The 288,358-nt window shown below is 45.4% G+C and overlaps 2 protein-coding genes across 8 annotated transcripts; one reads left to right on the top strand and one right to left on the bottom strand.

Annotated features, from left to right (window-relative positions):
* Window positions 1–45,671: 45,671 nt before the first annotated feature.
* SLC37A4 (solute carrier family 37 member 4) lies at window positions 45,672–166,555 on the top strand. 7 transcript variants are annotated; one of them, XM_085645890.1, is made up of 10 exons: window positions 45,672–45,767; window positions 95,702–96,188; window positions 124,319–124,551; window positions 136,483–136,726; window positions 144,976–145,134; window positions 146,630–146,715; window positions 160,604–160,717; window positions 161,534–161,599; window positions 162,255–162,393; window positions 163,607–166,555. In XM_085645890.1, the coding sequence occupies exons 2-10, from the start codon at window positions 96,038–96,040 to the stop codon at window positions 163,771–163,773; spliced, it is 1,359 nt and encodes a 452-aa protein (XP_085502016.1). In that variant the 5' UTR covers window positions 45,672–45,767; window positions 95,702–96,037; the 3' UTR covers window positions 163,774–166,555. The 7 variants fall into 7 exon arrangements, with proteins under 7 accessions (XP_085502016.1, XP_085502018.1, XP_085502019.1 ...); XM_085645888.1 differs by having other exon boundaries at window positions 45,763–45,896; XM_085645891.1 differs by lacking the exon at window positions 45,672–45,767 and adding an exon at window positions 92,916–93,032.
* Window positions 166,556–187,689: 21,134 nt separating this feature from the next.
* On the bottom strand, window positions 187,690–225,672 carry TRAPPC4 (trafficking protein particle complex subunit 4). Its single transcript, XM_085645887.1, has 5 exons — window positions 225,452–225,672; window positions 198,652–198,826; window positions 195,954–196,057; window positions 195,214–195,340; window positions 187,690–187,968 (listed from the first exon to the last, which is right to left on the bottom strand). Exons 1-5 carry the CDS (start codon window positions 225,624–225,626, stop codon window positions 187,890–187,892), a joined length of 660 nt encoding a protein of 219 aa, XP_085502013.1. The 5' UTR covers window positions 225,627–225,672; the 3' UTR covers window positions 187,690–187,889.
* Window positions 225,673–288,358: the final 62,686 nt, after the last annotated feature.

Below are 288,358 nucleotides of genomic sequence, written 5' to 3'. Positions count from 1 at the left end.
GCCTGAAATGTTCGTCAACTGATGGGCGTGGTCCCATTTATTTAATGGATGAGAGATACGAACATGATATGGCATGAGCAAAAACTGTCTGTGTGTTCCGCCTGAAATGTTCGGCAACCGATGGGCGTGGTCCCATTTATTCAATGGATGAGAGATACCTAATCATTGTGTTTTGTTGTGTTTTCTTAGCAGGGGATTGTGGGTGAGATGAGGCAATCTCAGCCAACCTCTGTGACGTGTGATCAGAGATAAATATGGGTAGGTCAAACTGTAGCAAGGGTCACCAGGGGGACGGGGCTGCACAGATAAAACTGGATAATAACGCTGTTCTCTCCATCTTAGTGTTACGTGTATGTTCTGGAGTACTACAAGGCCTTGCCTTATTGGTCTCAGGTTCTTGGGCAGAGAGCGCGATCTGCACCTAGGAGCCACACGTATCCTTCTTTTTCGTTACAGGTGATTACCCTTAACACTGGCACTCACACACGGGGTCAGGGTAGAGAGAGAGTGGTGGGAACACTAGGATTATAACGTTGTTGTTTTCTTGTGTCTTTTCAGGTCTCCTTACCCGCTGTCCCCTCCCTTTCCTTCCCTCGCTCGATCGCTTCACTGATCTGCGCTATAATAGCTCTCAGACTTGAAGCTATCGAGAGGTGGACCAAATTGAGCATCGATCCGATTCCGAGGAGTTGAAGAGCACAACATAATAATCAGCCCACGGGTTTTACTCCTCCTGATCGAATAATCTGCTTACGTATGGCTACCCTTGAGGACATGGTGGCTGCTTTACAGATAGTGCAGCAAGAACTGGCAGCCTCCAGAATAGAAACCGCGAATCTACAAGCTAAGGTAGACCGCTTACAAAGGAACCCTTTCGATGCAGAGGGTCTTCCCTGTTTCAGTCTCATCCCATTACAGTCGAGGTACCCACGCCTATCCCTTTAGCACCCCCAGAAAGGTACTATGGAGACGCTAACAAAATACAAGTCTTCCTGATGCAGGTCATGTTACACTTTAACTGCAAGGCCAAGGCATTCACCACCAACCAAGCAAGGGTGGCATTCCTTATTTCGTATCTGGCAGGTGATGCGGCTCTGTGGGCAGTCCCGTTGGTTCAGAGGGATGACCTGCTCCTTTACGATTGGGACTCGTTTAGAGAGGAATTCGAAAAAAAATTTGACCGTAGGTCCCATACCCTCTCTGCCGACCGTGAATTGCTCGAACTGCGACAAGGAAACGAAGAGCTAGTGGTATATCTCACCACGTTCAGGTGCCTAGTGGCAGAAACCAAATGGCCGGAAGACAAACAATTCGCCATTTACTATCAAGGATTGAGAGACGACTAGGCGGCACAAGCATATGAAGGTGGAGATGCGGTTTGCTTCCCTGGTGCTCCTCCTGGCCAAACGGTGCATCACCATGCACTGGAAGACACCGGAGCGGCCTCCTCTAGCGGCATGGGTGGGCGCAGTCAAAAAGTGGGGTAAGGCGGAGGAAGCACTACTTAGAGCGGAGGAAGCCCAGGGACTTCGCAAACACCCGATTTCCCTGCCCTGGGCCATGCTAATGCATTCCTTCGCGCAGGAAACGATAACAGTGGCGGGCCCACGAAAGATTGGTCCCCCAAGGGCCCCCATGGCCCATGAGCCCACCCAGGGAGACGTACAAGGGGTCCAGGCGCCCGGCGGGTCATAATCGTGGACTGCGACAGTTCCTTCATTATGCCTTCACACGGGCAGCGATCAGCTCTCTTGCCTCCCTCCTCCCCCCCCGCGCCCGCGAAACCCCAACAACATACCCTGCAATTATATAGCTCTCAGGCGCAAGATTACTACTGCTCATCATCCACGACATAGTGCACCCCCCAGTTTATATATCCCCAGTTTGTTGATGGTTAGCATGTGGCTGCAATCCCATAGCCTCTATGATAAAGCACAAAGGGGAGTGGGCACATCTCGCAGCCCCTGCAAGGCGCGGCGACCACCACGTGTGCTAGTTGGGTGTACTTAGGCATAGTCCCCGGAAGCCTGTCCGTAGCTCATAGACAGAGTGGAGACCCACATACCCAAGGCCCACACGATCAGAAGTCCACACAGGGCGCGATTGAGCGCTCCTGTTTGTAGGCCTATATCAATCGCATTACCAGATGTGCTATTGTATGTACTGTTTTTATAAATGCCAATAAAAAGTGTTTTAAAAAAAAAGGATTGAGAGACGACCTAAAAGATATCATCGCTCAGATCGATCCACAGCCGATAACATGTACAGAGTTTATCAACTTAACCCTAAGATTGGAACACCGTATGAGCGACAGGAAGAACGATACTCGGAAGAACGAACGTGTACCCCCAAGAATTGAACGTTTCAACACCCGAGAGCCTCCTTGAAGTTACACGGAACCTATGGAGATAGGAGCAGTACGTGCTTCACTTACTGTGGAAGAAAGAAACTCAAGAAGGAAGAATGGGCTGTGCCTCTATTGTGGGAAAAGAGGGCATTTCGTCAGACTGCTTACAGAAACCCCAGAACCCACGGGAGAGGGGCAAGGAGGCAAACATCTATGGCAAGAAAACTCCGGAAAACTAGACAGCTCGGGGGACGTTGGAGGGAAGCTCTCGAGCACGACATATCTACCCTCTTTGAGTGCTGAAGACAAGAACCGTTTTTTATATATCCCGATCCACATCCGAATCGGCAAGGAATGGAGAGCGGTCCAGGCCCTGGTGGACTCTGGAGCAACGGGTATTTTTATGGCTGAATCTGTAGCCCATGAAATGGGGGTTAGTCTATTGAAGAAAACTGTACCAGAAATAGTGATCGCCGTGGATGGGCGGATGCTGGATTCCGGACCAATTCAGTACATCACAAACGAGATGGAAATCAGATGCAACTCACACCATGAAGAAGTAATGGAGTTCAACATAATATCGTCCCCCCAACATGGGATTATCCTGGGCCTCCCATGGTTACAGAAACACGACCCACGGATTTGTTGGATAAACAAGACACTCAGTTTTGACTCGGAATACTGCTCCAACAATTGCTTCAACAAGGGGGCACCACCGGCACAGACGCGGTCAGCCACGCATTGGATCGTGACGGCCGCCGAAAAAGATACCATCCTCCCAAAACAATATGCTGGTTTTCGTGATGTATTCAACAAAGTGCACGCAGAGACCCTGCCACCCCATCGACAGTATGACTGTCAAATCGATTTGGTAGCCGGAGCGGTAGTGCCCTGTGGACGAATATACGCCCTTACGGAAAAGGAGAACGAGCATTTGAGGAGTTATTTGGACAAATACCTGGCATTGGGGTTTATACGCCCTTCCAAGTCACCGGCAGTCTCCCCTCTGTTTTTTATTCCGAAAGCCAATGGAGAGCTCCGCACTTGCATAGACTTCAGGGCATTAAATGTCATTACGAATAAGAACCGATACCCTCTTCCTTTAATCCCAGTTTTATTGGAACAAGTCAAGAAGGCAGTGATTTACACCAAGTTAGATCTTAAGGGAGCCTACCACCTAGTGAGGATGAGAGCCGGAGATGAATGGAAAACTGCCTTCAAAACAAGATACAGGCTATACGAGTATCTAGTGATGCCATACGGTCTCTGCAACGCCCCTGCGACCTTTCAGTTTTTTCTTAACGAAGTGCTACGCGACTTCATGGACAAATACGTCGTTGTTTACATCGACGACATTTTGGTTTATTCATCGTCCAAAGAACAACACATCCAACACGTAAGCGCGGTTTTACAGGCATTACGCAGCAACAAGCTATTCTGTAAACTTAGTAAGTGCGAATTTCATGTGGACGTTGTTGAATTTCTGGGTGTTATGCTTACGCCTAGAGGGCAGGTGATGGCAGAAAGGAAAGTGCAAGCAGTGAAAGAATGGCCAGAACCCCAGAATGTCCAGGACGTACAGAGCTTCTTGGGATTCGCCAACTTTTACAGGAGATTCATTGACCAGTTCTCCAAGACAGTGACTCCTATAACCTAGTTGTTACGAAAAGGCACAAAGTTTCAGTGGTCCGATGAAGCCCAAACCGCTTTTGATGAACTAAAAACAGCATTCGTAACTGCCCCCGTATTGGCGCATCCCAATCCAGAGAAACCCTATATAGTGGAAGCAGACGCATTTGAGGTGGCCATTGGAGCGGTCTTGTCGCAAAGACACGATGCCACGGGACAGTTGCATCCCATAGCGTTCTTGTCCCGGAAGCTGAACGAAGCGGAGATAAACTATACCATAGCCGAGAAGGAATTGCTGGCGATTAAGGAAGCTTTCACCGAGTGGCGCCACCTCCTCTTAGGAGCCAAAGAAAGAGTAACGGTGTACACCGACCATAGGAATCTGCAGTTTAGAGGTCCACAAGGCACTTAACACGAGACAGCTACGCTGGATGCTCTTCTTTGAGGAATTCGATTTCGTTGTAACCTACCGACCAAGGAAGGAGAACAGGAAAGCGGACGCCCTTGCACGCCAGAAATCCAGCAGAGAAGCAGAAGAACGTGTGGAACACGCCATCATTCCCCCGCATAAAGTCGTGTGTGCCCTACAAACCAGCGATTTCCTACCGAAAGTGGCCAAAAGAACCCAGACGTGCACATGGAGAACTTGGCTGAGATTCCACAGAGAGTGGAAGGGAAAAAAAGGTATCTTCCTAAAAGGGCACATGATGTTGGTACCCACGAAAACCCTGCAGAAACAAGTTTTTAACTGGTGCCATTACATACCAAGTCTGGACACAATGGGGTATACAAAACTTTAGAGCGGATCGAACGACAGTTCTGGTGGCCTAGTGTTCGAAAGGACGTTACACAATGGATCAAAGAATGCGATACGTGTTCTCGAATGAAAACAGACCACATCAGGCCACAACGATTGCTTCAACCCTTACCCACACCCACGGCTCCCTGGGAGCACATTTCCATCGACTTCATCGTAGGACTTCCAAAAGACCAAGAGTATGATACAGTAATGGTCGTGGTTGATTACCTCACTAAAATGGGACATTACATTGCCTGTCACCAGGTACCCTCAGCAGGACTCTTAGCAAAATTACTGTTGCTACACATAGTCAGATTACATGGCCTTCCATGTCGTATAGTGTCCAATAGGGGAACACAAGTCACAGCTCGGTTTTGGAAGGTGTGGTGTAAGGCTCTACAGATTCAGGTGGCTCTCTCTACAAGCTTCCATCCCCAAACTGACGAGCAGACCGAGAGGGTCAATCAAACCCATAAACAATACCTACGGTGTTACGTAGATTCCACAACTGAAGCCTGGGTGGATAGGTTGTGGGTGGCAGAAGTGGCTTATAACCGCGCCATACACAGTTCCACTAAAACCGCCCCCTTTTACAACACATACGGGTTTCACCCCAGATTTCTTCCTTTACTGCACCCAGGAGAGGATACCAACATGCCCGAGGTACACAACAGGGTTAAACACATTCAGGACACGTTAAAAAGAACCCAATCTCAGCTACAGGCAGCCAAACAAAAATATAAACAGGGGGCTGACAAACCTCGTAGAACAGGCCCCACATACTGATCAGGTGACATGGTGTGGTTATCCACAAAAAATATCCACTTTAAACGATCATCAATGTTCAATCCTAAGTTTATTGGACCTTATAAGGTGGTTAAACTGATCAACCCTGTGGCTGTGAAACTAGCCCTGCCGGCTTCTATGCGCATACATCCTGTATTCCATGTCTCGCTCTTAAAGCCCTCGGTCACACCCATGAAAAAGAGACCACACCCTGTGTGGATAAACAATGAGAAAGAATACGAAGTCGCAAGAATCTTGGATACCAAAACTAGAGGCCGAAACAGGTGGTATCTAATAGCCTGGAAGGGGTACGGGCCAGAAGACAATTCCTGGTAACCAGCTGGCGCCATACACTCCCGTAGGTTACTTGCCGCGTTCCAGAAAAAGCATCCCCTGCCACAGAAAGGAAAGAACCCCTCGTAAAGAGAGATGTACTGTCAGGTTCCCAATTACCCTGTCGGCCTTCTACACATCCGCGGAATGAAAATGCCGTGAAACGCAGCGGTATTGCGTGAAACGTGGAAGAACACACCTCCCATGAGCAGGAGCGTCAGGGCGGCAGACGCGCGCAGGAGCGGAAGGCTTCATAGAGCACTTCTGCCCTGGCGGCGGTGCCGATTATTCTGTGTTCGTAAGCAACGCTAGAGACGGGAGAGTCTGTTTCTGTTCCCACTTTTGTTTGTTCCGATATTTGCAGGCGGAAACCTTCCTACTGTGACATAGGAACAGCGGCCATTCTTGTAGTTCTGGTGAGGCGAAACCGGGAAGATATTTCTCTTTGGCAGGCACAAACCGGTACGGTACGGGTGCAGTGCACCAGTGGGATTCCCTTAAAGGCCACCCTGGGCAGGTGAAGGTCGTGGGAGAGACATACAAACGCCCTGCCAATTCTTTGCCTGTTATTCCGTTCAGTGCACCAGGTGTCCCTCCTCGTTGGCGAGCCACACGTTTGTCGGCTCTTGCGAGTAGAAGGTATACCAGTGCCTGGTTCTAGGAAATACATTGTTTGACCCTGTCACAAAACGTGTGGGAGAGATACGAACATGATATGGCATGAGCAAAAACTGTCTGTGTGTTCGCCTGAAATGTTCGTCAACCAATGGGCGTGGTCCCATTTATTCAATGGATGAGAGATACCTAATCATTGTGTTTTGTTGTGTTTTCTTAGCAGTGGATTGTGGGTGAGATGAGGCAATCTCAGACAACCTCTGTGACGTGTGATCAGAGATAAATCTGGGTAGGTCAAACTGTAGCAAGGGTCACCAGGGGGACGGGGCTGTGCAGATAAAACTGGATAATAACGCTGTTCTCTCCATCTTAGTGTTACGTGTATGTTCTGGAGTACTACGAGGCCTTGCCTGATTGGTTTTAGGTTCTTGGGCAGAGAGCGCGATCTGCACCTAGGAGCCACACGTATCCTTCTTTTTCGTTACAGGTGATTACCCTTAACACTGGCACTCACGCACGGGGTCTGGGTAGAGAGAGAGTGGTGGGAACACTAGGATTATAACGTTGTTGTTTTCTTGTGTCTTTTCAGGTCTCCTTCCCCGCTGTCCCCTTCCTTTCCTTCCCTCGCTCGATCGCTTCACTGATCTGCGCTATAATAGCCCTCAGACTTGAAGCTATTGAGAGGTGGACCATATTGAGCATCGATCCGATCCCGAGGAGTTGAAGAGCACGACACTAAACCACTATGCCGCGGCGGCCGGTTCCGGCAGCCATCGTCAAGACCCAGGTTCGGGCCACCGCAGGTTCGCCAGATCTCTCTCGCTGACCCGCCGCCAATCTCGGAAGACCAGCCACAGGCACGACACCCGGTATACGAGGATGAAGACGATGATGTGTTCGTAGTGTCGTATATGTCAGCCGGACAGGCTCCTGGAGAAGACCACCTCCCATGTGCTCAGTTTCAGTTGGGGGCACGGAGGTATAGGCCCTCATTGACACCGGTGCATCTATCAATGTGATGGACTCCGATCAGTATGACCGTCTGTCACCGCGACCCCCCCTTGCACCGTCCACGGTGCGAATATACACGTATGGGGGCACAGATCCTCTCTCTCTCCGTGGCGTCACTATCGCTAGTGGGAGCTACTCTACCGAGGCACAGTTCCATGTCACCGAAGGCAAGAAGGGAACTCTACTCAGCTGCCACACCGCAGAGGATTTAGGACTTGTCTTCTTCGCCAACCAGGTCCACGACTCGCATGCGGAGGCAATACTGAAGGAATTCCCAGCACTCTTCACCGGCCTGGGGAAACTCAAGAGCAAGAGGTTCAAGCTCCACATAGACCCCTCAGTACGGCCGGTAGCTCTCAGACACCGGAGGGTGCCCTTCAACTTACGCCCGCAAGTGGAGGAGGAGCTGCGAAAGCTCGGAGAGCTGGACGTAATTGAGAAGGTCTCGGGCCCCACTCCCTGGGTGTCCCCGCTGGTCGTGGTGCCCAAGACCAAACAACAACCAGGGGCCATCAGACTCTGTGTCGACATGCGACTGCCCAACACAGCGGTGAAGAGGGAACGTCACATCACCCCCACGATGGACGACATCGTGGCGGACCTTAATGGGGCGAAGTGGTTCTCTAAGCTGGACTTGAATGCCGGCTACCACCAGCTGGAACTGGACCCGGAAAGCCGGTACATCACCACTTTTTCAACCCATGTTGGCCTCCGGAGGTACAAAAGGCTCAGCTTCGGAGTATCATCAGCCACCGAGGTCTTCCAAAATGCAATCCGCGAAGCACTGTCAGGGCTGCAAGGGGTGATTAACCTCAGTGACGATATCCTTGTGTTCTCCACATCGCTCTAGGAACATCACTCCCACCTCCGGGCCACGCTCAAGAGGCTGGCGGATTGTGGACTGACTCTACACAAATCCAAGTGCTCCTTTTATCAATAAAGCGTAGACTTCTTTGGGTACACGTTCACTCGTGAAGGACTCCTGGTAGACCCGAAGAAGGCTGAAGCCATCAGGGCGGCCAGCACACCTCAAAGTCCCACCGAAGTGAGGAGCTTCCTCGGCATGGTCACCTACTGTGGACGGTTCATCCCCAATCTTGCAACCATGTCGGAGCCACTACGCGCCCTCACACGTCACGACCACAAGTGGGAATGGACGCCAGCTGCCAACAAAGCGTTCCAAGACATCAAAACAGGACTACTAGACAAGATGGTCATGGCATACTTCCACCCCAGACGGCGAACAGAACTGGTCGTTGATGCCAGCCCGGTGGGCCTAGGGGCGGTCCTCCTGCAGGAAGTGTGGAAACCCGTCGCATACGCCAGCAAAGATCTCATGGACACTGAGACGAGGTATGCCCAGATCGAAAGGGAGGCGCTGGCCATCAAATGGGCCTGTCAACATTTCCACCTGTATCTGTGTGGACAAGAATTTCATGTTGTGACGGACCACAAACCGCTGCTCCCGCTGTTTGCTGGCTCGTCTAGGTTAGCGCCACCGAGGATCGAAAGATGGGCAGTGCAGTTGCAAGCATACAACTTCAAAGTAATCTACTGTCCTGGGGCTCACAACCCAGCGGACTATCTGTCCCGTCACCCGCAGTCTGCGGTGACATCTGCCCCATCGGGGGACACCTGCAGCACTGAAGCGTTCGTCAACATGGTGTTGCAAGGGGCATGTCCCAGGTCCATGACGCTGGAAGAAATGGGTCAAGCAACTCGAGAGGACCCCACTCTCTCTCGCGTTCGAAGAGCACTGGAGAATAATGGATGGGACCATTTCATGGATGGAGCCCGCGCCCTATGGCAAGAGGTCAGCCAATCTCTCCAACAGTTGTGGCACGTCCGGAGCGAACTCAGTGTGGGGGAAGAAGGAGCCATCCTGAGGGGACACCTCATAGTGGTACCGGAAAGCCTACAGAGAAGAGTCCTTGCGCTGGCACACGTGGGCCATCAAGGGATGGCCAAAACCAAAGCCAGGCTGCGCGGCAAAGTCTGGTTCCCGGCGATGGACTCCAAAGTAGAGGAGATGGTCCGACAATGCCACGCCTGTACCATCACCGGAGGGGACCCTGCGCCAGCCCCAGTAATCACAGAAGAATCGAGCAAGACTCCGTGGACGCATCTCAGCGTGGACTTTGGGAGTTTTCCAGACGGTCGTCACATGCTGGTCATGGTCGACTCGTTCTCGAAATTCCCTATCATTGAAGTGATAGTGTCGACAGCGTTCACCCATGTGAAGAGAGTCCTGGACCGAGTGTTCGCAATGATGGGATTGCCCGAGGAGGTCAGGTCGGACAACTGACCCCCTTTCCAGGGGCGAGAATTCCAAGAATACCTCGAATGTCTAGCGGTACGCCACAGGAAGATTACCCCACTATGGCCCCAAGCAAACGGGGAAGTGGAACGGCCAATGAGAACAATTAACCGAGCGCTGCGCATCGCCGTGGAGAATGGAGAAGATCCGGAAGCAGCTCTTGATCAGTTCCTCGGTGCCTACCCCCAGACTCCACACAGCACCACCAAGTGTGCTCCGGCCCACCTTCTATTCAAAAGAGCCCCACGGGACAGTATTCCGTCAGATCCGGTGTGGGTACCTACTGAGCGGGATGACGCAGCCATCCAAGCAAGGAGAGAAACAACCAATTGGAAGGCCAGTGAGGCCCGAAGGGCCCAAGAACCGCAGCTGAGAGTGGGAGTTCGCGTGGTGATCAAGGACCGACACCCCGGGTGGAAGTTCAGGACCCCCTATGAGCCCGAGGTGTGGACCGTGGTCAATGTTCAAGGGACCATGGTCACGGCTAAGAGGGGACAGCAATCCATCACAAGGAACGTGTCGAGCTTCAAGAAGATCTCGGAGGCGGATACGGACCAAGATGGGTTCGGCTATCAAGGATCACCTTTGAACCTTTCCTCCCCTGTGTCTCCCAGTGAGAGGATCACCTCATCGATCACCCCTCAGCGAGTCAGTCAGGGCCACGCTGATAATGTACGGCCAACCTGCCAGGACCCTGCCGCCGAGGCGTCCGGGAGTGTCCCGTTGGGCATTTCCCCTGAGCCTTGTGTCCGGAGCCAGAAGTATGGTCTCCGGCCGAACCCGGTCCCGAGTCAGAGGCTGAAGGACTTTGTATATACTTCCCCATGACCGGGGAGAACTTGATGGTCCTGAACCAAAAGAAAGGAGGGATGTAGAGAGCCATCCGGGCTCTCCCCGACAATGTTGCACTCTCACACGCATTCATGCACCCCTCGGGCGGGCTCGTCCCGAGGGTATAAATAAAGGAGGTGGAAGACCGCTCGGGGTCTTCCGGCCACGAGAAGTGAAGGGTGGTCCTTTGTCCGTTATTACATGCTAATATTACTAACTGCGACACAGGCCCCGCCGCGCTACAACCACGGGAACGCGTTAGAGGCGAGACGAGACTGGAGGGGATGGGGGGATATCGAGAGAGGGGGTGAAACTAAAATTCGCTGTAAATGTGGAAGGCTCCTACAAATCCGAGCTCCTGAACTCCCGAAGACTGTGATTCCAGATAAACTATTCTCTGCCAAAATTGCGCACACTTCCAAGCTTGGCGATCACCAGCATAGCGAGCTATATAAACAGAGCATTTTTGCATTCCCGTGACGTTCACTTGGCACAAGGCATACGCGTACTGCACAATTATTGCCTGCAGAAGGCTTTCTACGGTCTCTGAAGTCTCGACGACTGCCTACCTGTTTTCCAAAGGAAGTGGCTGCTTCAGTAGCCACGATGCACGACTAAGAGGTCATGCCAGGCTCTGCCTGTAAAGCTGGGACAGTCTGTGCCAAAGCTCATCTATTTAAAAATATGTGGTATGCCCCTTTATTCAGTTGGGGGTCGGGGTGGGTGGGGGGAGACTTCATACAAGAATCTCCATCCACGTCACTCAGCATTTCCTCAGCTGCATGGCATGTGCGTAACTTACAATGGTTCAAGAAGGGTACTTCCAACTGTTGAAGTATTCCAGTGTCAGAATACATTTTCCGTTTGCCAGAATGGCCAGAATTGTGTCCTTTCATGCTGATCGTTTCCATTTCACGACTTACTTTACGAATCCCTTAAATAGAAATACCTTGTTTACCATCTATGTATCTAAACAGTCATGCAAGATTTGCACTGTTATTGTAGTTAATTAGTTCTTGTGACGCGCCGCATCTCTATGTAGTCTCGCGTACGAATTTCCAAAGTTTCCAATGGAGACATGAGTCCGATTAAACTCAGAGGTGTTGGGGGCGTGGCTTCGGAGCCTTAGAAGATGGCCGCTATTCCCGGGAGCTCCGGCGAGCCGTGAGGGAGCGCGACCTCTGCAGGCAGCATTTCTTCATCGAAATCGCCGAAATTGTTCGTTTCGACAATCGGAACTGCCACTCTCCAGAATGATACCTTTATTTTTTCATAGGGTGAGGCTGGAAAGTTTATTTTAATGTTTTTTCTGTTACCTCACCGTCGCGGCCGCCATTTTGTTTTTTCAGCGATCCTTTGCTCCCCGCCTGCGGCTGTATGACGGTGCTGATCAACATTTCACGTATCACGTTTCTTTCGTCCTTTTTAGGCAGCACCTATATTACTTGATCTCTGGTGTGCCTGCAGTTACTGCTCAACATTATTTCTTCATTTTTGCTGGGCTACTATCTTCCAATTTTGACTCTGCTTTCTTTTGAAGGATTCTCAGTATCTTTTCTCATAACATCATGCCTCGCGGCAATTGTAACGCCGCCCGTTCCTCCACCGAGGGCAATTTAGAGGTCTTTAATCCTTTTGATGTTTTACAAGAACATACTGACGATAATACCAAAGACTATGTTGGCGCCAAGTCTATTACTCCGCCTACTCCTCGGTTAAGCGCTAAACAAAATACCAAGATACCTTCTGCGTCACCGTCTACTTCTGGCAAAAGGGTGAAGGCTAACCCGCCTTCTCCCACTAGTTCATTGTCCCCGATTTCTATGGAACTCCTTCTTGATGAAATTCGTGCCCTCAAACCACATATGGAGGAAACTAACGCCAGACTTCAGAACCTGGAAGCTAACTGGTCTCTCACTGAAAAGAGAGTTGGAGACCTGGAATTACGTGTTGACTCTGTCCAAAACCTCACAACTCAAGTTCCTCTTATATCTCAGGAGGTGGCTCAACTTAAACAACAGGTTGAAATGTTAGAAAATCGTAATAGGCGCAATAATCTGCGCATTTATGGATTGGTTGAAGGTCTTGAAGGTGCTAACCCAATTTCTTTTTTCAAATCCTTTTTGCCAACTCTTTTGGGTCTTCCAGAAAACCCTTCATTAAATATTCAAAGGGCGCATCGTTTAGGTCCCATAGCTCGCTCTCCTTCATCATCGTCTACTAAACCGAGAGGAGTCATCTTATACTTTCTGGAGTATACGGATCTACTCAGAGTCCTGCAGGCTGCCAAGCAACGAGGGAAAATTACCTGGAATGGTTCTGCTCTTTTCTTTGCCCAGGATTATGCTAAACTAACTGCTGACCGTCGGAAAAAATTCCTAGACATGAGACCTGCGCTACGCAGCATAAACGCACGCTATGGTTTATTCCATCCATGCCTCTTTAAAGTAACTTATAACAACAAAACTACCAGTTATGAAGATCCTGCGCTGCTCCAACAATTCCTGAACAGCTGCAGAACGGAATCCATGGAAGTGCCTCAGTCATGATGGATTTATTCATTTTAGCGGTGTCTGTTTGTCTCACCATTAATGATATTTAATTCTCCCCTCTTGTGTTTTGTATCGTTATGTTGCGCTAATTTGTTTCCCTTTTCTTCTCCCTCTCAGGTAGCGATTTTGTGGTTTCTCATCATTCCTTGTTCTCCTCAGCTTGCCTAGCGGATGTCCCTTCCTTATCGTCGTCCTAGAGTCTCCCGTCTCAGTGTCCCATCTTCCTCATGTGGCTTCACCAACCCCGCTCTTCATTATTTTTGGTGGTATGTCTATTTGTTCTTCTATTTTTTCATTACTCTTGTCTGTCGTTTTGTACTTTTGTTTTTTGTAATAACTGTTTTTTCTCCTCTTTCTCCTTTACTTTTTATTCTCTTTGCTTTTCTCTCTGGTCATATCTCTCCTCCGGTTGTTTTTCCTCTTGTTTATATTTGATCCTCAATCTTTTCGTTTCATACCTTTCTGCTTTTAATCTTTCTTCTCCAAGTCTTTCTCTTATTTCATATTTTTTCTCCTTATTCTTTAGCTACTCCTCTAGACGCAATGCCATTTTTTCTCCAATTTTTACAAGATGCTTTGTATTTTATCACTTTTGTATGTATTTGACTTTCACACAACTTTTTTGGTATAAATTGTATTTTTAAATGTCGATAAATATACTTACATGGAATGTTAAAGGATTGGGTTCTCCCATTAAACGGCAACGTGTTTTATCCCATTTAGCAAGTTTGAGAGGGGATATTGTGTTATTACAGGAAATTCATATAAAAGAGGTTGAAATTGCCAAACTACGTCGTAATTGGGTAGGTCATGTTTTTGCATCTCCTGGTTCAGGGAAACGTAATGGTGTTGCTATTCTTTGTCATAAGCGCTTAAATATCAAAGTTATACACCAAGCCAATGACTCTGATGGTAGATGGGTGAATGTATCTTTGTTAATTGATAACATCCCTATAACTATTTTTAATGTGTATGCTCCTACCACACAGGACAAGTTATTTTGGCCACAGATGCTCACCTCATTGATGCAATCTTCTGATGACTACCTCATTTTGGGGGGGGATTGTAATACAATTGTGGACCCTCTTATTGATCGACGCTCCAACTGCCATTTCTCACCCTCTCTGATGCACACTCAATTTACTTCCACTATTTCCCAACGGTCTCTTGTTGATTCCTGGAGACTCTGCCATCCTACACTTAGGGAATACACATATTACTCACCAGCCCATTCTTCCCAATCCCGGATCGACTACATTGTTATCTCTAAAGCCTTGACTCAACATATTACTCATTCTGAAATAGGTTCTATTTTAATCTCTGATCACGCTCCAGTTTCCTTGCACCTATATTTACTCCCGCCCGTAAAAGGTACTAGGAGATGGCGGTTTAATAACTCTCTTTTATTAGATCCTAAATTTACCCCAGCTTTTCTTGAGTTCTCATCCCTATTTTTTACGGAAAATGAATCTCCTATGATCTCTCCTCAAGTATTATGGGACACTTTTAAAGCTGCTTCTAGGGATTTCATTATTTCTTTTGTCTCTCGTAAAAGGCGTGTCGCTTCCCAATCTTTACAATTGATTAACTTACAAATCAAACAATTGGAACATTCCTATTACTTGACTAAATCCCCCCCTGACTTGGATAAGCTTCTCAAGGCTAAATTCTCGTTTAATAAAATCTCCACGGAATCTGCAAATTTATGTTTACTTAAATCTAGTGCCAAATATAATACTGCTCAGAATAAGGCTGGCAATCTTCTTGCCAAATATCTTAAAGTTAAAAGAGAGCGCACAAGAATTGAATCTATTATTTCCTCATCTAACGTCACACTCCATAAAGATGAGGATATTCTGATGGAATTCACTAATTTTTATCAAAAGCTTTATACTCCGGAATCCCCTCCCTTGTCAACTGATATTGACCAATATTTATCCTCTATTCCCTCCCCTTCCTTTCCAGAAATTGACTTTGCCCCCTTGGAAGCTGATATAAGCCCTAAAGACATTCAGGATTCCATTCAAGTGCTTAAAAAAGGCAAAGCTCCTGGGCCAGATGGTTTTACGATCGAATTCTATTTACATTTTTCCAAGTTGCTTGTTCCTAAGCTTCATCAACTGTTCTCATTCTTTATATCTTCCAAAAAATCTGAAGGCTCCTTTCAGGAAGCCTTAATTTGCCTCCTTCCTAAAGAGAATAAGGACCATACCTTATGTAAAAATTATAGACCCATTTCTCTAATTAATCTGGATTACAAAATCTTTGCAAAAATTCTAGCGCTTCGTCTCGATAAAATTTTACCTCACTTGATTGGTAAGGAACAATGTGGTTTCGTTAAGGGCCGTCACCTCTCTGACAATACTCGACTCTTTTTAACGTATTAAGTAAGTCTCATTCCTACCCACACTCTTTAGCTGCTATTGCATTAGACGCCGAAAAAGCTTTTGATAGGGTTAATTGGCAATTTATGTTCGCAGTTCTTGTTTGGTTTGGTTTTGGTCCAAAATTTCTTGCATACATCTCTTTATTATACTCCTTTCCTAGGTCTTTTATATTAGCTAATGGCCTTGTCTCTTCTTCGTTTCCCCTCTTTAGAGGTGTCCGACAAGGTTGTCCCCTTTCTCCTCTTCTTTTTATTTTAGCATTAGAACCTTTTTTGACAAAACTCCGAGAAAATAACGGTATCACCGGTTTTCCATATGGGGATAAGTATTTGAAACTTTCGGCCTATGCGGACGACATACTTTTATTCATTTCTAATCCCAAATCCTCTATTCCATCCTTTTTATCTGAAGTTTCTGGGTTTGCGAAGGTATCGGGTTATAAATTAAATGTAGACAAATGTGAAATCCTTCCTCTAAATAAATTTTGTTTCCACGTAGATTTTTTGGCCTCATCTTTTCACTGGAGCCCGACTCAGATTAAGTACTTAGGTTTGTGGTTTAAACCCTCTATTAAGGACACTGTCACGCTCAACCTTAAAAACCTACTAGCAACTTTAAAGGATTCTACAGCTCGGTGGCATCCCCTGTTTTTATCCTGGTGGGGTAGATTAGATTCTATTAAAATGATGTTAGTTCCGATAATTTTGTTCTATCTTTCTAATCTTCCAATTAATATACCTAAATCCTGCTATAAAAATATTTACTCCATCTTATCAAAATTCCTATGGCATCATAAGAAGCCTAAGATGTCTTTTGCCAGACTTAAATGCCCTAAGCAATTGGGTGGAGTTAATTTCCCGGATTTTGCTACTTATCATACTTCATTTTTTCTTCAGCACTCTGTTTCCCTTTTATCTGATCATACGTCTGATATCCTTTCTCAACCTCTGTGGGTAGACATTGAGTCCTCTTTCTTTCATCCTTTCACTTTTGAAGAATTTGTGTCATTGTCCCGCATTCCCAAGAGCTTTTCCCTTCCCATTCTTAAAAATTCTCGGAAAATATTTTCTCCTCTTTTTCTGGACGGCTCCGATGATCGCTCACGTTTCTTGCATTCCTCCTTATGGTATAATCCCCTTATTAAACTAAAAAATAGGATGCTTTTTTGGAAGGACTGGAGAGATCTTGGTCTTAACTGGACTCACCAGCTTTTTCATGAAGGTACTTGTGTCTCCTTCAATACTCTTCAATCCCGTTTTTCTCTACCAGTTTCCTTTGAAACTAAATATAATCTACTACGTGCGGCTGCACAGAATAGCTATGATTCCCTCTCTCCCTCTACCACTCACATCCACCCTTCTCCTCTTCCTCTCCCTTACTTACTTGCTTCTTCTTCTGCTTCCCAAATCTACAAAAAGTTGAGAGAGTTTCCTACTACTCAGGATAAATCTAAAGTAGAATCCGATTGGGAGTCAGATTTAGAGGACTCTTTTTCTGCTTCCATATGGCAGAAAATTTGGATCAAAATAAGGAAGTCGTCTAGAGCAGCTAATACAACTCAAACGTTATTTTTTATCTACAATAGACTTTTAATCACTCCTGCTAAACTGAATATGATTGATCCTTCTGTGCCTTCTACCTGTTGGACTTGTTCAGCCTCACTGGCAGACCTTAAGCATATGTTATTTACATGCCCAGTGATTTACAAATTTTGGAATGACGTGTGGCGGCAGATCAACAAAATCTTTTCAACACATTTCCCCTTTACTCTTTCACATATTTTCTTAGGCAGTCTCTCCGACATATGGTCCTCTTCCACTACAAATACTTCCATTATTGATTTACTTATAGCTGTGGCGTTTCAACAAATCACTAAGTCTTGGAAGGATGCCTCAAATATTTCTTTTCAAGCTTGGTGGTATGGGGTTTGTTATCACCATAGATTAGATAGGGCCTATGTATATCCCATTACACTTGCTATTAAACGTGATATATTATAGGTACCAATCACGAACTTTTTAAATGAAGTTGCACGTTCTCTACCCTTACACAATCCTCGTACAGAAGAAGTTCCCAATCCTCCCTGAACATATTTCTGTTGATTTTATGCATCTATACATATAAAATGTTTTGTATTTCTAAGTATTTTATACATTGTTATTGGAGAAGTCTTTGTATACCCAATGTATCTGTATACTTTCTCTGCATACGTTTTATACAGTAATAATTATGCTCTTTGCGTATATATTTTGCTCTACTAACTGACAATCTCCTTTTCCTTTTTATTTCCTTCCCTTATTTCTTTATTTCCTCCCCTCCCGTATGACAATACTCCATTTTAGTTGAATTTATCCATGCTGTTTTATTATAATTCTGTTGTGCTTAAATTTCAATAAACTTTTCTATTGAAACTTAAAACTCAGAGGTGTTGTGCGGTCAGTAGGGCGAAGGGGTCAGTTTCCTGTTCTCACGACGATTACAAAAATATTTAGAAAATACTTGAATATAAAGCTTTAAAGTGCCTAGGAGGGAATGGCGTGGCTTCAAAATGGGGAATTTCATCACCTTGCCATGCGATGTGCATAACTAGGGGTGGGGGGTTGGGCAGAAAACAGGCCCAAACACACACATTTTAGTCATCAAATGGACTACAGTTTTACTTCCCTCTCTAATAAATCCATAATGGTCAACACAGCCCTTCACATCGTAATCAATACATTCCTTTTCATCAATCTATTTGCTAGCTTACTGTTGCCGTAACGGAGAGATTTGCATTACATGAATAGAACAAATAAATAGAATTCCCTTTTCAGTTGAAAGTCAGAGCATGCCACTTTGGGTACCAGTCAAACAACACTGGGGCAGATTTACAAGCCCCTTGCGTCACTTTTGCGCTGTTGTTGCGTCACGTTTGTGACGCATCGGCAGCGTAAAAGTTGCGGCCCATTTACAACGTGACACATCTAGGGAGATGCGTCACGTTGTAAAGCCCTGCGTGACATTACACCTGCGTCAGGTATAATGTATGCAGGGTAGGCGTTCCCACGCAGGAAAGCCTCGTAAAAGTGACGCAGTGAAATCTACAAGATTTCACTGAATGGGGCAGATTTATGTTTCCTGGCGCATCCCTGCAAATCAGCAGGGATGCGCCAGGAAAGATGCGTCACGCAAGTTTACCCTTGCGCCACTACAGATGCGCCGCATTTACAATGCAGCGTATCATGGCGCAAGGATAAACAGATGCGTGACGCATCTAATGGCATAAGGGCGGCGCATTGCTGGAGTCGTGTCGCAAGCACGACGCAACTCCAGCAATGCTCAGGGGCTGCCCATACTGAACATGCTGCGTCATGCCTTACGCCTGATTCAAGCAGGCGCAGGGTTTTGATGCAGCAGCGTTGGAAAAGTGACTCAGTGAAATCTTGTAGATTTCACTGCGTCACTTTTCCAAGGCCTTTTCCGAAGGAACGCCCACCCTGCATACATTAAACCTGACGCAGGTTTAATGTAGCGCAGGGCTTTACAACATGACGCATCTCCCTAGATGCGTCATGTTGTAAATAAGGCGCAACATGGCGCATGGTTTACGCCACCACTGCGTCACAGAAGTGATGCAACGGCGGCGTAAATGTCTCGCAAGGGGCTTGTAAATCTGCCCCCATGACTTTTAGGACGCCACTGCGTCAAAACTTACGCCTGCTTGAAGCAGACGTAAGGAGTGACGCAGTGTATTGGGAATAGGCCGCAACACGCATTGCTGGAGTTGCGCCGTGCTTGCGACACCACTCCAGCAATGCGTGACTTTTCCATCAACAGATGCGTCAGAATTTCTGACGCATCTGTCAATCTTTGCGCCATGGTGCGCCGTATTGTAAATACGGCACATCCATGATGACGCAAAGGGTTTTGCATGGTGGCGCAGGGAAAGTGACGCATCTCTACAGATGAGTCACTTTCTTGTAAATCTGCCCCACTGTCTTTAAGTATGGTGAAGCAGTTTAATCAGTTGTTTTAAACAACAGCTAATTCAGTACAGCGTGAGATTAAAGGTCAATTGGCATGGTTTCCCAGCTACTTTGAATGGACTCTAATTTCCTCTCTCTCTACATAAAGCAATACTTTTTGTCAACAAAATCTGCGCTTTGAAGTAACCGAAAGGTGGCATGCAGCATTATTCCGAAAGTCTAAACAAATCATTAACTATTTCTTCACTCAAGAAGACGCTTAATTCCCTTGGTTATTGCATATTTGGTCGCTGCAGCAGAAATGTATTGCTACAAGATGAAAGATACGCTCTCAAAATGAGATGCATGCTGCATATTCGTCATGTTTTTGATAATGTTGATTTTTGACCTTGAGGCTTGAAAACAGAAGAATTTCAAACGGACTAAAACAGGCTGTTTTGGTATTACCTGTCACCATTTCGAACTTGTGAGCACAACACTTTTGACTGTTTATACAAGGCTGAAATTCAATCTCAGCTTCCTCAGTTGACCAAAATTGTGCAATCTTTGACAAAAAGTGCACACTCTCTGTGTACTTTATTTCCTCAAATGGGTAAAATGGGTGTGTTCAGAATAGTTCCAAATACTAGATTAAGTGTTAATTTAAAGTATTTGGCCCTTTACGTTCATTTAGGCTTCCAGAAAGCTAACTTGATGGTAACTGAAACAAGCATTGTCCACGCGGCCGTGAAAGTGACGTGGCCGCGCGGCCCTGAATGAGAAAGTGGCCAGATGGCGCCAGGAGCAGCATCAGCCAGCGGGAGGAGCAGGACGCGCACTGTGGTGGGGGAGGGGGAGGAGCCCTGCGATGCGAGGAATGCGCGTTACTGTGCGCGTAACCGCACGCTCTAGGCCAGCAAAAGCTTGTGGTGGGATTTCGAAAGCCCACTCACTAAATGTCTCGCCAGATCAGTGCATTCGCTGCCTCAGGCGAGACCTATAAACAGGGCCCCGGGAGAACATCATACTAGATCCAATTACCTTAGTAGCAAGGCTCAGAGGGCAATCAGACCTTAGAACGCTGCCTCACAAAACAGAGGTCAAGCAGTTTTTTAAGCCATTGGGAACAATGCTATTGACACTGGGACCCTCCTTCCCGCATAACAGACAGCCAAGAAGTGTTAATGTATCCTGAGTAGCAATCAAGAGGTCATTTTGACCTACTCAGTTGTGGCAACACCCTCCCACTGCTAAGACAAATTCCAAAAACCGTTAACGTGACAACTGCTGATATTTATACGGTTGAGTTAATGCTCCAACATCAGGACGAATCAACAAAACTACCTAGTTGACCTGGTCATCATTCGCATCTGCCAATCATGTTCTAAAAGTCGCTAAGAATTTTAAAAACTGCAGAATATTGGTGTCACCCAACAAAAAATGTCATATCCTAGCACCTCGCAAGACAAATCAGTCGCCTCGCACAAACACTCGAGCTCGATTTTGAGTGGCACACAGAGTAAATCACCAACACCGCTCAGCGCTCATATTCTTCCGTTGTACAAGACTACCAACAGAAGGTCTATACAAGACAACGATTGGAACTCGATTTCAGGGGCCCTATATCAATCCAAAAGACAAGCAGGAATAGGCTCATCAACATCAGCGCTGTCCAGTCGGGTAGGCAAGCTTCGAATTTGCTCATGAAACATCAAGGGCCTGTCCAAATAAACTAGCAGGCAATGAGACTTTTTGCTCTCCTTTCAGATAATCATGGTACAAGAGACATGGGTTGAAAAACTGCCCCTCATCCCAGGCTATATTAGTTATACAGTTCCTGCTACAAAAGAAGCCACCTACGGCAGCCAAAGCTGTGGCCTAGCAATTTACATTTAGACCACTCTAAAAGGTAGTCACATCATTAAACTGGCAGGATGGAGTGGCCTGTAAACATTCTTAACCGCTACGAGTTAAGGCCCACAAATGCTCAACGTAGCGCTAAGAATAGATACATACCCCCCAAAAGTGAAATAATAACAGTCAGCCAAAGCACATTTGATAAGGGAAATTATAGATCTGCAAGATGGACCATATCCTACAGAAATAATCCTTTCCGGGGATTTCAATATTAACTTTTTGGGGTTAGTGCAAGATGGAGACCTACTTACAGCTCAAAATGCATTCTGGTTGGTCCCAGAACAAGTTCAAAACTTTATCTTCAAGCATGATAAAAAGTGCACAGAGCTCATTAGAGAACTGGAGTTCCTGAACCTATGAGCAATCAACGTGACCACTCACCCTCCTTTATTTACCACAATCATAAGCCATGTTCTTCATTGGACTTCACAGTGATTTCCGGCCCATTTAGTCATTTGGTCTCCAGCTTTTCAATGATGCCAAGGGCTGAAAGTGATCATCTACCGCAAGAGCTATGCCTTGCCCTTTTCCTGGACAGTCACAAGCCAGCAGGCGCAATACAAGGCAGCATCTACATGGTAAACCCTAAGAGATTTAAATGGTCATCTAGGACAATTCATTATCTATCGGAAGCAGCCAAATGTTCTCTTCTAGTCCTTTTGGACAACATGAGCACCTTCCATACTATCTGGGAGAAATTCACAAAAGAATTTGTGAACAATCAAGCAGCCACAGGAAGAAGCACCAGTAACACACAAAGATTCACCCGGTCGGCAGCCAATAGAAAATCAAGGGGCATATTATCAAGAAAGGGCGTTAAAATTATCGCTGCTTTAGTGGCAGAAAACTGCAGCTAAAGCGGCAATAATGGGCTTGATAATATGCCCTTGAGAATTCCCATAGAAGCCCATGTTCTGGTGTCAACATGGGCTTCTATTGGAATTCTCAAGGGCATATTATCAAGCCCATTATCGCCACTTTAGCGGCAGTTTTCTGCCGCTAAAGCGGCGATAATGTTAACGCCGTGCTTGATAATATGCCCCCAAAAGAGCTGAAACTGAGTCTCAATCAAGCCCTCTATGCTTATCAAAAAAAGTCCCAACGATAATGCACTGAAAACCTAACGGTTAAAGTCCAAGCTTGCGCACAGAAAGCACTTGTGCGACCAAAAAAGAAGAGGCTAATGGTGATTTAAGTGTCAAACTTCTGTACGATCTTAACACCAACAGGCACAACGAAGACTGTCAACAACCTAAATGACCTATCCCAGATAAAAGATACAGATAACATCTCAGAAGAAAATTGGTAAATATACCTCACAAAACACATCGGCCATGTGGACTGTGTGCCATGCCTGGAAAAGGCCACAGAACAACAAGTAAGAGCCCTGCCCGAACCTGAAAACACCATGGGGCATATTATCAAGAATCAGAGTTAAAATTATCGCCGCTTTACCGGCAGAAAACTGCCGCTTATGCGGTGATAATGGGCTTGATAATATGCCTTTGAGAATTCCCATAGAAGTCCATGTTTTGGTGACAATATGGGCTTCTATTGGAATTCACAAGTGCATATTATCAAGCCCATTATCGCCGCTTTAGCGGCAGTTTTCTGCCGCTAAAGCGGCGATAATTTTAACTCCATGCTTGATAATATGCCGCCATGTTTTGAATCCCGGCCTCAAGCCCTCTGTCCATCGGGCAGCAACAATTGAGTGCTAAATCTCAAAAAGTCGAAGAGAAGGAAGTGGAACACCAGGCCCAAACGGAATTCCATTAGCTATTTTCAAAGAGGACAAATCATTTGGGGTACGACACCTCGAGTCAGTGTATTGGAATATAAGGCTACATGTATTAATCTATTTTGCGTTCGCAAAAGAGCCGATTCGCCGAATAGGCTCATTTGCGAACGCAAAAAATATTTTTTACATGTATCAAAACCCATTTTGCGATTCGGTAACCTGTTACCGAATCGCAAAATGGGTTTGCGATTCACAATTAGGAAGAGGCGTGTTTAAGGTGTCCCTTCCTAATACCGAACCTCATCAATATTTAGGAATGTTTTGTGACCGAAATGCAGTCACAAAACATTCGCATTTTACCACCTATTTTAAGTAGGTGGTAACCCATTCGCAAAAGTGCTGTAACAAACATTCACAAAGGGGAAGGAGTCCCTTAGGTACCACTTCCCCTTTGTGAATGTTTGTTACAGCATTTTTTAAGAGTAGGCAGTGCTCCCACAGACCGGGACCACTGCCCACTCTTAAAAAATGAAAAGAAAAATGTTCATTTTTATTTTTGAAACGCATCTCATCTTCCTTTAAGGAAAATGGGTTGCATTTAAAAAAAAAAAAAGATTGCTTTATTTAAAAGCACTCACGGACATGGTTGTCTGCTGACCCCAGCAGGCCACCATCCCCGTGATTTTTGCGATTCCTAGTGGGTCGCAAATTGCGATCTACCTCATTAATATTGATGAGGTAGAGTGCGTTGAAACCCCATAGGAATCGATATATGAAACTCTTTGAGTTTCATACATTGTAAATTGCGATTACCTAATTGTGATTCATGGAAATTCGCAATTAGGCATTCGCAATATACAATTTTCATAGATTTAGCCCATAATTATTTCAAAGATAATCCCTCCCATAAAGCGGCTCCACCATCTCTCCGATCAATAAAATAAGGAAATGACTCAGATCCTGCAAACTATGGACTTATAGCTTTTCTGGACGTGGAATCAAAATACTTCTCTGGCTGTCTCCTTGAGGAGCTAGAGCTGTGAGCAAATGGAAAGAATCAGATTCCATCTAACTAAACGGGCTTTGCTAAAGGAGTGGGAACAACAAAAAGCCTACTTGCTTTTTGACCAACACAGAGCAACTAAGCAGCCCCTCTATCTCTCCTGTATAGATTACAAGGCTGCTTTTGATTGAGTGGACAGAGGAAAGCTGTGGAGCAAACTGGCCAGGTGGAATATACCTAATCCATTGCTGAGAGCCTTAATTCTTCCCCACACTGATGCTTGGGTCAGAATTAAGTTAGGAGACGGTGCCCACCTATCGAGGAAAATTCCAACCCACCAAAGGTTACGGCAAGGGTGTGTGCTAGCCCCCACCGTTTTTTAGCTGATCTTCCTACCAGCTTAGTTCGGGTAATTCACACCCCCCCAAACGGGGCAATATCCAACTACCACGTCTGATGTATGTTGACGATTTAGTACTACTAAGCCGCACAAAATTGGCCTCCTCAGGCTTCTGAAAGCCACAGCTTCATATTCCAATGCAATTGCAATGGAAAATAACCTTAAGAAGTCAAAGATAATTATTCAGGAAAAATCTTCGAGGAGCCTTTACCAGTGGCATATGGGCAAGGACAAAGTTGAGTTGGCAACAGAATACAAATACCTGGGAATGGTTCTTGATGGACATGACTCCTTTAAACAAAATTTTGTGCGCATGCGCCAGAAATCAATAGCTCGTACTGTAGCCTTTAAACACATAAAAACAGCTATAGCGTCTTCTATAAACTTACTTCTTTTGAAAATAATCCAGGCAAAATGAGTTCTAACCATTGTCTATGGAAGTGAAGCCTTAAGGGGCAGCGACGTGGTTCACGTGGATAATGCAATTATCAAACTGTTCAAGTCAGTTTTCACCTTGTCAGGTTACTCGCCGCCAGCCCAGCTGCGTCTTAAATTTGGCCTTGCTAAGCAATCAATAGCAAGGCAAAAAGGCTTTATTATACTCTATTACAAGTAAGAGAGAGTCAACAGAGGGACACTGAATCACCACTTATAGGTTGAAATTAGCAGCAGAAACCACTCCCTGGTCAGATACTATCTTATATCAAAAAAGGGGGGAGTTCTCAGGGCTTAACAGGTCCAACGTACGTGCCCCAAATAGTCTGTAACAAAAGAAGGTACGTTGTTCCTAAAGTGGGTCATAGAACAGAAGGGGAATAAAGTGCTATGTACAAGAGCCACTACGAATACAGGTAATCCCGCTGATGTTATACTGCAGGAAAATTGTTTCCTTGGAACTAGGGCCCTCACACACCCAGCCAGCAGGTGTCATGCTTCATCATTGGGCCTGCTCCTCGTCGGGTCGGCGCTGCAATACCCAACGGGCACCCAATGAGGGGCTCTTTGGCGGAGATCTTTTGTTCCATGCCGTATGGTGTCATGGGGGTGACGGACCATAAAGTGTAGATGTGATGTGCTAGTGAGTGCAGAGGTTAAAACAGGTCAGGAAGTCCATACGGCATGGAACAAAAGATCTCCGCCAAAGAGCCCCTCATTGGGTGCCCGTTGGGTATTGCAGCGCCGACCCGACGAGGAGCAGGCCCAATGATGAAGCATGACACCTGCTGGCTGGGTGTGTGAGGGCCCTAGTTCCAAAGGAAACAATTTTCCTGCAGTATAACATTAGCAGGATTACCTGTATTCGTAGTGGCTCTTGTACATAGCACTTTATTCCCCTTCTGTTCTATGACCCACTTTAGGAACAACGTACCTTCTTTTGTTACAGACTATTTGGGGCACGTACGTTGGACCTGTTAAGCCCTGAGAACTCCCCCCCTTTTTTGATATATTACATGTACGGGTAACCCCCATGGGACAATAGTAGGTTACCAGAGAGGCAAAATTGCTTCTACTGGCCCATTTTAGTTGTATGTATAAAATGTATACATACTTTTAATAATAATTGTTTTTTTCCAATCTAACAATTGGGACACCAAAACACATAGTAGCAAAATCAGCGAACCAGTGTGGCTGGCTATTGGGGCAACACCATGGACTTGTTTGTTAAAGCCTTTATACATTGGGTACGTTGGTATATGATATTCTGCCATGTTCACATTTACACATCAACATACGTATGGGACGGTAGTACTTTACTACCGTGGTACATTTATACTAATTTGAATTTTGTCAACTTGGAATGAGTGCCTTTTATTCTGTATACCAAGCTTACAGGGCCATTATACCATCGTGATAAACCTGGATTGCTTTGCAATATACATGGTCAATATTGCTACTAGATCATGGACCTGATCAACGGATAAGCCCTTTTCACATACTATTAACAGGCACCATTGTTTATTCCCCTATTGTTCTCTTTTTTGAGCCTTGCTTAGTAATTTTATATACATTCATTTAATATCTCCCACTTGAGCGGTTGCAAATTTAGCCATACATACAGTATGTTTCAGCTTTTTGCACGTTCTAAGATGGCCGACACAGAATTCCCTGGGTAGGCGTCCCTTTAATCAGGTTGCCTATGACTCACCCACCTGTAACCAATTGACTTCTAGCCCCAACTCAACCAGGAACCGGGGGATATTTTAAACGTCCCTACGTAGTTGGACACCACCGACCGGTTCCGGCGATGTGAGGGTAGGTCCACAGTACGGAAACCACTGCAAACAAGGTGAGGCTTAGGAAAGCACGAGCGGTCTCAGCCCGTACTGTCAGTGACACGGGAGGTCATAGGATGGGCTGTGAGACGGTTGATCTAGTACTGTCGGCACGTTATACCCCACGGAGTCAGCTACATGTTGAGCTGGTTATGGACACGGGGACACGCTTCTCCCCCGGCCGCTAGGTTCACTCACTAATTTTTAGGTTCTCCTTGGCAGACCCATGGGGGAGAGACATGTCTTCCAGTGTTACTGTGCTCACTTAAATCCTTCCTCGTTGAATTCAACGTGCGTGGATAAGTGCCAGATTAGACAACTACCTTCCCTGTTACCTACCACTGGTATGTCCTGAGCAATAGGGTGGTGTAGACTCCTTTTGATAAATTCAATTATCTGATTTTCCGGCCATTATTCTGTTCTCTAGGACACTCCATCATGTGTGTCCTGGATCAGCCGGCAACTGCTGAGCCATAACTCTTTTAAAGACTAGGTGAGTCCTTTTGCCTTCCCCTTCGCCATTTTGTGTTTTTCTGTGAGTCCCGTTTTTATGATATTTGACTATGTGCTCATTTGAACCTTTCCACTTAAGCCATTACAATAGTTTCGTGTTGATGACATTATTACAGTTGAGTGATGTTATTATGCACATCTGTGCACACTATGGGTTATAGTTATACAGTTCATGGTGTGGAGAGAGCCTTGTACTGCCATTATGTGTATACGGTACTAACCTACTTGGGCTTGAGTATGATTTTTTCTCTTTCCAGATTGTCCTCTATACCTGTGGGTAAATGTTTTTCCCGCGGTCTCTTCATGTGATAGGTAGGTGTTTCCACCTGATCACAGTGTGTAGATAGTTTTCACCATGGTCCTGAAGAATTGCCACTGATCCCCCTGACAATTAGGCATGAAACATGTTGACCTCGATAGCAAGAGTAGGGCGCAAACATTTTTGATCCACTATGGTCATATAGCTGCCATACACTCTCTGTTTTTTAATCAGGTAGGGAGCTCAACACGAAAAAGGGTTTCGCACTGGACTTCCTGACCTGTTTTAACCTCTGCACTCACTAGCACATCACATCTACACTTTATAGGTCCCTCACCCCCACGACACCATACGGCATGGAACAAAAGATCTCCGCCAAAGAGCCCCTCATTGGGTGCCTGTTGGGTATTGCAGCACCGACCCGACGAGGAGCAGGCCCAATGATGAAGCATGACACCTGCTGGCTGGGTGTGTGAGTGCCCTAGTTCCAAAGGAAACAATTTTCCTGCAGTATAACATCAGCGGGATTACCTGTATTCGTAGTGGCTCTTGTACATAGCACTTTATTCCCCTTCTGTTCTATGACCCGCTTTAGGAACAACGTACCTTCTTTTGTTACAGATACTATCTTGCCAGTTTTTTTGAGCAATGCTTGGGTTAACAAAAGAATGGAACACCATTTCCATCTACTCCCAAGTCAAGGCCACTGTATACAAGAGAGTTAAAACGTACTCGCTGTTGCCCGACAAAGAGGCCTATGCACTGAGGTGGCATGCTCGGCTTACAATGGTGTCTTACGTTAAGCTAGCCCCACAACTGTATCTGTGCATTGCCATTAAAGTTCAAACACATAAATCATGGAGGCTATCCACTGTAGGGAACTAAAGGCTATGCGGTCTCAAGGGTGAGCTGGCTTCCAGTCTCAGACTGTACTACACAAAAGAGCCACCCAAGTGAAAAAACTATAAGGATATTCAATCAGCACATTATGCGCCATGCTCATGTTACGTCAACCTAATATTGGACATGCACAAAAATGTGACGGGATGTCCTCACACACCACCAGGTATCATGCTTCATCATAGGACTCCCCTCGCTCTTCAAAAACCCCGTTTGATGAGCGGGCTTACCCCCTGGAGTCAGGGAGGCACTTCTATCTAACTAAGAATCTGTGAAAATAAAGTAAAAACCAATGTGGTACACCAATATGTCCTTGGTATTAAAAATATAGTGTGGGAAAAATGGGACCTAGTACCCCCATCACCACTCAAACCATCACATGTTTCTGCCTGTTGGCTAAAAAGAGTTCATGGCATTCGTTAAGACGGAACACTGAATTCTCCATTAACATACACCCACTGTGTATGCCACTTTTGTCATGGATCCATAGTAAGATAGAAGTGCCTCCCTGTCTCCAGGGTGTAGTCCCGCTCTTCATCAAATGGGGTTTTTGAAGAGCGAGAGGAGTTTCTGTACATGTCCAGTACTAGGCTGACGTAACATGAGCATGGTGCATAATGTGTTCATTGCCATTAAAGCCCAGATTATAACATTGTTTCTGAAATATCGTTTGGGCTGCTTAACATCACTTCTACATCTACCACCTTGGAAGCAATCTGGCAGAACGGCGCTCTGTCAACTTTGCGGAAAAGCTTCAGAGACAATGGTCCATCAGATCTGCATATGTGAAGCAAATATAAATAATGGAGAACCATTTTAAGACCACCATGGAGCCAGTGGGGGAGCCGCTGCTGCAGGCCCACAATTATAGCCAGTTTTAATTCGACGGACATGCAGCTTAATTGCAAGTGTACAAATAACTTGATAAGACTAGAATTGAAAATAAATTGCCTAACTGATGTTACAACACCTGCGGGTACCCAAGCTCCTTGAACAATCGCCTGCACATGTCTACTTACTTGGGTAGCACTGCCATTTTTTGGGAAATTGGTAGTTCAAAACTGATGCCGTATCTTTAAAGTATGGACAAAAATTGTCACACCAGGCTCTTTAAAACTTGTAACATTCTGCACTGAGCACTTTATTTGACATTACTTTGCTTAACTGCTTTTGTTTTGCACGTGTACATTGATATCTTGCTCAACGACCTTTTCTTTTTATGTATACACTTAGTACAATGGTTTTAATTAACTGCACACTTTAATAAAATTAAACTTAAGACTTGAGTGAGAGGAAAACACGTTGGTGGACTACAGGTAGGCCTGGACGGTGACCTCTGCTCTGTTCGTGGAGTTTGCAGGGTTTTTCGCACTCCACGGAGCTCGCGGGGTTCCAAAAAACTCTGAGAACTTTTTTCCTTGCTTACGCTCATCAACGGTAAGTTGACAAGCTTAGCAAGGAAAATCCAGCGCAAGACCACTTCCCAGCGAGATCTCTCAATGCGGGCAGTCGCGGATGGTCATTACTGCTTGCGTTGAGAAACCTTCCGTTCGCGTTGAGGAAGCTGCCACTTGAGTAAAACTTCTACTCGAGCAGTAGAAAGAAGCAGCGCCTTCTTGCGCTGCGCGTGATGCTGCTCATACTGATTTTCCCATCGGTGCTAAAAATCAGCGCGAGAGGCGTGAGATAATGCACTCCGCTGCTCGCAGAACTCCGTGTAAGATGGAAGAGTTGTGTTGTCACTTCGCAGAGTTTCGCGTAGCGGAACTCAGCGAACTCCGCCCAATTCTAATTACGGATATGATGATTTGGAGGAGCGTGATATTACTGACAGAGACGGTGGTAATTAGAAGGATTGGTGGTCGTCGGCTAGTGCTTAGCATCATAGGTGTGGTGGCGTTAATCAGAGAGGAGAAGTTGGTGTTTTTCAGAGGCCTGGTGCCAACAGAACAGATCAGAAGTCAACAACTTAAGAGCAGGCGTATCAGCTGGTGCCTTAAAGGCAGATTTCAGGGCGGGCCCTGAGCCTGAAACCAGGTACGTTCTGGCTATCGGGAAAGGTGGTTCAGACTTGGTTAGAAGGTCTGCGGCTTCGGCTATGATGGGGAGCAAGGGTGAGAAGCGGCTTTTAAAATTTCAGGATCAAGGTGCGGGGACAGAAGAAAATGGTAAGACCGGACGACAGGTAAGGTGGATGTAGATATGGGAGCAGAGGGCCAGAGTGGAGATGAAAAGAAGAATAACCTTTTGTCTAACGTCGATAAAGGAGTGGTGGAGGTAAAGGTAAATGGGACAAGAAGGATAGAAAGGGGATTAGGGTGACAAACATGTCCTATATAGGCATTGCAAAATTATTGGTTGTCCATTTAATGTCATTTACCAAAGAGAGCTTCTGGAAAGGGGAATATGGTGAAATCTTCAAACTGTTGCACAGGGAGGTGAGGGTCAAGGAGGGCATCCAGAGAAGAGGGATGGGAATTGGCCCAGTGGCCCAGATTCTCTTTTACTATAAAGAATGGGACAGCAACATTTTTAATATATGCCAGTGTATATTGTGAAAAGTTCTCTGAACGCTGTGTGGCCTGCTTTAAGTATGTGGATGTGGTGCGGAAGGCTCAGTTGACTTTTGGGGGTTGGGCATAGGTCCAGATGCTGAATTTAGAGCTCTCTTGGCTGAAGATGTGGATGGGATCTGGGGTCAGCTAGAAAATGAGCTTTTCTTGCAGACAATGGCACCAGAAAGGCTGGGCCCAACAACGGACATGTCCAGTGGGTGGCCTTTACTATATTAGCCCTTTCACGGTTGTCCCACTCGAGGAGGGGTGGGTGGCTATGGCAGATGACAGCCAGTACAAACAGGGGCTTGTTGGGCCTTTAACGAGGGCATTTGTAACAGGTAAAGAGGCAATTGGCAGGTGTGAACAAGAGAAGAAGGAGAAGAGGTGCTCGGCATATAGAAAAGGGTTCCTATGCCAGTTAAATTTGATCTTTTGAGGCATTGGGTTGGAGCTTTTGGGGAACCTAAAGATACTCTTTGTTGGTTCAAGATTTTGAGTTTGGGTTCAGATTGGGCTACGAGGGGCCTGGGGTGAGAAAGTGAGTGAAGAATTTGTGCTCAGTGAAAGGACATGAACTAATAGTTTGGGAAATATTGATGAAAGAATTGAAGGAAGGGTGCATGGGGGGGCTTTCTGCTGTTTGGGCAATAAACACATGATGATGTCCCCTATCTGAGTGGTTCCCAAGAAGGAGCCAGATAACTTTAGGCTGATCCAGCATTTGTCTTGGCCTAAGGGGCAATCAATCAGTGATTTCATTCAGGAGGCCCTGAGCTCAGTGAAGCATGCCACAGTTCATGATGCAGTTGCTTTAGTGAACAAGTTGGGTACAGGCACTTCAATGGTGAAGTACGATGTGAAGTCAGCTTTTCGCCTTCTGCTGGTGCAAACAGACAATTTTAAATTGTTGAGGATTCAATTAGAAAGCCAATTATTTGTTCACAAAACTTTGCCCATGGGTTGTTCCATTTCATGTTTTCTTATTGAAAAGTTTAGTTCTTGTTTATGTGGATTAGGGGTCAGACTTCTATGACTCATTACTTGGATGATTTTTTCTTTGATGTTGAAGGGACATCAGGTGAGTGCACTGAAATGATGTAGAGTTTTGAGGCATTAATGAAGTATTTAGGTGCTCCGTTGGCCCCAAAGAGAAGACAGTTGGGCCCAGCACATGTTTGACTTTCTTGAGAGTGGAATTGGATTCAGTGAGAATGGAGATTTGGTTTCCAGGTGACAAGAAAGGAACGTTGTTGGGGTTGTTGAAAGTGACGCTGTTCAAAAAGAAGGCTTTGGTCAGAGATATTCAAGTGCTGTTGGGGCACTTAATTTTGGCTTGTTGCGCAGTGTGGGCAGGCTGTATTGTTTTTTTTAGGAGTTTGGGTTTGTTTCTTTCAGACACCTCATTACCCAATCACAGGATGAGTTTGCCAGTGGGGGTGAGGGACGATTTAAAGGTCTGGCAGAATTTCTGGAGGGTTTTGACTGAGTGCCCATGCAGGGCTTAGGGGTGGTGAGGCGGAATGGTCCATTCAGATTTTTTGTGATGCTGCTGGTGCAGCTGAATTTGGTATCTACTGGCAAGTGAGACGGTGTGCAGAGAGTTGGCAAGAAGAATGGAAAGTGGATGATCACAGTATTGCCTTCCTAAAAATATTTCTCTTGCTAGTGGCAGTTGCCGTTTGGGGACGACGTTTTGCTAACAAGAATGTCATGTTCAATATGAAAAATATGCCAATTGTCAATATGGTGAACAGACAGTCGGCGAGGGATGTCAAGGTTCTACAGTTGTTGAGAGTTTTTGTGGCACAGTGTCTGAAACAGAAAATTGTGTTCAAAGCCCTGCTTATTCCCGGAGTTAACAATTATGTGGCAGATTTACAAGAACTGGCACCTCCTTGCATATTAGCAGGGATGTGCCAGTTAAAATGCGACACGTAAAAAAACCCTTGCGCCACCATGGATGTGCCGCATTTACAATGCGGCGCACTGTAGCGCAAGGATAGACAGATGCGCGATGCATCTGTCTGCGTAAAGGTGACGCAGTGCTGGAGTCGTGTCGCAAGCACAACGCAACTCCAGCACTGCTCAGGGGCGGCCTATACTTGCTGTGCTGCGTCACTCCTTACGCCTGCTACAAACAGGCGTAAGGTTTTGACGCAGCGGGGTTGTAAAAGTGACTCAGTGAAATCTTATAGATTTCACTTCGTCACTTTTACGAGGCTTCCTTGCAATGGAACGCCCTCTCTGCATACATTATACCTGACGCAGGTATAATGTAGCACAGGGCTTTACAATGTGACGCATCTTCCTAGATGCATCACATTGTAAATTTGCAGCAACGTGGCGCATTGTTTACGACGCCGCTGCGTCACAGAAGTGATGCAACGGTGGCGTAAATGTGTCGCAAGGGGCTTGTAAATCTGCCCCTAAATTGTTGATACTTTGTCTCGTTCGCAGTAGAGGAGATTCGTGGGCTGACACCCAGTGCGAACCAGGTGAGGGCAGAGATGCAGCAACAATTATGGGACATAGGATGGTCTGTGCGGTAAAGCTGATCGAACAGTCCTTATCTTAGTCGACCAAGAGAGCCTAAAGGCAGGCTTGGGCGTAATTCCTAGCATTTTAATCAAGAAAGGTTTGTCTCCAGTTACAGAAGCTGGTAAGTTGGCAGACTTAATTTTTTGTGGAAAGCTTTACTGGGGTAATGAACCGTCTGCTGGGAAAATGGGAAATAGAATTTTGGAGGGTTGGGCACGAAAGAGAGGGATGCAGAAAAGGGTGCAAAGACCTGTGTAGCTTCAAGTGTTGAAGAATTTGGTGGGCCTTCTACCTAAGGTTTGTAGAGACGGTTGTGAAGTGTTGATTTTTTAGGTCTAGGCTAGACAGCGCATGCTCTGTCTCAAAGAGGTAGGCTTCAGCCCGCCCATAGGCTTCCCATTTACTGGCTCCCATAATCGCTTTCATATTATTTCCCCCCATTTGTCCATGGCATGCATGTCATGCCTCTTCTTATGTTTAGCAATCCCTGAGAGCATGGACCAAGTACTACTATCCATCCACTGCTTCAATTTTAGGAACTGTTTTAGGAACCATATTTTTTTTTTAGCTGTTCACATGAGCGCTCGTGATTCACTCGCTCTGAGCTCCATTTCTGTAAACATGCCTGTAAAATTTGCTCTTATCTCGTCACATTGGCTGTGTTTACTTTTCTTTCTCTGACTAAAAAATGAGAGGATTTTTAAATTTCTATCAAACGAAATCCAACATTTTTATATTCATGATTAATTACAGCTTCTCGAGCAGAAGAGGGGGAATTGTTTAACAGAAGAGACACTTTAGTGTGCTTGCCTCCATTTGTGTAACCCACGGATAGATATATGCTAGTACGCTGGAGAGAGCAGTCTTCATTTTGTTTATTATGTTGCAGGTTTTCTCACATTTTACTTTTCTTAGTGTCCACAGTTATTCCATTCCTTAAGAGTCGCCTGCAAGTATGCCGTAGATGAATGTGCGTGTCAGGATGATTACAGAAAAAGCACAATGATTCACAGGAGAACCGACATTATCAGCTCTAGGAGGCATCCGAGATTTTCACAATCAAAGGGATGTTAATGTATTCTTCTGGGATGGAGCAGAGATATTATTAAAATTATGTAGTGACGGTCCTAGGGGCCTAGGAAAAGTTTGTTGTCACTGGTGATGTCTTATCGGCACACAAAGCTTTGAGTTGCATGCAGGGAGGTCTCATACAATGCCCCCATAGGCGGAGCCACTCGAAGTATGCGATTTTGCAGCTTGGGTAATTTTCGCATTATTTGGATTTTGCCGCAGGGATCACGTTAGCACCTTTTAGGGCCAAATAATGGGCCATTGAGCATTCAAGTGTGTGTCTACCCTCGTCCACTGCAAGGCATGTTTACAGTCCATCCAGATAAATCTGCCAAGAGGTCCTTTTGTTTCACCCCATGCTCTGCTGTATAAACCAGACGAGTACTGAATGATTTACTCCATCAACAGTCTCTCAGCTCTCTCCTTCCAGAAACACACTGGCACATGCTACAGAGGAGGTAAAACGGAAAAGCCTGACTACATTATTTGTACAAAGTTACAGAAGGTAAAAAGTTGTACAAATAAGAAAAATGCTTCTAAAAGTCAGGGGTAAAATGTGTTCACAAACAGAAGACAGATGAACACAATGTCGTAATTCTTAGCTAGGGATACATTAATGAGAGTTCTGCAGATCAGAACAGCGCAGAAAAACAGACAGTGGAAAATCCTTTAGTCAGTATACATTTATGAAAATAGGCTTTCTGCTCTAAACACACAGTTCACATCTTGTCAATTTTAGATTTCAAAAACATGTCAGTCATGTCATAGCAAAAAGTAAAACACATATTTTTTACAAAGATGGCAGTAATGAACCTCACAACTTTGTGCAAATGACAATAAAGCCAGATGCTTGGTCTGTTGGGTGTTGATGCAATGATACTGTGAAAAAACTCCTAGGGAAGTGCAGATCCTGCTAAAAGGTAATCAATAAATTAAAACAACAAAACTTTCACTTTGGTGATTTTCTTTGTGCATGTAAATTATTGAATGTGGCTGAAAATGTCATTCATTTTCATTTTGATCCTTTCTGCTAGAGCATTTTACTGTTCTCGTAAGAAAAATGTGTTTTTTTTTCTGATCAAACGATGCATCATTTCATGGCATGAATAAGCTCATTGAATGAGCGTCGTTAAGTGGAGGCAGGTTTCCTGTCCAATCACATTTTCGGTTTGCCACCTATATGTAAAGCAGGTATGTCCTTTTACAATAGATACACCATTCTACTCTTAACCACTGCAATCTACGCCAGTGTACTCTACACAACTGCACTCTATGCCACTGCACTCAACTCTGCATCACTGCACTTTACGTGACTGCTCTCCACGCGACTCTACTCCACTCTACACCACTGCACTCTGACACTCTACTTTGCTGCACTGCACCCTCCGCTACTGAACTCTGTCACTTTACTTTTCTCTACCCCACTCCACGCCACAATGCTCTACGCTGCACCACTCTATGCTACTCTACACTGCACCACTCTATGTCACTGCACTGTGTCCCACTGAACTCTACTCTGCACCACTGCCCTCTGCGTCACTCAACTCTACCCGACTCTAAGCCACTCTGCTCCATTCCACTCTGCTATGCACCACTCTAATCTACTCCACTGCATTCTACACTGTACACCGCTGAATTAAAAAAACACTGCACTCAGTGGCACTGCACTCCACGCCACAATACTCTGCAACACTCTACGCCAATGCATTCTACACAAGTCCACTCTGTCCTATGCCACTCTAGTGTATGCCACTCTGAGTAACTCCACACTATGCCACTCCAATACACGACACTCTCTGCCACTCCACTCTACCACACCCTTCTCCGCTCTTCATCCTTCCACTCTACAACAGTCCACGCCACTCTCCTCTACGCCACTAACTTTTAGCCATGCTGAACAGCAGCTATGCTGTTGTACAACATGGCTAAAACACATTTGCAATGCCAATAGCTCTTGCATAGGCTAGAGCTATTGGCTTTGCCAATGCTTGTGCTTTGTTGATAGTATGGTTATTGTTTGGTGGTTTCAGGGTGTATAGACTTATTGTAGTGAAATTGGTAGAGGTTTTGAGGATAGACTTGCTAAGATCTAAGACAGATCAGAAGGGGCAACGTAGATCAGTAAGTATTGGTGGTACCGTATCCAGATGGTGGGCTAGAATTAAGAAAGTCTCTTGGGGGCCTGTGGTGATTTTCTGGCAAGGAGATGGCTTTAGGACAAGCGTCTTCAAACTGACGGGTCGGGACCCCCCCCCCCTCAAATGATCATGGGGGGGGGGGGGGGGGGCGCCAGCCATTGGCCAAAAGAATCATTATGCTTATAACTGTGCTTTTTTTTAAGCTGAAAAAAATGAGCTGCCGTAAGTGCTCTGTAATGGACTATCATTAACATCTTTTGTCCTGTATATCCTAGCTGAGAGTATGTGTCGAAAGGGAAAAGACTCCAAATATTCTTCAAAACCCCCTTTTCTAATAATCACACTGTGAATACTTTTCCACTTTAGTAAGGCCAGCCTGACCAGAATAGTTTTTTGGCAATCACGTGTTTTATTGCAATTTTAAAACGGTAACAGAACTTAACTGCAATGTTTGAATATGTCTGGACTTATTTAGACATTGTCAATTTAATAGAATAATTGGGGGAAATTCTGAGGGGACCTGGTGATTTTTTTTTTCCACTGGAGGTTGGCGAGCGTGGTATTGAAAAGTTTGAATAACACTGCTCTAGTGTGTTGGCTTCACAATTGTTGTGGATATTGCGCAAGGAAAAGCATGGCATGTTGGTGAGATTGCGGCTGTCCCCGGCAGAGTTTGGTGCCCTTCTTTTTCAGATCAGTTTGGCAATAGAGGCGGAGTTTACAGATTTTTCTGGGGATGAGATAAAACGGTTGGGAGGTGGAAGTTGGGTCGCTATGAAAAGTTTGTTAGGGCAATATTAGCCTTACAGTAATATCGTTGGTAATTGTTGCTTTAGCTGTTCTTGTTACAGGTTGTGTTGCCGAAACAGGACACGAACATATGGAAATTTGGATCTGTGGCCATTCTTTCCTTAAATGCGCAGCTAGTCTGGCTGCAACAAGGAGATATGGATCACAGCTGGGCATGGATGGCTTGAAATATCAGGTTAAATGGTTTGAGGAAGCAGGTATCAGCTGGCACGAGACTTAACACTTTGTCCTATAGTGCATGTTGTCTGGTTGTCTTGATTGTTCAACATGGGGAAAATTACTTTGTGCACTTAAAAGGTTTAGCTTTGTCGAAGGTGGTGAATCAAAATTTGATTTAGCTGACCACGGGATGGTCTGGAACTGCAATGATTTGGACACAGTTGTAACCAAGGAGGGAATTTCGGGGTGCCCAGAAACCAAGGCGATTGATGAGGCACGTCGCAAGATGAATAGGGAGATGAGCGCGGGTTCTGTAATGAGGCAGGTGTGATTTAGGTGCAGCACACGGATATTCGTTTCACTGTTCTGCACTTGTATTTGTTGTGGACTTAAGTGATTATATTGTTGGAGGTCAAGTTGTACTTTATTGGCAGGGGGTGCAGAAAAACACCATGGGGGGTTTCTGGAGGCGGTGTTTGATGAAGTTGCAGGAGTTTTTAATGGACTTTTTGGCTATGTTGGTCAGCACAAGGAGCGGCCCAGAGGAACTGAAAGACAAGAGTACGATGGCAATGTTGGAGTTATGCCTTGGGTGTTACTAAAGGGGCGAATGGAAAGCCAATATAACCTCCGGCCGAACACGTGGACATCCCAAAGGCTGCATGACTACGTCTGGTTGCTGGGAGTACGATGAAGGGGTGGCAGGTTGCAAAGTTGGTTCATGTCTTATTAGGTTCAAAATCAAGGTTGGGTAGGATAGTGTGTGACCTGCCATGTGTGTGATGATCATTCATGCATTCTGATGCTGTGTGCTGCCTAAGGCTACAAATAAAGGTTCTTGTCAAACACAGGGCCAAGCTACACCATACCCATTCACCAGTCTCTCTGTCCCACGCTGCTCCTTGCTTACTACAACATGCATGTCACCACCTGTGTTACAGGTCATGTGACAAGGCCCAAAAAGAAGAGACTCTCATTTCAGCTGCCGACCCACGTTTCAGCTGCCTACCCACACAGACCTCTCAACATTTTGAAGCAACTTCGAAGGGGGGTTTCTTGTTTGGGCTGGGGACGCCTGTTGTGTTGTTTTTTTTTAACCTTAGTACACCGTTATTATTTTACCCCTCAGTCATGTATTGGCTTACCTACATTTAAGCAGATTAGATAAACATTGATTCTATGTCAGGACCGGAGGCTCCGATTATGCTTCTCAATCTTTACTAGGAAGCTCACAGCAGCCAATAAAAACAGAGATAAAAACCACGTGACAACCATAGAGTCTCGTCCATATAAGGTCCCTGTCAGCACATAGAGTCCTCTTTCTTTGCTGCTCCGCAGCCAGTTAAGTACCTTGTGTTTATTCTCTCTTAAGTGTGGTATTATTATGGTTATTGTTACACTTGTATGCCACGGCTATTGTTTCTGTTCTATGATGCGCTGACTTTGATGCGCGATCGCTGTTAACGCGATTTGTGTGGTACGAGGGTTTCACCTCGCTGCTGTTAATTTCGCTGCCTGTTGTCTTCCAACTAGTGGGGTATTGACGCGCTGCGAGCGCTTACCGGTGTAGTCCGTTTGCTTCGGTGAGTTCGTTTTCCTCACGTCGCTCGGGTTTCGTGGAGCGGGAGGTTCAGGGGAGCGGGGACGCGCGTCTACCTGACGCGCAGTCCTCTTTTACTGCTTGTGTGAGCCTGGGCCAGCGCGCATGCGCGGCGGCCATTTTTGCCCGCGAAAGTCATTCGGGCTTAAATTGAACACCGGAGCAGCGTGTTGACTGCTTATGACCCGCATTTGTGCCGATTTTCGGCAAAAAGGCTCGCTTTTGGCTCCTCAGACGCACTTCTGTTCTGCAATCAGTGGGGCTGTATAATTCAGCATAGGCTTTGCCTAGAGTGGGGTTTTGTTGTGCAAGCCCTCCCTCCCTCCACATCTAAAAATAAACATTTTGAGTCACCATTGGTGACTGTATTGGGGCTTGCCTGGGGTTACCACTCCCCCTGATCTCCCGTGTGGGACTCTTGATTGTGAACTTGACGGACATCACAAGCAATCCTCAGGGTCGTTAATTGCTCACTGTGTGGCAAATATGTCTGAGTACTATGAAGAGGATTATTATTATTATGATGATGAAGACCCTTCAGGGTCTATGGAATATGACCTCGTGGAGGCATTGGACGTAGGTGTGCAGCAATCAGTCAATTCGGCTTTGGTGAGAGCGATTGCGCCTTTGAAGCGCCATCTTTGCTCTTACGCCAAGAAACAAGGCTGGCTTCCATCCTCAGCTTCCCGTCCTACACCTGGGGGTAAGGGAAGAGCGAATCCCCACGCTGCGGATTTCGCTAAGCTCGCAAGATCAATGGCGGAGCAAGAGCGTTCTACTCCTAGTAGAGAGGCGACAATTACAGAGATCTCCCAGGAGGATGATGGTCAAGACACCACACCTGACCCTACCACTGACGAGGATGAATCCCCTCGCCCTTCCAAGAAAGCAAGGAAGGAAAAGCATTCTGGTCCGTCCACGTCACCTAAGGTTCTCACGTTTGAGCCAGCGGACGTTATCCACCCTAATTCCTCATCTTGGCTGCCACCCTAAGAGGTGGCGGAATATGTCCAGACCCATCTACGTCAAGCGTTTGACACGGACGTGCGGGCACGACTGCGGTCGGAGTGCCCTCGGCCTGAACTGGCGGATAAGGTGGCGGCTACCCCGGAGGTGGATCCGTCCATGTTGACTTACTTGAAAAAGTATTCGAAAGATCCTAAGAAAGGCTTGGACAGGTCCTGGCGATCCTGCCAAGATAAACTGCTGGACGTCATAGGCCCTCTGACAAAGATTCTCGAGCTCGGCTTTAGGGCCAAAGAATCCTCCATTGCAATTAGTCCTGATGAGTTGATTGGCTGGTCGCAGCGGGCAGTGTGCAAACTGGGCAACGCTAATTGTGCATTGTCAACGGAGCGGCGCAGGTCCATCCTCTTAAAGTTGGATCCCAGGCTGGCCGAGTTATCTACGTCTGAATCGGGTCCGCTAGCTCACGGTCTCCTGTTTGGTCAGCCTTTTCTAAAAGAACTGACCAAGTTTGTAGCCACATTTAGTGGGCTTGACAAGGCCCAGGGTTCTTTAAAACGGGCTTTCCGCCCGGTTTTTGGCAGGGCCGGACGCTTCCGGGGGTGCTCGTTCGGTCGGGGGTATAACCAAGGCGCCCAACGTGGCCAACAAAGAGGAGGTTATCAGGACAACACAGCCAATACCTCCAACTTTTACCCCTCGCGACGTTCCAGAAACAGGTTCCGCAAAGGTGGCAGATTTGGAGGAAACTCCAACAACCCACATGATGCCGGAAACTCAGTTGAGCCTCATTCCTTTTTCGGAAGTGACATTGGGGGGCAGAGTGGCATGTTTTCTAAGCAAATGGCGCGAGATTTCGCAAGATGCATGGGTGTTGCAGACGGTACAGGGGTACAGGCTGGAGATGTACGCCTCCCCTTCGCAACACTCCCGCCCCCCCCCCCCCCCCCTCTGTATTTTTCCCGACAAGATCAGAACTTTATCACGGCAGAAATCAATTCCTTGTTGCAAAAGGGCGCGATTTCACCCTCCGTGATCCACCCTCACGGTTTCTTGAGCACTGTCTTTCTCGTAGAAAAGAAAGGGGGCGGTTCCCGCTTGGTGTTAAACCTAAAAGAGTTCAACTCGTGGATTGTTTACAGGCACTTCAAGATGGAAGGGATCCATCTGCTGCGCGACCTTCTCCAGGAAGGGGACTGGATGGTCCGTTTGGACCTGAAAGACGCGTATCTCTCCATTCCCATTTTTCCCCCCCACAGGAGGTTCCTGCAGTTTGTCTGGGGAAAGGTATGCTACGAGTACAAGGTCCTCCCGTTCGGTCTGTCGTCGGCACCGTGGTGCTTCACGAAGCTCCTGAGACCAGTGGTGGAATCTCTCAGGGCCCGAGGAGTCCGCCTCATAATATACCTGGACGACATAATTGTTTTGGCGTCCTCCCCTCAGACGGTCCAAACACACCTCAATTGGGCGATAAGCCTATTGCAAGGCTTAGGGTTCATTGTCAACCCGCAGAAATCAGTGTTAACTCCCTCTCAGTCCATCGAATTTCTGGGGTTTACGATCAATTCAGTAACGTGTCAACTCTTGCTGCCGATGCCAAAGGTCAGGGCAATCAAGAAGGAGTTGCGGTCCATCCTGCGCAAGCAGACGACGTCCTTGAGATCGTTAGCCCGCATAGTGGGGCTCCTGGCTTCTTCCATCCAAGCGATCTTCCCGGGCCCCCTTCATTATCGGGCCCTTCAGAGGTTTAAGATCCGCCATCTCCGGAAAGGTCTCAGATACTCAGAACAGATACCTCTCTCAGAGGAGGCGAGGCTGGAGATGGATTGGTGGTTAAACCACATGGAGGCCTGGAACGGGCGGGCGCTATTCGGATCGACCCCGGACGTGGTAATCGAATCGGATGCCAGCCGGTAGGGTTGGGGAGCCCGGTGCGGCACGTTGTCCACGGGTGGTCGCTGGTCGCCGGAAGAACTTCAATTGCATATCAACTGCCTGGAACTGTTGGCTGGTTCTTTTGCGATCAGATGTCTTTCGCCTCAGAAAGCAGATTGTTGTATCCTCCTCCGGATGGACAATATCTCGGCGGTACGTTACGTCAACAAGCTGGGCGGTACCAAGTCGCGACTGCTGGCGGAGATCGCCAAGGACTTCTGGCACTTCTGTCTGCAGAACAGAATTTCGGTTGTTGCGGAATACCTGCCCGGTTCCAGCAACCAAGTGGCCGATTGGAATTCCCGCCATCTGCAGGACTCCAGCGACTGGATGCTATTGCCCACGGTATTTCGGCGCCTGACCCATCTTTGGGGCCCTTGCCAGATAGACCTTTTTGCGTCCCGACTGAACAGACAGGTTCCCCAGTTTTTCAGTTGGAGGCCGGATCCGGAGGCGTTAGCCACGGATGCATTCCTGCAGGAATGGCCGAGGTCCCTCTGCTACGCATTTCCCCCGTTTCTCATGATCCCACGGGTTCTAGCGCGAGCAAGAGCCTTTCAGGCGGAACTCATTTTGATCACTCCTTTATGGAGGGCTCAAGCATGGTTTCCGGTGTTGCTAGACATGAGTTGCGCGATCCCGATTCTTCTTCCCCAGTTGCAGAACCTATTGCTGGACCCTCTTCGGAATCCTCACCCTTTGGTGGCGTCGGGCCAGCTTCCTCTCGTTGCTTGGCGGGTTTCAGGGACAGGTGGAGTGTCCCGGGCCTTTCACGGGAAGCTAGTAACTTCATCAAAGAAGCTTGGTCGGCCAATACCCACAAGCGATACTCCTCATCTTGGAAAAGATGGTGTGATTGGTGCGCTCAACGGGACGTGGATCCCGCTAAGGCACATGTGTCTTTAGTGGTCAACTTTTTGGCCTCTATGGCGTCCTCCGGCTTAGCGTACAGGACGGTCAACAACTTTCGGTCCGCCATATCGGCGGGACATTTACCTGTAGAAGGTAAGCCCATTGGGGAACATCCTTTAGTATGTAAATTGCTGAGGGGAGTCAGGATGGTGAAACCCCCTTGCCCAAAGTACTCCCACCTGTGGGATGTTTCTCTTGTCCTCAGATTCCTGGAATCCTGGCCATCCAATAGGTTCTTGTCTCGTAAACAACTCTCGGCCAAGCTGACTATGCTCTTATGTCTCGTTTCTTGCAAACGGGTTTCTGACATCCGAGCGCTTGATTTAGCGGGGCGTAGATTTACCCCGGAGGGGGTGTCCTTCACTTTGTCCAGGAGAACGAAGTGTAACACTACTTCAGTCACGTACCCGGCCTTTCCTAATAATCCTAAACTGCGTGTGGTGCAATGTATTAAGGATTACGAGGTGAGTACTGAGGAATTTCGTTCTAATATGCAGGGGCAATTACTTATTGCTTTGCAGAAGCCTTTTCGCCCAGTGACTCCAGCTACCTTATCGCGGTGGATGCGCTGGCTCATGGGCGAAGCAGGGATTGATATCTCCAAGTTTGGGGCCCACTCTGCGTGCGGAGCCATGGCTTCCAAAGCATTTGTAACGGGTGTCAGCCTGGCAGATATCATGAGTGCGGCTGACTGGTCTAATGAGAATACTTTTAAAACGTTTTACTATAAGCCTATTGTCAATGTTGCTTCAATGGTGGTGGCTCAGCTTTGAACAAGCATAATCGGAGCCTCCGGTCCTGACATAGAATTAAAAATTTGCGAACATTCGTGACAAGAATTTTCAATTCTATTAAGGACAACGGAGGCGAGGATTATCCCACCCAGAGATACACATTGTTTGGTGTAATGCTATAAGATTGCATATTCGCATTCGAGATTATGATGCTTTATTTATTTGATCATGCTTTATATTTGCATTGCTCTGTGTATTTTTTCCCACCCTAATTTCTCGTGATGTACTGCTGTTGTTATAGCAACCTCGAGCGGTTTTTACGGGGTGTTTCCTTTCTTTCAGGTAATGACAGCAAGTAACCCTGACTATGGTTTATCGGCGATGGGACGCTTCGCAGTTTGTTGTTCCGCTTTCAAGCGAGTTGTCTGGACCGGGATCCAGTGAGAAGTTCGGCCTCGTTGGGCGCACAGTTCGTTGGTGGGAGAAGGCCCTAGCTATCGGTGATCCTCAAGAACAGGTCGTGCATGGACTTATCTACTGTTACAAAGAAAGAGGACTCTATGTGCTGACAGGGACCTTATATGGACGAGACTCTATGGTTGTCACGTGGTTTTTATCTCTGTTTTTATTGGCTGCTGTGAGCTTCCTAGTAAAGATTGAGAAGCATAATCCTCGCCTCCGTTGTCCTTAATAGAATTGAAAATTCTTGTCACGAATGTTTGCAAATTTTTTATTCAAGTGTGATGGCATATTTGTATTTATTTTCATACACGAGAGCTGTGCAGAGTTCTCTTAAAATGTGAAACTATTTTTTCAGAATGCTGAAGCGAGGGTTATGATTTAAACTTGGAGATAAGTTAACATCTGTTATTTACTGCGCTTGATCAAGCAAAGCGGGTGAAGTAGTATGGCTGGTAGGTGAGTGTATGCAGGGCTTTAAGTGGGATGAATACAGGGGGGTCTCTTAAAGGGCGTGGCCAATATAATTAGGGCTTTGCTTAAAACACATGAACTAAAAATCTGTGCTTAGCATAGTGTGCCACCTGACTGGTAATTTGCTGCTTCTGTCATTACATCTAAATATATAATACAACATGTAAAATTATACTTACAACAAGCCAGGACTATTGGCTTTAGCAATGGTTGTTAGTTGCATAAGATAAATAAGCAACAACTATGGCATCGTTGTATAAGGTTATTGAAAATGCTTCAATTCTGAAATGATGAGACTGTGAAAGAACTATAACAAGTCTCTTAAAAGTTAAACGGCGGTACTGCTGCAGAGTTAAGATTATTTTTTCCATCGTGAGGTCGAGGGCAAAAATGGAGAGCCCGATAGGGACCCGTCTCGGCACCTGCTTTTAGAACTGCCCGTGCTTAGCACGGGCAGGATCCGGCCCACTTAAAGCCCTGATGTATGTCCACATCTTGTTCGTGTCACACGTTCCCAGCATCCTCATCCGCACCTGTGTGCGGATTTGTTAGTCTCCATTTCGCCTTGCACAACTTTAATTTGAGTTCGCTGGAACCGCCCATTAACTTTCCTGTAATTGACCGATTTTATATCCATCCCACAGCTTCGTCCCACCCATCGCCTTTCTTACACCGCTCTCATGAATGGCGCTTCGAATTCTGATTGACAACTAGTCTAACGAATGACCCTAGCTGAGGCGGATTCTAAGGCGAGTAAATCAAAGACTGAACGGCCAATAGGCGGCAGGCTTTTCTTGAAGGGGCGAGACTTCCGGCAGCTGGTAACTAGAGCCCCAGGGAGAGGCGGAGCTGGGAGGTAAAGAAGAGTGTCAAAGTGTGAGGTCACGTGGAGGGTTTGTAATCTGCACTTCTGTAAAAAGCATTATTGGGATGAGGGTCGTGACGCGCAGGGAAAGGGGAAGACGGAATGAAGCGAATAACTGAAGTAAGTGAGAAGGATCAATGACGGATTAAGGGGTGCACTGACAATATGGAGAAGCACTGAAGCAGTTAGAAAAGGTGCAGTGACCAGTGAGGAAGGGGTGAGGGTCATAAACACCAATGAATATGCGCGCAGTGTTCATTTATGAGTAGGGAAGGTGAACCGGGCTGAATTGAACAGTGATTGCAGACGATTTGGTGCAGAGTAGTGAAAGTGGGTTTTTGGGATGGCGTGGTATGTTGCTCAGTAAGGATGGGGGCAGTGACCTGTGAATAGATGGTGCATTGACAAGTCAATGTGGGTGTAGGGAAGAGGCAAAACAGTGAGCAGAGAAGAACGAGTGTACTGACCAGTCAGTGAAAGGTGGACGTGAATTCAACTTACTGTTAGTAACTGTTATTTGTGTTCTATTGCTATTTGCTGCTTGAAATGTAACATGGTTTGCGGTACCTTGTTTTAGCTATCACCTGTGTGTGTGTATATGTGTGTATATATATAGTATGTTTGCGTGTAACAATAGCTTGTTTTGTGCAGCGCTTCATACCACACGTCTGCCGTTTTCAAGTACTGCAGCTAATCAGTATTAAAATTACAAAATATAATGGTATCCACATTAGAAGGATGGAAGAGTCTGTATGATCAGCCTTTTCATTAACACATCCCTCACCCTGCTCCCGCTTTAATGAAGCCAGGTTCGCAGCAACCACAGCACCGAGACCGCCCTCATCGCTGCCACTGACGACATCCGGTCCCTGATGGACAAAGGAGAAACAGCCGCCCTCATCCTCCTGGACCCATCAGCAGCCTTTGACACGGTCTGCCACCGCACCCTATCAGCACGCCTCCATGACGCCGGTATCCAAGGGAAGGCCCTGGCCTGGACCACATCCTTCCTATCCGGCAGAACCCAGAGCGTCCGCCTCCCACCCTTCCGCTCCAAAACCACCGAGATTATCTGTGGCGTCCCACAGGGATCCTCCCTCAGCCCGACGCTGTTCAATATCTACAGGGCACCTCTCGCCCACGTCGCACGACAACGCAACCTCAACATCACCTCCTACGCCGACGACACCCAGCTGATCATATCCCTCACCGAAGATCCCCACACGCCAAAGCTAACCTCCACAGAGGAATGAAGGCCGTAGCCGACTGGATGAAGGACAGCAGACTGAAGCTGAACTCAGACAAGACGGAGGTCCTCATTCTCGGACCCACCCCATCAGCCTGGGACGACTCTTGGTGGCCCACATCGCTAGGCACAGCCCCGGAACCCACGGACCACGCACGCAACCTGGGGGTCATCCTCGACTCCACTCTCTCCATGAGCAGGCAAGTCAACGCCGTCTCCGCGTCCTGCTTCAACACCCTCCGTATGCTCCACAGGATCTTCAAATGGATCCCCTTCGACACGAGAAAAACCGTCACCCAGGCCCTCATCACCAACAGACTCGACTACGGGAACGCCCTCTACTCAGGAACAACAAACAAGCTCCTGAGACGACTCCAACGCATCCAGAACGCCTCGGCCCGACTCGTCCTCGACGTCCCCCGCCGCAGCCACATCACACACCACCTGAGAGGCCTGCACTGGCTCCCCGTCAACAAAACGATCACCTTCAAACTCCTCATCCACGCACACAAGGCACTACACAACACCGGACCCACTTACCTGAACAACCGACTCAGCTTCCACACCCCCACCCGAAGCCTCCGCTCAGCCAACCTCGCCCTCGCCACAGCCCCCCGCATCCGGAAAACCACAGTCGGTGGCAGATCCTTCTCCTACCTCGCCGCCAAGACCTGGAACACTCTCCCCACCCTCCTACGACAGACCCAGGACCTGCTGGCCTTCAGAAGACTCCTCAAGACCTGGCTCTTCGATCTGTAGCACCTCCCCCTCCCCAGCGCATTGAGACCCTCTCGGGTATGTAGCGCGCTTTACAAATGCAGTGATTGATTGATTGATTGATTGAGATTGGTGGCATCAGCATTGATGTACCACAAGGTGGAGCTCTGCTACTGTTTCTGCTAGATTTAAAGATGTAAGGTAGAAAGGGATGTTTTCGTTTAAATGGCCTCCCTGCTTTAAACCGCATGTAGATTACACAACTACCGCGGTTTTAAAGTTGAGATATGTTTCTTCAACTGGGACTAATACTATCTGGAATGAGACTTAAATTCGTACTCGTTATATGTAGCAATACTGTCCAATTCAGTTTAGCATCTCAGCGAAGAACTGCAGCCACTCTCCTTTGAAAAGTGTATTAGGTCTCCTGATAAGTGCTCTGTGGCGAGTAGCATGCTACTTCAGAACCCAGGTTAGTGGTTAATCCAGGGGTTGTTGATTATTGGTGTTATTTTGTGCTCTCCGGTAACCCCTTCCATGCATGTTCCTCAGTTTCTTTGTGGTACATAAATTAAAAGGAGTTAGGTGTGATTGTTTTTGGAGGGTGGGTGGGGGCACTGAGTTTATACAAATGGTTGGTGGAATAAAGAGATAGGCTAGAAGGGATTACGTATTGTGACATTGTAGGGATATGGTTTCAAAGAAGGAGAGATTTTCGACAATATTGAGAAATCCAATAATAGAGAATAAGGCAGACTGTCATGCAATTTAGAGAAGGCTATGCTCAGAGAGAGGACGCATGTAGAGTAGGGATGGTAAGGAGACGATCATTCCATAGAAAGAAAGTAGAATATAATAGAAAGCTGGAAAGTGCCAAACCCTGTTCGGGCGGTGAGCACAGAGCAGACTAGGGCTACTGAGCCTCAACCGTGATGGTCGAGTTAGCTTGCTGCTGGTGTCCATCCTCTTGTGGTTCTGCAGACAGCCAAGTACATCTTTTATGCACATGACTCTTGGGGTAGGTAGCAAGCAGTCAAGTATTCTAAAGCAGATAGTGTGGGAGACGAGCTCAGAACTCAACAATCATCCGACAGATGCAATAATGTATGGTCCAACCCCAGCGCCTGTCTTTTGAATTAAATAAAGTGCTTTAATCACACAGCATTACTTAATGCTACGCAGCATAATTAGGGAAATGCATCACTGGTCTTAATCTTGAGAGACTACACTCTTCTGCTCTTACCCAACACTAGCAGAGTTCTTCTGGCTCTGTAATCACTGACTTCTATCCTATGACACAGCGCTAGTTAGACACGGGTGCAGTTCACTTAATCACTCCTAAAGGGTATATGTACTCAACAGTTCAGTTTGCTTTTCGCTTTGTGAGATTTTCATAAAAAGGTCTCAACCGCTTTTCAGTCTCTTGTTTGCCACCAAATCTCTAGCCCAGCGGTTACAGACGTCTGGGAGTTTCAGTATAGGCAGGTGAGGAATGGACACGTCAGTAATCTTGCTCTGGCTTCAGAGGTTTTGAGGCTACTGTGGCTTCCTTCCATGGATCTTCGCTTCAGCAGCTCTTGTCTTCAGCAGTTCCAGCCTCCCTAAACCTGGTGCATATGGGATGCTGGCCCGGCAGGTGCAGCCTCTGGGCCACACTTGACCTCAAGGATGACTATGGCAGTTACAGCCTTCGGGCTAATCAGAGGGGCACACTTCTGCAACGATGGAGCGCTTGGCTCTAAGCTCCGCCGTGGCATCAGAATTGTCTGCCACAGCTGGCTGCCAGTCTCACTCGATTTTGTTTCTTAAAGGTTGGATTCGGTGATGACTAGAAAGTTTAGAGCAACCAGGCAACTCTTTCCATACACTGATTGCTGCTGACTTCACTCCCTGGTAGTCTCTCACTCTCTAAGGCTATTCACCACACCGGGAATACACTGGGCTTTTCCTCCTGGACTGTTTCTCCTCCAGGAAGGCCAAGTCCACTTCTTCCTTCCCTCCCTCAGGAGGGAGGCTTTTAGGATGTATACAGACCCTTAGCTCCTCCAGCAGCCTTCAGATGATGTTCCCTGACCTATGGGAGATTGGCTGTCATGCATCAATCAGCCCTGGTACCACAGCAGCCATTCAAGCACTCTGCAGAGCACTCCCTTTCTCGTTCATGAACGACTTGAACTTGGAACATAGTCGGATGGTTTAGATCGCACTTCTACTTAATTTTTCCAGACTTGGTGATTCACTGCATAATGTTTTAAAACTGGCTTGGGTTCATTCTTTGATATGTAATTTTCTGGCTGCTCCCCAGATACAGCATTTGTGCAAAGTGATGGCTCTCATAGCAGAGATTAATGATGCTGGGATACAGATTTTGTGCAAGATGATGGCTGTCACAGCAGGTGGCAGGGATGCTGTGTCCAAGCAGGAATACCCCAAAAAGATAATATGAAGTGTGAGAACTCTGTATCTGGCTGTCATCAACCTTTCTAAAGCAGTAACCAGGGACAGACAAAAGGACAGGCTATGCATAAACACTTCCTCACCTTGAACAACAGAAACAGCAGTCGTACCCCTCAACACTATCATCTACCAAATGGCTGTATTCAGGAAGAACTAATCAGTAGCCCTTTGCTGAGAAGGTCCTCTGTGAATTTTTAAGCGACACCCTGTCTGTTTCCTTCATTTCAGTGTATGGGTCTCCAGCCTTCAGCTACAGGAATACAGTCAGTACCATTCCATTGGAGAGGTTGTATCTACACTCAATCATATGCCACACTACACCTAGAGCACCCAAAATGCATCTCACTGGGGCTAGCACTCAGACTCTGACCTGCTACTATACATATCACCCTCAAACTGAACTTACATGCACTCAACATGCACACAGAATGTCGGCACAAGGATCTGGAATTCACATTCTAGGGAAATTGTACGAGGTGTCAGGAGTCCACACACTCTGTGACTGAGAAAAGGTCTAGTCACACTATTAATTGAAAACAACTCTGTATGCGGCCACCAACACTATGAGTGCAGGTTTTGTGTATTCTTCCAGTTCATTGAGCAGTTTCTGAGCCTTGCATTACCAGGGATAGGCGTCGTCCTCTGCGCACATGCTAGATTTAGTGTCACGCTAGGGACACACAGAAGGTCCGGATACTAGTTTTACATGCAGTTGGATACTCGCAACAAAGCTACCTGCCCATTCGCCACCAGGGAATATTCCTATCCCAACAGAACAAACAGTGGTTTCAAGTCGGGTACATTTTTCGTGCAAAGCTTTATGAATATGGTGAGAGGAGGCGTTTTAAGGAATTATGCAACCCAACAATGTAAAACTGTAGAGCAAAATAACATTATGTGCACGTAAGATAGTGTGTTGTATAGTAATATTTGAAATTTCGCTTAATGTGAAACTGTAGAGAGAAATAACATTATCTGCTTGTAACAGAGTGTATTGTATTATAATATTTGCATAGTGCTTACTACTCCTATGTGTGGTGCAGTAGGACTTATCCACAAGGATCTTGTGACGCGTGGGTGTGTGGTTGGAAGCGTGCTGTCTTTGCTTTGAGCCTGTGTGGTAAGTGTTTCCATGTCATGTATGATGAGCACTGTGATGTAGTTGTATTGTTATGAGACGGGTGGTTAGTACATTGACGGTTGAGTAAGTGTGAAGAACAGATTTTTTTTTTTAATAGTTTGTGATATGTTAGTAGCACTGGTTATCTCTGCAGGTCCCTTTAATTGTGATGGTATTTTTTCTTTTGTGTTGTCAATCCCCTTGCATAATCATTCTGTTACAGGAGGTTGTGTGCCATGAGATCCTATTGATCCGGGGGATGGATAACAGGTGCGGAGAAGGAGTGAGTGGAAATAAAAGCTGTTTTAACAGTTTCTATTAATCAGGATTTAGTATTACGAAACATGCACAATTCATTTTTACAGAAATGTATTTTAATCTTAAGGAGACGTATAGTATTCCTAATGTAAGTAAATTACTTTTTGCATGTTCACCCCCACATTTTTGGACTGATGCTGCTGGTTTATCAACTCTGAAAGTACACTTAGGCCAGTTAATTCAACCTCCGTGCCAGTGTCCTAACTCATTATAAAGTGTATGTTGAATTGGCTATCCCCAGTTGGCAAGGACTGACTTACTTATAAGTCCCTGGGATATGGTACCCCAGGCACGTAAGGCAGATGGCCACTCAGGACTGTAGAACTGACTGTGATACCCTGTGTGTAACAAGGTTCAAGATGGCTTCCAGCCTGCCACTGCAGACTGTAATGGCACACTGCCAGTTCGACTTTGCGATTCAAACAAATGGCAAAGCTCCCACTTCCCTTAATATATGTAAGTTTCTCCCAAGGAAGGCCTATCTAGCCCTAAGGCAGGGAACTGTATATTATTAAGTAGGATATGTGTTTTCATATATGTCTTAACAGCTACACTCCTAAATCGTCGTTTTGCCTTGGAAGGGCTATTAGACCCATTGTCTAACACAGGGTTATTGCCTGACCCCTCAGCTCGGCTAACGTTTGAGTGGGACTACCTAGCTGTGTACTGTAAGGTATCAAATTCATCGTGGCATTAGACCCAACTTGATGCCCAGGTTGAATTTAATGTCACCACTAAAGAAATGCAACTTTTAAAAAAGTTGCCTCTCTGTGACCCAGTTTGTCCAAAGGACTCACACGATCATTTGCCACCAGACTGCTTTCTACCTGCCTTGGGAGTTGTGTGAATGACTCCCAGCTTAGGAACCAAAGCAGCCTGCTACAGGGTGAGGTATTGCCTCCCCTTCATAGGAAGCCACTCATGGTGTTTGCCCAGAAAGCGAGATTCAAGGGGAAGCCACCTTTGGTGGGCAAATTTTGATCACGCTCCTGAGGGGCTGCCCTTTTTTCAGGCAGATAGGCTGGCGAAGGGGACAGAGAGGACAGACCAGAGCCCAGACTGTTTTTTCTGTTGTTGTCTAGCCCACAGGTAACCGCACCTCTGGAATGGGCTGGCATGCTCTTAACATCCGAGAAAGGGTTCAGACATCTTGAAAGTGGGCAGAATAGTGCAGCCAGGCTTTGCCAGTGCCACACATAGCCAGAAAACCATCACCAAGAGGCAGTGGACCTGGTAGCCTGTTGGCTAGTGTCCGCATCAACCACCCATGCCACTTTCCTCAAGTAAATAATGCACCCCTGGCACCCTGACCCTTAGATCACGTTGAAACTAGAACAAGAAGTGAAGGAGTGACCTGCTGCTTATCTGGACTGCACAAAGAGAGGCTGCACCATCTGCTGGACTGTCCCTGCTGCACCTTGGGCTAGCGAAGAGAGGACTGTTCTTGTGGCTCCTGGCTCATGAAAAAGTGATGCCCCAGACCAAAGGAGTGTCGTAAAGGAACAGTGGACTGCACCAGGGTCAGCACCATTGAAGTAGTCCACGTCCACAAGTTGGTAGTCACTACTGAAGAATCTCTACTAACTGCCACTGGGTACACCAAGAGACTGATCCTCAATGGCTAAAAGTTGCATCGAGTCAGCCGGACAGAGCAGTGCCATCTGAGTCCAAAATGGTCGCACAAGAGGGACACCAGCCCTCTTATGAGGATATCCCTGAGACTGCTTTGGACAGTGACCCGTAGCCCAGCCGCTGCTTGCCTTCTATGGGCTCGAAGAAGACTTCAAGGGACCCCAACTTCTGCGGCCAGTCGCCCCACCTTAACCGTGGACAGAGGAATAACCACAAAGGCACCTCCAACGACTTCACAGTCCCCGGAGCATCTTCATCTTCTGCATCTGCAGCATTAGGACCACTCAATGGAAGTCTATAGCGGTCGAAAACAGTTTGGTGGCCAGGTAATTGTCCAAATGTACCCCATTGCCCCCACCCATAGACCTTCTCCCTGTCGGAGTTGGTCACCTAAGCCAGACTGGAGTTGCTGAATTAACGTTTACAAACTTTTTAAAAGTTTACAAACTGTACGGTTACTTAAGTTTTGTTTGCGGTTGCATTAAAGATGACTTTTTCTTTAAAAATCTGAATCTCCTTAACCCTCGGTGGATTTTGCTAATCTTGGACTCTAACAATTCATCCAAATACGATCTATTTTTATAAATTTGTGTTGTTTCTTTTGTGTTGTGTGGCTTTTTTATTTAATTGTTTGGTACTGTTAAATGCCTTACTCGAGTTCCTTTGTTCAAGCCTTGCTGCTCAAACCCATAGCAACCCAGGGTTGAGCTTAATGGTTGTACAAAGGAGCCTGACTGGACCCAAGACAGTTTTTGAAGTTTGTTCCATGGTAAGTCCTCACAGCCACACCATAATACACCCAAATCCTTCACACCTGGAATTATGCGAAACTACTTCCCTTTAATTCTTCAACAACAACATATGTTCTTCTCATACTGCAGTTAAAAACGAAAATCAGCATCCAATGTGGAATAAAGAATGACTAATAAACAGGTTCTGCTAGTCTTTCCGGTCTGACTGGGCCACTGACATGTGGACTTTGTATTACTTACTTGATGTAGGATGAGGGTTTCAGTGACGGAATGCCTTCTGATATATGTCTAGGTTGACCTTGGCTCTATGAGCCTGCAGGCTGTGCGATGAACGCCATTGGAGACTAAGTTGTGATCAACCCAGAAAGACAGTTTAGTGAATTATTGCCCATGCTGTGGAGAAGTACGTCAACATGAAGGTCACACATTCCAATCCTTGTGAGATAGCCTGCTAGGGTAAATCATGTGCCTGTGCTCTCTGTGTAACCTGCAAGTCACTGGTTCAAATGCCAGTGACATATTTCAGTGTTTTGAAGACATCTGCCGTTGAGATCTTTGTGTAATTGGTGGTCACACATTATAATCCTAGAGAGAGAGCTCTATTGAATTAACTCACTCTTTCAAGGAATTTAAACGTTCTATCAAAAAATTTCCTTTTTGAAAACTACCATGGTCTCTCTGTCAGACATCTATTCCTCCAACACGACCTAAAAATACCTTTTGCATTTTATAATCTGATCTATAATTAATGTAATTTGTTTTCCTTAGGAACCCATCTCTGCAACAGATGCGTGTGCCCTCTGAACTGTCTCCAGAGCACAAGTCGGGGGTACACACGGGTAGGCTGGGTGTAACACATGGGTAGGCTGGGGGTACACACTGGTAGGCAGGGCCTACCCACTGTATTCACAGGGTAGACACCATCCACCCTGCCAATAAGCTGCGCGTCACTGAAATATACTGAACTTGCCCGCTTTCAGATACACGTTCAGCAGTGCCTGCACGTTGTCTGCTTTCCATTCCCAGAAGCAACTTGCAGGCAGGGAGAGGGCTTTTTTATTTTTTCCTCCAGCTGGGCCAAAAATAAAGGCCGAAGTTAAGGGGCGTTCAGGCTTCCTTTTGTTCCAATATGATCTGGCTGGGCGCTGTCTGGAGCTTCACACTTTGATGCAAATGCAATTAAGGGGAATAAAGGCTCACAGCTTTTTATCACTTCACATGCCTTCTCATACTTGAGAGAGGCATGTTTTTTTACTTTTTGTTCAATCCCTGTATATTAGAGATATGCATGCACTGTAAGAATGTCAAATGTATTGGTCTGTCCAAGTATTTACACAAATAACTATTTAAATACCACTATTTTATTTCTTTTATAGTGCCCCTATTCCAATGCAGGGTGTCAGAGCACTTTACGTAACATACACATTATACATTGACAGTAACTCATGTAAATGTGTAAATCAGTGTACAAGATGTTACAAACGATAGTGAGGGTTACACAGTGTAGGAGTTACATGTGCTTTGAAGCTCACTGTGCTATATTAGGATTACAACAATTTATTAACTGCAAGTAGCAAAGGGATCTCTGTGTTAAAACCAGCAATCCATGTATCTACATAAAATAAAAATCTGTCTTCTGCATGGTACATGATATGCTTTGCAGGAGAGACATTAATCTTATATACTACTTTGATTCAAATCTGGTACTAGGCAAAACACAAATCTCTCCAGCAAAAGTGTTAACCACTAGAGTTATTCTATCATTATTATTATTCCCATTCCCTGAGATTTATTGGGCACGTAAAGATCTTTGCAGCAGGTGCCGTAGCCCCATAAGATGTTTTAAAATGCCCCCGGGTGCTGGAAGCGCTGTCAGTTATCTGTGCGCGCTGCCGTAGCATAGCTTTTGCTGTGGTGTATTTTAAAATCATTCCCTCGTTTTCTTATTTCTGTTGGATTTCATTAGTATTTTGCCCTGCTTTTAACCTGTGGCATTGTGTGCTTAGAGCTGTATCCCCAATTGCGCATTCTTGCACTATAATTGTTGTACTCACCGCTTTTAGAGCGGGTCCTTGGCCAGTAGAGTGTGACATTGCCGCCATCTTGGGGGGAAGGAAGTGCCGTTTTTGAGCGCCATTTTAGTCAGCGCTCTAGCGCTCCGGCGTCCAGGACTGCAGCCTATTTAAATCCCAAGCACAGGTGGGTTAGCCTGAACAAGGTACCCCCGGGTGCTGGAAGCGCTGTCAGTTACCTGTGCGCGCTGCCGTAGCATAGCTTTTGCTGTGGTGTATTTTAAAATCATTCCCTCGTTTTCCTATTTCTGTTGGATTTCATTAGTATTTTGCCCTGCTTTTAACCTGTGGCATTGTGTGCTTAGAGCTGTATCCCCAATTGCGCATTCTTGCACTATAATTGTTGTACTCACCGCTTTTAGAGCGGGTCCTTGGCCGGTAGAGTGTGACATTGCCGCCATCTTGGGGGGAAGGAAGTGCCGTTTTTGAGCGCCATTTTAGTCAGCGCTCTAGCGCTCCGGCGTCCAGGACTGCAGCCTATTTAAATCCCAAGCACAGGTGGGTTAGCCTGAACAAGGTACCCCCGGGTGCTGGAAGCGCTGTCAGTTACCTGTGCGCGCTGCCGTAGCATAGCTTTTGCTGTGGTGTATTTTAAAATCATTCCCTCGTTTTCCTATTTCTGTTGGATTTCATTAGTATTTTGCCCTGCTTTTAACCTGTGGCATTGTGTGCTTAGAGCTGTATCCCCAATTGCGCATTCTTGCACTATAATTGTTGTACTCACCGCTTAAAGAGCGGGTCCTTGGCCGGTAGAGTGTGACATTGCTGCCATCTTGGGGGGAAGGAAGTGCCGTTTTTGAGCGCCATTTTAGTCAGCGCTCTAGCGCTCCGGCGTCCAGGACTGCAGCCTATTTAAATCCCAAGCACAGGTGGGTTAGCCTGAACAAGGTACCCCCGGGTGCTGGAAGCGCTGTCAGTTACCTGTGCGCGCTGCCGTAGCATAGCTTTTGCTGTGGTGTATTTTAAAATCATTCCCTCGTTTTCCTATTTCTGTTGGATTTCATTAGTATTTTGCCCTGCTTTTAACCTGTGGCATTGTGTGCTTAGAGCTGTATCCCCAATTGCGCATTCTTGCACTATAATTGTTGTACTCACCGCTTTTAGAGCGGGTCCTTGGCCGGTAGAGTGTGACATTGCCGCCATCTTGGGGGGAAGGAAGTGCCGTTTTTGAGCGCCATTTTAGTCAGCGCTCTAGCGCTCCGGCGTCCAGGACTGCAGCCTATTTAAACAGCACATGGAGACGCGCAGCGGTCGAGCGCAGCGGGAGCGCCGTATGAGCGCCGGAGGTGCGCCGGAGGTGTGCCAGAGGTAAACCCGTTTGCGCCCGTTCGCGCATGGTCGGGCATAGGGCCTAGACCCTCTGCCCCAGTATGCAAGTTGCCTCTTGTATATTCACGCCAGTGTCTTTTATCATTAAAGGGTGTCTTACCCTCTGTTTGTTGCCACTCGTTAGATTTACGTTACAACAAACAATTGATGGACGGAATGCTGACAATGCAGACATTCTCCCCCAGTCAAGAGATCTGGGTTAAATCCATCGTTCTTTTGCCCACTACGCCACCCCAGGTTAGACATGGCCATATGCAAATCAGTCTTGACCCTGTGCCTCATGGGAACAGTCCAGCCCGAACTGCCAAGCCATGTCTTCCCTGGACCGGAATCAAGCATCCTAGGACCGGTTTCTGGCTATCAGCCGTCATCAGCCAGGATAGCTTGACTCCAGTGGCATAGTGAGCACGGGTCCCACGTCTGGGAATACCCATCCCACTTAGGGCGAAAAGCGTTACAACAAACAAATGATGGACGGAATGCTGACAATGCAGACATTCTCCCCCAGTCAAGAGATCTGGGTTAAATCCATCGTTCTTTTGCCCACTACGCCACCCCAGGTTAGACATGGCCATATGCAAATCAGTCTTGACCCTGTGCCTCATGGGAACAGTCCAGCCCGAACTGCCAAGCCATGTCTTCCCTGGACCGGAATCAAGCATCCTAGGACCGGTTTCTGGCTATCAGCCGTCATCAGCCAGGATAGCTTGACTCCAGTGGCATAGTGAGCACGGGTCCCACGTCTGGGAATACCCATCCCACTTAGGGCGAAAAGCGTTACAACAAACAAATGATGGACGGAATGCTGACAATGCAGACATTCTCCCCCAGTCAAGAGATCTGGGTTAAATCCATCGTTCTTTTGCCCACTACGCCACCCCAGGTTAGACATGGCCATATGCAAATCAGTCTTGACCCTGTGCCTCATGGGAACAGTCCAGCCCGAACTGCCAAGCCATGTCTTCCCTGGACCGGAATCAAGCATCCTAGGACCGGTTTCTGGCTATCAGCCGTCATCAGCCAGGATAGCTTGACAGTTCGGGCTGGACTGTTCCCATGAGGCACAGGGTCAAGACTGATTTGCATATGGCCATGTCTGAACTGGGGTGGTGTAGTGGGCAAAAGAACGATGGATTTAACCCAGATCTCTTGACTGGGGGAGAATGTATGCATTGTCAGCATTCCGTCCATCATTTGTTTGTTGTAACGCTTTTCGCCCTAAGTGGGATGGGTATTCCCAGACGTGGGACCCGTGCTCACTACGCCACTGGAGTCAAGCTATCCTGGCTGATGACGGCTGATAGCCAGAAACTGGTCCTAGGATGCTTGATTCCGGTCCAGGGAAGACATGGCTTGGCAGTTCGGGCTGGACTGTTCCCATGAGGCACAGGGTCAAGACTGATTTGCATATGGCCATGTCTGAACTGGGGTGGTGTAGTGGGCAAAAGAACGATGGATTTAACCCAGATCTCTTGACTGGGGGAGAATGTATGCATTGTCAGCATTCCGTCCATCATTTGTTTGTTGTAACGCTTTTCGCCCTAAGTGGGATGGGTATTCCCAGACGTGGGACCCGTGCTCACTACGCCACTGGAGTCAAGCTATCCTGGCTGATGACGGCTGATAGCCAGAAACTGGTCCTAGGATGCTTGATTCCGGTCCAGGGAAGACATGGCTTGGCAGTTCGGGCTGGACTGTTCCCATGAGGCACAGGGTCAAGACTGATTTGCATATGGCCATGTCTGAACTGGGGTGGTGTAGTGGGCAAAAGAACGATGGATTTAACCCAGATCTCTTGACTGGGGGAGAATGTATGCATTGTCAGCATTCCGTCCATCATTTGTTTGTTGTAACGCTTTTCGCCCTAAGTGGGATGGGTATTCCCAGACGTGGGACCCGTGCTCACTACGCCACTGGAGTCAAGCTATCCTGGCTGATGACGGCTGATAGCCAGAAACTGGTCCTAGGATGCTTGATTCCGGTCCAGGGAAGACATGGCTTGGCAGTTCGGGCTGGACTGTTCCCATGAGGCACAGGGTCAAGACTGATTTGCATATGGCCATGTCTGAACTGGGGTGGTGTAGTGGGCAAAAGAACGATGGATTTAACCCAGATCTCTTGACTGGGGGAGAATGTATGCATTGTCAGCATTCCGTCCATCATTTGTTTGTTGTAACGCTTTTCGCCCTAAGTGGGATGGGTATTCCCAGACGTGGGACCCGTGCTCACTACGCCACTGGAGTCAAGCTATCCTGGCTGATGACGGCTGATAGCCAGAAACTGGTCCTAGGATGCTTGATTCCGGTCCAGGGAAGACATGGCTTGGCAGTTCGGGCTGGACTGTTCCCATGAGGCACAGGGTCAAGACTGATTTGCATATGGCCATGTCTGAACTGGGGTGGTGTAGTGGGCAAAAGAACGATGGATTTAACCCAGATCTCTTGACTGGGGGAGAATGTATGCATTGTCAGCATTCCGTCCATCATTTGTTTGTTGTAACGCTTTTCGCCCTAAGTGGGATGGGTATTCCCAGACGTGGGACCCGTGCTCACTACGCCACTGGAGTCAAGCTATCCTGGCTGATGACGGCTGATAGCCAGAAACTGGTCCTAGGATGCTTGATTCCGGTCCAGGGAAGACATGGCTTGGCAGTTCGGGCTGGACTGTTCCCATGAGGCACAGGGTCAAGACTGATTTGCATATGGCCATGTCTGAACTGGGGTGGTGTAGTGGGCAAAAGAACGATGGATTTAACCCAGATCTCTTGACTGGGGGAGAATGTATGCATTGTCAGCATTCCGTCCATCATTTGTTTGTTGTAACGCTTTTCGCCCTAAGTGGGATGGGTATTCCCAGACGTGGGACCCGTGCTCACTACGCCACTGGAGTCAAGCTATCCTGGCTGATGACGGCTGATAGCCAGAAACTGGTCCTAGGATGCTTGATTCCGGTCCAGGGAAGACATGGCTTGGCAGTTCGGGCTGGACTGTTCCCATGAGGCACAGGGTCAAGACTGATTTGCATATGGCCATGTCTGAACTGGGGCGGTGTAGTGGGCAAAAGAACGATGGATTTAACCCAGATCTCTTGACTGGGGGAGAATGTATGCATTGTCAGCATTCCGTCCATCATTTGTTTGTTGTAACGCTACTCGTTAGATTTAGCCCGTGGTCAATCTACGTGTAATTATTGCTCTTTCGGCGCGACAGAGAGTGATGAGAATAGAAGCCCATTCGAAGCTGACCTGAAAATGGCATTAGTGAACTGCCGCTCACTGCCAAAGCATGCTGTCGAAATTTCCCTCTTACTTCATGATAAGACTCTGGATATATTGTTTCTTACGGAAACTTGGCTGGGACCTAATTCGGACCCTGATATCGTCCAGTCATTGCCCTCTGGGTATTTGATTCAGCATAAGGACAGAGCCGTAAAGGTGGGGGGAGGGGTCACCATCATTTATAAGGATCACATAGCGTGTCGCCTATTCGACCTCTCAATTTCGGATAGTGAAAGTGTACATTTTGCTATTTCAATTTCTCCAGCTACCTCCTTTTCAGGATTTTTGATCTATCGCCCTCCGGGTTCCTTGGGGCAATTCCAGGAAAAATTGGTTGAAACAGTAATGGATGTAGCCAGTACTGTTTCTAATTTCATGGTGCTGGGGGATTTTAATCTCCATTTTAATAAATCGTCGGATTTTGTTGCCTCAGAAGTAGTAAAAGATCTGGGGAGTTATGACCTAAGCCAAAGGGTACAACACCCCATTCATTCGAAGGGCAACCTCCTGGACCCCATTTTTTGTAATAATCCCGGCCTCACCGTTGATGTCCCTGTCCTGGTTCCCTGGTCAGACCACATGGTAGTTCCTTTTAGTTGGAAGGTGCCTCGGCCTAGCCCAACCCCAATTTCTCATAGAGGGCTGGCTAGGCACTGGTCCAAGCTTGAGCTCTCTAAATGGGCAAACACTTTGAAGAAGACTGAACCCTCAGCCCATTCGGGCGCGGATAGAGCCAATAAGGATTTTAACCAGTGGATAGAACGGTCCTTGGATAGCCTGCTGCCAAAAAAAACGACAACACTAAAGAAAAGCCACACCAAACATCCCTGGTTTAATTCGGAGCTAAGAGCTCTTAAACAAGAGTGTAAAAGGGAAGAGAGGCAATGGCGAAAAGAGTTTAGTGGTGAAAAGAAAAGGAGATACAGAGCGGCTCTAAAGAAATATAGGACCGCTCTGATCACCACTAAATCTGTTTTTTTCGCTAGTAAAATTGAGTCCTCCGCTAATGCCCCCAGGGAGATATTTAGAATAGTAAAGTCTCTAATGAAAGTACCTGATCCGCCGCCTGTTCCGGATGAATTAGGTAGTCGATGTGAAGAACTGGCGACTTTCTTCAGCACAAAAATCCAAAAGATCATCGATACGCTTCCCCCAATATCTCTAATTGACCTTCAATCTTCATCTTCCACCCAGGATCAATTGGATCATCCTAGGTTCTCCTCTTTCTCTCCTCTTAGGGAGGATCTCTTGCCCCCTTTATTGAATGCCATAAAGAGTGGTTCTCCGCTCGATCCTGCCCCGATGAATATCTTAAACGCAGTTTTGCCTACCATTAGCAAATCGATGGTGAACGTGGTCAATGCTTCAATGGAGTCAGCTGTGGTGCCTAGAGAGTGGAAGGTAGCGATGGTCAGGGCCTTGTTGAAGAAGCCCAGCTTGGACCCAGGGGACTTTTCCAACTATCGCCCCATTTCCCTGTTACCCGGGATCAGTAAATTGACTGAGAAGTTTGTCAACATACAATTAGCCTCTTTCTGGAATCACATAATTTGCTCCATCCATCTCAAACTGGGTTTAGGAAAGGACAGGGAACGGAAACAGCCCTGTTGAGGGTGGTGGAGGAGGCCAGGAGGATTCTGGACGCTGGTGGCAGCGCGGCCATTATCCTCCTGGACCTCAGCGCCGCCTTCGATACAGTTAACCATCATATTCTTATCTCCCGTCTCAGTAACATGGGAATCACGGGTAAGGCTCTCAGGTGGCTGGAATCCTTCCTTGGGGACAGATTCTTTAGGGTCTTTGAGGATAATCATTGCTCCTGCCCGGGTCCGTTGCAGTGTGGGGTGCCGCAGGGGTCTTCCCTTAGCCCCACACTGTTCAATGTGTATATGGCTCCCTTGGCGGAGATAGTGGCTCCTTTTGGGGTTCAGTTGGTGAGTTACGCTGACGATACCCAGTTGGTGTTCTCCCTGAATCAGACTGCACATTCTCCACTGACGCTGTCTAACTGTCTAGAAGCCGTTGCAAGCTGGATGGATCAGTCCCATCTCCGACTGAACGGTGGAAAGACAGAGTTGCTGCTGTTGGGACGACAGGCTAGATTTGATAACGCGATTTTCTGGCCTTCTTGTATGGGCCCTGGCCCCATCCCTAAATCGGAAATCAAAAGCCTCGGGTTTTGGCTTGATGCTGAACTAACATTTAGAACTCAGGCTAGAAAAACAGCTACTATCTGCTTTGGGCTTCTGAAATCCATGTGTAAAATCCTCCCTCAATTGCCGGAAAAAGCTAGAAGAATCCTAATACAATCATTGATTTTATCTAGGATAGACTATGGGAATGCCATCTATTTAGGAGCCCCGGCCTCCGCGACTAAACGACTTCAGGTCGTCCAGAACTCGGCGGCAAGGCTTCTAACAGGCACCAGCCATCGCACATCAGCTAGACCTGCATTAAAAACTCTCCACTGGCTTCCGGTGAAAGAGCGGGTCCATTTCAAGTCATTGTGTATGGCACATAAAATTTTCCATGGGAAAGGCCCTCCCATTTTAGAAAACATGGTAATGCCCTACAAGTCTTCTCTAAATCTTCGCTCCAACGATCAGAACGTTGCAGTGATCCCTCGGATCAACAGATCCCGTTCTGGTGGCCACCTCTTTTCATTAAATGCATCCAAACTGTAGAATTCTCTTCCTCTGTCTTTTCGCCAAGAGTCCAGTCTACTTGTGTTCCGGCAGAAACTAAAAACATGGCTCTTTCCGAGAAAGTAGAGTCTTTTCTAGATTAGCTAATGGTCTTTCCATTATCCCTGGGTTACCTTTCCTGAGCGCTGGGATGCTTCCGAGTAGCCATGCGCTATATAAGAGTCTTTCAATTCAATTCAATTCAATTCAACTTTGCAATCAATTAAGCAGACCTGATCTACTGCCATTTTTCTCCTTGTTGCCAATTTATTTATGGCAGAGATTAGAAAAAATGAATGTATTAGTTGAGTCCCAGATTTTGCCTTGGGATTGCTTGACTTTTTTGGCGCAACCCCGACTCAAAATCTAATTTGTTAAATCTTGTAATACACTTAAATGTACTCATGATAGACCTGCTAGACATATGTGTGAGGTCTTAATATCTGATGTCACTTTCTGTAATGCCACTTGCGATGTCAGTCGCTGTGATTTCACGGGCCATGATGTCACTTGCATACTGCCTAACTTGGTTAGTCACCCTCACTTCTTTTTTCGGTTGAGCTTTTGAGACCTTTTATATATACACTTTAGTATATACTTCTGTATGGGTTTAAAGCCCGCCCTCTGCTTTTCATTTTTGTTTCAGTACCCTTTTAAAATCCTTGCTTGCTTGTGGTAAGTTTTGGAATGTTCAGCTTTGGTGCCCGTACTGCGTCCCCTTCTTCCTCTGTTATTTCTGCCACCCTTACCTTATGGCGGCCCCTTCGGGAGGTAGTGCCCCTTTATATTTTTCTGCATGCTTGTGACCTTTTGCTTATAATCAGCGCAGCGCATGCTTCATGGATGCTGCGCTTCATCTTTCGGCATGGCTGCTGCTTCGGGATGTTGTGCCCCTTTCTTTGAGTTTGCAGATAATTGGTGAGAGCTGCAAGTCTCTGAAGGGTATGACTTGTATATTTTGTCATCGCTAAACGACATCGGCAAAACACACTGGCAAAGCCAAAATGCAAAAAGCTGTTGGCTTTGCCAATGTGTGTTTTTTTTGGTAGGTAACTTTTACCAGAAGATGCGGAGTTCAAAGCACCCAGCATGCGAGTTGACCACTTCTAACCAGCACAGCCCACAATCCCCACTCACACAGGTTGAAAGAGCGAGAATAGTAATATTACTGTCAACGACCAGCACTAGGCTGACTTTGTCAAAGTCGGCACCAGTTCCCCAGATGGAAAAGCCAACAAGCTGCAATGTTGTGTTTCATGAACGACTTTCTGGCCACTCTGTCTGTCTCTACTCTCCTTTCGGCCACTGCATCGCCCCCTTAATGCCAGGCTGAACCAATTGGAACCCTAAAAGAGTAGAACATGCTATTATAGCATGTCATGGCTAAAGGCGGGTTGTATATTTAGGGCGCTGCAGTGTGGGAAGTTATGTGCTTGTCACATGACTCAATGTAAGCGCTGGGTTGTTTCCTGTGATGGGAACCAGTGGTAGCTCTGAACTCAGTGTTACAATCTGAAAGCGAGCGGGCATAAGCAACTGTATGAGTTGCTCCCTCTGCGTTCTCCCAGCCTTCCTTCCCTGCTCACCCAGGCTTATCGGTGTACATGATCGCCTGACATGTCCCCCCACACAGTCATCGCCACCATAGCCTCCAACATGGACTGGGAGATTATCCTTGCTGACTTCCGGGTATTTGGTATGGGAGTATGGTACTGTGGTTGTAGAAGGCTTTCTATATTGCCCTCATTCCGACATGACCGAGAAAAGCCAAGGCCCAGCATAAGGCACTGCCTTCAGCAGAGGTTCAACTAGAGTTAACCTGTCAGATGGACAAAGAAGACTGCCACACACAACAATGGTCCGTCCTAGCTTTAAATATCCTGATGGGTATTATTGAGCAGCTGCCCTTTTTTATTTTGAAAGGGAACGCACTTCTCAGGAGGTGTGCAATACTTTTAGTAGGAGTGTACCAACACTTCTCTACATCAAACATGTATTCTAAGATCGCGGGTAACTGCATTCTTCGATTTCCATTTCAAGCACTGGTAGCAAGGAATTTCACAGCAGACATTGGGAATGCATGTTCAGTCTCCGGTTTTATATGGATTGTCATGCTTTTTGTGATTGATTGAGGCTATACAGTGGCATGTGGTGTCAAAGGAGTCTTCCAAGCAAGTTCATTTTTATTTCCCCTCATATCAAATAATACATATACAGTATCAGCAAGTGTGCGTAAATAAATCCATAAACGGCATTAGGCAAAAAAGAAAAGAAAACAATACTACATATCCCAGTATCTAAACAGAAGCAATACTCCGTCCAACCACAACAAAAATCATAGTTAGGCTCGGTGTAAACCATTAATACTACTTAGAACTCTTCTAACCAGGTGGCTAAGGCTCCCCAGATCTTCCTTCCCTTTCGTTTAGCCTGAATACCCTTACGATTATATAGAGCCATTTCAAATTGATATACGTGCAGAAAGCGCCCTTTCCATTGCTGGAATGTCGGGGGAAGACTATCTAGCTATGCCGAAGATATACACAATCTATATACAGTCATAGCGAGAAAGAGCAGTTCCGGCCCAGGCCTTGAACAGGTTTTATCCACTCCCAGTAGCATGAGTTGCGGGGACGGAGTGATCTTACTTTTAAATACCTCCCCTAAGAAGCCCACAATTTCTAACTCTAGTTGTTTTAGGCTGGGACAGGAGTAAAATCTAGAGACCAGATCGGCCCCCGACGCATGGCATCTGGAACATCTTGTCTCAGCCGTGCCGCCCCATTTTGCAATCTTTGCAGGAGTTATGTAAAGGTCATACACTGTTTTATAATGTTGTGATTGCAAATTCGAGGCATACGACACTGTACTCCCTAGCTCCAGTGATTCCAAAAACCCAGAGTCGGCCAGGTCAAGTTTCTCCTTCCATTTCCCATCCTGCTTCTCCAGATCATCAGGGACCAATTCCAATAGGCAACCGTATAGCTGAGAGATGGAAGCGATAACTTCTTTTACCATTACTTCCAACACAGGTATTTGATCAAAGACAGCTGTCCCCCCCCCCCCCCCCCGACTTTTTTTTTTTTTTTTAAAGTCCCTGGTCTCGTAATGAGACGTTGAATTTACTACGGATCAGTTCAAAGGGCGTAAATGAGCTCCCTACCAAAAGATCTCCAAGTCTACTAACCCCATTGCGGCCCCATCTATTAAAGCAGCTGTCATGGAAAATGCAGGGCAATTGCTCATTATGGGTCAGAGGAGTATATCGGCTATACCTACCCACCCCCGCTTTTTTCCGAACCAAAACCCAGTTCCTTTATGCTGCATACAAGGTCTTAAAGCGGGTTCGTTTGAAGTAACTTGGCTCAAAGAACATCATTAAACAGCCATGAGCAGTCTTCCCAATCAGTAGCTCATAAATGGAAGGTGACCTGTTGCCGGTGTCCTTTACCATTGTCCGGCTACTAAACAATATCTGATAGCACTGCATAGCTGCAGCAAGATAATACAGCCTAAACTTTGGTAATGCCCATCCACCCCTAACTCTGGGTAAGCACATATAAGCATTAGCTCTTCTGGTTTTTCCGTACGCCCAAATAAAGCTCGCTATTACCCTATCAATTTTCTTAAACCAGATATCATTAATTTCCAGTGGGACAGATCTAAACACATATAATATTTTTGGAAGGAAAATCATCTTAATTAAGTTGCATCTTCCCATTATCGACAGTCTCAAGTTGTCCCATCTTTTGAAATCTTGCTTGGCTTTCTCCAGAATAGGGGACAGGTTTTTATCAACTATGCCATCTACCTTTGAGGTGATACAGATACCCTGATAAGTAGCTTCAATTGTAATCCTACTATCAGATGCTAGCGTGTGTCTGTTGATTAAAATTTGGGTTTTAGTTTTGTTTAGAAGGAATCCTGACCTACTCCCAAATTCTTCAGCCAGTTCCTCTACTGCCCTTATGGCCCTATCTGGATCACTGGTGACTATGGCGATGTCGTTGGCGAGTGTCTTAGTATCCCACCCCTGTAGTATAATGGGCGCGACACCTTGTGTGGCTTCTAACATTCTGATAAAAGGGTCGATAAATAATGCGAACAGTAGGGGAGACATAGGGCACCCCTGTCTTGTGCCCCTCTTGATTTCAAAGGGTTCAGTTTCTTGTCCCTTTATACTCAAATAGGCTGTAGGTCTTTTATATATTGCCTGGATTGCATTAATAAAGTTTTTTCCCAGTCCAATATCCTCCATCACTTTCCAGAGAAAGGCCCACGACACTCGGTCGAAGGCCTTTTCTGCGTCCAAAAAACAGACCCCCATTGGTTTAGCCAGGACTTCGGTTGCATCGAATACGGTAATGACCCTTTGAATGTGGTCCGTAGTGCCCCTCCCCGGGATAAACCCATGCTGTTTTTCAGATACTAGCTGATGTATGACCCCGACTAGTTGGGTAGCGCAGATCTTTGAATATTGCTTCCCATCGCTGTTTAGCAATGTAATTGGTCTGTAAGAACCAAGAGCAGCAGGGTATTTGTCTTTCTTTAGAAATATAATTATGTTGGCAACGTCCCAGGATCTGGGCGGTTGAGTCCCCATTCTAACTCCATTTACAAGGCTCAGAAGCTCCTGCTGAACTTCTGCAAATAATGTTTTATAGAATTCTAATGGTATGGAGTCTACCCCTGAAGCCTTCCCTGAAGGTAGGGCAAACAGGGCCAATTGTAGGTCTTCTAATGATATTTCTCCCCCTATCATCAACCGCTCCTCATCTGTGAGTGTAGCTGAGCCCAACTGGCCGACTAAATGGCTGTCTGGTGACGCAGGGCCATGAATAAACGGATCGTTATACAAATTAGCATAAAACTCCCTGAAGGCCTCCCATATTTCTCCGGGTTCTGTAACTGTATTCCCACTCATGTTCTTAACATTACTAATGTTGTAAGCCGTGCTCTGCTGTTTTGCCCTGACTGCCAGAAACCTCCCGATACGCTCATTGTATTCATAGCGATCCTGCTCGTTAGCCGGGAGTTTCCCACCTATTTTCTCTGCGTGATGTTAATTTAGACGGGCCTTAGTAATAGATATCTCATTTAAAACAGGATTTGAGTCCCTCCCATTTTGAACAACACTAATTAATCTGGTTTCCAAGCTGCTTAATATTCGATATAGCTCTCCACAGCGTCCACGTGCCTTCTTCTGTTTAGAAATGCTAAAGCTCAGGGTTTCGCCCCTAATGCCTGCTTTGAAGGTATCCCAGACCATCCCCTCCTCGGCGCTTCCCTTATTTAAAGAAAAAAAAAAGCACTATCCAAGACTTCATATGCTCAACATAGTCATGATCCAGAAGCAGCCCCCTTTCAAACGACCACTTTCTAGGCGCTCAATCAGTCCAGCAATTACCAACTCGAACACAATCGGATTATGATCAGACACTGCTCTAGGATATAGATCCACCCGTGCCCCTCTGATCAATATAGGTGAAACTAGAAAATAATCCAACCTGGCAAAACTGCCATGGGGGGCCGAATAGTAAGTATATCCTGGATCTGGTGCCCTTAAGGCATGCCAGATATCTACCAGGTCTAGCTCTCTACGCAAATGCCCAAGAGCATGGAATGATTGTGGCTTTCGTCCCGCATAGCCGTCTTGCGTATTGCAGAACCCCCCTCTTGACCCATTTAGGTTAAGATCCCCACAAACAACATATGGACCAGGCCACGTTGGCAGTTCGGTGGCCAGAAAGTTAAAAACACTTGGATCATCCAGTACTGGAGCATATATTGCGCATAATGTGCAAGAGCCTTACACTCCTAAATCACCCATCTACCCAGCTTGTCGGCTGTATTGCGGCCTGGGATGATTGAGGTACCCTTCACTAAAATAGCCACTCCTCTGGTCCTGATTTCTTGTGTTGTGTGACAAGTAACCTTTTATCCCAGAGTGTTCAGCAGGGCCCTGTCTTCTCTGGCAACATGAGTTCTTGAAGGCAATACACGTCTGCTTTTAGGTAGTAAAGCTCTTCATGTACCCTCCTTCTTTTAGCCTTATCATTCAAGCCGCAAATTTTGATAGATGCTATACGCAGCCTAGCCATAGCTCAAGGAGGTTGTTTCAGCCAGCCGTAATAACCACCCATTAGGGCCTGATGTATTACTCCAGTGTGTTGCCACTAGCACCACCCCAACTTCTATACTGCCTGCTGCCCATCCTCTCTCCCCTCTAAATTTGTGTGTGTCAGACCTTTGCCTTCCTCAGGCCAATAAATGCTGCACCATCAGTACTTTTACAACCACTTGCTGTATATTGCATATCATGCCATTGATCGGCCTACCGTTGCCCCTTCCCCATCCCCACCCTCTCTACACCCAACCACTGCCCCAACCCACCTCCCCCCCCCCTCTAGTGAAAGCAGCCAGACCTACTGGTCTGTGTGATGGAAACCGAGTGTCAGCAACGCGGTGCTCCCCCTCTCCTGACAGGTGTTGTCCCCTTGCTCCTAAAAGAACAGCAGAAAAAAGAGACCCCAAAAAGATACCCAACTCAAACAGAGACAAAAAAGAATAGAACATCAGAATAGCCCTAGAAAAAAGATTGCCATCAATACTAAGTGTCCAGTGAATCTCAATTTTTCATATATTGTCCCGATCTTTAAGTATTGTTATAGCTCTTTGAGACCTGACACAGATATTCTTTGGCCTGAACCTCTGACATAATTTTTTTTACTGAGCCACGAACTATTGTTTTCAGCCTAGCTGGGGCCAGTAAGTATGCTTCATGGCCCGAGTCCTGAAAAGGCTTGATAACCTGTTGCAGTCGCCACCTGCGCTCTACTGTCGTGTGAAAAAAGTTCGGGTGGGCAAAGAATAATACTCCTTGATATGTCCGTCAAGTGTCGGGGCGGGCTTTTTCAAATATTGCCTGGCGCAGCAGGAAATTCCCAAAGAAGACCAGAATGGCTCGTGGCTGCCTTGGATTCCTGCCAGCTGACGTTGGTTTTTTACTGATCATCGGAAATCTATGCACTCTTGGCACTTCCAATGCCCAGTCCCATCCAGCCAGTTCAGGGAATGATATTTTCAGAAGGTCCAGCATGTAAGCTCGTATGTCCTCAACCTCCACACCTTCATCTATGCCAAGAAACCGAAGATTGTTTCTACGTTGGCGGTTTTCCATATCTTCCAGCTTCCATTGTACGTTATTTAGTTGGTGCTCATGCATCTTAGTTTGTTCTTTCACTTCAGTGACTGCATCTTCCAGGGCCGCTGTTCTATCCCCGATGTGGGCCAAACGTTCCCCGATCTCCGAGCATGCCTTCCCAACTTTTCGCACAGCCCCTTCTAGTTTTTTCATCGCATGCCTGGCTTTTTGCTATCTGCCCGTGTCTCGGCTCGGTGCTCTTTGATAGATTCTAGTATTAGACTAAGTTCAGGACTAATAGGCATGGTGTTGGTAAGTTGTGGGGTGGTTGTTGCTGAGTCATTAGCGATTGAAGCCCCCGGAGAGATCCCAGCCATCCTTGTATGGAAATAATCCCATTTCAAGCCACTACCAGGAGCCTACTTTGCTCTTTGTTTTCGGGATTTGATGCTGCCTTTACGCACTTTCTGTTGCTTCGGACGTTTAAATGCAGTTTCAGGTGCCTCCAGCATGCTGGATTCAGAGGTAGCCAAGAGATTCCCACTGGACTCGCTATTATATGAGTCAGGGGCTTCAGAGTCCAAGCCATCAGTCAAAGAAAAAAATGTGTCCGCCCCATCCAAGGTGGTGTCAGAGATTGCAGCCGCTGTAGCACCGTTCAGCACAGCAACGTGGTCCTTATCACCTTCACCTTCACCTTCGTCCACGCTACCCCCTGCCCCTACTGCTACCACATCTTGGTCAGGTAACAAAGAGTCACTTGGGCCGCCTGATTCCCTGCTCTCTGTCCCATCCTCTCCAGTCGCACCTACGGGAGTTGTAGCATCTAGCGTGTCTGGTGTATCCTGCCTACTAGTTTTTTTACCTGCGCATGGTAGAGATGGCCAGTTCTCAGAGTGTTTGCTGGTAAAAATTCAGTAATTGAGGGCTGTGGTATATATTGCAGGTCGGTGTTCAGATCCCCTGTCCCTTCTTCCGCGCCAGCCCCGGTCTTACTTAATTTGAGGGCTTGATTCCTCCTTTTAATAGTACCAATACTGCCTGAACTATTTTTCCCCACTTAGGCTACTACTGCCTTACCTGACCCTGCCCCTGGCTGCTTGAGGGTCACGTCCAGTCTGGCGGCAGGGGGTCGGATGGCAGGTCTATTCAGAGCTGAAGCTCACGCTTCTCCTTTGTCCTTCAAGCTCTTTGCAGGTTTTGGTGGCATTCTCGTGCAGGCAGCCACCCAGGCAGTACCGTAGCCTAGTCCGAGCACCAGTCGGGGCAATTTCCTGATGAGTCCCGCCCACCAGTCCAGAACGCTGAGACACCGGCGTGCAGCAAGCGCCAGCTCCGGTTCCTCTCCTCACTCCACAGCGAGGATCCAGCGACCATCCCGTTGCAGGGGGTCCGATTACGAGGGAATCTCCAGCATTCAGACCGTCCGTCGAACAGGAGCAAGGTAAGAATCAAAAGCTTCGGGAGAGCACCTCCGCGAGCATCTAAGCAGCCGCCTTCTTGCTTTCCACAAAACTCGGAGGAAGCAAGTTCAACATATATTAATATTCCTGTTGTAGGTTTGTTGGTTCTCCACAAGGGTCTATGCGTGGGCACCCTTTGGAAGGATTTGTAGCATGGTGGGTGCTCATATGGCATTTATTTGCTTTGTTTACAAGCTTAGGTGCTAACAGTTATGAAGTGGGTGGGCTCCCAGTTCATATCTCTGGGGTGCTATGGTACAAAGAAGTAGGGGTGCTGCGGAGCTTTGTAGTGGAAGGCGTTTTGAAGATATGAGTGTATTATTCGATTGATAATCACTTAATCGGTAGTTGCTTTGGGTTTGTACATGAGGGTGTCTGTGTGGTGCATAATATGTATGCAAATTGTTATCTGGTTCCAGAACTATACGCAGGGCAGTTGAGAACTGGTCCTGGAGCCCATGGTCATGGGTATTTTCCTTGTTGGGGTGTCACATATCAATACCCTAAGTATGATCCCTTTGCTACTTTGTCCACCATACTTTAGTGGCTATTTGGCCACTGACAACCCCAACACACAGAATCAGTGCTTTCACCGGGTTAGTGCCAGCCAGCTGAGTAAAACAGATTAGCTACCTGTTATTGCACTTTAGACTATGTTTCCATTGCGAGGTGATAAACTATGATTTGTGTGTGTGTTTTTGTTATATGTAGACATTTTTGGCTGACCTTGGATGGAGGTTCTTGTTTGCAGCGCTGATTTTGGTGTTTTTGCATCAGAAGGCCTGCACATTCTTCCTCCATTGACCATTCAGGCAGGAAACCCCCATTAAATGTACTCATTTTTTGTAGCATGAGTGGAGCATTGTGCAGACTTGTTTTTCAGGGGCTGGGCATCTTGTAGTGACTCCAACGTCCTCAAGGAAGTGAGTGTGGGGTATTCCTAGTTTATGCCTTCATGTCAGTGCCCACCAGAAATTGCGGTGAGTCGCTATACTACTCGGTGGAAATGTCACATGGACCAGTAGCAATTTTCAGGTTGAAGCCTACCAGACATCGCAGCTGTCTGTTTTGCTAAAGACATCTTGCAGACATTCGGAAAGCTTCCCTAGGAATGCTTTCCGCCCATTGCTTACTATTGGCTTTGTGGTATGTAACTCACATTTGCTTGCTTTCTGTTTGCTGGCTTGATTTGTTTTAGGCTGCGCAGCTTGAGTTTGTCCCACCCGTAGAGCAAAGCCTATTTACTGTATTCTTCCGAGTGCTCACTTTCTGCAAACAGGACTTTAAATCTTGTTCCTATCTTTTCACATTTGCTATGCATTCAAAAACAGAGGTCAAATGTCAGGATCTGTCTTGTGAGGAAGCATGGCTTTTCTTTCTTTGACTTCACAGTGATAGTATTTATGTGACAATCTTGCTGTGAAAGGAAAGGCTTTTTTCTAGCACACAACATTTAAATGTCTGTAAATGAACTGTGCAGATAATTCCACATAATTGCACTCCATAACACACAATCCCACTTCCCATAATTCCAGTACATTCAATACCGCATAATTACTGTCCACATAATTCCACTACACACATCCACTCCACACCAAGGCACGAGTCGGGGTACGTGCAGGTGGACGGTGTCCATCCACTTTTTCCACAGGATCAATGCTGTCCACGCTGTCAAGAATTTGGGCCCCACTGAATAATGTGCTGATCTCGTCCCGGTGTAATTTCCAAACCCCGGGACACTATCAGCAGCGCCTGCACGTTGTCTGCTTTCCATCTGCAACAACGTGCTGGTGGGGACGGGGCTTTCTTATTTAAGACTCCTACTGGGCTCATAACAAACGCCTAATTTGAGGGGTCATCAGGCCTCCTTTTGTTCAGTCTCTTTGCTGGGAGCAGTCAGGAGCCTCACCCCTGATGCAGAGGAAGCGGAGGGGAAACAAAGGCTCACACCTTGTTAGCACTTGACAAATACTTAAGAGAGGCAGCTTTTTACTTTGTTCAGTACCGTTTAGCAGATATGCATGCCCTGTAAGAATATCAGATGTGTTGGTCTTTCCCAGTATTTACACAAAGCAAATTACCAGTATTTTTTCTTGTATAGCCCTTCTCATTCCAATGCAGGGTGTCAGAGCACTTTACATCAACACATGCATATTACATGTGCAATAAATTATATACGTTTGTAATTGAATGTACAAGATGTGTTACATAGAACTGGGGGATTGCAAGGTGTAGAAGTCATATATCTTCTAGCTCACTGTGTTGTTGTCCTCGAAATACGCTCAAACCTACACATGATAGACCTGCTAAACATATATGTGAGGGCTTTAGATCTGATGTCACTTCTTGTGATGCCACTTCCTGTAAAGTCATGGCTTGTGATGCCACTTTCTATGATGTCAATTCCTGTGATGCCATGTGTGATGTTGTGCGCCGTATGTTGTGCGCCGTGATGTCACTTGCATACTGTCAAACTTGGTCAGTCCCCCCACTTCTTTTTTTAGGACTTGTGCCCTGCTCCACATCATGCAATTCCACAGCTAACCATTCCAATCCAACTCAGATAATTACACTCCACACCACATACATCCGCTCCACTCCATAAAACATGGGTAAAAGACACTGTCATTTACAACGCTAATAACGTTAACGCTCACAAAAACGAGACCTATTGACTTTGCCAATGCTTGTTTAGGACGTGTGCCGTACTGTCTCTATTTCTGTGGTTCACCTGCAAAAACTGCTTGTCAGCAGTTCTTAGTCGCAAGCCTTGATGTCTTGTCTTTCATTCAGTGGGGCACCGCGCTCACCCCATACACATCGTGGAGAGGGGGTCTTAAAGGAGTTGAGGCATGAGGTACAGGGAGAGTACTTCACGGTGTTTTAAGATTGGTTCGTGAAACGCCTTCTCAGGATCACTCAGATTCTCAGCGGATTGTTCTGTACACCTAGGCCCTGCCTCAGGCGGTGTGAATCGAGTTCATGTGCCGGAAACGATACTATAGTGTTTGTAACTGGCAGGGTGTGTAGGTGTGAGTGCACACGTCCGCCATAGGCTACTTGCTGTCCGGTTGCTGAGGGCTGATACTGTCCGGCTTTGACCGTTGCCCAGAGCCACAAGCCTGCTCAGCTGAAGTCCTCCTCATCGGAGGCTGTCCGGAGTCGGACGGTATGTGCTACACCCTATGCCGTGACGTCCCCCGGAGCTACAAGCCTGTTGTTTCTATTGGCGGGATAGACAAGCTCACCGACGCCGCGGGACTGCTGACCTGCTTAGAAAGGGCCGTAAGTGGTTCATCCAGGGGCTGCTGGCTTTTTAGTGAGAGCTGCTTTTTTCTCTCCTTTGGGAACAGGTAACCACAGACCCCCCACATCCCCAGCTCCTCCCATTATCATCCAGTCTTTCATTAATAGGGTCTTTCACGTTCTTCTCTGTGACAGGTGAGTGTGCACTGTATGTGTGGTGCAAGGTGAGTGGGCAGCTGTGTAATACAAACACATATAAATATATAAATCATGTCAGATCAAACAGCACACTAAACGGAGGACGTTCATTTGGCACTTTTCATTTGGCACTACAAAGACATATGTGGTGCTGGTCTGCAGCACTTTGAAATTAGAGGGTTAGAGCTATGTGTTCACAATATCACAGTTTGGCCTAGAGCTGTCAGGGGTGTGGTGTGTGCCTTGTGTCTGGTTGTGCATATTGTCCAGAAGCCTTGTACCAGCAGAGCTGGGCATTTATTACATAAGAGTAGTGGCACACAGGTGGGTAACACATGACCTGGTGACCCTGGAGGCATGAGTGGTGGGACATTGAGACACACCCACACATGCTAACAGTGACGCCAGCGGCATCGTGTCACAGGGGCCTTTCAGGATGTGTTGTATATAGAAATGCACTTCCTGGTAACATGAGGATTGGTCGGAAACATGACTGCCAGGGATAAGTTGTTCCTGTAGTCGGGGGTGAGGCAGCTGGGCATTTGTGCGTGTGTACGTGTGCGCTTGAACCTATGTGCCTGACAGTGAGTCTCTGTGTGTTGTGTCCTTGTGCGTGCCTGTCCGTTTTCACGTGCATTTCTTCTGGGAAGGTCTGTGTGTCTCAGTCAGTGTTTGTTAGAAAATTGTTGTATTGACATCTGTTTGTTGAAGTGTTTGTGTGAATCTGTGGGTGCGTGTGTGTTTGTTACTGTTTCCGTGTGAATGGCTACCTGTGGGTGTTTATCATCTTCTGTGGGAATGTCTTTGCAAACCGACATGTATGTTCGTGTGTCTTTGTGCGCGCACGTGCCTGCGTTTATGTGAGTGCTATTGTGTGCATGTGTGTGTCAATATGCGTGCGAGTGTCTTTCTCTGTATGTGTCTGTGCGCGCGTTTGCACCATTGTGTGCGTGTCCGTGCGTTTGTGTGTGTTTACCTAAAAAACGGTTTCCTATCTCAATGTGCGATTTATTTTAAAATGGTCGCGATTCGACTGGCTGCAGTGAACCCCGAGGCTTTCACATGTTGAGGAGAAAGGCTGACTCACTGGGTGTATATTTTAACACAGTATTTGAAGGCCAGTTCAGTTTGCAAAAAGGCAGCGTGTTATGTAATTATACAACCCTTACCCTCTATTTATAAATCTCTGATACCTGCCAGAGCAAACACACAAACTGGACCTCGCATGATGTATGCATCTTGTGTGTAATTGTACACATGGCAATTCACAGTGATAAATGTAGAAAGATTTGGAAAAACACACGGTTGTGCCACTTCAAGGAGAGCTCTATGCCAGCCCCTGGGCACACCCAGCTGGACGGAGACGGGGCATTTTAACACAATCAAGGAGGGCCACTCGCCTTCACTACACCCCAAACTACACATTTGTGTGACTTACGCTAGTGACCTGTTTCATCCGCTGCAGACAGGACATTCCCAAATCACTGAATTCACCAATTTTTTACCCCAGAAATGCAAATATTGGGTTTTACGCGAAGAGCGCAAGACAGTTGCGCGCGGCCTTCATCGCATACATTAGCTGTCGAATAAAAAAATAAGATTTTTTTATGAGATCAGGTGAACAAGTATTGTTAAAAATACCACGTGAAGCCGCTGCTCCTGCAAGGTGACGTGTTTCCGGCTTCCCAATCAATCACTGCGAGGCGCAAAGGTCACGAAAGCGCAGGTTCGACCGAGAAATAGTTTGAATAAAGTGAATGTCCTGAAGTCTACGCAGCTGTCAGCCAGGACAGACCGCAAGGCGCTGGGCAAAATATTAATCAAAACTATTTTAAAAAAGAAAGAAGAAGTTAGGCGCGATGCTGAACACACACGGAGAAGATCTCAAAGTTTAACATAACTGTAAAAATATATATTTCTGAAAACATTTATAATCGTTTCCACCGTGGCTTTAACTGTCGAATTGTACAAGACACTGTTAATTTAGAAGACCCACAGAATATCAATTGATACATTTTCTAATACAAAATTCAATATTGCGAGAAGCGACATAAATGCAGAGTAGGTGCGTTCACAACAAGCTCTCAGCTTTGGCAAAGGCAGCCACTTGTTTATAATTGCATCGCGCTTTCACTTTAAGTGAAAGCGCGATGCAATTATAATGCAAAAATAAACACGCGGCTGCCTTTGGCAAAGCCGAGTGATAACAAAAAAAGTGCGTAACGGCTATTTAGGAGCCACTGTGTCCCGCCGCTAGTAAAAGATGCAAGCCTGGTGGGTAGGGCCAAAAGGAGACAGGGTGGTAACCAGGAGGGACTAAAACCCTCCTGGACAATCAGAACACCAGGTTTTGCATAATTGGTGATGCAAAACGACGCGCACCAATGCAAAACACGAGCGGAGCTGGGGCACGGCTTCTGGAATCGTATCGATTCCAAGAAGCCCTCGTAGGACGAGCAGCGCATGCGCTGCTTACGTCACGAGACCTAAAAAAAAAAATCATAAGTGCCAGTGCCCTTGTCAGGAGTCCACTTCCACTTGAACCACCCATTGCTGCTGTCAGTGCTGCCAATTACAGTATCAACACAGCTACTAACCATCACTCTCCTACAAGTGTGACAAATCTGACTATTCCAGGCCACCAAATATATCAGAATTGTTATTGTTATTGTTAAGTGTACTTGTAAAGCGCAACATTCATCCTACCAGGATATCACGGCGCTGCAATATTGAGCAGTAAAACCTAAGGCAGTTTCCTGGGACTTGTTGATTATTCTGATATGGGGAATAATGCAGTTTTTAGTTTTTTCTTAAAGATGGGGTAGGAGTCCGTGAGTCGGAGGTTGATGGGCAGATCATTCCAACATTTAGCAGCAATGTGTGAAAAGGCACGTCCGCCCATCCTGGATAGCTTGATCCGTGTGGTGGCTGCTTTGGCTGAGGCTTGTGAACGTAAGTTCCGTGCTGGAGCATAGAACTTAATTCTATTCCGTAGAATGAAAGGGCCAGTGTTGTATATTGTTTTATGGGCGATGCATAGCATTTTGAACGTGGCTCTTTGCCTCATAGGCAGCCAGTGTAAGGCTCTCAGGCAGCTTGTGGCTGAATCATACTTTCTCTTATTGCAAACAGCTTTAGCAGCAGCATTCTGGACCAGTTGTAGTTTTCTAAATAAGTAGTCCGACATACCCACAAATAGAGAATTGCCATAGTCCAGCCTGCTAACTAGTAGCGACTGGACTAGGATCTGTCTGCATTCCAGTGGTATCCAGGGGAAGACCCGTTTCAACCTTTTTAGTATGGCAAATCCTTTGCCACATATTGAGGTGACATGGCATTTCATCGATAGAGTGGTGTCCATCTGAATTCCTAAGTTTCTTGCGGACGATGTGGGATTAGGTGGAGAACCTAAGGAAATTGGCCACCAGGTGTTATCCCAGAGCTGTTTAGTCCCACCGAAGAGGAGAATTTCTGACTTGTCAGCATTTAGTTTTAAATAATGACCATGCATCCAATTGGATAGCTCTGACAGGCAGTTTTGCAGTCTACTTTTGGCGTCATTTTCCCCATTTAGGGTTACCATCAGCTGAGTATCGTCAGCGTAGGAGCAGATATTAATGCCCCATTTCTTGCCAATCGACGCCAATGAGGAGACGTATACATTGAACAATGTTGGGCTCAATGCTGCCCCTTGGGGCACTCCATATTTAATCTTTCGAGGGGTAGAGGTAAAGTTACCTAAACAGATGGACTGGGATCTGTTTGATAGAAAGGACTCCAGCCAATTTAGGGCTTTACCTTGTATTCCTTTTGCGGCAAGCATGTGAATTAACAGTTTATGGGACACGGTATCAAACGCCGCTGATAAATCAAGGAGTATCAGGGCGACCGTTTTGCCTTTATCGACCTGCATTCGGATATCGTCCATTACAGCCAGGAGCGTAGTCTCTGTGCTGTTATTTGATCTAAAACCGGTTTGGGAGACATCTAGTAGATTGTTGATTTCCAGATAACTTGACAGTTGTTTTGTTACCAGTCTTTCTAAAACCTTGGATAGGAAGGGGAGCTGTGAAATGGGACGATAATTGGCTGGGTCGTTTATGTCCGCGCCCGCCTTTTTTAGTAGTGGGATAACCGCCGAATTTTTCCAAACTTCTGGGAATACAGCTTGCTCCAGGGACTGGTTAAAAACTTTTGTGACTGCTGGGCCAATTATGGGAGTTAGTTGAGAGAAAATATAGTGTGAACAGACATCCCATGGCGAGCCTGATTTGATTTCTGACTTGGCTTTGGTGACCTCGTCTTCTGAAAATGGGCCAAAGGTAGAGCAGTTGGCTTGCAAAGTGGAGTCCATCTGATACTCCACAGGGGCCTGGCTGTTATTTGTAAAAGAGGCATATATTTTGTCAATTTTATCGCTAAAAAAGTCACTAATTTTTGTGCAATTTTCTTGTGATGGCGTTAAATTAGATCGAAGACTGGGGGGATTGCAAAGTTCTTTTACTATTTTAAAAAGCTCCTTGGACGAGTTTTTATTCTCTAGTATTTTTTGAGAAAGATAGTCTTTCTTTGCTTTGCGTATGGCGGTGTGGTATATTTTCAGTTGATGTTTGTAAGTGGCTCTGTCTTCGGGGTTTCTACTCATTCTCCATTTATGCTCAAGTGTGGTGCATTTTCTTTTTTCAATTTTTAGGTCTGGGCCATAACATTTCTCTGAGGTTTTCGGTTTGGATCGGTTGGTTGCGCGAGTCCGCGAGCAATGGTCTAGTGTTTTCTCTATGTTGCCACGCAATAGACAAATTTTTTCTTCGCATGTCATTTCAGAGTTGAGAATATGAGAGAAATCTTCCTTAAATTTTTCCAAATAGAATTTACTCCAACATTTAGTAGAGTTAGTCGGTTGAGCTAACGGTCTTTTAGTCTTTATAGGTAGGTTTAATGTAAAATCTATCCTATAATGGTCCGTCCATGTCAAAGGGGTTATATTTGTAATGTTAGTCTTCGATATGTTAGTAAATATAAGATCTAACATGTGCCCCGCTCTATGTGTGGGGCGAGCTATTTTCTGCGTTAATTGCATAATTTCCATGTCTGTGGCCAGTCGTTTAGTTAGGGGATTATCAGATAGATCGAAATGAACATTGAAGTCACCGATGACTATAATGTTTTTATGGTTGAGACAGAATGGAAGGATTTGTTCTAGAAGTTGGGTGCTAAAGTCAATTGTGCTATTTGGGGGATTGTAGATGATCGCGCATCCGAGGATCACCTGAGTATTGATGGAGATGGAGATAATTAAAACTTCGTGTTTGCCTAGTTGTGTGAATGTTTCTTGACGGCATAAAAAGCTATCTTTAAATATCATGGCCACTCCACCTCCTCTCTTAATTGGTCGATTGAGATTAATGATTTTGTACCCATTTGGTAGGGCTGCAGTAATATCCGGGGTATTGTGCTCGCCGAGCCAAGTCTCCGTAATAAAAGCAAATTCAGGTTTGCTATCCTGTAATATGTCCCATATTTCGATAGAGTGTTTGGGGAGGGACCTTGCATTGACCTAAATACATGTGTAGTCCTGGGTAGGTGTGTCTTCAGGTGAGGGTGGCTCCGGGTAGTTACAATTCCATCTACAGTAACGACAGCTAAAGGGGCCCACGGTGTGGGAGGGTCCAACTTTAGCACAAAGGGAATTGTAGGATGGTAAGGGAGTATTAAGATTGAGCAGCTCTCCACGAGAGTATGCCAACGCAGAGTTGCCTGGTCTATCTGTAGTTGGAGAGACAGGGGTTGTGGCCCCTGGTCCCAGCCTGTCGCGGACGGGCGCAGACGGGCTCGCTTTTGGCGAGCCTTCGGCGCGCATTTGGCGCGCCCGCTGCGCTCGTCCGCTGCGCTTCCTGTAAGGACACATCTTTTATGTGGGGAGTGAATGGAGGGGCGTGGCTATTGGCAGGGGGCGTGCCCTTCAATCGGCCAATGGCGTTTCTGTTTTTGCTAGAGTCACCCGCCCGCGTCAGCTGTCAGGGCGCTGAGCGAGGAGAGATGCCAAAGATCGTTTGTTTTTTAAAAAGGAGGTAAAAACACAAATTATACACAATTTAAAATTGAGCAGAGGTTCCTACTCCCGGCTGTGCCTCAGGAGAAACTGCTTTCAAAGCGCAGCGCTCGTATTCAGCGCGCGCTTTGTACTGCAGAGGGGCGTGGCTATTGGCAGGGGGCGTGCCCTTCAATCGGCCAATGGCGTTTCTGTTTTTGCTAGAGTCACCCGCCCGCGTCAGCTGTCAGGGCGCTGAGCGAGGAGAGATGCCAAAGATCGTTTGTTTTTTAAAAAGGAGGTAAAAACACAAATTATACACAATTTAAAATTGAGCAGAGGTTCCTACTCCCGGCTGTGCCTCAGGAGAAACTGCTTTCAAAGCGCAGCGCTCGTATTCAGCGCGCGCTTTGTACTGCAGAGGGGCGTGGCTATTGGCAGGGGGCGTGCCCTTCAATCGGCCAATGGCGTTTCTGTTTTTGCTGCTGCTTCAGCAGGTTTTAGTCATTGTAATGTATGTTGAATTAATAAACCACTGCTGTGTGTGCTAGTATCCAAACTAGATGAACAGCAACACCATGTGGCAGAGTCTCATATGTGCTGGTGTTCCAAATTAAGTGCCGGTGCTGTGCACAGGAAACCACCAGCTCAAATTAAGCACTGGTGTGAGTAGTGTGCCTGTCTCTGTGGTTAGTGAGTTGGCAGGGTCAGACTAGCCTATGGGGCAATTTGGCAGTGCCCGAAGGGCTGGCCAGACCGGTGTGGTGCATTGTTTTGGGCTGTGATCTTGGTTGTGGTCTGCTGGGCCGAATGTTACTTCTGATTTCCAATATTACTACAAAAATTACATGCAACAGGATCATATCCATGCATTCTCCCATTCCTTGCGAAACACCTATAAAGCGTGTCTTTAGAAGTTCAAAATGGCTCCAATTTGCAGAATATGGACCACATAAAAATCTGATTCCCTAAAGGGAGGACTTTTAATTTGCTGCCCGGGTCTATTTTTGTCCCAGTCTGACCTTGTGTATTGGTGTGCGTGGTAGTTAGTGCAGTGCATTTGTCTATAGCTGCACTTATGCCTGAAGTAGAATGAAATGGGTTGAGAGATAAATGTGCCTGTGTTCATCTTTGATCGGGACTGGTTCCAGTCCTTCGGTGGGTTTTAGACGATTGGCCAACAGAAATGGACTGTCTGGGAAATGGTTGACAGTTTCCACTCTGGAGCGACCGAGGAGCACACGTTACAGGCAGCCAGCACAGTGCTTTATGGGGTGCATCGAGGGGAAACGGGGCCCACCCACAGAAGTACACTGCTTAGGCGAGTCCACTGAGGTGAAACAGAATCCACCCATAGGGCTACAGTGCTCACGGCAAGTGTGATAAATGCTCTGTAGTTAACAACACCCACAGGAAAGCACTGGTGGGAGGTTGTGAGGGTAAATGGTTTATAAAGTGCACCAAGGAGGATACATATAGTAGGGCCCCGAGGAGTACCTTTGTTCTGCTTACCGAGGACAATACATTCTGCATGCTAAAGCGAGGCACCTGCCAAGGGATCTGCAGACCTGCTTAGCAAGGACTGTTTATAGACCACTCTTTCCTTAGGCCTAGGGGCTGATGGCTTGTTACGCGAATACTGGAAATGATTTTGTCCAGCAGCAAGTGCAGTGTCACCAGGGCCCACTGAACCTCAGTTATGGATTGGTTTGTCTGCAATACCCGATGAGGGGGGTGGGGGGTTCCTGTGCATTGTGGCCAGCGGTGCACTTGCTACGCCACTGGCTGAAACCCAAAGTGCCCCTTACTTCTATCCTGCTGCGTGAAGGCTGAACATGCTACAACATATGCCAAGGCACCTTCTCCAGGGACTGCTACCTACCTAGCGAGAGAGCATCACATAGTGACCTTAGCCACCAACTGGCGCTACTAACGAGACACCTGGCCTCTTGCTGGGGCTGCAGACCTACTAAATATGTATAGCCCTACAACAAGGGCTGTTGCGTGTCTTTGTGTTATGTACTGGTGGATCACCTCAGGGGCAGTCAACTTGTTTAGCGAATACAGAATATGATCTGCTTGAATTCAAGGCCCGGGGACCCTAGGACTGCAGGCCTCCTAGACTAACACATCGTCCCCTGTGATGTGGTGCAGAGTCATAAGGCGCAAGCCTGCTTACCAAACGCTGTACGTGCTCTACCAAAGCCGAAACACATGCCCCATGGGCTGTGCACCAACTGAGCAAAGACAGATGTCAGCGTGCAAACCTACATCTCATTTACCCTTCCGTACGCACCAACGGCTGGTTCAGGAGCGATGTAGTCGCTAATTTGGTACTCCCCGCTGAAATCTTCTCTCTATTTTGTGAAATCTTACATATGGAATATCAGGCTGAAAGCATTTCTGCTGAAGAATGACAGACCAGGACAAAAGTTTTAAGATTTACTCAATATTTCACATATAGAAGTGCATATGCTGAGCCCAAGGTAGGGCAACCAATAGGCATACAAATTAATAAAGAATACAGCAAAGAACTCAGTAAACTTCTAATACAAATCCAGCAGAGATTAATTTTCTAAAAATGAAGAAAAGGGATCACCCCAGCATGAAGGAATCACATCTTTTTATAGGACTTTTAACAAAGGATTTCATATATTCACTAAATGAGCACATGGTTCACAGGTTCTTTACTAATAAGAAATAAGTAGAAAGAAACAATTATTACAAAATACATTTAGCAATTCTGTCTTCATTCAAATACATTGGGTTTGGGTGTTCCAAGAGTCTGTACATGTAACATGACTCATTACATAGTATGTTGTCCAGTATGAGACAGTTAGGTTGTTGTTGGGAAAATTACATTTCGTTCAGTGCAGCTGAGAACGTTTGTCTTTATATAGCACCGCCTAAAATCCTTTATTACAGCAAAATAATAGCAGCAGCAATAATCACGTAGTATAATACAGTGTTACATCCAAAGTGGATGACAGAACAAAGTTGTCCTAATTTAGTGAAAGCACGATTTCTTGTGCGTTATGCGTCACCAATAGAATACAGATACCACAACAACCTCCGATGATTTCTAAATCATCAGATTTATGGAGTTATCCTTCACATGACAGTTTCCCATCAATCTGGAGATTACTATTCTTGGATTTTTCTACTTGCTTTATCATGTCATAAAGTTAATTCCGTATCTCCTCAATGTTTGACATGCTCCTTTCCTTTTCCTTCCTCTCGTTGCTGGCAGCTTTCTCCCCACAGGCTAACTCACAAGTTGATGAAATTCTCTTGCAAACTTTTAGAAAGAAAAGCATGCATGCTGTGCCAATTAGTATGACCAAGAGTAGGGTCAAAAGCAATTTTAGTTTTCCCCAGCCTACACGTCTTATCCATTCACCTATTTTGGCTAATCCCCGTCCAATAGATCCAAATATAGAGCCTATTCTTTTATAGGCATCTGTTTGGCTAGTTCATGGGTAATATTAGTGATATTGGTAATATAGCTGTTAGTCTGGTATTCCTTTCTAGGGATGCGCATGCAACATTCCTGTGCATAAATTACTTTGTATACTCCATCTTCCTTTGCAAGAAGCATGTCTAAAGCGAGTCAGTTCTGTATTATCATGGCTCTCATTGCAAGCAGTTGTTAAAGATGGTCAAGGCACCCACATTGTTAGTGGCAAGTCTATCTACTAAGGTTGACAGTTTTTTAATCTTAACATCATTCAAAGCCACACCCACTGAGGGTATTAATGCTCCAAAAATATTGATTTTTATTTATTTGAAATTGTGTTTGCTCTACCTAATGTGAGTGTCAAATTTGTGGTCTGTGTTATCAGTGTGATACATTTTAGGGAAAACTAAAGCTGCGTAGCAACTACCTGCCCTATTGTGTGGCAAGTGAAAGTAAGCTGACTTACCACACACCTAGTATATACCTTTAATTCTTCCTTCAAACTCAGCAAAAACTCTATCCTTGACTAAATAGCTATGCTCACGTTCACTCCATTCTACGTCTTCTACAGTCTCATTCCCTTCCTGTCTGCGCACCATACATAAAGTTCCCTTCTTTGCAAAGTCAACACTTAATCTTGGGAGTGGACACAGTTTATGGTGGTTTTAGCTGTTAGGATTATTGTTATGGCCCTCTCCAGCGTTCTTCCAGACATGACTTGTGGACATATTTTTTAGGTCTCACCTAGGCGGCGCTACGCTGTCTCGGGTATGGACTTGAAGCTCCCCCCATCTTTTCAATTGGCTCATGTTACTGTCCTTTCTAAATGGTTGCTTTTAATTCATCAATAGGCTTAGTTGTTCCTCCTCAGTACCGTCTTTTCTCCTTTTGTTACCTCCTATAAGGACTGGCCTCTTACGTGTGTTGTTACTCAGTATGTTTTATCTGTGAGCACCATTTTCTTTAATGACTTTCTCCTGCCTGCAGTTGAAGGCAGGACATGCTCTTACTGCTTTTTTTTAACCAGCGCCGCGCTTTAACTTTAAATATTATTCATTTTTTTCAATGCGCCACACCGCGCTGCATAAATCAACTTTTAAAAAGCCTTATTTTATTTTTTTCAACCGCAGCAAAATCTGCGTTTTAACTTTAGCAATCATGCCCATGCACCTATTGTCAGCAGTTCGGTGTTGCCCGCTTTCCCTACGTGACCGCGCTGGACGTAGGTAGCTCTGAGATGCTTAGAGCCCCTGCAGACATTACAGACAGCGGCAGAAAGTTTGTTTACTTTAGCTGATCCTTCTTCCTTCAACCGAACCTCTCTCCGAAAGCTTGTGCTCTTGGAGTGGCTCTTGTTTGAGAGTCTTATGACTGCATGTGGGAAACAATAACAGAGTCAGTTTGCATTGGGCCCTGCAGATTGTGGTTGGATTTCCAGTTTAATGAAACAATGGGCGTGCACTTACCAAGTTAGTAATTGTTTTCTATTGAGCTTATTTTCTACTACTAAATGGAGCGCAGTGTCGAAAATATATTGATTATGTGTCTGGTGAAGTCCTGATAACTCCTTGCCTATCCTTGTTCCTCTTGGGGTAATTAACGGTTTCCTGTTTTGCTTGCGATCAATAGACGTGCCCTTTATAGCACACAAACACCACTTCACCTCAGTAGCTTTGGTAAATAACACTTTGTGCATACCCTTTTGTTGTGGGAATAAAACGGAGATAATGTGGTATTACTGCTGTAATGTAGGCCAGAAAATGCACTTGCGTTTTCCAAATGCTCTGTTTGTATGCCATGTTTAAAGAGTTCAAAGAACGAGGAGATGTCTACTGACTGAAAACAGTTTTGACTGAATATATTGGTTGCTGGAAAAATTAATTGGGTTGGGATGGTAGTTTTGCATTAAGAAAATGTGTATGGGCATTTAAACACAAAGGTTCATATTGCAGCCCATGACGACAGATGTCTGTATGTGGTTATGTCTTTTGGTTCGTAAACTAATAAAAACATTTAAACCATAAATACAAAGGTTCTTTTTCAATGAAAGATTCTTAGTTGCGATATATCTTGCTATATACACCCTGTATGTTAGTGGTTTATACTGTAAAATGGTGGTTTATTTTACACATGCACAATAGCTTCGCCCAATACATTACATTGTTCACCCTCGGTTCCCTCCCCTCTCAGTTAAGTCTCCATTTTCTCTGCAGCTTCCTAAATACTGGGCAAGTCCGTCCTGTCCTTATACATAGGGCCCCTGGAATTATGCGATTTTGTGACTGCAGCATGTTCTGTTTTAATTGTGTATTTGCCGTGACGTCGTGCTTTAAATATTATTTGTTTTCAACGCCCCACACCGCGCTGCACATTTATTTGGCGCTATTGTGTTGCCTGGACAATGCAGGTACTATTTATTCTACCCCTCTCGTCGCCCCTGCCCTCTTTGCCAAAGCATGCCTATAGGCCTGCATTGTTAAATGCTTCTTATGGTTGTACTTTCTAGAAGGGTAGTAGCGCAAACTATTTTAATAGTCTAAGTCAGTGTATTTTTCTTTTGTAATTACATTGGGCTATCTAACAGTAAAGGACAGGTACCTAATTATCAAAGCCATCATTCACCCCCTCCCCCGTCACCTCTTTACAAAAACCTAGAACATTTCATTTTGGGTTTTCGTTTTATAAATTGTAGCATAAACTGTACCTGGAAATGCTTTATTGTATTTGTCATGCCGGTTTAGAGATATTGTAAAAGGCTACTAGTTTCGGCACCCTTTCCTGATTTAATTTCACGTGCACCTTACTTTAGCTAACGAATCTCTTCTAGTTGATCGGCATGCCAGTACCTTTTTCGGTCTCGCCTGACCCAGCGCATGCGCTGGTGTGGCGAGACTTATTAAGAGGGCTCCAAAAAGTGCTACCAGGCCAGCCTAGAGCTACAGTGCATGTGCGCGGGCTCGCGCCGCGCTTTAACGCGATTACTATCGCTTTCGCGGCCGCACGGCCGCTTTGATATTTGATCGTGATCGTGGCCGCTTTGCATAGCCAATAGGTCTCGCTTTTGGGACCTTATAACTTATAAGTATTTAGTTATGCAACTGTTGCATGGCTAAACACTTATAAGGTCTCAAAGGCGAGACCTATTGGCTATGCCAATGCTTGTTATTATGTGTATCAAGGAAGCTGCATGCTTCGTCCCCGAGCCTATGCATGTTTGGTGCTATTGCATTCTCATTTTTACACATTTAAATCTACAGTTGCTTCTATTTAGTACCAACAGTTTAATAGGGATGTAAAACAAACAAACTAGTTACTCTTAACTGTAACACAGAAAGTTTCGTTTTCCGTATTTTAATACAATTATAGTCCTTCTATAACAAAATCCCTTCTGTAAACCACTTCTGCAGATGTGGTCATATCACTAAAGTATGCTACAGATACCTATATGATGCATGTTAGGCCATGAAGGGCTTTCCATATTAATTCTCTTTGTTGGGATCTCGCCCTGCCCCTTCCATCGCAATAATTACAGAGCGAGATAAACAATTCTCTATATATTTAGCCATCCAACTCTGTCTTTGTCTGCCGTGTCCCTCTTCTTCCCATTTTCAACCATCTCTTTTCCCTACGTTCATCTTCCAGCAGTGGTATCCATTCACAGGAAGTGCCCACTGCCCCAACTGCCCAAATTGCAAGTAGCGTGCTTTCACTTTAGCAAATGTTTTCAAATGAACCTAAATAAATTCACAAAATAAAAATGTGGTATGTTTGTGTTTCAATTGTGGGTCCCCTTCGTTTAAAATAAATACATGGTGACATTTTTGGTTTTATTTTTGCAATAATAAATTTAAAAAAATACCTTTATAGAGTGCCATGTGGTCTTCTTGTGACCATTTACAAAACAATATTGGTAATCAGGCTATTCTTGTGAAACAACTTCCAGTGATACAGATTTCCGTGGCACACTTCCTGTTATGTAATTTTCTGTGCTGCTGCCTGGGTTGCAGGCTGTGCAATAAATAAGGATATACCCTTGTTATCAGCCTCAGTAAGTACAAAATTACAAGGTCTGTGGTAACACAAAGGGCCTGTCATGTTTCCCTACGAGATTCTAGCAGCTGAGCACAGCTGAAATCTTCAGGCAAAATTGCAGGAGTGTAGGTAAAGAAATGATTACTACTAAAATGTCTTGTTTGCTTAATAATTGGCGTCTACAAAGGTCCTTGCATGCAGCCTTATCGTCGAAACACACCACACACTAAGGGGCTGATTACGATGGCGGATGGACTGGAGTCCGTCCGCCATTGTGGTGGTGACTGGGACTGTCCCCAAAACATGCGGCGGTTCCGCACACCAAATTAGGATGCGACCGCCACCATGGCAGTCGCATCTTGTATTTTAACATTGTGGCGGGTGCTGCAGACAGCAGAACCCGCCGCCATGTTAAAAGTGCATGTTGTGCATTTCACTTGCCTACGTGGCAGGCACCACATGGTGCCTGCCACTTGGTGCACCCACACCTCCCCCAACACAAGGGGGGCCAGCAATGGGCCCCAGAAACCAATCTCCGCCAGCCTTTCAATGGCGGTTTACCCGCCACAGAAAGGCTGGCTGAAGCCCGCATTGTAATTTGGCGGATGGTGCCTGCTAGTCACCTCCGCCATTTAACCTAATGTGGACCTTCCGCCAGGCAATCAGATCGATTGCCTGTGGCGGTTCCGTGGTGAACGGTCTTTGCGACTGCCATGGTCGCGGTCGGATGCCCACCGCCATCCTAATTTCGCGGGGGGAAAGATCGCGGTCCGATGGCGAAAGGACCGCCACCGCCAGCCATGCGGTGGCGGTCCTTTCGCCATCGGACCGCGATCTTCCGCCATAGTTATCGGCCCCCAAGTCTCTGCTTGCTCACCTCATGCACCTTGATGCCGTCAGAGGTTTCATTACTTCTCTGCAAAGCCGAACTGCCCTGTAGCGCGTTTTGTCAGACCAGACCATTGATGAAGTCAGATCATTTCTGCATCTGGCAGAGTTTTATGCCAAGTTCGTACGTAACTTTGCCATGAACACTCACAGATTATGACAGTTGTTAATAGTGAGAATGGAGTTTAGTTAGAATGAGGAATTACATGCAGATTTTAAAAAAAAATAGAGTTGGATATTATTTTAGCGGTTTCTTTGCAGGGATTTGAAGTTGGGTCAAACAGCATTGTCACCACAGACGCTAGTGGTAAAGGGCTAGGAGCTGTTTTAACCCGGGTATCTTGTTCAGGTTAAGAATACACAGTGACTTATATTCCAGGTCCTTGTCTCCATCAGAGGAGAAATTCTCAGCAATAGAGAAGGAGATGCTGGCTGCAGTCTGGGCTGTGTAGAAATGTAAGCAGTATTTGTGGGGGTCACGATATGTGCTCCATACAAATCAAAAGCAACTGGTTAAAATCCTTACATCCAAGGGCATCATTAAAGCTACACCTCACATAGCTAGGATGACATTAAGAGTACTAGACTACATGTATGATGTAGAGTACTTAACAGGCAAAAAGAACCAAGTAGCAGATTATTTGAGCCGGTCCATCAGACTGGAGTGCGGGGAATGGTATGACTACAATGTAGCAGTGGTGGATGAAGGCAATGTAGCTATTCTATATGAGGAATGTAAAACTAAATATGAACAAGATGAAATTCTTAAACAGATCAAACAATTGATTTTTAGAAGGTTGGGCCAACAAAAGTACTTTGAATGACGAGTGCAGGAAATTGTGGGAGATCAGGGAGGAATCGTCCATTAGCGATACAGGCTAAGTTGTAAGAGGGGATAGATTGATACCTAAAGAAGGTCTAAGATCGAGGATTCTAGACATAAGCCATCAAAAACACCTAGACATAATTAAACTAAAAATAGAGTGAACTCATTCTACTGTTGGCCGGGAGTGGATGTTGACACTGAAAGATATATGAAGAACTCCCAAATATGATAAAACCCAGACTCTACTTAGACCATCCTTAGGGGAATCGAAGGGGACCGGAGGGTCCTTGGGAAGATCTTAGTGTGGACATTTTGGGACCTATTTTAGGTGATTGGGGAGTCTCCATGTATGTTAGGGTCATTGTGGATAATTACACTAAATGGCCTGAAATTGAGGTGTTGGAGACTATTAATGCTAACGCAGTTGTTTCCTTCTTACAAAAAAAACTTTTAAGAGAAGGTAAACCGAAAACCATATTAAGTGACAATGGCCCCCAGTTCATATCTGAGAAGTTTGTGAGATTTTAAAGCAGGAATGGAATTGTTGGGTGAAAAGACTCCTGTATATCATCGTGCAAAAAAAGGTGTCGTGGAACGTTTTAATAGAGTGGTGATGGGTAGTATACAAGATGCCATCATTGCAGGATTGGATTGGGTGAAGGAATTACATAACATGGTCTACGCGTACGGAATTACGCCCACAGTAACTGGTTACAGTCCCTTCAAGATTCTCAGGGGTAGAGATCCTTTTACGAAAGATAACAAAGCTTTGATGAAATTGAAAAGTTGTAATAGATGGTCTCCCTCAGCTGTGAAAAACAATTTAGGAAAAATGCAAGAGTTGTTCACGACATATTACGACAAAACACATGGAGTGAGGAATGTGAAGTTAACAGCAGTGGATTGGGAGAGAGTGAAATTGGATCAAAAGACAAAGAAGGGATGTAGCAAATTGTCAGAGCCGATGAGAGTAAAAGAAGTGTATGCTAAATCTGGTTTGTTGGAAGATGAAAAAAATGGCTTTTCAGCAGAATGGCAAAGTGTAATAAAATTCTGAATTGGCAAGCAGAAAAGAAGGGACAAGAAAGAAATTCTAAATCTATGGAATGGTTGTGAGATGACACTGGAGTGTGGAAGAACAAAGGGGAGCACATGACTTGCTAGAGGACCCTACAGGAACCAGTACACATTCAACACTTATTGATGCTGTGGATAGAAGTAGTAGTTCTATGTCTATGGCAGCACGGACTGGCAGAACAGTGCTGTTGCAAAAAGTATGCAGATTTTGTAATGTAAATGTATAAAGACAAAGAATGGGTTTTGTGTTGTATGTGTTACATATATGTTACAATTATCTCTAAACAGGTTATACCGGTCACGTGCATGCTTATTTATGGTATTGTAATTTTTATATGCATGCTTATTATGACTATCTCTGTTAAGTTAAGTCAGGATGCGATATGAATTTTAAGGGCTATTTTTCAATGTTTTAGACATGATTTAGTCCACCTGACTTGGCTCTTTTAAATATTCTGTCTCAGAATGGTTATTTGAAAATTGGGTATTGTCTATGATTTTGTACGAGATTCATTTTTTATGTTTAAAACGTTTTTATTGAGACAAAACAAACCATGGGGGAGGGGGATAGGAGGCAGGATACATGGAATACAGTCAAAGAAGAAGGGATGCATCTCCAGAGGGTTGGCAATAGGTGGCGCGGTGGCTCAGAGGGAAGAACACAGTAACTGAACGCTAGAATTACAAGCTGTGGAATCCCACGCGCGTATCCGACACCCCAAAGCTGAGCAAGAGCATCCCCCCCCATCAACACCTCAACAGAACACAATCCCCCCCCTCCCATCCCCCATCCTCCCAGTAACAAAACAACAACCCTCCCCCCTCCCCCCCCGTCCTATGGTCCCGCATGAGATTCATTTTTTAATCCATGTCTTTCTATTTTATGTGTGCTTTTATGGACTTCGGCCGAATAAAGTTTACTTTGACTTGACTAGACTAACTCCTCTATGCAGTTATGCAACTTATTTCTGTGATTTCCCAATAGCTGTGTTTCTTTCGAACGCAACTTACTGGGGGTGATGTATTCTGCATTAGTAAGTTTTATATTAGTAGTATAGTTGTTGTTCTATTAGTGTTATTTATAATGTAATTACGAAGGGGAGATGTGGTGTCTTGGTAACCATGGTCAGTTTAGCCTGGTGGCAAGTTATCACATGTTCTAGAATGGAATGCGAGGGCGGCAGTTAGAGGAGGACTGGAGGAGAGAGGACGCTGGCTTGCTTGCTCCAATAGGATCTGCACACTTACCTGCGAGTTGTCTTTCTTCACTACCCAGACGCCATGGGCTGGGTGAGTAGTCTTACACTATAGGCCAGGACTCACAAACATGCATGCTGGCAGAGGATATGCGGCAAGCTGGCCGGGGACTTGCCAGGACTCAGACATGCTGGCCAGAATTGGCGAATAGACTTCCAGGTGGGCTCGTCAGCACGCAAGCGCTAGAATGGCGTCTTCAGCCAGGACCCGGAGACGCGCGCGCGAAACTCGCGGAAAAGCAGCGCGAGAAGAATACAGGGCGAGAACACAAGAGGCAAGCTCCTCTGAGATACAGTGGGGCAGCCGGGCAGGCCTGGCAGGCTGGCTGACAGGTCGTGGCACGACTAGTGGTATTTCGGATGAGACCTACAGGCCGAGGTCAGTCCAGTTCCGCGGTATATTTAGCCCCCGAGGCCTCGCTCCCACCTGCTGCTCCTCAGGGTCTATGACTGCGGGGCACGAAGCTCCAGTTACATGCAGAGCGGTCCTGTAGGCTGCACGTCCAGTCTGTCTGACCCCGCAAGAGAACAGCATAGCACAGGAGCACCAGGTAGGGCAGTTTCGGTGGGACCGGTGTGATAAAGGCTCGGGCTGTATGGTGGGCTGTATCCGATGCTGCACGGTCAATGGTTCTGCGTGCAGCGTTTGCTCGAGGACGTCACTTCCCCTCATCCGAGCAGGGGTGAGGGCGCGAGGACAGGCGGTGTGAGCTTGGGGCACGCGGGGGCCGTCCAGAGACTGTGAACAGCTTCGGAGTACAGGCACACTGTGAGGAGTTCGGACTCGGAGACAGACAATGAGGGGAACAGGGTGGACAGTGTCTGAAGGTTCGAGTTGTATACACACGCCGCGCGAAGAGATTGGGTCACATGAACATAGTTTGGGGAACATGTGTCAAGGATGTCACATGGGCATAATGTGAGGCAGTCCGGCCAAGAGCACATACGTAGTGTGGCGAGCTTGATGGGTCTGATGGATCAATGAACGAATGCGTGGCTGCAAGTATCTGTGTCTGACCCGTGGTTAAGTTCACATGGAAACTGCAAGACCTGTCGACTTTGCAGCCTGAGGGCCTGCCTTATAATCCCTACACTGACATTTGACTGTAAAGTGTGTGATTCTGGGCAAAACATATAATACCCTGTGCCTACAATTGTAAAAATGCAATGCATGTAGAGGAACTGTAATCAACTTGGAATGTCATCGTAAAATGCTGATGTCTAAACCCTCACATTCATACGTGGAGCTCTGTTGCTAACCTCCCTTTACCCTGGAGGTGATATTTCCCCATTACCGTTTTACTCCTTAGGCCTCAATCCTTCCAACCAAAACATGTCCGAGGCAGTGTGACTGACTCCGCGATGGGAAGACGCTGGAGCTTCAGCCATAGGGTAGACTGGGTCCATTCATGCTTTGATCCCGATGCTCGGCACAGGCACTGGAAGTAGGAGTACAGGGGTGATGCAGCAACCCAAAATAACCGTGCTGGCTGGCATTCAGAAGGTGAATGGTAATAAAGATGCCTTTAAATTAGTTTGTATCTTTTCACGTTTGCTGTGCATTCAAGTTCAAATATCGGACTACGCCCGGAGAACAATAATTGTATAGGGAATACGGGTGTGACTCCGTTCAACCATATGTGTCTGTTGTAATCCTTTCATCTTTCCTCATTGTCATTTGTAACTCTACAATCGGAAGAGTGCGGACGGCTGGGTTCTTGCCAATGTACCAAAGATGATAGGACTTCTGCTGCTTCAATGTTTGTTAGTTTGTTTTCTGAAAATGAAAAAACTTGAAAAAGAAAGTTAAAAAAAAAAAAAAAAAATATATATATATATATATATATATCGGACTATGTATTCTGACAATTTGCTGCCTATTCTTTTACATTGGAGATTGGTGTTTAAAAAATCCTCTCACTTTGCTGTCTGACAAAGTAAAGCGAACTATCTGACAGTCTCGCTGGAGTACAGGGACTGCGAAAGAAAAGGCTGTAAGATGTCCGGTTTTGTTCCCTAACAAACAACATTAAAATACCTGTAAATTAACTGTCCACATATTTCAAAATATATCAGCAGGTAGGAAATGAAGCTCATTTTATTATAATACTGAAGTGTGAAAAAACAAGGATTTTAATGGGATCAAAACCCTTTCCTTGGTGAAGTGCAAATGATAAATATTTGCTGAAACCTGATTTCCACCTATTATTGTTATATATGTCCACGGTACTATCTGTAAATGACAGTATGCAACCACAGCATGCGTTAGTAATATAGATGCAAAAGTGTACTCCAGAATCCCCTACTGGCTACTTGCCACACCTGTACCAGTCTCCTGAATGAGCGTGACTCATTTGCTTTACTTGTGCTTAGTGAAACGCTTGTGTTTTTTGCAACCACTGTGATTTCAGTGATGGGAAATTAATGGCGGCACCACCACTCTGACCATTGTTCCAGCATCACCGATGCTCACAGCGTGGAAGTAATGAATGAGTTAATTGCATTGTTTATTTAATGTTGGTGTAGCGTATATCCGCCATTGGTTTTGGAGCATGGGCATGGCCCAGGTGTATTCACGGTGCCCTCCACTCATTGATCTGCAATGGGCTCTTTATCTCAGCCGCCCTACCCTCACTGTACCTGCGCACACACTTCTGCTGATCGCAAACATGTTTTCTCACTGTTTCCCTCTTCTCTCCTCAGGGTGAAGGGTCGTAAGGTGAGGGCCGGGCCGCTCGAGGTTAATGATTGCCGGAGGTTGGCCCTACCTGGAGCCGCAGAGAACGCCGGAGTTTGGCTAGTGCTGCGAAAAGTGCGCCTCTGAAGTGGACGTCACCTTGCCCGTGCTTCCTGTTGCACATAAACAATTTGTGGCATTTTATTACACGGATTTTTGGGAACTTAATTCTATTATTGTTTTTATTTTAAATAATGCCCCTTTCCGGAGGGGTTTGAAGCTGCTCAGCTCATTACAGATCGCGGGTTGTGTCGACGAGCGCTTCGAAACCCACAAATCAGCAGATCTCACCGGGCTCTGCCATGGCTGCGGCGCGCGGGTACGGCTATTACCGTACGGTAATATTCACCGCCATGTTTGTGGGGTACACTCTGTATTACTTCAACCGCAAGACCTTCTCCTTCGTCATGCCGTCCGTCATGGAGGAGATCAGCCTGGACAAGGACGACTTGGGTGAGTGCTGTGCCTGTGTCCACCGCCCTGTGCCTGTAACCGCAGGAGCACTTCCGAATACCTTTCCTTTCAGCCTTCACCATTGCATGTGCCTATATTCACAGGAGCTTGCAATAGTCAGTGTCTGTACCCGCAAGAGTCGGATGTACCCTGCCTGCACCCACAGCTGTGTATGTGCACATCCCCTATACCCGAGGGAGCCTGCTGTGCCCTATGCCTCTACTCTACTGTATGTACCCTGTACTCTTCCCACCCCCGGAGCATGCTGTACTCTGTGTACTATACTCACAAAAGCCTTTATTACCCGGTGCTGCACCCACAGAAAAGCCAGATTTAATTACCCTGTGACCTGCCTCCATCCACAGCTGCGCACGAGACAGCCTGCAGTACCCTGTGTCTTTAGCCACAGAACCCGGTTAGCCAATCTATGCCTGCACACACAGTGACCTTCTATACTGGTTTCCTGTACCCCCTGGAGTCTGCTGTACACTTTGTACCCACGGAGACTACTTCATCCCGCATTCATAAACACGGGAGCCTGTTGTACCCTGTGACCCTGCTCGTACCCACATAACTGTACACGTACCATGTGCCTGCACACAGGGGAGCTGCTGAATCCCGTGCTTGTACTCAGTCAACAGCCGTATCCAGTGCCTGCGCCCCCAGGGGCCTGCTTTACCTGGCCCCAATAGGTTCCTGATGGGCCCGTAACACTGCTTATACTTGCAGTGCCCCATGCCTTTACTCTGTCCAACTGGCTGCACAACAGCAGGCACTATACCCTAGTAACCTACCTGAGTTTACAGGATTCCTCTGTACTCATAGGAAATTTGGGCACTACTACAGGAGCCTGCTGTACCCTGTGCCTGTATTCACATTGCCTGTTGTGCCCAGTGCTCTGGCCTGTAACATCATCTGTGTGTGTGCTAGTCCTCTTGTACTCACAGGAGCCTGCTGTGCCCTGTGTCTCTGTCTCCGTCTCTATTCACAGTTCCTGCTGTCTGTCCCCTACCCTCCTTCTGTACCCTCTACCCTTGTGTATATTTGTAGAAAAGTATGTACTGAACTGGAGTCTGTGCCTCTACCTTTACCCACAGGTACGTTTGTGCTGTGTCCTCTGACTGTGATCGTAAAGCCTCATGCGCCCACCCTGACAGTGCCTTCTGTTTGCCTTTTTTCACAGTGGTCCAAGCGCCTAAGTCCTCATATTGTCTCCAGTTCCCTTTCTCCCTTCCACTTCTAATGACTGCATCCTTCATGGCTGTATGCTCCTGCCTGTACACACAACACCTGATGTGCCCTGTACCACGTGTTTGCAGGATGTATGATGTTACAACGCATACTTTTACAACGCATGCACTTACAACGCAATTTTTACAACGCAACATCCACTACAACGCATTCCATTACATCGCATGACACTACAACGCATTTTTAAAAACTACCTTTACAACGCATTCCATTACATCGCATACTACCTTTACAACGCATACCATTACAACGCATAATGTTAAATTGCATTTAAGGTAAGTATTGGATAGTATAGGGGTAAAAATTACTATTCTAACTCCAGGGGGTGCAACAGTAGGGTAAGTGTTGGATAGTATAGGGGTAAAAATTACTATTCTAACTCCAGGGGGTGCAACAGTAGGATAAGTGTTCAAGTTCAATTGGCCGCACACCGCTCGTCACACCAGCAAGTTGCCCCAAGGAACTGTGGTCAATGTAGTGGCGACGGCGAGTACGCCTATGCCACGGTGTGTGTAAAGAAGTATGTGCCGTATTAGCCATCCCTGGACACGTGTTTCGAGGTAGTTGCCTCTAACTCCAGGGGGTGCAACAGTAGGGTAAGTGTTGGATAGTATAGGGGTAAAAATTACTATTCTAACTCCAGGGGGTGCAACAGTAGGGTAAGTGTTGGATAGTGTAGGGGTTAAAAATTACTATTCTAACTCCAGTGGTATGCATTGTAATGGTATACGTTGTAATGGTATGCGTTGTAATGCCTGCGTTGTAGTGACATGCAATGTGTCTACGTTGTAATGGTATGCGTTGTAATGGTATGCGTTGTAGTGTCATGCGTTGTAAAGGATGTTGCGTTGTAATGCCTGCGTTGTAAGTGTAGTGCGATGTAATAGTTGCGTTGTAAAGGTTGTTTCCCGTGTTTGCAGCACCTGTGACACACTGGGCCCCTACCTTTACTCACAGTGCCTGCTAAACCCTGTAACCTTGCTAGTACCAACAGCTGTGCATGTATTGTAGGATTTATACCCGCTTTATACACCATTTTCGGATGGGTACCAAGACACAGTGGGGTTGGTGAGGAAGTGCCTGTTGTGCAACATGTTGTATTAATTGTCATCTGATGTGGGAAGCATCAATGGTCAATTGAAGAATGCCTACCAGTGTACACCCTGCAAATATACACATGTCCAGTGGCACTTTCACCCAGATTATATAGCTTAATACCATAATGTGCTCTCTTGCTGGGAATGTATTGTCTGAAAACCAAACGCCCCTTGAACAAGACCAGAGACACATCTACGGATATCTCTTTACCCAGAACATAAATCTCTGAGAAACTATCTACTAAATGATCAAGGACAGGCCGAATCTTGGAGAGACGGTCACAATCAGGGTGATCTTGTGGTAATGCTGTAGCAGTATCCGCAAAATGCAGCATCCACTGCGGAAACAAATACCGATCTCGACTCATAATTGCTGGAAATATAGCAGTTGCCATAAAGGAACTAGTAGACCAACATAAAGACAGTTAAACCCTATAGCTGCTTAATCTCATGGAGATTTGAGGGAGTCAAGTCAAGTCAAATAAGCTTTATTCGAGAACACATAGTGAATCATAAAATATACCAAAATATAACAGTGTCTTAATTGAAAATTTACCAATAGAAATAGTAAAAAAAAATAGATAAATCACATAGATAAAAACAAGCATGGACATCCCCATGTAGTCAATAACATTTCTACAGCTGCTTCCTACATCTTATACCAGCCAAAAAGAATCGTGACAATACAGCACATATATACAAACTCGGAAGCGATTGTAGATAAATAAAACCTGGACAACATTGCACAGATCCAAGTTGTTTTAACAGGGGCTTAATAAAACATTTTCACAACTCTGAGTAAAATGTGCAGAAAAAGAGAATATGAATAGTACTCTGCTTGGAAACATTATTGCATGGGCATAACACAGGATCATGCGACCAGTTATTAACAGTGGGGAAGCTGATTAAGTGGTGAAAAATGTCCAGCTGGAGCCGAATCAGCACAAATCTATGACATGGATTATATTCATTAGCTAGATAAGGTTGTGTATCATAACTGTTCAGAGTGAAATGGTTCCTCCGGACCGAAGGTATCATTATCTCTGTAGCTCGCCTCAGATCCTCAAGTAGCGATAAACATTTCAAGTTAAGAGCTTTCCTTTGGATGCTAATCAAGAGATCCAGGTGGTCAAAAAACTCAAGATGGCTAATGTCAACAAAAAAGTTATGCACACATTTGAGCCAGGGTTTAAAAAAAAAAATATATATATTTTTATTGATAGCTTTCAACACAAATAAACGTACATTGGCATTGAACAAATCAGTATTCAGACCATTGGTTTGTGCACAATCATTCAGAATTCAACCTCACAGTACATTAACATAACGGTGGTGTGGGGCCCCTCACTGGTCTTCAGTTTTACCATGTGTTTTCATAGCGGTTTTTAATCTACTATTTATCAACTGTAGTCTCTCAGTCACTCACTTCTGACTCTGAGGTAGCTTGTGGGGGGTCACATATATTCCCTCTGTACGTATTCCATCCTCCCCATATCTGGGTCCATTTTTTGGGGCAGCCTCTATGTACATATACTGTTTTTTCAACAACCATTGTGGTATCCATATCTCTGAGCCAGCGTTTTTTAAATGCATATGTAGATCTAAGGCAGTCCTCTATGATGAAGCGATTGAGCACTGTGTATTCATTGGACCAGATCTTGTGCCAGAGCAAAACTGGCTGGATCTTGATCACGTCTGCTAAATAGGGAACTCCCAGTTCAGAGTGGCAAACGAAAGTTGAACAACGTTTCGGGAGAACAAAGAGATTCCTTAGGAATACATTTTCCGCTAGCTGGAGTGAATCAGCATTCGCGTATCCCCAAAGCTCAGACCCATATGTGGCGATCAGTTTACATTTGGCCTTATAAATAGTAATCATTTCCCTTGGGTGTTTGATGCTCAGCTTCCTAGCGAAGTTCAGCAGAGCCGTGTTGTTTTTGACAAATTGAAGGCTCCTTGACTTAATCGCACTAGTCCAATTTCCATCTTTGTTGAATAAAATGCCTAGGTATGAAAATGTAGGTGTAAACAAAATCTTAGAACTCTCGATAAAAATTTCACGGCAGTTTGTAGGTCTTTTCCCAAGTTTCGTAACAAAGGTTTTACTGATGTTAATTTTTAAACCAAGATTCTGCATGAACTGGGCAAATTCTTCAAGTAATCACTGTAGACCAAGTGGGGTATGAGCCATTAATACAGCGTTGTCGGCATATAGAAGTGCCGTAATCGGAAGCTGCCCTACTTGGGGTAAGTCTGAGGACTTACTTACAAGGGTTCTGCCTAAGCTATTAAGATTGAGGTTAAAAAAGAATGGAGCAAGTACCCAGCCTTGGCAGACTCCTCTTTCTATATTGAATGGCTGGGTGCATTCGCCTTTTAGGCTGTATCGTACTCTGCCCCGTCCTAAAGGGTACAGGTCTCTAAGGAAGTTCACAATTGTGTAGTCTACACCTATGCTGACCATAATTGACCATAATTTGTCATGCACCACAAAATCAAACGCAGAGGTTAAGTCTACAAAAGCTAAAAACAGGCTGCCTCTTTTAATGAGCATGTATTTCCCTATGAGTAAATTTAGATTGGTAGCCTGCTCTGTAGTCACCACGCCTGATCGGAACCCGTACTGCAAATCCAAGATAATACTATTGGACTCTGCCCAATTCTGCAATCTACCTATAAGAATGCGACCATCCACCTTTACTAGGGAGTCCAGCAAAGAAATGGGTCTATATTGTGCTGGACTATTGCGGTCACCCTTCTTGAATATGGGAACTATAAAGAACTCTGGCCATGTGCATAGGAATCCTTCACTCCGACAGGCTCTGAAGAGTAGAGTTAAAAGGGAACGGCAAAGGTTAATATTACATTTAAACAAGTCAATGGGGAGCCCAGCAGGGCCTGGAGCTTTACCACCTTTACTCGCCTTCAGAGCCAAGACTAACTTGTCGAAGGAAAAGTCGGGGTAAATCTGGTCAGACGGGAGAGGAATTATAGCAGGAATACTTATGGGAGCTGTTGTGAGAAGGGCAATGATAGTGGCCTCCTGAGTTGAATAAAGATTAGTGAAATGGGTTAGCCATTCAGCCTCTGTAATGGCGATCTCAATACAAGGACTATTAGCTGTATTAAAGAAGAGAGAGTTGATAATGCGCCAGAAAGTGACATTGTCATTCGTCAGGCTAGCTTCAAGAAATTGATTCCAAGACTCCTCCTTCAGACCTTTTTTGCTTTATTTATTAGCAAGCTTGTAAGCATGTCTGCACCTCCGAGCTTCCTGGGTAGACCTAGGTTGTTTATCGAGAGCTAACTTTAGACTTCTTAAGGCTTTCGTGCAGGCAGTGTCAAACTAACTCCAATTCCTTGGTCCAGCTCTGTTCCAATTAATGCTAAGCCCTTCGCTAATACATTTTTTAATGTGCTTAAAGGGTGTGATAATTTTATGTGAATCTACAGACTCATCTATACAAATTACAATAGCCGCCCTCTGTTTAGAAATTAATTTTTCTAAAAGAGTATTTGGATTTACCAGGGACCTTCTTAAAGCATACCCATTAGGCCGGGAGATATTGGTGTTCTCCATAGTTTTTTTTTATTTTTATAAAACCTTTATTGATCCTTCAGAATGTACACTGCTATTCAGCCAACAACCCGGAGGCAGGCAGCTTGATTACGTAGCGGCGCACCGCTCGAGCTGATCTATGTCGTACATTTAAGCAAAGTACCCAAAGCAGTGCGTTTCGTATTTTGCAACAACAACAACTGTAAACAATAGTCGAGGAATAGCGACATACGTAATGGACCAATATCCCTACATTCACCGCCCCGTGTCCACGTGGCACCATGCCCACATAGTCACCAAACATCCCATCCAGGTATAGCGCAGTCTAGCCGCCAGAGCCCTTGTGACAAATGTAGCACCCTCCCCTCTCGCTCGCCCCCGACACAGCCCACCATCCCAAAAGCGCTGCAGCATCAGTCATCCCGCACACTTCCACAGTCATGTCCAGTCACTCCCGCCCCCGCCAGCCAGTCCACCAACGGCTGCCATATGTCTAAAGGTCGCGAACGCTGCGGCATCTGGTCCCAGTAAGCGGTGAGTTGCTCCCTACAGTATACCGCTGATTTCACCCAGCCCGAGATTGTCGGCGGAGCCTTCTTCCTCCAGTGTATCGCCAATTGACGCTTGGCAAGCAATAGAAGGAGGGCCACAAGTCGTCACGACGTACCAGGTATATTCTTGAGAAATCACAAGAGGGCCACCAGTGGGTCTGGAGCAATAACCATGCCCACTATCTCCCCTACGCCAGAAAAGACTGCATCCCAGAACCTATGTATTGATCCGCAGGTCCATACGAGGTGATAGAACGTAGCCTCCCTTTCGCCACATCTCCAACACTGCGTGTCAGCCTGTAATCCCATTTTAAAAAGTTGTACAGGCGTACGGTACGTCCTGTGCAAGTAGTTAAAGTGGATTAGCCGCAGTCTATAATTAGGTGACAGTTGTTCAAGTTGGGAGCAACAAAATTCCCACTGTTTCTCTGTGATTTGTATGCCTGCGTCATCCTCCCACAGAGCTCTGGAATCCACGTGCGCAACAGGTGTTGCGTTTTGTGTAACCCTATAGATGCGTGTGATCAGTTTACGCGGGGAGGAGTTCGAAAGTACGTCTTCCAAAGCCGCCAGTGTCGGCGGGGCCTCTGGGAACGTAGGGTATCTATGCTTGCAGGCCGACCGCAACTGATAGTACAGTAGCAGGTCCGATGCCGACGGTTCAGACGCTGCAACCAAGTTCTGCACGTCGAGGAAAGTGTCGTCCGGATACAAGTCCCCCGCCACCTTCAGGCCGCAATCATGGGCCCGTCGCACCACCGCCGCATCCGTCAGCGGACTCAGCAGGGGGTTGCCATCCAACGGCATGCTCGGGGCGTAGAAGTCCGACACGCCCGCGCGCCTCGCAATGCTCGACCAAGCCCATCGCACCATTTCCACGGTGTCGATGTCTTCCCGAGGTCGTTTATATCTCTGGTACACCGCTGTCCGTAACGGGCCGGGTGCTGCTACATCCGTTTCTATCGCCACATGAGGCTGGTAAGGAATTGGGTGGTGCCAATAATGCAAGTATTGTGCCTGCGCGCTGTATGCATACAGCTCAAAGTCCGGGGCAGCTAGGCCCCCCTGCCGGAAGGGAAGTGTAAGGAGGTTCCATGCGACTCTAGGTTGCTTGCCCGCCCAAACTAGTTCGATCATGGCCGAGCGGAGTCGGCGAAAGAACGCCTTTGTTAGTGGCAAAGGGATATTAACGAATAGATATAGGAATTTAGGCACAACAATCATTTTGGAGATAGCAATGCGGCCTAACAAAGCGAGCGGCAGTGTTTTCCATCTCTTCACTTTGCTCTCCAGCCACTCCATAGCCACCCCAAAATTAGACAGCCATATGTCCTGGACTGAGCGGCTCATCTGTATACCCAGATACTTGACCTCGTCAGTGACCCATTTGATCGGATATTCAGTGTGACACACGGCTGTGCCATCCGTCAACGGCAGCATCACCGACTTTGACCAATTTATATCGATGCCGGTTAGGCCACTATAGCGTATCACCTCTCTCATCAACGGATCAAAGTTCTTAGACGGGTTCATCATGTAGATGGTGATATCGTCAGCATACATCGATATGAGTAGACCGCGCGATGTAAATCCGATGCTACGCTGAGTATGGTGTTGTCTCATGCGAGCTGCCAGTGGTTCCGTAGCGATAGCAAATGGAAGCGGTGAGAGTGGGCACCGCTGCCGAGTTCCCCTAGTTATGGAGATAGGTGCAGACGTCTGACCATTCACCCGCACCCTGGCCGTCGGGTCATTGTAAAGTATGCCAATTCGCCTGGCAAATGGCAGGCTGAACCCCATTCGGGTAAACAGCGTCCGCAAGAACTTCCACTCAAGGGAGTCAAATGTCTTGGTCGCATCCAGTAACGCCGCCGCGGCCTGCACCTTGGGATCTAGATAGTGCAGGAGCCCAAACAGCACCCTTAGGTTATGTGAGGTGGACCTCCCCATTACAAATCCCGACTGGTCAGTTAGCGCTATCTGCGGCATCATAAATTTTAAGCGGTCAGAGAGCAATTTCGCGTAGATTTTGGCATCAAGGTTTATTAGGGAAAGTGGACGATAGGAGTCCGGGCTTATAGGGTCTTTTCCAGGTTTGAGTAGCGTGATAATCAACGCTTCACGCATTGACTGGGGGAGGATGCCTGTTTCCATCGCCTCCTCATATACCTTGTGCAATCTCGGAACCAGGATGTCTGCATATTCTTTATAGAAGGCCGCCGTCAGCCCGTCAGGGCCCGGTGCCTTGCAAGGTGGCAAACTGGCTATTATCGACCGTATGTCGTCCGGCTCAAACGGTAAATCCATATATTGTCTGGCACTGTCATTGAACCATGCCAAAGCTATGGTATCAAGGTACTCGGAGAGCACCTTGTCCTCCGGCGACACCCTCGAGGTGTATAATTCCCTATAGTAGTCCGTCATGGCGGCCAGTATGTCCGGCGGCTCCCTCACAACTCTGCCCTCTGCGTTCTGTAGTTCCAGGATATGGTCCGACCCTCGCGGTGCTCGCAGCAGGTTCGCTAGCGTGCGGCCGGCTCGATCACCTTCACCATACCGTCTGGCCTGACAGTCTTTAGACAGATAAGCGACTTCTCTGTCCGCCTCCTCCTGATACCTAGTAAGCTTCGATCGAAACGCAGCACGGACGCTATCCAACGGCGCATTAATCAATACAGTCTCAAGTTGCGCAAGCTCAGTTTCTAACGTGCGCAATGTGTTTCTTATGGATCTCAGAACTCCTGTTTTTAGTGACATGCAGTACCCTCTCGTCACCACCTTACAGGCCTCCCATAGCGTGCCCGGTGAATTCACCGTGCCCTCGTTAAGCTCGAAGTACTCCTCCAGCTTTTCGCGGAGTTCCTGCTGAAATACCTGGTCACGCAGCGCCCGGGAAGGAAACCGCCAGCTAAACGGTTTGATATATTGGGATGGGGTGGACACGGACAGGCACACCGGGGCGTGGTCGGACAGCGACCGCGGCAGGTGCTCCACCTCTAGTACTGAGGTGTGTAAATCTCTGGATAGCAGCCAGTAGTCCAGCCTGGACCAGGCAGCTCTATGCGTTGTTATGCAGGTACCCACGCGGTCCCCGGGGTGTAGTAGCCTCCAGGAGTCCACCAGCTCCGCATCCTGTATAATACAGCCCAGCGCCTCCGACGCTCTAGGATGATGTTCCCTGGCTACGCCCTGTCGATCCATAGTGTCCGATAAAACAACATTGAAGTCACCCCCCCACAGTAAGGTCGCCGGGCCACGAGTCTGCACCTTATGCCACAAATCCCTATAGAAATCTGGGTTATCATCATTTGGACCGTACACATTCACCAACACCATTCGCATGCCGCACAACGACCCCACAAGCAGTATGTATCTGCCTTCAGCGTCCCTGATTTCCTTGTGTGTGGTCCAATGAAGCCCTCTTCTAATCAGTATCGCCACACCTCTGGAGTAATTAGAATACGATGCGTGGACTATCTCTCCCCATCTATTACGCCTGAGCAGCTGCGCAGCATTGGAAGTCAAGTGGGTCTCCTGCAGGAGGCAGATGTCAATGTCCTTTCTTAGTAAGTAGGCCTGCACTAACCTGGCCTTGCGACTGTCATTCATGCCACGCACATTCCAAGTGAGACACTTTATGTTCTGCACGGCAATGGAGGCACAAAAAAACAGTGTTCAAACAGCAGACCAGATCCACTCAGCTAGCCACACTCACACCCCCAACCAAAGTGCGTTTCAGAACCGAACAGCCCCACAGGCCACCAAGCACGGGAGTTCGCACAGCTCAGCGAGCAAAGTGACGGACAACAAGGCAGTGAACATGTTACAATATTGATTCCATCCCAACAACTCGCCTCCTCAGACCCTACGCTACAAAACAAACAAACAACAATATCATCCCCCAAACTCACAGTAACAGCATCCCCACCCGCTCCAACCCCCCAATCAGGTTGTGCTAAATACCCCCAGGTCACCCTCCCTACCATTGAAACTGTAGCTAAAGCCATTGGTAGCAACCAGTGAGTGGGAAACATCCCCTGAGGCGCGCAGGGTGGCTACCTACTAACCCTGTACTTGTGACAGGGCGATCGAGCTCTGGCCCAGCATGCCGGCTCGAGGACCTCCCTCCCCCAAATCCACAATCATATGCACAGCTCCCCCAACATGGCAAGGCGACCTCCGATGTACCCAGCAGACATCAGGCCCCGAGCCAGCCAGGGCAGGTAGGTTGCAGCGGTATGTCAGAGACCTAATATAGTCATTCACTCCACATCACTTAGTCTGTCCTGCGAAGCCGGTCCCTCTGCAGGTGTTTGGTTCTTTTGGTCTCTGGCCAGTTGTTTCGCATTCTGCAGTGCCGCTCTCGCATCTACGAAAAAAGATGGTTTCCCCGGGCCCTGTACCCTGAGCTTCGCAGGGTAAATTAGTGAATATTTCGTGCCCGTTTGTTGGAAGATTTTTTTCGCCGGCATGAATTCCCTGCGAGCGGCCTGTACTTGCATGGTATAATCCGGGTATATTGCGATGAGGTTGCCTTTATATTGCACGTCCTTCATGTCTCTTGCCATACGCAATATCGTGTCCCGGTCCCTGTAGTTCAAGACGCGTGCAATAATGGGCCTAGGTGGTGCTCCCGGCTTAGGCTTAGGTCCCAGTGTCCTATGTGCCCGTTCAACAAGGAACATCGACGAGAGTCCCGATCCAAACAGGTCTTTCAGCATCTGTTCGACATATTGTTCCATGTTGGTAATGTCCGTTGTTTCCGCCACCCCCGTGATGCGGACGTTGTTGCGCCTCGAGCGCGCCTCCAAATCCTCGTTCTTTTGCTGTATGAGCGCCAATATTTTATCCATGCCCCGCAGTTTGTTGACGAGGTCAGTCTGACGCTCTTCCGTTTCGGCAACGCGTGTTTCTAACACTTCCACCCTGCCTTCTTGCTTGTCCATTCTCGTTGTGATGCCATCCATTCGTTCCGCCAGCGCGTCCATTTTATTGTCAATGCCCTGCAGGCTCGCCTTTAATTCCTGGAACATTGATTTAATGTCCGCATCTTGAGAGCCACTTCGGTCGTCCTTTGCAGCTTCTGCGTCTCGAGGTTCGTGGTCCGGCACTTTCTGTTTGGATTTGTCGAACGTGAGCTTCGGCTGTCGGGTGTCCGGCTTACCCATGTCTGCCAACCAGCGCAATCAGTCGACCGGAGCAGCCGTGTCACAGACACCTCTCTCGTCCCCAGCCACTCTTTACCAGGCTCGCGCGGCAGTCAACAAGGCGGGCAGCCGTCGCCAGCAGTCCGGGGGGGCACCTTCTCCCGCGCAGGGGTGTGACCGCCGTGTAGGAATCTGCCCTCACGGGACAGCAGCAGCGCAAGACCCCAATCTCAAGCCACCTCCTGCGCACCAGCCCCACTCGTGTCTCACAGTTCGGGGCTGCGTAGCATCTCAGCTCGGCCTCAGCAATGCTCCAGGCCCCAATCCGGTCCCCCGTCAGGTCTGGCTCCCGACACTATGGCGGCGCACGCTGTACTCCCCAGGCGTCAGCACCGAGTGCCCCTCGCCTCCCCGGGCGGTACCACTGGTTCTCAAGGGGCCGGATCTCTGCAGCCCAGCGTCTCCGGCACAAGTCAGTGGTCAGCTGCCCCAGCCGACCCCGACACACCGCCCGCTTAAGGCGGGCTCTTTCTCGCAGTCAGCCGCAGCGCCTCTGCTCCAACTATAATGGCCGCCCTCCGCTTTGTGCCACAAGACCCGATTTGGGGTCCAATGCTCCAAGGGGACCTCGGGCGCCCCCTCCTACCTCGATGTCCGGCACAGCAGACGCAGCCCACGTGGCCCTGCAACGTCCTCCGATGGCGGCGCGGGCCCCTTCTCCTCGATTCCCGGATGTTCGCCGGGCCCTCGGATCGCGGGGGCGCAGAGAGGGCTCCCTCCACTCCTCAGCACCTCAGACCAGCAACGATCCGCGGCGCAGGGCACGCCGCCTCCGGACTACGGCTCCGCCCGCGGGGGTAGTGTTTGGGGAAGGTCGGGCTCCCAGGTCCGGGCCGACCAGCCGTCCGCTGCCGCGCAGCACAGGATACCCTCGGGCACAGCCCCACGCCAGTCCCCGGCGTCCGTGAGCGCACTAGGCCGTCCAGCCGCTCGCCTCTCGCCAAGCCGTTCTCAGCTACCACATCACCCACCGGAGCAGGGATTCCTCCAGGCAGAGCCCCCACACAGTGCGTCTCGGAGGGGTCAAGAGGTCCGAGTCCAGGCACCAGTTTTAGCAGATAAGCGCCGGATTAATTTGCTCGATCGGCGGAGCTGCGGTTTCAGGCAGCCATTCCGCTTCGCAGCCAAGCCACGCCCCCCCGGTGTTCTCCATAGTTGACATACTTTGTATAGCCCCCTGTTGTAAGAGAAGGTTTATATTCAAAGCGACACTTTGAGGGAAGTGATTGCTAATTGCAATGTCATGTATGACAAAGTCTAAAACCAACTGTGAATAACGTAAAGGGAACAGCAAGAAATCTATGACGCTATTCTTTCCCCTATCATTAAAAATACTCTTGACTTCAACTGGCGGTCTGGTTAATTCATTGCAGAAACACAAATTATATTTAAAGAGTAGATCATTTAGCAAATCACCATACTCAGTATGTAACAAGCGTTTACAATGCAACGGTCTCGGCATTGTTAAAGTTAGAGCTATTGGCATTGCTCATGACGTTATTTTTGTTTATGTTTTTGTTTTTAAAACATTTAAAGAAACGGCAATGTTATTTACAATGTCAATAGCTTAATCACTCTCAAATGCGAGACCTATTGCATTTGCACCCACACACACAGCCACCCACAGAGCCACTCACATAGAGCAACCCACACACAAATAGAGCCACCTACACACACACACACACACACAGTAGCCCACTGACCAATTACATTATGTGCACTTTGTGATCTGCATGGTACATGTTCTTTGCTGCAGGCACATTAACCCTATGTGCTACCTTTCTAGGAGTCAAATCTTCCACTAGACAAAACTCCGATCTTTCTCTAGAAAGAACATTAAACATCAATCATAAGTATACAGTTTTAGAAAAATACACTTAGTGATCCTCCTAGGTAATAAAGGCCACGCGAAAACAATTGAAACATTGTGCACAAGTCTGTTGTGAGAGATACTGCAATGTTTATTCTGCCAGAGGCAAAACATGCCTCTTGGATTTTACAAAAATATAGTAATATCGGAATGCGGACCACGAAGAATAAAGCCATACTATCATCTCCTGAGACTACAGGGTTTGTGTGGCGGGGTATCAGGGACAGAGCCGACTACCAGACCAGGATGTGGTAAAGTGGGTTTTATTTTATGCAACACTTTCTTTTGGTTGGCTGCACGACGAGACGTTGTTGAAGAGGGGAATGCTGTTTTGCTTCTTCTGTACGACTCCAGGCTGAGGCGAAGGGGTTGGTTGCGTCACCACCCTCTGCTTGACTGGACTGTCTTCCCTCGAGGGTTCCGACCCGGGAGTTACAGGACGTCCTCGACGTTTTACCCAAAAAGGAAGGGGAAAGAAACCAAGGATTAGGACAATCGTCCGTTACGGTTGTCAACAGGGACCGGGGGTGAAGGAAACCACGTGCTTGAGTGCTTTTTTGCTCCGACACGTGGACGAGGGAATAGTGCTCAGTGAGGGGAAGGGGATGGTCGGCACACACGGTATATACACTGACTCGGGTGCTCAGAGCGTAGGCGGTATCCTTCTTCCCACCCAGCCCGCTACACGTCCCCGTACCTGTTCTAGCCACGCTCCTCCCGTGGGAACGTGGCGGGGCGGCTCGAGAAGTCGTTGGCCTCCTGGCTTGCTGATCTCCTCTCCTCTCGTCTCCTCTTCCAACGCGACGCTCTCTCTTCTTCTCCACTCCCACTCTCGATTCTCCTTTCGCCTCCACTCCAACTCGCCTTCTGCCTCCGGGGAAATGCCGTCCGCTGTCTTCCGGGATTCCTCTGGCTTTGTAACGTCTCCCTTCGTAACGTCAGCAGGGGGCGGGGTCTCGTCGTCCTGATATGCTGCATTAAAGGTCCCTCGTTCCATTTCTTGTGTCCCGGTTCGTGAGGGGTATTGAAACCATTCATCTGATGCGCTGGGTACTGCTGGTGGCTGTAAGGGGCGAGAAGGGGGCACAAGGTCTCCGAGGGAACATAGTTTCCATGGAATCGTTGCGGCCTCGGCTACATTCTCCGCTCCGTCACAGTTTGTAACTGGCAAGTTCAGGTTTTGCTGAAGGCAAAGTAGTTGTATTTTGCTGGGAGAGAGGATGCAAGCACAAGTGTAAAAGTTGGGAGAGAGACATATCGATAACAAATTTCAGCAGCACTATTTATGAAATGACAGGTTAGCCGGCTCCAGACTCAGCAGGGCGTTGACCAGTACACGTAAAATAGTTGGCTTTTAACCCAGCCGCTCACCCGTGGAATGGTACGCAGGTGACCCCAGGAGGTTGGGTGCATGTACAGGACCACAGGCACCCTCTCACCACCCCCCTGAAACCCGGCTCTGGCGCACACTGAACAAGCAAGCAATACCTTCCGCCATGATGGGTCCGGGCTGATCTCGCGAGAGCTGTGCGGGCAGCATACAGCGCTCAGCGACAGGAAGAGCGGTTCTCGTGAGATGCGTGGACGGGTTGCAGTGTAAACTAGCATCCGGACCAGGGCTGCTATAGGTGGCACGAGTGCAACAACAGCTCCACGACACAAGCTAGTGAGTGCTCTTCGATTCAGGATTAAATATTTTGCAAACTGGAACATGAAATGTGCCAGACTCACAAATTTCCCACCTTATTAAGTAATGCTGACAGCATCTCATTCAGCCAATATGTTATTCGCAGGCTGACGTTTGCATGTTATTTGGCGAACATCTTTTTCGCATTCAACATTCTAGAACAGCTTTCATGATCTAAATATTAATTAAATACAACTGCAGTTAACTGGACTTTGAATCGGGCAAGACGGCACACTATTATAACGGTAAAAGGCCGCGTTAATAGAATAGGCATGGAAAAACCCGAAACATCACAAATTCCCTAAGCTAAGCCATGAACACCGCCGCCTTTCTCCGAGGTCAAGCAGACATGCCTCGGAAAAACGCAGCGGCGTTTTCGGATTCGGGGGCGTGTTTTTCTTTCTCTCCTCTTGCAATTGGTTGGAATGTTTACATTCCAGAGGACCGAAAGAATCGAAAAAACACGCCCCCGAATCCGAAAAAGACGGGGCTTGTTTGGAGAGACAAAGCTCTTCTCCAATGGCTGACCAGCATTTAAGAGGCCAGCCAATGGAGAAGAGGGAAAAAAAGGGGCGGGTTAAAGCCCTACTCCTAAAACATTAAATCTCGCGAGCAAGACTGCGCAAGTGCAGCCTTCGCTAGCCGAGAGCTAAAAAGTGGGTGTTTATCACCATTATCAGGAGCAGCTAACCCACAAACCTTATTGGATGGCTGGGGAGGGCTATTCGTGTATGTATGGTGGTTTTGTTTGGTGTGGTGGTGTTTTCTCCTATGGGAGTTGTAGCTTCATACCTGTGTTAAGGTTTACCATTGGGAACATAGTACGAAGTCAAAGGTAATATTGGTTTTTATGGTTTTGAGGATTGGTTTACGTTTTCTGCCAGGAGTATTGTGAATTTGACCATGATTAGGCATGGTCTCCGGAGCTATATGGCCTTTTACCCACCTTTTAAACAGCAAGGAATTTGCGGGTGGTACGAGATGAAAGTCTAAACTTGGAAATGGTGAGTTCAGCTTTTTTTGTCTGTTATCGAAAAATAATAAAGGCTTGCTCATAAATTCAGAAATGGACGATGCAAACTCGTTAACCAGATTAGTTTTAAGATGAGGCAGGGTGGCTGTTGCAATGCACGCCAAGTTTAAGGTGGCATGTCTGGTGTTTGTGTTTAAAAGGTAATGCACCTGTCTGTTAGGTTGGGGATTGTCATGGCATCAGCTGATGTTGTTGAGATTATGCAGCAGGTTGTTGCTGACAGTCCCAAGAACTGGCCAATGGTTTGTGGTTTTGTGATCACAGATCTGGAACTCTCTGCCAGAGCATATTACATTTAAACAAACTTGTTCAGCCTCTCAATCTTCTGTTCAGGATATCTCTTCGATGAATGATGCATTGTAATTTGTAAACTAGATATCTTAGCCTAGAGGCAGTTAAATTTGCAGCATTTCCCAAATAACTACATCATTTCAAGTGCTTCTTTTACTCTACACAGAGACTCTCTTCAACCCTGAGAAGCAGGTAGCGGAGATCTATACAGTCTTCTGTGAGCAATTAACCAGGACAATGGACCAATTTGCCCCTTTAAAGAACATCAGGAAACAGGGAAGACCCTCAGCTCCATGGTACACGGAAGTTTTAAGGAACCATAAATTGGATTGCAAGTTGGCAGAAAGACAATGGAGAAAGTACTATGCCGAAAATGATAAAGCTAGCTGGAAGGAGAAATTAGCTAACTATAAAAAAGAAATAGCAACTGCCAAAACTGAATACTATGCTGATTCTTTCCTTAAGTCATCTAATAGCTCCAAGAGTATTTTTAAAATAGTAGAGATATGACCAGTCCTCAATGTATAAATAACGTTTTACCAACTCAGGCGCTATGTGATGGATTGGCATCCTTCTTCCAGGAAAAGATTAACAAGATTGTGGCAGGCCTGAAACCCGCGATTCCATCGGGCAATTCGGACTGGGACGGGGGATATACATTAAAAATCAACCAAGATAGGGAAAATAGGCTTGGGCCATTGATTCAGGAGCCCACTCTGGATCAGTTTGAGTTGCTCTCGGAAGAGGAGTTTGTCCGACTGGCTTTGGGAATTTCCTCAGGATCACCGCTGTACCCCATTCCTCAGAAAATATGGAAAGAGCTGGGATCTGTGGTCTTTCCAGTTCTTCGCCAGTTGTGTGGTCAGTCCCTTAGCAGCGGGGTGGTGCCACCTGGCTGGAAGCAGGCAATTATAATGCCCCTCTTGAAAAAATCTACACTGGACCCAAACTGCCCAAAAAACTACAGACCAATCTCCCTCTTACCATATCCAATAAAAATTGTGGAACGTCTGGTAAGTAGGGCATTGTCCCATTTTCTGGAAACAAATAACAAGCTGAAGGATGAGCAATTTGGGTTCAGGCCAGGTCACGGGACAGAGACAGCCTTGGTAACCGTGTTGGACAATCTTCGGATGCGAGTGGACAGGGGTCAATCGGCAATTTTAATTCTGCTGGACCTGTCCGCCACATTCGACACGGTGAACCATGCCATCCTCCTTGCAAGGCTGGAAGATTTGGGTTTGGTGGATGTTGCATTGAGTTGGGTGCGATCTTATTTGTCTGAAAGGTGGCAGGCAGTAGCACTTCCCCCGTTTCAATCGGAGTTTACCAACAATAAGCATGGGGTACCTCAGGGGTCCTCAATCAGCCCCGTTTTGTTTAATGCATACATGCGGCCGCTTCTGGATGTCATCAAAGTTCATAATATTAGTGTGGTTAATTACGCTGTCACCCAGCTTATTGTGTCCTTGGAAGGTGACCATGCTGACTCCCAGGATACTTTCCATGTGTGCATGCGGGAAATGGTGAATTGGTTGAGGGACAATTCATTACAATTTTTTCTTTTTTCTTTTTAAGTTTGAGTTTATTGAAACCAGAGAAAATAGAACAATGATATAATCAAACAGTCAAAACATAATTAACAATCAAGTTCATATTAAGGGATAAGAAGTGTAATGGTTACAAACAACGACAAAACTGAGATTTTGCACTGCGAGGTGGGCAGTGTTCCACCAGTATTGCCAACTGATTTCTGGCCCATACCCTCAGACGTTCCTTTGGTACCCGTGAGCACGGTACGTAATCTGGGGGTCAGCTTTAATGAGAAGCTGAACCTGGAATCCCATGTCAATAAGCTGGTGGGAAGCTGCTATACTCTTATTAGAGGACTCCCCAAAGTGCTGCCTATACTGCCAGCTCAGGCAAGAGCTACAGTAGTTAGGAGTGTCATTTTGAGCCGCCTGGACTATTGTACTGCTTTGTTACTTGAGTCCCCGAGATACCTGATTGCAAGGCTCCAGAGTGTCCAGGCGGTAGCAGCAAAGTTGGCACTGACAAGGGCACGTCGGTCATCAACATCCCAGGCGCTGGCAGAGCTACATTGGCTCCCGGTGACTCAAAGGATATTGTTCAAGTCTCTTTGTATCGTGTTTAAGGCACTGCATGGACTGGGGCCTAAACCACTTCAGGGCAAGTTCAGTTGGTATGAACCGGTACGTAGCCTACGCGCCTCATCTGCTAATCTTGTTAAGATTCCGAGGACAAAGAGAGTTACTTCGGGGGAAAGAGCGTTCGGCGTGGCAGCTGTCCACCTCTGGAATCGCCTTCCTCTGGAACTCAGGCAAATACAGGATTTATTGATGTTTCATAAGAAAGTCAAGACATGGCTCTTTCCTAGAGTATAATCACTTGGTTTAGCTCTGCAGTCTACCCTCTAGCTTTCTTCCGGTATCGTAGCGCCAGGATGCCCGTAGGGTTACAGTGCGCTTTATAAATGTCAAAAATAAGTAAATAAATTCAATACGGGTATGAGAATTGGCTGCCTTTTTAGCCTTGCCTGGATGACTTTGATGTTGTTTACGCACACTTAAAATAGAGAAAGGTGTGATATAATTATATTTGCCTATGGATATCCAACAAGAGGGAAGAAAACATGTAAACTAATTTGGCTTTTGTTTGATCCAATTTGATAAGGGCTCAGTAGTTCTGAGTGATGATCCTATGATCCCATGTAGAATTTAGTCCCAACTTAGTTACTATTAGACCTTCCCTATGTTGGTGATAAGCCAAAGAGGATCAAGGCTATTACGCGGTCGTCCTTGGTGCTCCTTTCCCTTGGACCCATGATTGCCTCCCACATTGTGTGTGATTGATTGCAGTGTGTTACTGAATCACAGGCAAACTTCAAGTAAAAGGACTGTTGATGTGCTACTGTTCTGTGTGATGCTTGTATTTCCTGATTGACTGTCCTATATATTTTGCTGGCTGTTTTTCTGTTTGCTTGGCTGTGCCTTGTGTTGAAAGGTGCTGTGTATTTCACCCTGCTAGCTAGTCATCGCATGTTATTATGATTTTAGGTTTGGAGATTTAAGAGGTGTGCATGTGTGCAGTAATGGCAGAGTTTGCTTTTTCAAGTTTGTGGTAGAGTTTACTGGTGGCTTTGTTTGTTTTCTGTGCTCATATGTGCTATTGACAAGTTTGTGTTAGGTTGGACATTAAACCTGTTGATGTTTGAAACCCTTCTGGTCTGCCCTTGATAATATGTGTGAATCGAAATTTGCCTAGCATAGTAACAGTAAGTTTCAATTCTATTAAGGACACGGAGGCGAGGATTATGCTTTTCTTCCTTCGCTTTAATATCAATGACAAACATGCAGCAGCCAGAAAAGCATTAAAAAGTGACTTTTTCTTTCCAAAACATCCAGAAAACAACATCTGGTCACAACACAAAACAATCCACAATTTTTTTGTCTCATAAACATCAACTCTCATCAGTCCATGGGATATCACAGTAACCAAGTCCTTCTACACTGTCCCTGAATCCTAGAAAGTTCCTCCATTCTGTGAAGCCCTCCTCTTTCATCGCCATTTCCAGTCAAGCCTGAACATTACTGATCCTGCTTAGCTCCATCGTTTCCTACAATGTAAAGAAACACGAGAGATTACTACTGGTCACTCGGTCAAGCTGGCAACCCAACATCCTCATGACACAAAGCTGCAACGCGGGCAACTAAACCGCTGACAGAAAAAACTTTAAACTGGATTACTTACGCCAGTACGGGTGGGTTCGCACCAACTGTGCAATGGGAGGGATAATCCTCGCCTCCGTGTCCTTAATAAAATTGAAACTTACCGTTACTATGCTAGGCAAATTTCGATTCTATGGCAGGACCGGAGGCTCCGATTATGCTAGTTCAAAGCTTACTTACCACCAACTGAGTCACATCCACCACAGGTTTAAAGTAAAACCTCTTGAAGGTGGAATCGGAAGACCAATCCGCTGCCCGCATAAGATCCTCCAAGCGAGCTCCCAGAGAAAACGCCTTAGAAGCCATCGCACCTCTGGCTGAATGTGCACCAAACTGTTTTGTATCAATACCCGCCTCTTGCATGACCCATCTCACCCACCTGGCTATAATGGGGGAGGAGACCGCCTTGTGCGGTTTCCTTAAGGCAATAAGAAGTTGCCTTTCGCCCGGAGGGCGCAATTCAAGAGTCATGTCCTCATACGTCTTTAGACAATTCACCACATACAGTTTGGGCCCATCCGCAGAAGCTGGATACGAAATAGTCCTCGAGTCTGATTTGGTACGTCGACCCACCGTAAACGTAACCCCTTCCAGGGAGAAGAACCTTGCCGTAACATCCAACGCTCGGACGTCAGAGACTCTACGACAGGACACCAGACATAACAGCATGGCCAGCTTAGCGGAGAGTTCCTTCAAAGAAAGGTACCTATTCAGCTGCCAGGATAAGAAAAGGTTCAAGACCAAATTGACGTCCCAGAGGACCGAGTATCGAGGTTCTGGGGGCAGCGACAGACGGATACCCCGCAAGAGTCGACAGACAAACGGGTGTTATCCAATTGGGGCTCCATCTACTTGACAATGAGCCGCAGAAATCGCCGAACGCACTGCATTAATGGAGCGGTAAGCCAGGCCTTCCGTGGCCAAATCTGCCAGAAAGTTCAGCATGGGAACGATGCCTGCGACCACGGGATCAAGACCCCGTCGAAGACACCAACGCATCCACTTAGTCCACGCGGACCGATAGCGTTTAGATGTACTGTCTGCCCAGGCCCTTGACAACAGACCTTGAGCCGATCCCGAAAGGCCTGGGAGCGACCAGTGTCTCCTGAAAGCCTCCATGCCATGAGGCGGAGAGATCCTTGGCGAATGAGGTGGTGTTGCTCCCCGTCCGGGTTCAGAAGAAGATGAGGAAGCGGGGGGAATAGGATTGGAAAATCCCAAGAAAGTTCCAGAAGAACTGGAAACCAAACTTGAGACCTCCAACAAGGCGTCACCACCACTAAATCCACCTCCAAGAGCCGGATCCGGGTTGCCGTTCGTACCACCATCGAGAATGGAGGAAATGCATAACCCCTCTCGTGACTCCAGTCTTGGAGAAACGCGTCCGTGGCCTCCGCCAGTGGATCGGGCCTCCAACTGAAGAAACGCGGCAGCTGATGGTCGAGACGAGACGCAAAAAGATCCACCGAGAACGGGCCCCAGAGACCGTTCAACCATTGGAAGACCAGAACGTCCAGCTTCCATAGGCTGGAATCCCTCGGATGCCTGGAATGCCAATCGGCTACTTGATTGGCCTGGCCCGGAAGGTACTCCGCCGTCAACGAGATTTGGTGTGCCAAGCAGTACTCCCAAAACTCCTTCGTGAGATTAGCCAAGGCTCGGGACTAGGGCCCCCCCAGTCGACTGACATAACGGACCGCTGAGACGTTGTCCATCTTCAAAATGACACACGCGCTCGCTTGACGCTTTGTCCAACAACGGACAGCAAATGAACCCGCCAGAAGTTGCAGGGCGTTGATATGCAGCTTCTGCTCCACTGACGACCAAACGCCGCCTGTGGAGAAATGTCCACACCGGGCGCCCCATCCGGACCTGCTTGCGTCTGATTCTATGACCAAATCCGGCGCTGAGCCAAAGATTGCCCGACCGTTCCAGGCCTCCATGTGTGTCAACCACCAGGACATCTCCTCCTTGGCCTCTTCTGACAGAGGAACCGCCTGGTCGTATGAAAGCCCCTTCCTGAGATGATGCGCTTTCAGGCGCTGCAAAGCCCGATAATGGAGGGGACCCGGAAAGATTGCCTGAATGGAGGAGGAAAGAAGTCCTACCGCCCGAGCAATCTGACGGAGGGAGGTTTGGGGCCTGGAGATGGTCTGTCTCAAAGTATGACGGATCTTGGCCATCTTGCGAGATGGGAGACTCAAGGAGGACTGAACGGAATCCACGACGAATCCGAGAAAAAACAGATTTCGAGTTGGTGTTAGGACCGACTTCGTCCCGTTGATGACAAACCCCAGGCTCTCCAAGAGGGACACCGTCTGCTGCAACTGACACGTCAGCATCAGTGGGCACTGAGCCATGAGAAGGATGTTGTCTAAGTACACAATCATCCTGACTCCTTGACCCCTCAAAAACTGTATCACAGGGTGAAGCACCAAGGTGCGGAAGAAAACCCGAACGGAAGGACGGTGAACTCGTACACCTGACCCCGCCAGAGAAAATGGAGAAAACGGCGATGGGGAGGATGGATTGGAACCACCAGATACGCATCCTTGAGGTCCAGCCTGACCATCCAATCGTGTGGCAGGAGTACATCCCGAAGGAGATGGATCCCCTCCATCTTGAAATGCCGGTAGACCAACCCCCGTTGAACTCTTTGAGGTTGATCACCGGACGCCGGCCCCCGTCTGTCTTTTCCACCAAAAAGATATTGCTGAGGAACCCGTTGGGGTGCAGAGTTGATCGACAGATGGCTCCTTTCCTGAGCAGAGCGGACACCTCCTAGTCGATCAGCTGAGCATTGGGGACGGAAAAAGAAATGGGCCTTGGGAGTTCTCCCTGAACCGGCTGATCGTAAAATTCCGCGTGAAAGCCCTTTATGGTCTGCAAGACCCAAGCATCTGACGTCAGCTGTGCCCAAGCATCCTGAAAGGCCGCTTAACGACCCCAAATACGCACTTACCGCTTTGTTGGCCACCGCCGGAGTTGTTCTTGAAGCCACCGCGGCCCCGGAAACGTTGACCTCTGGTAGGGTAGAAGTTGATGTAATTGGCCGAGGAGTTATACTGCCCTCGCCCGGAGCCTTGTCCCCTGTTACCAGTCTGCTGACCGACACGGCCGTTCCCTTGGGAAAAACAAGTTTGGAAAACTCTTTTAATGCTGGATTGGGCCTTGTCTAATGAAGTGAAAGTGGCTACAAATGTTCCCAATTCCTTTACGAAGGGGTCCCCGAAGAGGCCCCCTTGAGTCACAGCACCGGCCTCGGAAGATGCTAAGTCGCCCAATTTTGGGTTGAGTTTGATCAACAACGAACGCCGGCGTTCTGTTGATAGGGCGCAGTTTGCATTCCCCATGAAGATTATCGCCCTTTGCGCCCAGTTAGACAGCACCTCGGGAGATATGGTAGAATCCGTAACGTTTGCTTCCTCCGCCATATCTAAAATTTTGGTCATTGGACCAATGGCATCCAAGAGCTTATACTGGCAAGATCGCCAGGATGGATCTGTTCCCTTGCGGGGGTCTTTCACATATTTAGCAAGGAAGGTAGCCATTTTCGAATCTAACTCGGGCATCAGGGCTACCTTCCCCTCCAAAGTGGGGCGTGGACACTCCGCTCTGAGACATCCCCGTGCTTCTTTCTCGAGAGGCTTGCGGAGGCGTCCCGCCACGAACTTGGCCACTTTGTCCCCCGGTGCCCAGGCTGCGGAGCGCGGATGCATAATCTCATCCGGGTCCAGCATACCTGTGTCATCCTGGGGCAATGTGCCCGCGGAACTGGCCGGACGCCAAGAACGCGAAGACCCCTCCTCATCGTCGGTATCTACCGGAGAACCTCCAGCCTGGGACGGGGAAGGAGGGGCGGTAGAAACTGCGGGTTCCGGCGGTGGGGGAGGCGCAGAAGGAGGTGGACCAGACTTAGCCAAGAAAGCTTTGCGCAAGCGTTCAAAGGTGTCCTTGTCCACCCCTTGCGCCTCTTCCGCGCCGCCCTCCCTATGTACTTTCTTGGGGGGGTGGCCACCCTCTTCAGGTAACGGGCCTGGCGTGGGGGGAACGGCCCCCAGGAGAGCCTGTGCCAACCTAGCGCATTCTGCCACAATGCGGTTAGACAGGTGCTCCTCCATAGGGGCTACCACTTCATTCACACACCTAAAGATAGAGCTATCTACCGCCTCAAATAAATCATCATCCAGAGGTAAGTACTGTGCTGCCTCTTCTTCCTCATAATAGCTCCCCTGCTCTATCCTGCCCCCGGATATCCCCTAGGGAATGCTTCAATACCGCAGGAGTGGAGAACTTCGTGACAGGTAGGCAATCGCCAAGGTCAAGGCCAACAGACGAACCAGCCACTACAGACAAAGTCTTTAGTAGGGATAGACGTGGACCGGCAGCGCCAGGTCAATTTTGGGCAGATCAAAGAACTGCAAGACTCAAACTGCGGCCCAGCCGCTGTGGGTGACACACAACACCCCAAGCGCGCAGGCTCTCAGATGCCGACCAGGCCACACCGCCACCCAGCGCGCTACGACCAAACAGTGCACAAACCTGCCCTCAGGCAATTAAGGAAGTTCAACAACCTCCGTGGAACATACGGACCCCTGGGGGGCGTAATATATTGAATTTCGGGACAAAATACGGACCCCGGAGGGCGTTCTAGTATGGCGGCAGGGGGACAGGCTCCGGCAGACTCGACTCTCCCAGCGCAGCTCCTTTTGAAGAGAAAGCCGCGCTGCGAGAGCAACGAGACGCACGGGCTCCTTCTGGCGGACAACAAAGGCCGCTGCAGGTGGGCCGGACGCGAAAGGAGCGAGTTGAAATGCTCCCACGGCCGTAAGGGATTCTGTAAAGCAAACAAACAAACGCCAAGAATAATTGTGAAACACTCGTGTCCCTTAAACTAAGGCCCACCACCACCAAAGCGCTATCAAGTCCTGAGCACATAATTCCCCAGAAAAAGGAAAGGGACTTAACTGGCTGCGCAGCAAAGAAAGAGGAGGGCTTCACAGAATGGAGGAACTTTCTAGGATTCAGGGACGGTGTAGAAGGACTTGGTTACTGTGTTATCCCATGGACTGATGGGAGTTGATGTTTACGAGACAAAAAAATGTGGATTGTTTTGTGTTGTGACCAGAGGTTGTTTTCTGGATGTTTTGGAAAGAAAAAGTCACTTTTTAATGCTTTTTTGGCTGCTGCATATTTGTCATTGATATTAAAGCGAAGGAAGAAAAGCATAATCGGATCCTCCGGTCCTGCCATAGAATTGTTGCTAACTAACACTTAGTTGGTGCTTACGGTTGGTTGCACTTGGTTCCGGCTACATGGCAGGAGGTGCGATTTAGAGAACCAGGAGACATGAGTTCTAGTATTCACTTCCCTACTTGACCTCAATGTTATCTCTGTATCTGTAATAGTGTGCGCTTAAACAGACTGGACTCTGTTATAAAGCGATTTTTGCTAATAATCTGGATAATTCCTTTCAGTGTGGAGGAGAAACTGCAGCGTAACTTGTGCTCACTACTGTTCTCACTTACTGACATGGCTCACTTTGGGGCAGTGTTCTACAACAATAACACGTTTTTAGGTCTCGCCTAGGCAGCGCTTGAGCTGGCTCTTCGAGACATGCTGTATTCAGGATATGGGCATAAAGCTCTGCCCACTTTCTGCCCATCTTTTTAATTGGCTCCTGTCCCTGTCCTTTGTAAATGGTGGCTTGCATTGGTCAATAGGCTTAGTAGTCCCTCCTTGGTACCGCCTTGTCTCTACTTGTAACCTCCCATGAAGACACCCACTGTTACATGTGTTGTTACTCCCTAGGTTTAAATTACAGCCTCAAGGCACTATTTTCTTAAATGGCTTCAATCAGGAAACACACTTGGTCCCAAGCTAGGCTGGCAGTGGTTACATCACTCACTAGAACATCTCACATTTATATGAGACTGTCTATAAATATCCCTTCATCAGCCCCACACAGAGTACAACCTAATCCGAAATAAATGTAATAATTCTTTTGTCACATTTCAAAGCTACTAATTGTATATTTGGAAATAGCTATTTGAATGTACTTGTAGTACTGTCTTGCATGCAGTGCATTATGGGTAGGTTGGATTTACCATATCTTCTGCAGGTTGCTGTACGTTATATGACCAAAAGAGGTCCCCTTTTGGCCACATATGGTACTGAACCCTGCAATATGGCTAGGTAAAAAACATTGCCATTTAAAATGCCAAAAACTCCAACTTTGTAGACATGCAGTGCTGGTGCCTTGCTAATTACGGACCTCTAGGAGCAGCTTGCGGTACTGTACGGAGACATACAATGCTGGTTCCTGGCTCACTTCGTAAGCACTTGCAATGGACTAGGTCTCGCATTTCTGAAAGTCTGAGCTGTTGGCGTTGCATTATTATTTGTAACACCAATACCTCAAACTATCAGTAACACTGACGATTAGTTGTCCGAGCCTTTTTTTCTTTGTCATTTTGTATTTATTAAGAGTAAAGTGTCCAGTAGGAAAGATGCACACTGTATAGTTGCATTTTGTTTCAGAGATATGCCCAAAAAATGATTGCATTTATTAGCTGGCATTAGTGGGCACTTTGATTTCACGCTATTATGCAGTTGCTGCTGACTTCTGTTAATAATAGTCACTTTGACATCACAAGTTTTATTAAATGTTATCATAAATGTTCCTTTTCCTAGCCAGTTACTTCACGTCATGTGGGGACAGTGATGGGTTAGAAAGCAAATGTCTTCTGGATTTGTGAGAAGGTCAGAAGATTAACATTGAGTAGGAGCTGGATCAGAAGAATGTTCCAGAGGTTGGAGGAGTGTGCTGAAAAGAACCAGACGATTTTTATTTTTTTTCTTTCTCAGTGGCTAGTGTCAAGGAGGTAGTGAGTTGATCCGGAGATACAGAGCCCAGAATTGTGGACCGATCTGTTGAATATGTTGAAGGAGTTTTGTAATGAAAGGTCTTCTGTGTTGTATACAAGTTGGTTTGATAGTCGCTAGGTAACCAGTGGAATGGATTTATGAGGGCAGGTAGTGTGTCTCACTCACTGTTTCTACTAAGTGACAGTCGTCTTGTGTCCCATTTACAGAGCTGCAGTAAAGGCAGGAAGGAGTTAACAAACGCTTATGTATTTAAAATGTTAAAATCCAACATGTAGGATGACCTGCTTATGATGTTGCGTCATCCAAACATCAGACTTGTACTGCCTGACCGTGTAGTTGGCTAGCAGGGTGTGAGATTGCTCTTGTGCGATAGTGAGTGCATTTAGTTGCATGTTTCATTTTGATTGCCTGACCGATTATGCGTTTCTTTTGGGGTTGCCTGTTAGGTTGTAGTCTATAATATGTGGTTTTCTGACAGGCTGTGTGTTATGTTTGTGGGTCTGACTGGCAAAGTGTGAGGTATTTCTATCTGACTGACTGGCTGGGTGTGTGTTAAGTGTAGTTTGCGGCCAATGTGTGTGTCATTTCTGCATAGTTGGCTATTCCCCAATGGTTGAATGCCAGCGTGTGAGGTATGACTGGCTGGGTGTTAGATATTTCATCGTGACTGGGTGTGAAGTATGCCCAATATTGTTTTACAGGGTGTAATGTCAAGCATTATGTGTTACTAGAAAGGGGGCGAGTGTTTTCTGTCTCGTCACATGCGCAGTTTAATACACTTCTGCCATCCTCTTCTATGCTTGATAACTGATTTTCATGATAGGGCAATAATTGCTATTTACGTACAGTAGTATGATAATTTGCTTGCAAGGTTTCTTTACTACAGAGATGACACTACTACTACAACTTGTCCCAAAGTGCTTATTTTGATGCTGTCTTCTTTGTAGGTCTTATCACCAGCAGTCAATCTGCAGCGTACGCCATCAGTAAATTTATCAGCGGGGTCCTGTCAGATCAGATCAGCGCTCGATGGCTTTTTGCTTCTGGTCTCCTGTTAGTAGGAGTCTCCAATGTCTTCTTCTCCTGGAGTTCTACAGTGCCCATCTTTGCTGTTCTGTGGTTCTTCAATGGGCTGGCGCAAGGCCTTGGGTGGCCACCATGCGGAAAAATTCTTCGCAAGGTCAGTGAAATGAAATGTAATTTAAAAGTGGAAGTGGATGTCTGTCGTAGCAATGTGTGATCAAATGCATTGTGCATTTGTAGAACACATCGCTATCACTAGTTGGCCCAAAGCGCAGAGTGCTGCCTTTTTCTATTTTGTTGCAATCCAGGGCTTGGGTGCCCAGTTGGTTGTCACATTGGAAGCATTGGGTGTTGTGCATGAGGACTGAAGGAGTATTCCAATCTTGCTGATGTGAACTTAGTGCTGTACTTTATCCTGTAAAGAATGGAGCAAGTGATGTCATGTGGTATCTTGAGAGCTTGTGTCAAAACCTGTCTCAGAAATAGGTGCTTGAAGACATTCGTCAAGAGCACCAGCTGTGCTGGCTTTCAGAAAGAAAGATGAAGCTTTATGCACAGGGGTGCTAATGTCCGTTCTGTTATCAAACACTTTCATGAATCATAAAGTTCAGAAACTGAAGAACGATGGTATGACAGAATCTATGTTGCTTGAGGTTAATACTTGTCTGAATATTTAGTAGAATTTATTTTTGTCCCTTGCTTGCAGTATCCTTACCTCATTACTAGAATATGTTTACCTCAGGCCTCGTTAAATACTTAAACCCTCATATCTAAAGTCGTTTGTCAAAGACCTGTCTCCCTCTTTGGCAGCTCAGAAAATTCCTCCTGTAGAGCCACCCAACAAACTCAACACCTTCCACAGCACAATCTTTTCACTGATTGTCAACCTGACTGTGACCCTCTCCGTAGCAAGGGGGCATTGTCTCTTGCTGGCCTGTAAGGCTTGCTTGTCCTTTTAGAATTGAGGAAAACTGCAGAACAAATCTTAAAGCCTTGTTTACTGCTTTTGGTACTTGGAGTCCACTTCTTTGTTCTGGGTACAAGAGGAAATTGTTCCAGTCCTTCAGAGCTCCTCTCAGCTCACAGACCGGTCTAGTCCTCGTCTGATCTGCTGCAGGTCCAGGAAGTGTTCTGAAGTGTGTGCCTGGAGATGGCACATTTATGCCTGGCATAACCTAGTGGGTTGGATGACTCCTGGGTACTCCCCAACCAATGGAGTAAAGGTCGGGCCCAACCCACTTTTGACATTTTCAAGATGACAACGTTCTTCAGCCCTACTAAACTTGGGCTCCGGGGGCTGGGAGTGTATGTGTGGAGTGTACTATGGTAATTCTAGTGTCCTCCAACATCTGACACTAAAATCCAGTTTGAGACAGCTACCGTACCCACAATAAACCCAAATACAGAAGTCAAGTCTGGTATAACAAAAACAGAGTCCTTCAGCAACCAGACTATGGATCCAACAAAACAATTGTCTTGGCATCCTGGTCTGTCCCCTTTCAAGTGTGCTTCACGGGCTATATGTAAACCCTGCAGACCTGTCATACTCTAGCAGGATATGCCATTGTAGTGTCAAAAAGCATACCTACAGCCTACACCCTGCATATTCCGTGAAGTTCAGAGGAGTCACATGTGCCCATTCAGGTCAGCCTATTTGCTCCTGGGAGGAATTTCAGACCTATTCAAAGCTAATCACCGGCTGGGAGCTGGCAGAGGCTTATGATAATTAGCCTTCCGACAGTTCAGGCATGTAAAGTGTAACTTTTTAAAAGTTACTTTTTTAATATTTATTACAAATCCTACTTCACCATTGAATTTGGATTTTCAATAACTATTAAAAATAGTGGGTTAATTCTTTTTCTAGCAACCCCCTTTACCCAAAATACAGAATTAGTATTTGTATCTGTCCTCTAGTTTTCTATTTAGGACCGCTAAGAATGTCACTGTGAAAACAGCTGTTGATTGCTAGTTTAACATTAAATTTCTTCTTCTCCTACTTTTAAATACTATATGCACCCTACCTTGTGGGCTGCAAAGCCTACATAAGGGTGACTTATTAATATTTGCAAGGAAGTTTTTGACCTGTCAAAATAGTTTGTTTTGACTGGTCGAATTGTAGTTTTAACACTGTTACAGTCAAGTCTGCCACTGTAGTGGATGGCACAATAGGTGACGCAATCCAGTAGTCGGATTTTACTTCCAGGCCCTGGGTACATTTTGTACCATATACTAGAAACTTATAGGCAAGTAAAAAAATTACCAATTAGGAATGTGCTAATTCACTCACATTTAGTAGGAGAACCCAGGCACTTTTCTAGTGGTTAGCAGGGGAAAACTGCACAGAGTTCTTAAGCCAGCAAATATTACATAGGGTCGAGCAAAAGGTGAAAGTGACCATGCAGAAATGGTACATTTCCTATAGTTACCCATTATGCAGGCTCTATATATTACTGAATAACAGTCATCACTGTAAGGGCCAAGTTGCACTTACAAATGAAAAAACATTTTTCAATGTGCCTATAACTTTGATCCCCACAAATGGATCTGCACCAAATTTAGTAGTCACTTACCATATCTGGCTAAGATCTGGCATGCTAATGTTTGTACCTTTCCATGCAGGAGAAAAAAGTTAAAGAGGGAGGTAAAATTACAATCTTGACAGAGATTGTACAGTTCCCAGTAACGTTATCTCACAAGCTCATGTTATTGGGTTCTATGGAGGAGGAAGGTGATACCTGTTATGTGAAAAGTTTAATAGAAATGGGAACCAACAATGCTGAAATTGTATTGGCTTATGGAAAGATGTGTGATTCTAGAGAAAATATTATACCTCGTGTGAGGGAGTCCACAGAAACATGGCAAGATCTGGAATCCGAGGATTGAGCATTTGTGGATTAAATGAGGATTCCCCCCTCCCCGGTGTATAACCAACTTCATGAACATTGTAATCGATGACTATACTTGGAAATGTCATATGTACAGAGTGGTGATATCTTGCTACACATGCTGCTAATTTGAGATTTATATATACAAAAAGTAATATACAGATTTATAATAAAAAAAAAAAAAGAGGGAGGTCAAAAAGATGCATCTCCCCCCTCGCCCCCCACCACCACACAGGAAATGTAATCTTGATAGAGGTGGGAGGGCAGTAACATTTTAACTTGCCTATCACCTTAGCTGTGTTTGACTTTGCATCAAATATTGCAGTTAGCAAGTTATACCCAGGTATAAGTATTTCAACTTTCATGCAGATTCAGTGGAATGGTGGGCAGGAATGCAAAGTTAAAGAGGGCCTTCAAACAATTTTGATTTATTACTAACTATGACACAATTTTGTGGATTTGCACAACATTTGGCTTAACATGTTAAGCCTACTCTTGGTTTTCTCAATTTCATGCAGGTCTTCCAAAGGAGGGGCAGTTTTAAAGGGTAAGGGAGGGGGCTAAAGAAGTGTTACATTTGACACTGTTTGATGAATGGGCATGGAATTTGGCAATCATTTAGCAAATTAAGCCCAGTGAAAGGCCTGCATGGCCCGCGACCATCCCTCGTTTGCAGTCAACGGGGCGTTAGGCACAGGGACTGGCTGAAAGCCTTGCTCAGCACAGTATGGGTATATAGCATGTAAATACGGTACACCAAAAAGAAAGCCATAAAATTCACTGAACAATCAAAAGCAAATAATCCCTGAGATTCACCAGTTATGAGCGCAGCTCACATTGCACACTATAACTCACGCCCCTGTTATGTACAGGACACCTTTAGCAAATATCATGCTAAAAAAGCCTGTTTGCAAAGAGCGTACAATGTTGAAGGAGTTTTCGTTTGCATTGTGTGTTGCACACCATAACTATCAAATTTCAGGACATTGTTTTTAAATCAACATTCCTGCAAGAATCTGGTGCCAAATAAGGTGGCAGTGTTTTAATTTTTATTTAACGTAATGCGCACAGTAGTAGCTAAAAGAGCACCTACACATTTCAACCAGATTGGTCTTTGTCACTGCAATTAGTCCATCTTCTCTTTTCATGCTTTCTTCATTTTATAACGTAACATTATTGACCTTCTTTTCCACCATCGTTCCCAAAGAATTATGGGATAAGTAGTGTTTTCCTGGCTCCCTTGTAAATAGCAACATATTCTCTAAAGTGCATGGTATCTAACAAACACATCACATATTTTATTTTATCTTAATTCATATTAACTAAAGGCCTTCAGTGGGCTGTTGTCTAACAACCTGAGTAAACGGACTTGGTGGAAGGGCGACAGGCCTCCAGAATAACTTCAGCTACTTCCGGCTGAAGGTTGAAACCTTTAAATTGTTTCCACTCAATCGTCGGGTATAAACGTGTAGGTTACAGAGATCTGGGTGGAGCTCTCTGCCCTGCTGTTGGGACAGGAGATCCATCCGCATGAAGAGGGAGTCAAAATGGATGGCAGATTCCTTGAGTGAGTGGTTTGGAGTACTAAACTCTACCGATCCACTCCAGTTCCACCAGGACTGGCTGTGTTTGGTTCCACCTGACTTTTTTTTGGGACTTGTGGGATCAAAGGCAGAGGTGGAAATGTGTACATGAGTATAAAGTCCCGCCGAAGGTAGAATGTGCTTCCCAGAAACCCCTGAGGAGGAAACTGTGGAGCTCACAAGGTTTGACAGTGAGTATTTTCAGAAGTAGCAAACAGATCTAGAAAGGGTGTGCCTCACTGGGCAAAAATTCTGTGTGCCACTTTTGGATGGAGATGCCACTCGTTATGGGCAAGATGGTGCCTGCTGAGTTTATCTACCTTAATTTTGAGAAACCCCACCATATGCTTGACAGTTCTGGATAACTCACGAAGTACCAACCACGTCCATAATGTATAGCTTCAGAACCTCAAAACAATGGAGTGCATAAGACCTAACTCTGCCATGCCTGCTGCAGTACCACAGAGTGGTTGTTTTGTCTATCATCTCCTATATTGACCTATCCTTGATGGAATATCGAAAGGCCTTGAGGACCGGATGAATGGTGTGTAGGCTCAAAAGACTGATATGAAGGCTTTGCTACTTTGGAGACTAGAATCCTCTGATGCCACCTCGTACACAAGGGTCTACTGCATATCAGGTTGTCCTCACTCTTTCACCACAGAACTACGCTGACCAATTTGTGGAATATTCACATCTTGTCCATGAGGTATCCCCAGTGCTAACCCACTGTATTTGCAGTTTCCATTGAATGGCTTGCATGTGCCAATGAGTGCCCTACACAGGAAGAGGGTAGGACACCAGAACATAAAGACTTGGAAAGTAGCTCCTGCTTGAAACATAACCTGAATGGCCCGTGCTTGCTGCGGCTGTGGAAAAGCCTTCAGAGCAACTGTATCATGAATGGCTCTATTAAAGTTCACCCTCTAAAATGGAATAAGATGGGACTTGGGCTAAATAGAAAATCTCCAGGTGAACAGCTTAGGAATCGTTGTCTGCAGTTGGTCCGAAACTAGCTGAGGCAAGCCAGACTTCAACATGCCAGTCATCGAGGAATGGCAAAACGTGTATCCTGGCCTCGTGGAAATAAGCGACAACCACTTGCATAAATTTAGTAATGACTCAAGTGGTTGATATCAGGCTGAAGGGCCGGACTGTGAAATGGAAGTGGTCCAACCCCACTACAAACTGGAAATACTTACAGCGGGACTGCACGCCTGAAGACACCATCCATTCTTTTGAGTTGAAGGCAAACCGAACTTTCACAAGAGTTATCATCCTGAGCTTCCACTTTTTGAAGAATGAGTTCAACAACATAAGGTCCAAGATTAGTCTACGGCCACCATCCTTATTGGGGACCAAGAAGTTCTAGTAATAGCATCCCAATTCTTACTCCGACTTGAACACTAATTTCACATCACCCTTGATGAGTAACACAATTTCTCTGGAGGGAATAGCACTGATGTCTGAGCAATAACTGGAAGGATATGTGGTTGGGAGTAGTCCAGAGAGAGAAGGGCATAATCTTGCTGAATAATGTGAAGAAAGCACAAGCACAGTGTAATGAAGCACCAGCAGGGCATGGAATGCTGGATTCTGCTCTTACTGGCCCCAAATGCTTAATGGAGGGGCCATTTAAGAGGTTTGGTGCGAGTAATTGGAGAAGAGGAGGAGGGCTTATGCTGCTGACTACGATTTCTGTCACTGCCTCTGCCCTAAAAAGTTTGTGCTGGTGTTGGACAGGTTATGAAGAAGTTTTCTGTGATAGGCAAGGGCCGTTAAACAGACCCTACATTATCTGTATTGCTGATGGAATTGTCGTGCTGTAGAGCTGCATCTGGTTTCTTACCAATGTGTGTGTCTGAACCCGTCTGTGGACCTGTCCATGAGTGAACCCCTGTACATCTCCGGAAATGCCAATGGAACGCATTGAAGCATGACGTCTGATAATGCTGGTGACTTGTGCACGAGCAACCGAATCAGTGTGTCCAGACCAGAACACAAAATGTACTTGAAGCCCTTACTACCTGGTACCGTTTGCCTTAAAGCACTGCAGAAATCTTTGGCCAACGCTGGCAAAACATTGTGAGCCATATCCTAAAGGTCATACGTTCAGCACTCGGGAGGCAAACTTCCTTCAAGTAGAGCACTGATAGGTTTGTCAATAAAACATGTTTTTTACCTATTGCCTCAATGTGGGAAGTTGGCCTGGCATATGCTGTCTCCTAGTTATAGGGACACCTTGCACCAGTCCAATTCGACTCTTATTGATGATAGGTTTAAGACAACCTTTAAACAAAGCTATCCCAGTGTTAGCTGTGGAGAGCAGCCTTCAGGCTAAGTCTTGAAGGAGTGTTAAGCTTATTGTTGTACCATAATAACCTCTTGAATAACCAAATGAAAGAGTAGCCCACACAGGTCTATATACAAAATATATGTATTTATTCTAGACAGAATCCCACAGTCTCGGTATGAGGCTAGTGGCAAAGTTACAATTCAAACAAGCATTTATAAACACAATAAATAGCACAGGAATCACTGGGCCCCAGGGGGGGACCAAACCATATATCAAAAAAGTGGTATAAGAACCACGACAATTCTACAGACAATGCCTAGGGTATTTAGGATCGCTGGCCCCTTAAGAATCCACCCCAGGTTATGAGGAAGGGGACCCACGGGAGGCGCGTGCAGTGGAAATAGCTGCTATCAGGATCTTTATTATAGTCTATGGAGAATGTCGCGGTTGAAATTACACAGATTAAAGGCACTTCTAGCAGGAGTACAAAGTTAAAACTTTAGACTTAAGCTTTTGAGGAGCCCACTACCACGAGAGTACCGAGGTACTACTGTTACCTGCCCCAGGGAAGCCGGGTGCATAGGTCGATTCTGGTGTCGGGTCGCGTGCTGATTTTCTATAGGAAAATGTTCAAAAGTGCTGCTAGCCAAAAGCGTCGATGATGCCGTGAAGATCAAGGATGTGAAGATTGTAGAGAAGAACCTGAAACCAGAGGGGACAGAGTCTGGGTCACGGCAAAGTGACCAGGAGGCTCAAAGCAAAGAGCCCTTCGATGTCTGGTGCTTCAGGTGCGAAGCGGTGTAGCTTGGATCTGCAGCCACGGGCTCCGGGAGGCTTCAAGGAAGGCCAGCTTCTGGAGGGCGACTGTCCCACGTCGGATGAGGGTCGCTGCGGTGTTAGTGTCCGGATTGGATCCACTAAGCCCTGGCAACCGCAACCCACGAAAGTTAAACAAATCTGCTACAGTGCAGACCCACGAGGTCTGGGAGAGGTCTCCTTTGGAGAGACTGTAGAGCAGGCCTGGAGCAACCAGGGGAACTCTTGATTGTCGAAATAGACCTCCGCTGGGGCCCTCAAGTCGAGAGACAAGGGACCGCGGGAGGCGGCAATTTGGAGTGCGTAAAAGGGCACCCACGAGCCACCGGAGGGGGCTAGGGCGCTGGTCTTTGGCACAATTGCTGTAGAGTGGTTGGCTCAAACGGGCCAAAGCACAACTTCCCCACTGGTCAGGGTCGTGTGCTACGCAAGAGGTGGCCGGTGTCCTGGGGTATTGGGGATCTCGGCACCCACGCGGTCCACGGTGCCCAAACTCGTTGAGCACACTCACTGGCCTCTGGGATGCGCTGGAAACCCACCTCAAGGGTTCTGGAAGTCGTCGAAGTCCGTAGGAGCAGCTAGGTTCCAACCGGGTCACTTGCAGTGTTTCAGGTGCCTGCCAAGCAGGGGGATAACTCCTTTATCCCAAGGGAGATTTCTTCCGTCAGCTGGGCAGCAGCAAGTCGAAGGTCAAGACTGTAAAGGTCAAGATTAATCTGAGGCTCTGGGGCCACGTTATTCACCTTTATCCCCAAGATTAGGGGAGTGTCCAGAGTAGTGCCCACCAATGAGGGGTGAGGCGAGAAAGGGTGGCTACACCCTCTCCCCTTTGTGTGTTTCCCGCCTGGGCGAGGGGCAGGATGCCCCTGAACCGGTTCCAAGCGGTGTATGCAGAATGGGGGCTCTGCAGCTGCCTACGTGCAACTCTGAAAGGACATTTGGTGCACCCACCCTGTTCCAATCCACATTATCCTGTCTGGGGAGATGCTAGCACCTCCCTGCCACAGGAGCCCTATTGTCCAGCTGGCGAGGCTGGGGTTTTCCCCAGCAACAGCCACCCACAGTCGTGTGGGTGGCGGGTAGTAGCCATTTTGTACTACATGTGCACTTTTAAATTGGTGTCTCAATTCTGCTGCTTTTCCCATATCGCCCCTCTAGCAGGGGGGAATCGTACCCTCATGCCCATGGCTGGACTGGGGGTATGATTCCTACATGTTTGACACCAAACACGATATGGTTCTTGTAGCCATTCTCAAGTTATCGCGTTATCGCAATAGACTTATAATGCGGTTAAGAGTATATGGTATGGCTACACTACAAACAACCCAGCAATGATTTTACGAAGGTTGCAGGGAGGTCCTACTCATGTAGGGGTCCCCCCTCACACATACCTCAGCACCCTGCCTTGTAGGATTAGCAAGGCCTGCCATAGGGGTGACCCATGAGAGTACATGTGTTGTAATGGGGTGGGATATAGGCTACCTATATCCCTATAAGGGGTGCTAGCACCACCTTACCCAGACTACAGTAGTGGTCTGGTGGTGTCAGTTTGTATGGCTGTCCCAGGGTGGCACAATAAGTGCTGCAGCCCTGTTAGGCCTACTGAGGGACCCATGCCCTGGGTACCTAGGGTACCATCTACAAGGGACTGTCAGGGCATCCTCAGCATCCAATTGGTTTGTACCTAGGGTACTTCACATTAGTTTTAGGGAGAACGCAGATAGGCTGGGGTCCTGGATAGCAGGATCCCAGCCAGATTAGTCAAAAACCACTCAAATACCAGGCAAAAAGTTGGGGGCAACCATTAGTCAGATTCCACCTTCCTACACTCAATCTTTTTAAATTCTCTGTTTGGAGGAGCTGACCAAAAGTAGTTCAGATTAACTTTGCATGTGCAAGCCTAAAATCCCTAGATGCGAGTTGTTTCATCAGAAATTTTGGGTCACCTAGCACTGGCCTATGGCATTGCACAGTCCGTCAACTCATTGGCAGGACTAAAGAAGGCTTTGACCAGGTTGCCATAATAGAATCAGTCAGGACCTCGTAATAGGGCAAGAAAGGTTCTGAAGTGGAAGGCCCAGACTACAAAATCTCCATTAGAAAATTAGGCTTTGTCTCCTACGTGGGAAGTTGTAATTCAATGACTTCAGCTTTATGAACCACTACAGAAGAAACACTTTTTTTCTGTTTAGGGTCCTGATGCATGTTTAGGTCCAACTCTGGTGAACTATCCAAACTACTGGAATTTTTTAGGTCAATATGTAAACCAGCATCAGGATATTGAAAGAGGAGAAAATAATCGGCCTCTTTGTCGTCCTCCTCATCATCAAGACTTGCTTATGGTACTGAAGAGCATCAACATCTCCCCCCCTCCCCCCCCCCCCCAAAAAAAAGCCTCCTGAAAATCAGATCTGCCAACATTCAAAATATTTCCTCCATGAAGGATGGGTCCTTTGAGAGGTGGGCCTACAAGAGGGGGTGGGGCTTTGATCTTGTCACTCTTTTCAGCCGTATCTGTTAGGACATCTAGCCGCACATTCCTTACCTTAGAATCCTCCCCAAGCGCCAGACTGGGTCCGGAAATTTTCTCAGCAGTACCTGCGCACATCTTTAGAGGGCATCTTGGCAACTCCACAGCGACGTCGTCTGCGGAATGTGATGTCAAGGACTCCATATAAGCCCTCCCCCGATGTTTCTTTGTGACCATTTCTGCGCCAACAATGCAGAGCCACGTAGAGAAGAAGTCTCAGAAAACAGTGAGCCAAAAAGGGAAAAATCATGTATCAACAAGTACAGATAGGCAGAACCGCATTAGAATGCAAAGAGGGGATCTAGGAGACCACAGGGCCCTTAGTTTAATATTATCCAATATTGACATTGAGGGCTTCTGGTGACATCTCAAATAATGAGGGGGGGGGGGGCTTGTAAATGTCACCAGAATTCTGAGACGGCAATATCGTGCAATATTACACCTCACCCACCCTTAATTATATGTTACGTGTTTATTTTGAGAAAGTTATCTTGAAAAGGCTGTTTTCCTCACTGACGAATTAGTGTGTTTGATTTGCTTATCTGTTTAGAATAAATTGTTGATAAATCGATAGGAAGTGGTGAGGGCTAGTTGATTTGTGCCGTTCAGTGGCTGCAGTGTTAACTGTATAATTATTTGCACATCATTTTTCATACAATTTTCAACATTTGCAGCTGTCACAGAAAATGTTTTTAGTTCAAATGGACGAAACTTGTTTTGCAAGAGTGTGCCGCATATTTAATTTTTTTGCCGCTAAATTTTTACCAGTCTCTTCTGTTCTTTTGGTAGTACAGACTGATTAGGGAGGACTCCTACGAAGCCAGCCACTTCTTCCTCTCATTCCCTCGATCCCAGTATTTGGGATCATGTTTAATAACCTTGCTGCGTAATTTGGCACACCATGCCGCAAACCCTAGTAGCCCTGACAAGGTTAAAGCTCTACCGACTGGTTTAGTAGCTGTCATTATGTTGAGGAAATCTGTATTTCACATGCAGCCATGAAATCATATTTCACGGTTCCTTGTGATAAATGTTTTTGGGCCTCTGCATTCTGTGCAATAAAAGCACCAAGACCTGTAATATACATAAAGTAATTACAAACATACCAAAATAGTAAAAATTAATGTGATGTAATAGTGCTCCCGATATTGTAGCTAGAATATGGATCGCAAAGTAATGACTGACCACCAACATTTCTCAGAGTAATGTTACTGTGTATGCTCGTTTAATGTCCATGCCCCCTTTCTTCCTATTTCCGTATATTATTTCTAGCCCTAATATTTGTGCACTTTGACAATTTTGATTTTAATCTCACACAATGCCTTCATTTGTTTTGTTGTTTTTTAAGGTAGTAATAAACATACTGCAAATAAAAACGAAAGTGCTTCCCTCAGTGGGATGTCACAAGATAGTGCCTCACAGTGTAATGCCTTCATATAGTGTCTCTCAGAATGTGATGCTATCAGGCAGTGCCTTGTGATTCCAGCAGAAAGTCCCATCATTGTAAATTTCTGTATATTAAGCTCCTAGGGTTGTTTATGAGTTGATGACACAGATGGCAGGTTGTGTCGAGTTCCTTACGTCCTACTGAGATAGCTTTAAAAAAAAAAATTTTTTAAGAGTTTTATATAGCGCGAACTCGACCCAAAGATATCGGGTATCAGAGCGCTTTACTTGAGCACCAGTTTCGTTACAGATGGACACATTCATTTTTGTTAGGCACGAGGAGATTAAGTGATTTGCCCAGAATCACAGGATGTTGAGCGTCCATGCCGAGACTCTAACCCGGTTCCCCAGCTTCGAGGTCAACTGCTCTAGCCATAAGGCTACATCCTCTACCCCTAGCTGTTAATAATATGAGGACACTGCTGTCCACACAGATAGACCACCATGGAAAGTAGTCCTGCATGGTCCCTTAGATTTACTGTCTTCAGCTGCACTTACATTCTTGTGTGTTTTACCATTTTCTTCCCTTCAGTGGTTCGAGCCCTCTCAGTTTGGGACATGGTGGGCTGTCCTCTCCACCAGCATGAACCTGGCCGGCAGTGTGGGCCCCATCATTGCCACCGTGCTGGCGGCGAGCTACAGCTGGCGCTCCACGCTAGCCGTCTCCGGCCTGATCTGCGTGGCTGTGGCCTTCCTCTGCCTCGCCATGATCAAGAACGAGCCAGCGGATGTGGGCCTGAAAAACATCGAGCCGGGCACGAAAAAAGGCAAAAAAGGTGAGTTCTTCACGATCCTCAGAGGTAAGGGGTGAACACAGCAATATGTATGTATGGGGCTGGTTGCTGGACCCCAAGGCAGGCTGAGAAGAGACACTGAGCCGAGAAAGCTCTCTCTCTCTCTTTTTTTTCTCCCTCTTTTCTCTCTCTCTCTTCTCTCTTCTTACACTCTCCTCTCTTTTCTCTCCTCTCTCTTCCTCTCTCTCTTCCTCTCTCTCTTCCTCTCTCTCTTTTCTCACTTCTCTCTTTTCTCTCCTTTCTCTCTCTCTCTCTCTCTCATCTCTCTCTCTTTTCTCTCCTTTCTCTCTCTCTCTCTCTCTCTCTTGTCTCTCTCTCTCTCTTGTCTCTCTCTCTCTCTCTCTCTCTTCTCTCTCTCTCTCTCTCTCTCTCTCTCTCTCTCTCTCTCTCTCTCTCTCTCTCTCTCTCTCTCTCTCTCTCTCTCTCTCTCTCTCTCTCTAGGGCACGTCTGGACTCCATTCTTTCTTTGTGGGGAAGCCCTGGCCATTCGGTCTCTCTGGCATTTTCCCTGAAGACTGCGGGCTGTGTGGCTGCTTTCAAAGCAAGATGGCATGCCATGACAAAAACATGAATTTCTCATACCAAATTCTTATCACGGCCTCTGTCAATGTGTCCCTGGTTAGAATATTTTATCCAGTGCTGGGTTTGGTTTCCATTCCAGCACTATTTCTATGTATTTCACAGTGGAAATCAATCGAAAAGGACTGGGTCTGAGCAAAATTGACCATTTTAAAAACGGACCTAATGGAAGGTTTTTTCTGCAAGGTCCATATCAGTGTTAATTTTTTCCAGTTTTCTGTAGGAAGCAGTCTGGATTCAAGAAACTAAGCATAAAACTAATTAAAGGGTTGCACGGGCAGAATTTTTTTTTTCCTATTTTGTTATGTAACTTACCCTGAAGAATTCTAAATAGACCAATAACATTTTTCTTACTTTTGAGAGCAGTGGAATCGATAATATTATTCACTATGGTACACTAAGATTGAAAGGAAACTGAAAGCATCAAATGAACACTTATTAGGAAAGGCAGATATTTCATTTAAAATACACATGATTCATAAACTTTGAATGTGAATAACAAAGGAACGTATGACACCTGTGCACCTTAAACTGCATTTTTAAGTCTAGCCTAGGCCGCACGCATACGCTGTCTGCAAGACCTACTGTAAGCCTTATAGTGAGTGTAATCCTGCCTGCTGCTTGCCATTGGTTAAGTCCTGCATTGCTCTTCTTTCCTGGATCCTTATTGGTTGGTGCTCCCTATACATCAATCCCATTTTATCAAAGGAGCACCGACCAACTACAGTTTTGTTATGCTGTAAGTGTTCATGTGCTCTGTTTAGGGACTACTTTTATTTTGTGCTACTGATATTCTGTCACCATGGCACCGAGCGCGGCCCCCAGTTTCATGTTTTTTTTAATGACCATGGCGCCCACTTCCCGGACCGCCATGCACTTAAGTTGAATAAGCACGGGCTCCGCGCTTTTATTTTAGCACGGCACCTGCTTTCATCATTTTTTAAGTACTGTGCACGGGGGCCATGCTTTATGTTTTAGCACAGTGCCCCTTTTATATTTACAACACAGGATCTTCGCTTTACGTCAGAGCACAGCACCAACTTTTATTTTTTTTAAGTAATAGCTTTAAGTCTTGCAAATGTGAGACATACTGCATTGTAAATGCATGTCTTAGAAAGTGCTCTGTGCCCGTAACCAACGTGGCTCACTCAATTACTGTCGAACGAGAAACAGAATTTTGCTGGGTGGAAACATGCCAGTATGGAATTGTGCACTTAGGAGGCGACACAATGAAGGATTCTGACATTTTGCCGTACCCTCTTGTTCAAGCTATGAACACAGCACTACATGGAAAATAATCTACATTTACTATTTGTCTTTGTTCATCTGTGTTGTACTGTCCCTGATCATTCACTATCTCCACTGCCTCTGTGAATTTATTTATGTCTCATGTTCCACTTCTGTATGCATAAAGCATTTCTTTTAGTCAATAAATACATTTTGGAAAACAAATTGTGGCCAGCTGTCAGCATAGTGGTATACCCATTACACTATGAATTAAGATTGCAGGAGACACTTTTTCAAATGAGTTACACTTAAGCAGCTTTTTAGTAAGTTTTTTCAAGTCGAACAGGGGATTAGGATGGATACCCGTGAGTTGTAGATTTGTTTAGGTTTGTGAATGGCTTCTTTTGTAAAAAAACGGACACAGCTGTACATCTGCGAAAATTTAATGGAGAAGAGACTGGCTGTCGGAAAGGGAATTTAGGGGCCCCTAGCTGGGCCTAGTCCCCTTGGACCTCTGCTATGAGGCACGGGGGTGCGCCAACATCCATGCCCCATGTGCCGGGCACCACATGGTCCCTGTCCCGCGGGGCATGGATGTTTTAAAACATCCCTTTTTCCATTGCAGCTTGTGCTGCAGCCTTTTCTAGGCTGCAGCACAAGCCACAATGGAGAAAGCCATGTTTACGACCGCCTACAGGGCGTTTGCATCATAATATGTTGGATGGAACTGCTGACTACTAGTCGGACAGTTACGGTCCGACTACCATTGTAATCAGGCCCTATGTTTTGATGATTCGTGTAAGGGTAGGCACAATAGTGTAGTTGTAGTACAGCCTCTAACCCCAGCCCTTTTTTGATTAACAAAACTCGTGCTATGTGTCATATAAACACCCTCACACTCCTGTTCCCTTGGAGTCATGTATGTGCCGAGCTGCGCGCCCCTGCTCGCTGTATGTAATATTAGCAACTGAATACTCTTTGTGAGTAACCAAACCACTCTTGCCCCTGTGAGTAACAGAACCAGCTTCACACATATATGACAATCTGACTACTCCTGCTGGCTACGCTTATGTTTGAAGTGTTACACTCCTGGTCCTTGTGTTTGGGAAGGGCACCCAGGAGACTGCTATCTGCATGTGTGTTGGACTAGAGTAGAAGTCCAGATTCGAGTGGATAACTTATCTGTATCTTGCTGTTGAGTACATTTCATCCTGGGCTTAGCGGGCATTTGATGCTAGCATAAAGCACGAGTCTCGGCCATTCCCTTCCTACATGATCCGAATTCACAGGCAAGCCTAAAGCAATGCATGTTTGTACCTCCTCTCAAAGGAGATGCTCATTTCAAACAGCAAGTTTACCTAGTTTTGGATTTCCCACCTCTCTTCTGTTTGAGTTCTGCTGTGCTGACGTGGTGCCCGCCCACATCTGTGGAGGGCCTGTTGTGTTTTTTGCTGACCTGTGATTTCTGTGGACTTTGTCCGACGCACGGAGACTGGTTAATAAGTGGCAGGTCTGTTTGCTATGAAGAGGTACCTTCCGCGGCTAGTGGCAATACAGGCTTTGACACGTGCCATGTGTAGGTAGCAGACAGTAGCTTCTAATCATTAAATGCCTGCTTGTGGATCAGCTCAAATAAGAACTTTCAATCTGATTTCACAGCAAACCCACTCCCACTGTGATGTACTTTACTGCAGTGAAACAAGCGGTTTCTCAGCAGTAAAAGGTTTATGGGTGAAAACGATATAATTTCATTAAAACAGCTTCCAGTGCAGTTGAATTAATTGCAGTAAACCCTCTCCTGGTGTAATAAATTTCACTGCACTAAAACAGCTGTTGGTGTAATTGACTTCACTGTAGCATAACAGCTTCCTGCCTGAACTTTGCTGACACTGCTCCCTGTGTGATTGATTGCACTGCAGCAATACAGCTCCTGGTGCAATTGATTTGAACACAGTGTAATAGCTGCCTTTGGAAAAAATTATTTTATTACATTAAGACATTTCTCGAAGTAGGTTAATTAATTGCAGCTAAACAGCAAGAATGCTTTGACTGCAGTAAAACAGGCTCTAGTGTTTTAGATTGCACTGGAGTCAACCAGCTCATGTTATGATTGATTTCACTAAATGTGTTTGGCACACTGGTGCCTGTTCCTTTTAACCCTATTAACCTTCACACTTACAAACTGGGAGCCACAGAAGGCAGGTATCCACAAAGTTTGAAACCTTGTGTTTTTAAACCCTGACGTGGTTTAGTTTTATTTGTGCAAAAAAAGTAGAGCCAACAAGCCAGGATACCTTGCTTGCCAAAGGTGCTCCTTTTTAGGTCTCTGCTAGCGTTGCTGCGCACATGCGCAGCTCGCTCGGCGAGATTTAATGATTTTAGAAAAGGGCTTTAAGACCCGCCCCTCTTTTCCATTGGCTGGCGTCACCGTTTATGCTAAGCGGTGGCCAGCCATTGGAAAAGAGCTCTGTATGTCGCCTCCCTTTGGCTTTTTTGGCCGGCCCACTTGGACGGGCTCTCCTGCTTTCCTTCTGGCGTAAAAGGTTTCTTTATGGGGCCATGTGTTAAAACACATGGCCCCATAAAGACGAGATCCGGCGCTCATGGACTGCCGGCCGTAGGAGCTCTACGAGTCCTCGCACATCGAGGCAGCGCTCAGCATGGCCCGGCCGGGCCTCATGCTACGGCGCCTGAGGGGTGGGAAGCTGCCGCTGCGGGATCTCTTCCCCCGCGCCAAGGACCGCGAACGCTTCGGCCGGCGCTGCCACACCGACACCGAGCTGCTTTACAATGAGTCCTTCATCAAGCTCTTCAAGAGGAAAGGTGAGTACCACCCACCCCGCTGCCTCACCATCACAAACTCTGGAGCTTCGGGCAGCAGCCTCAGGCTACTGCAAGCCTCCTGATTTCACCAACAAGCAGGGCTCCTCATTTTCTCCACGCACCTGTTCCTTCTTTAAAATTCACCCACGTGTACGGCTCCTTGTTCAGTTGTTGCAGAGGTATCCGGGGTCAAAACTAAAAGCTGCGTTAACCACGAGCACTTAAAAAGCCCGACGGGACCCTGCCTCGTATGCAGGGGTGGCTGGCAAGAGTTTGACATGCAGGAAACGTGTTCTTTTGTGCATGTTTTTTTTAAGGAAGGGTTATTGTATTTGAGGGTATTTGGTATATTAATGTTTGATCTATATTAAATGATGCTGGAGTTAAATAATTGCACGCACTTAATCTGTATTTGGTGTTTGCATGTACACAATGTATTTAATCTATAATGCTTAGAAGACAGCCGAGGTGCTTGCATTTTGTGCGCAGTTCTGACGATGCAAGTAACAGGCTGCTGGTGTGGCCGCTCTCCACCCTTGTTCCACAAGTGTCTGTAGAGGACTTTCTCCTTTTGTATTCTCACTCAGACTTTTTATTCACACACTGAGAGAAACCCTGGAAAGGGAGCGGAGGATGAGGTGGGGGGACTGGGGCTCCACCAGCATCCAGACTCGGAGGAGTGGGGGTGGGGCAGCATCCAGGTCCCTCCACCGGTGTCAGGCAGGAGGGGGAGTGTCCTGGGTCCCCTCCCACATGCACCCCGTGTCAACCCCACCAACGGACAGTGGGAAATTGTAAAGCCCTTTTCCGCATTTTAAGGTTTAAACAATTCACTTAAAGGAGTATTTACGTCAACTTTTACGGAATTCGGATAGGATTTTATTGGAGTTCGTCCTCTTATGGAATGTTAGTGTGTGCTGATTATGGGGAAAGAAAGACACCTTTGGATGCCCACATTACGCATATTCGTAGTGTTGTGTGATTGGTGGGCACCTGCAATCTGCGGTGCCCCCACGGAAGCGCCCGGGGAGACAAGACACCGCTTCAGAGCACTAGCCCCACAGCTGACGCCCAGCAACATCCTCCGCACCACCACCTCTGCCTTTGAAGGCGGATTTCCTTTCTTTTGTTTCCCTGGCACCTGTCTGAGCTCCGGTAACTCTAGCAGTCAATAACAGCGCTGGATACAAAGCGTGGAAGCTATCCTTGGCACAAAGAGCCTCGAAGACCACCCCACGTGCTGTAGGGGGTATGGTGGGGTCCTCGGTGCCCACGCTGGTTATCTGCGGTCCACCGCGTGCTCATGGCTCCCGGATGTGGAATATCCCATTCCTTGGTGCGATGATGAGCAACAGTCCCGCTGATGCACGCGCAGAGTTTGATAAAAGAAGCGTTGGTGCAGTTTGTTAGAACCTCCGCTTAGGTCTTACTTTACCACACAAGACCCCGGAAATCTGACTCCACAAATGCAGGTATGCACTCAGTGGGGGTAGGAAGGGGGAGGGAGTTGTTGGAAGAAGGCATCACTCACTTGATTAGTCTGAGGCACTTCCGGCATGAAGCTCACTCCTTGGAAGGGACCCCCGGTCACAGATCAGAGTCTTGGAAAGTCCCGTTTAGACAGTCTGAATCTTTCCCTGTTTTGTCCTTTCCTTCGCCTCAGCCTCTCCCGACTCTGACCTCACCTGTCCCTTCACCAGTGCCTCACTCCACCGACAGCATCCTTTATTTAACCTTTAACGGTCACCTGCCTGTCCCAACTCATTCTCTTGTCTTTTGCTGTTTGTCCTTGCATGCACTCTTCTCAACCCACCGTCTCTGCTCCTCATAGCCAGACATTCTCCATTCCAGCACCCTGCCTCTCTTATGCACACCCAGCTTTCACTTTCGAATCTGCACCAGCTTCAGGCCCAGCTCCAGCATGTCTCGCCTACTCATGTGCTGCTCCGGTTGGTCCATGCTGATGGTGCGCTCTTTGTGCCCTGTAAGTCCCAGCTTGCTTGGTGGTCCAGTTTAATGGTGTATGTGTACACTGCCAGGCCCTTTGTGGACTCTGCTGGGGCCACCACCTTATGGTTTAAAGTCATAATATTTCGGATGCAGATAGTTACATCTATTAATTTGCTTGCAAATACCCAGTCCTCTAATGCTTGTGGTTCAGAGATTAAGCTGACTTAGTGATTTTAAGATGCCACCCAAAGATAAATAGTCCTACTTTGACTCGCCTTTCAACATGTCCGGCCTGACCATGGTGCATCCTTTGGCACCAGGTCCTACTTGCATCTGAAACAGAATTCCACAAGTATGCCTCCCACCTCCCTGTGATCTGTGACTGCCCGCTCTCTGGCAGTCCAACCAGCAAAACCTGCTGACGGATCTCCCTCCCGGGAGTTTACCACTAAAAAGCTCTTCCAAGGGAAGACTTCACCTCTCCTTCTACAGAGCATTAGCAACTTTCCTCTTCCAGTAATAACAACCTATGGTATGGTCTAGGCCAGGGGTTTAATTGGGATGAAAAAACTGGTGGGTCTCATAAAGAGGTGTGGCCAATGTAACTAAGGGCGTGGCTTAAACACGTAAGCTAAAATTATGTCTGCCGCCGAACTTGTATTTTGCTGTTTCTGTCATTCAGGGCCGGACTGGCCGTAACGGGCACCGGGCAATCCCCCGGTGCGCCGCACGGGTGGGGGCCGGTTTTGGGCCCCTGGGGGCCGGTTTTGTTACAGGGCTGTTTTAAAATCGTCCCTGTACCAAAATCTGCCAAAAAACGGCCCTGGAAAAGAGCTCGGCTTGCTAACCTATACTTAGACCTGGCTTGTAGTGCCACATCATGGTTGCCCTGTCAGTGTACTGTGTTTTGGCTCCACATTTGGGTGGCGATCACTTCCAACATGCAGTATTGTACTTTCATTCCACCTGTGCAGTATGTGCATTTCCACGGCAACTCACAGAAAAGTCAAATATACCAATTTGTTGAGCCAAAGATGTTACTATGTTTAGTCACTGATCAGAAACATCAGCAGCCCAGGTACATAAATGTAAAAAAAAAATCCAATGGCACACATGGAAAGCATGATTTTTCCTACAGTGGGCTACAACTACTGTTGGTCTATCCAAACGACAGAAACCCTCACACTTATAAAACAGTCTGTAAAACACTGAGCAATGCATCGTCCCCCAGAGCAAATCTCATAATGGGCCTATACAGTGGATTTGCTTAAAAAATAAAGTATATTTTTTTTTAGTCTGGCAAGAATCATTCTGAGCACTTTGGGCACCATGTATCTATGTTTAGATTAAGGTGCTGGGGCTGGTAATCTTTTGCTTGTGTGCTGACTGGTACATTGAGCTGAGTTACTATTGGTAGGTTGCCGTACCCATTCCATCATAAGTGAGTTTTAACATGTGTACTCGTTCAACCTTTTGGCTTCTGACGCAGGTTTCAGTAGCTTGGGTAGAGCAACAAATACACGTGTGTTTTGTGTTTAAAGTGGTGGCTTTTGTTGCATAAGTTAATCATTGTGAGTGTGTGGTTAGCGATAATGGATCAATAAATGTGCACAGTGAGAATGACTTTCATTACTTACCTTCTCCCCCTGCAGACTCTTCAGGTGACCAGAGCACACTGAAAGAATTCTTGCTGTCACCGTATCTATGGCTGCTCTGTTGGGGCTACCTGGTGGTCTTCGGGGCAAAGACGTGCTGCACAGACTGGGGGCAGCTCTTCCTGATACAGGACAAAGAACAGTCTGCGCTCATGGGTGAGATGGTGAGGTGGGAGGGTGGCGCTTACTCTCATTTGGTTCCTTAAACTCCACCTTTCTGTTTTTTATAATAGCTGCCTCCATCTCCTCTTTTCTCTGTCTTTCTTGCTTTCACACACACATCCGGTGGTCAATGTTAATGGGGCAGGGGTCATACGTGTATTGTTCTCAGTGTATTCACCAATGAGGCCTTTACAAGGACTGACTGTGATGAGTTCTTTCAAGATATCCTCAAGGACTGGCACTTTGAAGGTACTTAGAAGACTGGCTCCAAGATATGCTCAAAGGCTGTCACTTTGAAGGTGCTCACAGTCACTCACCCTTCACAGATGCCAACTGGGACTTGCTATTGGGATGTATGCACAGAGGCAAGCTTTTAAGAGAGGGTATCCACCGAGATTGACTTTCAGTGACCGGAGACTGATGTATACACAAAAAAAATCAGAACGCGGGTCCAGCACAGCATCTGAGAGGAGCGTGGAACAATACAAGCTCCAAGTAGGTACTGAAGAACCCATAATGTGGATTGTGTTTGGTACAACTGATCATCTGAGTGGAGCCAGGGATAATACTAGGTCCAAGTGGGGACTGGAAGATCCCAGTAGACAAGAGGAGAGTTATAGAGCTCACCCGCTCAATAGTTTGGTAGGACATAAGTTGCCTGTGACATCTGAGTGGAGTCCTGCAGAATCTCAACTATGAGTGGCGGTCTGTTAGGACTCAAGATCTTGGGGAGTTTAGAAGTACCCAAGAGTTGTGTGTTGTCTGGAAATACCCAAGATCTGAACTTCATGTCACAAAATGAAGACTACCAAATGAAGTATTCAATTTGTGCCTCATTGTGAAGAAACAAACATTCTAAACCAGATTTAAAACCTCTATATTAAAGAGGCAGTGCGTTATCTCCTTTAAAATAAAGATCTTCTGAGGCAAAGTCCAACCTACTTTCAGAAACTGCCTGATGCTCCACCCTCCTACCAGAAATCCACTCCTCAGCAGCTTGCCAGGCCTGCGTCGAACAGCCCACGCCTGTATGTTAACAATACTTATTTTACCAACATGTTGTCATCCTTTCTTCAACCTTCTAGGACTCGTATAGAATAAATATGCTACACTGAACCCACACGTTCGAATCCTTCTGCACAATCCAGTGTATTACAAAAAATTACAACAGATGCAGTTATTACTTAGGTGATAACATTCTACCAAAAGGCTATCTGGGGAGGAACTTAGAATGGGGACACAAAATGGAATACGTGTAGAATCCCACTTTCCTTTCCTCAGACATATTCATGGTGCTATGGCTACTTTCCACTTTACTTCATACCTGAAGTTTGTTGCAATCTTGACTTTTTATTGTTAATTAGCACTTGTGTTCTACATAATACTAATACTGCTGGTGCATGCCTCGTGTACCCCTTTCTTGAATAAAGCATGGTAAGATACCGCTCCTGTATCATCCCACAGTAACACACTTCCCTTTCTATCCCAGGCAGTTCTTACATGAGTGCCCTGGAGGTCGGTGGTCTTGTGGGCAGCATTGCAGCTGGGTTCCTCTCAGACAGGGCAGTGGCACGGGTAAGTACGTTTTCTGGATATTTTGTCACCTGGGGAACTTCAATCCGGGTTTGCACAATATTGTTTGCCCCAACTGCTTATATTTTGAATTGTTATTCACAGAAAAGTTACAGTCAAAAATTGATCTGAAGATGATTTACTAGCACCAGTGCTGGACCACACAGACACACACTCTTGTTTCGGTCTTGCCTATAGACCACTTTAGCTTTGTTTTAAACTTCATGTTACTTATCCTTTATACAGTGTATACATCTAAGCAGTCATGCAGAGAAAGTGGACTTTCGGTCAGACCACTTTTCATGTAATTTTCTGGTTTTGCCTTTTTTGCATGGGCTGTCCATCGAATCAGTTTCATTTCAGGACAGTTGCATTGCCTCATTACTTTGAGAAGTAGAATCAACCTTGTTCCCTCCTCAATCCCAATCTTGTGATCCCCATCTCGCCATCATCTTTTCTTTTCCACCTTCTCTTTCGCCCTTCACCTACCCCAATTTTAGTAGCCCACCTCTTGCAATGCTCACGCCAGCTGCTGCTTCAGAGGCAGGGTGCCTAGTTGGCAACTTTCAGCCCCTACTCCTTCCTAGGCCACTGTTGGAGAAGCAGAGCATCCGATGGACACATTTCAGTCCCCCTACCTCTCCCTGTGCTCGCGTCGGCATCTTCTGTAGAAGCAGAGTGCCCAACAGGCAACCTTTAGCCCATCTCACCCCCCCAAAGCAGGGCTGATCCTGTAGAAGACATCCGATGGGCAACTGTCGGCACCCCCATACATGCTGATGCTACAGACGCAGAGCACTCTGCATGCAACTTTCAGAACCCCCACCCTGTCCCGCCCCCGCCATGCCCAAGCACACCCGGTCTGTTTTTAACTAAATGCCTATCCTGGATCTCCTTTCTTGGAAAACACATGTAGATTGAATTACAATAACTGAACTTAAACAAAAAACCATGGGCAACACCAAAGAGGAGTTGAGTAGATAAGCATCTGAGGGTGCAGACTATTTAGCCACAGCTTTCTGGAGCTCAAAGGCACGCAGGTAGTCAGTACAGACACCCAGGTTGCATACACATTTTTTAGGTGTTGTTTTACATGTCTATTGTCAAAATACCGGTTGTTACCAATGTACTTAGAGCGGGCTTTAAGTCAGCCCACTACAAACATTTGCTTATTTCGAACTGACTCATTCAGTCATTGACTTAAACATTGTCAATCACATCAAAGATTAGGCCACGGGCCTATTGGCTCTATCACCAAATGAAATTGAAGGTGTTTGTGTGTCCTTTCATCTGTTGTGGTGGGCTTCTATTGTGGTGCCTGAGGGACTGATTTGTCTAATTCTTCCTTGCTCTTGACTCCACAGCTCAAAGCAGAACACCTGTGCTCTCCCCCATTCCTCTTCCTTCACCCCACCATCTTACTCCTCATGTTAGACCCCACGCTACTGGTTCCCTTTAATGCTTGTCACTCAAGTCACTGTCTATACTTTCTCTCTCTCTCCATGGTTCCCTGTCCAACACTTTGCATCTGCTGATGCGTATGGGTGGCAATCTTGGAATGATTTCTGTCATACTTTATGACAAAAACCATTCCAAGATTGCAGCTGCTGCATGCACATGCTTGCCCACACACAGACGGCCATCTTTGAATGGCTTTTGCCATAAAGTGTGCCAAAGCAAACAGGGGTTGGCAAAGTGTCAACCAGTTGGTTTTGCCAGTGTTTGATACTGGCTTTTAAAGTTATGGATTTTTGACATTTGTTTACCAAGGGGGTCTAACAAACTGTTATTAGAAAGAAAAAAAAAAAATATATATATATATATATATATATATATATATATATATATATATATATATATGTCTTGGCAGTAAAAATAAACGTGAAACCAGCGTGTTATGGCCAACAAGCCTACCAATAAACACAGTTTCGCTCATTTATTACTACGGCTCACATGTTTAATTCCTTATTACCAGTTTAAGTGCACTTGATTTGAGAAAAATGTTTATTGTCTCAAATTCAATTTAGTTGACCAAAGAAAACAACTGTGAAAGTACACAAATATCATAGATAGTACAATTCAATCTCAGGGCCAGGATCGAACTACCAGTGTTGTGGATATGCTTATAGTTCGAGTTTATTTAGTCTGCGTAGCAAGTAAACAAGACTATTTATGGAGGTGCTCCAGTTACATTACATTTTGGGTGGTGGGCAAATTATAGCTTCAAGGTATAACTATAACTTTAGAATTCTAATGTTTGTGTAGTTTAAGTTTGTTTTGTAAACAAATAAATAATTATTTTTTCCTAGCTATAACTTCTCTTCAAACTTTTTTTTAACTGAATTTGTAATGTTTTTGGGGGGAAGAATAGTTTTTTTTATCATATAATGTTTTGTACTTTGGTATGAATTATTTTATATACAGTTTTTTCTTTACATTTTAATTTTTTCATAATTTTTTTATTTTACGGAGTTTTATATTGCGTGAACTTGACCCGAAGGTATCGGGTATCAGAGCGCTTTACATAGCACCAGTTGCGTTACATGAGGACACATTCAATTTTGTTAGGCACTGGGAGAATAAGTGATTTGCCCAGAATCACAGGATGTTCAGCGTCATTGCCGAGACTCGAACCCAGTTACCCAGCTTAGAGTTCGATCGCCCTAGCCGTTAGGCCAACTCCTCTCCCCAATTTTAATAGTACTGTGGTACTAATTGTGGAGCAGCATGGCGTACAGTTTTGTGGAGTGGTGCAGAGTGGCATAGAGTACAGTGGCATTGAGTGCAGTGGCATAGAATTGAGTGGTGCATAGTAAATTGCAGTTGTGTGGCGTGCAATGGCATAGAGTAGAGTGGGACAGAGTAGAGGAACGTGGTGTCGGATGCAGTATTATAGAGTGCAGAGCAAAGTGGAATCCAGTATTGTGGAGCAGCGATGAGTAGAGTGGCGTACAGTAGAGTGACGTACAGTAGAGTGTTAATATGTGGAGTGTGGTAGATTGGAGTGTCATGGCAGTGGTGCAGACTAGAATAGAGTGGCGTAAAGTGCAGTTACATAGAGCAGAGTTGCGCGGAGTAGAGTACAGTGGAGTGATGCAGAGTACAGTGCAGTGGCATAGTGTGCAGTAGCACTCCACTCCATGCCACTCTACTGTTGATTGGGGAAAGTATCAGATAGTATTTTGAGATTAACAGGGATACGGCGTCCCGCCACAACTCGAATGGGACACCTTCAAGGTGGTGATCCGAGGGAGATTTCCAACCGAGGCAGTGAGGGTTTGGCGAAAGCTGCTACGGGAGATGGAGACCCGAGTGGCAGAGCTGAAGGATGTAGAACAAAGGCAACCTGGAAACCCAGAGCTGCAGCAAACGCAGCTAGAGTCTAAAGAGCTCCTGGCAGTCCAGATAGAGAAACTCCGGTATTTTTATCACTGAGAGTATATGACAGAGCGCATGCAGAATGCGACAAGTACAGGTCACTGCTAGCTTGGCTGGCTAACCCAACTAAGAGAGGCTCCATGATTATAGAGTTAGAGACAGAACGGGGAGAGGCTTTATAGACAGGATATTAACGATAACTTTAGGGAGTATAATGCCTCCTTTATACAAGTGCTCCTGCCCACTCTTTACACAAGGTGGATGCGTTTTTTAATTCACTCCACCTGCTGACGCTCACGCAGGAGGAATCTGGAAACTTGGAGTGGCGACATCACGTAAAAGCGTTTTCTTCTATTTCTTTTCCTTTTAAGCAATCTCAGCACCCGCACTTTTGCTTAAGAGGTTTAACGCTAAAGCGCGAGTGACGCGACGGCTTTGCAATGTTATAGCTCTCACATTACTGAAAGTACGGGTTATTGGCGTTACATTAATATTAGCAATGCCAATGGCTCAAACTTTAACAATGCGAGACCTATTGCATTGCAAATGCTTGTTTCCTAAGCCTTTGATTATCCTAATGTAGCAAAAAGTGTTCATTTGGATAGAAATCAATTATTATTATTAAAGAGAACCCCCAAACATGGTATTAAGTTTTAAATTCTGAGTTTGTGTTTCTCCAGATCAATCACTATTAAACTATACGGCCTACTAGTATGGTTGTTATGTGACTCCTACACCTTGTAGCCTTTTGTCTTATGTAACATTTCCTATACAGTGATTTACACACATAAAATTGATTGTCTCTGTGTATATTGCTGACGACAGAAACTCTATGGCTCGGAAACAAACGGCTTGTGCTTCCACTTTTTAGCATATTTGGGACATTCTGTGATTAGAAACATATCCCACGTTGTGAATTTATTTTAGTGTCAACAACTCATATTAATCGTTAAATAATCATGTGTATCCATTTGTTGAATTAAATAACATAATAAGCTGTAACTGGTCAGTGAAATGCCAAACAAATACTAAAGTTTGGGATGTTTTACACATCCTGGCCACACCTCTAACTCCGCCCACTGACCCCATCCTCGGGTTATTCCTGCCCTCCGATTCTCCACCCACAGTTCCCCTACATTTCTTTCCCCACTTCGACCACTGATCACACCACTTTATATGCTGACAATCTGCTATTGTTCCTACATGATGCCGATACGGAGTTGGCGGGAAAATGAGATTACTGGATCGTTTTTTAGCACAATCTGGCTTGGGCGTTAATTGGCTGAAGTCTAGGCTCTTCCCTGTGGGTGCGGACTTACATCTGCCCGGGGGCATTGGTGTGGGAGCCCACCTCCTTGCAATATCTGGGGGTAAAGATATACCACGATACTAGAGACCTGTTAGACGAGAATTTGGGGGTAAGGGGCTGTCTGGACTAGTGTAGCTTTCTGGATGACGCTGCCTGTCTCGGTAGCTGGCCGAGTTGCAATCATTAAATGGTGGCACTTCCCAGACTTCTGTCTTTTTTTTGTGACAGTCCTGCCTGGTGCCTCGCAATGTATTTTGGGAGTTAAATTCGCTCCTAATTTTTTTTATCTGCGGATCGCGCCAACAAAGAGTGGCACAGGCTAAGTTACAATGCCCTGTTGCGGATGGAGGGTTAGCAGTTCCAGACCTTAGAGCTTACTTTTTGGCAGCACAGATGCAGTGTGTGGTGTCTCTCTAGACCTTCTGGAATCTGGAACACTTGTCGTGCTCGGGATTCCAGAGAAGACAGTTTGACCCAGGCTTATTTGTTAGACGTGTTTATCTATTCTCCCGAAGAATAAATTACCTTACCGTCAACAAAGCGTGGATATGTTGCTTCATTACACTGGCGACGATCGGAAAAATCAGTGAAGTGAGCCTGGAGTCCTGCGGTGAGCGGATCAAGCAACTGTCATCTTTTTCATCTCCTGTAATCCCTGTATGGTGTTCGCGTACTTGCCCAGCGTCTGCCAAGGTATTTGCCGAAAATCAGATTTCCGGCCATCATCCGGTGAGACTTCTGAACAATTTTCAAGGTTTGTCCATTTCAGCGCTTCTTTGTCTAAGGCGCAGGCGCTGTGACGTCATTACGGAGGAACGTGTTGGGGGCCATACTTTGGGATAATATTACGCAACGTGGCGGCCATTTTAAGGGAGAAAAAAAAGTATTGTTGTGTTAAGTTCTACGCTAGGTCGGTGAAACTGACCCTTTAATCGCACGAGCTGGATAACACCACGTTTCTTGCCACGTTTGTACTTAAAATAATTGGAGCGCTTAAATGAGCTGCGCATCGCTGATGCGCACAGCAATTTATTCTATTCAACAAGTGTATACACAGTCTATTTGTGAACTCGTTATTTAACATCAACGTTTAAAGCACACTGCAAGCTGCATATCGCTGATGTGCACAGTTTATTTACAAATACCTATTCAACTAAACTTGGAATTTCTGCACACACCCATTTGAAATATCGCTGATGTGCACAGTTCCAAAAAAAAAAAGAGGGAATTAAAACATTGACTTCTAATTATTATTTATTGCAAAAATAATCATTACTTTCTAGTTCTTTTTTTTTTGTTTTACCAAATTTGCTTTGCTGTTCAATGGAAGGTTTCAATGCCCCTTCTCCATTCCTACCATCTCCTGGTGAACCCGTGTTAGAATGGAAACGCTGGAAAAAAGGTTTTGAAGCCTACATTGAAGCCATAGGTGGTGAAGACAACACTGATAAAAGAAAACTTGCCATTTTAAAACACTGTCTTGGTGCTGAGGGAAAACATATTTTAAGTCCTCTACCACCTAGTACGAATCAGTCAGTCAGTCAGTCAAAAAGCTTTATTTCAATAAGAATTATCATAAAAGCAATACAGGCATAGTAAAAATAGAAGTTCATCAAGGGAACAATTTTTACAGCAAATCATAATGAAAGCTTGATGACTGGGTTAAAAAGAAACACACTGAAATATTTTTAAAATTGATTTAAAATACAGTTAAAAAGACATATAAAAAAAAGCGATTTGCTAGATCAACTAGTGGAGCTATTAAATTTGCTTCTACTAGTCCAGGACCAGCCCAGAAATTTGGCCACGGCATAGACTGGCACCAAACTTGTGTCAGAGCGAAGAATACGTAAGGCGACACGATAGTTCGAAATGCCCAGGAGACGGCAAGCAGGGCCTAGCCATCTTTTTCTCGGGTTTCTGTACGCTGGGCATTCAAACATAATGTGGGCTATGCTTTCTACTTTTTCTGTACATGTCGGGCAAGTATCGGGGGTCTGGTGGGGAGGCTTCCATTTGCTGGTGAATTCACGAGTAGGGAGAATCTCGAGTCTGAATTGAAGATACAATGATCTATCCCTGGGTTTTTGTATGAACTCAAGGTAAGGCTCAAAGCTAACAAACTGTTTGTAGGTGTAAAAAGCTTCTGTTAACCTACCTAGATTGGGATTCCCAAGATCCTGATTATCAATCCAGGCCCAATATGCTCTTTTGAGATCCACCTTACTCACGGGGGCTCCATGCTCCCAAGCATCATTTAGTCCAAGCTGGATAAGGGATTTTTTGATATTACGAAGCCAGCTTATTTTGTGGGAGCCTGCAATATTCATGATTTCTCTCAGGCCCTCAGTGTATTTGGCTAGCTCCGGGGTGCGCCATAGGCGGGCCCAAAATAGCAGAGGGCGTAGCCTTGCAATGTCTTTAAACGAGCGCCTACCCAAATCACTGAAAAGAGGTTTCAGAGGGGTACCCCTTGGCATTGAAACTAGTTCTCTCAGAAATTTGTTCTCAGACAGAGTGATTTCTTCTAAGTTGTCAAAACCCCAAAGTTCGGCTCCATATAGGGCCGAACCTACTGCTTTGGCCTGATAGATCACTAGTGCGGGAGTGATTGGCTTGCTCCTCGTGGAGCGATGTTCTTTAGCAATTACCCCCGTGGCTCGTTTGAAATTAAGCAGCATTTTGTGAATATGGGGTCTCCAGCTTAGAGTGTCAGAAATTCTAATGCCTAGATAGTCAAATAATTTGACATATTCTAGGGGGACTCCATCAGACATGATGGGTACGCTGGGTACGAATCACATATCTTCTTCCGATGATGATACTGATGTGTTTGAAGAAGCCATAAAAAAAATGGATAAACGTTATATAAAAAAAAGTTAACGAAGTAGTGTCACGCCATAAGTTTCTCAGCAGAGGTCAACTGGTCAATGAATCTGTAGATACGTTTGTAAATGATTTAAGAATATTGGCATCGAAATGTAATTATACTACTTTCCATTATCAAATGATTCGGGACCAAATGGTACACAAAGTTGCCAACGTCAGAATTCAGGAGAAACTACTTGCAGCAGAAGACTTAACTTTAGACAAAGCTCTTGACATTGCTCATCGTTTTGAAGATATGGAATTAGGATTAAAAGAACTTGCTGAGCAAAAAGCATCAGAAGTTAATACAGTTAAAAAATCTAATCCTGAGGAAGCCACGTCTAGTAAAGTGAAATTTAAAACTCAGGCCATTCAAGACAAAAAAAAAGTACATTTGTTTTAAATGTGGTATTCCTGGTCACTTGGCCAACAACAAAAGGTGTCCTGCTATTGGTCAAGTGTGCAGATATTGTAAATTGAAAGGTCATTATACAAGGATGTGTAGAAATAAGAACAGGCTAAAAAATAGAAATTTCGAGCAAAAAAGTCATAATGATGAGAATGTGAAAGAAGTGAAAAATGACATCAATGATGAATTTCTTTGAGCTGTTTATGAAGTTAATAGAAATATGAAGGATGCTCTGTTTTGCACTATTGCTATTAGGAATGTGAGGGTCATGGCTGACTCCGGTGCCAGACACACACTCATTGGAGACGAATGGTTAAAAGAATTTCTTGATGTGTGTCTATCACCTCCGGACATTAAATTGGTGGGGTATGGTAGGAAACCTATTGATGTACTTGGGTTTTTCACATCTACTCTTAACTTCAAAGGTAAAACCATTTCCTCCATAATTTATGTTGCAAAAGAAGGCTAATGCCTTCTGGGATGGTCTCAACAAAGGGATCTAATGATCACTTTAGACCCTAATCATCCCGATCAAGTTCTTGGATATTCGGATTTGATTTTTCATATTGATATTGATCCTGCATCTGAGTGGGAAAAAAGATTTCCAAGTGTATTTTCATCTACAAAACTAGGACTTCTAAAACATTTCGTACACAAAATCATTCTAAAACATGACGCTGTACCAAAAGTTCACAAGGTTAGGAATGTTCCTTTACATTTAAGAGAAGCAGTTAAGAATGAACTTAAAAGACTGTGTGATCTCGATGTTATTGAGGAAATAGAATCATCAGAATGGTTAAGTCCGGTTGTAGTCGCACACAAACCCAATGGCAAAGTCAGATTATGTGTTGACGTGAGAGATCTGAATAATAGTTTATAGGTTGACAGACATCCCCTACCAAATATAGGTGAGATGTTCACAAAACTTAAAGGTGCCTCAATATTTTCTACTCTTGATTTATCTAACACTTACCATCAGATAGCTCTTCACGAGGAGAGCAAACATCTTACTTCTTTCATCACATCTGAGGGGGCCTTTAGATACAAGAGAATGCCTTTTGGTTTAATTTCCGCATCCTCTGTCTTTCAAAGGCTAATGCACAAGTTATTTAAAAACATCGATAATGTACTTTATTTTCAAGATGATATTTTGATTTTTGCCTCTAATTCTAGTGAACATACTGACACTCTACATAAAGTTTTGTGCATACTACAAGACAATGGTTTAACTTTGACTGAAGACAAATGTAAATTTGGTGTATCATCAGTTGATTACCTAGGTCATTCAATTGACAAACATGGTGTTTCCCCCAAGCAAAATTTAATCAGAGCCATTGAACACGCTCCTAATCCCCAAAACAAAGACCAACTCAGATCCTTTTTAGGACTTGCTGAATGCTATGCGAAATTGATACCATTATTTGCTGACAAAACTGTCCATATGAGAAACCTATTAAAAAAAAAAAGTCTCATTTTTGTGGGATGACAATTGCGTAAATGAATTCAGGCAACTGAAAAAGCATATTGCTTCTGCACCGGCTTTAGCCACGTTTAACACTGCGCATGATTCAATAATTACAATACTTGTAATGCAAGTAATGTTGGTTTAGGCGCGGTTTTGATGCAAAATCAGGATGGTCATTTGGTCACCATTGGTTTTGCATCTAGACCATTGGTTTTGCTTCTAGACCATTGAAGGGTGCAGAATGCAAGTATTCGACATTAGAAAAAGAAACTCATGCTTGTTGGTGGGGTATTGAGTATTTTCGTAAGTATGTGTATGGCACTGTATTCAAAGTCAGATCTGATCAACCTCCTTTGGTGGACCTTTTTACAACAAAAGGTTGTCGTCGAGCCACTTCAAGAATTGCTAGATGGCAATATAAACTACAGGACTTTCATTTTAAAGTTGAGTATATTCCTGGTGTAAGAAATATTCTGGCAAATTGTCTATCAAGGTTACCTGTAGTTGATGACAATGTTGTAGAAGAAGATAACTATTTAGAAAATGTGATTTCCATTTGTGAAGTATCCAATGGATGTATACAAGAGAAGGAATGGAAACTTACATGTGAAAATGACGTTGTACTTAAGAAAGTTATTGAGCACATCAAATCTTCATGGCCAAAGAAGGCGGATATGCCGGAATGTCTTCGTCCCTTCTTTCAAATTTCTCATGAGTTGTCTTTAAAGGACGATATATTAATGAGAAGCTTACAGCTTGTTGTACCCACTGATTTGCAACAAACCATCTTGGATATGGCTCATGAGGGCCATCCTTGTCAGACAAGCATGAAACGCAGAATTAGAAGTGAATTTTGGTGGCCAGCCATGGACAAAGCTATTGAACGTAAGGTCAGAGACTGCATAGAATGTTGTATCCGTGACAAATCTCAGAAAACTGTTTCCTTTGATCATCTTCCTGTTTCCAGACCCTCTCGTGTGTGGGAATGTGTTTCTTTAGATATTGCAGGTTCCATATGTTAAGGTCTGAATCCTGTGTACGCCATTAAACTCATTGATCAATTATCTCAGTGGCCTGAGGTTAAAATTGTTCCTCATATTACCTCGAAAGTGGTTATTCAGTTTTTAAATGAGGTGTTTGAAAGAGAGAGTTTCCCCGAATCTCTTATAACTGATAAATGGGTACAGTTGACTTCTACCGAAATGAAAAGTTTTCTCGATAGTCATGGCATCATCCACAAACGTTCTTCTGTCTATTATCCTCAGAGTAATGGGATTGTAGAAGGAAGGTTTACAATTAGCTATTTCCAATGGCAAGAATTGTAGTCCAGCTATTAGTGAAGTTCTTTGGAGTTACAGGAATACTCCTAGGAGTATTGGTGATCTTTCGCCTTTTGGGAAGATGAGGGGAAGGAAGTGTATATCTAATTTGAGTCACGCATTGATGAGCGATATATTTATCAATAAGGACGACAGGGTGGTATCAGTTCAAGGTTGTCTTGATAAAGTTGTCACTTCTCCTGTTAAAGTCAATGACTGGGTTCAGGTGAAGAAAGGTAGATTTGTTAAATCTGGAGTATCTCGCTTTTCTCATCCTTTGAAAGTGGTTCGTGTTGGTCGTCAGGTGGTTGAATTATCTGATGGAAACATTTGGAGTTTTTCCAAGGTGGTGAAGATTCCTCAGTGGTTGTGGCCTGATAGAAAGGTTTCTGTTTCTACCGATTTATCATCACCTAAAATTTCTTACAACAAAACAAATTGGAGAAAGTCTATTTCTTCAAAAGACGGAATTCTGAGTAACCGCCATGTACAAAGATCTCGGCAATGCCCTGTTTGGTATAAGGATTATTATGTAAGCAAGTGATGGTTTTCTGTATTTCATATCATAGTTATTTATTCATGTATATTGTAAATTTGTTTATTCACTTATGTGTAACATTTGTGTGGTATTTAAAGTTTAGAGCACACATGTTCTTATTCATTTACTTATGTTATTTCTTTAATGCTTTTCTTTTGTTTTGCCAACGGAGGGGAATGTGTGGTGTCTCGCTAGACCTTCTGGAATCTGGAACACCTGTCGTGCTCGGGATTCTAGAGGAGACAGTTTGACCCAGGCTTATTTGTTAGACGTGTTTATCTATTCTCCCAAAGAATAAATTACCTTACCGTCAACAAAGCGTGCAGATGTCTCTTCATTACACAGTGCTTTACCCAGTGGATGCATAGTAGGCAGGACCCAGGACGAGAGATGGGGCCCTTTGTTCCCGGGCTTCATCAGCTATTCCAACTGCTTCCTTTCCTCTGGCGGCCTCTTCAGGAGGTTCTGGTAGGCTTCAGATAATTAAACAGTGCTGGCTGAGATGTTTGCCGAAAAACACACACGCGGTTTCCGTACTCCCCTATTTTCCCTTACGGATACTAGAGGGGCTGCCCCTTTAGGGGCAGATGGGGGGAGGGGGATGGGGAACTGCCAGGGACTACTCAAGTGCATAGCTGCTGGCTTAACCCCGGTGGGGGATATCTGTTCTGTGCAGATGTGTTGCTCCAAAATTGCACAGGGATACTTTCGCTTCACAGATTGGTGACGGCGGCAGTTAGCAAGCACTGGAGTTCGGGACTGGCAGAGCCACCCACACATCAGAGCTGTCAATTAATATGTACGACCTCCAGCACTTATAAAGCAGTTTCCTGCTTTTATAGAGCTCTCAGGGGTGATGCATTGGAACATCTTGTAGTGTAGGGTTGACAATTTGGAGGTTCGATCCCTGAGGGAGATTGGGTGAAAATATTGGAATAAATCCTGGAAGTCTCTAGAAACATCGGATTTAAATTAATAAACTTTGATGTCCTTCACAGGGCGTACCTTACCCCAGACAGAGGGAATAGATTCTGTCATACAGCAAGAGCCACATGCCCTAGATACGGGGCAGCGGGGGCAAGAATAGAATATATCATATGGTGTGGACCTGCCCTTTCCTGGTGGAGTATTGGGAAGGGCCACATTCTGTATGGCTGATATTTACCAGCGGGAGTCCCTTGCTCACCGGGGCTCTGCTTACTGAGTTGGTTCCCACACTCGGCTAAAAATAAGGTCATGAGCAGGTTTATGGACCAGGCATTGATTTTGGAAAAACGGGAAATTACCCGAAACTGGAAAGCAACCAGGGGGCCCAAGGTAGAGGCTTGGCACAAAGAGCTCGAAAGGATGGCATGCTATGAGAGTGGTGTGCTGTTTCATGAGGCCAAGTGTGGGTGTGATTCGCCTGAGGTTGCACGAGCATGGGGGAATTTGGTTGATTGTATGAAGGAGCCAGCCCCTCTTTCTGCGATGACATCCCCAGGAGTGTGGGGGCACAGGGGGAAGGTGGGATCTAAAGGAATGGCGCTGCTAGAATATGTTCAACATAGACTGTTTACGCTATCTAAAAGTTTTGGAATGAGACAATGCTATCGATGATGCTCTGATAAGTGATGCGGGGCCAGTGAGACATATGGGGTCAAATGTATTAATTATTGGAAATAAGAATTGTAAGGAGACAATTCAGGAGAGTTGGTTGTGTGGCTCATTACTGGGTGTGTAAGTGTTATAAACCAATACATTTCTGTTTACAAACAAAACATGGCCTGAGGGGTGTTTTATGTTGTGAAACTACATAACCAAATGTTTAGTGGGACAGAAGCAAGGGTACCATTGTCCTATAATGTCTGGCTAGCTTTGTTTGTTATGTGTCTATTCTTTTGTAAACAAAAGAATAATAATAAATACCAATGGTATTGAAAAAAATGTCCTACAACAATTAAAGTTGAAAGGGAATTATGACTGATTAAGAGGTGTATATCTGCTTCACCATAAACACTGCAAGTTCCAAAATGAAGCAAACAGGCTATGATGTGTTCTTTTTAGGGTGACTTATGTTTACGACTATAGTGTTTACCCAGGCAGAATATTGCCAAGCAAGTTTCTTGTTGTGATGGCAACGTCACTGGAGTGTTCTAGTAACTTGACTCCGGCAGCTGTCACCTTTGCACTGCTTTGGTGATGCTGATGATTTCTGCGAATAAAGATCACTTCCATTACACAAGTGCCTGTTTTTGTCATAACAACTTTCTAGAACTGCTGAACTTGAGCAGGACACAATGAATAGTGTTGATAGCCAATCATATGAGCTTGTTCTACAGTTTTTGCCCGAATCTGGTCTTTCTTCAAAGCATGAATGCCATGTGAATTGGGGTTAGCAACCTATCTTAAAGTGTGCAGTTAAGGACAAAGTAGCAAGTCCTTGTCCATCTGCAATATGGTACCTCTGAGAGATGACAAACCCATGCAACTCTGCAGTGTTTCATGGAGCCATGAAAACACAGTGACATACTTTGCTACATAAGCTCAGAGGGTCGGTTCTAAATAGCAGTAATGTGGGTGGAGGCCACGGCTGCAGTCTTACTTCCTCTTGTATGTATTGTAGGTGGGTCTGCGCAGCCACGGAAATCCTCGCCATGGTCTCCTGCTCTCCATGATGGCTGGTATGGCTGTGTCAATGTACCTCTTCCGGGTCACTGTCACCCCAGATTCTTCAAAGGTAAGTGATATGCAGAAGCAGTGGTGTTTGGATTCTTTTAGGCATGCTGAGAACCTGCATCCAAGGCTCACTCGTTACCTACCTATGAAGTCACCACCATGTTCTAGTATGTAACCAAGTAATCATGTGTAGAGTTGCTAGGAAAATGTTGAAGCTAGTTTTCTTGTCGGTGTAGACACTCCTTATTTGTTTTCTGACTTCTCCTTCCATGGTGCTACTGTATAGTGAATACGTTTTAAATGGTACGTATGTCTACCAGCTAACTCCGCATACAAACTGCGCATCAAGATTCCCAAGAGCAAAACTGTGCCGTTATTGCGTTCTATCATACCCTGGTGGGGTCTCAAATTTCTCATCGTCACCTAACCCAGACCTGAAAATAAACGCTTCTCCCACGAAACGTCATAGCTGCTTCAAAACATATGGGTTTGTTTCATTAAGTTATTTGCCGTCTGTGACTTTCAGCTACTTCAGTTTTATTTCTAAAGCATGCACCACACAATCATAAGACTAGGTTCACCCTCATTCTCCTGCACTAGCTACTGTAAACCACCCATTCTGCACTGCGCTTTGTTGCTATGGTTTGTGTGTTATGAGTCACTCAGATGGAACGGTGCCCTTCAGTGGAGGGAGAGGCAAGGTTGATGCACAAAAGGGTAGATGCTTATTGGATGGACAAACTCAATCAAGTTATTAAGGCATGTCAGCAACTCTCAATTTAGTTACTAAGACCGTGGAGGTGCAGATGTTACCCTCTTCTCTAACTACTCCATGCCTCTTCCTTTCTTACCTTTTCTTTTCTTTGATGTTTCCTAGGGCGGAAGTCTCTGGACCTTTGCACTCCATCCTTTGGCTCTTCTCTTGGGATTAACAGAACAGGAGGTCTCAGACTGGTCTTCATACTTCTCTCTCTTGCTTGTACTGTACTATGCTTTACTCTGAAATTGGGTGGCTCTGCACCTATTCTGATCCTATCTGTCATTTCATTAGAACAGTGCTGGCAAATCTATTGGCTTAGTAGAACGAAAGATTAGGGGACATATAACCCTTCCTAGCATGTCCAGTGTGTGCACTGGCTGGTAGAGAGCTGCCTGACTTCTTTCAGTTAGCTAGCAGGTGAAACATATTTTCCATCCATTGGCTGGCAGGTGCAGCTTAACTTTGTCAATGGTCTGCTCATCGCTTTGGCTGGATGGGGACATTTTGTCTTCCAGCCACAGGTAGACTGGGAGCAGCTCATCTGGTGCCATCCATTGCCTGGCACATACAGTCCATGTTCTTGGTTTGGCTGGCTGCAAAAGTCTCATCTGCCATCTATTGACTGGCTGGTGCAGCTCATCTTCCATCCATTGGCTGGCAGGTGCAGCCTATCTTCCATCCATTGGCTGGCTGGCAACAACACACTTTCCATTCATTGCCTAATTTGGAATAGCTTACCTCCCATCACTTGTCTGGCAGGTAAATTGGTTTTCCAGCGCTTTGGCTGACTTCTTGACCATAATTACTTCTATGACTGTTTCCCATTTGCTTTCCACAGCTTTGGATCCTGACCCTTGGAGCCCTCTTTGGATTTTCTTCTTATGGACCAATCGCATTGTTTGGCGTCATAGCCAATGAAAGTGCACCTTCCAACTTTTGTGGCACCTCCCACGCCATTGTTGCACTAGCCGCCAATGGTAAGTAGTGTCATAAGTACCTGCATGTGTAATGCTCCCTTTTATCCAGATGATCTGTGGTAGGCCATGTTCAAGAGAAGAGCTGAAGATGGCTTCTTTGTGCCAATGTAGCATGTTGTACAAACAGAAGCCATTAGTGAACCATGAGGTTATGTGGGCATCCACCACGGAAGAGACAAGGATGGTCGTGGTGCTATTGCACAAAAGGGTTGAACAATGAAGGCTGGAACTGCCCGAATAGGGCCAAGTTCTTTAAAATATCTGTACAGACATCTAGGATCCCTTTACAGTGTAAAGTAACCAGGAATAACGTTGCTAACATAGACCTCCCCCTTTCCAATGTTAAGGCCCCACGTCTGATGCTAAAATATGCTGCATATATATATATAAAAAAAAGTGTAGTCCTTTTTCATCTGACTACTGTATGACAAATTGTTCAACATTCTCCACTCCTTCTCTGTTGGTCTACTTGGCACTATATTAAAAACATTATAATTAAAAATATGAACTCATGGCGAGGGACAGTTGTAGGTTTAGTTCCCTCAAATGAGAATTTCCTGCACATTTTGTCTTGCTGCCTGAATGTGTAGGCCAGAAAGCTCATAGGCACCTCATAGAGAAATGATGGAACTGGCGCTACTGTGTGACCACTATGCGCTGGAATTGAATGCAGCAAATATGCACACCTTGTTAGTTGAACCAACATGAAAAAAGGTGGGGCTGTAGGATAATTGTTAAAGAATGTTGATACCACTAGATTAGGAGATAAAGTATGAGGATGAGACCCTGCATAATTCAGAATGTTTTTTCTGATCATTAAAGAATGAAGAAAATAAATTCAGGGAGTGCAGTCTTTGTCACTATTCGTGGCATTGATGTAAGAAAAATTAATAGGGTTGCTCGACAATGCATTTACTGATTTCAGCAATTATTCCTCCACAGTCATTTTACAGTATGTCTGCAGATTTTCACACATTTTTCTACAGATCTGCACAGTCACCCCTCATAGCTGCTGGAGTGGCAATACTGCCTTAGAGCACTATGGCCCAGAAGTACTGATGGATGCAAAGGTCTTTTATGTTATAGTGTGGAAGGATGGTGTCTAGTTGCACGGCATCTTCTATTTGAGTATTTTGGTACCAACTGTGATATGATTCGAAGTCGAGCACACTCTTATAGAATGGATTACATGTTCTCTTCCCTTTCTCCACAGTGGGCGGCTTCTTAGCTGGATTGCCTTTCAGCACGATTGCCAAGTACTACAGCTGGGACACAGCCTTTTGGGTGGCTGAAGTGACCTGTGCCATAACCACAGTCCTCTTCTTTCTCCTCCGAAACATGCGCACAAAAATGGGCCGACCGCCCAAAAAGGTAGACTAGAGGCAGGACTAATGGAGAGGCCTCTGACTACATCTCATAATGGCAGTCTGGTGAACATCTCTGCGAGCCGATATAAGAACACCAATCAAAGACAATACCATAGCTCTCATCAAAACACGTGTCATGCGGTTTGTGATCTCTTTTACAAAGGATTTTCTGTTAGACTTGATACTTCTCTGTGCACAAGTATAGTTCGCATACCGGTTAGTAAGATATCTGGAGGCATATTTCAGTGCATACACCGACCACGGGGTGCATGTACTAATGGCCACCTCCTTCCTTAATCTACCAACTAGTGGATATTACTCAAACCTGCCAAAGCTAAGGACAGGTCAAGGCAGCATGCATAGCCTTCCTATGGCCACTTTTGCACCCTGCTCTTCGGCCATTTGAATCACCAGTTCTGTGTGTTTTTTTTTCTATCTGCAATGGACTAGAATTACACCTTCAACTGTTTGGATTGAGTGCCTATTATGAAGAATTTGCACACAGACTTTCATTTCTTTCCATGTCACCTGTCATCTTTGCTGTCATGTCACAGATGCCAAGGTTTTAGGGGTATAGTCATGCAGGAGGCCTGAACTACACAGACATTGGGTACAAGAAGGACAATCTCCTTTTGGATATCTGGACGTCACATGGTCAATGTAATAGATTTATGCACCTTTCCTCATTGTCCTGCCATTTTCCTGGACCAAGGAACCTGTCAAGCTTTTGAAGGGTTTACACATACTTCTCTTTATTATCTGATACTGGACTGTCTTAATCTCTAAATGCAGGGAGTTTAGACGAGCCCATATCAACAGCGACACCATATTTGACCCCCTTTGTTGACACAGTTTTGAAATCATTGTTACTGGTAATTTGGACTAGTAAATTGCCAAAACCCATGAATTGGTATGTGTCCCCTCTTTACATGGAGTGATGTGATGACCCTATCAAGCAGAGACTATGTATCTGATTAACACACAACATCTCCCCATGGCACACAGGATTTGGTTGTGCCAGATCCCATGTACTGGGGGGAAGTTGCAACACTGTTGCATTAGTCCTGCAGAGGCCTCGGTCTGCAGCTGAACTTCCACGATATCCTTGACACCCTCAGACCTGTGGGGCACACCCTTATCGGCTGTGTAAGGTTCTGCTGCCAAATAGCCGAAGCTTGGACCCTTTGCTTGAGATCTACCGGTTCAGAGTAAAAATGTTAACCCCGCCTCTAGAAATGGGAGACAAGAAAGCCTGACATTAAGAGAAATAAGGTGTGCAGTGTACCTAGTAGTGCCACTGCTTCTCCTTCAGCTGTGGGCCATTAAGTAACTGTATTGATCAGTGGAAAACTAAATGTAATGGTTTTACTGGGAACAGAGTATGTTCTCCTGCCTCTCAGGCCCCTTTGGCTTGCCCCGGTATTTTATTCTTACATGTGTACAATAATGTAATCACGCTGTCACATCATTCTCAAGAATGGCTACCCTAAATGCACTATTGCTCTGTACGATAGACAACAGAGTGTTGGGTATTATTCCAGTCTCAAGGTTCTTTTTAAATAAGCCGCTCTTAGCTTTTTATGGCGTTCTTAAGGCGCCACAACACATTATACAAGAAGCTAACATAACAAACAAAATTCACTGACCAGAGCCCATCTCGTCTGAACAGACTTCAACTGTGGAATTACTTCCCAGTGATGTCTGCTAGGAGGTGCAGCACTTACATAGAGAGAGGCAGTTCAGAGGTTATTATGAAATACTAGTCTTTATTTTCTATTTGAGATTTACGGAAAAAGTGTTCCACTCTAGTTCTTTGCAGTGGGTTTTCCAGTCTTTTCAGAAGGTGCAATACTTAAGCCTGTTGCTTTGACCACAGCCCCTGGCTCACCAACATTACATGCCAGCAACCACCATTGAAGTTTATGAAGGAAACGTTTTAACATTAGGCACTGTGTTACGATTTCTGTGTTTGCTAACTTACAACACTGAAAAACAGTAGGACTTGTGTGACTATTACCACAGTTTTCATTTTGATGAGCATCTACCTCATTGAAACAGCATTTCCACTGTAGCAGAAAGGTTTGCTTTAGTCTCTCAACTTCTTCCTGATGCCCCCGTACCCCCCAAATCCAACAGAGTGATTACAGCCCTCTCAGATATGTGTGGGCAAAGTCAGGAGGCAAATGATTGAAGTACATCGTTCACGCACTTTGATTTTCCATAACTACCCATATTATCATGTGTATTACCAAATCATATTCCAATACCTTTCCATTTGTGTGTAGTGCCCCTCAGATCTCCCCTAACACAGAGCATGCCCTTTGTTACACGCATAACCCTTATAACATTAATTATGGGCTGTGAGTCCAGTACTGAAGTGCAGTGCTTGGACCAAGATGCCCGCACAGTGTGCATCTGCTGGATGTTAAACAGAGGAGAGAAATCATTAATTGGACAATCCACCGTGTTAACACAACAGTGGTGCATGCCACACATCATGAGTCGAGACAAAGGCAAGCTTGTATTTTTAGACGTAATCAGAACGAAATGGGTTAAATTATAGTTCAGGAGACTGTGAAACTTGAACTGTTTTTTGTTGTTGTTTTCGGGGAATTAATAAAACGGATTGGGCCATCCCAAGTTTAATCAACTATGAAGTAACCTATTCTCTTAACTGCAATAATGTACTAAATACTACTTAACCTCTCTACAGCATAGTAATGTGAACGTGGTTCGGGACATTTCTGTAGATTGATAGGGGTTTACAAACTGTGAAATAAATGTTTTAACTTGAATTTGTAGTCGTGGTTTTTGTGTGCGCCATACAAGATCTGTCCTGCTGTGGACCTCAAACCCCCAGTTCAGTTCCACCTTTGAATCTTCTCTCCAGCTATCACCACTAAAACCCCACCCATCTCTCATGCCAGAACCTCTGTAGATCTGGTTTGAACTTTTTTTTTTTTCTTGGAATATAACTGGATTACAAATTCATTAACAGACATTGTGTCCGGTGAAAAAATTGTGACTGAGATCCTGTTTTCTGTTTGTCCTTAAATGTATTTTCCTTCTTATGAAGAAATAGTTTTAAACGTCTTTTTATTTCCCAGTGCTCAGCCAACAGTTCATGGAGGACACATCTCACAGTAGAACACGAATCAATGAGTCATGAGTACAATGGTCAAACCAACTATCACCTGGCAGAGTCATCACCACAATGTTACATCTATTTTCCTTCCTATAACTAGGAGTCCCTTCTTACAGACCCCCGACTAGACTGCCAATCTCCCCACACCTTTTCCCACTCGCATATGAAGGAATACTCTCTTCCCCCCCCCCCCCCCCCCCCCCCCAAGCATGTTGTGGTTATCTTGTTTCAATCAATACAAGGTATGTTGGGATTAATCATATTTGAAGATTGTACAAAATGTTCAAGCTTGAAATTACCAAATATTATTTAATGATATGCTAGAGCTTCTTGGTTGACAGCTTTAAATCCAAGCACCCATAGACCCTGAAATGTGGGTAATAAGCAGTGTTAGGAACCTTCTGTGACCCCCATCTCACTCCCACCAGACACATGGGTTCTCCCAAACATCAGCCTATTCTTATGCACCACCCACAAAGACCACAGCCACCACCCACTCTACCTCCTACCTGCCCCTCTCCTTCCTTGTCAATAGGCACGTGGCAACAAAATCACAGAAACCAAAATGCCTGCTCTTCCTTACAAGATCCATTTACAGACATTACTTAAACATATTTGACCTAATCACAGAAAACAGCACTGGACATTACTGCCATCATGACCTGGCTTAGGAATGACACCAAACCTGTGTCCTGAAGCCATTCCCTTTAATTTGATATCAACAGGCACTACAATGGGAAGACAGGAGGCGGTCTAGCAGCCAACTGTAAGTAATCTTTGAAAACCCCACTCAAACAACTTGACTAACATGACCGATTGTCAGTCAATGCTGGTAAGTTGTCATCCAACCCCAACTTTTACTTGATACTTCCACCTGATTAACAGAGTGTCTAAAGTTATGCCAAACCGTCCTACCCTGTTCATCCTCGGGGACTTCAACATATGGTTGACCACAAGGATCTCATTATTAACAAATACATCACATCCAGCTTTAAGGTCCTCAACCTCTGCCAAATTATATGTGGACCAACACATTGTGCTGGGTACACACTAGATATCTTTTTCGATCTCAACTGAGACCCCCTCCACAAGAGACGTGTCAGTAACTAGTAACTCTCCAGAAATCTGGAGCAATCATCACTTTGTCTTCTTGATCAGTCTCCAGAATAAACACAAAAACTTCCCCTTACAACTTCACCACATACTGACAGTAGATAAAAAAAATGGGTACACCAGAACTTGACTCGGACCTTGCCAAATTCCCAGCTCACAAGGGACCACTGTATGGCTATACCTTTCACTGCCAGGTTTCACTGGCCACAATAAAAGGATCACATGTAACAATGAGAAGATCAAGAAAATAGAATCAACATTTCATGCTACAATGCAAAAATAGGAAAGCGCAGGATGAGAATGGCAGAGAACTACTAAACAACAACACTACTCAAAGGGCATAATGGATACAATCTGCCCATAAAGAACATCACATGATTGTGCCAGTGTTCCATAACTTAAAGAGTTACAGCTCACATTCTCCATAATCTAAAGCATTCTACAACGCAATCTCCAAAGAATTCATTTCAAAAATTGAAAAGTTTGATGGTTACCCAAAGGGTAAAGAGCTGGCACTCTTTTCCCACATGACAAGACCACTACAAATACCCGATTAAGTGTCTCATACCACTTTCAGCACATTCTAAACAGCAATTCTACTCACAAACCATACAATACAGCAGCCGCTTTGATATTGGAGCCCCTAAAATACATTGCCTTGGTCTTACAACCAGTAATAAAAGTACTTGCCAGTTTCTTAAACTGAGTTGTATATCAATGGGGTAACCCGATAGACTACTGGACTCTGGTAAATAGTGGTACACAAAATAGTAGTCACAGTGATAATGATTTGCAAAGTATCAGAAAACACATATGTGGTCAATAAACAAAAATTGTAACACCAAAAGAAAAGTCGACGTTTCGACCCCTGTGGAGACCAGCTAACGGTTACCCGTCAGATGTCTCAACACTTCCCTCGAGCCACAGGTTACGATTGAACCTTGTGTGTTTCGCTACTAATCAGCCTACCATAGATATTGTCTGCCTATGGTACTCCCCTACTTCCCTATGGAGCGTTGCAGGCCCATACTCTCATTTTCCAGCACGAAGGACTCCTGCTGATGCTCGCTCCCCCCCCTACCCTCTGGTCCTGAAGAAGACCCCCACCTCCAAGACTTACAGTTTGCTGGTCCCCACAGGGGTCGAAACGTCGATTTTTCTTTTTCATTCCACATCAAACCTGGATGACAGTGATATTATAACTGCATCTACTGTTTGTTTTCGCATTGATTGTATTTGTCAGAAATCTGGCAGGATAGGCTTCAAAATTTAATGTGGATGTATATATTTATGCACTACCTTCCCCTTGCACATCACTTGCACTGACCCTAAATCCTGCACTTATCACCTTGTATGCACCTGTTTGACCAAATTGTGATTGTGCCATTCAGTCTGTCATTTGAACCGTTGATCTTCTGACAACCCTGGCCCAATTGATTAAATCATAGTGATTCATCGCAATTGACTTTTGGTGTAGTTACAATTTTTGTTTATTGACCACATATGTGTTTTCTGATACTTTGCAAATCATTTCCACTGTGACTACTCTTTTGTGTTTCTTAAACTGATCATCAAAAGGCAACAAAGATCCTTCTAGGTTTTATTTGCTACCATGAACAATACCAATAGTTGATTGTCAATTGAACAATCACAAACAAATAAGTATTAGCAACAAAGTTCAGAGAGCTGAATGTTGTACAATCCTGTATGTACAGAAACCATTAAGAAACCCAAAATCAGACACGATACAGAAGGATTCACAATAAGCAACAGTGGTGGTCTGTGAAAACTGATTACAGTGCCAATGGGTACAGTGATACTGTATAAAAAAGGATAGTGAAAAAGGCAATAGTGTGGTCTATGGCAGAGCGAATATATCAAAAGTCTAGAAATAATAAGGGAAGAGTCCATCACTTTTAAAAGTCACTAGCTCCTGGTTGACTAGTTTTCATGGTAAAATGTATTTATGCCCCCTACCTTCAATGACATTTTGACCAGTAGGGCTATTTCTCAGATCATCATCACGATGATAATCAATTTGACGGACATTGGTAGATCCTAAAATAATAAATAATGTACTAGTAAAATGCGTACCACCACAGAATGAGATTAAGTTACACTAAGATATGGGCTCAAAGGATTTTCATACTTACTCAAATCATCTGTGAAGGAAGTCCCTGAAATAGATTCAGGACAATCATTAGAGTAAATGTGTGAAAATCTTCAAATGTGTCTGTGCAGAACAGTGCGTAAACCATGCAACTTATGGAGGGAAGGTCCGACATGGTTCTGGGTCTGCAAAGGCATTGATGTTGTTAAAACTGCAAGGCTACATAGAAGGGACCTGACAGAAAGGGAGACTCACTCAGGAAAGTGCCACTAACTGATACTCACTGGTATCACAATGAAATCTATCTACTAAGCCATAAATACATACTTAGTTACAAAACAAAGACATTATGTGATCAATGAGATGGACAAATTAATGTGTCAAATAAGAAACTAAATCATTGGAGAAGTGTTTTTATAAATCTGATTCAGTCTTGTATGCTTTTACTGTCACTTTTGTACAATTTGTATCTTATATGATGGATGTGGGAAATTTTCTAGGAGGGTTTCTTAAGACCGAGCACCCCAACTTAGATTTCATCCCTTGGAAATCGTGATGGCTTCCCGACAGGTCAGTGTTCCTTTGCCACCTATTTTCGAATGGAGCTGTAACGAGAAATTCATATCATGCATATATCATCAGCTCTCAGATTTGTAATGTTCAGTAAATGAGGAGAGGTTGATAGTTTTCAAAACCGTTAAAGGATTAGTATGGTTTGTCATCTTTATTTAGATTAATTCAGTTTACAGAAATGCCAAAAAAAAGTTTGATTAGTGACCGCATACATCAATACAAAGTGTTCCATAAAGGAAAATTGTCACTAAACTAGGTAAGACTCTAATCTACCCTAAATAGAACCTATGAGGAGTTCCGTTTTCGGAAATAAGCAATATAGAACTCCCCATAAAGAGTTGTTCTGAAAACTAATCCGCGCTCCCTACAGTTACAGCAGCAACCATCAATATATAAGTGAAGAAGGAATGATCATTGCAGTAGCATTTATCAGAGTAAAGTCTGGATAAAGTAAAGAATAAAGTCACCATTAGCAATAGCGGTCGGTAAAAAAAGAGTAAGAAATGACTCTACTTTCTGCAGAGTCAAAAGGGGTCTGGAGTCCATAGTTCTGCCCTGTCTAGCTAGGAACACTTACTGATATAAAATCACACAATAATTTCACAAAACTTAACAATTGTTAATAGTTCTCCTCCAATGGAAACTGCTCTTCTGATGGTGTCTTCAACTTCCGATGTCTCTTCTCTTGAACGCCGGTATGTAGCAAAACATTGAGGAAAGTCCTCATGAGAACCTTCTTACCTAAGGTAAAAGATGCACTCCATGTCCATTGTGAATACAAAAGAGTCGAATAGGGTGAGACAAAACTAGCAATAATGTACTTGTGAGGCATACATACAATATATCTAAATCATTATTTATTCTAACAGTCACAGTAGGGTTCTTTGTTCAATATAAATGAGCTAGTGTGACATGATGAAGCTAAGGAAACAAGCTTGAAGTCAGCACATTTTTAAGTAAGATGATGGTGCTAAGTGAAATGTTCTAAATAAACATCTATTAAGCTATGAGCAAGAGTCGAAAGAAAAGACTTTTGGGCCTACAAAATGAACACATTTAAAAATGATAGCCTAGTACAAGAAATTTGCTTAGCATTATTCCATATACATTTAGGCAAGCACATTTTCCCTATGAATGATTAATTGCTGAATTATTTTGCGACATTAATAATGCATTTTAAAATCATTCTTTCACATTATAAAGCGAGCACATATTCCTGTGTCATTTTGTATGTGAAAACATTTCAGCTGCAGTTTAAACACATTCTAAGGTGCAGTTTGAATATGGTTTGTAAAACGAAATTTGATTTTTAAAGGTATTTTCCATCACGGGCACATACCTCCCATTTCCATCCCTTTGTTCCTTGAGTATGGTTTATGGTACATCCTTCCTTGAGCACATTTTATGGTATACCTTTCAAAGATGGCACCCTCTCCTCTTTCCATGTTTACTTGTTTACGTTCTGCAGCTTGATTCTTCCCTGGTTTCTGCATTCCAGAGCAGTTCAGTCTCCCACAATCATCCATGGAGACGTGCTGATAGAGAGATTCATTCTCTTGCGTCCAGAAACAGGGCCTGTCTGGTTAAAGTATTCCGTAAGCTGAAGGTTCAGAATATCCTTTGGTTGCACACTTTACAAGAATGTCACATTCAGAAACATCCGGTTCAAAGCATATGAGCTGCAGATCACACACTGTGCAGCGCTTAGAGACCTGATGGTGATGACTCACTTAACAAATGACAATTAACAATAACAATAGATCGCCATCTGATGTTGGGCCCGGATGTTTGCACTTTGTTGTTGGCTTGGAAAGTCTTTGGAAGTCACGAGATAGGTGGCTCCTCCTTTGGACGACAGTGCACATGGGCATCGACTCCATCGTCAGATTGTTTTTTCCGCCATCAGGCTCGGATGTGTTCATTGTGCTCCAGTTCGTCGTCGTTACTGATCATCTTTGACGCGAAATCCTTCACCCTTACTTTGGTATTGTTTCGATCACGTTCCCATTCGACGTGCATCCCTCCAAACTTCAAATCTTTGATTCCGGTCGTCGACGCAGGCCTTTGGGCCTACCTGCGCCAACAGGCCTTCGGCTCATGGAAAGGACTCCCTTTAAAAAGTGTCTTAAATGTGGATCCAAGTTTCCACACGCCGATCTTAATGAGGTGTGTAACCTCTGCCTTTCCCCCGAGCACGAGGCCAAAGACTGTCGAGCTTGTGCCTCTTTCCACTTCTCGAAGACGATTCGGGATCATCGAGCTCCAAGAACCATGGCTCGATCATCGACATCCATTCCCAACGACATCTTCCAAGAAGGCATCAATGTACCGGAGCAGGAGCAGATCCAACACAGCACCATCAGCTCCTCCGAAGCCGACGACTGCAACGTCGAAGACATCACTCCGGGGCAGAGGGTCGTAAGTACTGACGTCGACCCCTCCCCACCCCCATTCCCAAAAAGGCTTCGGTCACATCTTCACCTTCGGGCCTAGGTGCACACCGGGACAGAACTTCTCATGCCTCGGGCTCGGCGAAGAAGCAGATATAAAAGCCTTCAGGCCACTCTGGATCGAGCCAGCCTGCCGTTGGTGCCGAAACTCCATCACCGGCACAAAAAACAAACCAGTACCTTCCTCCGCACAAACGCCTAGTTCCACATCGATGCCTTCGGTGCCAAAATCCACCAGTACGGACGCCCCGGCTCCGAAAAAATCGTTGGAACCGAGCAAACACCTGGTTCCGAAAACCTCAGGCGCTCAGCCTTCAAAGCCCAGAAAATCCTCAGAACCGACTAAACTCCCGATTCCGATCACCACTGATGCTCAGACTATGGATCTGAAAACACCATCGGCACCGAAAAAACAACCGGTACCGAAGCCCATACCAGAATCAAAGAAAACTCCAGATTCCAGACCTAAAGAGCACAAAGCGACTCCAAAACCTCTGACACACAAACAATCGAACCCGAAAAAAATTGGTGCCGAAGGAACACACATCAGAGGAGGAGCTTTTTTGACCAGATCCAACACAAAAAACACTTCAAAAAGACCCTAAAACAGGTGAACTCATACTTAGCCCTTCAAAGAAACGGAAAATTGACAAACCTGTACCAGCTCCACTTCCTTTAAAAAAAGAGACATATTGCAACCTCTCCTTTTAGGATTCCCTCTCCACCTCCCCCTCCACACCACTCTCCTAGCCCATATTCACCCCCCTCACCATCTCCTCCACCTCCGGATGACACCTCTGAAGACCTAGGGGATGATCAACCTTTAGGGGAACCCAGTCCTCCTGGTACCCCAAAAGACCTATGGGACGATTATGACATACCAGATGTCCCAGACACACCTCAGGACGACATCTACCCATCTAGGCCATCCCCTCCTGAGGACACTATAGGGTTCACTCAGCTTAAATACAGGGCAGCAGAATATCACGGGGTGAACTTGCACACAGACCCTGTAGAGGAAGATTTCCTCATATACACTTTCGCGCCATCCCAAAGGTCCACTGCTATTTTCCAGTTGTTAAAAGGGGTAATCTAACACCCTCCTGAAGTGTTTGAGGACCCTGTAAGGGCCAGAGTCATTAACCCCAGGGTAGAAAAAAAAGTACAAAGCTGCTCCAGCTGATCCTGTTTATATTAAAGGACAAGTACCCTTAGATTCCTTAGTGGTCTCCAATGCCAGGAAAAGGGCTCATTCACAAACCACAGGAGATGCCCTTTCTCCTGATAAAGAATCAAAACTGCCGCACGAGTCTGGTAAAAGGACGGCGTCCCAAGCAGCTAACATATGGAGGATTGCCAACACACAGGCTTTACCCGCAAGATATGATAGGGCACACTACGACTAGCTAGAGACACTACTACAACACCTTCCAGACCAATACAAAACACGAACTAATGATCTCATCCAGGAAGGCAAGCTCATAACTAATACCTCAATTTGTTGTGCTCTGGATGCCGCAGATACAGCATCCCGGGCTATTAATACCAGTGTCCTTTTACGCAGACATGCCTGGCTACACATTTCCGGCTTTAAGCCAGAGGTTCAAACCACCATATTAAATCAACCATTTGACCAGGAACACTTATTTGGGCCTACTGTGGATTCATCAATGGGAGCTTTCCAATCGCAAGCTACCAGAAGTTCCTTTAGTCGCTCCTCTTATAGGGGCGCCTCTAGAGGTTTTACCACTGATAACCCCTCCACTTCCAACAAGAGTCCCACCCATACCTCATCTAAAAGAGGAGGCTACAGGGGCAATAACAACAAAGGTAGAGGCAAAACTACCAATACTCGTACCACCTCCACCCCTAAACAATGAATTCCCTCCACTCCCCACGGACCACCTACTCCGTTCGGGGGAAGATTGCTACAGTTCCTGCCGGTCTGGACTGACATCACCACAGACAGGTGGGTGAGACAAATCATCCAATGTTACTGCCTTGAACTCACTTCCACTCCCCCAAACATACCACCCAAACAGCGTCCAATGTCAACAGACCACTTAACGCTTCTAAAACAAGAAGTACTTTCCCTCTTACAAAAACATGCCATAGAACCAGTTCCCCTTCATCACCAAAACACAGGGATTTACTCCCTGTACTTCCTCATTCCAAAGAAGGACGGAAGTCTGAGGCCCATGTTGGACCTCCGGCCATTAAACCTCTACATACAATCAGACCATTTCCACATGGTAACTCTTCAACAGGTCCTCCCGCTACTCAAACAAGGCGACTTCCTTGCCACATCTCAAGGACGCCTACTTCCACATTCCCATTCACCCTGCTCACAGAAAATATCTTTGGTTTGTGGACGGACGGCATTGCCAGTTCAAGGTTCTCCCTTTCGTAGTCACCACAGCACCCAGAGTCTTCACAAAATGTCTGGCAGTAGTGGCAGCCCACCTAAGACAACAAATTCACGTCTTCCCATATTTAAACGACTGGCTCATAAAAGCCAAGACACATACCCAGTGTGTAAATCACACACACGCCACAATTCAACTACTTCACATTTTAGGGTTTACCATAAACCTCGCAAAGTCGCACCTCCAACCATCCCACATCCAACAATATCTGGGTGCCACAATAAACACCTCAAAGGGCCTTGCTTATCCCAGTCCAGTCAGGGTAGTAAGCATGCAAACCCTTATAACAAGATTCCAGCCGCAACACTCACTCCCAGCTAGAGTGTTCATGCAACTCATAGGGATGATGGCCTCTTGCATATTAATAGTACCTTACGCAAGACTCCAAATGCGCCCCTTACAGGAATGCCTGGCACGTCAGTGGAACCAAGGTCAAGGTCAGTTAACAGATCTGGTGTTGGTGGACGGCCGCACACATCGCTCTCTGCAGTGGTGGAACACCCAAAACCTTTCCAAAGAGCGACCGTTCCTAGAGCCGGTTCCACAGATTGTGCTAACAGCAGACGCATCGCTCACTGGCTGGGGAGCTCATCTACTTCATCACACCATACAGGGCACTTGGACACCTCAGCAAAGGCTACTCCACATCAATCATTAGGAGTTACTAGCAATCTTTCTGCCATTAATATCATTCCAGAAACAGATATCAGGCAAAGCTGTCTTAGTCCGCACAGACAATATGACAGCAATGTATCATTTACAAAAACAGAGGGGGGACGCACTCTCTCCAGCTCTCTCAGCAAGCACAGAGCATATGGAGATGGGCCATTTCTCAAAACATATTCCTGTTAGCCCAACATCTCCCAAGAATTCAAAATCACGTGGCAGATCTGTTAAGTCGGCAGACACAACAAATTCACGAGTGGAAACTTCAACCACAAGTTCTTCAACCGTTCTTCCAAATGTGGGGGCAGCCAGAGATAGATCTCTTCGCCACACATTACAACACAAAATGCCCAAGCTTCGCCGCCAGATATCCACACCCATTGTCCAAACGCAATGCGATATGGATGAACTGGTCAGGCAGATTTGCGTACACTTTTCCACCTCTCCCACTCATTCCATTAGTGGTGCGCAAGCTGCAGCAACATTCGCTAACACTAATCCTAGTTACTCCAATATGGGCCAGACAACCCTGGTACACAACATTGCTGGAACTATCAGTAGCCCCGCACCAAAAACTATGCCTCTCCCCACACCTCTTAACACAGAACCATGGAGAGATCAGACACCCAGATCCAGCACAGCTCAACCTGGCGATCTGGCTCCTGAAGTCCTAGAGTTTGATTACCTCAATCTTCCCCCTGATTGCATGTAAGTTATCAAAGAAGCTAGGTGCCCCACCACTAGGGCCTGCTATGCAGCCAAGTGGAAAAGATTTGTTGTATACTGTAACAATAACATCAATCCTCTAGATGCCTCCACTCAGCACATCATATGCGACCTACTGCATCTTCAAAAATGTAATCTAGCATACACACCAATTAGATTACATCTCACTGCCATTGCAGCCTACAAAATAGACATCTGTCCCTGTTCAGGGTGCCTGCCATTAAAGCATTCATAGAAGGCCTCAAAAGAATAAGCAAAGGAGGGTGCACGTTCCATAACTGCGCGGCCTGCACCAAAACAGCGAGACAGACAATTCATGCCATCTTGAATTAGGGAACAATAAGCAGAGTGGCACCTGCCGAGAGGAGCATACAGGTCCGACCCGTATGCTTGGTGATGAGAGAGGACAGCAAGGGAGTGAGAGAATTTGATTGAAGAGGTCAGGGATGAGTAGAAATGTGAATTGCTGAAGAGAAGTGTGGACACACAAGAAGTGAGTGTGATCCAAAGGTGAGGGCTTCTGTTAGTACAAAGGGGAGATGTGAAAGAGGAATGGGGGGGGGGACTGCAGAGCTGTAAGATACAAATAGACAAAGATTTGAATGGAGAGACGAGGTGAATGAGAAGTGCTGAGGGGCACGGGTGGTGACAGGGCCAGAGAGGCCATGAGATAAATGTGAGAGACTGTTAGAGATGAGGGCAGTGAAAAGACAAAATGGCAAGAGGTGATTAAAGGTGAAGGGAGAGGTTGAATGGGGAGAATTCAGAAGTTGTAAAAAGGGGTGAAAGAAAATGGCCTTCAAAGTGAGAGAGGGATCCGGGGTTATGAAAGGAGAGAGGGATGGAAGGGAGGGGGTGAGAGGAAAGCTGCATGGGTAATCTGCTTAACTCTGCACAAGAACCCCAGGGTTTTAAGGGACCCCTGCTACTCCCGTCCAGGGTCAGGTGAGCTTCTAATGTGGCAGCACGTATTCCTGCAGAGTGGAAGGGCCTTCACAAAGGTTGACTTGAAATCTTTCTGATGATAATTGCTGTATTTTGGTTATAAATGGGTACTGATTGGGTGAAATCTTTCCTCAGTGTTACTGTGTGTAACAAATGTCAAAATAATGAAGCAATGCTATCCCAAAATACGCGGCATCACATAACCTCATTTACATTTTGCACTTTTTAATGGCCTTCCGTAAACAGGACGGTTGGAGCAATAACCTTTCTCCTGGTCCGTGCGACAATTTAACAAAACAAAGCACTTTGCACCTTATTCTATTCTGCGCACTTTATAGGAAACCAAGAGCACGGTTCCTTATTCCTTTTTTTAAAAAAAGCTCGTCCTTGCAACTACATGAGGGTTTTAATCTTTTATTATCCTTATCGAATGAAGAAATTTGCACTGTTCTACATTTTATCAGGAACGCTTTCTTAAGGAGGAAACGGTATGAATCATAAACAAAACTGACGTCTCCTGCTTATATTCGTAGAATTTTAGAGTTCTGTATTCTAATAATTTCATGAGAAATTGTGGTTTGAGTCAAATGACATTTTATTGTATTAACTTGATGAAATATTTGCATATATTGTGTATGAAGGTCTTACTTTTATGGTTTATTTAAACCGAAAAGTTATTTGACTAACATCAATACATGAAAAACATTTAGTTTGAGGAAACCGAGAGCAATCAAAAGCTTTATTTCCCATTAAAAATGCATCAAAAGGTATGTACATTTAATTCCGTAAAGATTATTATTTGCATTAATTTACTAATACAATTTCTAAAAAACACAAAACATTATATATATATATATATATATACACACACACACACACACACACACACACACGATATCCTTGTTGCAATTATAGTTAAATTTAATGGTCGGTAAGTACCTTAACAATGTGGGAGGATAATGCTATCTAAGTGGTGTAAGTACAAAGTCATTTGTAACAATCTAATTTCATCACACTATATGCCTAATAAAATTAACATTGCCCACACATATGTCTCTGAGCTATGATTTAACTATCTCATTAAGCTATCGTGACAGTAGCAGCCCTTCTCGGTTTTAAAGCAGCCTGTAAAAATGACAAAATCATACAACAAAAGAATTGTGATTCCAGTTGTTGTAGTACTGAAAGAGCTAATCTGCGAGAACATAAAGTTACTTTGTGCAGTATTGAACAATGAACCTTTTCCTCTCTATTTTATAGAGGGAAGAGAAAAACAAAATGTGAGAGATGGTATGAATTGAGATATTGTCACAGGGACATCGGGAAAGCTGATTTAATGAATATCGCAGTTAGGCGGCGTGTAGCATCTGGGCAGAATTTCACGAAGCCTAGAAGGCAAAGCAGAGGGTCATGCTGGACCAGCGACGAGGTGATCTCAGAGATAGCGGCACACACCTCACACCAGTATGTGGAGATCTGAGGGCACAGCCAGGCTAGGTGGGAGAAGTCTGCAGCAGGAGCGGAACATCGCGGACATCTGTCGCTGGGGATAAGTCCCATTTTGTGCAGCTGAGCAGAAGTTCGGTAAAGCCTATGTAAATACATTAAAGTGAATGAGGCGCAGACGGTAATTTGGGGATAGTCGTTTAATCTGATTGCAACAATGAAGCCAGTCCTCTTGAGAGAGTTAGACACCCAGGTCCTCACACCACGCCACTCGCACCCGGTCTGTAGAGATGAGAGATGCCGCCAGTGCAAGGACGTAAATCTTGGTGACCAGCTTTTGGGGGCAGGGGGATGTGTAAAGGAAGTTAAGAGTGACCATCGAGGAAGGAGGCTGGGGAAACGGGTGAAGCTCCCTGCAAATAGCCCTTAGTTCAGGGGTACTCACAAACTTTCTGTCGGGGGCCAAAATGACAGTGTGGTTAGTGGCCGAGGGCCGCACTGATAGGGGTGGAGTCTGTGGGGGCGGGATCAGTGGGGGGGCGGAGCTAGAGTAAAAAAAAAAACTTTCAAAACATTAGACAATGCTGTATTTCACAATCAGATGCAACTACAAAGAGCAACTTGCAGTGCACTGACCCGCTATAAACACCTGGATGTGACTCAATTCTAATTACGCACTTGACAAGAACAATATGCTAACATCCTAGAAAACGCAAACTCATAGGGAATGCAAGATTAAGTAAAGCATGTGAAATGTAAGCAGTGAGTGCTTTCTCATGAAAAGGTAAGGCCATGAATACAGGGCCCGGAAAGGACCCGTTGCAGTGCCCATTGCATATATCCTTTGAAAACATAGGCGGTGTGGCTTAAAAAGACCACATTCGTAAACACACAGATGCTGTATACATTTCGTTTTCCCAATTCCAATTCCCATTCAGTACCTCCAGGCAAGGTGCACTTTCCCACACAGGGAAAACAATGTTGTTCAAAAAGTGGAGAAAACAAAAGTATCACTTCACTGGCAAACACTGTAACGTGGCGCTAATGTGTTTAGGTGCAAATAAATCAATCTGGCCACCTTGCAACCACTCTGTCTTGCTTTAATTAGTTATGTATTTTTGACATTTGGAATCTTTTATTCCTCTCCACCCGAGGCTGCACTGGTGTCAGAAAAAGGACGTTCCCAGCAAAAATGTTTTCTTTTTTGGATCCATTTCACAGGGGAGCAAATAAAGGAAAGGAGGAAAGAGAAGGTAATACCTGTTTCCTGAAGTCTTGGTTTTGCACTAGCTGAGGAGCGAGACCGAAAGAGAGGGAAGACTCGGAGGCTTAAAGGCCGTCACCGGTGCATGCGCTCACAGTTATAGGGACTTGGGGAGGCTGCGCGCAGGAGCCATATGGAGTAACTGTAGGAAAATATACAGGACACATTTTCCTGGTCGCATGGCTTCACTATATTAAAAAGCACGTTCATAGGTCTCGCGCACAAACGATTAAAGAAAATAAACATACCTGAAGTTCACCAAAAGGTCCTTTAAAAGTCAGCTGTAACTCACGCTAGTTACAGCTGACTTTTAAAGGGCGTGAGCTTCGTGTGACATCAGAGGCAGGCAGGCCGGCCAATCCGATGCAAGCAGCAAGCAGAGACGATGGCCGCAGGAGGAAACGTTGTGAATACGTAATAAAGCGTATTCACAACGTTTGCTCCTGCGGCCATCTTCCCTGCTTACTCCCTCCACGGAAGTGTACTGGCATCGATCAAGGTCCGCGGGCCGCCAATGAAGGCCGGGCGGGCCGTACTTTGAGGAACCCTTCCTTAGTTGATAGTAGAGCAGAGAGCCATGGGGCCGGAATCGACAGCCAGGGCAAAGAACGTGTCCTCAGGGTAGTGGTCAGACACTGTGGAGAGCCCCAAGCGGGTTGCATGTTTAACCATCCCAGCTGACTGAAGGGGGGGAAAAGCCGGGTGATGAGCAATAGGCATGGCATTCGCCGAAAGCATGCTGGAGCCGGACAGTTTCCGGAGCCCGTCCCAGGCCCAGCGCAGAGTTTCTACAGTGTCGATCTCGGTGCGTGGAAGTTTCGCCGGGGCGAATAAGGTGGTTGTGAGCGGCCAGGGGGCAGTACTGTCGGCCTCCACCGCGACATGCGGCTGAAAAGGAGTTGGGTGGAGCCAGAAGTGGAGAAAACCGGCCTGGGCGCTAAGGGCGTAGAGTTTAAAATCTGGGCCACCAAGACCACCGCATGACATCGGGAGGGTGAGGATATCATAAGCGATTCTGGGCTGTCGATGAGCCCAGACCAGGGTGATAAGCAAGGAGCATAATCTGCGAAACAAAGTGGGCAGTGAGAGGGATGGGAATATTGACAAATACAAAAACTTCGGAAGCACCACCATCTTGGCAATGGCTATGCGACCCGCCAGTGACAAGGGTAACCTACACCAGAGGGGAATTTTGAACTCAAACCAGTTCACAGCGTGGCCAAAGTAAGCCCTCCAAAGTTAATATACATCGCTACTAAGCCAAATACCCAAGTATCTTGTAGGACCCGACGCCCACACAAAAGGGTATTCCGGAGTAAAGGGGACCTTGGCATCAGAGAGGGGGAAAAGTACAGGCTTAATCCAGTTAACCTAGATGCCGGAGTAGGCCCCGAACCGCATCACCTCGCGGACCAGAGGACTGAGATTCTCCTGAGGGTTGCGGACATAGGGTGTAACATCGTCTGCATACATGGAGAGGACAAGGGCATGCGCCGCGAAGCCAAGACCTCTCTGGGTGTGATGCTGTCAGAGTCTAGCGGCGAGGGGTTCCATGGCGATGGCGAAGAGCATGGGTGACAGCGGACACCCCTGCCTAGTACCTCTCGCGATGGAAATAGGCTCCGATATTTGACCGTTAATCCGGAGGCGGGCAGTGGGAAGGGTGTAGAGAAGTTGTACTTTGTGCATAAAGACCGGGCTAAAGCCTAAGCGAGGGAGGAGATAAAGAGGAAGGACCACTCAAGGGTGTCAAAGGCTTTGGTGGCGTCTAGCAGGGCGGCCACAGCCGGGAGTGTGGGATTACTTTGATGAAGGACGGAGAAGATGGTCCGGAGATTATGGGAGGTCGCATGACCAGGAATGAAGCCGGACTGGTCCGGGCGAGAGATGAGCGTCATGAGGGGGAGAAGGCGGAGGCGAGTAGTTTGGCAAAGATCTTGTTATCCGTATTAATTAATGAGAGGGGACGATAAGAGTCGCGGAGCTCTGGGGGTTTGTCCGGTTTTAGAAGTAGTGTGAGTAATGCCTCGCAGAGCGAAGGGGGGAACTGACTGCTCTCAAAAGATTCATTATACAAGGCAGCTAAGTGCAGGGCCGGGGAAGGGGGGAGGGCACGAAGGCCTTATAAAAGGATGCTGGAAGGCCGTCCGAGCCAGGGGCCTCATCACCGGGCAGGCTGTTAATAGCAGCAAGGATTTCTTCTTTGGAGAAGGGCTCATCAAGAAATTCCTGGTGAGAGTTGCCAGGCCACAGGTGAGGGTTGCCAGGCCAGAGGAGCTGAAGGGTATCGAAATATTGATTGAGAATCTCGCGCAGTGGCACAGTTCCAGCCGTATAAAGTTGAGTAAAATGCGATGAAACGCGCCTTGATCTCCTCAGGAGAAGTGTTTCTATCTGGGCCTCCGTCTCAAAGGGCAGTTATATAGGACGCTGAGTGAGGCGAGCGGAGGAGATTGGCAAGGGTCTTGCCAGGGCGGTCTCCCTCACTGAAGCAGTATGCCCTCGCCTCCCTGCCCAGAAACACACTCTCTCTGTTGGCCTCGTCAGCGAGCCTTGCCCGGATCTGAGCAAGCATGTCAGGGTTAGGGTCCATGGAATGGAAGGAGTCCAGAGCCTTAATCTCCGTCTCCAATTTATCAAGAGTGCGGCGAATAGAGTGTAATACACCAGACTGCTTAGAAATGCATTCCCCACGGATTACGGCCTTAAATCCTTCCCAAAGCATGGAAGTGGAGTCAACAGTGCCCTCGTTAAGCTCAAAATAATTCGTAATTGCAGTTTGTATCTCATCGCAGAAGACAGAGTCCCGCAGCACGTTGGGGGGAAGCCATCAAGAGAATGCGCTACATGGGGAGTGAGGGAGGCGCAGACAGAGGCGAACAGGAGCGTGATCTGAGGGGGAGCGATCTAGCGTGGTAGACAGCGTAACAGTAAAGTCACTCCCCAGAGAAGCGCAGCGGGGCCCAGTGAGATGTGGTGCCAAACTTGGGCAAAGAAATCCGGGTCGTCATTATTGGGACCGTATAGCGCAGCCAAGGACAATGGTTGGGCCAGGAGGGTGCTGTGCAGGACGACAAAGCGCCCCTCGGTGTCAATGATTGCCTGGGAGGTCTGCCAAGGAAGCCCTCTGCGCAGCAGGATAGACACCCCACGGGAATAGTTAGAGTAAAAGGAGGAATGTATTTCACCCCAGTGCCCGGAGAGGAGTCTGGAAGAGGTAGCGGGCAGTAGGTGGGTCTCCTGTATGAAACAAATGTCTACCTTATGCCAGGTAAGGTGGGCATGGACCAGGCGAGCCTTACGGTGGTTAAGGCCGCGGACGTTCCAGGTCCAGTGTTGTATCTGTCATAGCGCCATGGCAGAGAAGGGAATGTCAAGGAAGGTTAAAAGGTCAGAGAGAACCTCACGCAGTCGGGTAGAGAAGTGCAATAAGGAACATAACAAGAAGCGCATTGCAACAGTTGAGGTGCAGGAAAGTGCTAATGTCAAGATTAAAACAAAAGCCTCATTCGGAGGCAACGGTCCCAATAACCCAAATCCCCCCAGAATAGCAAGTAGAAGCAGATGTGCGATGGGGACATAATGCAGTGAAAGAGAAGAGCAATACAAAACGCTGTGTGGTTGAGGTGACGTGACATAAAGTGACCAAAAAAAGGGCATATATCAATACAAACAATAAGTGGGAGACAACAAACCCAAAGAACCCAATCCCCCACCACCCACACCAACTCCCCAATCAGGCTGAGTCCACCCACACCCACCCTGGGGACCCACAACTGGAAAGGGAAAATTCTAAGTCCAATAAGGGAATCATCCCGTGATGGCGTGGTGTCGCCCAGCACACTCTCCTGCCAAAGAGATAGGGTGGCCAAGCCACAGGTCGTAGCAGACAACAGAAGGGATTGTCACCAGGGAATCAGGGGCAGCGAGCCCGAAGCATGGTCTTCGTGTAGAGAGCCCTGCGGAAGAAAAAATACAAAGTGGGAGAGACCCATAATACGTGACTGAACAACAAGGAGTGCAGTTGGCAAGAGTGTCAAGAAATCAACAGGGTTCAGTCATTGTCACTTAAGTTGCCATTGGCAGTGGCCTGAGAGTTAGCAGGAGAAGAGCGTTGTGCCCGATCCAATTTCTTCACTAAGCCCAAAGCATCTTTGGGTTCCGGAAAGACGAACATCTTGGAGCCATGCATGACTTGCAGTTTGGCGGGATATGCCAGGGAATAGGAGACATAATGTTTTTGAGGAATCCGTTTCACCGGGAGGAACTCACGGCGAGCAGCCTACACCGCCATAGTGTAGTCGAGGTAGAACGACAATGAGTTGCTCTGATGAAGAATTTCGCCCTTCTCCATGGCCTCACGAAGAATGGCGTCGGGATCCCTGAAGTTCAGGAGTTTGGCAACAATGGGGCGAGCCGGCAGGCCAGGAGAAGGGCGAGGGCCAAGGGAGCGGTGGGCCTGCTCGACAATGAAAACAGAGGAGAGGATATCACCAAATAGTTCGCAAATGAGCTGCTCCACAAAGTCTTCAATTTTTGAGATATTGGGGGATTCGGGCTCACCTGTGATGCGGAGGTTGCTCCTGCGGGAATGCACCTCAAAAGCCTCACTCATGTTCCGGATCAGCTCAAGAATCTTGTCCATTTGAAGGTGCTTGTGGCGATCTTGAGTGGTGGCGTCCTCGGCATCAGAGACCATCGTTTCAACGTGCAGCAGACAGGCATCGTGCGAGTCAACTCGGGCCTTGACAGTGTCCAGGCGGGTCGACAGCTGGTCGACTTGGGCTGCAATGCCGGTGACTGTGGATTTAACATCTACCATGATGGTTTTTAGAGATCGTTCAACCGTGTCAGGGCCACATCCGTTTGGGCAGACGGGTCACCCCCATCGGCGACCACACCATCCTGGCGAGTCTGCCAGCGCTGATCGAAGGCAATCTCTGGTTGTTTAGGGCCGATCTTCCCCATGGTCGGACAGGAGCAAGTGAGAAAGGCCGCCGAAGAGCAGGTGGGGGCCTGCAACGGAGAGCCAAGTGGATGGCGGGGAGGAAGGTCGTTCAAAGGCTGAGGCAAGGCAGCAAATGCAGGGCCCCGGGAGGAGAGAGAAAGAACGGACCCAACACGCGGGGCAGGTTCGCAAGTCCAGGTCCCACATAGGAGAGGTGCAGCAAAGACAGGGACCCAAAAAGGAAAAGGCCCAAGAGAAGTAGAGCAGGTCTATGTGGTGGCAGCCGGAGGAGGCACTGAAACCTGAGGGGCTGCACAGACAGAAAAAGGCAGAGCTAGGCATGCGCTCCGGAGCAGGAACAAGTGGATCGGGCAGTCTGGGCCCAATGGCAAGAGTCCAGGCGCACTCTGAGCAGATGGCGGCCAGGCCGGAGGAGGATGATGATGAGGAGAAAGCTGCTGAGGTCACCTCTCGTGATAGCAGGCTATATCAGGCGCCCGTCAGATCCGCGGCCCCGGAGAAGAGGAGCAGGGATGGCGGCGTGGTGAGGCAGCCGGGCAGGCGGTGTGCGGGCAATATTGTGGCGTCGCCAGTACCGGCCCCCGCAGTAGGCGCAGAAGAGGGAATCAGGGCCGTGGGGGCAGATGAAGCAGGGAAACGCGTCGCCCTCGTCGCAGGGCCAGCAAAGAGGCAAAAGACAAGGGGCCTCTGCTGCGAAGGGGAAAGGCCCAGGCCCTGCAGTACGGCGAGCGCGCACCCAACCCAGCCGCCTCCACGGTAGCACCACTCACCAGGAATCAGCAGGGGCCGGGGTGGCAGGCAGGACCCAGCAGGTCAGCGAGGTGAAGAGGCAGATGCGGCCCGAGGCGGCATGGGTTTCAGCCTCGCGCCCGCCGCGTGATCCAGAAGGTAAGTGTTGCAGCCAGCGATGAATGAGCAGTGCAGCAGGGAGGTCAGGAGCCCAGGAGTGGTGAGCGAGGCGGGCCGTCGGCAGAACAGCAGGTCCCCAGTGAAGAGGGTGGAGAGGCGGCGAGCGGAATCAGCAGGGCCGGAGACTAACAGGCGAGGAATGGCCGCATTGACGGCAGCCACTGCCGTGAGCGCTGCAGAAGATGGCAGAGCCGCGTTGGCAACGACAGCGGAGAGACGCAGGGGGCCAGTGCAGTGTGGCGGACCGGGAGAGGCAGAGCATGAGCGCCCCAGCTGCGATGGAGGTAGGCCCAGTCCCCGCGGTGCGGCATGCATGTGCTCAGCTCTGCCGTGGGAGCCCTCACGGCAGCGCCACTCACCGGGATCAGCGGGGGGTCAAGCAACAGGTAGGCCCTAGGGGGCGCCACAATTCCAGTGAGGCGGCCGGTGCGAGGAGTGGGGGCAACGGCTCCACAGCAGCGCGGCGCAGGCTTTGGCCACGCGTCCTCAGATGGGCCCAGTAGGCCCTGGCAGCTACCAGCAGGGGGAAGGCGATGTAGCAGTGGGCTGCGAGGGCCAGAAAGGAAGCAGTTGATGCCCCAAGATGCGCTGGAACAGGATCGCACGGAGCGAGGTGAAAGCTCCGAAGTTATCTGCAGGATCGTGGCTGATAACAGGCTAGGCTGGCAGAGCCCACTCAAAGTGTGGCCATCTTCCAGCAGGCTAAGCCATGCCCCCCATATTTCTGTATTATTTAGTCCTTATGACCAGAACTTTCAGTACCAGTTCCTAAAACTGCTTTACTCTGCTAAATTTGTCTGACTGAAGGGGAGGGGGGGGGGGGGGGTATCTTACTGCAAGATTAATGAGAAGAGTTGCAGAGCTGAACTGCCTTAAGCAAATATTGGAGTTTCCGATATTGGGTTTCAAAGAAATTATTGGGGTTTAGCTCCCACACAAGCAAAGTCCTGCTAGTCCGCAAAGGTGCTGTGGAACCCCCACAAAGTTGTGTGAAGCCTAGTATAAATGCTATCAATTAATCACACATTGCCAATGCATAATGCATCTGCATGCAGACCAGCTGCCGAGGGCAGCTTGGTAATGGTTTTCAAGTTACCTAGAGCAAATGCTGAGAGAACATGTTGTGCATTACTTCCTGTATCAGCTACAAAAAACTGCAACTACAGATCAACTGAACAGAGGCCAGCTCTACAACGCAATGTTTATTATTTACAGGTCATAATAGCGAGCAAGGAAAAACATAAGTTAATTTATAGAAGTGCTTAATAATACAAATATATTACACACAGTCCCAGGGAAGGAGCCTGGGCTGAAGACAGTTCAGTTTGCTCAACCTCCTTGCCTAAGAAGGCATAGGAGAGCAGATGGTATCTGGTAGCAAAACATTTCAAGACCCAGGGCCAAAGGTTCCAGCCTTTTCTGCAATTTCCAAAGCCGCCTTTAAGTTCTGCTCAAACAGCTCGCACCTGAAAGGGTGACAGCAGGAAAAAAAGGGTTAGAAGAAGAGGGAAACTTCACGCACTAACAGAAGCACGCCTGAAGGTTTAGTGACTAATTCAAACAGAACACCCCCAAAATAGGTAACAGGATACCAGTGATTTCAAATGCAAACCACAAAATGACACTTGTCCACTGAACACATACAAATACTTAATTATACGTAAGATAGAAGTGTGCATTGAAGCAGGGCACTCACAGCAACCTGTAAATCCAAATCACCCCAAGAGCTGCAACCTTGAGGTGGCTTCACTGCTGTACAATAAGCAAACTTACCAAGTAGACAAGTTGACAGGGGCCTCCCCAAAACATATTCATTTTGTGGTAAGTGCGTAAGGCTGTGTCTAAGACATTTTGCTTTGCTGCTTGCATATACTCTTGTATTCACCCGCTATCCTTCTGAATCCCGGATGGGACCTGGGGCCAGAACCCCTGCTCCGCCCACATTATCCATCAGCTATACCCCTGAAGCTCTCTATGAGCTGCGCCCCCCTACCTCGGCTGCTTGCATGCACTGCTTACAACCTGCTGTCAAGATTCAGAAGTGTAAGTACTGTTCCTTCGATCTGGCTAATACTCAGGATGCCGCTAAACAAGCTCGTAAGTTTCGGATAATGCTTATGAATTGTAGATCCCCCCCCCCCCCCCCCCAATTATGGAATTTTGAGGCTGGATCGTCCAATAAGTAGAGGGGGCGGGATCGCGCTGATCCATAAAATATCTATTGAATGTGCATTGGAAAGGGCGGAGATAGAGGCATGTGAGGCAGGTCTTTTTACTATTGGGGCTGATAGCGCCTACATTATTAAAGGCCTTCTAATATACCGTCCGCCTGGCCCCATCCTTCAATTCACTAATAATCTTAGAAAATCGGTTATTCATCTAGCGCTACGGTATGCTAAAGTGATGGTGTTGGGCGACCTCAATCTTCATCTTGATGATGGAGATAATGTCTCTGCTCAAGATTTCTGTCAGGAGATGGCCTCACTTAACTTAACGCTCCAATCCTCTCTCCCTACCCATCAGTTGGGACATCTGCTAGACCCCATATTTGCCAACTGGGAAGGCATCGGGGTTCATGCCCCGATTCCGGTTCTGTGGCCTGACCACTATCTGGTCTCCTTCAGTTTTACGATCTTTAAACCTCAGACGGTGATCTTATCTAATAAACCTCAGAGGAAATGGGCCAATTTCTCGGCCTCCAGGTTTAACCAGGCCCTACTGTCAGGAGGGCCCCCGGGAGGGAGTGATGTAGAAACGGCCTGTAGTGCCCTGACTCACCGCATCAATGAGGCGCTTGATAAGGTAGCCCCCTGGGCCTCCTGTGCCCCAAGGAGACAGAGTAAAACTGCCCCCTGGTTCAGCGAAGAACTGAAGGTCGCTAGATCCGCATGTAAACGCCTAGAACGTAGCTGGAGATTGGACTTTATCAAGGATAGGAAGCTATCCTATAGATCCGGTCTCAAGAAATACCACTCTTATAAAAAAGACACGAGCTGCCTACTACAACACTAAGATTGAGTCAGCTGAGAACTCCTCTAGGGAACTGTTCCGGATTTTTTTTTTTTTTGAAAACCTTTATTGACAATTCAATAAGAACAAGTATGGGCCTACAACCCCCCGGGGCCGGCCGCTAAGCAATCAGAGCAATAACGACAAGTATAAACACAGGCAGCACTTCAGGGAGCAAAATCGTACAACTAATACTGTGAACAGCGTAAGTAGGGCACCAGGAGAAAAAGGTTTTCATTTTATGATGAAACAAGGCAGAAGGATCAGGTGACAAGCAATTTTAAAACAACGATCACGGATATGCAGAGTTATGAACGTTAGCGATTTACAGCAATCTATTCGGTCAATGGCGCAAACACAAGAACATCAGGATGGAGAAAAACATAGTCTACAGCTGCGCCCACAGTCCCCTGCCAGAACTCCCCAAGAACACCCCGGAAGTTGTGAACACATGGAACGGCAACGAGGCATAGCAAAAGGAGGTGTATCACGCTGATCCCAGAAAAAGAAAGACAAAAAGAATCAAAGAAAAAGGAGGCCATGGAAAAAGATAAAGGAATACAGAGTCCCCTCCCCCAACCCCCCACCCTGCACCTCTGCAGATGAGTACGGCCCCCCCCCCCCAGCAGTGTGCCTGTCGCCCTGGAACCAGACCCGAAATGTAGGAGAATAGGGAAAAAGAAGTAGGAAAGGACCCCCACCGGACGGGGGGGTAGAGAAAGTATTTATAAACTGGAGGAGGGCCTTCATAACAGACCCCCGGCTTCTCCCTCCCGCACGGTAAGGTTCCCCTAAAGTGAACAAGGAACAGCACAAAAACAATCTTCTCAAACCACGATGGGGAGCATTATGCGTCTATTGTGCCAGTAGCCATGTCAGGAGAGCACACCACCCCAAGCCCGCCCGTCCACTAGGCGACCACCCCCGAGGGGCCAGCCTCATCCCTGACCACTCAGTGGAATTCTGCCCATGCCAACCCCTTGACCCAGCACCATACCCAATGTTCCTAGGCAGAGGAATATCCAACAACGACAGAGAAGCGACGCACACAGGTGGGGTGGAAGTCTCTGAGCATCAACACAGTCCGCCGCGTGAGGAAACAGGCTTCCAAGTGCTGCCCTAGGATCTGCACTGCACGCAAGGTTCAGGAAGGCAGAAGCAGCCAAAAGAGACATTAGTTGCCGGAGTTGTCTCTGGGTCGCAGGAGGGCATGCACGGGATGAGGCCACCACATCCCACTCAGGTCCAACGCCTCCGGGACAGATCAGGCCCTCAGAAGGTCGAAAACACTGTAGCATACTGGCCGGGGCGTCCAGTCGTGTACTAACCTCAGGGGGGGCCGCCACAACGTCCTCCTGCGCGCAGTGTGGGTAGACTCTGTGTTCGTGCGGACAGGCGGGCCGCCACTGCCCCAACTCCGACGCCACACCATCAAGCTTACTCCCCAAGACCACGAAACCATGAACCAAGGAGGAGTGAAGAGTACCAAGAGCCTCGAGGAGGTCGCCGTATCCCAGCTCAGCTCTCTGTGATCTCACCGCCACACTCCCAAAAATCGTACGCTCACAGGCCCGCTGCGGCCCAGCGGACAGGATGGTAGGCTTCATCGACCCAAGATGGCCGCCAAGTATGCCCGACCCTCACCGGGGCCGGGACCCCAGGGCAAGCGTCGCGATGACCCCGTCGCGGGTGACCGGGTTCCGGGGGCAGACAAAAAACTATCCGTGGTCACGGGCAACAGTCGTCCCCACCACGGACCAGCTCCCGTAGAAATCCGGGGGCGGCCCGCAATGATCGGGGCAGGATACGGACGGCGGCCGGGCAGCTCACCAGCAAGGCAGGGGCAGTCACCGGAGGATCTAAGATTTGCACCCCCGGTCATGCACTCGGTCAGCCACACCGGGCAGTAGAAGTGACCACGCCGAAATGTAGGCCGAGTTTGGCACCGCTCCGGTGGGCCGACTCCACCCAGTCACCACCGGCCGCTGTTGTCGCACTGCCACCCGGCCACGGCGTCCACTCGATGTCCCGGCTCCAGGGCCGCACAGGCCGCAAAGTTCAGATGCAGTTTTCTCCGGCGATAGCACGGCTAGAAACCTCGGAGTCACACAGTCGGGAGCCCCTCTCCTTCAGAAACACGACCACGTAGCACAAGTTGAGGATCTCAGGCAGGATATCCGTGCGGGATGCGGAGGCTCACGGAGCCGGGGGTCTACGCTGCCGTCCCGGTCGCCATCTTGGCTCCTCCTCTGTTCCGGATTTTTAAAGAACTGTCTACACTGGACAGAATGCCACCCCCTAATAGGGACTCAGTTGAGGCCTGCGACAGGATTGCTGAGTTTTTCTCCGAGAAGGTGGAGAAAATGTATTCTACATTTCCGGAGGCAGCTCGCAATGGGAAATTCACTTCCACAAGTGATAAAAGCTTGACTGTGGTCTCCGGTCTTCCAAACTTTAGCCTTCCTTCTATAACGAACTTTCATGCCCTTGCTCTAAGCATTAAGTCAGGTTCCCCTAAAGATCCTATGAAACCGAAGAACATGAAGGATGTTAAGGTCACGCTGGCACCTTATTTTAGACACCTCATCCAACTCTCATTTAACACCGGAGTTGTCCCACGGGAATGGAAACAGGCTGTGGTTGTGCCTATCAAGAAGAAACCCGAATTGAAGTCTAGTCTGCTGGAAAACCTGCGGCCAATCTTGCGGTTACCATTTATTGCTAAACTCGCAGAAAAAGTGGTTAATGAACAACTGGTGAGTCCTATTAATCTGAACAATCTGCTGCACCCCACGCAGTCAGGTTTCCGGGCTACCTATTCCACTGAGTCGGCTCTGCTTTACTCCACTGAAACCATCCGCAGTTTGGTCGACGCGGCTCAGTCGGTTGCCCTGATCCTACTAGACCTCAGTGCTGCCTTCGACACTGTAGCCCATACCATCTTGCTGCAGCGTCTTAAGGAAGGCGAAGTGACTAACTTGGCTCTGGAATGGCTTGGCTCCTTCCTTCGAGATAGGAGTTTCCAAGTAGCCCAAGGACCGTTCTACTCTAAGAATGTTAGGCTAGAGCAGGGGGTCCCTCAGGGATCCATTCTGAGCCCTACGCTCTTTAATCTTTATCTTGCTCCCATGACGGAGAGTATTAAAAAGTTTGGTGTCAATATCGTGTCTTATGCAGATGACACACAGCTTGTTGTAGCTCTGTCCCAATCCCGTGATGAGGACGCCTCCAACTTTTCACTGTGCCTTCAAGAACTGGCCAGTTGGATGGCTAACAACTGCCTCAAATTGAACGGTGATAAGACCGAGGTAATGATTGTAGGTAGAAACACCAACCTATGGTCTCCCAAGTGGTGGCCTCAGACCCTTGGCCCTACTCCTACCCCTAGGGAGCAAGTGAAGAATCTGGGTGTTTGGTTGGACCCTAAACTGTCTTTTGACCACCAATCCAGGATAGTTGCTTGTAGGTGCTTCGGCATTATGAAGAGCCTCCGGAAAGTCCTAGATGTGCTCCCTGTAGTGGCCAGGAAAACCCTAGTCCACGCACTTGTCACCTCACGCTTGGACTATGGGAATGTCCTCTACTTGGGCGCTAACAAAAAAAGCACGCAAAGGCTGCAATATATCCAGAATGCTGCGGCCCGACTGGTCCTAATGCTGCCTAGGAGGACTTCAACAAAATATGCCCTCACCACTTTACACTGGTTGCCAGTAAAGGAACGAGTCTCCTTTAAGGCCCTTTGCATATGCCATCGAATCCTCCATGGAAGAGCTCCAGCCTATCTCAGTGACTTGCTGTCCCCCTACGCTCCTCCCAGGACCCTGAGGTCCTCGGGTACAGGGCGCGTTCTCATTCCTGTCATAAAAAAAGCAAGAATGGGGGGTCGTTCCTTCCGTCACCTTGCGGCTAAACAGTGGAACACGCTACCTGTGGAACTTCGCCTGGAGCAGTCCGAAAGCATATTCCGGAAGAACTTGAAGACCTGGTTGTTTAGGATACAATAGCTGGTCACCTCTCTATGGCTAGACTGATAAATGCTTTTTCTGATCTGCCATCTGTACCGCAGCGCGGGGACATACTAGGTAGTATAACCATGCGCTATATAAACTTCTTTATTATTATTAAATAACTGACTAACCTATCCACCACTCAAATTACTTTCATGTTTCACTATACTAATGCAACACTTTTCCTTCTTGGGTTCCAGAGTAGCGTGCTACTCGCTGAAAAAGCGCTTCGATGCTCGTCAGGGGTAGTAAGCGCAATATAAATGCAATTACAATTACATAAAGAAAAGAATTTCCTCTGAAAAAACCATTATCGGTAATTTAGATAGGAAAGCCCCATATGGGAGGAAATTAATAGTTTATTTTAAAACAAATCAAAAAGCTATTAAAAAGCCAAATGTAGGCTATTCTGAAGCTCCATAGGCATAGTTCCTCCACTTTCTGTTCCGATATGTGATGAGTGCACTTCTCTCCCTCATGTAAGACCTATGACATTTATGATGTACAATGGCTGCTCCTGGTGCTGTGCGAGCTCTCGGTTAGAGGGATTGCCTATTTCCTAAGGTGAGAGACTACTCCTGTGATTCCCCTACCCACCTAACCCCCCTCCCCTCCAACTACTTCTATTGGTGGGGGCTCTATGGCAGAAGCATGCATGGCTGAGGAACGCGTGCCTCTACCACGCAGCCCCAAAAACGTAAGCATGTAAACAACGCATTCCTTTACCATGCATGCCTTTATCACGCAATTTTGTCGCAAAGGCATGTTTGGTAAAGAGATGTGTGGTAAAGTGCACACCCCAGCCCCCTGTGCCCACAGTCCTAAAATCCTGGCCACTGTCCTATAAATGGACCACCCCCCAGCCCTCAAAACATCACCACCCCAAAAACCTTAATTTACCCCGAGCCCTAAAAAGTGCCCTGTCCTGAAAACTGCTCCTTCCCCCACCTGGAGCCTAAAAACACTGCTGACCTACCTTAAAACCTACCCTGACCCCAGCCCTGAGCCCTAAAACTGGCCTCATCCCTTAAAACCTATCCTCTTCCCCCCTGAGCCGCAGCCCACCTCACATTGCCATGTCCCCGTCCTTCGTGCAGGTCCTCCCTTGAGGTTCCTCACCCCGCCTGTTTAGTAAGCTAGAACGCAGACTGCCTTAACCATGCATGTGTGTGGTTCAGGCATATGGTTGGTTAAGGCAAGCATTGTTTAGCATGCAGTGAAACTGAATGCGTGCTTAAAGTTGTGTTGTAAAGGCCATTTTCTATTAATGGGCAGCAGTTATGTGCAGTGTAGTCATGGGTTGAATTCTGATAAAACCATCAGGTTGCTGCATTGCAAGGAATGCTTGGGTAGAGTCAGAAAGGGATGGGAGATAAATGTTGCACCTTTGAACTTGCTAACAATCTTGGTCGCACTCAAAGTTAGATTCCCTTAAAATATCTGGTTAACATCGCATTCTGATTTTAACAATAGCAGGAAAAAGTTATTTGCAAAATAGTTCTGCAGTATGCAGCTATTTTAGATTGCCGTGCTATGCATTATCCTGCTATTCAGTGGTTGGACTCGGAATAGCATTCTGTTTTATAGGGGTAAAAACACTTGCATTATTTCCCACTGCTGTCCATTTGGAGCAAAACAGCATCATTCCTTGGAGTATACCCACATTTCACATGCTCCTGGCAGCCTCCTTCATACCTGATTGGCATCTCCAGTGAGTAGAAAGGATTTTTCAATGCGTAATCAGAGTAGAGTTCATATATTTTCCGGAGGAGTGAGTCAATCCCGGCCTGTCTGGGATCAGCCAGGATTACAAACTTGATCCCTGAGATAAAAGTGAAAGAAACGTTACAAAGCATTCTACTGGCACTAGGGAGTAAGAACGGCAACATTTCAGAGTCAACGGAAAGACTGATCATGAGAAACTAAGCAAAAGTGCTGGAGAGGGAGTGAGAGAGGACAGAACTGTGCCGCACTCCTACAACCTTAATCACTGCTGAGAGGAGGAGATGCATCATCTTTAAAATCCTGGTTGAATTAGTCCACTTTGGCCTCAGTACTGTCCACCAAGCAAAATGCAACATCATACCAAGCCCTACATAAATGAAACAGATAACTCCAGTACCTGTAAATTATTGCTTTGTGTAATGTTAAGTTTTGCAGACTCCAAAACCATAATTTTTATCATCTTTATGTTGCAGTAGAACTGCAAATACACATTCATGTGGAGCCATACTCAATATCTGAATTGAAGTCAGGATAGTTTAAATAATTTGAAGAGACGACCGTGATACTATCATGGACACAGTAGTCTTTAGTTGGGTCCATTTGCTATTCTCGTTCTACACAGGAACAATACCTGCCCGTGCTTTCAAGAATGGAATCCAAGAGCACCTTGGAGAATGGAAGCAGACGGTACCCCGAAGAGATAAACTCACCCGTGAGAGTCTGGAAGCAGTGCAGTTTAAAGGTGTCTGTCTCCAACATTTCGATGCCTGAGCTTCCCAGCTCAGGCGACAGTTGAGATCCAATTGCAAACAATCTGCGGAAAGACAAAAAGCCAAGAAAGCAGATGAATGATGAAGAATGCGATGGGGAGTGGCACTATGCCACCTGCCTAATGATAGGTGTGAAGTCCATCATGGAAACTTGAACTGGGCAATCCTGCCTAATGTGTGCGTTCGCTCACAGCAGGTTATTTTCCCTGCCTAGAGCTTAATGGACCCTTCAACAAACTAAACAAGCATTGGCATAGCCAATAGGTCTCGCCTTTGGGACCTTATAAGTATTTAGTTATGCAGCACAATATCCTTACTGCAACAACATTAACTGTGGCATGGCTAAACACTTATAAGCTCCCAAAGGCGAGACCTATTGGCTATGCCAATGCTTATTAGAACTGCTGGTGCAGAGCACCGGCAGGACCCGGGCCACTTAAAGCCCTGACGGTACCTGTGGCCTGTATGACTTTGATCAAGCGATGATCTGCGGCAACATAGGCTGCAGTATTAAATGCACTACAGTGGCACACTGCCTTGCGGTTGACATTGCTCTAGTGACGTTTATATATATATATATATATATATATATATATATATATATATATATATATTCACAGCTGCCTCTGATGATAATGTACGGGTGAGCCCCCACGCGGCTGATGTACTGCCCCCAGTCAGCCACCATATGAGTGCTGTGTGGAAAGTCATGTTCCTAGACGCAGAGAACATTAATAACACATTGGTGGCAGCTGGAGTATTTCATTATAATTAAAGGGCAAAGTCTGTCACAGATTCAGAGCCGGGCTTCCTGCGACTGAACAGCTTAAGTGAGTCAACTTTTTAAAGCAATGTTGGCGGACTGCCATGCACGTTATGCGCATTCGGTTTCTGTAACGACTAAAAGGGTCCGACTTGGCAGAGTCATAAGGAAGTACGGCCCGCTCCGTGAAATATTACAGCTGTCGGAGGCAGAGAGTGCTTTATGTGGGAGGCCGGGGGGCTGGTGCAGTGACTTACATTTGGAGTAAATCGCTCAAGGTATGAGGCAAGTGTTTGGTTTTGAATAACAGTGTATGGAGGATTCCTGCAGAGTAATAATGGACCCTATGTTTACCTGGCAGAAATACAGCTGCAGATTGTTCCCAGGTTTGGCTTCTGTTTGTGAAAGACCCGGTTTTCAGTAAGGAAGAAAACCAATAGTTGTAGAACATCGTACACACACACACACACACTATTTCGCACGCAGACACACACTCAAGCAAACAGACACACTCACGCAGACACACAAAATCACGCAGGCACATTCTGGATAGTGTTGGTAGACGTATGTTATGTTATAATAAAGAAAAGACTCCTGGTGTGTGACGTTTCTAAAGGGGGGGCACAGGAGGCGGCGAGGGAAAAGTAAAGAGGTGCGGGCGTCCAGGTCGCCATTGAGGTGAGAAGAAAACTGCTGGGGTGCAACCAGCATAAATCCCGTGGTTTGATTGTCTGAGCATCTCACAGCGGGGGGGGGGGGGGGGAGGCAGGGCTTTCATTGGGAAAGGAAATGTCACACCGAGGGCAGAAAAAACGAATCCCCTCGCCACGATCTCCGTGGAGCGTGCTTAAACAAGCCCGGAAGTGGTGCCTAGCTGAGCCAAATAAGTCAGCAGATGCGCAGCTAAAACGAAACTTCGGGTGGGAAAGGGGGGGTGAGCGGAAGGGGCGTTGGGCTACTCTTTCGAAGAATGTTTGAGGTTTGAAGAAGTAAAACAAGTGGGAGGGGTGGGGAGAATGCGCACACACACACACACACACACACACAGGAGACAACTCTTGCAGCTCGGCGGGCTTGAGCCTTGAAGAAGTAAACAGGGGTGGGGGGGGGGGGGGGGGGTGGGGGAGTGCACGCGCGTGCTAAGCAGCAGCTGTTTGCTCTTTTGCAAAGCGCACGAGTATGTGCTTGGAAAAAGAGCTGTAAGACGGCTAAAGGTCTCCTATGCAGCGCATGCGCGTTGTGTAGGCGAGACCTAAAAACACTGCAGTCCTGAAAGACTTACTGTTATCAATGACCAGATTAGCACTGCAAAATATGAAAATACTGCTCAGCAGGCGCATTCCGAATGGGATAATTGAGTTGGAAACAGCAGGTCAACAAATGAGATTGAGCAGAAAGAAAACAGGACTAGAACAGGGCAGTGTTGGAAAAACACGTAAATCTATAACGAAAGCTCAGTTCGTACACTGATCAAACAGAACAAAATTCATATAACGATACCGGATTACTAGAAAAAATGGCAATGGCCAGACTTTCAATGCAACCTTTTTGCATGCAAACACAATAACAGATATTTTTGGTTTGCATAGAGACACCACATATACTTTCCAATCAGAAGCTAAAGGATGCATAAACACCCGACCTTTTAACCATGTGATCGTACAAGAGCTACTGTTTCTTCTTTCAATAATGGATTAAACATAGGATTGTTAAGGCGATGCTACAGGTCCACCTGAAATATCCGGTATACAGAAACATCACTGAACGACATCTGGATCCCCAAGTAAGCGAATGCATGCTCTTAAAGGAGTGACAGAATCCAACCTCGCCATCATGAATCAACAACCCACTGAATGACATTGAAGTGCTACTCACGAGTGGAACATAGATGCCAGCATGAGCTTCTCATTGGAACTGAGACGGGGCCGCCCGAATCGGATGGAAACAGGGAAGTTAGCAGGGTTGCTCAGGTATTCCAACACCTCCTTTCCATCAGCCGTATATTTTCCACTGACATCTGCACCATTAATGGACAACACACTGTGGCCAACTGCACAATGAGGGGGGAGCAAGGGGGGAGGGGAGGAGACATCAAATTAAAAACACACTTGTGTATTGATGGTGATCCAGGCTTAAGACCATCTCATATATTTACTAGACATAAGGCACTTTAAAAGAGACGGTCATGCAAATATGCCACATCAATGAGTCACATCAGTCCTGTAGGTTACCAGTGGCCACCTCCCTGAATCAACCGTTACTAAGATCCAAAAACAATCAAATTTCTTACATAACAAGAGAGGCACTTTGTCATTACATTGTCCCTCCTTAGATGTTCCTTTCTTTAGTAGCGTCTTGGCAAACAAACTTTTCAGATTATGTAGTAAGATTGAATTCTGCAACAACTTCCATTATCCTTTAATTCAATCCTTTACTCATTAACTCTAATAGTTCACAATACAGTCACAGACAACGTGTTTTGTTCCAATGGCTAGAACTTCCTCAGGGCTCATATACTAATGCTGGATTACTTCTTAGGTTATTAATTATTCTGTTTTCCCATGGTATTTGCTTGGTAGGCACACAGTTTGACCAAGACAATGCACAACACAATGTGAGATTATTGTTGCATGGCCTACACATATGGGGGTATATGATATCTTGGCCACAAGACGATAACATGCTGATCATACTTCTGATACCAATAACATCTAAGGTACTAATGAGAATTACATGGGAAACATTAATAATCAATAACAAAACAAACAAAGCATAAGTATATGAGCCCCGAGGAAGTTGCCTCCAGTGGAACGAAGCGCATTGGCTGTGACTGTATTTTGAAGTATTTGATGAAATGAATAAAGAATCTCTTTAAAGAATAATGGAACTAGTTGAAGAATTCAATTGATCCAGCTATATGTATTGAAAAGTTATCTACCAAGATGCTACTAAATGAGAGAGTGTAATGATTAACAATTTCTCTCGTTTTTGGAGAAGTAAAATAAGGCACATTCTGGGCATCTGTGCAGATAATAGTGTTGGGTTAGACCTTCCCTTATAGAGCAGGACATGGGCTAGTCCGTTCATTTTATTCTTTTAAAACATACTCTATTGAATTTTAAACAGACATTCAACAAGGCACACCAATATTGAAAATTACGTACATTCAATTATACTCTTCGATGGACTGCAGTTACATATCCAAGGTAGTCTGGAGTGTCGTGCAAGAGGGCCAAGGCCCCCACCCCCACTATCCACTTAATAAAGCTACAACAGCTTACGTCACATTCAGTCCATCTCTGCTGTTAGTCTGTAGAATGGCCTAGTTAGTTCATGGCATCAGTTAATATTTCTGGTGAAGCGTAATGGTTTCTATAATAACTTCATTACTTTCATGGTGCCTATAGCAGTGTAGAGCATTAGATGCAAGCCAAAGTCAGGGCTCAGCAGAAGTTGAGGCTCTTAAAAGTTTTCCCACATAAGCCTTTATCTTGCTGCATCGAAGTTACAGTCCTTCAAATCAGTGCACTTACACTAAAAAAGTTTCCCAGTTGACTTGCAAGCACTCTTCACTCCACATATTCAAAGTGCAGTTCCACTTCCAAGGACTAAGTAATGGCCACTGCCCTCTTCAGTACCCAGCATATGCCCCCTCCTCTATTTATATTTGACTTGATACGGTTGTAACGTGTCCAATCTAATCAAACTTAATTCGTTTTTTTCAGATAAAACCATTAAAGTCATGCAGACATCAATAAAACTCCACATATGTACAGAATAACCAAACAATGTGGCCAGTGTGATCTCATTACAGTTTAAAAATAAATCCCACAATCAAAGTTAATCACAGCTTGACCAAAGTCGGATGGCGGCCCTTAAAAAGCTGCACGTTTATAGTAAGGCATTGTTTGATTTGATATAACATGTCACCTATCGAAATATAGCTACATATCTATGCACCCAATCGGCCACTGACCAAGGTAAAATTAGTTTGGGACTACATAGTGTTTTTTGTTGAATACTCATGTTGTTAAACAAATACACCAAAAGCGTCAGTCTCTATAACTCGGGTTACAAAGATGCCAATTTATTTGGAAATATTGTGCACAGAACATAACGTTTCATAGCACTGTGAAGGAAATCAAAGGACTAGACGTTTTAGAGGCATATAACAATTTTACTTGGTGCTCAAACACACCTTACAGATGTTTATTAAGTTCCAACAAACTAAACCGAGATTGATTACATCTTGATTTACTTCCGGTCCACTGTGGGACTAGATCCAAAGAGTAATATGAATTAGATCACCAAAAGCCATTCTCTGATTTAAAAGGGCCCGGTCATACTTTGAATTTGGGAAGCTACAATTTCAAGGGAATTAGGATATAAAATAAAAGGGAGAAGATGACTGGTTTATACGATTTGGTTCGATATTAGATGAAGCAAGCTTACTAATCGCTTTCAATTTGTTTCAAAATGTCTATGTCTTAAGGAATGTACAATCGTTCGAATTACAACTCGTTTCATTGTTTGAAACATTCACATCTTGTTGTAAGACCTTAACTAATGGAGAGAATGAGGGAGACACAATAGATATTGTAATCGAAACACAACGGCTCAAATAAGAACATTTCACTTTATGTGCGAAACTGATTCGAAAATTCATGCACGGCGCCGGTTCTCTGCACTACGGATACTTATAAGGACAAGAAGCATGCTGTCCTTCATATACTGAATATAAATTGGCCATGATACACCTGCATGCACACTGGATTCGGAGATATTGCATTTTGATTAATGACAATTAGAACCTACATTGGGAATAGGAAACAGGGCGTTGAATTAGAGCTCTCTCTTAAATTCCAAAAAAAAATGGGATTGTTCAGGCTAAATGATTATGAGTCCAATCGAAAGATTTTAATATTTGGGGATCGCATATATCCCGTTTTAAACACTAATGTAGGTACAGTCATTTGGTCCGCTTAACCCGGCTTAGTCTTGTTTCTATTTTTATTGCTATGACGCAAGACGCGTTACGTGACCCGGAAGTATATTGACCGGGGTTCACTCGTTATTTCGGAGAAATCAAGATCCACGGACAGCTGTACTCGGCTCGCCGGACACTTGTAGATGGGATTTGGAATAGACAACACAATACCGACTGAATAATTGGGTAAGATTACACTAATTTGAAAGGTTGTGTTGACAGATAAATTTTAGAGAATAGAGACCGCGTTTTAATTTGAAAGACTTTATTCACAGATAATGTCAGGGTTTGGAAACCTTGAGTTTCATGTGGCAAATACCGAATCAGGGAAAACTTGACAGAGATTAAGAATCCGTACGGGATTGTTTCCTTGGAACCACAATATTAAAATACGCTGAATCTTGTTGAGATCGGGTGACTGTAGTCAACGGTTGAGGATAGATATTTGGGAGTTCACTGGGATATCTTTGGTATATAACTATGACATAACAAGTATTAGATGTTGAGATACATTTGAGTTTATACTCCTAGCAAAGCAGCACTGATCGGTGCATTTACTTTTTTCAGCTCAGCGCAATACTTACGCTTTACTGGCTAAGGAACGAAGGAAATTTGAATATTCAAGTCGTGGATTTGACCCCTATGTGGTCTGGAATTTTAACCACATATTAAGTAGGTTCAAATTATGGACACATTCTTAAGATAATATTATATAGCTTGCATATTAGACTACTAATTACTTGCGCTTTAATTATGTTTCCCTACACTAGAGGTACCATTTGAATAGAAAATAGGTAACTATTTTTGACTTATGTCCTCGTCAGAAGTGGACTCACTATTATGGGCATGCGGTGTTGCTCAACACCTCGTCACCTTCACGGAAATCACAACTAGCACCCGAGCAACAGATTTTTTCACCAGTCGGGACCGCATCACGGTTTTATCAACACATCAATTGCAATTTTTATATAGTCACTTTCACGTGAGACACGACCAGCACCACAGTAAAACGATTCCATTTAGACGAGACCTGATCACGACGTTTTCTGCACGCCCTTCCGTTTCTCTCCATCTTCTTTTGGTCGCTAGCTCTATTGGATACCCAATTTTTAAATAAATTTCAGATCTCTTTACTTAAGTACACTGCTTTCCATATGTTTAACTGTATGTATCTAACTTTGCGTCTATTCACTTCGGATTTGACAATAGATTCCTGTTCTTGTAATTTTGTACAACTGGTTCACTGCATGGGAATCCTCTGTGTAACAACTTAAGAGGTAATGCAAAATGCCACCCTATATGATCTATCTTTTAGAAGTGGATAATACCTTATGGTATGTATTGTCTTTTAATTCACACAGCCTTGAGGAAGTCGTGGGTTAATGTCCCTACACGACGAAACACGTGTTGGCTGTGACTAGGATGTCGCCTTGAAAATAAAGAACAAGGAAAACTAAACCTCGCACAAGAATTTTATTGCTATTGTTGTTTCTGACTTACACGTCATAACTGTTTTGAAACTTTGATTAATACGAGTGCTGGGGATTTGTTGAACTATATGCGAGCCTCTGTACACATAAATACTGCATTTATTTTCTCTAGGAGTTACCTTTTCTTTTATTGAACATTCAAAAAAAGTGCTTTTTTTCCTGATGTAAATTTATGTAGGGCCCAGTTAGTATCTAAAGGCACTGAAAAGTGCATCTTTGTTTCCAGAGTGAAACTTTAATTACATCTACTTCCCTTGTCCCAGTCATTAATTGTAGAATGAATCCCACCTCCAAAATCAGGGAAACATTAAATGCGCTGAGAATTCAAGCCCCAAATTCCATAAGCTGGATGGCATTTGTCTGGCATACTCCAGTTTAGGTCAAAGCACATTAGACAGCGCAGCGGACTGTTTTGCTAAGGACATCTTGGAGACATTCAGAAAGCTTCCCTGGGAATGCATCAAGCCCGATGCTTATCATCAGCTTTGTGGATCATAACTCACATTTGCTTGCTTTCTATTTCATGGCTTTATTCATTTTAGGCTCCCCAGCTTGAGTTCGTCCCTTCCCTTGCCACAAATCTTATTTACTGAATTCTTCCTCCAGGCCTTTAAATCTTGTTCTTAACTTGTCACATTTGCCAGTCATTCAAAGACAGAGGTCAAAAGTCAGGCTCTGTCTTCCAAGGAGCCTGGTATTTACTTTACTTTCTCTAAATTCAATGTGAGAGGATTTATAATGCTGATTTATCATGGATTTCCTGTATGATTTTTTGTTCTAGCTCCACTCCACGCTGTGACACTCTACTCTACTGCACTCTCTTCTAAACCGCTGCACTCTACCCCACTGACATCTACACCAATGTACTTTAAACAACTTTACTCAAAACCAATGCGCTTTACGCCACTGCACTGTACGCTAATCTACACTGCACTGTGCGCCTCTATACTCTATGCCACTGCACTCTACTCTGCACCACGTAACACGAATGCACTCAACACCACTCTGCACTTCAATCTACTGTGCACCACTGCACTCTATGCCACTTCGCTCTACTAAGCCTTTCCATTCTATGCCAGTGAAATCTACTCTATGCACCACTTCACTTTTCGCCACTGCACTACTCTATGCCATTGCACTCTGCAAGACTGCATGCTTCACCACTGAACGCCACTATACTCTTCACCACTGCACTCTACTCGGCATCTCTCCACTCTACGCCAATCTACTCTGCACCACTTTACGTCACTTCATTCTAGTCCACTATGACACTCCACAGTACTCCACTTTAAAGCTCTACTCTACGATGCTCTACACAACTCCCTCTACGCCACTTTACTCAACTTTATTCTATGACACTGCAACACTCCACTCTGCCACTTCACTCAAAGTCTCTACTCTACAACACTCTACTCTTTGCCACTGCACTGTCACTAGACTCATTTCTACACCACTTCACTCTGTGTCACTCTATTCTATGCCAGTGAACTCTACTTCACTCTACAATGCACCACCGGACTACTCTACACTGCTCTATGACAATGCACTCTATGCCATTGCACTCTGCAAGACTGCACGCTTCGCCACTGAACTCAATGCCACTCTACTCTGCCCCACTGCAATCTAGGCCACTGCATTGTACTCTGCACCACTTAAATGCACTCTACGTCACTTCATTCTAGTCCACTCTATTCTGACACCAAACTTCACGAAACTCCACTCTAGGACGTTCTACTTCATTAAACTGTACTGCATACCATGCCAGTCCACTCTACGACACTACTACTTGACGCTCTGAGAAACTCCCTGTATTCCACTTTACTCAACTCTATTTTACAACACATTACTCCACTATACGCCAGTCGACTCTATAAGACTCTACTCCACGCAATGGCATTCCACTCTGACAATCTACTCTGCTCTATATGCAACACCCTCTACGCCACTTCACTCTACACCACTGCACAACACTATTCCACTCCACTCAGAACCTCTACGCCACTCAACTCCACTCTGTCCTTCCACTCTACGACACTACTCCCGCCACTCTTTCTTTTACCCCACTAACTTGTAACCATACTGAAGAGCCGCGATGCTGGTGTACAACATGGCTACAAAATTGGCAAAGCCAACACCTCTTGCATGGGCAAGACTTTTTGACTTAGCCATGGTTTGTTTTGCTTCCGGTCTTGAATTAGACGAGGACATTGGGAGTTTTGAAATCCTTGCTGGGCTTGGACCTCCATCTTGATATCTAGTCTCTCTTCCTGCCAAGTTTTGGTGGAATTTGAGGTCTGTTGTGGGAGCAGCAGGTATGAGAGGTGTTTGACTTGACCCCTAGGCTTGGAGGGCTCTTGATGCCCTTCAGGATTTTATTTATTCCTTTTGTGGCCATGCTGAAAGCGCTCTCTGCACATGAGAGAACTGTAGTGTTCTTGATTACACTTCCCATTTCAGCTGGAGGGCAAATGTTTATTTTATGCACACAGATTTCCTTTCATCTTGGACCACTGCAATGAAGAGAGGTATCTAAGTTACCCGTGGGTTATTTATGAAGGTTTCTCCGATCAAGTAAGTTTATTAGCAGGTGGTTCGGAAAGGGTGATAGAACAGCAGCTTTGTTGTTAGATATTTCTAGGGGCCGGCTTATTTTGCAAAAGATCCTCATTATTCATTATTCCTGGTCACAGGCCAACATTTTCAGGTTGGTGGGTGAATTAATTTGTTTCTGAAGATGTGCCAAGGATCAACTTCAGCTGTGAGGGCCCTGGACATTGTAAGAAGAGGGTATCTGTCAGGTTTCTTGACAGAAAGAAGGAATTTAAGCCCCATTGGAGAAAAATGTAATCAGATCAGGGGAAGGGTATCTACTGATTCTCCTGTTTAGATTTCATTCAGCCTCAAGGAGCCTTTACAAAATGTGAGGACTTCGATTGCAGCTGATCTTTGTCTCCAAGGAGTCCTATCTAGACTGGCTAATCCAACATCCAATGGATGCCAAAACTTTATAACTACTGGAAACTACAAGGTCCTTCCTGAAAAGATATGAATTTCTTCTGGATGAACCAAAAGGTCTACTCAAGTCATCCAAAGACATGACCTTAACGGAAGCCAGGGTGAGGACAGACTTATGCAAACACTTTCTTCCTGAAGTGAGGGTGGTCTGTCTCCGTTCTCCATTATTGGCACTATTGTCTCTCCAGGAAGCTCCAGCAAGGAAATGGATGGCTGTTCACGGTCGTGTCAGCCTGCATAGTAATGGGCAAGACGTCCTCTTCTGCTGCGACACCTGCAAAAACAGTGGCTGGGAATGCCAGTCCCATTATGAATCCAGGGTATGGGGGAGGGGGGGCTTCTGTTCACAGCACATCAATCTCGGAGATGGGGTTTACCTTACAATTAATCACTGGGACAAGGACAAGCAGAGATAGGAGAAATGAAGATTACTGGGGAGTAATTTTCGTCATTTACAGAATCAGTAGTTGAATGCAGGGAGCAACATAACCAAATGGAAAAAGGCTGCCCATTAGAGATCTACTTCAGTAGGTTTAGTAAATGGTTGGGTTGTGTGGTGACAGAGCTGGTAAGGACAGGAACGAGGCAGACAGTGGTTGACACCAACTTTTATATATTGAGAGCAGACTCTCCAGATACAAATCGCCATTACTACTCAATGTAATTGAAGCGCTTAGGAACAGACCCTCTGAACGTTGCACGCATATCCTGAAGTACATATTTCTCATGCACACACTGCCAAAGAAAGCAGACTTAATATGTGCAGGTAATGAAAATACTATCACTTAAGTGGTGTGGCATTTAAATGCGTTAGGCAGACACACACTGTCAATTTCGCCACCTTGAAATCCGAGCACTGTTCCCATCTTCAGGCTCTTCAAATAGCTAACTAAACAATGGTGGAGAGTTCCAATAATAAAATTGTGAATTTAAATTGACAAATAAAAAGTCCAAATAAGGGGATGGAGGGCACCTTCTTTCTAATTATTTAGTGCTGCATGTAAACATAATTTACTTGATACGGCTTAATGTGAGACAGTATAGATGGCCACCATGAGAGTACACTTCACAACGAGAACCTGTATCAGACTTACTGCGCAAAGCAGCATGAATGACAGGCGCATTTGTGGTGCCATAACCAGTCTTTAGCTGCAGACTTAGGATGCTCCCCTTCTTGACCATCAAAGAACAGCAAGCAGCAGACTTCCTTCAACTGATTCAGCAGAAGAGATTTATCATTATAGAAATTAGCCAAGTTTTAATAAGCTAAATAATGACTTGGAATGCTTCTTTTATAGCAGAATATAAACATGCCACTCTACAATGTCACAATCAGCTGACATTCTTCTCTGCCTGTGTAAACAGCACATGTTCTAAGATCCTTAGTAAAGAAATGCCAGTACATTATATATCCATCCCCAAATGGTCTCCTCGCTTTTTCTTCTTCAAGTAGAAGAAGCAGCACCACAAACATCTTTGAGCAATTAAAATCCTTTATTTATTGTTCACCAAAAAGTGCATTACGTGCAATCAGATGGCGACGCATTTCCGCAATTTGCCTTTGACTGGGCCATTGAGTTTCAGGACACAAACAGTCCTCTTAAAGTGAAAACATGATGGACCTTCAACTCTTTTTTTAAAACAACTGGAATGCTCATACTATTTCAAGAACATTGATCCATTTCTTGCCACCATTTGAAAACAAAAACATTACATCGATTTACCTCCACTTTCTTATTTAAGTTACATTTGTCCTTTTTATCTCATTTATATTACATGTATTGTTTGTTCTTTGTGCTTTTTTTTAACAATCGTTAATAGTTGTGTGTACAGGTCAACAAGTTTGAGTGAAGTACTCCAACAATAGAACTCTCATTGATGTAAAACATTCCCTCATCCTGAGATGGATACTCACAATTATCACTGTTAAGTACACTAGACAGTTGGAATGGGCATGAATTTAGATCAGGCAGATAGTCTCTTCACTGTCACGCTCAATGTACTATTTCAGTCTCTCTCTGAATAAAAGAGCCTACTTTTACATCCAGTGTCAACAAGCGGTATAACGCCTGTAACTGGAAAGTGTTTATCACAATATTGCAGAAGAATGTATCTTGATGAATGAGATTGAATTACTGATTTACTTAATATGAAAGGTGTATATGCTCAAATGCGACATACATATCTGGAACCACACAATACTAAAGTGCTTTTAAAAACACTCACTGTCTGCAGCTATAATTTTTCCATAAGGCTTGGGGGCACATTTTTGATCTTTTAAACTGTGGAGTTACACATGCTCTTTCTGTTTTACTTTTATCTATTTGTCACTCACGTTATAGATGGCTGATATCTATGGGACAGATGCATGTATAACAGATGAGCACGGAATATGCATGCCGTTTGTTCTTCTCCTCTGTATTGGGTTCCAGGTACACAAACTATATTTAATATGGGTTGTTGTTATAATTTACTGTTTGCGTCCTGTACTTATAGAGTTATTCCCATTCAGGATAGTATCTTTGGGCCCTCCTACCTGCCACCAGGGTCTGTTTTTTTATACTTGTGCCCAGAAGAAGGTAATGACTGCATTTTGGTTTGTCAGAGAAACACGTTTCGGCGCTCACTGAAGTTGAACCTGAGCAGGACAGTAACTCTGAGATTAGATTAAATAAAATCAAAATAAGATCTTTGATATGATAAATCAGTATCTGGAGGAACATGAAAACTCAAACTAATTGGAAAGGATATCAATTTTTATATGGATTGCATACAGATTATAGGAAGCATGTATACATATATAATATATGGGCTAGTTATCTCAATGTATTATTTCAGTGTACAATCATTACTTGATAAAAACCTTCCGTGTTAGACCAGCCTTGTGGGTGGTCGTTAAATTGTATGTTTTTAATTTGTTTTGTTTGCAGGATATATTGTTTGAACGGATGAAGTATGAATCAGATGTGATTGCGTGCGTGGTTAGATTTTAGTAAATGTGGGGTGTAGTTTGGAGTGGCTTCGAGAGAGGTTATTCTTATCTATTGTTGATCTGTATCTGTTTTGTATGCAAATTATATGAAATCGTGGTTACAAATATACGTACATGTGAAGTTGAACATTAATATTCTAAATATGCAATAAGTGAATATATAAAAATAAATATACCATGAAATAAAATAATTATTTTCAAATGACATCCATGGAATGAAAATGTTAATGAAATGCAAGACTAATGTGTTCTTTGGAAGTATAAAAAATACTTACAAGTTATACCATTGTGAATTAACAGAGTAGGCAGGTCTTTCAGTTGTGTACTGATCCAGGAGAGCTTTAACAGACAGTAAGTGTGTCGGGATAAAAACAAGAATTAAAGTACATCTGTTGCTTTCAAGATTATGTTTACTCGCCAGAATGGAACAGTAAGTGCTAAAATTAGCTTGACTTGATAAATCCTGACTCGCCTTCGATAGTAGATTTTTCGAGGCCTGCAATTGTTCTCCTTTGTTCCCGATGTTTAGTGTTATAATCCATGATAAACTGGATATTATTCTACTCTTTAGATTCTTTTTAGGTCTCGCGAGCCAAAGGCTCGAAGAGACATTTTATATGTGGGATTTTCAAAGTGCTACCCACAGTTTTGGCTGGCCTAAACCTTGAGTGCACGATCACATGCACGTGCACAGCTGCTCCCACTCCCCCCCTCCCTTCTAGCTTTCTTTCACTTTAGCCGCTCTGCTCCTCTGCTCCTTCCATTCCCCCCTCCCTTCTCACCCAGCCCTTTGATGCTCTGCTCGATTCGCTGCTCTAGGAGTGACCTATAGAAAGGGGCCATCTGTTTGTAATTAAAGTCGCCACGCGCGCTTGTTTATATTGCTCTACTCTCACTCCCCTGCTTCTCTCGCCCTCGTTTTCCGAAGCCAGGGTGCATTTCATTTGGAAATAAATTCCAGTCGCCACGCGCGCTTGTTTTATTTTATGTGCGAAGTGCGTGCTTTCCCGTTCCTTTTGCTCGCGCACGGCGTCTATGATGATCTCAGCTGCTGCTTGTTTCTCCACCACCCCTCATGCCATGTCTTGTCTGCCTTCTGATCCCTACACAGTGGGATTTCCCCCATCTCTATCAACCCCACTCCGTGTCTTTTCACTTCCCAGCGCGCCTTTTCTCCCCCTTCCTTGACCCAGCTCACTTTCTTAGCCTTCCCTTCCTCCTGCTCGGTGTCCCCTCTCCCCAGTCTCCTGTCGCTTCCTCCCCCAGCTCTCCCCTCTCCACACTCCCCTTACCTCTAACCTCTCTTCACTCCAGCCGCTGGAGCAGAAATTCATTAGCAGCCGCCCTGGTAATGTCCGGCTTCCGAAAATAATTACAACCCTTTTTGAGGCACTGCTCACATACGATTCCTTCTCTCACTTTCGCTCCCTCTGCTTCTGTCTCTTTCTCTTCCTGTCTCTCTTTTCCTGTCTCTCTCCCTCTCCCTTACCCTCCCTTTCTATCTTGTCTCTGTCGCTTTTTCTCTGATACACAAACACAGGGACTCGGTGTATCTTTGTTACGTTCTCTCTTACCCATCTTTCTCTCTAACGCACACACACGTCCTCACTCTCACTTTCTGTCTTTTTCTCTCTGACACATACTCTGTCTTTTCTTTCTCTCCTTGATACATGCACACAAATTTTCACGTTCTTGCTTTTTCTCACTGACACACACTCCTGTTCTCTCTCTGAAACGCACTCTTTAACAAACATGCTCTCTCTCTCTGTTACACCCTCACTCTTTCTAATTCTCTCTGCCCCTTTCTCCTTTTCTCTCTTCTATTTTTCTGTCTCGCTCTCCTTCTGTATATACCTGTTGTCCCACTGAGTTAGAAAGCCTTCTGTGTACTCTGCAGCTGCTGGAGCAGAAATTCATTAGCCCGCCCTGGTAATGCCCGGCTTCCGAAATAATTACAACCTTTTTTGAGCCACTGCTCACATACGATTCCTTCTCTCACTTTCTCTCCCTCTGCTTCTGTCTCTTTCTCTCCCTGTCTCTTTTTCTGTGTCTCTCTCTCCCCCTTACCCTCCCTTTCTATCTTGTCTCTGTCGCTTTTTCTCTCTGATACACAAACACAGGGACTCGGTGTATCTTTGATACGTTCTCTCTTACCTAACTTTCTCTCTAACGCACACACACGTCCTCACTCTCACTCTGTCTTTTTCTCTCTGACAGATACTCTGTCTTTTCTTTCTCTCCTTGATACATGCACTCGAATTTTCATGTTCTTGCTTTTTCTCACTGACACACACTCCTGTTCTCTCTCTGAAACGCACTCTCTTTAACAAACATGTTCTCTCTCTCTGTTACTCCCTCACTCTAATTCTCTCTGTCCCTTTCTCCTTTTCTCCCTTCTATTTTTCTGTCTCGCTCTCCTTCTGTATATACCTGTTGTCCCACGGAGTTGGAAAGCCTTCTGTGTACTCTGCAGCTTTTCAGAAATATGGAGATGCGGGAGGGAGCAAAATAAAAAGACACTGCATATTTTTTTTTTTTTATGTTTACATGGGAAGGAACATTAGTGAATGTGCCAACACCCTTGCATATATTGGTTACATATTAACAGCGCATATATTTGTTCATACATTACCAGAACGTACCTCTTTTTGAACACGCAATTTTAATTCCTAGAGTTGTATGAATTTGACTGTTTCCTGTCTATAACAAGTATTTGCAATGCACTAGGCCTCACATTTTAGAAACTTTGACCCATTGCTATTGTAAATGGCAATGCCTTTTATTACTGCCGGTTCTTAAAAAAATAAATAAAAGACATTGTTATTTAAAATGCCAATAGCTCAAAATATCGCAATTGCGAGACCTATTGCATTGCAAATGCTTGTATTTCAATGTTACCAGTTCATGCAGAACACACAGCACACAGAGGAATGCCTCCGTGCCATGACCGGTGGCAGGCGCGCAACACCCATTGAACTCAAAGGGCTTCAGCCCCCCCCCCCCCCGTCGTGTGTGGCAGCCCGGAATGAGACAGCTTCCCGGGCAGGCACAAAGCCGCGCCCGAGCACTTCACAGGTCTTTAAAAAGACCATTTGCATGTTAATGAGGCCTCACTGTTGTTTCACCCCTTCTAAGAGCCCCTGCAGCTCCACTCTACCTAGATTCAGCCCCCCCACCCCCGAAATCAGCGCCACTCTGCCTACTGTTTAAAGATTCAGCCCCCCCCGAAAGTTTTGCTTAGCCCCCCCCCCCGAAATTTGGCTCTGGTTGCGCCTCTGACCGGTGGGCTCTACTCACAGAATCCTCCAGTGCAGCCCTGTACCCTCCCACAGACATGCAGCTAAGATGGGTGGGCATCACCCGACCCCCGGCCCTGCCCTAGAGTCTGGTGACTCCTTGTGAATGAATGAAGCGGCGCTGCCATGGAAAGAACCAGAAGGGTCGCTGCAGGCGCTGCTTGCGAGGGCCATCACTTGATGGAAATGTTGTATATTGAATTTGAAATGTACTAAAGAAAGTGCTGCACAGACCAGGCCAGGCTGCCAGCTTCTCGGGGCCCTTCGAAGTCCTTTCATGTTCTTGTCGTGAGCCGTTTGCAGGAGGGCTTCTCAGCAAGGCTGCAGCACTGAGCATCACTCGCCGGATGATGTGTGTCTTTTACCTCCTCACACTGCATTGCACATTCCTGTTTTCTGCATTTTTAACAGGTTCTGTTTGTGCAGCTGGGTCATGTGCCATCATTGACAACTTACATTTCAACAATATTAGGAAATCTCAAGTTGCCCTTCAGTTTACCCCTCACGCTCCAGCACTTGACCAGCTTTTTTTGCAAACTCAAAACTACATGTACCAGAGTGCAAAGCGAAGCGCCCCGTTTAATGCTGACTTGAGATGGCTGCACAGCTATCCAAGCTGCTTTGATTGCTGGTAAGGGGGTTTATCTTCTCATGACAGCTCTACAGGCTGTAAGACGTACTTACAACTCACTGTCTCAGCAACTGGTACCTGTTGACCTGTTCCTTGAAAAATACGATGTGTTACAGATCCTGAAGTTGTCCGTGGCCTGTGCGTACAAAGAACTGTGCATACTGAGGGCAACTGCTGCGGCGAGTTGATAATACACAAAACATTTAGGTTTCAGAAGAATGCACAAAACCACTTCCTGCAAATATACACCATGTTGTACATCCTAGGACCGCACACAGTACTCTATGCCACATGTGATGGTGCACTGCAGAACACCAAGAACATGCACTGGCAGGGCATCAGAGCACGCACAAAGCGCTTGTAAAACACTGCAACAATAGCAGTTGTAGCACTCGCTAAAGCAGAGGCTTTTAAGTGGCACATGTACAAAAGATGCACTTTTTTGACACGTGTGGTTTTGAGTGTTTAATGTTATGTTTTGCTATTTTAATTTTGCTACAGATTATGTATGCAAACATTTTGCTTTGCCAAACTCGCATTTTACAGGTTTGCCAGTCAGTCTGACTGGCAAACTTATAAAATGCGTTTTGCTAAGAGGAGCCAGCAGGGGGTTAGCGGAGGAGCATTTTGCCAAGGAAATTTTGGCAGCATAGGAGTAAATAACACCAGGTGTGTGAATTCGGCCAACAAATTATTCAAAAGTATTAAAATCGCTGATTTTAAAATCAGTCGGGGGCATACTTGCACAGCGCGATGATTACCTAGAGGCTTCTGTCTCGAAGTGTAAAAAACAAAAAAACGGGGTCTAATACAAGGGAAAGAAAATAACATTCATATATTGAGGGGCTATTAGCAAAATAAAAATGTTATGCTTTGTAAACTGCCAAATGATCTCTGGTTTTCCGATAATGTCCACTTTCCCACATTAGGAAGGCAGTTTTATTCACTATATGGCATGACGCGTTTCGGTTAATGCCTTTCTCATATGCCGTGAAATTGCTGAGGTAACTGCTGCAGAGTCCTTAACCCCTTCCCCGCTCATGACAGAGCCGCTCCGTCATGAGCCACGGTTGAGCTGTGCTCATGACGGAACGGTTCCGTCATGTCACGGCCGTTGGCGGCCGCTCCGCCTATGCGGCGCTGTTTCCCCGCCTGTGCGGGGGGACAACGCAAATGGGCGGAGTCATGACGGAACCGTTCCGTCATGAGCACAGCTCAACCGTGGCTCATGACGGAGCGGCTCCGTCATGAGCACAGCGCCACCGCGCTGCCCCCCCGCACCCCCCAGCGCTGCGGCGGAATTCCCGCCGCAGCGAAAGGGTTAAAATAGTCCCGCCTCTCTTTTGAATGTGGAGGCCACACTTGACTCACATTTGTTCCAGAGCCATCGTTATGGTTTCAGGGCAAAACTTCAACTCCCACAATGCAGCTTGATGAACCGCCGAAGTGTGGAATGCCTGCAGCTTGGATATTGTTTACTTGCTGTGAGTTGAATGTTGTATGTGAGCGTGGTCAGGCTGAATTTACAGCTCAGATGACAACAAGCATTTGCAATGCAATAGGTCTCGCATTTAGGAGAGTTTGAGCTATTGGCATTGTAAACGACAATGTCTTTTATTTATGTGTTGCTTTTTAAAACATAAATAAAAGGCATTTCCATTTACAATGCAGATAGCTTAAACTCTTGCAAATGCGAGACCTATTGCATTGCAAATGCTTGTTTAGTAATTACCAACAATTCCTCTCTTGTTTTAGCCCTGGCTCATGAGATGGCATTTTGAAGACCATTAGGTTCAAATCGTGTAATTATTTTCTCTGCTTGGTGTTCAAAATGTAATACTTCTGAGCAGTTTCAGGTACCGGATAGTAGTTCTCCAAAATGCACACTCCTATTCAAAACCTTGGGATGCCCACTTTTCAAATGCAAAATACTGTTACCTGATGTTATTTTGTGATTAATTTTGCTGCAGACTTTATTTTTAAAATGAACCTCAATGTCCAAAAAGTGCATCCTCTTTGCACTGATCGTATGGGTAAATCTTAAGTTGTTCTCATTATCATTCAAGGATAAGATGAACAATTCCAGACTTTCCATATTTCCTTCCCAAATGACAAGCAAATCATTAATGAACCTAGTCCATACCTTGATGTGTTCTAACATTTTCAGTCCATACAACTTCTGCTTCTCAATAACCAATCATCAAACTTGAATATGTGGGAGTAAAATATGGACTCATGGCTGTCCCCTGCTTTTTAGGTCTCACCTGAGCCAGCGCAGGCGCTGCTCTGGCGAGACATTTAGTAAGTGGGTATTCAAAAATCCAACTACAGCTTCTGTGTGGCCTTGAGTGTGCGGTTATGCGCACAGTTACGAGCAGAGGCGCCATCTGGCTTACCTCTCTCGTCATGGGCACGCATGCATCACTCGCTTGTTCATTCATGCACCTTTAAAGGCGTTGGCTCGAAAATACAGTAAAGTATTTTGGCTCTACACTGTTATGAAAACATTCTACAAACGCAGTATGTGTCTCCCATACAAGACAGAAATTTAGACCTGGCGGACGTCGTCCAACTTGCCCTTTAATGCAGGATATAATATTCAAAGACTCTTTCTTGCAGGTCGAGCGATAACGACAGGCAGGTTTCAGCTCGCGGTCTTCAAATTCACCGAGTAACATCCTTTTATGCGTGACAAACCCAAAAAATAATACAGCAAAGTCAAACATTTTTAGGTCTAGAGACAGTGCCTCTAGACAGACTGGAAAAGTGCTGACTGAGCTTGCAACTGTAAACAGACACACGCGGAAAGCAAGCAGGTACTCTGGGTCGTGTTTTCGCAGCATCTGTGCTCCTGTTTGGCAACGTGCACTTTTGCATCGAAAGAAAAAAGTCAAAAGTCACTCCCCTCCAGGGTTTTCACCAAAATCTTAATGTACAGTTCAGAGATCCCCAGCGAGAAGCCAAACATGGAGGGCACCATTATGAGAACTAACATCACTGCCACCCACACGGACAGCGCGGGCAGGATCACAGCCATGACGATCTCCATGGCTCGCGCTCACCATGGCCCCCGCACCACGAGAACCCGACCGCCCCGCCGACTCCACTGACTGCTCGCATCCAACGTGCAGCGAGTTGTCCCTGATCTTGGACTCTTACATTCTGGCACTGCTATGTTCAGATTCTCTCTATTTATAACTGCAAGTGAAGGACTGAAGATAAACAACATATCTGCAATGAGGACCAACGCGCGGTACGTGTGGCACTGGCACCTTTAGCCAGCCCTCGCTTTTCATGCTGATTTTTGAGGAACTAGTTGCAGTTTTAAAAGTGAAACTACAAGTCCCAGAACACACTATGAGAATAGCTTAAAAAGCTAGGACGTACTGCCTGATGTGCCACTTAGGCTCCGACAAATGCACAATTACCACCTTTTAAATCTTTCTTTAAAAACGTGGGTAATTCTTAACTTTCCCCACAATATTCCATGTCTAGGACAGGAGTTAAAATAGTAAATATGCTGCCAGGACTATTTTGGGAAAAGTTGCACATTCCCTATGTCTGAAGTTAGAACTAGTAAATTTGAATTACCAGTGCCAAGCGTCAGACTCGCCTTATAGGGCATTCAGGAAGTTCTCAATGGACTGTTCTGACAAATCAATAGGTCTCGCCTTTGGGGCCTTAGAAGTGTTTAACCATGCAACAGTTAATGTTGTTGCACCAAGGATATCGTGCTGCATAACTAAATACTTATAAGGTCCCAAAAGCGAGACTTATTGGCTATGCCAATGCTTTTTTTCTTTAAGGTAGTAAGCGCTATTAAACAAAGATATTGTAGTTCAAGCAAAATTCAAGCCATTTCCAATGTACCTCACAGATCTGGCTCTAAAAAACGTATTTGCACACCCTGAGGCCATCACAACGCAGGATAGAGGAGTACCATGATGCTACATCTATAGTCGCCATTAGATAATTAATCATTCTTCCAAGGAATGACATGAATCTTTTTTTTTTTTTTTAATCCGCTGAATCTCTCAGATAAGATGGGAGCACCATTACATAATGGAAGAGAAATAGGTCTACAAATCTTGATGTGTTCTCCTATACAGAGCCCATTGAAATAACCACCGGGCGACAGGGTGCATTTTAAAATATTTTTTTGTACTTTGGGGAGAAAATAGATAGCTGGCTTGATGGGATGCTCAGTTTTCAAATATTTGTATTCATCAAGATCAAAGAATCAAAATCTGGCCACTCCATAAGTGTATGATGGCAGTTTGTGTTAATCACTTATATTGGATTTGTATTCAATTTACTATAGTGCTGTTCAACTTTAAGCTGTCCTGAATGACATTTCCGCTTTTGTCGGAAACCTTGGTCACAATATGTTGGTCCTCCTGTAATTCCCATATAGCTAGCCATTCTTTATAAGTCAAACTGTTTCTCCTTTTAGTCATTTTTTATGGGCCAATTGATTAATATCTTCCACCACGAGTTCTCTAAATAAATAAATCTTATTCCCAGTAGGGATTTTCAGACAAAACAATGATTGAGGCTTACAACCACTTTTTCCATATTTTCAGGTGGCTAAGCCCATTCTCACAATTTCACCTTAGAGGTTTCATGGATAGGATCTCTATTACGTGATTATTGAGACTCTTCTTCCAATGTTGCCAGTGTTCTTGAATCTTCTAAGTGTTTGACTGTTAACACAGATGCCCTTGTTTCATATTTTCACAAATTGTTCGGACATGGGTCAAGAAGTATTTTTTTAATTTAAGCTTCCTTGAGAATTTGTATAGATCAATTCTCATATTTGCAGGATCCAAGTCACTGAGAGTGGGGGATTATTAAATTCCATAAGCCTCTGGGAATTCTTTTATGTATTTCTGCAAAGTTGTCACCTCTCACCATTTGCTGAGTTCCATAATTCGTGCACTTTCCAATTGGAAACAAGCAGAGGGAAAACAAATAGCTCCAAGATAACCTTGATCGGAGTCATTTTTAGGTCTCGGCTAGCGAAGGCTGCACTTGCGCAGTCTCGCTCGCGAGATATAATGACTTGGAGAAGAGGGGCTTGAACCCGCCCCTCTTCTCCCCTCTTCTCCATTGGCTGGCCTCTTGAATGCTGGCCAGCCATTGGAGAAGAGGTCCGTCACTTCGAACAGGCCCCGTCCTTTTCGGATTCGGGGGGCGTGTTTTTTGCTACTTTTCCAATTATCTCCTCCAGCCAATGGCAAGAGGAGAACACGCCCCCGAATCCGAAAGCGCCACTGCCTTTCTCCGAGGCATTTCTGCTTCGCCTCGGAGAAAGGCAGTGGTGTGCTTGTTACCTACTCAGGTCCATTCACTCTACCAAACCCTCACTTTTCTGCTCTTTCCCAAGGAACTTTCCAGTTTCAAATTCAGACTAATACCCCCATCGGCCCAATCCCTTAAATCGCAGCGGCACTCCGTGATCCCTCATGTTTCTGTGGTCCAAAGATCGGATACCTACCCCGCTTCCCGAGGCCAGTTTGAAGCTGTAGTAAACTGGCTCTAACACAAACAATCGCCAGTAAAAGGAAAAACCAACGAGACTTCAGACAGCCGCAAGAGCGTCCTACTTCTTGCTCCCAGTAGGCTAGTTTTAAAAACGGCTGACCCTCATTTACAATTAAAGAAACTGCACAATATTATTTTGGACAATTTTATGCATCCTGAAACGAGTTAAAATAATGTGGCCTTTGGTTGGAAGAACTAGGACAGATTCTATTGTTAGAATAGCTACGCTTCACAATAGGGTAAATGCACTCGCAGACATTCTCTATAGTTTGTTCGCGTGTGCACTTTAGAAAAATTATTTAAGATAAAATCAACAACAATGAGTTAGCCCTAACTCGTATATGAGGTTTCCGCAGTTTATAGAATGTGTTCATGCAGTATAAAGGACATTTCCAAAACAAGCCGAGCAGAGCTACAAAGCGTTGCAGCATCCGAAAAACCCGCTGCAACCCGACGCACTTCTGCCCAACTGCGAGCAGCAACAGCAAGGGCGGACAACGCAGCCAGGACAACTTTTGGTTGGAGAAAAGTCCGTATTGCAAGAAGCTTTGATCTTGTAACCTCTTATTTTACATCAGAAAATGACTATAAAATGTAAGATGTGCGTATATACATAAACCATTAAACGCCGGTAATAAAAATGTGTTTTGCAGAAAGTCTGCTGCCACATCTGCATAAAATATGTATTTATGAAAGCTAATTGTATCCAAATAAACGTTCATCGTAGAGCAAAATCAGTAAAGCATGAAAATATAGGGATGCATTTTCAAACAAAATGACAGCTCAATTATGGCTTCTTCCGTGTTAGAACATCCACGATCCTTACGTTGACAGCGTTCCACCACTGTGTGGTTTTGTGCGTTGACCAAATTGCTCCGTCGACTATTGTTATTTTATCGCATAATTTTCAGTTCCGCATTGGGACACTTTCTGTTAAAGGATCGCATGCTGTTTCCGGCCGGAACAGCGTTTGCGTAACACTCCACTCACATTGAGCCTAAGGAACCGAAGCATGTAAGGATGGCTGGGGTCACTAGAACTGCACAGGTAGGTCTCATGCTCAGGCTGCATGCGTTTTTCCTCCCAAGCACACCGGTCTTTTCTGTCAGTCTTCAATGTCGCCTATCCCCACCCTTGTTGTGCCTGTCTCATTCTCAGTTGATTGATTGCTTCTCCATTTGAAATGGACGAAAGTCCCAAAAATAACCGTTTTAATAACATAAAATATAAGCTGACAAGGATCAATGCCATTAAGCCATGCCTACATATTACGTTTTCTCTAGGGCACAAGCTCAATTTCTGATTCGTGTGCATGTGTTACCTTAATATTGAAAGTCATTTAAATTTTTGGCATTCGCCTGTGCCTTCAATCTCCCCCCCCCCCCTCAACTCTGTGCTCCCCAGCCCGCATATGTATATTAATCTTTCAGCAATTCACTAACTTTGGACCTACTCCCCCCCCCCCCCTCGTTGTTCCTCTCTTCTGAGTTTTCGACCCCACGTGTCTGTCTTAGATCCCCACATAGTTTTAAGTGATGCCCCGCTTAGTCTTCAGTTTTGTAAAAATTCCAACTTGTTTGATTACGTTTGGCAAGTTCAGCATCAACGCCATCACTTATCAAGCGCCTTCGGCATCTACGCGCAATATGACGAGGTTGCGGGTATTGGTTTTCATTAATCGAATACATCGCTTAAATTAAACGTGCTCGTTTAACATGACAGCCTAAACAACCTGCATTGACATTCATTTTACACCGAGGGAAAAAATTCAAGCCCTCTTCCTTGAGTCAATTGAGGAGACTATTATTTCATTCCGGATGCTATTATTTAAGTGTTTTATAAATGCTCAGTCATCATGATCATTTCTTGTTTAATGTTATCCATATTATAAATACGTATGAACGTAGGTGTTATTTGTTGTATCCTATTTTCTTAAAGTGTATTTAACCGAATTAGTACAGCCCTATTATGTCAGATCTCTCATAACGAGTGTGTTTGGTTTCATTACTGAATCCTAAACAATGTGCCCTTTTTAGGTCTCGGCTGCTGATGCTGCTTCCTAATGTTTCTTAGATACTGGTTCTAGTCTAAATGACGTGTTTGGACTACCTAAAACTGAGAGGGTCCCTGTATGAAGTTTGTTAGTGGGATTTACAATAACGGTTTGACAGACTACTGAGGCCTCCCAGGTTTCCTCCTACGTCGCCTGCAGGTCGTACAGAACTCTGCCGTTTCTTTCAATGTTTTAAAAACAAAAACATTAAAAAAAAATGTCATCAGCAATGCCAATAGCTCCAACTTTAACAATGCCGAGACCGTTGCATTGTAAATGCTTGTTTTCCTTCTGCTTGTTTACTATCTGTTTTGCTAAACATTATTCCTTCATCATTAAAAATGTCACTGGCTCTTTGAGCTCTTCTCATTCCGCCATTAAATAGAATCAATCTTTGCACCTGCACTCTGTGTCGTCACAAATATACCCGTTTTACACCTCGCTTTGTTGAATAATAATTATGGCATTTGTTGGATCACTTTCATAACTTTTAAATTCTCTTCAAATCAATTATTGGGGGACAAACTCTTGGTCAAAATCACTCTCCGTAATTATACCACCTATTTTATTCACAGCCTGGCTCCCTTGGACAGAGCTCGCAATCGGCAATGTGGCGTTTCTACCGCAGATTCCAAAACATACGCGGGAGTTGGCCCCCGCACCATCCCTTCTGACTCCAATTAAACTTCACTGAAATTACTCAAACCATACATTCCAAGTTCAATCCTTAATACCCACTAGCCTATGACCTAACTGCTTGGGCGCAAGCAGGGCGTTTCAGAAATTTGAGTTACAGAGTGCTTCAGTTTTGAAAACACTTTCTTCCAATTATTTATATAGTACACAGACTTGCAGAAAGCAAAAAGAACACTTCATAAAAAACTAAACAGGATGACCACTTACAAAAAAGTGATCACTGCTCATCACAAGAAACCATGGAATGGAACAGGAAAATGTATTTTCAAAAGGTGCTTTTGTGACGGTGCAGTAGGTTTTGATTTGATTCTGGATTGCTGATTTGCAGCGTACATTAAACTTCTGTGAATTGTGAAAAATAATTCGAATTACAATCTGTGTGCTTCATGTCCTGGATGGCAAAGCTTCTGGAATGGCCTGTGCTAGGTTTTTACCGTAGAGATGGGGCAAACTCATGACCACAGAGAAAAAGCAGTCTGTCCCCCTAAACGATGCGGTCTGTTCTCATTTAGTACTCTTTCTTTCTTTGTCTACTTCCTTTACTCCTATCCGCTCTCACCTGAATCCCTCACCCTTGCCTGCTACACCACCTAGCCCCCTGTCCTTTTGTGCCCTTTGACTAAGTGCTCCTTCTCCCCTTGTTGGGGAAAGATCCAATATTTATACTCTGGTGTCTCAGCGAACCTGCTGTGAGAGTCCACAGTGCCAAGGGAGCAACCCATAGTAGAGGTATGGTATGTCACCCCTTGCCAAAGCACTCCCTCTCCCCTTTTTGGGGGAAGGGTCCAGTATGTAGGCCTTGGAGTCTCAGAGACCCCTCTGAGAGGGTCCACTGCGTTTAGGGAACCTCTCACAACAGAGATGGGGAAAGGATACCACTTCCCCTGGGATCACAGCTTACTGGACGTTGGACGCAGCTTTGACTCGTCTACCGGTTAGTGTCCCCCATCACCCTCCCCCTCCTCTTTCCATACTGTGTCTCTCACCCTCCCCTTTCCCTCCTCCATTCTCTATCTACTTCCCCTGCTCTTACCCCCCCCTGAATCTCACCCCTTGCCTGCTTTTTCCCTTACGTATATGTCCTTTTTGTAGTCTCGACCTTACATGTAACTATGTTTATCAAGCTCTAATAAGTGTGTAACCTTTGTAACGATGTAACCTGCAACTATGATCTGATACTCATGTAAAGCGCTCCGATACCTTCGGGTCTAGCCAGCGCTATATAAAACCTTTAAAATATAAATAAATAGTATAGGTTGGATGATTTTTGGCAGTATGCCAAAACCATTTACCTGTCATTATAACACGTATATATACACATATCAAGATATGCAGAGATTCTTGAGCGTAGTCAGTAAAAGCCCCCCCCCCCCCCCCCAACTGAAACCATTTAAAGTTTGTTTGGAGGGTGTTCAGCTCTTGGGATTTGAGAAGGCTAGCACCTACGGGTATATGTATAATCTCAGTACTATTTTATAGCTCTTTGAGATATGGCCAGGGCCACTGGAATTAGGCAGCAACAGAGGGCCAAATTATGCGGCATGGCTGAGTAAATTAATCGACAAGAAAAGGCAAATTATGAGACAGATCGCGGCACATTTTGTGATGGTATTACTTCATTATTAAATCATTTTGCAAACTTGGTAATAATCTCTGGATACTGGTTGCACATTATTAGTACCAGTTTAACATCCAAATATAGCAATAAGAAACAGAAAGGTGACAAGTCCAGCTATGCAGAGGGCCTTCCACTGCGTAGCAAGATGTTCCGTTGCATTTTTAGTAACTTTTAGACCCTTTGAGCAAGAAACTTATTTTTGTTAAAATCTGCAGATTATGCGGCAGATGATGGACTATGTGTGAAATCTAAAACTATGCAAAAACTGTCACACCCGCATAGTCTCATAATTCCAGTGGTCCTGGAGATAGGCCACTGTGTGAAGGGAGTTTGACAAATTACAGACGCTCTCAAGACAAGGCAAAGAAACGTATAGAGTCTTAGATCAACTTTGTCCACAAGGAAAATAAGTCAACTGAATATCTACAAACCCAACACTTTGTGACCTAAAGTGAAAGTGATTGCTGTTCATTGCTAAGATCACCAAGATAGCTCAGTGGATTCCAAGCACAGTGGGGAAGTTTCAATATATAGTTTTCAACCAAACATTTCATGAGAAACAATGGAGTGTGCTAAAGGTACTGGTGGGGTCATGCACAAGCTGCAGCGAGGTGTGCCCCCTACAGATCACAAGTTCCACACCACAAAATATGCCATTGCGAGCGTACTGAAAAGGGGCAGTGGGATGAAGCAACACCTGTACAAATGTATGGCTAGCTCTGTAGTAAGTGTTATCAGCACTGCTGCTACAATTTAGGAAAGTGTTGAAAACGACTCCAGAATGTGCGACAATAATCGTCCGCAACCCTTCTTCCTCTCCTATTACTTGTTGTCTTAAAGCATGTATAGTGTCGTCTTTTGGGTAGGATCGCAATATAGAAATAGCTTAGACATCATTCTCCTTATGTCTCATGTTCAATTGCTATCTTGACGTTGTGGGACAGAATCCCCTGCAATTTTTGCACCCTAAAAGTTTAACAGAACGCCCATATTGATGTATCGGAGACAATGTTAAACCTCAATTTCATGAGGCATTGTGTCCCCAGTCAATTAAGTAAAGGATCCACTCAATAATTAAGTTCTAGATCAGCTGAGTAAATTTAAGAGTTTTATTACAAAATTCAAACGATGCAATACAGAATAACCACCATGAAGGCGCTCAGCAAATAGAAGCATTACAAAGTAGGGCAAATCCTAAATTATTTCCAAGCGGGCAGTAAACACAATAACCAGACAGCATCCCTAGTAGAACTGGAAAGTCATATGACTCACTCTCAAAAACAGGGGTTTATATAGAGAATCTACCCATATAACTGAGTAGGAAATGCAAACTCACGGTGTGAGCAAATGTATTATTTTATTAGGTAATCAGAACACAGTTTCATTTTTTTCTAAAATCATGGCTTCCAGGCCTAAATTGAAGCCTAGTAAACTGTAATTAGGAAAGTGAACTTCGGCATATTATAGGAAATGTGTAAGGTAAAGTTTATGGCTCACTGCTAAGAGCGCAAAGTTCGTGATGTGAAATCCTGCAATTGGAATGCCAATTTGCAGCAACCGCACGGGTCATAACCTCTGCAACCTTACCTGTTCTTCCGACAGCATATTTGACATTTCCTCTGAAGGTTAAAGGTCAAACCCCAGTAACAATATCAATGGTGGGAGCGTGAAGAAGTGGAGGACTGGGCTAATAAAACCAGCTGTAAATATGAGTAATATGCAGCTTAAAGGGTCCACGAAAATTGGCAAATGGCGGAGGCGTGCGGAAATAAAACAGTGGGCTAATGCAAAAATTTGCAGAACCCTGAAGCTCACAGTTTTCAAACGGACATATTATGCTAAAAGTGGGAGTGTGCGGAAAAGCGACAGTGGGCTAATGCACCAGCAGCCCAGAGCTGCGAGTACCCTTGCAGGTCATAGGTTCCTTCCAATAAAAACACACGCAACGTGTCAGCTAGTGAATGTTCAAATGCAAAAATCTCGGTGAACTCCGTAGAGTCAATGCACAAATCACACTTAGTATATAGGAACAGTGCTAGTGTGTTCAATATTTCCATTAAGCCTGCTAATGTCTCTGATGTGATCTTGTGCAAGCCACTGTTAAAGGGCTGATAGTGCCAACATAGCTTATAGTGGACACTGTAGTAGAGACCCATAACAAGAAGCGTAAAGTCCCAGATAAAGTAATTCTTTAAATTCTGAGAGTTGTGTGTATGCGCGCCCGCATCTTAAACTGGGCATGACATTTCTGTTCTACGCAAAATAACGTTGTACTGGCAATAGCAGACTTTGACACAACACAATAAACGTAGCGCATCATTTCCAGGGCTCCCCTTCTTTTTGGTCTCCTCACCTCGGATCCCATCTCTCTGCCCAAAGGACACCAACACTCGCTCGTCGTGCACCTTGAGAACGAGTTCCAGAGGAAAACTGAACGTCTTTTCGGTTTCAGAACGGGGAAGAAAGTGGTCGAGCTGGTAGATGAGTCCCCCGGCCTTATTGACCAGGAAGACACTGAAAATCGCCATTTTGGGGCAGGCGATAAAAACTTCCGGCGACGCTCAAGGAGCATCCGGGTAAACGAAAGTACACGACAGTAGTTCTGGGAAACAGTGGCTTCCGGGCACAGATTTGTTAACTACGACTAGACCGCTAACTCACAAAGGAAGATGGCAGCTGTGGGCGCCATGCTGCCAGGTAGAACACGTTTAGGATACCATACTGTGCATTGGTATAAACAGTGCAAAACCTGGCTCAGAAATACTGCTTCTTTATTCTGCGACTTCTAGAGGAGAGGACCCAAACATGTTTTAGGTCTTACAACAGATCACTGTGAATTTAAAATGTGATGGAATTGCTTGGTAAGTCCCAGAGTTGGCCTTTGCCCAGAGATCGTCCTGGCCAAAACCAGTTTTGCCTTCTCCTCCCACTCCTCCTCTTTTACTGTCTGTGATTTAAACAGACATTTAAAATGCAATAGGTCTCACAAGTTGCCAGAGTTTGAGCTATTGGCATTGACAATGCCATTTATTTAAGTGTTTTGAAAACCAGCAAGCAGTGTGTAAATATGCACTTTGTACCTATAATCCTTGCTTACAAGAAGCAACGCTGACAGTAACTGTGTATCTTTTACTGCCAGCTTTGCTTCTGTAAATAAGGAGTATAAGTACAAAGTGTGTGTTTAAGTACCGCTTACAGGTTTTAAAAGCATAAATAAAAGGCATTGTCATATACAATACCAATAGCTCAAACTCTCGTAAATGCGAGACCTATTGCATTGCAAATGCTTGTTAAGACTGTCAGCATCAGTACAAATTTACCCCATGTTTAGATTGCTTCCAGGAACAGCAGAGGCGAAGTTCACCAGCTCGGACTTCAACGACCCCCAGTGGTGTCAGTGCTGTGTGAGTGGCCAGGGTGGCTGGGGGTGGGAGGTGGTGCCGTCATTCCTGTTAGGGCTGCTGACTGAGAGGCAGATATTGCCAAGTCTGGGAACAAATGGCAAGAGCTGCTCACTTGTCAGAAAGGCATCTCCTCACACGAGTGCTCTGTGCTGGAGCAATTGTGAGACGAAGCGATCAGTTTGGGGATGTGACTCCACCCCTCCCTGTGCAGTGTGTGGGGTGGGTGCATTGTCTAGGAATGTCTGGCAATGTGACGCCCCCAGACCTGCTTGGAGTGCAGCGTTTCAATCACTGGCGTAGCAAGTGTGACATAGACCCTTGCAGTTACTGCTAGCCTTGCTTCTCGTAAGCAAGGACTATCAGTACTAAGTGGGTGTTTACGCACCGCTTGCAGGTTTTCAAAACACATAAATAAAAGTAATTTCAATTACAATGCCAAAAGCTCACACTCTCTCAAATGCAAGGCCTATTGCGTTGCAAATGCTTGTTGAGCTCTGAGACGAAGGCGGCAGCAGCCATAGGAAAGCAGGGATCCTGACGCCAGCCCATGTGTTTTAAAAGCAGGAGGGAGTAGGAGGAAGCTGCAGCCAAAACAGACCTCGATCTTTGAATGCATGCCAAATGTGGCAAGTTAAGAGCAATATTTACAGCCCTGCTTACAACAGAGCTCTGTAAACCACGAGAACTGGTCTTGAGTGCTCCACTTAAATAAAGAAATAGTGCTCACAAGCTCTGAGTAACAACACATGCAACAGGGGTAGTCCTTGAAAATGGCAGAGCTTTTAAAGCCCATATGCTGAACACAGCATGTCTTGCATAGACAGCGCAAGCTCTGCCTAGGCGAGACCTAAAAAAACAAAGGTGAGGAGTAGGGGTAAGTCGGGGGTCAGTGGGGGTAGTGATAACAAAGCCATGAGAAGACAAGTATTGGCAAAGCCAATAGGTCTCGCCTATGCAAGAGCTATTGGCTTTGCCAATGTGTTTTAGCCATGTTGTACACCAGTGTGGATGCTGTTCAGCATGGTTAAAAGTTAGTGGTGTAGAGGAGAGTAGCGTGGAGTTTTGTAGATTGGAATGACAAAGAGTGGAGTAGAGTGTTGTGGAGTGGCATGGCTGAGAGTCGTGTATTGCAGTGGCATAGCTGCTAACTGTCCCGTTTTTGCCAGGACAGTCCCGGCAAGTTGGAGAATGTCCTGGGTAATTCACTATCCTGGGACAGTCCCGGCATGCCTGCGTTGGCGCATAGCTGGCGAATCACTAAGCTTTGCATGATCTGCAGATTCAGCGGGATGGCACTCCTGTATTTGTTTTGAAATGTTATCAGCATCTTGCTGTACTTTTCTTAATCCTGTGATCACAAGAGCCCAAAGTGAATGTTAAATGATGCTAAAAATGTGGGTTGGGCGAAGTGGGTGGAACTTTGGGGCAGTGGGTGTTGTAAATTCTCAAGTAAGTAATTGATAGCTGTGCTGCAAAGTGTCCCTGGAATTTTTTTCCAAATTCAGGCAACTATGTAGTGGCAAAGAATGGACTCGCGTAGAGTGGTGTACAGCGGAGTGTCATAGAATAGAGCGGACTGGTATAGAGTGCATTGGCGTAGACTGAAAGTGTTAAAGAGTACAGTGGTGTAGAGTGCAGTGGTGTAAAGTGCAGTGGAATAGAATTCATTGTCGCACAATGCAGCTTTGTGGAATGCAGTGGCCTAGATTAGTGTTGCATAGCATAGTAGAGTGCAGTGATGCAGAGTGGAGTAGAGTGGAGCAGAGTGCAGTAGTGTAGAGTGATGATGAGTAGGATATAATACTGTAGAGTACAGTGGCATAGAGTGGAGTGCTGCAGAATGCAGTGGCATAGAGTTACTTACAGCGCATTTGCAGAGAGTGCATTGGCATAGAATGTAGTAGTGCAGAGTAGAGTTCCGTAGTTCAATAGAGGGCAGTGTTGCAGAGTAGAGTGTCATAGACTGCAGTTGCTTAGAGTGGTGTTGAGTAGAAAGGCGTAGAGTGCAGTGGCATTGAGTACAGTGGTGCAGATTAGAGTGCAGTGGCATCGAGTGCAGTGGGGCAGAATAGAGCGCTTTAGAATAGAGTGCAGTGGCATTCTGTGGCGTAGAGTAGAGTGGAGTTGTGTAGAGAGCATTGGCATAGAGATTTGCAGAGTATAGTGATTTAGAGTGCAGTGGCATAGAGTGCAGCGGCATAGAATTCAGCGGTTTATAATGCGGCATCATAGCATGTAGTGGCGTAGATTAGAGTGGAGTGGTGACGAGTACATAGGCATAGAATGCAGTAGAGTAGGGTAGAGTGGCACAGAGTGCAGTGTTGTAGAGTGGAGTGTCATAGACTGCGGTGGTGGAGAGTGGCGTAGAGTGGTTTTGAGTAGAAAGGCGTAGAGTGCAGTTGCAGTGAGTGCAGTGGTACAGAATAAAGTGTACTGGCGTAGAGTGCAGTGGTGTAGAGTAGATTGTAGTGACATAGAGTGCAGTGGCATCGAGTGCAGTGGCGCATAATAGAGTGCTGCAGAGTAAAGTAGAGTGTAGTGGCATTCCATGGTGTAGAATAGAGTGGACAAGTGTACAGTGCATTGGCATAGAGATTTGTAGAGTATAGTGATGCAGAGTGCAGTGGCATAGAATGCAGCGGCATAGACTTCAGCGGCGTACAATGCAGCTTCATAGAATGCAGTGGATTAGAACGGTGAAAAGGAGAGTGCAGTGGTGTAGTGTAGAGTGGCATAGAGTGACATAGAATGCAGTGGCACAGAGTGGAGTGATGCAGAGTGCAGTGGCGCTGAGTGCAGTGATACAGAGTAGAGTGGCATAGAGTGCATTGGCATAAAGTGCAGTAGTACATAGTAGAATGACGTAGCTTTCAGTGGCTTAGAGTGCAGTGGTGTAGAGTGTTGTCGAGTGCAGAGGTGTAATGTAGATTGTTTCAGAGTAGAGTGAAGTGGCATTGAGTGCAGTGTTGCAGGGAAGAGTGCAGTGGAGTTGAGTAGAGTGGCACAGAGCGTAATGGCATAACGCAAAGTGGTGTAGAGTGCAGTGGTGCAGAGCAGATTAGAGAGGTGTGCAGTGGACTGGCATAAATTGCAGCAGCTTAGAGTTAAGTGTTACAGCGTAAAGTGCATTGTAGTAGACGAGTGCAATGGCATAGAGTGTATTGGCATAGAGAGCAGTGTTGCAGAGTGGGGTAGAGTGGAGTTGTTCAGAATTGATTAGAGTGGTCTAGGCTGGAGTGGTGCAGAGTGTAGTGGTGTAGAGTAGAGTGGTGTAGAGTAGAGAGGCCTATAGTCAAGTGGTGTACAGTAGAGTGGTTCAGAGTGGCGCAGAGTGCAGTGGCGTTGAGTGGTGTAGAGTAGAATGGAGTGGCTTAGAGTGGAGTATGCATGGTACGGTAACACACTGCCATTACAGACAACACGTTTTCAATTAAAATTACCATTACAATTGCACAGATATACAGTTTTCCTTATAAACTATCCAGCACACAAATGATAATGTGTGGAAAACGCATCACCCGTGATAATGATTAGTTTTGATCCTATTAAAGTATTTGTTTCCAACACACTTCATAATTAACAAAAATGTGCTTAATTTGTGTTCCTAATTCTAATATATTTTGAAATACTTGTGCAGTTCATTTAAATGTTGTTGTATTGTATTGTATTGTAATTGCATTTATATAGCGCTTACTACCCCTGACGAGGCGTCGAAGCGCTTTTTCGATGAGTAGCATGCTACTCCAGGACCCATAGAGGATTAGTGTTGAAATAGTATAGTGAAACATGCAAGTCAATTTTAAGTGGTGGATAGGTTAGTCAGTTATTTGGATTCAGAAGGATAGCAGAAGGATAGAAGAGGAAATGTATTTATATAGAACATGTTACCCCTGATGGGGTGTTGAAGCATGCTACTCCGGAAACCCATAAAGGATTAGTGCTGAATTAGTATGGTGAAATATGAAAGTAATTTGAGTGGTGGATAATAGTCAGTTATTTGGAGTGAGAAGGGTAGCGGAGGGATAAAAGAGAAGAAAGGTTTGCATTCATGTAGCACCTGTTACCCCTGATGGGTGTTGAAGCTCTTTTCTGGTGAATAGGACGCTACTCCGGTACCCATAAAGGATTAGTGCTGAAAATTAGTATATTGAAGTATGAAGTAATTTGAGTGGTGGATATGTTATTCAGTTATTTGGATAGAGAAGGGTAGGTTGCGGGATAGAAGAGGGAAAGAGGTCTGTATTTATATAGCGCCTGCTACCCTTTGATGGGGTTTTGAAGCGCTTTATTGGCGAGTAGCACGCTACTCTGGAACCCATAAGGATTACTGTTGAATTAGTATGGCGAAACGTGAAAGTCATTTGAGTGGTGGATATGTTAGTCAGTTATTTGGATTGAGAAGGGTTGGGGAGGGGTAGAAAAGGGAAAAAGGTTTGCATTTATATAGCGCTGGTAACCCTGATGGGATATTAAAACACTTCATCGGCGAGTAGCGCGCTACTCTGGAACCCATAAAGGAATAGTGGTGAATTAGTATTGTGGAATATGGAAATTGAGAAGTCAACATGTTAGTCTGTTATTTTGATTGAAAAGGATAGTGGAGGGACTGAAGAGTGAGATTTATTTATTTATTTATTAGGTCATAGCAGTAGGAGGAAGCTTTTGGATGAGTAAAAAGGGTTTTTGAGGGGAAGAGTCAGAGGGGAGAGTTAATAAAGGTTTGTTTTGGGGGATCGGTATAGTGAAAAAGAGGATTCAGATGATGCAAGGAAGGATAGAGTAGGAGAGAGTCTAGAAAGGGTTGTTTTTGGGCTCATAGTAGTGGTATGGGGTTTTGGATAAATGAGAGAGTGGATGTAGAGGATATATTGATAGATGTATAGGGTGAGAGATAGGGTAGTGCATTGGAAAGAGTAGAAGAAAGAAGTTTGAGATGATAGGATATATTGAGAGAAGTATAGGCTGAGAAATAGGGTAGTGCATTTGAAATGCTAAATTAGAAGAAAGTGATAAATATATAGATCCATAAGTACATTGGAAGTATATAGATGCATAAAGGAGGTAAGTATATATAGATTAAAGATATTGATAGAGGTACAGGATGAGAAATAGGGTAGTGCATTGGATATGCTTTTTTCAGGAGAAAGCTAACAGACACACAGATCCAAGAACATGGAAGGTACATAGATGCATAATGGAAGTAAGTACATATAGACCAAAGATGATTTTTATTTATTTATTTATTTACAACAACATAATTATTCGACATGTTTATACAAAGCAATACACAAAGATAGGTAGATATCTATAGTGAAAATAAATGCTTATATACAGAGGAGTATGCTGTAAATTTCAGTTTGCGTATGGTGCTTATGTGAGGAAGAGCCAATTCTTGAGTAGTTTTCTGAAGATAAGGTGGTTGTCGGTGGATCTTATGTTGGAGGGTAAAGAGTTCCATAGTTTGGCTGCTTGAACAGAGAAGGATTTGCCACCCATGTATTTTTTCTTGTATCTTGGGATTTTGAGGAGAGATGCCCCTTTAGAGCGTAGGTTCCTTTGTTGAATGTGTTTGGTGATTTTATTCCTGATGAAGAACGGTCCCATTCCATGTATTGCCTTGTGGGTGATGCAAAGTAGCTTGAACGTGGATCTTCTGGCAACCGGTATCCAATGCAGGGCTTTCAAGGCAGGTGAGATGTGGTCTCGCGGTTTGATATGCAAGAGTTGTCTGACAGCCGAGTTCTGAATTATAGCTGTTGTTATTACAAACGATTTCTGCGAGGGCCATTCCCTTGTTTGCCTTGGCCAAGGCTCCCTTGTTACGCCACTTGTTTTACCTTTACATCTGTTCAAAACACTGCCTATTTTACCCTTTTAGCTATAAAAAAAAGGGGGCACACAGCCACATGAGAACTAACGTTAAAGGAGACAGCAGTTCCAGTGATGATGTTCACGAAGCTGCAAGTTCCTTGGTCTGTACTATGTATGTCTTTGTATAAATATTGCAACCCAGGGTAGAAAGTCCTAGGTTTGAAAAAGTAGATCCCACTGGTGGTTGTCGATTTCTTTTTTTTTTAACAGTTGTTTTTATTGGAAATAAAGCAGCACCAGTCCCATATACAGCAGTGATCAAGACATTATCATTCAAAATCGCGGCTTCAGAAAGACAATCTGCACCCCTTCTGTCCCATCGGCATTCTGACATTTCCATTTCTGTGGTCGGCAAGACACACAGATCACCCCTATAAACATTCCATTTTCCCCATTTCCTATCCCACTTCTTGGGCCAACCTCAAGAATTAAAAACCTCTTTTTCTGCGATCATACATTTATCTGGGTCCCTAGCCCAGTTTATGGAAGATGGAGTGTCAGCTGCTCCCCATTTTGTAGCTATGTTCCGTTTTACCAATGTGTATCCTAGGGTGACCCACTGCTGCTCAACCTCCTCCCAGTGGCGGGCAGTGACCCTCAACACTGGAGAGGCGTTGAGCGGACCGAGAGCCAAAACCAGTGGGGGCCAAAAAGTTAATAAAAAAAAGAAAAATGTACTCATCCATGCTCTCCTCTGAGTTTCACTCTCCTTTGTGTTTCCTTACTTCTTCTTGGATGCTCCAGCGGCACAGGAGGCTGGTGTCTGCTCTCCACCCAGCTGTCTGAAACAGCTAGGTGGAGAGGTTTATACTGCGCATGTCAGGCTGGCTGTCGCAAGAGAACCGGCCAAAGTAATATGCGCAGTGTAAACTGGAGTGAGGATCACCCCCCTGCTGCCCATCAGAAACAATACCCCGCCCCCAAACACTGCTCAGGCTGGGAGCAGTGAAAAATAAAACGGGAATTCATTTTATGACTGTTTTATTTTTCACTTTTGCTGCACTTGCAGCGGGGGGGGCAACGTTTCTCCACCCTAATGGGGGCCACCGTTGCCTCCTCCGTGTTTATTGGTGCGGTCACTGTGTCTCATCTTGTAGCCATTGGGTGTTGCGGTGGTGATGTTGGGGTGGAAAAAGGGTTGGTCCTGGGCTCTGTGATGAAGATCACGTCAGGGGCAAGGGTGGCGATAGTGTCCCACACATCGGTGGTGTGTTTGCAGAGATCAGGCATTGAGCAGGAGGCATCGGAGTGGTTCTGGGGCGGTCTTAGTCAGTGGAGTGGGAGTGGCACAGGTTGCTGTGAGGGTGAAAGGTCCTGAGTTGCGGGTGAAGAGACAACAGTGGCAGGTGAATGGTCCTGCTGTAGAATGCGGAGTTGCGAGGCAGCAGTTGTTGCTCCGTCTGGGGTCCAGGGTTTGGAGTTCTGCGGAGGAGTGTGTGCTAGAAAAAAAGTTTCCTACCCCCAGTATCCAGCAAGATTATCGCTTACATTTTCTCACTTTGAAGCCAGAGAAGGAAAAGTAAATACCAAGCTTCCTCGAAGACAGAGCCTGACATTTGACCTCAGTCCGGAATACACAGCAAATGTGACAATATAAGAACTAGAATTATAGACCATTGTTTACAGAAAGGTGCATTCGTGTAAGAATACAAGGAGAGTTGGTGTGAAAAGGCTTTGCTCCTTGGGAGGGACAAACTCACTCTGGACAGCTTAAAACAAACGAAGCCAGCATATACAAATCCAGAAAATGTGAGTTACAAACCACATAGCCAGTGGTAATCTACAGACCAAATGTATTCTCAGGGAAGGTGTCTGAAGGTCTCCAAGATGTCTTTAGCAAACCAGACAGCTGCGCTATTTCATAGATTTCAACCTAAAAAGCAGTTATAATGCTGACATGCCACCTGCAGCCTTCAGAAACTGTCTTTAAATGCACCTTCTTTCTGAGGTGACGTTGGAAAAAGACTGATGCAGGCATCTCATGTGCCGCCCTAAAGGTCTGTGCCCTGCATGTATGCACATGCTACAGGCTTGCCCTGGTAAGCACTCTGGGTCCACTCCAACCCATCAATTATTTTGCTAACTGTTCTAAAGATGGGATCAATCATATACAAATGATTCTTCGCTCCCCTCAAACGGGGCTGTCAGTCACTTCTACACCATGTTCCATCTGAATGCAAAATTTCTTAGCTCTCCCAACTGAAAGTACTCTATTATGTTAAGGACATAGAGGTGATTCTATGTCAGGACAGGAGATGAGGATTATCATGCATGCAAACCCCCCTGATTCAGGCTGGAGAATACTGATTTCAAGGCTAGTTTTCCACCTCTCGATTCCTGAATGCAAAAACCTGATTGCTCAGTGGGCTTTTGCAGACAAAGACTGGTCTTGTGTGACTCGGAGTATAGACTGCCAGTAACCTGCACCCTCAAGCCAGTACACAACAATTTTTGTCACACTCTCTCTGCCTGCCATAGTGGTTTCTCTGTGCTCCTGACAGGCAAAGAAAAAAAACATATATTTACATTCAGTCCCATATATGACAATAAACTCGATTCAGGCCTCAATAGAAGTCAATGGGAGAAATACATTCTGCAGATTATTTAAAACAAAAACTCCCACTTTCCTCTTCTAAATGTTGGCATGTATGGATTATGCATAAGCTTTCTTCACTTTATTGATTAGCACATTTTTAAATTGATTCCTTTAATAAACATGAAAACTACCTGGGCCAGAGAACATCATGAAAGCAAAAAACAAATGTCCATAAGTCTATCAATCACATATCCAGTATCAGACTATGTATAAAGACCTGTACAGGAGAGAAAAGAAAGAAGAGAAATACCGTCTAGGAGTCTCTGTGTCCTAATTCAGCGTGCCCGCGGAGGACTAAGCCTGGAGTGGGTGTGTCTCTTTTACGTGTCTGAATACACGGCCTGATCTCTACTTGCTGTGTTTCCTAGACACCTGTTTTGGCTGATAACTGGATAATGTTATGAGTGATTAGAGAAGCATTGCTTAGAACAAGCAAAATGTGGTGATTGAGGAATCACCGGGCACAACATTGTATGTTTGGCAGATGCAATTCTCAATCCCCGCTCCGGCCTTACTGTATATCATGATATACAGCTTCGCAATCTAGGCGGCTGACTTAGGCTTGAAAGTGAGCTGGATATCTCGTCAGAGTGTAAAATTGCCTCCTCTCAATTATATGTCACCAATTACAAGCACTCACACTGCTGTTGGGCCCACTCACCCAGGTCTACTCACATTTGCTTGGCAGTGGACTTGATGTTATTCTTTGTATATGTTTTAATGTTTTTAATGTTGTCCTTTGTTTCCATATTATGGAGTTCGACAGTGGATGCTCACAAACAAGGAGACTGTGGGCCCATTTTTGTATCATGGAAGGAGAAACAATGGTTGGCACGACTACTGACATACTTGGATCTTCTACCCCTCCTGAGGAGCAGGCAGAAGCAGGGGCAGTAGAGGCAGCTTCAAAGGATGAGTGAACACCCTAGGAGGATTTTCTAGTAAGTATTATCCTTTCTTCCCAAGTACAAATAAGAGGAAGGTTTAGTTGGTTTACGGACAAATAGAGGTAGATTAAGTCTGATCCATGGGTCTTAGAAATGACCCAAGGTTTCCAATAGAATTTTATAGGACCCCTTTTCATTATTCGCAGCCCAGACCTCTGCATTTTTCATCTTCAGAAATAGAGGTCATAGACAACAAAGTGAAGTAGCTGGAAAACAAAGCAGTAATTTAAGGGTCCATACTTCATCCTATGGCCTTTCTGAGCAATCTGATTCTAGTGCAAAAGAAGGGGTTAGACTTGTTATAAACCTGAAGGCGTTCATTGTGCTTATTCCAGTAGTGAAACATCTGAGGAGGAGAGAAGTAAGACTTTTAATATACCTGGACAACATCCTTCTAATGGATTAGTGTCCCAAACAGTTGCGATCGAATTGGATCATAGCTATTGCCTTACTAAGAGGACTGAGAGTTCATAATAAATCAAATAAAACCATAACTGAACCTAAACCAGATCACGTAGTTTGTGGGAGTTCTAAGGACAAGAAGACGATGAAAAGAAAACAAAAACTAAGAACTGTCAAGAAAAGAGGCATGATTTCTCTCAGGCTTTTGGCCAGGATAGTGGGGCTTCTGTCCTCGCCAATAATAGCTAATTTACTGGGACCTTTACGCTACAAGTCCCTTCAAAGACTCAAGGCAACGCACCTCAGGAGAAGAATAACCTTTTCTCAACTGATCCCTTTCTTACAGGAAGTCAGGACGAAGATCCAGTGGCGGGTGAATCATACAGACGCCTAGAACAGGAGAGCGAGTCTCTGATCCTCCCTGGATCTGATCATAGACTCCAATGCCAACTATTAGGGCTGGAGAGTTAGGTGTGGAGAGGTCTTAATGGGTGGAAGATTTTTGCAGGAAAAGCCAAAGCGTCAAATAAACTTCTTGAAACTCCTGGGTGGCTCCTTCACCATCATATCCTGGACAAAAGACTGCTGCGTCCTTCTGAAAATAGACAATGTACCAGCAGTGAGATACTTCAAACATCTAGGAGGCAGAGATTGTCACAGAAATAGCGAAAGACATCTAGCACTTCTGCCTGGAAATACAGATCTCTGTAACAGCTAAATATCTTCGGGTCACCAGAACCATATGGAAGAATAGGACTCCAGGTACAGCTCAGACTAGTGACTGGAAGTTGAACCTGAGGGTTTTGAAGGCATTAAGCGACTTATTGGGACAGTGTGAGACAGATCTATTCACCTCCAGTTCAAGAAATAAACGTCCTGTGTACTTCCGCTATGATTGGATCTGGGTGCTACCCCTACTCACAAGAGACACACTGTGACACAAGCCCTCATCACCAGCAGACTGGACTATGCCTATGCCCTCTACGTAGGAATCGCTGCACACTTTCTACAGAGACTATAACCAACACAGAACCCCACAGCCAGATTTATCCTTTGTCTTTCCTAGCGTACCCACATTACACCCCACCTCAGGAAATTACAAGTCTCCATACAGAAGAGATGCCAATTCATGCACACAAGGCTCTATACAACAAAGGACTCGCCTACATTAACCACCGCCTGAACTTTCATCAACCACAGAGAAGACAATGCTCCACCTCCCTTTCACTTGTCTATACTCTCTGCATCTACCGAAGCAGAAGAGGAGGAGGCTCTTTCTCCCACATTGAAGCAAAGACCTGGAACAGCCTCCCCACGCACCTCCTGACCATCACCTCACTTTCAGAATTCCAAATTGCCTTCAAGACATGGCTGTTCGAATAAGCCTCCGGGGCCTGCAAGCGCCAAGATACCCTATTGGGTGATGAGCCACACTTTGTAAATCCTGATTGATTAATTGATTGATTGATTGAGATGAAGTTTTTGTTTGTCTTTCCATATTGAAAGTCACTCTCTCAGGATTGAAAAACCAAACGGAGGTGTCCAAAGCTCTGATGACTGAATTTCTCTTGTAGGAAATTAAACAAACCAGTTTTGCCAATTTGGCTGATAATTGCTTGTTAGACATTTGAGGGCCACTGTTCTAAGAACCATCGCATCATGTTCACATCCCAGAGCTTACTGTACCTTTGCTATGGCAGGAAAGTGAATCGAATCCCTCTTAGATGTTTGGAAACTGAAGGATGTTGACCTACTGGAGAATGAGAAATTGAAACATGACCTACTGAGATGGCTGATCTGAAATTATTTATTGATCTGTTTGCAAAGCCCAAATCTGCCTGTTCTTATAGAAAGTTAAAAATGTGAAGAATATCTGTTTGAACCGGATTGAGGACCCATTCTAGACACCAGCAATGCCAGTGTGTCTATGAAGTATTGTAATGCTTGAAGGTACTTAAGGGTATGATTTGCACAGGCATCTGAGATATTTGGACAACCTTGTCTGAAAGCCCTGATACATGCCATTTGTTCCGGAAAGTCTTCAGGCCACTAGGCACAGGCGACCCTCTTGAAGCAGAGGATGCTGATTGCCAAGAGGGTCTTCGAGCACGTCTGAAACAGCTGAAAATGGGACTGAGTGATCTCACAATCGCTCCAACAACACGGAAAAACACAGCTGTGATTTTCCAAAGAGGCGCTATTAGGACCATCTTTGCATCTTGCCTGAGAATCTGGTATGTCACCCTGGGAAGCTTGATAAATGGGAGAAAGGCATACTGAAGTACTCCTGACCAGTTCTGAAGGAAGGAATTCATTGCATTTGCCTCCGGATCCTGCTTCAAGTTGAAGAATCTGGAGAGTTGTCTGTTGAGCTGAGAGGCAAAGAGGCCTTTCTGGCAAGGATTCCAGTGATCTATTAACCTCTGGAAGATTTGTCTCTTCTACATCTAGCCCAAAGGACTCTGGTATTCCAGTCTGCCACCAAGATTGTTCAGGCTCAGCAAGTTTTCTGCTCAATTTTGCGATGAAGGCAGCAATTTCAAAATTCATTGGCTAATTCAGCCAGCATAATGGATTTTAGGCCTTCCAATCTGTTGATGTATCTTACTGCTGACATGCTGACCATCTTTAGAAGGACACAACATTTTGACTAGTCAAGTCAAGTCTACAACACCTTTTTTTGCCACATTTCTGTAGCATAAAAGATTAAAAAATACAATACAAGCAAACTTGACAATTCGACTAGTCCTTTGTTAGCGACTTCTCTGAAGAAGAACCCACTTGGAGTTGCAGGCAGTTGATATTCATTTCCTGCTCATGTAGGGACTATTTCCCTCCCATGGTGAGCATCCAGCACATGGCATCCCCTGCATACTGCCCACATTTGTTTCTATCATCTAGGGCCATATGTATCATTCCAAATTGCGATCGCAATTGGGCTTAGTGGTATGTATTAATGAAAAACTGCCTCGCAAAATAAGGAATCGCAAAATTTACAATTCCCTATTTTGCATTTGCATTTAAGGAATCGCAAATTGCGATTCCTTAAATGCAATGTAAGAAGCACAGAAAAAGTGAAATTTGGCCTTAAGGAATCGCAAATTACCACCAACTTCAAGTTGGTGGTAATTTGCGATTTCTTTGAAAAATGCAAGTTTTTGCATTTTTCAAAGTGCAATGTGGCGCACATACATGACCTTAGGGCATGTATGTGCGCCACATGTGCACCCATGCTCATTTCAGGGGTGCAACAGGGTGTACTTTTGACACCCTTGCAACCTTGAAGTTGCATTCTCAATTTGCGATTCTCTAATTGCTAATCGCAAATTGAGAAGGTCTTCCTATTCATTCCTATGGGCCGAATGAATGGGGAGGGTTTCCTTAATTGCGATTCGCACTTTGCGATTCGCAATTAAGGAATATGTAGGATTCGCAAATTATTTTGCAACTCCTACATACATCTCGTTTTGCGATTCTCAAATAGCGATTCTCTAAAATTCACTATTTGAGAATCGCAAAACCAAACTTTCATACATATGCCCCTTTGTCTTGAAGAGAACCACCAAGAAAACCAAAGTTCGCCTAGCTGTTCCAGGCCTCTTGTAAGACGGCCACAATGTTAGTTCCTGCTTGACATCTTCAAAGAGGGGCTTGGTGTCCCTGTAAGAAAAGCCTTTGTGGCGGTGAGATATCTTCGTTGAAGCGCCCTGTAATGAAGTGAGCCCAGAAAGATAGCTTGGATCGAGAAAGAGAGGAGTCTGGCAATCCTTGCAATGTGCCTCAGGAAAGATTTCCCTTTCGCCAAGTTTCTCCTTAACTTCCTCTTTTTTGAATGATTCTTTGAGTTGGGTAGAGAGAGGGACACTCTCAATGAATTGATCTGAAATCCAAAAAACAACAGTTGTTGTGTCAGGGGCAACTAGGATTTCTGCATAATGATTAGAAACCCAAGGTCATGCAAGAGATTTATTGTCATGTCATGAGGGATGAGGCGTGGAGGCAGCTGCCAGGGCGGCTGACTCCAGAGCGCAGGGCTTCACAGTTCAATCCCATGCGCTGGTGGCAGCTCAGCTCAGCACCATGTGACTCTGGGCAATAGCTCACTTAATCTCCTTGACGGCCCCCAGTGCTTTGATACCCTTAGGGGTGAGTAGTTTGTGCTTTACAAATACTGGATTTATGACAAGATCACCTTTGAGGAGGCAAACATTTTGTGACATCAGGAGAATATAATCTGAGTAGATGATAATTTGCAGCCCTTTCACCCTCAGTGTTGCCATCACCAATTTCATCAGTTTGGTGAACCACCAGGGAGCAGATGAGAGGCCCAACGGAAGTGCTGAGAACTACTATTTCCGATTCCTTCACTGAAACTGCAGAAATCTGTGATGGGGCTCAAAATTAGGAATGGTGAGCTAAGCATCTTTCAAGTCAAAGCGCACTGTCCAGTAAATTTCTCTTAGGATGTGTATTCCTTTCATTTAAAAATGTTAGTGTTACATCCAGGAGTTGAACTATTTTGAGTTTATGCCCACTCTGTGACTCCCTCCTTTTTTGGCCACCATAAAAATTTCGCTGAGAATCCGGATAAGCATAATTTCACTCAACACCACAGTTCCAGGCCACACAATTCAACTCCACACATTTCCAACACACACCACATAATTACACACCAAACAACATATTTCAACTCCACAATCCACAACGTACCTCCAATCCACACCATATAGTGGCACCACCTGAGCACCAAACATCACTCACCACCACCATTTTGCATCAGCGCACCACCTAAGCATCCCCTAAGCATCTCCTAAACATCACCTAAGCACCACGTCATCTGCCCTCAGAATCTGGCATCTGTTGATTCTCCCCTAGTGTCCATCCGCTGCTCGTGTTCTAATTAAATTACTGTTTTACAACCTCAACTCCCCTGTTATTTATATCCCGCTCCCCCATAACAAAAAAATTTATAACAAACAAGCATGACAACAGGCAGGAAGAAGTTCCCAGCAGTGCAAGTACAAAAAAACTAGAAGACAGTTTTTTATGATAAAATCTTTTTTTAATCAGGTTGTTCAATTGTATATAATGTCGTCTTGGTTTGTATAAAGGTAACAAAAATGCTTAACACTTTTTATTATAACTTTTCAACATGATGCACAGCAGCCACAATGCTCTACAACATAGCCAAAAGGTTTGGCTAAACATGTAAGGTAGAAAAACAAACCCTAGGCCTCTGAGAGAAAATCTTCCATATGGCCAGTATTTAAGACTACGGCGTAATTGCAGCAAAATCACGGATTACAAGAAGCAAGCCCTTGATCTCACTACCAAGCTATCAGCAAGAGGCTATCCTGAGAGAATTCTCACCAGATGCCAGAAACGGGCATGAAACCAACCAAGAACGGCACTACTGGAAAATAGAGTCACTAAAGAGGCTACGTCACCTTTGACTTGTGTAACTACATATAATACGGCATCTAATTTGGTTACTAAATCTATCAACAAACATTGGACAATTCTTAATACCGGCAACCTCAAATGGGAGAAACCACTATTCTCTTACAGAAAATCTAGAAGCTTAAAGGACACTTTAGTTAACACACGCCCTAAAGTGATAGTCCAAGCACAACAGACTACTGTCCTCAATTCGTGGGGTCTACCGGATATCACTGGACACTACAAATGTGGCAATTGTAGCGTCTGTCATCTTACAGACAACGCAAAAACTTTAGAACTAGAACCAGGCAAGGTATGGACCCTGAGAACACACACTAACTGCAACAGTAAAAACGTAGTTTACAGGATTATCTGCCCTTGTAAACTTCAATATGTGGGCATGACGAGCAGAAAAATTAAACAGCGAATTTGTGAACATCGCAGCACTATCAGGTGCAAGAAATCAATGACGAAACTCACCGGACACTTCCTTGTGAAGGGCGATACAACTAACGATCTGAGATGGACCGTCATTGAACAGATAAAGACAGGAGAGAAAATGCAAGAACGATTGTTTGAAAAAGAACAACGCTGGGTGTATAGACTTTCCACTCACAGAAGTGGATTGAATGATAACATTCCATGGAACTCTGTCCTTCCAAAATAGATTACCACTTATCTGGCTAATTGTTAACATCTTCTGTTTTGATTTACCCATGGGAACCTACCACCATTGCATTGGAGTGACTGTCCTGTTTGTCCGTTTTTTCCTTCTAATTATGAGTCCTTTTGTGCTGAATTCGGTTACTGGGTTACTATTACCATCACCTCATTTGAGTAATCAACTGGGATACCTGTTTTTGTTGTTCATTTGTCTTTTAGAACATTGGTCCCTTGGTTGGGTTATTGGGACACCTTGCCCTACATCATGTTTATTCAAGAACCTGGAATTTTCGACTTTATTTGCAGGTTTATTTGCTCGCTGTTCACTAACGCGCCCCCCCCCCCTTTTTTAATATATTCCTTTCATGTTACCGTGAGGTGAGCGTTAATTATTTACATCTCCCTCCCTTTCCCTATTGGTTTGATATCTGTAGCGTCCTTGGATACCAAGAGTGCTCCCCCTCTAATCACAGGGACTGATTGTGCGCTGTAACTACCATCACGCCCCCTCTTCCGAGTGAGCGTCTGCCATTGGCCCTTCCCCCGAGAGCTCGTTGTCACATATAGGCGTAGATAGTGGGGAGGAACGGACCAGTAGACAAGTGTGTGTGGTTGTGTATGACTGATTACCGCATATAGCACTACAACTCCCAGAAGGACAAGCGGCGATTCCCGCGACAGCTGAAATGGAAGGGTACATAAGCTCCGCCCTTCCAACGGACCGGCGCTTGTCAATCGACAGCTTCCTCGTAATTCCCTAACCTGAAGCTCGTTGCTGCTCCTCCTGGAGGAGAACGCTGCTCCTGTTTTGTTCGGCCTGACTCGCGCCAGACGTGCGCTACCTGCCGTGGGCTCCAAACAAACCTTGTTGCCACTAACGCGCGGACCTTGCAACGGAGCGGGTAACGCTGCCTAAATTTCCCTCGACTGAAGCGCTGACGCACGTTGCAGAAGCTGCACGCCCTACCGGACTGCGAGAGGAGACCCGCGTGAAGCTCACCGCGACCTGGCAACGTCATCTAGACTTTACGAGCAACGGCTCGTCGGCGAGCCGCTTGAAAGGCTCGGATTCCGCCAATACTTTCTTTTTGTTCACTTTAAGTAGCGCGAGCCGGAAGAGCCGGCATTGCGCATTCTGGAAGACACCTTCCTTCGTTTGCCTCACCTGAGTTCAGAGGACAGTTCTTCAGGGACACCGAAGCGGAGGATTTCCCTGGCTGCCATACCTCAGCTAAGTACTTACTTTAATTTGCTTATAACGCAAGACACAAACGTGCTGACAGAAAGCCCAGTTAAGACAAGTGTCTCATGATTGCCTCGTTTTCCTTATGATGACCCTGTGTTTATAGTTCTCAGGTGTTTTGACCAGAGTTGAGTGCAGTTGCCTTTTGCGTGAGTGAACTGACTAATGGTATATATATATATATATGTCCCGTTACTATTGGTGGCCATATAAGCCCTTTTGCGTGTTGTGTTTCTTTCTCACTACAGGGAACAAGGGGTTAGATAGCTGGGACTCCTGGCGTATTCGGAGGGCCTCTCCATCATCCCCTTTCTGACGTGTGATTTCGCAGCTGCACCTTTTTCATCTTTCTTTTGTCCCTTTTTACCCTTTCCCCTGCGCGGAGTCGTTCCTTGGAGGTATTCACAACCTCGGGGGGCCATTCCGTGGAAGGGACGGAGTAACCTGGCATCATCCATCGTTCCTGCTGCATCTGGATTGCCAGGTTAGTGGGTTACATGTCTACAGTCTGACACTCGTCAGCATTGATTGGCTCCTTTCCCTCCTATGGCCATCAACCCGGATGTACTTTACTTCCGCATCGGCATACACTGTATCTCGTTCATTGACGGGATGCCGTTGCAGGTCACGGTTTAGGCATAATAGCAGAGCCGTGTTTCCATGAAGTAAGTTCCTTCACTCTATGTGGGTGGGCACCACAGAGCCGGTCCCTTTGCCTTATGCCGCCCTACCTAACCACCTACCACGTATTTTTCATTTGTAGATTGTGGTAGGATTTTGCAACGTGACCTCGGCATCCTCGAGGCACGCTTTCATCGCAACGCTAGTAAGGCTGGCCCTTACGGCTTTTTTCACATCCTCAATTTCCCCCATGTTCTTCGCACGTATGTTCACGAGTGTGCTCTTTTATGTTGTTTAGTCTTGACTTATTCAGTTTTGATTACAGACACCCACGTCAGTACGAATCAGTTACAGGCAGTGTGTTTCTTATGTGGGACGAATGGCACCGGTGCGAGTCACTTGACCACTCGTCGCTTAAAATGTGCACCCCAGTATTTTTCTTGTGAGTGTACAAAATCACTTGTCTGTTTCATTGGGATAGATATGGTGATCACGGGTGAATGTAAGCCCAATATAGTGTTTGCGTTTTGTAAAACACAACGTAGCACGGTGATATCAATTCACTGAAGTTGATTAAATAGTATGACTGTATAGTTAGTCACCAGTACTCACGTTCTAATAATATTGGTTGACGACTGAGAGGAGCCTGAAATGACAGTTGCTTACAGAACGGATCATGTTGTGTATATATTGTTTCCTTCTTTTTTTCCACAGGTACATTTCCTTAAGAAATTCAAGTAAGGATTACCCCACTGTAAGTACATGAGGGGATTTTTACTCTAACCAAGGGTAGGGTACACCTTAGCGCGTGTAGACCGCCCTAACGGAACATCGGTCCTGACGAAAACCTGGATAGTTTTCCCTAAAGGTTGAAACATGTAGACCTACTTCACATTTTTTATTCACCTCACACCTTTTTGTCGATACCTCAGGTCAATCTAACCTCACATGGTATCCCCTAATCATTTTTAATATTGTTCAGTTGCTCCAGGATCCAGGATTAAAAAAATTTTTGATAGAGAGAACAATCTGACCAATTTTTAATTCACCTCCTGCACTTGCACCACATAAAAAGAAAAAATACCAGCTCCACTGTAATCAGGTGTCGCAGCACACCCGGATGGCACTCGGCTATCCGGGTGGGACCCCGATGATGAAGCATGTCACCAACTAGGTTGGTGAGTGAGGGGTCTTCTATAAGAAAGGAAAAATCTTCCCTTTCAGTGCACCTCTCTTTATCTCTGAGGTATTGAGTTACCTTTGAGGGTGTACTCCTCTAATTGTTTGTTTAAACATGTAAGGTCCCAAAGGCAAGACCTATTGGCTATGCCAATGCTTGTTTTTATGTATATTGAATTAAGAACTACCGTTTGTTTTGGTCATCTCTAAATTATCCAGACAGCGCCACCTTGTGGTAGACTGTCACAATCACAGGTGTTGACACTTAAGTCCCGGTGCAGAGCACCGGAAACCACTGGCTCAAATTAAGCACTAATGACAACAGCAGCTGCATTCTCATACACCGATAATCGCTTCTCGCGGAGGACCGGAGGGAGAAGAGACACAGGGGGCGGAAGGTAAAGCCACACACGCCTATGGTTTTGACAATGGTTTTGAAAGGTTGCCATGGGTGTGCTACATACACAGGAATGTCGCCTGCTCTCCTCAGTAGCATTTTCCTGATGCTGCTCACTACCTCTATGCTAGCATACAAACAAGGTATCCTGAAGTGGCAGTGAGGCGGTGGCTTCAACCCAACACTAAGAAGTGTTCTCTTATCAAGGATAGAGGTTCATAGTTACAGATTTTGAGCAGGCGGCGTAGCAAATTTCCCTTCTAAAGTGAAAGATATTAAGTCAGCCACTTCGTCATGAGTGCCTGAGGTACAGCTTCCTAAGCATGGTCCCTTACTGTGGCAATTTCTTTGAAAACTTCACATATCTCACTGATCTTCTAAGATCTACATTATATAGTGCCAGAATATTGTCAGAATATTCTCTGGAAAAAATAGCTAATTTTGAATATTGTTTGCAAAAATATTGCGTTAATAATAGAAAATCTACACTTATAGGTTTTTATAAAGTGCACGTTCCCACAGAATGGTTTCTTTGTGCTGAATAACAGATGTTTATTGTTACCCAATGGTACTCATTTGATCGACCTCAGAAGGATGAAAGGCTGAGTGTACAAGCTGAAATTTGAACCTGTGACCATGAGGTCAAACACAGGCCCCTAGAGTCGGCACATTAGTCCACTGAGCCACTAGAGCCATCAAATATATTCATTTGTGTGCTAGTTTGGTAAATGATACTTCAAGCACAATATTTATATCAGATGATATTTTGTGACCATGTTCTGACGTAGAACTATCCGTGTCTGACTGAAATTCACAAGTGCACATCAACAAGCATTTCAAGCCACGGAAGATGTTCTTTAAACAGATACCATGCACCATTATTTTGATACCATCAAGGAGACCAAACTATCACTTGATGCTAGTTCCATGGGGCTTGGGCAATTTTCTTTCAGAAGTAAATTTGTGTAGAATTGCCCAAAATAACCTATGCCAGCAGAATGGTCACACTTACACACTTACACACGGTTATTCTTAAATTGGAAATGAAGCCATCATCATCGAAATTGGATGGAGATAGTTTCACCGCTGCCTCTACCAATACCCCTTTCAAGTATCAATTAACTACAAAAGGCTAGCAACTCTATTGTACAAACACCTTCCACGGATGAAAAGTAGATTCTACATCTCGGGGCAATACTTTCACGGTTATCAATGTATGTATATATTGATACCTATATATCAGAGACCTAGCTGTAAAAGAATGGAGCATTATAAATGACATGAGGGGTTGGGAGACAATTGTAGATCCTGTACATCAGGTGGGAATTTTACACACAGGAAGATTAAGTGATATGCTCAGAATTACATGAGGTTGGATCTAGCGCCAAGGCCAGGATTCTAACCTGGGTCCCCTGGTTCAAAAGTGGCAGCTCGGACCGCTAGACCACATCTCCTCTGGGATCCAACATCCAGGTGGACTATTTATCCTAACACCCTAAGCCCCTAACCAATATGGAGGCAAAAGAATTGTGACTTCTACTAATTACATGGACATCCACACAACTACTGCAAGTGCTTACTGTCTGTAAACAGACACCCAAGCAGCTACCAAGGATCATGGAAAGCCTTCCTACAAGACCAATTATGCTGCACCATACAAGCTTACCACATTCTAGCATCTTTACACCATGTGGGAAAAAACTAGATGCAACCACTAAGGGATTACTTCTGAGAGGCAGCCGCCTGGTGATCCCATCATCTCTTGCCAGTTACTTTCTTTAGTTGGGCCAAGTGGGTCTCTAAGGGGTAGTGAAGACCAAACCCTCACTAAGAAGAAAAATGTGGTATCTGAAACTTGAGGACATGGTAAAAACAATTTTAAAAGAATGTCTGATGTGCCAGGCAGCTGGCCCACTTTACCCTCTGGCTTCTAATATTTCCAAGGACATTCCACCTCACCCATTGGGTTCAGGCTGGAGCTCTCTTTAACTCTTCTTGATGGGAGGCACTTTTTGTTTGCTACTGATGATTACTCTATGTATCCGGAAGCAGAGGTCATACCAACCACCTCTACTGAAGAAGTCATTCTCAAGAAAGAAAAGGTCTTGGCCATTTATGAACTGTTAAAGAATCTGTGAACTGACAATGGGCTACCATTTCAAAGACCTTTCAGAATACCTCATTTTGCTGAAGATCAAAAACTTTCAGGTCACACCCTAGGGGCTGCAACCCGACAATGCAGTTGAAAATGTTTATGCAGACTTCAGACAAAACTCTTTTTGTAGATAGGCAAGGCGAATTAACACTTAATAGATTACATACTCGTTTTTGAGGGAATACAGCAACGCTCCTCATCTGATTAGAACTGCAGATCTGCAATGGCATCACAAATGTAAATACTATTTCCAGTACCCACCTCTAAGAATAATAACACTATCCCATCAGGATGAATGCCAAAAGTCACTTAAATAACCTGAGCACAACCCTCTGGTAGCTATGACAGACTTATTTTGGGAAAGGCATGAATGCAGTCCCAAAACAGTAATAAAGGCAATACAGTAAACAATAAAAAAAAACTGGATTAGAAAAATCGACAAAATAAATAAAATTACACCAAAATGACAAAAACCCTATAAGAAGAACCGGAGATATAAGCTTTAAAAGTTTTATGTGAAAATGGTACAAAAAAAGCACTAACAGCCAGCAATAGTCTATGGTCGCTGTATACCCGAACCTAGGTGCACTTTGAGGCAACCGCAATGGATCCTGAAGTCAGATACACCAAGCCGTATGACCCGGTGAAGGATTTTACCTTCTGACTTAGTCTGCATTATGGAAGTGAGAATCTCTCAGCGGGGCAAGGTGGCAGGCTGTATCCAAAGAGGACCCCACAGGGTCAGATACCTTCTCTCCGATGGACCACTGAAACTGATTTTCTGCAGAGGAGGAGCTCCAAGCGGGACAAACTTGTTTCTTAAGCCCAGCAAACTCGTGCCTTCACCTGATCGGCTCTGGCATTTGGTACCGGTCCGCCCGCAACTGGAAGTTAGAAGATTTTAAAGTCACAAAACTTTGCAGTGCTATACCCCTTTTTTCCTCAACTCTTCACCGTAGGTTCCCAGACTTCAGGGTGGCTTCTGAGCTTGGGTCAAAAAAAGCCTTGTGCGAGGTCCAGTCCAGGTCCAGTTGTGACTTGGGAAACTGGTCATCCAGGAAAAAGTGGTCCTTAAGCTTTTTTTTTATAACCCATTTTATTAGGTTTAACACTGACATCGACAATGACAATTGAATCTACCCTTGTAAGAGGTTCTTCGGCATGTCTATGTTACCACACAGGAGGTCAGCTCACTGACCCTTGGGAGTCCACATCTTTGTACTGGGTACAAGAGGGAACAGGCCCAGTCCTTCAAAGCTCCTTTAAGGTTACAGCAAGAAGGGTTCAGTCCTCTTCTGATCTCCTGCAGGTTCAGAAAGTGTTCTGAAAAGGGTACCTTTGGGTGCAACGCTTATGGTTGAACGGAGTTAGTGGGTCGTAGTGTTTCCTGACTCCTCCCTAACCAATGGGGTAACATTTCCATGGGGCATTTCTACCCAGTATTTCAGCAATTCATGTTTGCCTTCTGCAAACAATCCCACAGTGCACCAACATGGGAAAACCCTTTCTACCTTGTGGAGAGACTGTGTGCCTGCCCAGATGTTTGCCCAGGGAAATGAGTAGCACCCTTCTTGGTAGTCACTCAAAACTGATTCTGGAGGTAGCTTTCATCCCACTGGCATGGAGCCAGCCTGGCCATGGGCATAAAGGTTTGTTTTCCCTGGGCCTTATGTTACATTTACTTGTGAAAAGGCAGTCCCTTTGCAAGATAATAAAGTTGCTTGGTTAATCCGAACTAGACTTCCTGCAAAGGGAAGGGAAAAAACACCTTCCTACAACCAGGCCTTTGTTTCTGCTTTTACACCATATTAAGGACAGCTGTCAGTAGGCTAATCCCAATTAGCCAATTGAGGTTCAGGCAGGTAACAGGTAATGTTCTATAAATCACATAATGTATATTAAAAACCCGATTTGATTACTAAATTGGATTTTTAATAAATATTAAATATAGTCTTTGAATAAAGGTTTCGACCATTCCCTGTCAAAAGTTACAGATTAAAATGTATAATCTGTACTTTGACATATTCTGGGATTCAGCTACATCCCTACAGATGAAATAGCTTGTGGGGCCTAGTCACTGCAGGAACATTCCAACTTTAATTTGGCACATGTTCCACCTTTTACCCACCTTGTGGGTAACAAGGTGTACTTAGGGGTGACCTATTAATATTTAAAGTATCATTTCCCACCTAGCAGAAAGGTATATTTTGACAGGTTTTACAGCAGGTATTTAGGCTGATGCACTCAGGCTATGCATCGGAGGCCTGAGACCATGTTTTGCATGCCCACTCTGGTTGGGAAGATAGGTACTGCAATCCAAAGGTGGCATTTAATGTCCAGGCTGGCAGCATTTTCTACACCTTATATTGGGGGCTTGTAGGTAAGTTAAATATGTCAATCGGGGATAAACCAATGTGGAGTACAGGCAGGGTTAAAATTGTACAGAGTTCTAATTCTAGAAAATTAGGGCCAGAAAAGGGGAAAAAAGGCAGAGTTGCAGAGGCATGAAGCCTCAAGAGGATGATGAAGCAACAACGATCATGCCAGTGTAAATAGTAGAGCTCAACTATCTAAAATCAATGTGGACAAGCAGCTTTTCATCTAGAACAGGCATCGCAGGAGCAAATGCAGACTTTCATACAAACCTCGTCCATGGATGGTATCTGACATAAAAAGTACGCTACTAGGTGCTTGCAGTAATAAAAAGACTGTTACAATGAATGTATCCTTCAGGAGCTTCCATAGACCAATGGTGTCTCAGACTCTCTTAAGGAAGTTCTGTGAAGATAGCATCCAAACAATGTTTCTCATCTGCAGTGACTCCTGCTGAGAACCCTTACTTCCTGGAACCAGAGTGCTCTTAAAGAAACATGGGTCCTGTGCTCACTGTGCTATTGGACCCGAGCTGCGCCCTTCTTTTGATGCGTGAAGAGGCCAAATCAGGTCTACGGTTGCTTGTGTTCTGGTTCAGTGGGTATCTAATATTAAATCAAAGGGAGGGAAATACGGACTGTTTTTTATCCAGGTCCAGCATACATATCCGTTAGTTAAACTCTACAAAAGTGGTATGCAGTTCCTCATATAAAAGCAGGCGAAAGTGTGTTTTTATAACGGGCTTCACACGGAAGTGTGAAGTCGCGGAAGTTTGGGAGAAGAGACTTCTCCTCTTGGAAAAAGACCCTCACACACCCAGCCAGCTAGGTGTCTTGCTTCATCATCGGGTCTGCTCCTTATCGGGGCAGCGCTGCAATCCCCGATCGGCACCCGAGATGGGGCCTTCCTGGCGGAGATCTTTATTCCATATGCCGGTGGGTGAAGTGCGTGTGAGTGCCCTAGATCAGTGTAGTTGATGGTGATGTGTAGGGAAAAGGAGTAAAATAGGGGAGAAGGTCCACTCAAGAAAATTTTTTAATGAACGTAGCCCCTACCCTAGTTAAAAAATATAAAACAAAGCGCGTATCTCCACTCTAAGGATGTGAAGTCTATGCGTTTGTCAGGAGGTCAACATGTTTCTTGCCCATTAATCTATTAGATGGCAATTCGTCAGGACCAAAGGGATCTACCTACACTTTAATGGTGGTGGTCATTAATTAAATGAAGAAGACAAGTGACCACCCTTACAGCACCCAAAAAAGTGGGGTACCTGTAGATCTAAAAACACAACCTGCAAAATAAAAACAGAATAAAAACATTAGATATACATGTCACGGTATTCTGGTTTTGGGATGGAAACAAGTGCATCACACAATGATCGTGATGCAGTACCCGCATGCTAAACACAAGTGGCTGGTGGCATGCGTGATGTAGGTACCTGTCACTTGACTTAGTACAATATGTTAAAAACAGTAAATAAGGCAGCCAAGTAGAGCAATCATCATAGAAACTCACCCCATTAGGGTCAAGGATGCACGGCATCAGTACCGGCTGGTGTAGACACTAAAGTGTAGTGTCCTAATGAAATAAAAGGAGACACGGGTAACATGTGAGGAAATGAGAAGTACAACGACCCCAGGTTGAAAAGCCCGGGGGCCAGGAAGTCACAAAGTGGATCTGGGTGCCCCAATGAGCTCCCCATTATGCATTTCGTAATGCAATAATGCCTGTACTCCAATATGAGACACACCCAGTGTAAAAAGTGCCTAGAAACTGGGCAAAGCGGCGCGGGCCCCGGCCATGGTGCCGAGTAAAAACCCTACAGCCGCCGAGGTGCGGCCAGGTCTGCACCCTGCAGGCATGACAGGAACCCCCGCAGCAACGTCCATCAGAGAAACCAGACAGTAAATACACAAATCGTGCTGTAAGATAGCAGCACGGTATCTAGGCGGGAAAATTTAAGGAACGGATGCCGCTACGGCACGGGTGCTGCAAGGAGAATTGGCCCGGAAGCAGCGCTGGCAGCAGTAATCCATAAATGACACCGCAGTACCATACGCCAACACACAATCACGGGGGTGCCAGTAGTGTGAGGAGGCTGAGCACATACCTGGATGGCGTGCACAGAAGCGCAGGGTTTGGTATTACTCACGGTTCCTCTGGAAGAAGGGTGGCGGCAGTCCTACCCACACGCAGCCAGTCCGGGTAGTGTATTGAAATGTCAGCAACTAGCGTGTAAGTACCCGCGCATGGGCGCCTGCGGGGGGCGGGACTTCCGGTTGTCCTGGCTGATATCCCGGGAACCAGCTGGAAAACAAGCCAAACGTAAGCGCCATCTTGGATGAGGAGGTGAACTGTGGACTTGCTATAGTCATGTACAATACATTAAGAGGATCGCCGCATTCCCCATGGTGGAGATTGCGGTAAAACCATTCTGGGGCGGAGAAGGGATGATAAGGATGGTGCGAAGGGTCATAGTTGTCCAATGACAGTATATATGAGATCTGTCACGTACAATACATTCAGAGGGTCGCCGCGTCCCCCATGGTGAAGATTGCGGTAAAACCATTCTGGGGCGGAGACGGGATAATAATAATAGTGCAAAGGGTCATAGTTGTCCATTGACAGTATATATGAAATCTGGATATGAAAAGGCTATTTGGTATGAGCTCATTCAAAAAACAGGAGGGGAGTTACCCCAATGTGCACCACACAAAGGGACGGGGGTATATGCAGAAGAAATAAACAAAGTGTCCCTATTGAAAAATTTATCAAGAACAGCTCAAGAGTATACACAGTGGACTGCTGTTATCCTCACTGTCTAGAACTGCTGAGAACACTGTATGCTATCTGCACTTAAAGAGGCTCTTTGTGAAACGTATTAATTAAAACATAATCATTTATTATAAATCATAAAAGTTCATAGCACAACACATTAAAACCATATATCTGTATACCTCCCTTAATGGGTTACACTCTATAACCTGCTATATAAGGGAATGGTCCAGTTCATTCAAAACACAAAGGTTAAAAGTCGATGCAGCGTTTCGGTGTTAATAGTAATATTTCCACCTTCTTCAGGACTAAAAATCGTTTTTTCCAAATCTACAATAAAAAGGAACATTTGGCGATATAAACCTTTATATACAAAAAAGTGCGAATAAACAGTGTTCTCATATATATAGACAGTATTCGCTATATTGCTTTACATGGGTGTTGCAAGTCAACACCACCGTTATAATTGATTACATATTTTATTGTTCTAACTTACATAGTGTATATAACCATATTTCCTAATCAACAAGTATAATCACTACAGTTCAATAAAAACAAGAAAATGCATACCTCATCTTTTTCAATTGATAAAGTTTTGATAGGAGGTTGACCTTTCCAAGTAAGAAATATAGTTTTCGGCCCACAGGCTATATTGCTTATGATGTAAGCAAGAATCGATTTTGAATCAAGCATTCAATTGCCCTCAGAATTAAAGTATAGGGCGTATGTTAAATGAATAAACAGACACGGGCTGCCTTAGCCTACCTTAATTATAATCAGGTTTTTCTGCCTATGTTCCGTAAAAGCCACCGTATTTGTTCTTTATCCCAGGAGAGTAAAGGCCACTTTAAATTATTAGGAGTTTGACTCTCTGTAAGGAATATGTGTAGAAAGGGACTTCATTAGCTGAAAGACCTCTCTAGAATAGTAGATGTATATTGAATAATCCTACTATCGCTCACCACAGAATTTGGTAGATTGAGGTTCTTGTTGTTATTTTCAATCTTTAACTCTTTAAAAGGACGCCGAAATATTGTGGACGTTTTCTTTCTTCTAATGTTGCTTAACGACCTATATGGGAAACATATAATAGGTTTCATATTCTATGTTGTCTCGTGTTTTCTTAATTTCTTAAAATGTCCCAGGTGGCATGTCTATTTTTTGTCTATTTTTTGCAATGAGTTAGCCCTCGCACGAGGACAATTGGTACTACTATTACGAATCGTGCAGATAGGAACGGAGAGTACCTATCCGACTTTTTAGTAAATTATGTACCCGAATGAAATAAAAATCCCTTAGTGTGGGGACTGAGTTATTATTAAAAAGCTCAAAACAATGCATTAACCAATCTCAGAATAGTGCATTTGTTAATCTCAAGTGACGGAGCTAAATAATACCGAAGAGTCAATGAATGGTTCCGCCTGAGAACTAAGTAAGCTAGTTTAAACACGGCTCTATTGGACCCTCTACTTGCTTACCGTATCGGATAAAATCGGCCTCCCTGCTTTCACGGAACATCTCGGGCTGATTCTAAAGGGTACTGTTCAATACTTCCCTTTTTGAACCCGTAATCCCGGAATTGCTGTTTACGTCATTTCCTGTATGTATACCTACGTTCGCCTGGTTATCGTCACATAAGGTAGCGATGGCGGCCATCTTAGAGTTTATGAACTTATAAGGAACAGTGGTTTAAATTGCATAGAGAAAGCCACCAAATTGTTTTAATTTGTCATATCTCATATTGTTGACGACCCTCCCTTCAAGTTTAGAGTAATAATGTTTTTACTATTTATTAATTGAATGAAAAAAAAATGTATGCAATTTTTCAAAAAAACTTAAGGCAGTACTACTCTATATCTGCGACAAGTAGGGCACGAACTTGTATTTAATTTTTATGCTTATTCTTCATGAAATTCACTGGTTTCTTGCCGTGTTTCATGACCGAATCGGAACGTAACTTATGTTGTAATAATATGAAGAATGGGCCTATGGTCGGCCATATTAAAGGAACGAATAAGTTAAAACAGCGGATTAAATTGATATGTTCTCGGAATAATTTTAATCAGATAGAATGTTGGAAATTTTTTGAAACCAATTGGTTTCTCTCCTTTATCCCGAAGTTTGTGACAAGGTCATGCAGCTCATTGTCACCCTAATTTAAAAACCAAAAGTAAATGAGCCATCACACTGTTGTATGTATACACTTAGTGTACAGTGTGTATGGACCTAGTGTTCACCTGAACACCATAGTTTTATTCCTTCTCTTCCTCAAGATATATATCAAACATTTATAAGGATTGTCTTTCATATATGTTTCAGAGTTGAAAGTCAGCAACTGAGAAGTAGAGGGTGTAGGGAGAAGCACTATAATGATAAATTACAAAAGTCTCTCCCAGTCCTCCCTATTATTCAATCCATTTTTGTAAGTATTGAACCGTGACATAAAGAATTCTTCTTGTTTCTTTCTTTTTAGGGCGATATCGCCGCCTCGAGTGTCGCAGAATATGATTTCAATGCCACACCATTTAAGGTCATCGACTGAATGATTCGCCTCTAACCAATGGTCCACAAGTGGGGCTGTTCTTTTCTTAGTTCTGATAGAGGATTTATGTTCAGTAATCCTTGTGCGTATCTCACAAGACGTTTCACCTATGTACGCTTTATTGCATGGGAAGACTATCATATATATTATGTTTCGAGTTCTGCTGTTGATCAACCCTCTTATGAGGTGCTTGTATCCATTGTGGGTTATCAAACTGCCACTCTTGATGTTACTGCAGCTCTTACATGAGTTACATGGAAAAGTGCCAACAGGAAAAGGTATACTATCAATAGTACTCTGTTTGGAGACCCTATTCTCTCTATATGTGTGTACTAGTTTATTTCGAATGGTACAATTCCTTCTAAAAGCAAACATAGGTCTTGTTAGATTGATTTCGCTCTTATCTTTGAGAAGCGACCAGTTTCTATTGATGATGTTTTTTACTTTATTGCTAATGTTACTGAAGTTAGTCACAAAGATTAATGGTAAATTTTGTGGTTCTATATCTCTGTTTTCCTTATCTTTAAATAGCAAGTCTCGGTTGAAGTACTTGGCTCTTTTGTAAGCTCTTCGTATAAGGTTCTTAGGGTAACCTCTTTCTTTCAGTTTTATTGTGAGAGCATCAGCATGTCTGTTGAAATCCTTGATGTCAGTGCAGTTACGGCGTATTCTTAAGAATTGCCCGAAAGGGATATTATCCCTTTGGCACATTGGGTGATTGCTCTGGTAATGTAACACGGTGTTACGATCTGTGGGTTTAGTGAACAACTCTACTTTGAGTTCACCCTCAACATGTTTTATTTTTATGTCTAAAAAGTCACATTGTGATTTGTCGATATTGGACGTAAACCTAAGATTGACGTCTCCTAGGTTCAAGCATGTTATGAACTCATTTAGTAATTTGATGGTCCCACTCCAAATGAAAAAAACATCATCAATATAGCGGGACCAACATGAGATATTTTCATAAAATGGTGCCACAGTATTGAAAATATGCTTCTCTTCAAAATTTGCCACATACAGGCAAGCCAGGCTCGGAGCACAGGTAGCCCCCATGCTGGTCCCTTTGACCTGTTTGTATAGCTCTGTTCCGAATAGGAAAATATTATTTTTCAAGATAACTTCCACGCATTCAATTATGAAGGATGAGTGGATAGATAGATCATCATGTTCATCTACTAACAAACCTTTAAGCATTTGAACTGTGTCATTCTGGGGTATATTAGTATAAAGAGCTTCTATGTCTAGTGTGACTAGCCATTGGTTTGCTGCGTGGTATGGTAGACCTTCAATTTTTTTAATGATAGAAGTTGTATCTTTGATGTAGGCCTTTTGTTCCACTACTAATGGTTGTAAAAACTTATCGACATATTTGCTGAGGGGTTCTGTTAGAGAATCAATACTGGATACTATTGGTCTCATAGGAGGATTATTTAGATTTTTGTGTACTTTGGGTAACCCATAAAGAGCTGGGAGTTTTGGATTGAGATTTCTGAGGAAACTATATTCCTCTGAGCATATAATATCATCTTCTATGGCGAAATCTAACAGGCTGCTGACTTTGTTAATTAGTGCGTTCCATTCTGATTTATTTGATTTCACATAATGTAGAGGGTTATTCAGAAGGTTAAGCATCCTGTTATTGTAGTCTGTGGTATCCATCACCACAATACTGCTACCTTTATCACCAGGTTTAATAGTTAAATCATGGCGACGTTCCAAATCGGCTAGGGCAGTGCGTTTGGCTTTATTAAGATTATTTTGCCACCGTAGGTTTTTAGTAAGTAAATCATCGAAATTACTTTCTACAATTTTCTCAAAAAGTTCAACTTTTTTATTGACCTGATTTAAGGAAGGAGTCCAATGTGATTTTGGTTTGAGTCCAGATCTATTTTCCACTATAGGTCGATTATCTTCTTTGTTTTTAAAAAAAATCATTTAGTCTAACCTTCCTAAAAAAAATTTGTAGATCTCTTTCTAGATTGAATTTATCTACAGGAGTACAGATCGCATAGCCTAACCCTTTTTCTAATACGGAAATCTCATGATTACTGAGGGTTTTGCTAGAGAGATTGATAATCGGAGCTTTTCTATGATTCACTATTCCCAATGGGCCTGACTCCTGGTTCTCATGTAGGGTCGTCTCTGCTGGGGATTGTGGTATGAATTCCCTCGTCCCTGCCCTCGACCCCCCACTACCTGTGCTCCGAGCCTGGCTTGCCTGTATGTGGCAAATTTTGAAGAGAAGCATATTTTCAATACTGTGGCACCATTTTATGAAAACATCTCATGTTGGTCCCGCTATATTGATGATGTTTTTTTCATTTGGAGTGGGACCATCGAATTACTAAATGAGTTCATAACATGTTTGAACCTAGGAGACGTCAATCTTAGGTTTACGTCCAATATCGACAAATCACAATGTGACTTTTTAGACATAAAAATAAAACATGTTGAGGGTGAACTCAAAGTAGAGTTGTTCACTAAACCCACAGATCGTAACACCATGTTACATTACCAGAGCAATCACCCAATGTGCCAATGGGATAATATCCCTTTCGGGCAATTCTTAAGAATACGCCGTAACTGCACTGACATCAAGGATTTCAACAGACATGCTGATGCTCTCACAATAAAACTGACAGAAAGAGGTTACCCTAAGAACCTTATACGAAGAGCTTACAAAAGAGCCAAGTACTTCAACCGAGACTTGCTATTTAAAGATAAGGAAAACAGAGATATAGAACCACAAAATTTACCATTAATCTTTGTGACTAACTTCAGTAACATTAGCAATAAAGTAAAAAACATCATCAATAGAAACTAGTCGCTTCTCAAAGATAGGAGCGAAATCAATCTAACAAAACCTATGTTTTCTTTTAGAAGGAATTGCACCATTTGAAATAAACTAGTACACACATATAGAGAGAATAGGGTCTCCAAACAGAGTACTATTGATAATGTACCTTTTCCTGTTGGCACTTTTCCACGTAACTCATGTAAGAGCTGCAGTAACATCAAGAGTGGCAGTTCGATAACCCACAATGGATACAAGCACCTCATAAGAGGGTTGATCAACTGCAGAACTCGAAACATAATATATATGATAGTCTGCCCATGCAATAAAGCGTACATAGGTGAAACGTCTCGTGAGATACGCACAAGGATTACTGAACATAAATCCTCTATCAGAACTAAGAAAAGAACAGCCCCACTTGTGGACCATTGGTTAGAGGCGAATCACTCAGTCGATGACCTTAAATGGTGTGGCATTGAAATCATATTCTGCGACACTCGCGGCGGCGATATCGTCCTAAAAAGAAAGAAACGAGAACAATTCTTTATGTCACGGTTCAATACTTACAAAAATGGATTGAATAATAGGGAGGACTGGGAGAGACTTTTGTAATTTATCTTTATAGTGCTTCTGCCTACACCCTCTACTTCTCAGTTGCTGACTTTCAACTCTGAAACATATGTGAAAGACAATCCTTATAAATGTTTGATATATAACTTGAGGAAGAGAAGGAATAAAACTATGGTGTTCAGGTGAACACTAGGTCCATACACACTGTACACTAAGTGTATACATACAACAGTGTGATGGCTCATTTACTTTTAGTTTTTAACTTAGGGTGACAATGAGCTGCATGACCATGTCACAAACTTCGAGATAAAGAAGAGAAACCAATTGGTTTCAAAAAATTTCCAACATTCTATGTGATTAAAATTATTCCGGGAACATATCAATTTAATCCGCTGTTTCAACTTATTCGTTCCTTTAATATGGCCGACCATAGGCCCATTCTTCATATTATTACAACATAAGTTACGTTCCGATTCGGTCATGAAACAGGGCAAGAAACCAGTGAATTTCATGAAGAATAAGCATAAAAATTTAAATACAAGTTCGTGCCCTACTTGTCGCAGATATAGAGTAGTACTGCCTTAAGTTTTTTTGAAAAATTGCATAAAATTTTCTTTCATTGAATTAATAAATAGTAAAAACATTATTACTCTAAACTTGAAGGTAGGGTCGTCAACAATATGAGATATGACAAATTAGAACAATTTGGTGGCTTTCTCTATGCAATTTAAACCACTGTTCCTTATAAGTTCATAAACTCTAAGATGGCCGCCATCGTTACCTTATGTGACGATAACCAGGCAAACGTAGGTATACATACAGGAAATGACGTAAACAACAATTCCGGGATTACGGGTTCAAAAAGGGAAGTATTGAACAGTACCCTTTAGAACCAGCCCGAGATGTTCCGTGAAAGCAGGGAGGCCGATTTTATCCGATACGGTAAGCAATTAGAGGGTCCAATAGAGCCGTGTTTAAACTAGCTTACTTAGTTCTCAGGCGGAACCATTCATTGACTCTTCGGTATTATTTAGCTCCGTCACTTGAGATTAACAAATGCACTATTCTGAGATTGGTTAATGCGTTGTTTTGTGCTTTTTAATAATAACTCAGTCCCCACACTAAGGGATTTTTATTTCATTCGGGCACATAATTTACTAAAAAGTCGGATAGGTACTCTCCGTTCCCATCTGCACTATTCGTAATAATAGTACCAATTGTCCTCGTGCGAGTGCTAACTCGTTGCAAAAAATAGACATGCAACCTGGGACATTTTAGGAAATTTAGAAAACACGAGACAACATAGAATATGAAAGCTATTATATGTTTCCCATATAGGTCGTTAAGCAACATTAGAAGAAAGAAAACGTCCACAATATTTCGGCGTCCTTTTAAAGAGTTAAAGATTGAAAATAACAACAAGGACCTCAATCTACCAAATTCTGTGGTGAGCGATAGTAGGATTATTCAATATACATCTACTATTCTAGAGAGGTCTTTCAGCTAATGAAGTCCCTTTCTACACATGTTCCTTACAGAGAGTCAAACTCCTAATGATTTAAAGTGGCCTTTACTCTCCTGGGATAAAGAACAAATACGGTGGCTTTTACGGAACATAGACAGAAAAACCTGATTATCATTAAGGTAGGCTAAGGCAGCCCGTGTCTGTTTATTAATTTCACATACGCCCTATACTTTAATTCTGAGGGCAATTGAATGCTTGATTCAAAATCGATTCTTGCTTACATCATAGGCAATATAGCCTGTGGCCCGAAAACTATATTTCTTACTTGGAAAGGTCATCCTCCTATCAAAACTTTATCAATTGAAAAAGATGAGCTATGCATTTTCTTGTTTTTATTGAACTGTAGTGATTATACTTGTTGATTAGGAAATATGGTTATATACACTATGTAAGTCAGAATAATAAAATGTGTAATCAATTATAACGGTGGTGTTGACTTGCAACACCCATGTAAAGCAATATAGCGAATACTGTCTATATATATGAGAACACTGTTTATTTGCACTTTTTTGTATATAAAGGTTTATATCGCCAAATTTTCCTTTTTATTGTAGATTTGGAAAAAACGATTTTTAGTCCTGAAGAAGGTGGAAATATTACTATTAACACCGAAACGCTGCGTCGACTTTTAACCTTTGTGTTTTGAATGAACTGGACCATTCCCTTATATAGCAGGTTATAGAGTGTAACCCATTAAGGGAGGTATACAGATATATGGTTTTAATGTGTTGTGCTATGAACTTTTATGATTTATAATAAATGATTATGTTTTAATTAATACATTTCACAAAGAGCCTCTTTAAGTGCAGATAGCATACAGTGTTCTTAGCAGTTCTAGACAGTGAGGATAACAGCAGTCCTCTGTGTATACTCTTGAGCTGTTTTTGATAAATTTTTCAATAGGGACACTTTGTTTATTTCTTCTATTTGGTATGAGCGCCAGCATCCCAGATATACGTCTATATTAATGGGGGTGCAAGTCAGATCCCACAGAAGTGGACCTCCAGAATTAATATGGATCATGTCTGTGTAGGACAAAAATACTTTGCAGGGCAAGCCCTTGAAGTGTGTTATATGCTATAAAGTAACTAATGGCGGACGGCAGTAGATCATGCATTGAAGGGCCGACTCTTGCTAGGGTTATGGATGGTGAGACCGTACTGACAACTAAGTCAGAAGACTCCAAGAGATATTCTCACTAAGCCCTAATCTATCAGTTGCCAATCGTAGGACCCATCGTTGTTCAATGCGGAACAATGCGTTTTTTGATATCCCAGGGTGAGTCTCTAATATGCCCCATTCGAATTAGTCAGGTAAATGTTGTGCGTCTTTGAAATGGGTGGTCATTTTGGTGTTGTTCTTGTGGCACCTGAAGTTGCTTCTGTGTTCCATTATGCGAATTTTAACCGGCCTTGAGGTCATGCCGATATAGAGCAGGTTACACTTACACCTCAGTATATAAATACAGTTTGAGGTGTTGCAATTGGTGTGTGCAGTGATGGTCCAACTAACCCCATTAGGAAATTCCATTTCTTTGGCAAACAGAGCACGAGCCACAAGGGTAATGTCCCCTGACCGGGGGTAAATCCCACAGTTTCTTTGGTCTCGTGTGGATTAACATATCCTTAATGATACTTGTCCGTTTGAACGCGAACCTTGGTGTGGGAAGGTTAAGTGTTCCTGTATTAAGGATATTCCAAAGTTTGCGAATTATTTTTCTTATTCGGTTGGAGTCAGGAGTAAATGTTGTGTCACACATGATGGTAGGATCTGGTGCTCTGATTCTGTCTAGCAACAGACTCTTGCGGTTGGTATTTAAAGCTCTTTTGCAGGCGGTGTCGACAACCTGTCTGGGGTATTCCCGCCGGAGAAGGTCTTTCTTCAATGTGTGGGACTCTTTTTTGTAGTCGGTTAAAGTGCTACAGTTCCTCCCGATGCGGAGGAACTGGCAAAAGGGTACGTTCTGTCTCAGGGCCCTAGGATGGTGGCTACTAAAAAGTAAGAGGCTATTCCTGTCGGTCGGTTTAGGATAAAGGGTGGTCGAGATGTTATCACCCTCTAGTCTGACCGTTAGATCGAGAAAAGGAATCTCTTTCTCTGAGATGGTGTTGGTAAATCTTAGATAAGGGTTCAAGGTGTTGATCCATGTGCAAAATTCCATCACATTTTGTTTATTCCCCTTTCCAAAGGATCAAAATATCATCGTTGAATCTTTTCCACATGTGCACATTTTGCATATAAGGATTTCTGGGGTGGAAGATTTCCCTTTCTTCGAACACTGACATGTACATACATGCCAGGCTCGGCGCAAATGTGCTGCCCATCGATGTACCCTGTGTTTGGTGGTAGAGTTGGGAGTCATATTCAAAGAAATTTTCTGTCAATGCTAGAGTTGCACACTTCAATATGAAGGCTACTGGTGTCGGTGAACTCCACTCACTCCTGGTCAGTGCATCTTCAATGACCTCGAGTGTTGCCCTTTGTGGGATATTAGTATAGAGGGCCTAAACATCCAGCGTGATCAGTAGGTCTATTGATTCTGGATGTTGAGTGCCCTCCAGTGGACGAAGCACGTCTGTGGTGTCCCTGATAAAGGAGGGTATAGCCCTGACCAATGGTTGTATGAAATGGTCAACGAATTTAGACAGCGGTTCAAAAACGGACCCGATCCCTGACACTATGGGGCACCCCGGGACCGGGGTGGTGTTCTTGTGGATTTTTGGCAGGCAATAGAAATAGGGGGTTATAGATTCTTTGGTTACCAGGAAGTCTGCTTCTTTTTTGGTAATCCACCTTTGGGTTTCTGCAGTGAAAACCATAGTAGAGATGATTCTACTCAATCTTGGAGTGGGGTCTTCTCTTATGGGAGTGTAATATCTCCTCTCACTCAGCTGTCTATTGTACTCTATGTCGTAGTCCAAAGTGGACATGATCACTGTCGCACCGCCTTTGTCTGCCTGCTTGATGGTGATGCTGGCATCACTCACTAAGGTCTTAATGGCAGTAGTTTCGTCACAGGATAAATTATGGAATAGAGCAGTGATTGTCATGCTCTTCAGATCTTTTAGCACCGCTTGCTCAAAAGTCAGCACTTCGTTAGGAATCATGCTGCTATTTGGTGTAAACGTGGAGGGTCTATGTAGATCAGAGTCGTTACTGGGTGGTGGTGACTGATCTTGAAAGAAGACTTGTAAGCGGATTTTGCGGAAGAAACCTTGTACTTCGCATATGTCATTTCTAGGGGTTGGGACATAGCCCAGACCTTTGTGCAGGACCCTCTCTTCTACGGGTGAAAGAGCTCTCGCTGAGAGGTTGATGATCAATTTCTCTTTCCCCTCGTTTGGCTCCTGGTCTTTACTGATCGTGCTGGTTGGTCTTGCCATTGGACTCTTTTTTGACCTTTTCTGCGCCCTCTTCCTCTGCCCCAACCTCTGTCTAAAAAAGCTGGCTCAACCCCGGGTTGGAAGAAGGGAGGGGGACCTTGTTGGAATACGGGATACTGCCAGTAGGGAGGTCTCTGGTATGGTGGTATGTTATATGGTGGATAGCCCGGATTTTGGAAGTGTTGATTTTTCCTGTTATTCCAACTACCAGTACTGGAGTCACTATTGGATGATGATCCCCTACGTGATGAGGTGGAACCCTCATCGGAGGAGTAGCCTGTGGCTGTGGCGGTGTAGTCTGCTTTAAGGTATGGATAAACTTTCTCAGTAGAGAATTTCTGGATATCCTTCTGAAGTTTTGAGATTTTTTGCTTCATCAGGTATTCCAGATTGTCTGCTATTTCTGCATTTATTTCAGCCAGCTTGCATTTGTGTGCTGCTGTCTGGACAATGACCTTGATTGCCCCCTCTGCTGTTTGTATCCTGATCAAGAGGGCATCCTCGATTCTCTTGGCTGTGTTAATTAAAAGAATCAGCCAGTCCATAGTGCATTTCCATGCTACTAGGGACCATTCTTTTTTTTAAATGCCATCCTCAAGAAACAGGCGTGGGACATTATTGACAATCAGGCCATCGTGAGGCAGTACCCGCATGCTAAACACAGGTGGCTGGTGGCATGCGTGATGAAGGTACCTGTCACTTGACTTAGTACAATATGTTAAAAACAGTGACATAAGGCAGCCAAGTAGAGCAATCATCATAGAAACTCACCCCATTAGGGTCAAGGATGCACGGCATCAGTACCGGCTGGTGTAGACACTAAAGTGTAGCGTCCTAATGTAGTAAAAGGAGACACGGGTAACATGTGAGGAAATGAGAAGTACAACGACCTCAGGTTGAAAAGCCCGGGCGCCAGGATGTCACAAAGTGGATCTGGGTGCCCTAATGAGCTCCCCTGTATGCATTTCGTAATGCAATAATGCCTGTACTCCAATATGAGACACACCCATTGTAAAAAGTGCCTAGAAACCGGGCAACACGGCGCGGGCCCCGGCCATGGTGCCGAGTAAAAACCCTACACCCGCTGAGGTGAGGCCAGGTCTGCACCCCGCAGGCATGACGGGGACCCCCACAGCAACGTCCACCCGAGAAACCAGACAGTAAATACACCACCCGTGCTGTTAGATAGCAGCACGGTATCTGGGTGGGAAAATTTACGGATGCCGCTACGGCGCGGGTGCTGCAAGTAGAATTGGCCCGGAAGCAGCACCGGCAGCAGCAATCCATAAATGACACCGTAGTACCATACGCCAACACACAATCACAGGGGGGCCGGTAGTGTGAGGAGGCTGAGCACATACCTGGATGGCGTGCACAGAAGCGCAGGGTTTGGTATTACTCACGGTTCCTCTGGAAGAAGGGTGGCAGCAGTCCTACCCACACGCAGCCAGTCCGGGTAGTGTATGGAAATGTCAGCAACTAGCGTGTAAGTACCCGCGCACGGGCGCCTGCGGGGGGCGGGACTTCCAGTTGTGCTGGCTGATATCCCGGGAACCAGCTGGAAAACAAGCCAAACAAAAGCGCCATCTTGGATGAGGAGGTGAACTGTGGACTTGCTATAGTCACGTACAATACATTAAGAGGATCGCCGCGTCCCCCATGGTGGAGATTGCGGTAAAGTACAGTCCATATTTCCCTCCCTTTGATTTAATGCCTGCACGGGCCCATGCCCGCGGGATATTAACCCCTTCAGCGCGGTGCGGATTACCGCGCCGTGCTGAAGGTTCCGTGTGCAGGCGGGGCCGTGACGGAGCGGTTCCGTCCTGCACACAGCGCGACCGACGCGCATGACGGAACCGCTCCGTCACATGCATCGAAGAGGTTAATAGGTTACCAGGAGCATATCTTATGCCTCCTTGGACCACTATCACATCATAGTGTGATCTAACCCCATCACGCTATCCCCACTTCTTAGTCCACTAGCTCATCATACAATTAGTATGGAAGACTACCAAGGACTTAGCTTCGATGATGAAGCAGCATCAGAGATTTTGAGAGCACCATCACTACTAGGGCCTGATGGTAGCTCAGCCTCCGGCAGCCAGGCAGAGGATTGGACCTCACTAGCCAACATAAAACATGAGTGGCTTAAAGTTACTCTACATGGAGCCATGATGACAGAATACCTTAGAGCCAACATAGCCCCCAATGGCCTGATTGTCAATAATGTCCCAATCCTGTTTCTTGAGGATGGCATTTTTAAAAAAGAATGGTCCCTAGTAGCATGGAAATGCACTAGGGACTGGCTGATTCTCATAATTAACACAGCCAAGAGAATCGCAGATGCCCTCTTGATCAGGATACAAACAGCAGAGGGGGCAATCAAGGTCATTGTCCAGACAGCAGCACACAAATGCAAGCTGGCTGAAATAAATGCAGAAATAGCAGACAATCGGGAATACCTGATGAAGCAAAAAATCTCAAAACTTCAGAAGGATATCCAGAAATTCTCTACTGAGAAAGTTTATCCATACCTTAAAGCAGACTACACCGCCACAGCCACAGGTTACTCCCCCGATGAGGGTTCCACCTCATCACGTAGGGGATCATCATCCAATAGTGACTCCAGTACTGGTAGTTGGAATAACAGGAAAAATCGACCCTTCCAAAATCCGGGCTATCCACCATATAACATACCACCATACCAGGGACCTCCCTACTGGCAGTATCCCTTATTCCAACAAGGTCCCCCTCCCTTCTTCCAACCCGGGGTTGAGCCACCTTTTTTAGACAGAGGTTGGGGCAGAGGAAGAGGGCGCAGAAGAGGTCAAAAAAGAGTCCAATGGCAAGACCAACCAGCACGATCAGTAGAGACCAGGAGCCAAACGAGGGGGAAGAGAAATTGATCATCAACCTCTCAGCGAGAGCTCTTTCACACGTAGAAGAGAAGGTCCTGCACAAAGGTCTGGGCTATGTCCCAACCCCTAGAAATTACAAGTTTTGAGACATATGCGAAGTACAAGGTTTCTTCCGCAAAATCCGCTTACCAGCCTTCTTTCAAGATCAGTCACCACCACCCAGTAACGACTCTGGTCTACATAGACCCTCCACGTTTACACCAAATAGCAGCATGATTCCTAACGAAGTGCTGACTTTTGAGCAACCGGTGCTAAAAGATCTGAAGAGCTTGACAACCACTGCTCCATTCCATAATTTATCCTGTGAGGAAACTACTGCCATTAAGACCTTAGCGAGTGATGCCAGCATCACCATCAAGCAGGCAGAAAAAGGCGGTCCGACAGTGATCATGTCCACTTCGGACTACGACATAGAGTGCAATAGACAACTGAGTGATAGGAGATATTACACTCCCATAAGAGAAGACCCCACTCCAAGATTGAGTAGAATCATCTCTACTATGGTTTTCACTGCAGAAACCCAAAGGTGGATTACCAAAAAAGAAGCAGACTTCCTGGTAACCAAAGAATCTATAACCCCCTATTTCTATTGCCTGCCAAAAATCCACAAGAACACCACCCTGGTCCCGGGGCGCCGCATAGTGTCAGGGATCGGGTCCATTTTGGAACCGCTGTCTAAATTTGTTGACCATTTCATACAATCATTGGTCAGGGCTACGCCCTCCTTTATCAGGGACACCACAGACGTGCTTCGTCTACTGGAGGGCACTCAACATCCAGAATCAATAGACCTACTGATCACGCTGGATGTTGAGGCCCTCTATACTAATATCCCACAAAGGGCAACACTCGAGGTCATTGAAGATGCACTGACCAGGAGTGAGTGGAGTTCACCGACACCAGTAGCCTTCATATTGGAGTGTGCAACTCTAGCATTGACAGAACATTTCTTTGAATATGACTCCCAACTCTACCACCAAACACAGGGTACATCGATGGGCAGCACATTTGTGCCGAGCCTGGCATGTATGTACATGTCAGCGTTCGAAGAAAGGGAAATCTTCCACCCCAGAAATCCTTATATGCAAAATGTGCTCATGTGGAAAAGATTCATCGAAGATATTTTGATCCTTTGGCAAGGGGAACGAACAAAGCGCCATGAAACCCTCCGGTGTCCGTGCGCTCTATAAGTTTTTCATAACATAACATAACATAACATAACAAAATGTGATGAATTTTGCACATGGATCAACACCTTGAACCCTTATCTAAGATTTACCAACACCATCTCAGAGAACGAGATTAGTTTTCTCGATCTAACAGTCAGACTAGTGGGTGATAACATCTCGACCACCCTTTATCGTAAACCGACTGACAGGAATAGCCTCTTACTTTTTAGTAGCCACCATCCTAGGGCCCTGAAACAGAACTTACCCTTTGGCCAGTTCTTCCGCATCAGGAGGAACTGTAGCACTTTAACCGACTACAAAAAAGAGTCCCACACATTGAAGAAAGACCTTCTCCGGCGGGAATACCCCAGACAGGTTGTCGACACCGCCTGCAAAAGAGCCTTAAATAACAACCGCAAGAGTCTATTGCTAGACAGAATCAGAGCACCAGATCCTACCATCATGTGTGTCACAACATTTATTCCTGACTCCAACCGAATAAGAAAAATCATTCGCAAACATTGGAATATCCTTAATACAGGAACACTTAACCTTCCCACACCAAGGTTCGCGTTTAAACGGACAGTAACATTAAGGATATGTTAATCCACACGAGACCCAAGAAACAACAGAACATTTGACAGAGAACACTGTGGGATTTACCCCCGGTCAGGAGACATTACCCTTGTGGTTCGTGCTCTGTTTGCCACCTCACGAAGATTACCAAAGAAATGGAATTTCCTAATGGGGTTAGTTGGACCATCACTGCACACACCAATTGCAACACCTCAAACTGTATTTATATTCTGAGGTGTAAGTGTAACCTGCTCTATATCGGCATGACCTCAAGGCCGGTTAAAATTCGCAGAATGGAACACAGAAGCAACTTCAGGTGCCACAAGAACAACACCAAAATGACCACCCATTTCAAAGACGCACAACATTTACCTGACTCTTTCGAATGGGACATATTAGAGACTCACCCTGGGATATCAAAAAACGCATTGTTCTGCATTGAACAACGATGGGTCCTAATATTGGCAACTGATAGGTCAGGGCTCAATGAGAATATCCCTTGGAGTCTCCTGACTTAATTGACAGTACGGTCTCACCATTCATAACCCTAGCAAGAGTCGGCCCAGCAATGCATGATCTACTGCCGTCCGCCATTAGTTACTTTATGGCATATAACACACTTCAAGGGCTTGCCCTGGAAAGTATTTTTGTCCTACACAGACATGATCCATATTAATTCTAGAGGTCCACTTCTGTGGGATCTGACTTGCACCCCCATTAATATAGACGTATATCTTGGATACTGGCGCTCATACCAAACAGCCTTTTCACATCCAGATTTCATATATACTGTCAATAGACAACTATGACCCTTCGCACCATCCTTATTGTCCCTTCTCCGCCCCAGAATGGATTTACCGCAATCTCCATCATGGGGGACGCGGCGATCCTCTTAATGTATTGTACGTGACTCTAGCAAGTCCACAGTTCACCTCCTCATCCAAGATGGCGCTTACGTTTGGCTTGTTTTCCAGCTGGTTCCCGGGATATCAGCCAGGACAACCGGAAGTCCCGCCCCCGCAGGCGCCTGTGCGTGTGTACTTACACGCTAGTTGCTGACATTTCCATACACTACCCAGACTGGCTGCGTGTGGGTAGGACTGCCGCCACCCTTCTTCCAGAGGAACCGTGAGTAATACCAAACCCTGCGCTTCTGTGCACGCCATCCAGGTATGTGCTCAGCTTCCTCACACTACCGGCACCCCCCGTGATTGTGTGTTGGCGTATGGTACTGCGGTGTCATTTATGGATTGCTGCTGCCGGCGCTGCTTCCGGGCCAATTCTCCTTGCAGCACCCGCACCGTAGCGGCATCCGTTCCTTAAATGTTACCACCCAGATACCGTGCTGCTATCTTACAGCACGGTTTGTGTATTTACTGCTTGGTTTCTCGGGTGGACATTGCTGCGGGGGTCCCCGTCATGCCTGCGGGGTGCAGACCTGGCCTCACCTCGGCGGGTGTAGAGCTTTTACTCGGCACCATAGCTGGGGCCCGCGCCGCGCTGCCCAGTTTCTAGGCACTTTTTACATTGGGTGTGTCTCATATGGGAGTACAGGCATTATTGCATTATGAAATGCATAAAGGGGAGCTCATTGGGGCACCCAGATCCACTTTGTGACTTCCTGGCCCCCGAGCGTTTCAACCTGTGGTCGTTGTACTTCTCATTTCCTCACATGTTACCCGTGTCTCCTTTTATTTCATTAGGACACTACACTTTAGTGTCTACACCATGCCGTGCATCCTTGACCCTAATGGGGTGAGTTTCTATGATGATTGCTCTACTTGGCTGCCTTATTTTACTGTTTTTAACATATTGTACTAAGTCAAGTGACAGGTAACTACATCACGCATGCCACCAGCCACTTGTGTTTAGCATGCGGGTACTGCATCACGATCACTGTGTGATGCACTTGTTTCCATCCCAAAACCAGAATACCATGACATGTATCTCTAATGTTGTTATTCTGTTTTTATTTTGAAGGTTGTGTTTTTAGATCTACAGGTACCACCCTTTTTGTGGGTGCTGTAAGAGTGGTCACTTGTCTACTTCATTTAATTAATGACCACCACCATTAAAGTGTAGGTAGATCCCTTTGGTCCTGACGAATTGCCATCTAATAGGTTAATGGGCAAGAAACATGTTGACCTCCTGACAAACGCATAGACTTCACATCCTTAGAGTGGAGATACGCGCTTTGTTTTATATTTTTTAACTAGGGTAGGGGCCGCGTTCATTAAAAAATGTTCTTGAGTGGACCTTCTCCCCTATTTTACTCCTTTTCCCTACACATCACCATCACCTACACTGATTTAGGGCCCTCACACGCACTTCACCCACCGGCATATGGAATAAAGATCTCCGCCAGGAAGGCCCATCTCAGGTGCCAATCGGGGATGGGAGCGCCGCCTCGATAAGGAGTGTAGTGAAGATCGTTATCTATATATGTACAATGCTAAGTTACCACAACCGCGTTAGATGTTAGAAAGCCATCTTGCCGCTTTTGCTGCTTTTGCACACGACACTGTAGTCACATGTTATTAAATTGAGAAATGATTACTCGACTTTGCTTCACATGAGAACTGTCTGTTGTTCACATCCCAAACAGTGAGCAGCGACCTTGGTCTGTAAAGAAACAGTCTGGGTCGCTAGATGGTGCATGTTGTTGGGTTCAGGTTGATCGGCCCACTATTTAGCCATAACACGCACGCAGCTGCAAATACCTGAAAGTCGGGTGCTTTTAATATTGCAGTGTTACATGTTTTCATTACATTCGGAAGAAGAGCTTTCCCAGGAGCAGAGCCTAGCTGATCCTGTGATGTGATCTCACTGAGCTGAAATTTACGGTATGGGGTTCCCCAATCAAGCCTAGAGACCTTTTACTAGTCTAATAATAATAATATTAGTTTGCTAGCGAAAGGAAGGTGGCTGAGATCCACTGTCATTTTAGTATGATTACTCCTTTCATTTTCTATGGTATTGTAACTATGCTGATGGTTTTGATTTTAATCATTTGTCTGCTTATGTTAGCCAAAGTACTGCATCTTAGGACACGAGGTTTATAAAATAAACTCTTTAAACTTTACCGTGTCTCTGTTTATTCTGTTGTGGACTGATATGAGAATAATTACGAACAGGTATTTCTGATTCCCACCATTCCTGAGAAATACACTAAGTCGCTTGTTCTGGGTTGTCTATACATTGGGACCGCCGAGCTAAACCTCGGATAACGAATGGGACACTGATGCTGGTCGGATAAGGGGTTCTGGGTTCTGAGGTGAGTTTTTGGTACACCACAATTCACTGAGGTCCTGGTTTCCTGTGCATAGTTCTGTGCATAAGCAGAATCCCTGCAACATGGTGCCCAACGTTTGGTCTATTGATTTGAAACTCCTTAGCAGTGCTTATATTAGTCCCCAACACCCTCACTCTAGTTTCCGGTTGACGGGAGTGACGGTTTAACCTACCTGTGTTTCGACTAATATGTTCCTTCAAGCTTGATCATTAAAAAGGTTATTTTTACTGAACCCCAGTGCTACTGTTGGTATCGTTGATACTCTTTAGTGTGTCCTAATGGCGGTTGACATAGCCGCGCATAGTCGTGCGCCTCTACGCCATAACTTGACGACGTATGGGGTGCCAGATGATGGGATGGCTGTTATTTTTGTGGTGAGCGCTGATGCGTCATACCCGTATGAGTTGTTTTACTCATGGGTGAGTTTTCCGGCGGTGGATGACGATGATACGTTTCATACCTATACAGCCACACATCTACCTGCGGTCTATACCCCGTATAGGACACAAGAAATTCCAATCTCTGCCTGGCAGCATACTATTTGGTTTAATGGAGCCCTTCCCCATACGTTTGCACCGGCGAGAATGGGCCCGTTGTCTATTGCAGGGGCCACATGGCCGGTGCTGGCCGGCTTTACGCCTCATCCCCGCTATCTCACGGTGGCGGTGGCGGTGGCGGTGGCTGAGTTGCGGGTACTACACACAGCCCTGATTACAGTACATAGGGCTTTAGTGCAGTACGTGTCACGCAACGTACAGGTGGGGGCACCTGCTGTTGCGGGACAACTAACGGACCACCACGCGGTGGTTATTAGTCCTGTTATGGTTAATTCAGTGGTCGACAAGTGCCCCCAAAGTAAGGATGAATTAACTTATTGGCTTGCTGAGAAATGTGACCAACTGGATGCGGTTTTTCCGCATACCACTCCTCTGGAGAAACACAGGATTCTCACCATTACTTTGCCAAAAGACCTGGTCCCGGATATGGCCGATTGTGACAACTGGGGCAAGGTCTTTGCCGCGACCTATTCGAAGTGCTATGGCACTCCATCTATGTCTGTGCTGCCGTCCGTCATTAAAAAGGTTCAAGAGAATCAGGGTGCGGAGGCTGCTATTGAATTGGGAATGAGGCTTGTCGACAGCTTCGATGTGGTATGCTCCATGGTAATGGGCAACCTCAAAGGAGATGCCATGCAGTTCCAAGTTGCAAATATGATGGACCACGTGGATGATGCCGACAAGCCCAAGGAGTTCGCTAAAATAATTGTGAAGGCATACAGGACCGTGGGTCGTAGTGCCTTGGGTGTAAAACCGACTGTGATCATTCTTGATATAGTACAGCAAACTAAGGTGAGCTCGTCTACAAAAGACGAACGCCCCAATTTTCCTAAACAAAGTTGGAGAGCTAAGAAACAGGGGAGGCAGCAACAGAAACAGGGGTCACGTCCTGCCTCACCCGTACAGTCGTCTGCCGAACGCACATATGATCTGCGCGATCGATCTCGTATTAAGTCACCTGATAGATTTCAGGTTTCTGAACAACGCTCTCCTCGTTCTTCACAGGAAACATCGGCTTCACAATCCGGTGGCGGAGACCATGGGAAAGGAAGGGGTGCCCAAGGTCGTGAGCAACCCCGCCAGACTGATGGCAAAGGCAAGCAGGACGAGTCTGCGCGTCAACGACCCCCGTTTCAGAAGAAGAAAGTTGCTGCGCTAACAGCGAGGTATGCCACAGATGGTACGGACGCAGCTTCAGAACCTGACATGGGCACTAACGCTGCTCGACATCGCGGCGGAAGTTACAGTAGTGCGACGAGCACTGCGTCCATATCTGGTGGCGACAGCAACTGATACATTCGTAAATATTGAAACTGCTGACACTCGAGTGGCTCCCCCTGACAGACTGTGTAATATAGTCCTTTTAATTGAAGGTGACATACAACGTACAATTCAAGGTTTTTTTTTAGATAATCTGACCACTTCCTATGATATTCTGTTGGCGGAGGCAGATTTGCCCCCGGCTTTCGTTTTAGATGCTCCTAGAGGGGAGGAGGTGATCCTTCCGTCCTTTGCGCACACAGTGCCGAAGGTCCAAGCTAAAAAGTACGCCGAGGAATGGGCTCAGGTGCTCGCACCTGCGTTATATCGAAATCAGGTTGGCTGGGATAAATTGTCTCCCAGCCATGAGATTCCGTTGCGGACTACGCCCCAACCACAACCCCAATACTCTATGCATCGCGAAGCTAGACCTCACATCGCGTCAATCCTTGAACAATTGGAATATCAAGGAGTAATCGAAACATGTGTGTCACCAATGAATAATCCTTTGTTCGCTGTGACGAAGCCTGACGGGTCGTACCGCCTAGTTTTGGATTACCGGCATCTAAACTCTCATTGCCGGACATGTGCGGTACAAAACGCACACAGTTCGGCTCTCGTCGATAGTCTCGTGAGAAAAAGGTTTAAAACCACACTTGACATTTCCAATGGCTTTTATAGCCATAACCTGTTCTCTCTTAGTAGTGAGTGGACTGCTTTCACCTCGGGTGGCAAACAAAAACAATTCATAAGATTACCGATGGGCTATAAGAACAGCCCTGGTGTCTTCGCCGCTCGCGTGGTCTCTCTGTTAGAGAGCATAGACCCAGATGCGTACTCGTATGTGGATGATATTTATCTTACGGATGACGAGTTGGAACCGCATCTCCGTCGCGTTGATTGCATTATTGTTTTATTTGCAGACTTCGGTTACAAATTTAACTTTGCAAAGTCTCACATTATACAGTGTTGTTCTTGGGGTACAAACTCAACAATGAAGGTCGAGGATTGGCTAAGCACTTCCTAGAGAAATGCGCATGCCTACGTGCTCCTACGACACTGAAGAAATTACAATCTCTGCTGGGCTTTCTGAATTTCGGTCGAACTTACATTCCGGATTATGCCCAGCGTATCAAGCCGCTTTATGCCTTGGTACAACCTACTTTTTCCAAATATTGTGGGCTGTCAGAGCATTCAGCTATATTGCAGTCATTGCAAGCTGATCTTCTTGCTTCTAAATACTTACTGACGCGTGATAACCGCACTAACCTGGTCATAAGAATTGTGCCAGGAGCAGTGGGTTTCACATACTTAACGTTCAATGAGGGCGACACCGTCCCCATTGCTTACAAATCTCACTTGTACACTTCGGCTGAACTGCGATTTTCCGCTGTCGAGAAAGTTCGGATGGCAGTGCAGATGGCGATTCTGAAAGAACGAGCGCTGTCGCAAGGTAAACGCATGTTGGTGGTGACACCATATCCTGCCCTTGAGGCGGTGACGAAAGCTAGTGTACCAAATTCTAAGGCTTTGCATCCAAGGTGGATACAATGGGCCACTTCTTTGACATCGCCTGACGTCACATATATCTTTGACGCGCCACTTCAGACTCAGGAGTTTTTGCAGTATGAATTCGTTCATCCAGCTCCTCTGTCTTTGCACCCGCTCGAGGATTACCATTGTGTCATTTACACTGACGGTTCAGCGCAACCGGCAACTGGATCAAAGCACGCCTATTCAGCGGCCTGCGCAATTGTAGTCGGTACTTTCGTAAATGGTGATTTCCAATCCGATGTCGTGCATACGCAGTCATTGGGTGATTGTACCGCGCAGTTGGCGGAGCTTCGTGCTCTGGTACTCGCGCTAGAGTTTGCTGATCCCCGAGTCACTACTCTTATAGTGAGTGACTCCTTTTATTGTGTCCAATCATACAACGACAATCTACATTTTTGGTCTCAGAATGATTACCATGATTCCAAAGGTAGCACAATTAAGCATAAAACGCTTTGGGTTCGAGTGGCAGAACTTAAAGAACATCTGCCTCTCATGAATGTTATTCACACTCTTGGTCACCAACGAGTTGGTGTCCATGCTGTCGGCAACAGCCTGGCTGACGAGGCAGCAAAAACAGCAGTGACAACATACTTAGTAGCAGCAGTTACAAGATCCAAAAGTAAGATCGATGATGACATCTTGGCAGCTATTGCTGCTACAGAGCAGGGAACGAAATTTCCAAGAGGTTTCCCTTCTCGTTACCATTATCGCTTAAGTCCTGATAACGTCCCATTAGTGAGGATTAATGACGTTGGTGACAGATTGATTCCCAACGCGGACTGCAGACCATCTTTGATATTTGCGGCTCACAAGGGCATGGCGTCTGCGCATGCCGGCGTTGCAGCTACTGTATCTCTGTTACAACAACGTTACTGGTGGTGCGGTTTGTATAAACAAGCCCAAGCTTATGTTCTTAATTGTGACATTTGCCAGCAGATCAAACCTTCAACTGCGGCGCGCCCACCACAAACTCAGTTGTACATATCTAATAACCCCTTGAGTGCCCATGACGAGCTGGACTCGTCATGGGCCGCGGTTGCGCTGTGCCCATGACGAGTCCAGCTCGTCATAGACCCCGCCCGCTAATGCAACGGCCGGCACAGGGCGGGGAAAGGGGCGGGCACTCAAAGGGATAAACTACTAGGTTGTGTTTATTTAGATCATTGCGGTCCATTTACCTCTGATACTGCGTACAAATACATCTTGGTTACAGTAGATTCGTGCACACGTTTTCTGTGGGTGTGGCCACAAAGGAGTGCTGATTCCCGTACTGTCATAAAGGATTTGCGTGTCTTTGTTGGAAGTTTTGCATGTGGTACCTTTCATTCTGATCAGGGCCCTGCGTTCTCCTCTAAGGCGTACAAAGAAGCCATGAGAAATTTGGGGGTCCAAGTCAAATTTTCGTCTCCATACCGACCTGAGGGTAATAGTGTAGTGGAGCGAATGAACCGTGACTTAAAGCAATCTTTGACAGCCAGGGTTTTAGGTACTGGCCGGAACTGGCTTGCCCACTTATATGACGTGCAACGTGCACTTAATAATCTCCCTAGAAGGTCTCTGGGTGGGCGGACCCCATACATGATGCTCTTTGGCATACGAATGTTTGTCCCGGACCTTGATGGTCTAGACATGGCGGCGTCAGCCGCACCCTTTGACGTAGATGATCACTGTGCTGTATTGCAGAATCTTCAAGAAGCCAGAGACAGTCTAGCAAAGGAACACGTGCCCTCATCATCTGATGCTGCGCTTCAGGTTCCGGTAGTCGGCTGGCTACCTCGAGTTGGTGATCTTGTCTGTGAGAAGGTGGAGAACAAGAAGGAGTTCGGCCCCTCTTATCGTGCACCAGTTCCAGTGCTTGGAGTACAGGTTACACGAACAGTCATTTTACCTCCACTTCCTGGTCGAAAGGATAACAGGTACATCTCTATTGACAATGTCAAGCTACAGCGAGTGGCCGATTCTTCTTAGTATGACACCGGCAGTTTCTTGCCCTTCGATGCTGAGAAATTCTGTTGTGGCCCAAGCTTCTAACACTGTGCCTGATGTTGCCGTCGAGATGCATACAGTTACTGGTCCTTTATTGCCACCGACACCTGGTGGTCTGCCTGAAGATGTTGAGTATGCTTATCCTGCGGATGTTACATTGCCTGTTTTACAATCCACCACAGTTGCCCACTCACGAGACTCTTTTGACTCTAATTCAATGACTTCCATTGCCCAGTCCAAGGTTTCGATTTTTGTGGCCTGGTTCAAAAGACATTTTTTAATTCCCCCTTGGACTTACATTTGGCTGGTGCTCATATGCATCTTTTTGTTTATGTCCATTGGCTTTGTGGTTGTGTTTTTTAGACTTATCAATGGACACTACCTGAAAGAAAGATCTACAATTCGACTAATTGATGGAACTTTGGCCCCCCACTCCTCATCACATGTTATGAAAAGGGACCAGACTTTTGTGAACATTACTGCCTGGCCTGTACGTGATGGGATCGCTTGGGATGCTGTGAAATTTCAAATTCATGGCCCCTCTGAAGTAATTAATGTGCCAAATGTATTTCGTGTTTCTATGGGTGATGTCGTTAAGCAGAACATCCACTCAGATGACTGGGATGTTCAAGCCATAGAAACACTGTTTTCTGATTTGAAATATTATGCTGCATTTGATGCTGAGGATTTGTATTTAGATACTGCTAATTATGATGAGCAATTCTGCTATCAACATTATGGCACGCATTTCCTACACAAAGCAAATACTTTTAGAAATGTTGTAAATTATACACAATGGGAACACTGTGCCGCCCCTAGGATGGGCAGCTCTGCCACGTTAGTGGACAAATTCGCCTATTTTTCTGATTTTAGTGTGTCAAATCCGGCCACTTTTTATTTTAAGGTTGCGCATGAGTCTGCTTCTAAAGTTAGACTGACACACACCAAATTGTTGTATTCCAAGTCCTTTATGGACGAGTTGGCAATTGGAGGGTATGATCTATGGAAAGCTACTATCGACCTTAAATCGGTTTGGGGTTCTAAACCATGGCAGGTACAGGGAACAGAAGCTTTGCATCGTGCCTGTCTTATCCCGAATCACATGTTATTTTTAAATTCGTAAATTTTTCAGACAACCTGTTTTGGATTGGCTACTTCTAAAAAATTAAATTCTCCCTCCATTCCGGGTCTGGGTGCTTATCCTAATTGGGGTAATCATACGGATCTGTCCCTTGCTAGGTTGCAGACATACGTTTCTAACACATCCTTCAATATTTCTGAATTTAATCCAGAAGGGTGGTTGGTGTGGCAGACGAGTTCGGATTCCTGTCAACATCGGTTTCTAGATTTAGCGCAGGGGTATACACAAGTTCGTGTAGACCTCCGTTTTGAATCTTCTCACGCTGTAACTACCTACTCAGTAGGGAAGTTATGCCAATCTTGGCTGCAACATTCCACTTTAGCGTCTGTTAAACTTCATTTATCACGATTGAACGACAAAATAGATTTGAATGATTTTGTTAAGGGTCCTGCGGTTGGCAGGTCCAAGAAATGGGTGTATGCTATTTACAATGAGGTTTGGAAGTTGTCACAAATTGAGGCTGCTTCCCGATTACGAGCTATTGACCAAGCCAATATGGAGAAAGTATTGGCTGTAATAGATAATAGCATTAACACCCTGTCTTCCAGAATTTATACCTTAGATAATATTGTATCATCTGTGGTAGACATTGTGCAGGATGATTTGTCTGTATTGTATCAGGGTCAAAATCAATTGTGTTCTATTATGCAGTTTGCATGGACGTTGGAAACGTTAAAGGCAGGGAAAGTCCCTTGGGATTACATGAACACTTCATCTTTGTTCCTTCCTTTTAATTTAACTGCAAAACAACAGTTCATGTCCATGAAAGATGCTACATACTCATTACTGCACATTGAGAAATTAGAACCTTTGCCTTTCTCTGTTGCTGAATTGAATTCCGCTGTGTGGCTTATACATGGGTTGATCACATTACCGTTCCCCCTGTTTAAGTTCAGTTCGTGCATGAAACATTATGCCCTTGGCAGATATGAACAACTTGGTACTGCCTTCCTGCACGAAGTTTGGTCACTCCCATTCAAGTATAGATGTGTGAGAGACGGAAAAGAGGTATACTTAAAAGGTGAAGAGTGCACTTCCACTCCGGATCACTCTGTTGTGTGTAGGCACATTCAATTGCATGGTGCATGTAATGTGCACACTCCTAATTCAGCTTGCGTCCTGAAAGGGATCCCAGTGCCAGTTATAACACCGTCTTTTACGCTGCTTGCTAACGGTAGTTATTTGCTTTTGAATAATGAAGCTTGCTGTGGGATTTTAGTGGGAATTCCCTACATAGTGACTGTATCACAGAGAGTAGTTTGCTGTAATAACGTCCTTTTCCCACCCCCGCATGGACGGCTAGATGTCTCCATCTGGCCTTCCATTCCAACCTTGAAAGCAGAGTTCAATAAGATGAGCAGAATAAGGGCTCTATTGTCTCAAAAAGAAGTTGCGTTGACTTCTTCCCGGGAAACATTTGTCCTTCACGTAGCAAACACGCGCACTGAGGTGCAAGCGCTTTTGAATACTGATCTCCCACTTCATTTTGGGACCCTGGTTCAGACTATCTTTAATGCCTCGTCAACAAGTGGCCTGGCTCATTTTTTTTAAATTGTGGGCTCCGGCCTCGTGACCTCCTTTCAAACTATTTTTGGTGTGATCCCGGCATTTTTTATTCTATTTTTTCCAGCGTCTTCGGAGGTCTCCCTTTGCTTCTCGCCCTCGTAGCTGGGGTACTTTTGCTGATCTGCGCACTACGCTATGGATGCACAACTTGCGTCTCACGACAGCAGGTTTTGGCTGTTGCATCTTCGTAACCGGATGCTTGAATACTATGGCACTTTACCACTGGCGACCTTAAGCCTAGCCTATGGATTGTCCTTCCGGTTTCCCTACTTTACTTGTGTACAGCCCGTCTTTCATTGCCTAGATTGTCCATTCCAATGGGCTCTGGATTTGTGTCTGTCGAACTCGGTGTCTCCTGCCCCGGATTATGATCGGCTGATGAGCCCCTTAGTGACTCATGAGTTGGACTGTTCTGTCGTCGGGATTATGGCCTGTGGAGCAGCACATTGAGTCCTTGGGAATTGGGACATCGGAACGGCTGCAACTGACTTCTTAGCGAGAAGTTATCTTGAAGAGCACGCCAGTTGTCCTCGAATGGTGCTGGAGGCTCCGGTGATCGAGGAGCATGTATGTTCCATTCCCATGCTGAACTGGATGGCAGATAATTTTGCAGAACGTTCCAATGATTTCCTCTTGGAAGCTGTTGCAACTTATTGTGCTTATACATTGATGGATTGACTTTTTGCACCTTCATTTCGTCATACATCCTTCAATGATGTTTTTTTATCCTTTACATGGTTTTTTTCAATCCTTTTTAATTGTTTTCTTTGTTTTTTCTTTTTGAACTTTTTCACTTACCTTATATGGACTTACAGTTCATGCCCTTGGTTCCGTTCTATCAAAATTGAACTCTGCGTTCTTGCAAGTGCACCCCTACTGGTTAGTGGTCCGATCAAGGGGGGGGTGTAGTGAAGATCGTTATCTATATATGTACAATGCTAAGTTAGCACAACCGCGTTAGGTGTTAGAAAGCCATCTTGCCGCTTTCGCTGCTTTTGCAAACGACACTGTAGTCACATGTTATTAAATTGAGAAATGATTACTCGACTTTGCTTCACATGAGAACTGTCTGTTGTTCACATCCCAAACAGTGAGCAGCGACCTTGGTCTGTACATAGTGTAAAGAAACAGTCTGGGTCGCTAGACGGTGCATGTTGTTGGGTTCAGGTTGATCGGCCCACTATTTAGCCATAACACACACGCAGCTGCAAATACCTGAAAGTCGGGTGCTTTTAATATTGCAGTGTTACATGTTTTCATTACATTCGGAAGAAGAGCTTTCCCAGGAGCAGAGCCTAGCTGATCCTGTGATGTGATCTCACTGAGCTGATCTTTACGGTATGGGGTTCCCCAATCAAGCCTAGAGACCTTTTACTAGTCTGATAATAATAATATTAGTTTGCTAGCGAAAGGAAGGTGGCTGAGATCCACTGTCATTTTAGTATGATTACTCCTTTCATTTTCTATGGTATTGTAACTATGCTGATGGTTTTGATTTTAATCATTTGTCTGCTTATGTTAGCCAAAGTACTGCATCTTAGGACACGAGGTTTATAAAATAAACTCTTTAAACTTTACCGTGTCTCTGTTTATTCTGTTGTGGACTGATATGAGAATAATTACGAACAGGGATTTCTGATTCCCACCATTCCTGAGAAATACACTAAGTCGCTTGTTCTGGGTTGTCTATACATTGGGACCGCCGAGCTAAACCTCGGATAACGAATGGGACACTGATGCTGATCGGATATGGGGTTCTGGGTTCTGAGGTGAGTTTTTGGTACACCACAATTCACTGAGGTCCTGGTTTCCTGTGCATAGTTCTGTGCATAAGCAGAATCCCTGCAACAGGAGCAGACCCGATGATGAAGCAAGACACCTAGTTGGCTGGGTGTGTGAGTCTTTTTCCAAGAGGAGAAGTCTCTTCTCCCAAACTTCCGCGACTTCACACTTCTGTGTGGAGCCCATTATAAAAACACACTTTCGCCTGCTTTTATATGAGGAACTGCATACCACTTTTGTAGAATCAGAGGGTATCTAGCCTGGCAGTTCAGGCTGGAGTATTGCAGCAGGACCAAGACTAGTCTGCATATGGCTAGTCCAGGTGTGAGGTAGCAGGGTGAGCAAAACAAACGATGTACTGAAATGTGACTCAAAGTGGCTGAGATCAATTCAAACTTTCCAATCATCTCTTTTTTGTTTTCCACATTGCAACGTGCTAAGTCCGACGGGCATGCCTAGACATGGGTTGTGTCCTCACTTTGCCACTTGCACCAAGCTGCAGCCTGGTGACAATGTGTAACGATGCTGAAACTGGTCTCGGGGTGCTTTGTGTTCCAGATCTAATGGGACCTTCCTAGTAATTAGGACTGGACTACTACTATTGGTGAAGGACCAGGTCTGATTTCCATATGGCTGGTACCTGTCTAATGTACCATGGTGGGCAAAAAAACAATGGGCTGGGATGCATGCCATTATAATTACTGGTGACAGATATTAACTCAAGTATTCTACCCATCACTTTTTTGATTTTCACAAAGGGGTTTGTGCCACCCCAAGATCTAACTGTGATTCTGATGTAACCAAACTAGGGTGACTTGGTTGGCATTTTATATACCTGGCCTGTATGTTCAAGGCCGTGCTTGTAAAAATAAAAAATAGAGAAAATCAGTTAAATCTTTATTTTTTTCCTTTTGAAATATAAACCTAAACAACAATCTAATGAAGAGATTACTTAAATTTTATTTTAAAGCTGTTTACATTAATCTTTGTATATTAGTCTTTTTGGTCTATGGTTGATTCTGTTTTCAATTTCTTTTTGGTCCCTCCTGATGGATGACGTTATTTGGATCTCTTAGAGTTCCTGCCCGCGTTTACAGAGTAAGGAAAATCATGGTCTCCTTTGTCTTGGATGGCCCATGGTTCGGGCTCGTGCCTGTGTGGAATGGACCACTGGGCCCCGCTTCTTCATGTAAGAGTTACACTGAGATGGTCTGAATAAGCTGACACATTTTCCCAAAAGTTTCTATCAGTTCCTTGGGTTCCTAGTGCACGGTACCCCAGCAGGGGCCCCACATGCATCAGAAGGATGCGTCTGTGGCAGGCTCCTTGTGGCACCCTGGGGGGTCTTGGTGGATAAGTTCAGTCACCTTTGCAATTTCATAGACATTGCAATCTCAAGAGATTTGGAAACGACTCTAGGTCAAGACTGTATGCTTCTGAAACCTCTCCTGGTTTATGTAGCTACGGTCATCAGTCATAATACCAGATGTGCACAATACCTTGAGTTAATAATATTAGTGGTGAATAACAGACCAAACCTAACTAGCTAAACCTCAGATGATATCTGGGGACTAATCACCCAATCTATATAAGGTGCTGATACAAAATATTCAAAAATATAATGCAAAGATCTCAAACTTTTTCATATCGATAGTCTCTGCCTCCTGGACACTGGGAAACTGCGGAGTATTGAAAAAGCACGCTGGCTGATCTCCAGAATTACAAACGCAACTTCTCAGATCCAACTAATTGATCTAAAAATCCCGCGCACTCCTGCCCGAAGTCTCCTCACATGCATTGCTGTTGCTGTCAGTGCTGCGAGTGGGTGGGGTGCAAGAGGGGTGAGAAAAACTTAAATACGTACCCCTAAGCGCTGCTGCATGATCTTCTGGCATGTGCTTTGCTTAGATTGCTGAGAGGTGGGTCAGGAGGAGCTTTGATGTGCAACAATGTGGCAAACTTGTCGGAGCGAGCAACGGAACGCGAGTCCGTCCCACCAGAGACTGATAGAGCGCGTTAGCTGCCACTCTGCATGAAACAATGAACAAACAAGGTTGTTTTATACTCAATATAAACACTGTGAACCTAAGTCTAGAGCAAATTGAGGAGCCCTTATCTGAGGCTGCAGTGAGCAGCAAAAAAACAGGAATATGAGGGGATGACAGACCCTCATATGCTGTTATGGGCATTACAAAGGTTGTTGTTAGTCATGTGTTGTTGATGACATGGTTTACATATTCATGGGATTTTTTGTTTTTTTATTGCCTGCTGTGAAATATCAGTAAAGAGTTGAGCATAATCAGAGACTCCGGTCCTGACATAGAATTGTGCCCTATATTCAGCGGGAAGGCATAGGAGTATAAGGGCAGACATGATGGTGTCAAATTTCTTGCAACCAATGAGGGCAGCCACATATAACAAAACTCTAAAGGGGGTGTGAGCCAGATGGACCTTTGGTAGGCCTTTTCGTCTCTGCCAATTTTTCCATTTCTATGCATGACTTGCAGCTCCAGTTCAGGTTTTTTCTTTGAATTCTGGAACTTGTAGTCTTGTTTATGCCACTATAAAACCAGAATTACAAGTCCCAGAATTCAAGAGGAGTTCACCAAGCATGGACCTGGGAAGCATACCAGCTATTATTTTTGGTGGTTATTGTTTTATTAGACAATGTAGAAATGTACTAATCGAAATTTAGAAACATTTTGTTAAACAACCAACCACTGCCAAGACTTGTTTCCCCAGTCGTACTGTCAATGCATAGCATGACCACTTACATGCCATCATTTTGAAAATAGAGAGAGGGAGATTTCAAAAATAAAATCGAGGGACTGTATTTTCCCAATAGACCTCTTTGAAGCAGGGGCAATTTGTGACAGGAGACTCCTGAAATAAATCAGTTTCTGAGTCTCCTATCTGATTCGGGTCTGTTGGGATCTAGGTGACCCTATTGCTCATGTCACCGGGACACCCCCTTTCCACTCATGAACTTTGCTTTTACATATCATTGTTATCTGATCACTCTACTAGCACCTTTGATGGGTACCATTTGTCTATTGAACTCTTGCCTCATATGTTCATTGCATGACTGCGTTACTGTATTCTATCACGATCATGTAAAGCGCTCTGACACCTACAGGTCTAGCCAGCGCTATATAAAACTTATAAACTTAAAACTTAAAACAACATAAGATGTCAATGTCTTTATTCTGTTTATCAATCAATCAGGGGTTGGTAAAGCGCAGCTACTCACCCGCGAGGGTCTCAAGGTGCGGGGGAAGGGGGGCCCCAGCTCATTTGAGTGCTGGGGTCATCCGAAGAGCCAGGTCTTGAGGTCCTTCCTGAACTGGAGCAGTGTGGGGACTTGCCGGAGGTGATAGGGAGGTCGTTCCAGGACTTGGCTGCGAGGTAGGAGAAGGACTTTCCTCTTGTTCTGGTTTTGTAGATGTGTGGGATGGTGGCCAGAGAGAGGTCAGCTTATTGGAGGTGTCTATTGGGTGCGTAGATGGAGTAGTGGTTGATTAGGTCTGCTGGTCCGATGTTGTGGAGGGCCGTGTATGCGTGAGTAAGGAGCTTGAAGGTTATTCTTCTTTCGACGGGGAGCCAGTGGAGGTATTGAGTGATGTGGTTGTGATGGGGGATATCCAGGATCAGTCTGGCTGCGGTGTTTTGGACGTTCTGGAGTTTGCGAAGTAGTTTCTTATTGATTCTGGCATAGGGAGCGTTGCCGTAGTCCAGTCTGCCACTGATGAGGGCGTGCGTGACCAGTTTTCTGGATTCGGGTGGGATCCATCTGAAGGTCTTTCATAGTATGTGGAGGGTGTTGAAGCAGGCCGAGGACACAGCGTTGAGCTGGCGGGTCATCATGAGTGATGAGTCTAGTATGATGCTGAGGTTTTGTGCGTGGTCCGTGGGTCGCTCCCCCTCCGCACAGCACCACCTGTGTGTCCCTGCCCCAGCTGCCGGTGCTGAGGAAGTTCGAGGCCCTCCTCCACCCGCAGGCTACCACCTGCGCCTCATCCCTGGTGGCCAGTGGTAGGCCGTAGGTTTGCTCATCTTCCATTGTATTGCCTGTATTTTTCATTGCTTTCGTTGTAGTGCCTGCATCTTCATTGTTGTGTCTGTGACTGCTGTTGTCTGTCTCCCCCGCTGCCTGTACGTGGTCTGTGCCCGTTCTCTCTCTATGTTCCCCTCGCTGCCCCCGTGTCTCTCTGCCTGTTTTTGCCTTCTGTTGCTTAGCTGCCCCTGCATTTTTGTGACCTTTTTGCCTTCTGTGCCACTCGTTTCCCCCCGTTTTTTGTGACCTTTTTGCCCTTTCTTGTGACCTTTTTGCCTTCTGAGCCACTCGTTTCCCCCTCAATTGTTGTGCCCTTTTGCCTTCTGTTTCCTTCGTCGCCCCTCACCGCCCCCGCCGCTGCATCCCCTGCGGCCCCGACCCCCTGACTGCCCATTCACTGCCCCGCCTCCCAGCTGCTCCTCCCTCCCACCTCCCCATATATGCCGGCCGCGCCGCTGGAAAGCCAAAGGCACGCCTAAGGCAATCCCGTCTGCGCCCGTCCGCGCCTGGACCGCGCCCAGCACCAGTACCCCTGGCCCCCGCTTCCCGCCACGAAAACCGCCGCCACTACGATGCCAGCACTCTGCACGCTCTCAACCCCGGACGGACCCACAACTGCTTCAAGGCCGCCCCAAAACGCACAGACGGTCCCTTCACCTGCCGGAACTGCAGCTACACCAGCCACAGAGCCGACGAACCTCCCGCCAAGAAAGACCTCAACCACCTCCGATGCATACTACTGAACACCCGCTCCACACGCAAACACGCCGTCGAACTCTGGGACCTGCTCAATACAACCTCCCCGGACGTCGCCTTCCTGACAGAGACCTGATTGAACAACTCCTCCGCACCCGACATTGCCATAGCCATCCCAGACGGATACAAGCTCACCCGTAGAGACCGCACCAACGGAGTCGGAGGAGGAATCGCCATCGTCCAAAAGAACAGCATCAGGGTCTCGACCAGCACCGATGACGCGCTCAGCACCGCTGAACACATGCATTTCCAGATCCACACAGACCACGACTCCAACCTCAGAGGCACCCTCGTCTACCGACCCCCCCGGAACCTGCCCCCAGTTCAGCGACTCCATCGCCAACTTCATCAGCACGCATGCCCTGACCTCCGCCGACTACATCCTCCCCGGAGACATGAACTTTCACCTTGAGAACAACAACGACAACAACTCCACAACCCTGATCGATAACCTCGCCAACCTCGGACTGAGACAACTCGTCACAACGCCCACCCACTCTGCCGGCCACACGCTCGACCCCGTCTTCTCCTCAAGCCCGCACGTTTCCGTCAGCCACTCCACCGAACTCTTCTGGACCAACCACCGCTGCATCCACTTCACCTTCTAGAAACCCACCACACACCACTGCACCCAACAGATCCCCCGCCGCCGCTGGAGCAAAATCACCGAAGACCAACTACATGCAAACCTCGCTCTCAGCCCACCCACCGAACCCTCCAACACCGATGACGCTGCCCACAACCTCAGATGCTGGATCAAGGACTGCGCCAACACCCTCGCCCTGCTGAAGAAGCCCCCCCACAGAGACCAGCAAGAGGGCCAGCTGGTTCACCCCAGAACTCCTAGCCTCCAAGCAAGCCTGCCAAAAACTAGTGAAGAAATGGCACAGTTGGGAACTATGGGATTTGGCATCTGCACTGACAGTCAGTCGCCATATTCCAAGTCTTTTTTAGGTCTTGCCTTCGCCAGCGCGCATGCGCTGCCCTGCAAGGCATCAAGGAAGGGCTTTTGAGCTCTGAACACATGCTTGTGCGTGTGCTTTTTTTTCTGAGCCCGCAATTGGCTTGGGCATGTGTCTTTTTTTAAAACACAGCACGCAATTGGTGCAAGGTGGGTGATTGTCCCGCCTTGTTTGTTGGATGGCCTAGGGTCCTCGGGCGCGAGCTTCAACCCCATCTGTCTCCAATTATCGCGTTGGCAGTAATTGGAAACAGATGGTGCTTGCGTTTTATAGGTCAAGCAGAGCGTGCGCACCACTCCCGCTGCAGCTGCTTTCACTTTTGCCGCCACTTGTTTTATTTTATTACAAGTACGGGAACTGTTTTGATCAAATTAATATAGTTTGGGAACGTTGTTCCCCGTCCCCACTTCGATTTTTGCTTCAGCTCATATATTTAACTCGGAGTTTCTCTGAGTTAGCACATGAACTACCGAGATGACTATCTGAGATTTTGCTGTCTTTATCTTGCAAGACCTCGGTGAAATTTTAAGGTAACTGTATATTCCGTAGAGAAGGCAAGTGCATACAACAGGGTCTCAGCTCTAATCCGAGTGCAGCTGTTCATGACCGGGCCCAGTGGGTTCTTGCCGGGATTGGTTCTGTGTGCGCTGGGTTGCTGACGGATCTTTGGGTAAGTGGGTTTGCTTTGACGCTCATTGGCAAGTGTGTTCGTGCGTCTTGTACCTATGTTTTTGTACGGAGGTTCAGGGAAGCTTACAGTTGTGCTGGTTCCGAGCAGAGGGCCTGTTTTAAGACGTTCACAGTG

This window comes from Triturus cristatus, chromosome 3_1, assembly GCF_964204655.1.
Source record: "Triturus cristatus chromosome 3_1, aTriCri1.1, whole genome shotgun sequence".
In the NCBI taxonomy this organism is placed as follows: domain Eukaryota; kingdom Metazoa; phylum Chordata; class Amphibia; order Caudata; family Salamandridae; genus Triturus; species Triturus cristatus.
Note: the sequence above shows the minus strand (reverse complement) of the source record. Positions and strands in the feature narration are given on the sequence as shown.

Coding starts and splice junctions, on each gene's coding strand:
- SLC37A4 (XM_085645890.1), top strand. CDS start 96,038: ATGGCTGCGGCGCGCGGGTACGGCTATTACCGTACGGTAATATTCACC. Junction 146,716..160,603: donor CAGACAGGGCAGTGGCACGG/GTAAGTACGTTT, acceptor TATGTATTGTAG/GTGGGTCTGCGCAGCCACGG. Junction 161,600..162,254: donor TGGGATTAACAGAACAGGAG/GTCTCAGACTGG, acceptor TGCTTTCCACAG/CTTTGGATCCTGACCCTTGG.
- TRAPPC4 (XM_085645887.1), bottom strand. CDS start 225,626: ATGGCGATTTTCAGTGTCTTCCTGGTCAATAAGGCCGGGGGACTCATC. Junction 198,827..225,451: donor GCAGAGAGATGGGATCCGAG/GTGAGGAGACCA, acceptor CTCATTGTGCAG/TTGGCCACAGTGTGTTGTCC. Junction 195,341..195,953: donor CTGCTTCCAGACTCTCACGG/GTGAGTTTATCT, acceptor CTTTTATCTCAG/GGATCAAGTTTGTAATCCTG.